Here is a 288,358-nt window from a genome sequence, read left to right as displayed (position 1 = left end):
AAAAGGCAGTGTCCTTTTGCCCTTAAAAAGTCATAACCTCAAGAATGCCATTTGGTTAAAACATTTGAGGTCAACAATAGTTGCATGCTTGAATTTTTCCTTGGTCTCCATATTTTGAAAGTTAAACCATAGTGTGTGTTGCATTAAGCTTAATGCTTTATAATATTTCTTAAATATTAGGGGACTACCTCCAACCTATTCTTTCTATTTTTAAGTTTATTTAACAGTTTCCTACCTTTATTACATGCTGATAGAAAAAATGATTTTGAAAATGTCCTATGGGGAAAAAAACAAAATAGGAGTGTTAAATATGAATTGTGGGGGGTTTTATGCGGTGCACTGAAAGGGACTTACAAAGGACTGGGAGTTTCTCTTTCCGACAAGACCTTATTACAGGTTAGTTTTATAAAATCTTTGACAGACTTTGCAAAAAACAGGCCAGCATATTTTATTGAATTAGTTTCCAGTTAAAGGCAACATTTCTGATGTGACATTTAATACAGCTGTTTGCTATTTGTGGCAGGATAATGTTGTCACATATGAATTTTAACTTGAACATTCTGAGCATGCTTGGACAATTTGTAACACAGTCATCATTGATAACTCCAGTTCTGATAATAACAGATGGATGTAATACACTTAGGTTGCTAGTGTATATACATTTGATTGAATTGTCTCCTTTTTTTATAACCATATATGTTTCTGATATAAAAAGGCATGGGCTAAGGAGACAATACTGATTGGTTGCCTTATGTAGAGGAATATAAAAGAAGTAATTTATCTTTTATAACACGCTTAATACCAAAGTGCAGGACCGGGATTAGCAACTGTGTTGCTCTGCGCTGTCTTGCTACTGAAAGTGAGCGTCCCCCAAAAGGCATTTAAAACTCCCCAATAAGAGTCAATGATGGACACACCCCAGATGGGACTGAGACCAAGACCAAGTGCGGGTGAAGTAAAAAAAGTAAAAGTTTATCCAAACCAATATAGGGAAAGCAGAGAACTCTGCAAATTCTGAGAGCACTCTGCCAAACATCAGTAAACATTCACATTTTGTTACAAAACCACGTCACCTATGACGTGGGAGCTAAGGGATACATGAATCGAGGAGATTGGGCAGTGAGGATGGGAACATACAGGTCCTTAGGGGCGAAGCTCCAGGATTGGTGAGACTCCTTGAGGGGTCATGGTGATGCGTGTAGGTCAGTTGGACTCAACAGGGTGGAGCTCCGGCCAGATGATGGTTGCTTGATACCTCTTGACTATTCCAACATTTGCCCTTGTGGCCATACATACTCACTCAGTGTTAATTGTAATTCATGATGCTCTGTAAATTTTACAAATCATTATTCTAACATCACAAGGAAAATAACACATAACTCTTAGGTGTGAGTATTTCATTGTCACGTCAGGGGAGATACTATACACTAGGTGGGCTGCCGCATGGGTTCAGGTGGCTTACCAGGGGGCACATTCCAGGGATACATCTATCACCTTCTCTTCGTTTGATCTAGCAGAGGGACATCTTTACAGTATGTTAGTATAAGAGTAAATATATGACCAGTATGGTCAGTCAGGGTTGGGGTGAACTGGACTGCTTTCCAGTCAGAGGCCACATGATAAACATCGGAGAGGCGGTGGGATGAGAGGGGCCTGAGGGCCCATGAGGGTGAATGCCTAATGCTGACTCCAGAGGGAGGTAAGGGGTTACAATCATAGCATTGCATCACCGGTAGACCCAAGGCTTTACATCTAAGCCTGGCTCGAGGGGGGAGAAGGGTGGGGGCTGGTATGCGGTGCTGTTGGAGAGGGGAGAAGAGGCCCTGTATCTTGCTGGTCGTATTGTGTTTAGCTGTGCAGGAGGCACACACACGGAGCATACAAAAGAGGTAGAGATAGGTTAGTGTGTGCATTGGTACATTAAAAAAAGTGTGTAAAGTTTTGCTTACAATGTGGGGTGCATGAATCAATGCTCAGGATTTATACAAACACTACAGAGGACATTCTATATACTGTGGCCACATCTTCATAATGAACCATACATTTTGGCAAAATTAATTGGGTTTCATACATATTTAAAAAGTCATTACTTATACTGTTGTCATACATTGCATCGTATAGTCTGTACCAACCAATACTACTAGTTCAGTGGTAGGAGGCTTAAACATACAGCTCATGGCTCTGTGTGCAATCTGGGATGGGTGAGGGTCACATTATTTCAATATATACAATCAATCTCATGGACTAGAAGCAAATTTATCCTCCCTTTAGAAGGATTAGCTGCATGAATGAAACAGGGTGGCATACGGGCTTGGCATACGTGTCTGGCACTTCAAATGGGGAACAGGGTTGGGGGTTATCCACATCATGTGTAATAAATGTGGGGTCTGCGAGGGGACAGGACAAGTTTTATTTAGATAGCTTGCTTTTCTCAAACCCCAGCTTCGGCCCGGTCTTCTGCAGGTCAATGATGAACTGTGGAAGGTGAAAGATACATTGTTTGTCATGTAACTTGTTCGCGCCTAGTCTCCCGTGAGAACAGGCCTGCAGCAGGGCTGTTGAGGGGAGGAGGGCGAGGAAAGTGACTTGCTTGCTGTGTGCGATCAGGAGGGGAGAGCGGCAGCCCTGCAGACTGCTTGTGTTAGTGAGGCCTAAGTTGTTATGTTCAAAATGGAGTCTGAGTGTGTCACAAAAATGGAGTCTGGTACCATACTACTGGATGAGCATTGCAGCCACATGTGTCAACTCGCAGCCATCCCACATCCCTGGCCACAGGTGCATGGATGGTTGCTGGATGAGTCATAGGCTGCATGCAGGTGAGAATGGAGGGGAGGAGGACCTTTGAAGACCTTCCCTTCCATACAGTCCCCCCTTTCGTTACTTAAAAAACCCAGCTGACACACACAAAAAATCAGGAGCAAAAAGACGATGATGGTTACCAATAGTTTGACGGTCATCCCGAGCCAGGAAGGTACCCATGAGAGAATGTCATTCAACTACGAGCTTGGCCGCACCCCTCCTTCTTCCTTCATCCGTTCGCCAAGGTTATGCATGGTTGCAATAACGTGAGATAGAGTTCCATTGTCTGCGTCTGCAGAAGGTAGAAAGTGCAACAGGTGCTGCCGATTTTTTGGCAAGCACCTCCTTCCATGGCCATCTACAGGTCTGGTTGCACCTGTTCTGCATTGTCATTAGCCTTTGGGCCCTTAGCTCCACCTTTATTATGTTGAATTCTTCTTCTGTGTCGTTTGCCAGTTGGATCAGCTCTCAGTACGTAATTTGGTGCCATTTCGCGTTGGCTCGCGCTTGGATACTTGGGACGAGGAAGGCGAAAAATGTGTCAGCGGAATTGAACAACCAGAATCTGTCTGGAATTTGCGCTAAAAGTTCTGTGGATGCCTTGGATATGTAATTGGACAACCTTTTTTTCTGGATACTGAGCTTTGCATGTTCTCAGCGGATAGGGCATAAACTGGGGCCTCATCAGTTGGTTGTGGTGCCATTGGTTCTTGGACGGCTGACAGCCCCTTCACCTCTTGCATATGACTTTCCGGGACCACCATCAGGGTGGAATGCAGCGTTGCCAGGGAGCACGTGCCCCTCCATGACTGTAGGAGGTGCAAGTATGCCTGTTTACCGCAAACCCAGTATGTTTTCATTAATGCAGCTGTACCCTTCTTCATGTCTGGGATGATGAGCATTTTGTTACAGTTCTCATTTGTGCCCATGTTTATTTTTCCTCCCCAGAAAGCACAGTTCCTATGTAATCTCTTTTTGCAGTTTGAATGGCTTTTCCAAGGCTGTGACCCAAGTGAGATTTGTGATGTGTTGAGCCCATATTGGAGTGCATGTTTTCTGGATCCACCATAGCTTTTCGACTGCCAACCCTCCTAGTGCCTCAGCTTTGCATGTGATTTGCTCGTCTTGTCATTTAATGTCTGAATACAATGTTCCTTTAATCACTAAAAATGGCTACTTTAGGCACACCACTCCTTTGGGTCTCGAGTGGCATGATTTTTCGTTCTGTAGCATTTCAAAAGAGACAGTGTGTGCCTGAAAGGTGTTCTTTATTCTGCATAATGCGAGATGAAGGAGACACTGGGCATCTGCAATAGGTGACTCTTGCAGCAGGAGTACCTTGGGGGTGCCTGAGGCATGGGGGATTAGAGAGCACACGTAACAGCTCTCGTTAGTTGTTTGCGTTGGAGTCGAACTCATGTCTGCATTCCATTTGTTGGACTGGTGTGGGTGTCGTGGATCTTCTACTATGTTTAATCCTAATTCAGAATATTCATCATGCTTCCTCCTCCCCGCCTTCCTTCTTCGTCTTTTATTACCTTTAGGATGTACTCTTACTTTCTCTACATCATGCTGCGTTAAAGGTGTTCCCCCGCTTCCCCCTTTTCGCATTCATTGTATAAGGCAATATACCTCTAGGCTGTCTCCACATTGTATTACTCTATACTTATGGGGGATTGATTACCTATAGTAGTTTCAGATAGTGGTGTCACAGTTGCGCTGGTGTCAGCATATAACCAGGGTAATTCAGAAGAACTCGGGTCATTCAATTCGTAAATACTATATTCAGAGGCATTGTATGGGGCAGTGGGGGGTGCTGATACCTGTGCATCACTTGTACTATTCGTATGCCGTGTGCCACCGTGGTATGTCCCGTGTCCCCATATTAGTTTGAACCCATCCCATATGAGGTGGGTCCCCTGTGTTATCATGCTTGTCCCATTCCCTCCCCCCTCGTTTATATCAATTGATATAAATGCTTCTGCCCAATATATTACTAGTCCAAACATCATTGAAAGGAATATCAAGGCACACATAAACAGACCACATTCATAACTGTATCTACACAGGTCAAAGTTACTATTTCCATTTCTATCTATTCTAATGATGTTTACATCGGGGGCCCCCCTCCGTTGCCATGGTTTCTCCTACATAATGAGACATAAAAGTGTATTAAGCAACTCATATACATAACAGTTTTTCTTATTTACATTTTTGTTCATTTCATTTACTAATCATTACCATTTGTTTATTCAATTATTGTTAGCATTTTATTACTTAGAACTGTGAGGGGAGAGAGATAGAAAGAGAGAGAGAGAGAGAAAGAGAGAGAGAGAGAGACAGAGAGCAATTTTTCTTTAACGTTGTTATATACCACATTCTACTTTTTCATTTAGTGCTTCTTTTTTCTGTCACGTTTGTACCTCTTAATCTACACCTTTTTCCTTTTAAGTTTGTGTTTCCTCTTCTGCCATTCCTGTTTCTGTTTCCTGTGTTACACTATCATAAGCTTTTCGTACGTCTGTCAAATGTATCCAGTATCTCAGCCCCTTCACCTTTACAGCAGTGGGTGTGCAATACACCACTTCATATGGGCCATGAAATCTTTGAGTGTTCCACTGACATATGAAACTTCTCACATACACCATCTCCCCTGGCATTAGCTGACCTGTCCGACTGCTGGTGTTATTGTGTCACTTGTTGCTTCTTGTGCGATCATACGGGCCGCTTTGGTGATCTTAGTTAAGTATTCACTGAATTCTTCCCCTAGAACTATCACACTTCTGTGAGCATCCGAGTGTCTGCAGAGTGGAGAGTGTGCTGTATGCAAGCGTCATCCTGTCACAATCTCATGGGGGGACAAAAAGTGGTCCTTGCTGGGTTGATTTCTCAGGTCAAACAAGGCCATGGGTAAGCAGTACACTCAATTTTTCTTTAGCGAGAAACACAATTTCAACAATCTCCCCTTCAGGAGGCCATTTATTTTCTCAACCACGCCGTTCAATTCAATTGCAGATGATAAATTTATGTGTTATTCCCAACATTGCTGTTACTTCTTTGAACAGGTCATTTACAAAATGTGTCCCTGAGTGTATTATGTCGCATATTCCCCAGCGGGGAAACACTTCCCACACTAGGAACTTTGCAGCGCACTTTGCATCTGGGTGTGCACAGGGGCCTGCTTCTACCCACCTCGAGAACAGGCAAACCACCACTATCATGTAGCGGGATCCGTTGCACCTCTCGTCCATGTCGGCATAATCTATGTGCAACTCTCTTAATGGGCCAGTTGGTTTTGGCAGTGTTCCTCGCAGTGTTCTAAGTGTCGTTCCTGAATTATATATCTGACATGTTGTACATTCCATGGCCATTTTTGATATTTGCTCCTGCAGCCCTGGTGCAAACCAATTTTCCTGTATCTCTGCTGCAATGTGTTGTTTGGCATTATGTGCTGGGAAGTGAAGCTGTTGGAACGCTATTTCTAGTAGCTTATGGGGCATTACCACTTTACCTGTATTGTTTTGATGCCAAAGGAGGTCAGTGGATGACTGGCTACACCCTCTTTTCTCCCACAACTCCTTCTCCTCAACAGTCGCCCCTTGCTGCAATTCTAATATCTGGGAAATGGGCATGGAATTATACCCATCAGGGTGATCCTCTTCCACATGTTTCTGTAATATGTACTCACCTGCTTTTCGCTTGGCTAAATATGATGCTTCTTTCGCAGCAGCATCTGCTCCTGCGTTTCCTAAAGAGATGACGTCATTGTTGTTTGTATGGGCCTGGCATTTCAGTATGGCCACAACTGTGGGTTCCTTTAGCACCTCTATCAACTTGTTAGTAGCTCAGCGTGCTGGACTGGGGATCTGTCTGCTCTGTGAAATCCTCTCCTCCCCTTCTAGCCAATCCCTCATGTACTGTTGTGGTCATGTATGCAGAGTCTGTATATATTGTTACCACGCATCCCTTTGCTGCATGCAGTGCTTCGATGAGTGCTACTAACTCTGCTGCTTGCGCTGAGTAACGGGCAGGTACCCTTTGTTGGATAAGTACTTCATATTCACCTTCCTCTAGTAGCAGGACAGCCACCCCCACATGTTTCTCTCTTGTCTCCGAATTGTTTGATGCTGACCCATCTATAAAGCACATCTGTCCTTCAGATAATGCATTTCCACTTGCTGTGGGTGTGTCTCCATCCTCTGTATGTAAGACAATCGTGTGTTTGCATGTCTTAAACTGTGCATGCTTCTGTGACAAATGTTCCAGGGTTAACTGTTCAACATCTCACTATGTGTATGTTAGCGTTGGATAGGATAATCTCGTAAGCTGTTGCTCTTTGTGTTGTCAATGTGCTCTTTGATCTTTCTAATATTGCGAATAGTGAATGTTCCACAAACGGTGTCACAGAACATCCCATCACAATCATTGCACTTTTCTCTATTGCGAACGCTGCGGCTGTGAGAGACTGCTCGCAAGCTAAGTGTTCTTGCATGACTGCATCTAGTGTACCATTGTAGTACGCCAGAGGCTTATGATCCAAGCATGTTTTTTGTGTTAGCACTGCTGTCATGAGTGTGCCATTACAATGTGAAAATAAGTAGTTCATAGTCTGGGTTCGCGAGTACTGATGCTGTTGAGATCAGTTCTTTTAGTGTGCTGAAGGCCCTGTGCATTTCTGCTGTCCATTGTATTTCTGTGTTTTCTCTTTGTGCTTCTTGGAGTCCCTGCAGTAATGGTTTTGTGTATCCTGCATATACTGATATCCAGGCGGGGCAGTAGTTGCACATGCCGAGAAGGTTCTGCATTTCTTTCACTGTCTTTGGCTCACTCACTGCGTGTACTGCAGCTGCCCTGTCTGGTATGATTCATTTACCATCTTTTGATATCAACTTGTAACCCTTGTGGACCAATAATGTCAAAAGTGTAACAGAATCTGTCCTGCACTCCCTTCAGTTTTCCCACAAATCAGAAGATCATCTACATATTGAATGATTGTACTCTTGGTGTTAATGTTTCCTATATCTTCATGTAAAATCCTGTTGATTATGCTTGGACTCTCACAGTATCCCTGAGGTAATCTGCAATGTTCATATCTTTTCCCTCCCATGGTGAATGCTGTCAAATATTGTGACTCAGGGTCCAGTGGGACTGAGAAGAATGCATTCTTCAAGTCCACCACTGTGAAATATGATGCATTTTTTGGTATACTACACAAAATTGATGCGTGATTTGGGACCAAAGGAAATTCTTTTTGTATGACGTCATTAAGGGGGTGTATGTCCTGGATCATCCTCCACGCCCTGCCCTTTGCTTTTTTGATAGGGTAGATGCAAGTATTACATGGTGAATTTGAGGGTACAATTATTCACCTTGCTAACAAGGCATGTATTGTCTCTTTTATCCCTTCTTCTGCTTCTCAGGGCAGGGGGTATTGCTTTACCCTGGCAGCAATGCCCCATGTTTGAGCTTTATTTTTACTGGTGTCGCCTTGCGCAACAATCCTACATCAAGTAGGCCTGTGGTCCACAATTCCTATGGCACCAGTTGCATGTCATCATTGAAAAAGGAAGATGGCGCCCCTACCACTGCCATTAGCTGTACTGGCACCTGTCTTGTTTGTATCATAATATCGCAGGGGATCTCAATCTCCATCACTATCTCCCCATCGCTGTCTGAATCAGTAAAAAGGTCTTCGTCGGACAAGTCTCGCAGTGCAATGTTAGCATTAATGCACAATACTGTTCGCCACTGACACCCATGTATGTCCATTCCTATAACCGCTATTCTTTGCGCGGGCACCTGTACTGCATGCAAATCGAAGGACATCACTGCCCCTGGCATTATTTGTGGGAGTGCTATAGGGCGGAAAACAAACTCTGCGGGCACTCTCCACTCTTGGCGCTTTAACTCAGGGACCACTCGTGCTAGTGTTCTTAGCCCTTGGATGAACATGTCTGGATCAACTGGTATGCCGCGTACCTCCTGTGCTGTGGCTCGTGTGTGTACTACCAACATCACTCACAATGGGCAGATCCCCGGGGTTGAACATACTATCCCTCTTTCAGTGAATGATATGGTCATATTGAGCTTGCTGAGGAGGTCTCTCCCCAGAAAGTTAATCAGTGATTCTTCGTAGTACAGTTAAGGTGTTCATACTGTCTTCCCACCCACTGTTACATCCAAAAACTTGTGTAAGGAACTTCGACCACCGCTCCAGAGAACCCTTGCATTTCCATTTTACGATTATATAACGGAAACATGCTTTGACGTAGGCATGACTTTTCGGCTCCCGAGTCTCCCATAAAAATGAATTGTTTATTTCCTATCTCCGCCCCCACCAATGGTTCCTCAGCTGCATCAAGGCTCGTCGATAGTACTGGACACGCAAGTGCTCTCTGTGGGCTGCCCTATGCTGGGTGCTTTGTCATTCCCCATTGTCAAAAACATTCCCTGACACCACTGCCACTCCACCAAAGGGTGTAGGTGCACCATTTGCCGTTGTGGCAAAAGTGTTACCTTGTACATGTGACATGTGTTCGCAGTATTGTGGGTGCTGTTGAACATTACGCGGCGGCGCCCTGCGCTCATCTTTATATCTCTGATCCTGCTGTTCTTCTCTCCCTCCGCCGCCCATTGGCAGCCCATGTGGGCTTCCTGGGTGGGGGTGGCCGTACTGTTGTTTATTTTGGTAATTATTCATGGGTCTGCTTCTACACTCCCTTGAAAAATGCCCCCACCTTCCGGAATTCCAACAATTCCCTTGTCCTCCCCATAGACCTGGACCTCTGTACCCTCCATACCCTTCATACCCTGGACCACCCCCCATTGCCCTCTCTACCCACCTCATCCTCCGCGGGCACTCCTTGCTTGCCACTGTGGCCCTCCATATTGTTCCTCACCATTCCACTGCTCCTGTCCGTTTCCTGCCCAATCAGCTGAAATTCTAACTTGTATTACTGTTGACCCTTCTTCCTCCTCTCGTTCCCTTTCTGTGGGGAGTGTGGCTACAGCTGCTGTGACCTTCACTAGCTTCATCTGAATTAATTTTGCCTCGTCTGCCAGTCTTCTCTGTGCTATCTCCTTCTCCCTTTCTTTGATCCTTTTGCAAAGGTGTACTATGATGCTTTGTATCTCGGGCCAGCCTCTGGCTTCAATCCCAGCTATTTTATTGAGCGCTTTCTGAACTTCCTTCGGGAGCCCTCTCTTTATTATAAAGTAGAACAGGGAGCTTGACTGATCCTAGGCCATGCCCGTCTCTGCTCTCCACATCTCCTGCACCCGTAAAATGAAGGTCATTGCATCTTCCTCATCACCCATTGTGCATTGCATTACTGACTGTAAATCAGGCGTGTCTGGGAATGTGTCTCGTAATGCATCCCATTTTCTTGCTCTTACTGTGTTAAAGGAAACACCGTCATGGCGGTCACAATCCAATGTTATCCCCGGGAAGCCTGCTTTCGCCCAAACCCGGTCAGCTTGATCATCTAGCGTAGACACCAGCAAGCTTTTAACATCACCTACTTCCAATGGGCCCCTGCAGTGTTCTTTTTGAATGCTTATATCCATTTACTTGCACCTCCTGACAGTGGGGGTAATAACTTTAATACATTTGCTTTAACCATCTGTGCCCAAGGTATGTAATTTGGCCTCCCTCCTCCCCTGTGTATCAGGGGCAGCTGCAATTTGCCTTTGGTCCCTTTCCCCGTACTCACCTTTATCCCTCTTTTTCCCAGTACAGCCATTCTCCCCATTCTGTTCCTTAACCTTCCATTCCATTCTTCTTCCATTGCCCGCCCCAGAGGTGTTTTGTCTATTCTCACTGATGCCCCTCCTGCTGCACTCCCTATTCTCCTCCCTTCAAACTCCTGTTCCTCTATGTCGCACCACAGCTCTTCCTCTCCTGCCGATGCCAAGCCCTCTCCCATCTCTTCCCCCTCAAGCGTGTGTTGCTCTAGCTCAATTATCCTTGTCGCCTCATCGTTTATTCAAAATAGTATTTTCTCTTTCTTCCACCCTTCTTCTATGGACCTGTCGGGTGTCTGTGGCCTCTGTGTCTGATCGATCCTCGAAGTACCTGATCCACTTTGTTCACACATATCTCTTAGTCTGGACAGTTCACTCTGGGCCATTGATAACCTGGAGTCTAAATCCTCTGTGAATTTTTAAATATGTATTGCCGGGGTACTCACCTGTCCACTCGCTCTTGGGCACTCATTTGGCGGGGCTGCTGTGGGTTGTGGTGTGGTTGGGGAGGTGGGTTTTGACACATACCCTGGGTCACTGTATCCCTCAGCTGGTACTGGTTTGTGTAGGAGTGGGTATATTCGTACAGCCTCTATTGGCCCTTCCCTTTCTTATCTCTCCTTCCCATTACTCTCTATTGCCAGGGGAGATCGAACCTTTTGCTTTATTTGCTCTTTTCTTTTTATTGGAGGCACCTCTTCAAATAACCTCCATAGGTCTAATATCTCCCTTCTATTCTCCAATTGTTTGCCTTTATATTTTACAAATAGGCATGTGGCCACCATATACAGTACGTTTTTATCAAATGATCCTCCCTGGGGCCAAACCTGCAGTAGCCCTTCTCCTTCTAATTCCGTGATCCACTTATCATGGTATTTGGTTATTCTCTCCACTTAAACTGGTAAACTCTGACAAAAATGGGCCAGTGGTGTTTCCACACCCATGTTAATTTCTCGTCCCCCCTTGTACCTCTTGCTGGTGTGTGTTATATAGTCACAATACTAACTATACCAGTATTTTGCCGTTGATATACCACTTTTATACACCTTATACACCGCAGCTTTAAAGTGTCATACTTACAATGACCACTTATTCATAAAACAACAATACAGTCATTTTAGCCATTACTAAAACGCAGTGATCACAAAAGACATAACAGATTCAGAATATAACATTGACCAATAGACAGTTCACATACAACACATAACATATACCCTCCCTGCCTCCTTTCAATGCTCTTATTACTAAGGATCTCCCTTATCCTAGCACCTTACACCCCTTCCCCTTGGGTTGTCAGAATATTTTCCCATATATCAGGAAAAGGAAAATAATAAAGTGTTTCTAGGTTGTACTCCGAGTCTTCCCCTTATGTGAGACTCCCACTGGTTTCTTCTATTTGCCACTTATTACCAGTACTAGTCAAGATAGTACTATGCAGCACCGCCTTCTACCCCCTTGTAGAGCTAGGTTCCCGTACTCCCTTTTCACCTCGTAATCTCCATAACTCATCCTAATGGCCATATGCAGAGAAAGAAAAAATAATAAGATAGTATCTATTGTTCCCCCAAGAGCCCACTTAAAACAGTCTGACCTTGTATACTATGTTCTATATCCAACTCCTTTTAATGCCGCTCGCGCTTGATACTCACGTGTCTGTCTTGATCCGAGACCCTCCAGACCCGGTCCATCCAGGCCCTGTCCCACACTCAATGGCCGCCCCCCGGCTCCGGCGAGCGGTACTGTGGGTCTTGCAAAGTGGGACCCGTACCCTCTCGCCCTACTGCGTGCGCACGTCTAAGTGTACCAGTTGCTGTAGGTGGGCAGCTCTCTTGAGAGGGCGCTGTGGGTCTCCGCTGTGGCTGGGGACATCTCATGCCAAAAGGAACGAAAGGACAAATCATGTCCTAGGGGTCACCACTTGAAAGTGAACGTCCCCCAAAAGACATTTCAAACTGCCCAATAAGAGCAAATGATGGACACACCCCAAATGGGAATGAGACAAAGACCAAGTGCGGGTGAAGAAAAAAAGTAAACGTTTATCCAAACCAATATAGGGCAAGCAGAGAACTCTGCAAACTCCGAGAGCGCTCTGCCAAACATCAGCAAACATTCACATTCACAGTTTGTTACAAAACCACGTCACCTATGATGTGGGAGCTAAGGGATACATGAAGTGAGGAGATTGGGCAGCGAGGATAGGAACATATAGATCCTTAGGGGCAAAGCTTCAGGATTGGTGAGACTCCTTGAGGGTCATGGTAATGCGTGTAGGTCAGCTGGACTCACCGGGGGACAGCTACAGTCAGATGATGGTTGCTTGATACCTCTTGACTATTCTAACATTTGCCCTTACGGCCATGCATACTCACTCAGCGTTAATTGTAATTCATGATGCTCTGTAAATTTTACAAATCGTTATTCTAACATCACAAGGAAAATAACACATAACTCTTAGGTGTGAGTATTTCATTGTCACGTCACGGGAGATACTATACACTAGGTAGGCTGCCACATGGGTTCAGGTGGCTTACCAGGGGGCACATTCCAGGGATACATCTATCAACTTCTCTTCGTTTGATCTAGCAGAGGGACATCTTTATAGTATGTTAGTATAAGAGAAAATATATGACCACTATGGTCAGTCAGGGTTGGGGTGAACTGGACTGCTTTCCAGTCAGAGGCCACATGATATACATCGGAGAGGCGGTGGGATGAGAGGGACCTGAGGGCCCACGAGGGTGAATACCTAATGCTGACTCCAGGGGGAGGTAAGGGGTTACAATCATAGCATTGCATCACCGGTAGACCCAAGGCTTTACATCTAAGCCTGGCTCGAGGGGGGAGAAGGGTGGGGGCAGGTATGCAGCGCTGCTGGAGAGGGGAGAAGAGGCCCTGTATCTTGCTGGTCGTATCGTGTTTAGCTGTGCAGGCGGCACACACATGGAGCATACACACGAGGTAGAGATAGGTTAGTGTGTGCATTGGTACATAAAATAAAGGTGCACAAAGTTTTGCTTACAACATGGGGTGCATGAATCAATGCTCAGGGGTTATACAAACACTACAGAGGACATTCTATATACAGTGGCCACATCTTCATAATGAAACATACATTTTGGCAAAATTAATTGGGTATCATACATATTTAAAAAGTCATTACTTATACTGTTGTCATACATTGCATCGTATAGTCTGTACCAGCCAATAATACTATTTCAGTGGTAGGAGGCTTAAACATACAGCTCATGGCTCTGTGTGCAATCTGGGATGGGTGAGGGTCACATTATTTCAATATGTACAATCAATCTCATGGACTAGAAGCAAATTTATCGTCCCTTCAGAAGGATTAACTTCATGGGTGAAACAGGGTGGCACACAGGCTTGGCAAAACTGTCTGGCACTTCAAACGGGGAACAGGGTTGGGGGTTATCCACAGCATGTGTAATAAATGTGGGGTATGCGAGGGGACAGGACAAGTTTTATGGAGATAGCTTGCTTTTCTCAAACCCCAACTTCAGCCTGGTCATCTGCAGGTCAATGATGAACTGCGGAAGGTGAAAGATACAGTGTTTGTCATGTAACTTGTTCGCGCCTATTCTCCCGTGAGAACAGGCCTGCAGCAGGGCCACCGAGGAGAGGAGGGTGAAGGAAGTGACTTGCTCGTTGTGCGCGATCAGGAGGGGAGAGCTGCAGCCCTGCAGACTGCTTGTGTTAGTGAGGCCTAAGTTGTTATGTTCAAAATGGAGTCTGAGTGTGTCACGAAAATGGAGTCTTGTACCATACTACTGGATGAGCATTGCAGCCACATGTGTCAACCCGCAGCCATCCTGCATCCCTGGCCAGAGGCGCATGGATGGCTGCTGGACGAGTCATAGGCTGCATGCAGGTGAGAATGGAGGGGAGGCGGGCCTTTGAAGACCTTTCCTTCCATACACTACCAAGGTAAATGCCCTGCCCCATAGCTTAATCGAGTGTTCTACACTCCAAATGAAAAAATAAGGTAAGAAACGGCCAGCCTATATAATTACAGTACACAATATTTAATATGGAGGATTTATGAATTGCAGAACTAATGAATGTGCAAACAAGTAATTTTTTGAAGCACGCCAGAATCTGGGGACCATTAGTGAATGGATCTAATATTTACAATCACCTAAAATCATTATGGAAAGTACAACAGTCATAACAGGCCAAATACCACACACAATTATGAAGGGACAACAGCAACTAACAGGGCCATAAATAGAACGCAAACACCAGTACAACATGCCATGTTGAGAGATGCATCTACAGTGATGCCGACGAGCACCGAACAATTGTCTTTCCAGTCCAGTGCAAACTTGCTTCGATCATAACTAAAACAGTGACACGTGGGCAGTGAGCTCACACACACGGTAACATTCAGGCAACAACACAACGCATGTTAGATCACAGAATGTATGTGGTAACTGATTATCTGATAGTTGCAAGCACATCAGCATACCTCAGAAATAGCTGAAATGGAAATTGGGTTTGTGGGTAACATATTTTTAGGACTATTTTATTATGTTTAATACCAGAAGGAGGGTTAGGTTGGCAATAGCAGAATATAGACTGTGCAAATCCAGTGACCTGAATTTAAAGTCAATCCCATTATATTTGATCAAAGACATTTTGTGATTTGATGCAGCTAAAATGCTTGAAGGTGTGATTTCAAGGTAATGATAATGCAAGGTAGTATGCAAATGGCGACAAAAACGTCCCCTTTACAGTTGCATTATGGTCATGCCCAAATAAACTTGGAATGATGGACAGCAAATGAGAAGCTAACATCTTCGGGGCAGACTGTTAACGATGCGTTGGACCTGATTCACAGATCGTTTTTCTGCGGGATGACACCATTATAAAAGGCTTCTGTGAATCAGGTCCTGTCCACTTGTGAAAATACGCCTGCATTCCACATGTGGCTTGGTGGCTTTTGCGAATCAGCCCACATTCTGCATGCAGGGGGGAAGGTTCTGTTAGAGAGTAGAGTAATTCCTTATTCACAATGAGGTGTGCTTTGACCTGTGGCAGCTTTGCTGCTCTTAACCCTGTGCATGTCCTGTAACATCACATGCCAGTTGCAGGGAAAAGGACAGTGCTGTCAGTGGTCCCTTGGCATCATCAATGTGCTAAGAAAATGGATACCTTTCATTAGCATTTCCGTATAATTTTTTATATTAACACTTTCAGAATCGCGTTGAAAATGAAAATGCACTTTCAATGTCGGGCATGCCATTCCTGTCTGTCACTGCAAATGTACTAATTGCTCATGTCTGATAGGGAAAGCACCCCAGCCTCACACCCACACAGAGTCACTGAGCCAAAACTTATTCAAATGTTGGGAACACCCCGGACACTTAAAGGGTTCGTTGAGCTGAGAGCAAAACCATAATTCATCTTGGAAGTCCCCTACATGAATCAAGGACTTGCAGGGTGACATCTGCAGGAACACATGTGTGCAGACAAAGTGCTCTTGTGCCTCTAACCCCATAGATCTCTGAGAATCTACTCCTGGTTGTATATCTTATATTCAACTTAATTACTAATTTAGGCTAAACAGATTGGAGCGATTTCTTGATTAAAGACAATATTCTGAAACAACATCACGTTATTGTTTTAATGAAGACACATTTTGAACATATAAAGAATATTAAAATGTAATATTTCTGTTGCTATTTTATGTAGTGCAATACATAAATCTATTAATGTTCATGATAAAATAACATGGATCGATACGGATGTGTAATAGATTTATTAACATTGCATATAATGATAATAACAATTGTCATTATTATACGCCTTGAAACACCATTTGCTGTGTATGCACTTTATAAACATACAATAAATTCAAAAATAAATACATTATTATGATTATAATCATTATTATTAGTATTATTATTATTAGTAGTATTATTTGTTATGTTAGCAACATTTTAGGAGTGGATCTGAACCGTTCCCTAGAGTGCAGAGTTACAATCTTTTTAAATGAATGCTGATAAAATTGTTTAAACTTTTAATGGGTCTCATTATGGGTTTGTCAGTTATTTAGTTGTAAGTGTTGTGTGTAATTACTGTTGCACAGCTTGGCAGACTAACCACTGAATTATAGCTGGTGCCAGAGCAGCGCAAATCCCCATCTTTTGAGTCATTAGGAATCATTGGAATTTTGGAGGATTTTTCATGAACGGTAGGTAATTCTGCGTCAGTAAATCTGCCAATTCTTGGCAATGTAGTAGAAGACTTACCTCAAGCATTTTGCTGGAGGTAACTCCTTCACTTCAAGGTCAAAACTGAAATTGGCAGTGTGGTAAAAGCGGCAGTAAATCTGTTTTTTGTCCAGAAAATTGACAGTAATGGAATGAAGCCCAATGCATTCGAACAATAACATGAAGAGGTATGAAGTTAAGGCAGCACCCCAGTGAAACAGTGTGTCATTCCGCCCCGTAACTCAAGGCAGACATCCCAGCCAAACTGCGATCTGTCCCCCCTCAACTCAAGGCAGACACCCTGGCAAAACTGCGGACCATCAACCTGTAACTCAAGTCATCACCGTGGCGAAACTGCAGACAATTAACCAGTAACTCAAGGCAGCAACCAGATGAAACTGTGTGCTGTCCCCCTGAAGCTAAAGGCAGCACCCCAGTGAAAATGCTTGCTATCCCCTGCAACCCAAGGCAGACACCCTGGTGAAACTGCAGACCGTCACTCCTAGTTTCAAGGCACCTAAACTGCTGGGCCACACCCTTAAGTCATAGCAGCCCTCAAGTCCTGACACCACCTCCACCCCCCGGACCTCTGCATAAGCCCCAGGCAGCCCCCTGAAAGTACAGCCTCCTTACTCCCTGACTTTTGCCACAACCCCCAGGCAGCCCCCGGAAAGTACATCCCCCTCTCGTCACCCCCCTGACCTCCGCCAAAACCACCAGGCAGCTCTCTGCTAGTACACCCCCATCCCCTCACCCCTGACCTCCGCCACAACCCCCAGGCAGGCCCCTGCAAGTACATCCCCCTTTCCTCACCCCGTGACCTCTGCCACATCCTCCCGGCATCCCCCTGCTAGTAGACTCCATCCCCTCACCCCCTGACCTCTGCCACAACCCCAAGGCAACCCCCTGCTAATACACCCCTCCTCTCACCCCCCTGACCTCCGCCACAACCCCCAGGCAGCCACCTGCTAGTACATCCACTCCCCTGACCTCTGTCACCACCCACAGGCAGCCCCCTGCAAGTACACTCCGCACCCCCTGACCTCTGCCATAACCCCAGGCAGCCCCCTGCTAGTACACCCCCACCTTCTGACCCCCTGACCTCCACCACACCCTCCAGGCAGGCCCCTGCTAGTACACCCCCTCCCCTCAGCCACCTGACCTCTGCCACAACCCCCAGGAAGCCCCTTGCTAGTTCACCCCAATCCTCTCACCCACCAGACCTCTGCCACAACCCCTAGGCAAACCCCTGCTAGTACACCCCCCTCCGTTCACCCCCATGACCTCTGCCACAACCCCCAAGCAGCCCCCAGCCCATACACCCCTATCACCTCAACCCAGTGACCTCTGTCACAACCCCAGGCAGCCCCCTGCTTGTCCACCCCTCTCCTCTCACCCCCCTTACTGCTGCCACAAACCCCAGGCAGCCCCCTGCTAGTACATCTCCCTCCCGTCACCCCGCTGACCTCTGCCTAAACCCCCAGGCAGCCCCCAGCCCATACACCCCATCCCCTCAACCCACTGACCTCTGCCACAACCCCAGGTAGCCCCCCGCTAGTACACCCCCTCCCCTGACCTCAGACACAACACCAGGCACCGTGCTGCTTGTCCACCCCTCTCCCCTCATCCCCCTTATGGATGCCAACAACCACAGGCAGCCCCCTGCTAGTACATCTCCCTACCGTCACCCCCCTGACATCTGCCTAATCCCAGGCAGCCCCTTGCTTGGATGGCCACCAACAGTTTGTGCTTTAATGATGAAAAGATCGAGCTATTGATTGTCGGCACTCAGGCACGCCTTAATAAACTTCACCAAAGGTACAAATCCTTCAATATTGACAGAAAGTGGATCAAATTCGCCAAGGATATAAAAACCTTGGGAGACTCTTTGGACTCGACTCTGTCCTAAAGAAACAAGTCATGCAGTGGCATCCTCTACAGCCTACACAAAAAAGTTAATTAACAGCTGCAAATCTAATCTGTCCACTAGCATCTGCATAGCGCTTGCCAGAGCCCTAGCGTTGTCAAAGTTGATTATTGTAATACACTCTTCCTAGAATCCTCCAAACCGAATCTAAATATGCTCCATGTCTTACAAAAGAATTCATTGAGAGCAGCACTTAATCTTCCCAGATCCAACCCCACATCTCAACTATCAGACGAGAAGCCAACTGGCTTGCTGTTCACGATAGAATCACGCTCCGCACTCTGGCTATCACACACACATGTCTTGCAAACTCAGCTCCTAAATATCTGTCAGATAAATTCAGCAAGTACCAACCATCCCAGACTACCAGATCTGCCCAATCCTATCGCCTCGCTGTTCCAAGGTTCAACCTAAAAACTGCAGGTGCTGTTAGCTTCCCTGTCCAAGCAGCCAAATGCTGGAACTCTCTTCCTCCTTCTCACAGACTAGAACCATCCTTCTTGACCTTCAAAACCGGAGTGAAAAGCTGGCTTAGCAACAGGTCCATCTGATGAAGCCTCCCCTGTCCACATTGTGCTCTTGCTTGTAAATTATTGTTGTCAGACCGAACTGTAACCACTGGTCTTCCCACCCTTGTCATCGCTTTATTTATGACTGAAACATTTACTTGTAACTCCCTATCCTCAGACCCACTGTAACTACTGGTCTTCTTACCTGTTGTCAACATTTTTCTATGCCTGTAAAACTATAGTTTTCCAGTGTCCAGTTACCTCAGGGTGCGGTGCGCGATACAAATAACAAATACAAAAATTAAAACTCCTCTGGCGTGCCTCCAACATGAAGTACACCTGCCACATATCCTCCTCCAAAATGAACAACTGGGAGCACTGCTGCTGAATCCATATCTGTAGCTCCTTACAGGACTCCCTGGTACATTACACACAGTTGGACATCAACAGGACAGCATAATGTGGCACCAGCAACACTTTGACCACTCCATGTATTTGTGACATAGTAATGTAATTGAATGCAATGTAACGTATTATTGTGCCCATGTGCCATTCCAATAGCGTCAAAGTGCTGTAGGCAAATACCCTTGGAGAACCCAAGTCAGAGATATCAGAGATTGTTCAGAGTAATTTTGAATGCGTGTGTGCATTGTAGCCTGTAGAAAGGAAGGACAGAAGGTGGGCAGGTAGGTAGGCAGGGTTGGCAAAGTTCCTGCAAGTGACACAAGTAGAACAGGCTTGTGGTTGGGTGATGTAAAGGCTGTCGGAGAGTGTGCGAGTCGAGGAGACATTAATGTGTAGAGCCAGACAGATGATTCAATCATTGAGTGGCAAATGTGCAGCATGATATGAGAGCAGGTAGTGGGTGGCTGGAGATGTGTGCTGGTGGGTGGCCATGCTTTGGTAGGGATACAGCTACCGAATATCGAGTGCACAAGTGATGAGTGTAGCCCACACATTCACAGTGAGGGCCCAACCCATGTGACAGTCATAGAAGAAAAACATGTGGACAACAATGAAAAAGTGATTTTGCACATGGTTAAAGAGACTGCAAGAAGTACGGTATCAAGATGTCCAGAGATGAAAATAAAATGAAAGTTCAAAATGAAGCCTAACACTATACAACTATATACAAAGGCAGCAGGCTCAAATGTCTTGCAATGCTTTCACCAGGGCAGATTAACTCTCCTCATCATCTGCCTGGAGGCGGGCCACTGTTGTTGCCTAGAGGGCTTGCAGGCCCTGAATCATCTGCCTCTCCTCCACCAATGCATCCCTGCAAGCATCCTCCAGGATGGCTGCCCACTTCAATGTCCACCTCTATGCTACCTTTTCCCTGGTCCTGGCAATGTTTGCCTCCCTAGCCTGCTGACTCTGCCTCTAATAATGTGCTCGGATGCACACCATCTCCCTCAGCCACCTCCTTTCTTCCTGGAGATGTTCGCCATTTGTCGCCTAATTTCCCTCCTCGAGGTGTAATGGCCAAGCATTAACTGCTTCCTCACACTCCTCATCTGCTGCTACCTGGCAGAGTTTAAGCTGTGTAGGTACCCCCTCAGACTGGATGACACTTGTCGGGGGCACAGCAACTGCTCTGCCCTGAAGTGCCAGCTGTCCCTCCACTGCCTGTTCCTGTGTCGGTGCCTGGGCAGACACAGTGACCTCCTCATGTGGTGTTCCTGGAACTTCCACCTCAGGCAGGGACCTAGGCACAACCAGACTGGGCAGTGTTGGTAAGACTGGTGCATAGGGGGCTGGTGTGTTATATGGCATGGAAGGCTCCCTGAAGGACGACTGGGGTACAGAGGAAGAAGTGGAGAACGGGGCAATTGCATGAACTAGCGCACACAGACCCCTCGAGAGCAGTGCAATTACCAGCTGACTCAGGAAACGGCTCATCTGCTTGTGATGCTGAACCAGCACATCACGAGAAGCCTTAACAGCATCAGAAATAGACGCAGTCCTCCTCATGAGACCAACCAGCAGAGGCTAACGAAATCTCTGGGGACCAGTACAGTCTCAAAGAGGGCCTCAATCTCGGTGGAAGCATCCACAAAGGTGGACACTGCCCCAACAGATGGCCCAAGGGACAGGAGCTTGTGCAGATCCCTCCACGGTGGACTGCACATCCTCATGCCCCTGGGCCAGGGTTGCAGCCTGAACAACCTCCTCGATGCCCCCACCTCACCTCATGGCCTAGGCTAACAATGGCCTCCCCCTCCACCACCACCTCCATCAACCCAGATGACTCAAGGGGTTATGCTGACGTTGTTGGCCCCTATTTCACAGCACCCTTCTCAACAGCTGCTGAGATGTTCCCCTCCACAATCACCCCCTGGGACTTACAGTCAGAAGCCTCGCCCAATGGTACTGTCGCTCCCCCAGCCAATTTACTCTTAGTAGAGGTGGTGTCAATGGGGACTGGCTGGGATGTGCGCCTGGGTCTGTTGGGCCGGTCCCTGCTCCTCCACTCCACAGTAACATTTCAGCCCCCTTCATGAGCTTCAGCAACTGTGTAAAATGGGACAAAGAACATTGACATCAGTCATCAGTGTCAATACATACTGTAACTTTAACTTTAATTAATTTGTATCGCGCAGCTATGGACCGTAAGGCGTAAGGGCACAGACAGGACAAACAGTACAGGAAACAGGACGGACAAAGTCCCAGCGGATTAGAAATAGCCCAAAGGTGGTGAAGAAGTGAACAGTCAGTAGAATAGCCAAGTCTTGAGAGCCTTCTTAAAAACCGTCAGAGAGGAATGTTATTTGAGTGTCTGCAGAAGTGAATTCCACAGCTTGGGTGTGACAACGAAGAAGGCAGCATTCTCCACCTTCTTCAGTTTACATCGCAGGAGCACCAGGAAGTTCTGGTTGCTCGATCTTAAGGACCTGCTACTGACCTTCTCAGTGATGAGGTCTTGTAGATAAGTAGGCATGGTACCAAGTCTACATTTGAAGACAATCGTTCATAGTCTAAATTTGGCTCGGGCCTCTACTGGGAACCAATGTAAAGCGTGCATCGCGACAGAGACATGGTTGCAGCGAGCTAGACCAGCGGCCACTCTTACTGCTCCGTTCTGGACCACTTGAAGTCTATTAGAGTCGACTTTGCAGAGACCGACCAGAAGACTACTGCAATAATCGATCTATGACCCGATAATGGCTCTGGCTATAGATTCCGCATTGGCTTGCGAGATAAAAGGTCTCAGATGGGTAAGCAATTTCACATAATAGATAGCTGTTGATATGGTATTGTTCACATGAGCCCTCATGTTAAGTTCTGGTCTAAAACCACACCAAGGATTTTAAGTTTTGTTTGGGGAAGAATTTAAACTTGCCCTAACGTAAATGATTTATAGGCAGAGTCAAATTTGGCTAGATACCTAGGATAGCAACTATCATCAGTTTTGTTTTGCTTTTATTTAAAACCAGATTGTTGTGGATCATCCAGTTTTCGATCAGCACAAAGATTCTATTAAGCACCTGTTCATCCTAGAAGTGCTTACCGGATAATGGTATGACACATATGCGGCATCAACAACCTTAACAGTACCTTTCAGTCAGCACTAGTCAACCAGCAACTGACACACACACACACAAGTGCACGCCCATCCAATCAGCATGAATACGACACATGAGTGTAGGGATGGCTCACAGTCATGACACATGCACATGGCAACCCAGCACATTGCTGTGTGGCCACAAACACATTTAAAAAAATGAATGCAATGGCACAATACCAATGCCAAAGTGACACAAGTGTGACATGCAAACAGGGCCATGGGAAGTGCACCTGGGCACCTTCCCACCCAATTACATGTAGCAGCATGCATCCATGACAGCTTAACCTGTAATTATGCAACATGTATAGGCAGACATTCCTGAGGAACAAGCGTTTATGCTGTTGGGCACAGCACAAACATATGGAATGATCACACAGCAACGCTGGCTTCACATGCATTGGGAATGGCACATCACTTCCCTGCCCCTGAGAGTTCAATGCACCAACATGACATTTACAGACATCCATACACATGTGTCACTCTCAGCGGATGTGTGTGGATGGTGTCACTTGTATATGTGCAACACAGAGGTGTGCTGCATGTATGTCCCTCACATGGTCACAACATCGTATGCCGGCATCCATACTGTCTCAGACATTGTTCTCATAAACTCATGTTGCATGTGCACAAGTGCAGCAAGTCACCAAGGACGAACAGTGCACATACCAATGAATGTCCAATCAACATATATCTGCCATCACATACGCCCAGTATTGGCAGGATCCTGCAGGCTGCTGTGGAGCACTGCAACACACAGTTGTATACAGAAGGGGGTATCTGCAATCATACGTGCTCATGCACAACACACATACACTGTAGAGCAGTGCACCACATGGGTACTCACCAGCAGCCTACAGACATCCTCAGCACTCACAGAACTAGGTGTGGAGTGCTGGGTAGAACCTCTCGAGGACCTGCAGCTGGTTAGGTGACATCTGGAATGGCTCCGGGTCTTGAGATCCTCCCAGTGCTTCTTGGCCACCTTAATTGAACAGACTGCCACCTTTTCTGTGTTGATGGCAGCTGTGATCCTCACCCAGATCTCGTGACGTCGGTCGTGTCTCAGCTGGGCTGCTGGGTTGAAGAGATTGTCATAATTATCCAGGACCCCATCCAACAGGATGACAACTTCAGTGTGGCGAAGGTGGTAGCCCTCTTCCTTGCTGACATGGGGGTACCGCTGGATGTAGATTCGGAAGATAGTGCAGATGAGGCAGGTGTGGCTTACCTGGGTTCTGAAAATGTGATGTGAAGCTGTGGTGGAGGTGGTTCCCAAGAAGTAAAAATGACATGGTCACAGGGCTGACACAGGAGAACAGGCAATGAAGAAACAGCTGGCACTCCAAAACAGTGTTGGTGGGCCGCAGGCACTTGCACTCGACCAGGTGGTATTTATAGTCACTACAGGGCTGGAGCATGCAAAATATAAGAGACGGAACAGAAGGAATTGAATCCGTGTCACCCGAATGACAAGGCAGCATGGAGATGAGAGGAAATGGCCTCAGTGCGTTTTTGTTTTTGGGGTGCCTCTGAGTACCATTTAATGCATTTGTACATTTTCTGAAGCTTTCTTAGTATTGTATTTGCACTTTTTGCCTTTTGGGGTGCCACTGCATATTGTGCACCACTTTTTTTCTTTTTCTGAAGTATCTGAGTATTGCGTACTGCATTTTTCATTTTTTGGAAGCTTTCCGAGTATCGCATATGCATTTTCTTGGCTTTTTGGGGTGCCACTACTTATTGCATACCGCTATTTTTTTCATTTTGGAAGCTTTCTGAGTATCGCATATGCATTTCTTTGGTTTTGAGGAGCCGCTGCGTATCACATAATGCTTTATTTGGTTTTGGGCTGTCTTGGAGCCTTGCAGTACCACTTATCTACATAGTCCATCACGTAGACTGTTTCATTTCTTTGTTTTTAGATAATTTTGTGGGTGCTTTTCATTTTGTCTGTACCATGAGTGGGAAGGCCCCTAAAGGGAAATGGAGAAGACAGGGATGTGGTGAGAACACATGTACCCGAGCCCCAGGAGGACGTGGTGAGCCTCAGCCCACAGGTGATCCGGCAACTGGAAGTGAAGATGGTGGGAAGTCTACAGGTGGTCCAGCACCACCAATGGCCCTGCAGAGCCGGAAGAGGGTCCACCCCAAGGTCATGCACTGGGGAAGGATAATAGTCTGCCGAGGAAGAAGCGCTTCTCTGATGAGGAGCTTGACATCCTCATAACATATGTGATGGAACACTGTGTTGAGCTATACCCCTCGGCGGGCAGCACCCGTATTCGCACCCAGCGAATGGCGAAGTGGCAGGAGGTCATGGACCAAATAAATGCCTGTGGTGTGGAGAGGAGCACTGCTAAAGAGGTCCACAAGAGGATAGACTACCTTTTTCGAATGACCAAGCAGAAGCTGAGGGACAGCCCTGCCTCTGCCCAGGCCACTGGAGAGGGGCCAACAGAGGAGGTGGAGCTGACTCCATTCGAAGAGGCCGCAAGTGAACTCATCAGCAGTGTGCAAAGTGTAAAAACAAGTGCAAGGCATGGGAGGCATGGACGCCTATGTGGACTGTTAGGAAGAATTCTCCAGAATGGCTAATTTCCCTTACCTACTGAGTCCCTCAGCAGCTTTGCTGGATTTCTAGGATTTCGTTTTTCACCTGGTGTGAGCCTTTTTTTCCAACTCTTACATGTGTTTTGCTGTGTGTTGTACATTTTTGTGTTCATGGATATGGAGTCTCCCCAACTCCATAGGCATCATCGTTTTACTGTGTCACACAGCACCTTTAGTGCAGTGACACAGGGTTGTCTTTTTCAACTTCCCACTTTAAACTCCATTTTCTGGGACTGACTACTGTCTCCCAGAACATGTAAAGTTGCCATTGACTTTACTAGTCATTTTAAATTTACAGACCCAGTACAAACTATCTTCCATAGAGTACTGGAAGGGCTAATATTTATCCCTTTTTGTCTATTTCTCATGGAACATTATTTCATTCCCCTTTCTCTAGGTTTTGGCTAGTGGCAGTGGTATCTACCATTTTTATTTTACCGTGAGCTATGAAAATAGCCTCAGTACTGTTAGAGGCTATGGTGGTAGCCTCGAACTTGAATCCACTGGACCACTTTTAATTTTATTTTTTTCCAGTCAGGTTTATTCGCCATTTCTTTTTGTAAAGGTCTTTCTCGTGTTTTACTCTGCGAGCCAGACCAGTTTTGGTTCCTTTGTTCATCGTCCTTTGGCGGGCTTCTGCCCAGAAGCCCTCCTTAGGCGCCTAAGTGTCTGAATGTGCGTGAGGGGTTTTAGGCCCCCTGCACAGAGTCTCCTTGGAGACCCAAGTTACAATCTAGTTTGATTGGCCAGGTGACTGTCTGGCCAGGACAGTCACCCTGCTGTGTGATTGACAGCCAGGCTGTGTGAATGTGGCATTTGGTGCCTAAAAAGCCAGTTTCTGGGACTGGAAGGCAGAGTCGCCACTGGATCGAGACAGCTAACGAGAAGCTGAAGGAAGACCACTGCTGCAACTACTGGACATCCCCGTAAAGCCCTGCTGCAGGTCTGAATCGCCTGAACTTCTTCGACAGAGGAGATCCGCAAGGAGTCATCTCCCCTTGAGCCTGGTGGGACCAACCAGCTCACAAAGCCTCTGGGCCTCCCTTTTCCACCTGGTCGAATTTGCTGTGCCACAGGAAACCGGATAGCCAGCTTGACAAGGTCCCTTTGTGCTTTTAAGGAGCGCACCTTTTATTCGTCCCTTTGCTCCACTGCTGGCTTCTTCCCTGGGCAGCGCAGGACCCTCCAGTCTTCCTCCTTCTTGTCAGCCTGACAGGCGCTTCAGGAACCGTGAGCCCGCAGGAACTGCCAGGAACTAGCGCCACAGCTACAGCATTCTTCTTCATCTAAGGTACTGTTCAAATCTGGTTGTTTGTTCCGTCCGACCACGGTGAAAGTGTTTTAAATCTTTCACCTCTCCAAAGGCTTGTCCTTCCCTTCTCTTTTGAAAAACATTTCCTTCGACCAACTTTGTTTTGAACTCTTGGCAAAGACTTAACCGCAAACTACTCTGAACTGTGTGATCCTCTGCAAAGACTCTGAACCATTAACATTGGCCCAGGCCTATTGATTTGAATCCTAGTTGTAGTAAGCCTTTTCTAGATTGCCCTGCCTATCACTTGTTGGTGTTGTTGATTTTGAATAACCTTGCCTTTCCTCCCCTTTAAATTGCTGAAGTGCCATTTTGCTCACACTTCATTTTTTAGCTTAACTTGTCCAGAATTGATTGGGTGTTGCGTGGTGTATTAAGATTGTGCTTTTCTGCTGCTTTATATCAGTGGACTGTTTTATAACTGATGGTGTAAATAAAGGTATATTCTTTTACTCAGAAACCTTGAGTCAGTGTTTGTTTGAACCATAGTAATTACTGTCCTTTGTGTAACTTCTGATACTGCTCTCTTTACTCTTGAGGTAAGTCTGGCTGGTCAGCCATCACTACCACTTTACTGTGTAGTACATGCTTGTACCAAAGGTGAATTTGTACTTACACTTGTAGTCTTAATTGTGTGTGGTGTTCCCAAAGCGTACTGCCTATGATTCTGCCTAACATGGACACATCTGGTGAGGGGCATTTGTGTGTATCATATCTGTCGACAATTATGCATGACATGCTCATATATGTGTTGTAGTACAGTTAGCCAATGCATGTTTACTACTGTGTATACTTCTGTCACTTGACCTGCATTATGGGAGTTGGATGAGTCATTTCCATGCATGGTACATGTTGGTTTCACAGTACACATCTCTGTCTGCTAGCCTTCACAACTGTGCCAGTACTTGTATGAAGGGCGTGCCAAACCCTAGAATGTGCCCCCCGGACTGACACACATCACTCTCAAGCCACACCTCTGTCATGCTGAAAAACATCTTCAATATCAATGCATCATTGTTAAATTAATGGAGCCAGTCTATGTGCATTGTACACCAAGTACCTTTTCAAACGATATCTGGTGTGGAAACACAGCTGCTGCTGCTGAGGTGCCTTTTTATTCTGTCACCTGAACATATTGCCAGAATGCATTTCCAAGCTGCACGTACTGACTCACTGTGGTGTGACCAGCCTGCCAGGGTCTGAGAGTCCACGGGCCACTGCCCTGTGTTGCAGGTGTTCTCTTAAAACAACTTCACTTGAATATCACAAGCAGTGACACTAGACCAACCCTAGGAATCATTTGCTGATAGAGGGTCATCATTCCAAAGTGGACAGACTGGTAAACTCCTAGATTACTATCTGAAGAAAACCCTATGAGAAAAGGTAAGGGAATGAATAGCAGTGATGGGTGTTCGTGTCTGCTTTGCATTAAATCAATGTGCATTTGGGAATCAAACAATGATCAGAGAGCTCTATATTCCAGTCACCAGTATGTGATGAAAAGGTTGTATGTGTGAATCAGTGAATATATGACAAACACATGGCTTGGTGCTCAGATCACTGTTCACAGCACTCACCCTAACATTGAAATGTCTGTAACCATGAAACATACATACTGAGCCAGACATCTAATTTAATTGGATTGTGCAATGAAATGGCAGCAACTTCAGCCGCATAGATGGGGTATGAGGGCTCTGTTACTCCTTGTTTCAGGAAAATTGCAGATGAGGGTGGGCTGGGTCTCAGTCTGAGCATGCCCAGTCACCAATACAGAAACATGGTTTGTGAACAATGTTCATAGACAGGAACAGATGCCCCACAAGAAACACCCAAACAGGAGGTACAAATGTAGCAAAGGATTGTTCAATTTACGAACATTAGCCTGACCATTAATGAGCTGATGAAGCTTTTAGAACAAAACTGGCTTCTGATACATTGTATAGGGTCCATATTTCCCCAGCAGGCCTCAAGTCGAGGGTACACACGAATTGGACAGAGTTCCCGCACTTTTTTCGGGGGTAATTAATATGCTAATTTCTGGTGACACCACATCCAATTGGTATGTTAATGAGTCCCCCCACTTTTTTTTAAGATTTGTCCCTTATTCCCCGTCCATGGCCTACTCACCATTGCACATGGATCAGGGGTTATTCCTGCACAAAAGAACAACACCATGCTTTGTCTGACAGAGCTGGCATTAGCATCTCTTATTAGTGCTGGCATTTAGCCAGTGAATATCCTGGTGTGGTGGTGTAGTAAGGGTGTTTAGCCCAGTGGAGGTTTAATTTAAGGGAACTTCTGTGATTGATTCATGTGTTTAAATGTGGGGACAGTATGGCACACTTGTTCTAGCTGCATATGTCAACATGTCCAGTGCGCTATTGTATGGACAAGTGACACAGAACTGGCTCAAGGGACGATGAAGTGGGGCGGTCACACAGGGCCACTGCAAATATAGGGCGCAGTCATCATGCACAATGTAAAGTGCCATTTTACATTTTGTGAGCCGGCAGCACCTTTTACATGACACTGTCATGTAAAGCATCAGTAAATGACTGTCAGGTACTCACTTATAGTCAGTCATTGACTGACACTTTGCATGACAGTGTCATGTAAAGGGTGCTGCCAGCTCACACAATGTAAAGTGACACTGCCTATTCATGAAATTAGCTGGGCTCATGCCCCCAATAAATCTCACTCAGGGTGCTGGAAGACCTGAGGCTGGCACTGTTGTGACACAGCAGACAGAAACAGTCAGATATACCATTACATATAGGTGCAGCACATGGAGGCATTGACAAACATGGTGGTGACTTGGGCAGCTCACTAATCATTTCTGCATTTATATCATGGCATTGATTGTACACGGATTACATTCTGTGCAGTGACACAACAGACCCTTCTGTCCTAATCAGGGTGTAAAGTCACATCAAGGAGCCATCTGGAAGTGGTGGGCATGTTGAGGGAATGGAGAGTACATTGATGGTGAGGGGATGCATTTACTCCATGTCCCAATTCAGCCACTGGAGCACTTTGGCAAGGATACCACAGTTCACCTTCTGAGGCATGAGCCATATCTAGCTATGAAGTGATATTCATGAACAGTTTTTGTGCGTGAAATGACAAGACATGGAAATTAAGTACATTGTTTAGAGCTTTTTCTGTGTGGCATGTGAATGTGTAAATTTGGTCAGCTAAATGGTGCTTTGTGCTGGCCTTCAAAATGAAAATTCCCATGTTCGGTACTTATCCCTGGGTTTTAAAAGCAAAAGCTTGTTCCATAAGCCATTAGTCATGAATTGTCCTTAATTTAAAGGATGTGTCAATACTAAGAGCATGAGCTCGGCACTGAGGGGGGGTGGCAGGCTACAGGCAGGAGGGGGTATCAGGTCAGAGGGTGTCTCAAGAGCATCTCAATGGCTCCGTTCTCAATATGCACTCCTTGATTGGATACATAGGAATGTATTATTTCTTCCTGGCGGTGTACCCAGAGTCAACTGTCTGGGTCTGAACCTTCCTGTGGGCACACCCCCGTGCACCTTGAGCTCCGCTCCCCGGGAAGTCACCACCTCTGCATGGACCATGAAATTGTGCAGCTTGTACATGTGGAAATGGCATGCAGCACACATGTGACTGTACACATTCACACTGTCTTGCATGTGTATTGTCCATTGGGTGTGACAATCATGACTCATGCAGTATCACAAAATTATGTGCATGTTTTCACAGTTACCCATAACCTGGCCCTGTCGCTGGTGGACAAAAATAACCATAATGTCTGTGCATAGATGCATGTGGGCGTCTTAATGATGGGACAACATGTGGATGGCCAATAGTTGTACCTGTGTAGTACATTCCACATATGGGCCCCCATTACAACTCAGGCGTTAAGGGTTAACGCCACCGTTAACCCTTAACGCCTGATTCTGATTTTAACGCCTGCTTTTAGCAGGCGTTAAAATCCATGGCGCTAACCTGCCATGGTGCTAATTACGCCGCCGTAAATTACGGCGGCGTAATTAGCGCCTTCCCCACTCCCATTATGCCCTATTGGGCAAAAATGGGAATGGGGAAGGGAAAATGGGGATTTACCGCCCCACTCACCTTGGAATGGGGCGGTAAATCCGCCATCCACCATGGTGTAAACAGAGTTTACACCATGGTGGTAAAGTTGGTGCACTTAGCACCAAGATCGTAATGACCTCCATGGAGTGTCAATGAAGCAGTGGCCGTACTGTGGAATATTTTTATCCCTGCCAATGCGCCACACTGCACCCCTTTGACAATGGGGAAAGAAAACTGCCAAAAATGGATGTGATAACCCCTGTGCACACTAAATCTCCAAAATTGCGCATGGTTCACACACCACAAAAGAGCTGCACACCCTGCCACACATCCAGGCAAAGTTGGTGTAAAAACAGGAATCACTGCTGTCACCTGAAACAAGGCCACATAAGGGCAAAATCCAAAAATGCCCATAAAAATTCAGTCATTTTCCCAGAGAATTATGGAAAGGAAAGTATGCTGAAATCATGGATTCTCCAGGCAGTCAGAGGAATCCAGGTATCACCGCCTGACAGCTGCCTAAGGAAACTGGCTGTCAAACCCAGTTTAAACATGTTTTCTTTTTCCTGAGGAAGTGAAAAATCCGCCTGTTTAAAGCATTTCTCTGTGAAGGGCTTAATTCCTTTAAAATGTCAAAATCCATTATAAACTCTGTTCATTTTATATCTTTTAAATAAAAGATTGTAGGTTCATTCTACAGGAACCCAGTCTGGAGTTAATCAACTATTTAATTCTGATCCGACAGTGCCTGGCCTGGGAAAGTTGACATCTCAGCTTGACATTCCATTGCTACAGGAAGGCTTAAGTGATGCTAAAGGTTCCCGCATAATGACAACAAGCAGTACAATGGGAACTCAGTAGACTTTTGTCTGGGGCTGAGCCAAAGAACAAAGGACAGGCTGAGCATTGACCTCTGCTGAGAGGGGCAGGAACTTCCCCCTCCATGAAGGGAATACACTCTCCCTAATCAAAAGACTGGACAGCTGCTACTTGAAAAGGGGAGGTTACAAAGGAGAACTTTGATGTTAAATCCTTATGATGTTTGATTAAAGTTTAGAACTCTTTAACCGAGCAACCTAATTGGAACAAATCTGAAAATTGGTAGACATTACATTAATTTCAGCCTTGTGATTGGAAGACATTGATGCAACTTATACCATTTATGGAACTAAAGTTATGAAAAATGTCTTATTGTAGCATAACGATCAATGTTACAAACCTAAAATTGTATGTACATGATCCACTGATCAGCGCCCAGAGATGTTCCGAATTAGAAATGATGAATCCAAACCGTTATAGTTGAAATTGATAAAAATCCATAGAATGACCAAGACAGCTCGCACAAGGATGGGGAGTGAATGTGAATGTAGACAATCGAATATAAAATATATGTGTCCAATGTTATTAGGGTACATAATGTTAGAAATGTACATTTGTGCAAAAGGTATGTTTTGGTCAAAATCAAGGTGGGAGTTCCGAAATCCTGTCATAAAAGATGACAGCTCTGTTCAGAGCGTCAACTAGGACAAAGCACATGCCTGTAGCCACTTACAGACATGGGGGTGTGTTGTGAAGTTCTGCCCATGCCATAAACTTTGTAATGTATAAATATAGGAGTTTCGCTACACATAGCACACTGCTTCCAGAACCCATCCAGATTTACGAGCAGCACCTTGATCCAGAACTCTTCATCTTGTAGCTGACTCCAGAACTCTTTGAAGATCCAGATTTCTTTGCAGAATCCAGACTTTAGCATTGCAGAACTCTTGCTAGCTTGACCCAATTGCAAACCTCCAGAACTTAAAATAATAATTCTGATTCAGCGTGGCTTGCGACCATTAAGGCTTGCCCGCTGAAACTTGCATCCTGTCATCTACCGTAACCAGAAGGGTCCATCCAAATCCAGTCTGAGGTGCAGTCCAAAATTTGACCAGAACCGCGCTGCTGATCCGATCCCTTCAGAGGTGCCCTGCAGCCGGTAGACCTAATCTACCTCCGGTCTACTGCAAGAGCAGTGGCCTACATCCGCCATACAAGTGCAGAACAGCACTAAGGTATGGCTTCAGAGTTAAGAAGCTAACTCGAAATGCTTTTTTAAATGGTTATTCTGAGCGCGGTAGGCGCGGTAACAAGGAGCAGCATTTCTACTTAGATAATGCTGCAAATAGAACCGCGCACATTTCATTTGATGTGCATTGCAGCCCAAGCAGCATCTACCCTTCAAGCTGCGTCTCCGCCATTACAGCACACGAGTTTAAGCAACTCCAAGATGGCCGCACGGGCCATTTGATTCCTTCCCTGCACCTACTGCCTTAGCAGACGGGAGGCACCTGATGATTGGTCCAGAGACTGTCCTGAGCTTGCCAGAGCCCAGGGCCATACCCCCTGCTTGTTTTGAGGCTGTGAGTAACTTATACTTGCCTTAAGTTATACTACCTGCTCCTTTGCACCCTATCCTCCCAAACGGCTCTCCTCATTGCCTTTCTAGCACCTGTCATGTGCTGCAGTCACTGCACGGGACGTTAAGTTTGCTTTAACCGCCAGAACAGTGCGCCACCATAGTCTGCCTTATGTTCACCACACCCTGATGGGCATCACTACTATGCTTACTATGCCCTCTCATCCTCTGGCAATTCACATTGTTGTGTTTTTTGCTCATACACTTTGATCTTGTGTCCCACTGCATTTTAAGTTCATCCTGCTAAATTCGAATCCAGGTACCCCTGATTCATGCATTTAAATGTGTGTCCCATTGCATCTTAAGCCAGTGCCTTTTTGGCTCCTCCTGCTAAACTCGAATTTAGGTACCCCTGATTCATGCATTTAATTTGTGTCCCATTGCATTTTTAGCCAGTGCCTTTTTGGCTCCTCCTGTCAAATTTGAATCTAGGTACCCCTGATTCATGCATTTAATTTGTGTCCCATTGCATTTTTAGCCAGTGCCTTTTTGGCTCCTCCTGCTAAATTCGAATCTAGGTTCCCCTGATTCATGCATTTAATTTGTGTACCACTGCATTGTTAATGCATCGATTCATGTTTGCATGATTTGATCTAGACTCGCACCCCTGATAAGTGCCATAGCTGTGTCCACATATTTAGGCCCTAGTTTTCTCGGTGCTACTTACACCCAGGTGTTCATGGTTCACCTTATTGTGTTGTGCTTTATGGTCGCTAACGGACCACTTTAACTGTGTTGTGCCTTATGGTCGCTAATGGACCACTTTGCCCGTGTTGTGCCTTATGGTTGCTAACGGACCACTTTGACTGTGTTGTGCCTTATGGTCGCTAACGGACCACCTTGCCTGTGTTGTGCCTTATGGTCGCTAACGGACCACTTTGCCTGTGTTGTGCCTTATGGTCGCTAATGGACCACTTTGCTTGTGTGGTGCCTTATGGTCGATAACGGACCACTTTGCCTGTGTTGTGCCTTATGGTCGCTAACGGACCACTTTGATTGTGTTGTGCCCTAGTATCATTAACAGACCATGCACTCTAGCTCATACTGTGTTTCGTGAATATCATGCCCTCTACCACTAGGCGCAGCTCTGGCTTCAACTAGCCACCTGCACTCTACATTGCGTCACCCTAGCCAGACATCTTAGCGAAGTAAGGGAAGTAAATTGCATTACTTAACCACACCAACTACCATGTGCAGAAACTTGACCTCCCTGACCCTCCTAGTTACAATCATGACCTTTGCTACCTTTAGCACTCATCCCCCCACAGACAGAAACCTGAGACTCAGGGCAAGACTACCTTGCATATACGAACCCAAAAGAAACAGTACTAACAATACTGCTAGATTCCCATCTATACAGACACACATGGATAAGCAAACTCAAGCTACGACACCTTTAACTCCAACACCAACTCCTACTCACCTCCACAAAAAGAAACGCCGGAGTCAAAATAAGCATACAGATACACTTGCAAGTCATCCTATTCCCAAGAACACCCTATCACTTACTGGATCCCTTATCAATGCCAGATCCATGGTAGCCCATGCAATTGAAATTGCTGACATACTAAACAACAGTAGCATTGACTTCCTTGCCGTAACAGAAACCTGGTTTCACGAGGCAGCAGGACCTTCACTGATGTTAGCCGTACCTGACAACTACCAGATCCATATAGTAGACAGACCCAATGCTAAAGGCGGTGGCCTAGCAATCATTGCGAAAACCACTTTGCCTATCAGACTCACCACCTCATCCCCCTGTGCTTCCTGCGAAGTACTCTCAGCAAAAATGCAACTCTCCAATAACCGCACGCTAACCATTCACTTGATCTACAGGCCCCCAGGTCCCCTGGGAAACTTTGAAGATGACCTTACCACTCTCATAGCGAACAATATCCAAAATAATTTGCAAACGCTGCTGCTGGGCGACTTTAACATCAGCTTTAATGAGCCAGACAATAAAAATGCCCTCTCTATAACAGCTATCCTAAATGACCAAGGCCTTACCCAAAAAGTCCTCTCCCCCGCACATGCTAAAGGCAGATCCCTTGACTGGGTATCAGAACTCAACTGCAACATAGTCATGACTGCAATCACCCCTCAACTATGGACTGACCACTTTCTAATAAATTTCACTGCCACACTTGACCTCCCCAGCCCTAAAACTATCAAAATGATACCACCACTCCCTACCAGGAGTAAAAAAGACATTACTACAGAACAACTCAACCCCCTCCTCCTGCCTCCTATTAACGGTCTGAAGGACAACACTGACCCAGACATACTAGTAGACACCTTTAATAAAGCTATGTCTCACGCACTAGATACAATTGTACCTGCAAAACTATGCAAAGCTAAGCAAGAAGCCCACCTCAATGCCTGGTTCACCCCCCAGTTTAAGGACCTTAGAAAGCAGAAACGAAAACTCCAAACTATCTGGTGTAATTCGCCTACCAACGACAACAAAGCTAAGCTAACCCAAGTTACCAAACATTACAAGTCAGAAATTATCATTACTAAAAAAAACGTATTCAATGATGGAATTACCAATGCCAAATCGAATACCAAGGAACTTTTTGCCATCCTCCGGGAAATGGAATCCCCTATCCAACCAACTGACACGGTCCCCAAGGACAAGATATGGTGCACTAATATACAGAATGCCCTATCGAACAAAATCTCCACCCTCCAACTTAAAATAATGAATAAAAAAGACACCCTCTCTCCTACTGATCAACAAGTGCCTCTAGTAACTGAACCTAATACTATCCCCCCTTTTAGCTTTAAACACATCTCCATCATCAACACTGAAAAGGCTATCCTCTCACTGAAGCCCTCCAACTGTAAGGGTGACAGCTGCCCAGCTCAAATAATAAAAGATGCTGCCAGAGATTTAGCCCCTTTCATCTCGAAGCTTATCAACTCATCCTTCAAATCCAACACAGTGCCAGCCAACTTAAAAGAATCCTGGGTCCTCCCCCTTCTTAAAAAACAAACCCTCGATCCATCTATCCCGACTAATTATAGGCCTATCACCACGGTACCCTTCATACTAAAAATTATCGACAGAGTAGCCTATCTCCAAATTCAAGAGTACCTAGAAGCTAATCATCTACTAGGCTCGCGCCAATCGGGCTTCCGCCCTCCCCATGGCACTGAAACAGCCCTGATAGATCTCAAAACTAAAATGGAGGAATTTAAGGATAATGGGAAAACAGCGCTGCTACTTTTACTGGACTTGTCAGCAACTTTTGATCTGGTGGATCATGCAGTCTTATGCAACCACCTCAAGCTGGCTGCCAATTTCACAGGAGAAGCTATAGCATGGGTGCAATCCTTTCTAGCCAACCGGAATATGAGAGTGTTCTCCTCTTCCACTTGTGCCGATCCCATCCAAATCACATGTGGAGTCCCACAGGGCTCCTGTGTTTCACCCACTATGTACAACATCTTCACCAAGCCATTGTTCGACAAGTTGGACAGACTGGGCGTCACCTACACTAATTACACAGATGAAACCCAGATCCTCATACCCCTTTTGGGCAACTATGGAGTGGACTTGGCTCTGGTGAATAAAATCTACATCCTCATTCAGGCATGGATGGCCACTCATGGCCTCTGACTGAACGACGATAAAACTGAAATCCCGCTCCTCGGTTCAGACCACAAACTATCCAAACTCACCCCGGACTATGCCTCATTTAACATCGATAACAATACTATTAAGGTTATGCGCGAGGTCAAAACTTTAGGTTTTTACCTCGACTCAGCTCTCACCCTTAAAAAGCAAGCGAACTCCCTCGCCTCCTCAACCACTTACACGTGTAAACTCATCCATGCCGCCAGACCCTTCCTGTCCAGTGCCAGCTGCCTCACCCCGGCCAAAGCCCTTGTCATGTCCAGACTGGACTATTGTAACTCCTTATACTCAGGTGCAAATAAGTCGGTCACTGACAAACTCCAGAGATTACAAAATAGAGCAGCTCTGAACATCCCACGCAGAGAGCATATCTCCAAACACCGGACAGAAGCCCACTGGCTAAAGATAAAGGACAGAATCCTCCTCAAAACTATTTCCCTCACTTCTAAATGCCTCAACAATCAAGCACCCCCCTACCTAGCGGAAAGAATCAATTGGAGACCCTCTAACCGACTGACGAGATCTGCCAACACCTTCCTACTTGAAGTCCCTAGATTCAAACTTACCACGGCGGGCGGAGCGAGCTTCCCAGTTAGAGCTGCACAATCATGGAACACACTCCGATCTGACCTTAGACGCCCTTTACCTTACACTAGATTCAGATCCTACGCTCTCAAATGGCTGCACAACAACGACATGCAACGATCCTCATCCTAGCGGAAACGTTATAACCTGTTAAGATGTTATTCTTATGCGCTTAACCCTTGTTATCCTATATGTATTGTATCATCTTGTACCACCTGTTGTAAGTGACCACTGTTTTTCTGTAATAGCCTGTGTCAGGCATTGTAACTAAGTTTCGAGTCTTCTTGTATTTTTGCGCCCAGATGCCCACGGGCTTGGAGCGCAATACCAAATAAACAAACAAACAAACAAACCCTATGACCAAAGCTGACTGTCCAATTTAATTATAAAGGACTGTAAGTATTAACAGGAAGAACAGTGACCCATAGTATATCTGCATTGTATTGTTCCAATCTCAACCCATCCCATCTTTAAATTCAGAACCCTAGTATTGTTAGAATCCTTCTTGCGCTGATTGTCTCACCTGTGTTACAAAACCATAACTCCTTAGTGATTTTGAATAACTAAGTAAATCCCAGAAATCGAGTATCCACCACTGACTGGTTGCGCTGGCCTCGTAGCTGTGAAGTTTCATGTGTGGCATCCTCTTTATCATAGTCCTTAATATAGTATAACAAAACCCATCTGTCATTTTTAAAACCAAATGTCTGTTTTCATTTTCGCACCTATTTTTCAAAAACGCTGCTTATTAAAACCTCTATAACATCTTCAATTTTAAAGATAGAAATGAAATTTCAACTCTCACTATTACCGAAGACCCTTAGCTACACCCCCAACTAACAGAACAGTGTATTTGACCAGTTTTTCTACAATATCACATATTAAAATTACATGTGTGTTTTGCCCATTTCAAAGTGCTTCTTCCATCCCATCCTGATCTCAAGTGTGTATTGTTTATATTTTCACTCATGTGTGTTAGGACTTGTTCATTGTTGCTTTCCTTAGAACTTTTCTCCATTTAAACATTTTTGCACCCTTTTGCATTATTTTACAAAGCCATTCTCAAAGTGTAATATGCCAAAACGGTTTTCCTCTCTGGTTTGGGGAGGGAAGATTGCCTATAAACTCTAGAACTTGTCTTTCATTCCTGAATACCTGCTGATTACTCACATTGGTGTAGGATTACTCATTTGTATTTAAACAAAACTTTACAGGGGGAACTATTAACCTAAACGCTATCTGTGCACAAAACAAAACTGTTCTTTTTCCTGTGTTTTCTATGCTGCATCATTATAAGTGAATTCAATTGCTTTGCTTATTTTTGAATTGTATTGTCACCCTTTGGGTGATTGCTGCCCCATATATATATATATATATATATATATATATATATATATATATATATATATATATATATTTTTAACATGACATTAGTGCATGTGCCTGCGGCAGTGCGGTTTGCCTTTTCCTCCTTTTTTTGAATATATATATATATTAAACTTATGTGTGATTTGAATATTAACTAAATAAATAAATACATCTTTACCTTTACAAACTAGCCTGATTCCTGGTTCAGTGTGACCTGGGGGGAGGGGATTTTGAGATGGGTGTGATATGAGTGGTATATCATTCATAATATTGAATTTATAGACAAAAATAAATAAGGGTTTCATCGCGCACTACATGCTAGGGGAGACATGGGTGAGTGCCTGATTGAAATCCCTTACAGTACAAGCATGCCTTTGTCAGTTCAATGTCGCAGGCTCCTCACACATGTTTGCAAGGCATGTGACTTTGACCAGCCACATAGCTTGCGTGGGGCAATTTTGCAATGGTGGTTGGATATATCATGGCAACACGGGTCATCAGATATGCAGGTCACACTTCCACATCTTGCAACAAGCAAATGTCTAAGTTGGTTATGGGATCACTGATGATGCACAGACCTCCATCCATCCACTGATGTCTATCACTGCCACTCATGTCCGGCTGTATGTATGTACCCTCGCAACCGCAGACCATGCCATGTTGCCCAGCCTGATATGCCCAGCCATGGCTGTGCATGTCAGCGATTGCCATTCATCTGTGATGTGCATCCCCCAGTGTGCCCAGTCAGAATGTGTGACATATGGGTGTCTGGACATTTTGTGTCTGTATGCATTGTAATGCACATATGCATGTTTGGCAAGGTACTCATGCCTCTGAATGTTTTCTGTCTATGTGCAGGTGATGATGCAGCAGATGCAGAGGTGGAGGAGGAAGAGGAGGTTGGGGTGTCATATGCCAAAGCAAATACACATCTGCTTCAGACAATCCTCAGTTGGGTTTTCGAGTCTTCTGAATCTTTGTTCTCTGCAAGTGAGTATGCCTAGCTGGATGTGGAGGACACAGTGAGGGACAAGGAGGGTGCCCCAATGGTTTGTCTGGATGGGGCAATTGAGTCTGAGGAGGTGAGCCAGGAATCACAGATCCATTCAGTGGAATGCCCCACGTCCACAGTGGTTACGGCTGCAAGATCGCCTTCACCTGCATTAGGATAAGGTTCAGGGACTGATGTCCAACAGAGGGTTGCAGACCTACAGCCAAGGACAGGCGTCCCTCTGCGATGGGCCTGGACCCCAGCATCCCAAAACCATCAGCCCTGCACATGTGGTGGACCTGTGTATACTGGAGAGTCAGAGTGGGAGCAGCAGATGCTGAATTCAACCATCCGACATGGCAACATATTGCATGAGATAGCTGGGGACATCCATCACCGGGCTGAGAAAATCCCTTATCAGCTACTCGGGATGCACAGCTTCTGGACTCTCAGGAACATCAGCATCGACTGCTGGCGAGCCTGCTGAAGACACTGCATACTGAGATGCAGTCCTCAAGGCTCTCCCACAAACTGGGTATGGAGGACAAACTCAAGGGCCGATTGACTGATCTGAAGTAACTGCCGAACTCCCTGCATGAAGATGCAGTGGCACACAAAGAACCCCTGAAAGAGGAGATGTTGGCATCCAGAGACTCCTATTGCTGTGAGATAGAGAGATTAAGGACTTCCCTGCATGAGGAACTTTCAGCTACACGGTCCCAGCTCCACGAGGAGATAGATGCTTTTAGGCAGACACTATCCCAGCAAATTGATTTGTCATGAATGAGCTCAAATGCAGACTCTGTGACCACTTGGGAGGAAGTTCATTGTGACCTCAGCCAATGGGATGCTGTATCACGGGTGACCTTAGCCAATGAAGACCAGGCGTTGTCACTGTGCGGACAGGATGCAATGCCATCCCTGCCACCACCTGAGAATACACCACAGGATGGCAGTCCCAGTTCACCCATGCAAACTATACCACCTGTGCCCTGCTGTCCACAAGCCCAAGCAGCGGTTATATTTGTGTGTAATTTGTTACTGACTTTTTTTCTCTCTCTACACACTCAAGTGGACATAGACACACAATTACCTACCCACCCCCCATAGGGTGGACATCCCCCCTCCTAACCAAGGTGGACATTTGTTTTTTATTAAGACTGGCAGGGACGGACACATTTTAATTTTTGTTCACCCCTGTTTGGGATGGGCACATTGTGATTTTTTTCCCCTGTACAGATTCAGCTTTTTTTCATTTGAACCTTTAGAGATGTGTTGTTGCCCTCTCGAGGGCTTGTGTTTAAACACGTTATAAATGCCATATCATATCATATGATATCATAGCATATCATATTATATCATATCATATCATTTATGAGTGAAGGGCATGCAGTCGTGCATGTGTTGTGTCAACTGCCATGATTCACTTGACTGCAACAGGATCACACATACAGGTGCAGATCACAGTAAACATTGTTGTACATATGTGCAGTCTGCATGATTTACTCCTATAGCTGGCGAAATGCAATGTCCCATGTTGTTGCAGAGATCCTGACTCATCCAGTGACTGCACTCCATGAGAGGTCTACCATTTTACTTGCCTAGTCCCCATGCACTCTGCTGGACACTTTCCCACCATTCACAAATGCAGAGGAACAGTGTTTGGTGGAGGTGATGGGGGAATCACATCAGGACACCTCTACCGGCAGGTAAGGTTGTGCACTGTCAATCATGTCAATGTCTGGTGGCATGCAGTGGCAAATGTAGGGTTTTCATGGGTCATGTGATTTTGGGACAGTGACTGTCAGTGCATATGTGAGTTTGTCCACATGTCTGTATGTGTATGTCTCCTTGATCATCCATGACTGTGCGGCACTCATCTCCCTTGTGCCACTGGCAGTCAATGCATCCTCATCCTCAGACTCCAATCTCTGGGCATCATGGACATTGCATTCTGAGTGTTCACCACTTGCCTCACTGACCGTTATTAAGTCTTCTCCCTACTTCCCTTCTCCTCTCCCCCATATCTCCTAAGCGGTCTTGCAGATGTACTCCCTGTCCACCCTACTCTTCAACCTATGCCTGAGCCCTCTCCGCTCACATGACCGATCCTTCTACAACTACACGTCTTACACACACATCCATTCATAGATCACCAAGACCTCGGCTGCTCCCCATCGCGACCTTGCCTTGGGAAACACAGATTTAAAAAACACTGCCTGGCAAGGTCTTGCCTGTTCCCTGCTCCCTTTTGTCTGCCAGTCTTCTTGACCTCTGTTTCTTATCCCTTTCTCTTGTCTGCTTGCCTCTTTTCTGCCTGTTGCCTCTGTGTCCTGCCTTGCCCTTTGACTGCTGCCTGTTTTCCCAGCTGCCTTCTACCAGATCCGGTCTTCACAGCAATTGCTAAGAGGTTTGCCTTCCTTCATCTTGGACATTCCATCATCGGCTCCCCTGCCAGTGTTTTCCACACTGTCCTGATGCCACGTTAATTAGCGGAAGACAAATTGTGGCATTGGGAGGGCTTCCAAGGGGATCCTGGGATGCCAACCTCTCAGTGATCTCTATTTGTGAGTTCTCTCAGTGTCATTCTGACAACAGCCGGATCTGTAGGATCACGAAGACACCTCCGCGGAATAGGGGGTATAGGGGGAATAGGGGGAATAGGGGGTAAAAGGGGAAAGCAAGGCCTGGTGCTTCACAGCCTGGCACAAATGCTGGCACAAATGCTGTGGTGTCATTGGTGGTAGGCATCATATGATATATGATATGATATGATGTGGCATTTGTAACACGCCTGTACACAAGTGTTTCTAGGCGTGACAAAACAAGGAGGGGGAAACAAAGGGAGGACAAAATAACGATCTTACTAGGCCTTGTGTCAACCAGATCATGCAAGTGCGGGGACGAGGGAAGGGGAGAAGTGCCAGGGGGGAGGGGAAGGAGGAAGTGCAGTTAACTAACAAGTGCAGCCAGTGGGTGGCTCATAAGTGCAGAGAGAAGGTACTGTAGGGCTTGCAGATACAAACCCTTAAGTGCTTGGGAGCCAGGAGGCAGTGCAAGGCCAACTGGACATGCAGGAGCCTGGGCCCGAGTTCTGAGCGTGACCAGGTGACCAGTGCGCAGAGCAGTCATGCGCATCAGCAGGGGAGAGGAAGAGAGAACGCAGAAGCGAAAAGGAAAGTCTTGAGTTGCTTCCAGAACCAGAGGTGGTTCTGCTCAAGTTTGAGAGAGGCAGGGAGGCTCTTCGAGAGGGAGGCCCCAGCTTAGGAGATAGATCTGCCCCCACTTCTCTGCTTGGAGAAGCATCTGACCCTCAGAGAGTTGGAGGTGGATGAGCAGAGAGCACAAGAAGGAAGATGCAGCGGGTCTTGAAGTTGATTCTTGCAGCCACGGGGAGCCAGTGAAGAGATTTTAGAGCTGGAGAGATACAATCCCTGTTCTTGAGGCTAAGGACAAGTCTTGCAGTCCTGTACTGGATAAGTTGCAACGGTCGAAGAGTAGAGGCAGAAGGATTTAGAAAGAGGCTGTTGCAATAGTCCAGCCTAGAGAGGACCAGAGCTCTGGAGACAGTGAGCTTCTGGGGGAAAGTGAGAAAAGGAAGAATACGTCAGAGGAGGTGTAGCTGATAGTTGGACTTCTTAGAGATGTTGAGATGTGGGGAGAGAAGGAGAGGGTGGAGTCAAAGATGACAAGGAGAAGGAAGAGGGCCCAAAGTGGGTGGCCAGAGAGAGAGAGAGAGAGAAGAAAGTAGGGAGCGGGTGTCCCAATGAGGAGGATCTCAGTCTTACTGGCATTAAGGCAGAGATCATTGGTGGCAAACCATTCCTGAATTGCAGCCAGGCAGTCTGGTATGAGAGAAGAAGCAGAGGTTGCTGAGGGGAGCCAGAAAGAGAGCTGAGTGTCATCTACATAACATTGAAAATTGGAGCAGGAAATACCGATGCAGTGGGCAAGAGGTCCCAGGTAGTGGTTTAGAAGCCAGGGAGAGAGGTTAGGCCCCTGGGGAACACCACAAGTAAAGCGAGGGATAGAAGAGAGGAAAGACCCCAGTTGGAGCTGAGAGGGTCAGTCAGTGAGAAAGGAGGTCAACCAGGCCAGGGCATGATCAGTAATACCAAGGTTGTCGTGGAGACTATTGAGCAGGATGGCATGGTTGACCATGTCAAAAGCAGAGGATAGATCAAGGAGAATGAGGACAGAAGGCAGATTAGAGTCAAGATTGGAGAGCAAGTCTTCAAGGGTGTTCGGGAGAGCAGTTCCCGTGCTTCTGGTAGCTCTGAAGCCATACTGGTGATCATGGAGGCAACCAACAGATTCAGTATGTAGATTAAGCTGGAAGATGGGCAGCTTTTCCCTGAATTTTCCCACGAAAGGAGTGATGGAGATCGGGCGATAGTTAGTCAGAGGCGAAGGCTCAGACAGGTTTTTTTTAGAAGGGGGTGCACAAGGGAGTGCTTAAGGGAGAGGGGAAAGTTCCAGTGGCAAAGGAGTGATTGCAGAAATTGGCCAAGGCTGGAGCAAGGGTGTCGATGTGGTCCTTGATTGTTCTGGATGAGCAGGGGAGAACCTGCTTTGACAGGACTTTCATAGATTGGACTTGTCTAGAAACATCATATGGGGTGTACAGGGGAAAGGAGGAGGAGAGACGGCCACACACGGGCCAGGAGTGGTAGAGACTGCAGCAGGATTGACAAGCTCCTTGTAGATTTTGAAAAGTTTGGCTGAGTTGTTAGATGCCACAGAGATGCAGGCTTGGTTGTAGGCCCACTTCTTACAGAGAACAGAGAGTCTGTACTTCCTTTAGAGCAGGCGGCATGCCAGTTTGCCAAGGGCTGCACCAGATTCCCTCCACTTCCTCTCTGCCACCTACACTTGCATTTAAGGGTAGCAAGGTCAGAATTGTACCACGTGTTGCACTTGGATTTGGGCTTCAAGCCGATCCTCTTGACAGGGGCAAGGACATCCAGAGTGTTAGAGATAGAGAGATGAAGTTTACTTATAAGCATCACAGTTATGCATTGCGTGACATACTTTGCAGTTGGTTCTCTTGGTAGTACTAAGCGTGCAGCAGAATGCCATCAAAGACACATAATAAATCTGGCAGGGATGCCATTTGCCTGCTTAGCACTGAGCAGCTTCTGTAAAGATGGCTGAATGCATATCTTTACGGGACACCTTTACAGTTGTGAAACAGGGTGTACCTTTGACACACAGGTTATTTCTCAACCTGTTATGCCTTTGAGTATCCTTTCACAGGTTTCTTGATGAACTTGTGCATTCAGATTTACTCTTCACCATGCTAACTTCTCTATGATCTTGGCCATCAAAGATTTTAGTTGTCAGAGTGAATCACTGCTAACATCTCAATATTACTCACAGCGTTGGGGGTCAGCCAGACTCTAAGAAACAACATTGGCTTTGTATTAAAAAGAATTACAACCAGTAAAATGAAAATAAACTGCAATAAAATGCTGCTCCTCTGGCAATCTGCCTCCATAGGCGTGGGCCTAGTCGGCCTTGTGGTAAATACGTCTATGGTGTGCATGAGCTACATGTATACTGTTGTTTACACTTACTATGACTGTGTCAGTGGTTCCTTCAGTCTATTTTATGGCTATGGACACACACAGTTTGCCTCTCGCAGACACACATTCTCAGGGTGTTCTTATGGGCAATTTGGATTGGGCCCGATTTATCATTGAAGGGCAGCAGGGATGTGGCTTCAATTTGTGTGTTCCACAGGGGCTGGTATTCATGTGAAGTAGGTTTGCAAAAGCTGATTGCATGCATCCGGTCCTGTGCCCTTTGGCTGGCCAAAGGCATGGGTGGTGCCTGTGTCTGAGGGTGGTGTCCCTCCTGCATTTCTATTGGTATTCCATGCCATGTGGCAACATTATGCAAGACAGAAGCTGCCACAATGCTATTGCATACTGCTGGTGGGGCATAGAGCAATAAACTGCCAGACTGATCAAGGGAGCAGAAACGTGACTTGAGCACCCCGAATGTGAGCTCCAGTGTGCCCCTAGTGGCTACGTGTGCTGCGGTGTACCTTACCTCAGCGGGTGTGGCAGGGTTCCAGAATGGTGTGAGCAGGCATGGTGAGAGGGGGTAGGCACTGCCCCCTGCAAATGTGTAAATGGTTGTTGTTAGCATTGATTGTCATGGTCTGTTTTTTAGTGTGTCATGTGACTGCATGCATGTGCCTGACAGTTGATACTCCACAATGAGCCAGGTTTTGCCAAAGGTTCCCAATGTCAGGTCCTGGTATAATGAATGTCAACTTGTGATAAAAGTAGCTGTCATATGTGCTTCCAGGGAAATTTTCATTGACATGCATGATGAATCAGTTTGCGTTGTAGATGACCTGCACTTTGATTGAATGCTTCCAGTTGCAGTTAATGTGCTGGGGGAGGGGGTGTGCTGTAGCATTCCATCAATGGCTCAGAGTACCCGTGGGAAGTGTGCTAGGGCATGGCATGTATATGTGGCTACCCAGAAGTGATATGATGCAGCGCAATACCTGGTGTAGACACCAGGATTTTGTGGACTGTGATATGCCCCAAACAATGGCAGTGGTGTGCTGGAAAGAGCCCGTGGCTAGGAAAGGTAGGACTGTCAGCACCAACTCCAGGGGTGTGAGGGCATGGGAGCAGATGTTGGGTGATGCAAGGTCTTCTTCCCACTCCCTTACCATGTCTAGGATGACAAGGGGAGGGAATCTGCACCTTGCATACACCTCGTCATCTGTCATCCCAAAGTGATTTGTACATTAGTGAAAAATCCTGTCCCTCACCATCCTCGTCCTCCTTCTTTTTTAGACATGTACGATTGCTGCCACTATAGCTGGATTGACCATGGTATAGTGATGTTTGAATGGTGTGCATTTGTGCTTTGTATATGTTTCCTTTGAACATTGGTTCCTTTGCGCGTTGTATATTGCATCTCCTATCATGTGGCGGTAAAATGAGAAGGTTTGCATGTGCCTTTTCCTAACCTGAAGTTGTACTTGTAATCCATGAATTTGGTTAGGTTTGCGCTTGAGTGTGTGATTTATTTGCATGGCGCATCCCTTAACATGTCCATGTTATTCCTCGTTCTTCCTCATTTTGCAGAGGAAATGGGGAATATGCAAATCTGCCCCCTATTTGTTCTTTGCGCAGGCCCGTTCCACACTTTGCACAGTATTTCGCGCAAAGCGCTTGACACCACGCAAAGTCATGACGGACCTGCAAAAGTCATGCAAAGTCCGATCCATGAATCGGGAAAAGGAGTTTTGGGTCCTGAAAAGTGTGCCAAGTCAGTTTTCCGATGCGCAAAACATTCTATGAATCGATCCCTAAGTAGTAGATACAAATACCTGCTCAATCAGTTTGCCCACTTTTAATATGTTCATATACGAAGGCAAATGCATGCACATTAATTTGAGAAAATTCACTTTGGTGAATTTAAAATCTGCTGCCTCTTACCTATATAGCAATTTAAATAATTGTGCACAGTTCTCAATAATAGCCAAACCTTTTGTATTCCTTTTTAACTAAATTTGAATCATACAAACTTTGTGTGTTCTTTGATATTTTTAAAATGGGAGGCAAGAACATTTCCAGTCTTATTTCATGCTTTGTAAAATGTCACTTTGGCTAAGGCTGAAATGGTCTAAATTCACAAAGACCTAGGAGCAAATTTGCAAAGGGCCCCTCACATTATGCTCCCTTAACCCTCTGTATGCAAGTCCCCTGGTTCATGAAGAAGACCTGTGCCCAATACTTAACTATGCGTTGGACACCATACTCCTTGTGAGTGGAAGGTTAGAAACAGCTCCCTCTCACATGGGGGCTTGATTTGTATTGGCAGTGATAGTGGTTAAAGGATCTGTCAATGCCACTTTTACATTTACAACCCTGTTTAGAGGGTGGCAATGTAAACATATTGACAATTTCTATTTGGGGCACACACATGCAGTCATGAGTCTGAAAGGACTCCTTCCTGCAGTGCACACCCACCTAACGTGTGCCAGTGAATGGTGCCCTTGAGGGAGCACAGAGCGAGCATCTAGGATGGACAAGTGTTTATAGCTAGAGCCAGTTTGCCTTTTAGGCATCCTAAGTATATACAATAGCTGTGCCGCAAGAGAAGGAATTGATGAGTTCAATTATCTTGGTGTCTGATTAACGTTTTGCTATTTACCGGTCACATCTGCAGCCACTGGAAGGATTCTCAGTCACCATGGCCTCCAGTGTTACTGCAATGACTGTGAGATTGCATGGAGCAATTGAAGGAAGACATAATCTCCAAACGTCTTGCAGCCCAAGAGATGTTATTCTGTATCTTGAATGCGTAGTGCACCTTTCTTTTTGCATGCCAAAGTGCCAACGTTATACACTGGAAAGCGCGGAGTGTCACAGCCCTATCCAGAGCCAGACAACTCCCTCCATCCTAAAAAGAGAGCTATTGATTAGGTGATTCGGTTTAAATGGGGGTTTGTGGTGATCTATGTAAAAGCCAATGAGAAACAGGCACGTGTTGCTACTGTTTGCAATACACTCAAATTAATATGACTGCAAATGAAAATAAACAAAAAAGGGATCTGGGCAGTGGTGATGGAACTAAGGTAATGGAGAGGGTCTCTGTCGTCCCCATACCTTCCGGAGGAGTTGACGGGTCAAATCATCGGCTACAAGAGATCCTTAGCTTTTACTTTATAAACACGGCAGACCGAAACTTGGTTCCTTGACTGGAGGAGCTGGCAAATGGCAGGTGCCTGTGCTCTGTGTGGTCCCCTCCACGGTGCACTCGATAATCCCGGAGCTCCTTTGACGCGGGTAGTGATGGCTACTGAAGTATTAGCACATGTAGGGCAGGGTGTCAGGTTCATTTAGCAGGCATGTTGGGCGACTTATTGCAGGCCTTGGAAGTGAGTGTTGCATTCTATTCAACGCCCTGCTTTTTCCTGTTATTCGCTGGAGTTTAAAGTATTGACAGCATAGCTGTCTAGTGAAAAGATTGCTTTTACACTGCTTAATTACACGTTAGTTATATTAAGTGTTATTATAGGGCTGACTTTTAATTTTTTTCCCGACTGTTCACGTTATATGTAATGGAGGAATCGCAGCAACAGCAACATGTTCTTATTCCTTTGCTTGTTTTAATGTTGTGGAACCGCTGTAGTTACTGGGTTTTGCAATGAGATTGCAGGGGCATTTAGTACCAGGTGGTATCCTTGTTTCTGAAGTGAAGCAACATCATTCACTGGATTGAGTGTTGAGTTTTTGGATGTGTTGATGTTGTGCGCAGTCCTCGCAGTTATCGGTTGGCTGGGGTAGGCAATTTTAGATGCCACCAATACCGGTGAGGTCTGTTACACTTTTAATAGTTCAGAAAGAGTATTATTCAAGAATTATGACTGCAATACCTTTTGATATGTCAGTACCAACACTTCCCTTCAGGTCTACATTTTATTGGCACTGAACCAACATTTCCTAGAAGAGCAGCAGTATAGTTCAGCGGACAGTTCTCGCCAGGGCTAGTGTTTTTTTACAAGCATTCTTTATTTCGTTTTGAAGGCGTGCACAGTTATAAATCCACATAAGTATTACCCAAAAAAAAGAACACAGGATATCAATAAAAAAACGATTACTCAGATCTTGACATTGTGCAGAAGTAGTGCATAGCGCCGCTAAATATGTTAAGCACTCTCAACCTCAATATATCACCGTGCCTCCATCTCTGCCCCTTTGCCCAGTTGATTGGCTGAGCATCCAACTCTTTCCACCCCTCTTTACAGAATGGCGAATGTTCTCAGAAAGGGAGAGTTGCGATATTGGTGTCCCCTCTCGTCAACGAATGAGTAAAACGGATGCCAAGTTTGCACATATTTTTGGTATCCACCCGTAGCCGGCGCCGTAACCTTTTCCATTACAAGTATCCCGCAGACTTTCACCCACCAGTGCCCTACGATTGGTCTGCCGTCCAATTTCCAAAATGGAAACAGAAGTAGCCTATCTCAGAAGGGCAACTGTAATTTTTAACGCAAGGTATAATCACTTGTACTTTTTTACTGACAGTATGGACACTCCATAATAACGTTTAAGGCACAGTAATGGGACTTGTTGGAAGTCTCAATAGAGAAAACTAAGAATGGCCTAGGGGCCCAACTCCCTCTTACTTTCCTGTGCATGTTTAATGCACATTGACAGCTAGCTTAAAAAGCATTGTGTAAGGATGTTCAGGTTATAGTGCTATCAATTCGCCACGTTTCATGACCTCTGCCAATTCTGATAATGAACTGTCACTAGCCAGAGTCACCAGCCTGTCTTGAAATATTTCGGTTGCTCTACGTGACAGCCCTTTAGGAAGCCTGTAGTGCTGAGGCAAATCTTGTCACAAATGAAGTTTCTATATGACTGACACCGTCCGCATTTTATGGTACTTCCAGAGGCACTGTTGTGGTGGGAAATATAGCGCAGTAAGTTAATGCACCTGTATGAAAGATCTGTACTTAATCTACTATACAGGTCTCAGTTTCCAATCTTAGCGAGCTAGACTCCTGAGTTAGCAGAGATGTGATTAACATGCAGGTCAGTGGTTCAAATTCCAGCTTTCCTAAATTTACATGCTTGGGACATTTTCAATGGGATAGTACTGACCCTTTGCATGCAGGGTTGTTTTGCTTTTAATGTGGCGGAACCATACACCTTTACAGGTCTGATATACCTTAATTGGAAAGGTAGTTACGTTTTGGATAGAGGTCACGACAGCCCGACACATGCTTCAGTGTTCGGTGTGTTGTACAGGCACTTTACTGAAGAAACTGAAATACATGCAATTGGGCTGTATTAGCATTTTTCATCATGACGCGAGGAGACAGAGCCATCACTTTTGAGAAGTGATTGAACCCACAAACCTTTTGAACAAGACCGTGAAGAAAAGCTAACCATTATCCCGATTCAATTCTAACTTGCCCCGATTTGAAAAAGGCACGTCTTAGTGCTGAAACACGTGCAATCCAAAGGGCATTATCGTTTGTGACTAAACTTTTCTGTGTTAGGATTAAAAATCAACACTAAGGCTTTTGAAACAAAATCAAGTGTGTGGCGCATTTTCCTGTGGTGAGGAAACTTTTCATCTCTTCAATAGAATAGTACATCACTTCTAAGCAGGACTGTGAAGCTTTCCAAGTGAGTGCACAGTAGCAGGGGTAGAAGGTGGCTTACATTTGATAAAGCAAAAACAAAGAGGTGATGGCTGGAAGGTTTAGACTGAATCTTAACCACTGGCATTTCTCGGGGCAACCCTCCGGACCATCGTTCTTCGCCTGCCAAGCCATTACAGAAGGGGAAAGACCATATGCAAATCAGGCTTGGCCCCACCCCAAAAGGGGCAGTCCAGCCCGAACTGCTAGGTCACATCCCTTCTGCACGAGACCACAAGCATCCCCAAACATGTTTCGCCCTTGTTGGGGCTCATCAGTGAGGAGTAGCTTGGGTCTCTAGGCCCAGCAGGCACGGCACCCACGTCTGGACATACCCGTCCCACTCGGGGTGACAAAGCAAAAACAAAGAGGTGATGGCTGGAAGGTTTAGACTGAATCTTAACCACTGGCATTGCTCGGGGCAACCCTCCAGTCCATCATTCTTCACCTGCCAAGCCATTACAGAAGGGGAAAGACCATATGCAAATCAGGCTTGGCCCCACCCCAAAAGGGGCAGTCCAGCCCGAACTGCTAGGTCACATCCCTTCTGCACGAGACCACAAGCATCCCCAAACATGTTTCGCCCTTGTTGGGGCTCATCAGTGAGGAGTAGCTTGGGTCTCTAGGCCCAGCAGGCACGGGACCCGCGTCTGGGCATACCCGTCCCACTCGGGGTGACAAAGCAAAAACAAAGAGGTGATGGCTGGAAGGTTTAGACTGAATCTTAACCACTGGCATTGCTCGGGGCAACCCTCCAGACCATCGTTCTTCGCCTGCCAAGCCATTACAGAAGGGGAAAGACCATATGCAAATCAGGCTTGGCCCCACCCCAAAAGGGGCAGTCCAGCCCAAACTGCTAGGTCACATCCCTTCTGCACGAGACCACAAGATTCCAGTTGCTGAAACGTTTCCTTCTAGTGCAACATGCATCACATTCTGCTTCCTTTGGCTTTTGAGATGTTGTGGGTGTTTTACACAATCAGATTGCCCAAAATGTCTGCCTGAAACCGCATCTATGGGTTATTTCATGCAATCAGATTTGCTGAAACTCTATGATCTTGTAAAAACTCTGCAGGCGTTCTTGTGAGTTTCAAGTGTGTCGACCGTGGCGTCATCAACACTGAAAACAGACTCTTGGAACCAAGGCGCGGCATCGGGTCACGCAGAAAAAGGACGTTTATTTGTTTTACTTTTTATTTTTTTAAACACACTCTTGGCATCCACGTAAGTAACTGCAGGGTGCTAAGAGGTGATGGGGAGGGTGGGGAAAGGAAGGAGGAGGGGGAAGGAAATGGGGCACTGGCCAGCAGCACCCATGCTGCTCGTAACGCGGGCTTGTACCATACAATACAGCCCATGTTCCAAGCATCCTAATTTGCCAGCACAAGGGCACTAATGTAATAGAGTGTATAGATAAGGCTAGGCATGAAACATGACTATCTTCCTTTAATTACCAAGAGTAGAGGCATGAGTGTCATTGTGTTGAAGCAGCAGTACAGACCTCCAACGAGGTCTGTATTATGAAGAAGAACACACAGTCATTGAGTTATTACTACAGGTAGATGTCCTAGTGAGAGGATCTGGGTTTTAAATTAATCAGAGGCCTGTGTGATATTGGGGTGTATGTGTGGCGAGAGGGAGTAATAGGAACTAATTAGGAATGACCCAGGTAATATAAAGTGTGTAGATCTGACTGAGCTTGCTTATTTTCAGGAGATGAGACTGAGCGTGTCTGCGGTTAATAGTGGCATAGTTCTGCTCGAGCCTGTATAGAGCAGAGCTTTAGATCAGCCTGTGTATTCTAAACAGCATACCATTGAGTATGCCTGGGTATTATAAAGATCAAAGTTCTTAATGAAATTACTATTGTCAAGAGCACAGTTTTGGGCGATACCAGAGCTCTGAGTAAGTATTGGGCTCACGAATAAACATCTGAGTGAGAATTGATATTACAAAGAGCACAGCTCTGAGGGACATTGGGCCTATCAAGATTTATTCAGTGTTCTACAGCTTAGAGTTTGTGAAAGTCACTACATTTCTGTCATTTTAGATGCTTTGAAGCTGAGTTTGAACTTTGGAGGCCCGCACAAAGAGACCATTTCTGATCATGTTAGCGCAAGGAATGCAAACCGTTTAGGAGTCCAATGTAGCATGTGCACAGTGAAAAAGCAACATTATACTAGACAACTGAACAGAGAAACAATGTAAAAGTCTTTCGGGATAAAAGTTGACAAACTATTCACAGAACATAGAAGTTGAAGGCAAAAATGAGAGTCTTGGACTTCTCACAAGATAGTGGGTATGGTCTGTGCCCAACATTTCGGTAAGCACGGTTTCATGGCACATGTTATGCACTACTAAAGTCTTACTGAAGAGTGACATTTATATTGCATGTAGAGCGTTACAGGTATCAGTATTTCTCCCAGGACATTATTTCCCATGGCACAGTGCTTCTGGGGGAAGATTACAGAAACGTTGCACCGGTGCAAGTATAAAGTTTGCACGGTGTTATCACTAATGTGTTTGTAATATGACAAACTGCACTTGTCAAGGTGCAATGGTGTTTTAATGTGTCCCAGTGTTTTTAAAAATAGGGCAAACTTTGCCCTAGTGCTACTACCATGCAAACTTTGCACTTGCACTGGTGCAAAGTTTCTGTAATCTGGCCCCTGACGGGCATTAGCTGGCTTCTGTGTTTCTAATATAAAAAATTCGGCTATTAGACAGATAGTTTTCTTCCTTTTAGTCAGCCTACCATCAACTAATCAATGAAACGAAAATACTTCTACTCGACTGCAGGTTCCTTATTTTATGAGCGGTGTGTCAAAGGAGCTCCAATCTGATGTTATGGGTATGCATGAGAGCCAAGTGGCTCTATGTAACATGTGAAACCATGAGCCACTTCTGGCTCAGGATGGGACTTGCCATGCCATGCAAGCATGGAGTCCCCTTTGCAACCATGTTTCTGATGGCCATAAACAGGGGATTTGGGTCTATAAAAGACTAACCAAGGATTCCTTGAGAGATTGTGAAGAATTAAAGGAATTAATTAGGCCAATATCAGGGCTTACTTTGAAGAGATAATGTATAAGTTGCAAAAAATGATTATAACCTGCTACCTGCCCTCACTTAGACTCCATGTCGCCTGGCCAGTGTTTGCCTTTGACGATTTCCGAGTTCTAAGGGGCCAGCTCAATTGAGAACCTTCTCTATATACAATCACACCCTATCATGTGCAATGCTCTGTGTTTTAGTAGTAGCTGCATCATATCCCCCCCCTCCCACCCGCCCACACACACACACACTTAGAGATGTGCTTTGCGGGTGGAGGAGAGGTAGGAGGCAGAATGGACTTTACACTCCATCCCCCATCTCCATGCATCATATGACATTACAAGCGCAGAACATAACTTACAGGCAGAATTCATGTCTCCACAGGTAAATTACATTTCGCTCATTTTATCCCGGAAATCAAAATGAGCATGTCAGCTTTTTCTGCATTTTCTGTACCTGACGAGTGAAAGGGTGGAGATTATTTTATTAATTATCTCCAAAGACTGCAAGGTGAAGTGCTGTGAGTGTGAGTGTGTGTGGGGGTCTGTGTGTATGTCTCGAGTAGGTGTGGCACCTTAGGGGCTGTGAGAGAAGAACCACAGATACTCTGCTTTAAGTGCTTGCGTGCAAACTGCTGATAGCATAGCACTTTCAGTATGGTTTATGAAGAGGAAACGGTCCAGTCATGTCCTGTTCGTGTAATAAATAAAAGGTGCAGGACTGATAAGACAATGGGCCTCATTACGACCCTGGCGGTGACGGTATGAACGGTGTCGGTAAGGCACCGGCACCGTCATACCATCCTGCCACATTACCAGTTCTGCTTAGGGTTCCTGACAGCATAACTCGTAATTGCGCCGGCACCGTTATCAACGGTGCCGGCGCATCCATGCTCCCCACCGCCATTCTGCCCTATGGGGCAGAATGGGTATCGGGAGCCCGGCAATACCGCCACCCGCGAATGGGAAAATTACCGGCCCATTCATCTCATAATGGGCATTATTGCCCAATCGCTGGAGGCGGTGCCGGTAGCGTGCATGACGGTAGCCGTGCCTGCCATACAGACACAGCTACCGCCATGCTCGTAATGAGGCTCAATGACATGTGTGTCGATCGAAAGTGGGATCGATTTAAGTGATAAATATATTAATAATGAAAGGGGCAGAATTGTATGAGCCTTTTTAGCTGGGCTGGACTGGGTACCAAAAGTGGCCCCCCTGGAAACGTTTTTCAAAGTAGTCCCATATTAACATATACTGTAAGCTTTGTGACAAATTCTTTACTTCATCCCACTCAAAAGAGGCCCAGGGTGCAGAGGCCCGATGGGAAATCGCCAGAGTTCCGTGTAGGCCAGTCCACCACTGATTTTTAGTATTGAATGAAAGGCATACTGCTTTCAGTAATATGCCCCTGTGGGGTAGGGGGATTCTAGGCAGTGCTCAAGAGAATATCAGTTTGTTTTATATTTTTGCAAACATCATTTAAAAGAAATCTATATTTCACAGAAAGGCAGGAGAGCTTTTGGAGATTTTGTAAAAAAACTTCACTTCCTCTGTCAGGCGTCACAACAACTGGCTTTGCATATGTGCACCGGGGCAGCTTGACTGGACACATGCTCACACTCAACAGTTGAATTACATTTATGTGCCACAACTTTGGGGGAACAGAGAACAATGCGAGCGTGCTGGAAACATCATTGGAGGCGTGATTACTGGAAGTGATCGTTAGTGGGAGATTGATTGGCTGTGTGACACAACACAGCACCTGCTTAAGTAGGAAGCCAGAGGAGGAGTGGTTGCTGGGAAAGCTTGACTGAACATGCACACTCACACACAGAAAAAGCAGTTTAATGGCTTTAGGGGAACATAAAACGTTTGTGGGTGCTAGAATTTCTTTTTGAGGTTGTAATCACAGGCAGTGGGCATTGATGGTAGGATGATTGGCTATGTGGCTCTGCACACCTTGTGCTTGAGAGCAGTACGTTTTAAGAGGAACTTAATTTAACACTTGTGAACATTTCAGGTACTTTGAGCAGTTGAGTTGAGGTCAGGTGCAAAAGCACACAGCACTTTGTCCTTTTAAAAAGACATTAAAAGGGCTCCCACTGTCTGTGGCATTTGAGGCAAACATCAACACCAATGAATATGTCCTCATTGGCAGCAGAGAAGCATGGGAAGGGAGAGGATGGCACTGTGGCAATGTGCATGGTCTGGTGCAGACAGAGTGGCTTCTACAATTTATGTGATGCAGAAAGCTTGGGAAGTAGAATAGTACAGTGTCCGTCAGTAACAACAAGTTGCACATCAACCACTGCTAAAATAAGTACTGCATTCAAACTCTGTTGGTGGTGGTAGTTACTAGTGCTTTTAATGTTCTCTCTAGCTTAGTTGTTTCTGCCACTTCACTGCAGACAGCCCAAACCCCAACTTCCCTAAAATCAGAGAATGACACAAGTGGGGGTTTATCACATGCTCCCTTGTTGCAGCAGACCAGCGCACATATCCAAGTTCTTCAGGGGTCTGCTGAGGTGCCAGCCAATGAGCCTGCCACTGAATCGGTTGCAGCTCACAGCCATAGGCCCAGTGAGGCAGATCCATGCCCAGTCAGTTGCCCATGTTAGAATTCCATGTTGGAACGTTTCCCAACTTAGTCCACCCATTGCATATTCCACCCTTCCAATCCTTTGGCTTCTCAATTCGTTAATGGCAAGGGTGGAGGTGGTGGCGATGATGATGAATGTTACAATGGTGACCGGGACATTGAATAGACCCCACTTCTCGAATGAGAACCCGGGGAGAGGTTTTTACAGCTCCGAGCTCTGATACAAGTCCAGCCCCAGCAGTAGCAAATATGGATAGTTGGCAGAACAAAGACAGCCTGAAAGTGTACCTCCTACCACCACAACCCCCACACGGATGCAGAATGTAACTACATCACCACAGATCACTCATTTTGTGTACATTCTCTTTACGACACCTCTGAGATTTCAAGGCGGCAGTGAGAACATCAATCAGTGACAGCACCTATCAGACCAGCAAAACAACCAGTACCACCTCTTGCACATATGTGCCTCATGCCTCTTTTTCCACCTCTGCCCGGCAGCCATTGACACCTCATGCAACCCCATACCACATATCTATGGTGTGTTTTTTTGTACAGGGCCAAGAGCACTATCTTGCCACCTGTGCTCTGTGCAGTAAAGTTGTGTCCCGTGGTAAGACTGGTACCATTCTGGGTACATCATCAGTGTTGTTCATATGAAGTGAGGTCATGCACAAGAGAAGGACCAGTATATTTCACGGCATACCTCCAGGATCTAGCAAACACTGAACTGCATGTTTACAATGCCCGGTGTAGAGAACCCAGAACTGGGAAGTGTGTCAGTCCTCTATCAAAGTAATGTGTGCTACAGTGTCATTAGTAGAATCCAAAAGCAAAGTAGTGGCAGGGGAACAATGTCTATTTACCATCCAAGCCTCAGAAAGTCATTTGAGCAGAGTCAGAAATATCATCATAACTAGTCACAACCACACTTGCGAAAATGTTTAATTTATTTTATTGTGGTACGGTTCTACACAAGAAAACCTTTCACAAATCCAATATGGATAGAAACAGAGAGAAACATACAATTTAGATGAATTAATAAGCAAAGAAGGAATTGCTGATAATGTTGGTAGTAGAGCTTCTGTCATATTCCTTTGTTAAAAATAAAAGTTTATAGAGTGTTCATGGCAAGTGCTGATGCCCATGGGAAGTTAGATACTTTACCACCAGCTTCTCAACTGTATTCCATATGGTTACTCTAGTGTGGCTCCGACCATCAAAGCCATTAAAGCCTAGCATATATAAAGTGACTTGCTGGTGGACAGCATACTGCTGCTATGATGGCTTCTCTTGCACGCCAATAGAGGGGAAGGTGGCCCAATGTGCTGTTACAACCATGTAATTAGTGCATTGCCTGCTTGCTTATCAACATATTCATAGTGAAGCAGACTTTCCCACTCTCTGACCAAGGACTTCTCACTGCAAGAACTGCTGCATCATACAATGCATTGCCAATGCTTGTTTTCAATACTACTTCTTGCTTGTGGTTAATATGCCTCTGCAGGCATGTTGTCACTGCCATAACAGGGACTCCCGCAGCCCCTGCGGTGCGGGGGGCCCGCAAGCACATGTCCTGGGAGGAGGCCCCACTTGAAGTAAAAAAGAAAATGGAAAAAAATGTGTTTTCAATTTATTTTTTAAATATTTCTTTTTGAACTCACTCTGCATTTATAAAGAAATTATTTCTGTCACAGAAATAATTTCTTTATGAAGGTAGAGTGAATGCATAAATATACTTTCTTTTTGAAGTCCGGGGGCTACCCCCACCCCATGACATGAAGGCCCTAGACTGGAGGCCTCCATGTCATGGGTTGGGTGGAGCCCTATAACTTCAAAAATAAATTGTTTATTTTTGAAGTCACTTTGCCTTCATAAAGAAATTATTTCCGCTATGGTTCCGTCCTTAACCGAAATAATGTCTTTATGAAGTCAAAGTGACTTCAAAAAGAAACACTTTATTTTTGAAGTATTATGGCTCCCCTCAACCCCATGACGTGTGCGTGTGTGAGTGTATGGTGAACGAGTGCACACAAATGTATGGGTGGCCGGGTATACGTGTGCATGTACGGTGAAAGGATGCACACTTATATGTATGTGCGGCTGCCTGGGTGTGTCTGTATGGTGAAAGAGTGCACACTTAAATGTATGGATGACTGGGTGTGCGTGTGTATATATGGTGAATGGTATGTGTGCTTGTGTTCATGGGCGCAACAAAACATACATTTCAGGGGGGCTAACCATTCAAATTTTGGGAGAGGTGCTAACTTCATGTGTGGTGGGAGAGGAACAAACTTATTTGTGTGGGGGCATCAAACTTCTTTACGCATTTTTACAAGACTATTCCAGTTCAGCTTCAATGTTACAAGCAGTTAACTCTCTCCTTTACGTCTGAAAGCACCCACTTATGGACTGCTGTGAGAATGACTGGTCTCCTGTTCCCTCTCAACCCTTCCAATCACTACCCTGGCATACAAGTACTAAACCCTCATCACAATTTCAATTGCCTAAAAAAAAATGGCATTTGAATGCAGATACTAACAGTGAAATGCTGTACATTAGTAATTGCTGGGTGGGAACCCTGTTAACAGTGAAACCCAGGTGCCGTTTAACACCTGTGTCCTTTTCTGTCCGGCAATTGCTCTGTAGGTCAGCCAGGTCAAGTTAACATAGCCCACAATTTCAGGTGGGGGAGTGCTGAAGCACAGTCAGCTCAATGGTGTTGCACCACTACTTGTGTTTAATGCCTTGATTACATATTGGTAATCTTAATTACGCCTAGCCCTATTCTTCCTCATCCCAGTACTTCTGTATGAGGCAGTACTTGTATATGAGGCACTAGGCCGCATACACAAGTACTGGGATGAGGTAGAGCTATATGAAGGTAATGTCTGACTTAGCTACCTGAAATCTTCTTTGCTCCTAGTCCCACTCTTGTTCATCCCAGTACTTACCTATGAGGCGTGGAGCCTCATAGGTAAGCACTGGGACAAGGAAGAGGGACGTGGGGGTAATCCTGGGCCAATAAGCTGATTTTGGAGGTTGGGTAAGGGATGGGAGGGAGAGGGGATGTGTGGGGGGCGGGATTGTGCAATAAATCACAATGGCTGTCCATGTCCATGCTAAACAGGAATGATATGTGGTATTAGTGGCTAGAGAGGCATTTTGGTGCAGCCAATCTAGTAATTCCTCAGTTTGGTATGACTTTTTTTAACTGGGCATTTCTGATAAAGCAGTCCTGCTAACTGTAATTACCTGGCTAGACTGGCATTTGGGTTCTGCCCTGGCATTTGGGTTCTGCCAGTCTAGCTGTTTCTTACTGTGGCATTGTATATTTTTCTGGGCATCTGTGATAAAATGATATGATATAATAAGTCATATATAACGCACCTGTACACAAGTGTTTTTAGGCATGACAAGACAAGGGAAGGAAAACAAAGGGAGGACAAGACAAATGATCTTACTAGGCCTTGTGTCATTCAGATCGTGCAAGTGCGAGAAAGAGAAGTGTAAGGGGAAAGGGAGTGGGGAAGCGCAAGGGAGAGGGGAGGGGAAAACAGGGCAGCAATACTCTGAGTAAGTGCAGCCAGTGCAGCTCGGCTCTCCGTAGTGCAAGGATAACAAGGGGCTGTAGGGTTACAGTTACAGCCCTTAACTACGTGGTAGGCCCGGATGCAGTGCAAGGGTGTCTGATCAAGAAAGAGCCTGGACTCAGTGAGACTGAGGGTAGCCAAGCAACCAGTTGGTACAGCAGACAGGTAGGTCAGGTAGGCCAGCAGGGGAGGCAGAGAGAGAAAGCAGAGGATAAGAGGAATGTTTTGAGCTGCTTCCGGAACTTCAGGTGGTCCGGCTCAAGTATGGGAGGGTCAGGGAGGCATTCTGTAGAGGAGAGAGATCTACTCCCCACACTCTGCCTGGAGAAGCATCTAACTCTTAGGAATCGAGAAGGAAGGTATTTTGGAAGAGAGTGTTGGATATGGTGCGCATCCCAATCCCAGAAAACCTTGTGGACAATGCAAAAGGTCATGAACTTGATCTTTGAGGGCACCGGGAGCCAGTGGAGAGATTTCATGGCTGGAGAGAAATGGTCCCTGGGCTTGAGGCCAAGGATAAGTCTTGCAATCCTGTTCTGGATTAGTTGCAAAGGGTGGGGAGTAGAGGAAAGCAGATTGAGAAAGACGGCTCTTGCAGTAGTCCAGTTTAGAGAGAACCAGGGCTCTAGAGACAGTGAGCTTCTGGGGGAAAGTGAGAAAGGGAAGAGTCCCTTTGAGGAGGTGCAGCTGGTAGTGGGACTTCTTGGCGATGTCTGAGATGTGAGGAGAGAAAGAAAGAGTGGAGTTGGAGATGACACCAGGAATGAGCGAGAGAGGAGAGGAGGCTGAGGGGAGCCTGAAGGAAAGCTGAGTTTCATCTGCATAACACTGAAAGTTAGAGGAGAAAGAGAGATCAGGTGGGCCAAAGGGCCAAGTAGAGGTTGAAAAACCATGGTGAGAGGATAGAGCCCTGGGGAACGCCACAGGTAGAGAGAGGTGTCGGAAAGAAAGGGACCAAGTTGGACCTGGGAGAGGCGGCCCAAGAGGAAGGAGGTCAGCCACTCCAGAGCCTGATCCATGATGCCCAGGTTCTCATGGAGTCGATTGATCAGGATGGCGTGGTTGACCGTGTCGAAACCAGTTCAAGGAGAATGAGGACAGGAGGAAAGCTGGAATCAAGGTTAGCGATCACGTCTTTACAGGTGTTCAGGAGAGCAGTTTCCATGCCTCTGGCAGCTCTTAAACCAGACTGATGGTCATGGAGACAACCAACAGATTCAGTGTGTAGAGTAAGCTGGGAGATGTCCAGTTTTTCCAAGAGTTTGGGAGAGGGGAAAGTTCCAGTGGCAAAATAATGATTACAGAAATCGGCCAAGGCTGGAGCAAGAGTGTCAATGTGGTCCTTGATGATTCTGGAGGAGCAGGGGAGCACCTGTTTCGATGACATTTCCACAGATGTGACTTGTCTAAAAACCTTGTCAGGTGTTAGAGAGAAAGAGGAGAAGGGAGGAGGAGAGGGGGAGATGGCCAAAGGGGGGGCCAAGAGAGGAAGAGGGAGAGGAAGAGGAGATAGTGGACAGGATGTCCTGAGTTTTAGCGGCGAAGTGAGAGGCCAAAGCCGTACAGAGGGCCTGTTGAGGCAACAGGAAAGGTAGAGACCGCAACAGGATTGGCCAGTTCCTTTCAGATTTTAAAAAGTTTGGCTGTGTTGTTAGAGGCCGCAGAGATGCAGGAGTGAATGAGTGCTCTCTTCTTAATGAGTCTTATTGCTTCGACTGGCATTTTGGTGCAATCAGTCTAGGTATGTCTAAATGTGGCTGGCATGCTTTACTGTAATGTTATTACGTGTTACACTGGTGTACATTGTGCAGTCTGTGGGACATGTTTTCATTGTGGCATGGCATTTTTAATAGCAAAGCATTAATGTTCCTGTGCCCTGTTGGTGACTTGCATGTATTGGATTGGTGTTACCCTACAAAACAATAGCAAACACTGGCTTTTTATCACATTTTTCCCAGAAAGTGTGCTATTTATTGCAATAAAAAAAATATTGATATCTTTCTCCTAATGCAGTGTGCGGCATACCCCTTCAACAGCACGTTTGTGCGCATTGCGCTAGAGTGGTAATCTAAGCCGGCCCAGAGTGTGGCGCGACCCATGATTTGTTGCCGATTTGGGGGGGGCCCACAGCATGGCTTGCAGGGGGGCCCCCAAATCTTGTGTTATGCCACTGCATGTTGTGTATTAAATTAAGGCATCAGTGTATGTACTCTTGTGCTTGTTGTGGTTGCTCATTTTTGTCCTCTGTCTTCATAGCATCTTTTGGGTTGTTGTTAAACCATTGATATTTTTTATTACAGTTATATTCTTAATCACCCATTGTTTGCAATGGTGTACCCAAGTCAAAAACAACTACACGACAACACAGCTACATGTCTCAAATTTTACAGTTGTAGTATTTTGGTCCCACCACAAGGTGCTTGAAATCCGAGCACATATCCTTATATTTTGGAAAACCAATTAGCAAATTTATGTTGCCACTTTTTAGATGTATTGTGCATGCATTATTCTTTGCTTTTGCAGTCAAAACCGCTTCTCTGAGTTGCTTATCTCAGAGTTGCAACCAATAGGCAAACATGAGGATGACATAAGGCGCTTTCTATCAGCTTCATCCCGCTGCATCATTCTGCAAATGCGATTATTTTGTATAGTTGGATAAGGCAGACCAATTCCATCGTACTAAGCACCCGAGTCATTACGGCGACTACTTATAATAGAAAATATAGCAGACATGGCATCTGGGGGGGCAGGCAACTATAGTTGTACACAAGCGGGGACTCAGCAGCAATATTATGACTCGGGGGGTTGGGGGGAGTCAGCATAAAAGGTTTGCACTGTATTATTCCAAGTTAATTCTGCCAATCTACAGCTTATTTGTTATTCTATTTATACCATTGTCTTACAGTCTTATTTACACAGATAATCCATACACTGTAACCCCAGAGTAGCTGAAGTCAGGATGGAAAGTTTGGAAGACCTGTGTGCTTGGGTGTCACTCTTGCAATAGCAAGGGAGCTACACGTGATTACTGCAAAGCTTGTGGATTGAGTTACATTTGTGGAATCTGTATTGGATATGGTCACAGAGGTAAGCAGTGTCCTGGTAGGTGGAGATCCTTTAAAGACAAGAGGTCCAAGAATTGTTTGATAGTGAGGACGGGGCGATACAGGGCCTCATTACAACTTGTGCGGAATGGGTTTAACGGTGCTGGTAATGGTGCTGGCGCCGTTAAACCCACTCTGCACTATTACGAGGTCCCCTCGCGGGACCCGCTCTGGACGTCTGGTTTTTCCAGACGTCCATAGCGGGTCCCACGAGGGGACCAGGGAGCTAACAATGGGCCCGTTCGTAATGGGCCCGTTGTTAGCTCCCTCCACATTGAGCCCTATGAGTGCTCGAATGGGAATGGGGAAGGAGCGGGCCCGGGTTCCGTGAAGGAGGAAATACCGGGCCCTCCATACTCGGAATGGCCCGGTATTTCTCCATTCAGGGGACCCGGACACGATTTTGGAGGCAGCCATGCCCTTATTAAGGGCATGGCTACCTCCAAAGTCGTTATGATTCCCACAGTGTGTTAATTAGGATTACTGAGCTCAGCCAGCAGTTCCTTTGGTATTGGTAAGACAGTGGCCTCTTTAAAACAGGCAGGAAACATCCTACATGACAGAAAGAAAAATACTGAGATCGACCTTAAATGGATATGGGGGTACAATTAGCTGGAATGCTTTGGTAAGCTTTCAGGAAACGGATACTTCAGCTTGCCCGAATGCCCTAGAGTAGCAAACATTTTGAGTAGTAAAATGTGAAGAGGTGGCACTTGCTCAACTATGATCAATAGTTAATTGATAGTTGAAAAGACAAAGCATTAACCATTGATGGTGCCGTTGTCACATTGTTACCCTATTGTTAACTGTACACATGTGGGCCATGCAGTAATGGTGGTAAGTGAAGTAAAAACGTTGGTAGTAATGGTTGAGGGTCAAGAGTGAGCCCTTCTACAAGTAAAATCAATATGCAAAGTATGTGATAACACCATAGCAATAGTTAAATCCCTTGTTAAGGTCCACAACTCTTCCAGCAAATGACACATAGCCACGTAATGTTGGGACAGGTTCCCTGAAGAGTAGGCACCATGTATATGAATAGGGGCAGGTGAAGAGAGGTACGTTGTGTCAGATAATGGTGATAGTGAAAGATGGTTGGGTGTAAAGGGTTTGCACCTCCCTAACTCTTGTAAGTATTATTTGCTAATGGTTAAGCCAATCTGATGACCAGTGTATGGTTTAAAGCGCTGAGGGTTCTTTGTTGTGGCAATATCACTTACCGACTGGTTGATAAATAGGTAGCGGCCCCACAATGGAAAGTGAAATTGAGTGGAGTGTTGCGCGACAAGCAACACCACTTCACTTAAAAAAGGTGACATGACATTGCCTTCACAATGCGTTCATCACAACATAGTTCAAAGTCCATAAATATTGACAAATTATAGATGGCATGTTGTACTGGGAGTCTTGATGGAAGGGTAGGTGTGTTTGGAGTAGATACATGCCAAATGTGCCACTTCTACAACTACAACAACAATTCAAAGTCATTGAGCAAGCATTAGTTTTAGGATGATTTAAATGCCAGAAAACTGACCATTTTCACTGAATAATATCAGCCTCAAAAAGATTGGCAATGACGTGGGCCTCATTACGAGGCTTGCGGAAGCCCCCACCGGTATTCATGTTTTTCCGGCGCCCAGAAAAGGGCAATAACCAGGTCATTACGACCTCGCCGGACCCGGTAATTGCCCTTCTATGAGTGCAGGAAAAAATTCTTCCCCATTCCCATTTGAGCCCCATAGGGCTCAATGGGAATGGGGAAGGTGGTAGCACTGGTACCGTTAATAACGGTACTGGTGCTACCGTCATGTTCTGCTCCCAGGTGCCAGTATGGCCAACAGGTCAGTCCTGGTGGCTGCAAAGGCACCCACGAGCAGAACTCGTGGTTTGCCGGTACAGTAACTAGGGGAACCGGCAAGCTTACCGGTACCATTGTTACTGTACCGGCAAACTCGTTGTAAGGCAGTCTCATTAATATTGGCATATTCTCTCAATAGGTAGTTGCTCCCCCTGTGCAATAGCGGGCGGGGAATTGCTGGTAACATGGGCTGTGGGACGGAAGTGACAATGGGCCTCATTACGAGGAATGCGGTAGAGGGATAACGGCACCGGTAGAGCAGCCGGTCCCGTTATCCCTCTACTGCCCCATTACGAGGTCCGCTGGCGGATGCTGCTAAGGGCGTCTGGTAAAACCAGGCGTCCTTAGTGGGGCCGGCTAGCAGACCAGGATGCTAACAACGGGCCACGCATTAACGTGCTTGTTGTTAGCATCCTCCCCATTCCCATTGAGCCCTATGGTGGCTTAAATGGGAATGGCGATGTACCTGGTCCAGATTCCTGGAATGGGGAAATACCGGGCCCTCCAAGGTCGGAATGGCCCGGTATTTCCCCATTCCAGGAACCCGGACCTGGTACTACCTCCATACTCGTAATGAGGCCCAATGAGACTGAGACTGGAAGACATTTATAGGAATGGTTGGTTGTCAAGAAGTGCAATTTATCCAAATGAGAGAAATATTTGAAGCACGTACCAAGTTTCATACTCAATGTGAACCTGTGGAAAGAGACCTATTTCTGGGAGTGTCACCCACACCATGCCAGTGTGGAATAATTTAGGGGCCATTTGGGTAGCCCAGTTCAGTAGCAAACACAAGTTGTTGTAAAAATAAAAATGGGTAAACGATGAGCAGATTAGACACGCTGACTGATATTCAGTGATGAAGGAAGCAAATGTAGTGCCGTGGCCAGCATTTAGCATATTGATCTTTGCAAATGATCTGGAATCAGGGCTTCTTGAAAGATCCCACATTGTGAAATTCAGCAACTACATAACCCAATGGAGGGGCAATCTGTCATCAGCAGAGACATTAATATCATCATTGTAAAGACAATTCGGCAGCAGTGGATTATGGCTACTTTACAATGATATTGACACAATTACATCAAAAAGAACCCATAAACGAAGAAGGAAATACTAGCAGAGAAACCATTATATCTCCCTGCTGTGACATGATATGATATGATATGATATGATAGTGGATAGTGTATTTATATAGCACCTATACACAATGGGCCAAATTACAAATCTGGTGGTAGCCGTGCCGGTAAAACCGGCGTGCTGCCGGTGCATCCAACGTGCTGTGCTCGCAGGTGCCGGTCAGCCCGCCAGGAAAAACCTGGCGGGCTGACAGGCACCCACGAGCACGGCTCGTAGTATGGCGGTCCGGGAACTACGGTACCAGCATGCTTACCGGTACCATAGTTCTTGGACTGCCATGCTTGTAATGAGGCCCATAGAAAAGGAAGGTAGTGGGGCGAGAGGGAAGAAAATGGAAGCAGACAGGCAAGTACCGTAGACGTGGGAACAACGGCACATCAAGGGGGATAAGAGGGGGGTGGGGGGCACAACGGCACATCACAGAGGATAAGAGGGGGTGGGGGGCACAACGATACATCACGGGGGACAAGAGGTGGGAGAGGGGCACATTGGCACACCACGGGGGACAAGAGGGGGGAGGGGCACAATGGCGCATCACAGGGGAAAAGAGGGGAGAGGAGGCACAATGGCACATCACGGGGGACAAAAGGGGGGAGGGGGCACAAAGACACATCATGGAGGAAAAGAGGGGGTGTGGGCACAACGGCACATCATGGGGGAAAAGAGGGGGGCAGGGGCACAACAGCACATCACTGGGGAAAATGAGGGGGGCACAGCAGCACATCACGGGGCACAAGAGGGACGTGGGGGGCACAACATCATATCACAGGGACAAGAGGGGTGTTGGGGGCACAACGGCACATAACGGGGACAAGGGGAGTGTGGGGGGCACAACGGCACATCACGGGGCCCAAGATGGAAGCGGGCAGCATTATGGTAGTGGGCAGGGAGCAGACAAGGGCCTTTGTTGTGGGCCTTGGATGTTAGGACCGGCTCCCTCCTCCTGGTCACTGCAATTGGCATTTACAGGACCAATGCAGCCAAAGGGAGAAGGGAGGGAGAGCTGGCCAAGGCAGACACCTCGGTGCAAGGTGGAGCGGCCATCTTGCAGGGGCCGACACAAAGAGGAACAGCATATTAGAGAGTCAATGAAAAACGAAATCCAGAGATTGGGAGAGGAACAGAGAAGTGGGATACTGTTCAAGCAATCCTCGGGCTACAGGCATCCTTTAAACACATTTTTGTTTGTAAGTCAGTGCACCGACCGCATTAAGCATCAAGTTCCTTTGGGCTTACCCAAACGCGACGCTGCATCCAGGTGAATAGGTGCTGGCAGGAGGAGGGCAGCAAGAGCAAGGGCAGCAGGCTCCGACCAGGGCAAGAGTAGAAGTGATCATAGCAGTTTATAATGATTTCAACAATCTTCTGCCATGATGTCACAGCAGAAGATTACATCATTAGCACCGGGGTGGGGGGGCACATCCAATCAGGTTCCGCGGATCGCGGGCTGAAACCTACAATCTCAGCCCACGTTCCACGGAACCTGCAGATTTCTTCCCCCGCCGCGGGCCGCCATATTCCTTCCCTTGTATCTTATTTTTTTTTATTTTAAAGCTCCAACCCCCCTCCCCAACCCTACTTACCTGATTTCACCAGCGGCCATCCTGGGGGTTAATGGCCTTAACCCCCATTACAAGGGCTGGAACGGTGGGGTAACGACACAGAGCCCTTGTTAGCCGCCAAACTGGGCTGCTGGACTGTTACCCCCCATTTCAGCCCTCGGAATGGGGGTTAACACCACATTCAGAATGAGAAATATTTTCTAATGGCTTCCTGCAGCTTTCTATTGAAGCTATGCACAACAAAGACACAGGGCCTGATTTACAACAATGTTTTCAGTGGGACTTTTTTGTAAATCAGGCCATATTCTTTGATAGCAGTGCCGGAGATGCCCTTTCGTCTGTAAATTAATAACTGTCGCCACTGTTTATATTTACTATATTTTGTCACCACTGAACTAATTCCCCCCCACTGCTTTGAATATGGTTCTAGTTTCACAGTTGTGCAATTAAAGCTGGTGCTGCATTTCAGCCCTTGTGCCAGAGTCTAAATAAAGGACAACAAGTAGGACAACAAGTAAAGAATGCAAAAGAATGTTTGCTTGTATGGAAGTTGCAAGGCTTTTAACATGTACCGTGCCTAGATATCATAATAATTATAATTGTTCTTTAATTAACACGTATGGGCGTCATATCGGGATCTATAGGCACATGCACTGAGGCAACACTTTTCAATCTCATCTTCAGCAAGTGTTCAGAAGTGCAAGGGCAGGTTCCAAGCAAGACACAAAGACGTGGTACACTAGTCTTTATTAAACTAATTTACATTTAGGAAAATGTAAGCCAAATAGTATTACCACACGCATCGCTCGGTCCGGTGAGTGCTTGAACAAACATTCAAAAGAGGCCAAAACAAATTGGGCGTTAAGGAAAGCGGACAGAAAAGCATTAGGAGTGTATGGAATGCTAATCAATCCTGCTTCATAGCTTTCTGTTGCCAATAATTCCCAGCGTGCAGTCAGTACCTTTAGCAGGAGAGATTGATGTGAGTGAAAGTATTGCCAGGCAGCGTTATATCCATATCAGGCCATCCCCAGTCATCGTTCATCCTTCTTTAGTTGTCCTCCCTCCTCTTACCAACTCTCATTCCTCTCCCTGCCAATGGAGTAACTCCCCATCTCATTCATCTTGCACTGTGCAGTCAATGCTGTCATCCACACTAACAGATGACATCCAGGTGTATTCAGGAATATGGGCAGATTAAAGGGTGAGGGAATCATGATGTGTAATGGTCAAATCAGACACTGCGAAGTAACATGTGATAGCTACGAAATCCGAATGTGAAAGGCATCTCTTTGTTTACTATTAGTAAGGTTAAAAGATGCATCCTGAGATAGTGTCATCTTTTGGGACTTTAAATAAACGAGTAGCCAATATGGGCCTGTAACAATAGAGGAATGCAATACACGATTAGAGCCGTAAAGCCAACATACATTGTCATGGTGTGCTCGTATCTGGAGAGAAGCGATTACTTGCAGCCGCGCAGAAGCTACCATGTTTCGCTGGTCTCCTTTCAATTCTGATTTATGTTGCTGGGTAGGCCCTCCAGAATGCAAGTAACCTCACCACAGCGGAGGCTTCCTCATATTTGCTGAAGAATCTTCTTCCCCCTGCCCTGTTTTTGACACTTCCATCAGTCACTGCCCATCATCTGGGAGTTTGTTCTGTTACTGCCTGCTCACCATCAGGGAGGCGGCTGGCTTCCCACTGTGTGCCACTAATGCGCTCGGAGCTGGCTCTCACAGATGGCGCATCTCTGGGGGGGCATCCCATGGTTCCTTCGGCTGATGGCACGAAAGGGGTGTCCAGTCTGGGCTTGTCATTTTCAACAGGGAGACTCATGTCTTAGCACAGGCCTCTACCTCAGAGTAGGAACGGCCCCTCCATGACCTGATGTTGCTGCCACCTGCCATTAGGGAACACTGCTCTCTAGAAAGAGGACTGATGATTTAGCCGGCCCTCGCAGAGAGGTTGCTGTGTCCCTTCATATATTGAAGGAGGACTAGATAAATGTCTCTTTTCATTAACAGCCACGATTACTTGTATTTTACACAATTAAACTCCATTGTTTTCTACTATGTCTTCCAGCGACTCTGACTAACCAGATAAACACTGCACTACACAGCTGAGACCTATTCTGCCTGACCAGCTGCCCATGCTCAACACAGATGATCTGTATGTAATCAGCAGCTCTGCTTTGCCCAACAAAGCTGACCCCTACCAATGTCTGCTTTGCCTGCTCTATTTTCCTCCCGTAGAGGGCATTGCAATAAGCATTCAGTGACAATCACAGTGAGCATTTAGTGAGCTTCGTTGATGAACTTTACTACATTAGCTCTGTTCCAATATGGGTTTGTCTTTTCTGTACAGTGGGCAATGCAACCTATCTCTACCATGGTTGCTCTGCTTCCTTGGGCCATGCCTAGAGCGTTGCGCAGTTAGGAAACGCTGTGGCCACCTATTTCAACCCCAGTTCATTATCTCCAACCATTCCCCACACGTTCCACTCTGAAACATTCCTCTGCCCATCCTCTATTTCTGTGAATCATTGAAACTTAACAAACTCAATCCACTGCTGGACAATTCAACTATCAACTCTCTACATCAATACAACCCTCAAATCATCCTTAAAGGTGCATTAATGTCAGATTAGCCACCTGTCACGCTTGAAAAACAAGTTCAATTAATTATCCAAAGCAACTATTTATCTTCAAGCTCTCATTCTAGTCTGTCTTCTTAGGTAATCATGCCAAAAACATGGATGGAGGTGTAGCTGCCATACTCAATTCGTCCCTTAAAATCTCACAGGATCTTTCATAGATCAGTTCACTTCATAACACCGACACATCCAACTCATTACTTAAGTAATATTGACGTTACTGGCCTAACTTCAATGCCAACTTGGTCTATTGCCAACCTGTTGATGCAGAAGCCTTCATTGACACTTTCTCTTCTCTAACTTCCTCTCCATTCCTCTCAGCAGACTCAATCCTTATTGTCAATGATTTCAAACTTTCGATTAATGAGCCTTCCAAATCCAGCTTCAAAGAATTCACAGACCCCCAGGCTCCCTTGATTTCAAAGTCCTCAACAAAACTCCACTGACACTAAGAGTTGTGCCTTTACTTAATCCTTAGCCATGTCACCCACCCTAACAACTGGACCAACCACTTTCTCCAGTCATGCCATATCACCCTTCACAAACCCCACAACTCTGATGACCAGCAAAGGATGATTCAGCACCATACACCCTAAATTGTCATGATATGCCGTTTAAGCCCCTTTTGGACTACGTGGTCCATAAGACACTGCCACATCCCTTCCAAAGTGAATCCTACATGGCTGACACTAGTGCACCGCTACCACTCTAGTGTTTCCAGGAGTTCGCCAGTTCCTTGAAAAGAGACATGCCCCCGTGGCGCTGCTCGTCCCAAAGCTAACTTTCCGAACTTCGGCAAGTGTGGTCGTACCTTTTTCCCTTCGTGCTTAATAGCACCTTCTTCCTTCCTGGTTGGGTCCTAGCCCCCCTTCTCTCCCTTCGCTTAATTATTAGCGCTCCTCCTTCCCGGGGCCTTGCTAGCCATAGCGCTTACTTCCTTACCGCCTTTAATACGTTCCTGGTTCCTTCCTGGCTTCACTCCTCCTGAGACTCAGCAAATTCCTCTTCATCCTTCCTGGAGCTGAACCATACTCCATACGGTCTGAATTCACCTGCACACTGGCGTTGGAGGACACTCGATCGTGTCTCTACAAAACCCGAGCCGTCCGGAAGAAAGAGAGACCCCAGACCAAGATTTCGAAAGATAAACAGGTGAAATTCCAGGCTAAGTGTAACAGTTTGAGATGCCAAGGACTGAATGTTGATATAAAATGGAAGCCGCAGTTCAGGACCTCATGAGAAGCATGCAAGAACTGACAACTGAAGTACAGAATTTAAAAGCAGAAAATGCAGCATTGAAACAACTTGTGCTCGCCAGGAATTCGGCGTTCCAGGAAAGTGCCATGGTAGCGGGGTATTGTGGACAAATATGATGGAACCACCAAGGCACTTCACTCCTTCCTTGATTCATGCTTAGTCCACTTTCCCTTCAAACCATACTATTTCTCAACACCCAGGGCCAAGGTGGGTTTCATAATCCCTCACCTTTCGGGGAAGGTATTGGCCTGGGCAATGCAATGCCCTTAGTAAATTCAGGGGATCCACTCCTGGACAACTATGAAGGATTTGTGGATGCCTTTAAAACTATGTTTGACCGACCGGAACAGGTATACAGTGCCCAAGAGAAATTATTGGAATTCCAACAAGGCACTCAAGATATGCTGTCATACGTCACCAATTTCAAACAATTGGCCAATGAGGCTGATTGGGCTCCAGAAGCCTGCTTCACTCTGTTTCGTTGTGGATTGAATGAAGGGATCAAGGATGAACTCGCCGGTGGCCCGTCCAAGTTCCTTCCAAGTCTTACTGGATTTGTCTTTGCAAATTGATTTCTGCATCCAGGAAGGAAAGGCTGAAAAGAAAAAGACACGTTCCTTGCCAGCAAGAGCCCCCTTGGATCATCCCAGTCCTAAAGAGACAGCTTCTAATCCTCCGCCGGAACCTGAGCCAATGCAACTTGGTTCCATACGGGGACCCATTTCTTTACAAGAAAGGACTTGTAGAATCAATACTGGACTCTGCATGTATTGTGCATCTGATAAATGCCTTGTAAGAAACTGCCCGATAGCTTTACCTCCACGTTCAGGAAACGCCAGTTCCCGATCTTGAATGGAGCCCAGCTTCGGGAGAAGGATACGTGCTCCAAGTTTTCTCCAAGCAAAATCGGTCAACCCACTAATAGCCTGGTGATTCTTTAGGTGTACCTGTCCATTATTAATAAGGAACGGTACCCTGTCATGGCCCTGGTAGACAGCGGAGCAATGGGCATATTCCGTGACCACGATTGGGCGCTGAAACACCATATTTCTCGAAAAGCCAAGGACCTCATACACGCAGTCGAAGGAATTGATGGGAAACCATTATCTTCATGGCCCATAACTCAACAAACCATGGACTTGCTACTAACTATAAACAATCATCAGGAGATTTTGCACTTCGACATTATTAAAGCTGCTCATTACCCGATGGTGCTAGGCATGCCTTGGCTTCAAAGACACAACCCATATATCAACTGGGCAGCAGGTTCCTTGTTCCTAGGATCAGAATATTGTCTTTCACAGTGCCTGTCCCAGGGGACGCAACCCCCTTCCTTGGAAGATCTGGATTTTAAGAAACCATCCATCAGTGTGTCTAATGTTATCCAGGTACCTGAATCTTATAAAAAATTCTTGGATGTGTTCTCATCAGATATTGTTCAAGCATTACCGCCCCACCGACCCGAAGACTGTGCCATTGAAACCGAGGACTCTGTCATCATACCATTTGGAAGGATGTTCATACTTTCGGAACCAGAGAAATACATTTTTCATGTTCCTACAGTTCGATATCTGGGATTCGTCCTAGGTCCTCAAGGAATTGCAATGGATCCTGCCAAAGTCGACTCAATCCTCTCGTGGCCTACTCCCACATCAGTGAAACAAATACAACCCTTCTTGGGACTTGCAAACTTTTATCAGAAATTCATTCTTACCTTTTCTGCTATAGTACAGCCCATAGTTGCATTACTGAAAAAAGGCATTCCTTTCAACTGGACAAAAGACCAAGAATCCGCCTTTCAAGAGTTAAAACAAAGGTTTACTCAAGGACCCATCCTGGCTCAACATGACATCGACAGGCCCTTCCTGGTAAAAACCGATGCCTCAGATTACGTCATAGGGGCTGTATTAAAACAGGAATCAGAAGATAAAAAGAACATCCCATAGCTTATCTGTCTCGTACTCTAAATCCCAGTGAAACACATTACTCTGTGTTGGAGAAGGAATTGCTTGCCATCCGTCAGGCTTTTACCAGAGGGTGTCATTTGCTCTTGGGTGCCAAATATTCAATTCAAGTCTGGACTGACCATCGGAATTTACAGGACCTTCAGTCGTTAGAGTGTAGAACCAGTCGTCAGGCTCTCTGGGCCTTCTTATTTGCTCAATACCAGTTTCAGATACACCATGTTCCAGGAGTAACCAACATTATTGCTGACGCTCTGTCCAGACGGCCTGACTATGAACCTGAAGAAACCTGTGCCCTTCCAAAGATGTTTCCAGATTCTGTCTTTATTGCCCATGCCAATTCCTTAATGGATAACATCCGCACAGAAACTCCACTTTCGGATCTATGGAAGGAATACCTGAAGATGAACAGATGGGTACTCTCGGCTAAAGATAGCTACCATTTTAAGGACAAGCTTCTAGTGGTGCCTACACAAGAACTGAGATCGAAGATAATGGGCCTCATTACACGGTAGGTGGTAAGGGTTTACCGGTACTGGTATTTTACTGGTACCGGTAAATCCTTACTACGCCTTACTACGAGGTCCCTTTGCGGGTTGGGGTATTTAACGCCTACTTTTTGCAGGTGTTAAAAACCAACCCGCAAAGGGACCCAGGGAGCTAATTACTGTACCGCAATTTGCGGTGTCATAATTAGCGCCTTCCCCATTCCCATTATTCCCTATGGGGCAAACATGGGAAAGGGGAAGGGCAATGGTGGAAGGGGGAATTACCGCCCCGCCAACCTTGGAATGGGGCGGTAATTCCCCTTTCCACCAAGGTGGTGCCGGTATTTTACCGGCATGAACCATGGCGCTAATAGTCGTGTAATGAGGCCCAATAACCCTCTGTCACGATACGTTCCATTCAGCACATCGGGGCATTTATTTCAGCAACTCTTGGACTCATTCAGAGGAACTTTTGGTGGCCCAGAATGGCCAAAGATATAAAAGCATACATCCAAGCCTGTGCTGTTTGTAGCCAGAATAAGTGTGACAATAAGAAACCAGCAGGCCTTCTGTATCAACCTGCCGTACCGGAACGACCTTGGGAGACTATTGCCACCAACTTTATCGTAGAGCTACCTCCATCCAAGGGCTTCACAACTATAATGGTTACCATCAACCTGTTCTCCCATATAGCCCATTTCACTTCCTTGGAAAGGCAACCATCAGCTTAAGAAATGGCTGGAATTTTCGTAAGCCATATCTTCAGACTTCACAGCCTCCCTTCTAAAATCATTTCTGACCGGGGCCCTCGGTACATCTCACAATTCTGGAGGTACGTATGCAAAATGTTGGGCATTCAACGTACCTTGTCTTTGGGGTATCATCCTCAAAACAATGGCATTACAGAAGGAGTCAACCAAACACTTGAACAATATCTACAATGTTTCGCCTCCAAGGTACAGGATGGTTGGTCTGTCTTTATCCCAGTGGCCGAATTTGCCTATTCCCAAGGATTTCATCCATCTGTCTTACCTACAGTTCTGCCTGACTCCACCCTGGTTCCATCAGTCGATTCCTGGATAGAGCATTTGGTCACAGTACACAAGGATGTGAAAGAGCATTTGGAAAAGGCCAGGAAGGATGTCAAACGATAGGCTGACACCAGGAGAAGACCCGGTCCAAAATATAACATAGGTGATAAGGTCTGGCTTTCCTCCATCCTGTTTTCCATACATCCTTACTGAAACCCTATTCACAAACCAATAGGACTATTCCTCGAGCTACCCCTGTGCTCAACAATGAACAAGTTGAATTTGAAGTTTCCAGGATTTGTGACTCCAGATATAGACGGGGTTGTCTACAATATTTGGTGGAGTGGAAGGGATATCCACCCAGCAAACGTACTTGGGAGCCAATGTACAATATGAAAGTCCCTCGCTTGCTACGAAGATTCCACTTAACCCATCCGGGCAAACCAGGTCGATCGCAGTTTAAGAGGGGGCATGCTGTCATGATACGCCGTTTCAGCCCCTTTTGGACTACGTGGTCCTAAAACACTGCCACATCCCTTCCAAAGCGAATCCAACATGGCTGACACTAGTGCACCACTACCGCTCTAGTGTTTCCAGAAGTTCGCCAGTTTCTTGAAAAGAGACACGCCCCTGCGGCACTGCGCATCTCAATGCTAACTTTCCGAAACTAAGGCAAGTGTGGTCGTACCTTTTTCCCTTCATGCTTAATAGCGCCTTCTTCCTTCCTGGTTGTGTCCTAGCCCCCCTTCTCTCCCTTCGCTTAGTTATTAGTGCTCCTCCTTCCCGGGGCCTTGCCAGCCATAGCGCTTACTTCCTTAACACCTTTAGTACGTTTCTGGTTCCTTCCTGGCTTCCCTCCTCCCGAGACTCTGCGAGTTCCTCTTCATCCTTCCTGGAGCTGAACGCATACTCACCACAGTCTGAATTCACCTGCATACTGTCGATGGAGTATACGCGATCGTGTCTCTACAAAACCCGAGCCGTCCGGAAGAAAGAGAGACCCCAGACCAAGATTTCAAAGGATAAACAGGTGATATTCCAGGCTAAGTGTGACATAAGTAAATTCAAATATCAGTCCAATGCACCCCTTAAAACGTGCCAAGTACATCCCAGTCCATCTGGTCCATCCCATGTGAACCCATGTGAGAAAACAAAAACTTAAATGGCATAGAAACGCCTTCTTGCGAAACATTCTCAAATACAAAGGGGCCAGAAAACCACACCTTAAAACCATTTTTCAATTAAAATAAAACATTATTTCCACTTGATATACCCACCCCCAGCAATACACCCAGAGAAAGGTGGTTTCAAATTACAATTGCACTGCAGGGCTTCCATGAATTGCTAAAATCCTTTAAAAAGTCATTATAAAAAAGTGACAATCTCAGGTCGGAAGCAACAATCTATAAGATACCTGCTAGTTGGGTTTCAGGACCCAACAGAGCACTGCATATGTTCTGGAGACACTATGGCATGATATCCTATCATCAGCAGATGAGAGTGCCATCTCAATGTTAGCTGCCTTCAACAGCTTCAGCTACTCATGCTTCTAGCAAGGTGTGTGCATATTTCTGGCATATTTGGACCCAGCCTTAGCTGGTTCCAAGACTGTCTGACAAATCATTAGCAACGAGTCAGACTTGACCAGTTCATTCCTACTTCTGCCCTGTCCCTAACGGAGTTCCATAGAGCTCACCACTCTCGTCACTTTATACAACATCTATATGGAACCATTTAATGTCCTACACTTCAAAAACCCCATTAAATCCCACTCCTACAAGGATGACTCGAAAATCTACACTTCCTCCTTGTGTCCAACATGCACCGCAATCTCAGGACCAGTTAAAGGGACAGGCGGTCCTTTACAGGAAAACCTCTAAAACTGCCCTGCACTTAGTAGAGCACTTCATTCACATCATTTCAAACATAAGTGCACAGTGTAGTAGCACTTCATTCACATCATTCAAACATAAGTGCACAGTGTAGTTCTGGAGTCAAGTTTCAAACATACGAAAGGCTGCAATTGCCAAAAATGATATGCAGGCTTTGTTAGTAGACACACCATGCCCAGTAATGAAGCTTGTCTCTGTACATGCACCCATGCACGCAGCAAAATACACATTACTAAAGAATCCACAATCATGCCTCCCACCACCATTAAAGCCAAGGATGAGTGCCCTTCCTCACCAGCACATTTATAAAGCACTGCTGCGAGAAGAGGGACTGCTCAGTGTCCTCTTCAATAGGTAGGAAAAACATAACCCTTCAGTAGAAATGTAGTGGGAAGGAAGAAAAAATGTGCCTCCAGAAATGCAATTTAAAATGTGAATGAGGGATTGGTTAGATGCCATCTTCATACATTTCACAAAGTCATCTCACAGTTTTCCAAAGTCATAGGGCCTCATTACGAGGATGGTGATAAGCCACCAGTGCGACTGGTGGATTGACGCCAACCGCGTTTCTCTGAATCTGGCACCTGACTTCCCAGTGCCACTGGGACATTGCAAGTCCCGGCAGCACGGAAAGTCAGGCACCGGATTTTGTAACTCCCCATACCCATAGAGTCCCACATGACTCTATAGGAGTGGGGAGACAGAAGCACCAGCACTGTTGTTAATTGTGCCAGTGCTTCTGTGAAAATCTGCCTACTGTGGCGGTCTGGAAACAAGGGTGGGGGAACTTTGTGCATTGAAAACAAGTCGAAAAGGGAGGCCTTCAAGAAATGTATTGCGGAGTGCAATCTTTCAGACTTGTAAAGACTGCAGAAACCATTGCTCAGACAATATACTTTTTTCTCCACCAGACATAAAGTGTATTCGCGGATTGACCTACTCTTGACCTCAGGATTGTGCATGCAGAGCTTCAATTGAGGTGATATTAAAGGTATCATAATCTCAGATCATGCTACTGTCACCCCGGAAATGAAATTGACCTTCCCATTACCTAAAACAAATACATGGAGAATGAATGTAACACTGCTTGATGACATTGAAATCTTGGACAAAATAGTAAAAGAAGCAAGGTTCCTAGTAGAAGTGAATTGGACTGGAGAAGTGAGAGTGGAATGTGTGTGCGAGGCTTTCAAGTCCTACATAAAAGGAATGCTGATAGGTCTCTCAAGCAAAAAGAAAAGACAGAAAGAACATGAGATTAGGAGCCTAAATTATGAAATTGTGGAGCTTGAAAAACAAAATATGCAAACATACACTGTGAGTTCTTTCCACTTAATACAAAAGAAAAAAGAAAAACTGGAAGATTTACTTACAACGAGGGCAGAAAGGCTCCTTTTCAGAACGAGATGCAAGTATTATGAAAAAGGAGAAAAGTGTGATTGGCTACTGGCTCATCGTCTATGAGTGATGGATAGTGAAAGGACGATCAGTGCAACTGAAAACAGAGATGGGATTATAATTTATGAACCTACTGAAATTAACGAAACATTCAAAGGATATTATTCCAACCTATACTCATCTGAGGTGCATGTGAGTCATGAGGAAGTGAAGCACTTTGTAAATGGTTGTAATTTGAAAAATCTAGAGTCAAACTACAGAGATTTCCTTGAGAAGGACTTGAGTGTGGAGAAGCTGAAAAGAGCAGCAAGTGTTCTGAACTCAGGCAAATGTCCGGGGCCGGATGCTCTGCCAGCTGAACTGTATACAATCTTAACAGATGAGGATTTCAATCTTATGCTTGCCATGCTGCACTCATCATCGAAAGATGGTCGGATTCCAGAGACAACTAGATATGCCTCTATATCCCTTTTCCTAATGGAGGGAAAACCTTCAGTAAAAACCAGCAGTTATAGACCCATAAGCATGATAAACACAGACAATAAAATCTTTGCGAAAGCCTTAGCTCTGAGGATGGAACATTTGTTGCCTGATATTATAGATCAGAGTCAAACTGGCTTTGTAAAAGGGAGGCATGCCTCAGAGAATATGCAGAGATTATTGCTGACTTTGTACAAAAGCAGGGAACATCTGAAGGAGGTGGTGGTGTGATCGGTGGATGCAGAGAAGGCTTTCGACCAGATAGAGTGGGAGTACAGTTTGGCAGCTATAGAAGGTTTTGGATTATGGAAAAATGTGGTGGAATGGATTAGGCTCTTGTACTCGTGTACAACTGCTAGTGTCGACACAAATAGCCTTCTATGTGAGGTATTTGAATTTAAGAGGGGAACAAGGCAAGGCTGCCCCCTCTCGCCCATATTATTTTTCATCGCACTGGTGCTCCGAGCTGTGAAGATCATAGAAAACAGGGTAATTGAAGGAATACATTATGGTAAAGTTTTGCTTTACGCCGATGATATGCTGTTGGTTCTTCAAAACATCAATTCTTCTATTCCGGCGCTGATTGACCAAATTGACATATTTGATAGGATCTGCGGGTAGAATATCAATTGGACAAAATCCAAAGCGTTACCAGCATCAAATTCCTGTTTGAACTGGAAACTGAATGCCTATGCTGTCAATTGGTGTGCAAACAGGTTGAGCTACCTTGGGGTCTGGCTGACTAAAGATGTGACTAAAATGATGCAGGTCAACCTAACATACATTACACAAAACCTAGAGTCAGATTTAAAAAGATGGAATGAGCTGAGAATAAGCCTCTAGGGGAGAGTACATGCTATTAAAATGACGTCACCACCTCAAATAAACTATGTACTAAGCATGATCCCCTTGCAGATCAAAAAGAGCTTCATAAAGAACATTGAAAGTCTGATCTTCCTGTGGGATGGTAAGCAGCAACGTTTAAAACTAGGGAAACTACAACTGTCCCAGGAAAGTGGTGGTCTGGGTGTTCCGGATTTTGAAAACTATCATCTGGCATTTGTTGCTCGACATTTAGTTCCATTCACAGAGAACTCTACAAATGTCTGGACACTAGCTGAGGCAAGTAGATCTTTTCCGTTATTTCCTAGAGCAATACTAACGTCGGTGGATGGGGCGAGCTGCAAATCTTTCCCACCAACTACATATATAAGGGCTTGCTGGAAGGATCTTCTGAGGAAAAGCAAAAAGGATGTGGTTGGCAACAGTATTACTTCAATCTGTTTGAATCCAGACATAAAACTGGAAGGGAAATGTCTACTATGGCTTAACTGGCTGCTGGGTGGTATACACTGGCTGGAAAATCTTGTTGAGGGCCAAATATAGATCAGCTTTAAGCAATTAACTTTGGAAAAAGGTTTCAAAGATTGCACCCTGGGGGAATATAAAAAGTTGAAGAAGGCACTAGTGAACAAAGTTCCAGAGGTTGGCAAAAGGTGGCATGTTTGGTTAACAGAATATATATCAGAAGGTCACATGGCCGCTGAGGTGTACAAGAATTTGGAGCAGTATAGGGATCCAAATAAAGATCTATTGGATAAATGGTCAGAAGCAATAGGATCGGAGATGACGTTGAACAGGTGGAGGAACGTGTGCAAGACTGTGGCTCTTACCTCCTTGAATGTGGGTGATAGGAGTCGCCAAATAAAAATATTAAACAGAGTTTTTTGGACGCTGCAAAAATTATTTGCAAGAGGTTTACTTGATTCAGATACTTGTTGTAGGTGTAAGCATGTCAGGGGAACCTTTGAACACATGATTTGGGATTGCTACGAATTTAGAAGCTTCTGGAGGGAGGTCACAGTAAGAATAAATAAGGTTCTTATACTGAACAAAGACTTTGACTATGAGAGTATAATTCTGGGTGAAGAAGGCTTAGTGGAAGATCTCTCCTTCCCACCACGATGCTGATTTTTGAGGGTGGCGAACACTGGAAAAAAAATTATTGTGAGGAAGTGGAAAAGTGAGTAAACGCTGGATGTGACAGAATGGTTGTCTGATCTAAAACAAGTATCGACAATGGAGAAAATGATTCTTCACAAAGACAAGAAAATGAACTTATTTGAACAGATCTGGGGAAGGTTTTTGGAACTGTAAGATTTTTTTTTTCTTTATTCATGCCTCCATGGGAATCTGTTTATAATACTTTATGGTTTCCTGAAAAGATGTAAATAACTTCTCATATTGAAATCTGTTGGATACTCTATGATGAACTTAGTTTTAGGGTTGTTTCCTTCATTACGATGGTTAATGTATGTCTTATTTGAATTTGTTATGTATATACATTTAATAAACATGTAAATACATTTTTTTTAAATAAACAAGGGTGCCAGTAAGCTTACCACCTTTGTTTCTGGACCGTCACACTTATAGTTTCAGAACACTTAAACGTTTTCAATGTCAATATCAGCTTTTAGAAGTCCAATAATATAGGGGCAGGATTGATAGATTAATAAATAAATGTACTTTCAGGACACCCTTGATTTCTGTTGGCATTCATCCTGGTATGTCTGCAAAAATACACTCACATAATTTCAAACATAATTGCACCATGCATTGTTGGACTCAAGTTTACAAAATATAGAATTGAAACAATTTGCACAAAGTGTATGCACAGTTTGTTGGCAGACAGACACACCCTGCTCAGGAGGGCAGCTTGCAGCTCCACAGTCACACATGTTCTCATGAAAATATACATCGTGAAAGAGCAGTACAAGCATGCCTCTCACCTCCAGTAGAGCGACAGATAAGTGCATCAGCATCACAGACATAAAACACTGCTGACAATACAAGGACTGCTCAGCGCCCTTGTTTCAAAAGCTGGTGATAGGTAACCCTTCAGAAGGAATATAGTGGGAAGTGAAAAATGCACTTTCTTGTCTGAATAGGGAACATTTGGATGGCATCTTCATAAATCTCACATAAGCCATCCCTGTGTTCCATTGCATAGTCTCAGAATATACACAAAAGTGTCAATTCCAACATGGGCTTTTAGAACTCTAAAAAAACAGGGACAGAGTCCAGTACACCACTGTGCACTATGTGTTACTAAAATGTACATGATAATTTATGGCCGATTCTGAAAACACTTTTGGGAATAAGTGATGGGATGCACTTGCTCACCCCTTTCACATGGACCAACAAATGTCGTGCAGGCTTCACAAAATAGATATGAATGTGTGCATCATAGATGCATATGTTCAGATGGCCTTTTCCTCATAGTGTGCAATTGCACAAATCAGAAGACATTTCTGTGCATTGCAAACTGCATTCCAATTTCACAAGCTGGATGTGTTTTACGATGCAGAGAAAACAAACACATTCCCTTGTACCTGTTTGAAACAGATGGAGGGCAATGTGCAGTATAATAAAAAGTAAATACTGACTCTTATATTTTTCTTAGTAAGCACATCAGCTATTTGAAAGTGTGCTGTCTCATTTCCATTTGGATTCCTCAAACAGGGAAACAAATGTTTTATTTTTTATTTTTACATTTTTAGAAAAGGGGCCCTTTCATGGCCCATCACTGTGAAATGTGTTCCCAGCACCTACGTGGCTGGTAGGGGCCTTTTGTACAAAAGAATTGGAAGTCTGCAACGAACACTAAGGTATCATTCGCCCCGTTGCACAACCCTCGAGAAACATATAGTGCACCTTTGAGAGTTAGCAGATGTGCAGGCCGATCAGCATCATTAGCCAGCCCAAAGGCTCCAACACAACTAACAACACACCACACATCCCATTGCTCAAATCCAGCACTACTTGGAAAGCTTCAAGATACTCTCCATGGAAGACCTGGCTGGCACTCAAGCATCCCCCAAGGCCACATTGTACGTGATGAAATCCTCCTTGACTTCGTAATCACGATTCTTCCGACTGATGCACTTCTCTCGTATCTTGCTATCATCAATAGCTCCCTTACTCAAGTCACCTTTCCCTCAACCCTCAAGACGAGACAAATCCTCCTGCTTCTCAAGAACCCAACAATGAACCCCAAGAACTTCAGCAACTACCAACCCATCACCCATCTTCCCTTCATAGGTAAGATCCTTGAGAAAGAAAAAGCCAGCATGAATAAACACCTTCCATTAAGGTGATCAACAATGCCCTTAACGACACTCACTGATATTCTACAACATTTCTGCATGCAAATCAGTGAGATTTCCCTCAGCTGGTTAAAACCTTTTCTAACTGCCAAAAATTCATTCAAATGGTTTCAACGAGAACACTGGCTCTACCCATTTCCTGTGGAGTCCCACAATGATCCATCCTCCCCCCTTCATCTACAGCCTTTACATGGATCTGCTGAGTGCACTCCTGGCGACACACAATATGCACATCCACCAATATGCAGATGGCATACAACTCTAATTCAAGATTTCCTCCATTGAAGATATTCACAGACTTAAAACCAGCCTCACCTTAATGCATTATGTATGTATGTATGTATGTATTTTATTTTGTATAGCACCGGTAGCCCGAGGGCATCAGGGCGCTTGAACTTACAACACAGCAGTAACATGACAGACATTAAGTAACGAACACTGCGGCCTAATAGGGACCCCGAAACATTGCTTTCCCCAGCCTCTTCATCTGAAAAGGTGTGTCTTCAAGTGCTTCCTGAAGGTAAGGTGGTTTACTTCTGACCTCAGCGCTTCAGGCATGCTGTTCCATAATTTGGGAGCCATCACCAAGAATGATCTACCCAAACCAGATTTCAGCTTGAAGTTGGGGACAGACAGCAGACATTTTCCCTCCGAGCGTAGACTTCTCCTCGGTATATAGGGCACTAGGCTCTTTTTCAAATAAACCGGCGCAGAGCCGTAGTGGCACTTGTGCACCAAGCAGAGGGCCTTGAACTTGATACGTTCCTCTACCCTGAGCCAGTGCAGTGATAGTCTATCTGCCGTAGTATGATCTTTCTTCTTTAGGTTCTTGACAAGCCTGACCGCATTATTCTGGATCACTTGGCAGCTAGATAAGTCCTTGGAAGAGGCCCCCAACAACAGAGCGTTCCCATAGTCAAGCCGTGATAGAATAATGGCTCTGGCTATCGTGGCCATATTACCTTTGTTAAGGAACGGCTTGAAAGCTTTCATTAATCTCAAGTAATACGCCGTGTTTTTTTGCAGGTAGCTGGTCTGGGCATGGGAGTTGACCGCAGAGTTGACCATCATACCCAGTGTTTTCACTTTAAGGGCCACCAGGATGGTGGCATTTTTAATTTGAAAAGAATTGTACTCAGGCCCCAAATGTGCCAGCTGGCGGCTGGAACCAAACAGCATCAGTTCGGTTTTTGAGTCATTCAGGCACATCCAATTTGCCTGCATCCAGTCGTCTATTGTCTTGTAAATCCTGGCGATCTGTTTGCTATCCATGGCGTGATATCTGCCCCCCAGTTCCAATATGAGTTGAGTATCGTCCGCGTAATTCGTGAACGACACTCCTGCTTCCACCAATAAGCTGCACCAGTACTGGATGTCCAGTGCTTAACTTAAGCTCAACCACTCAAGATCAAATTCCTACTACTGAGCACAAATCTGAACACCCTTCTATCTAGACCTGGGTCTCTGCTATAAATCCTGAGGGATAAACAACCCTTCTGACCACCTGTTCCAAATCCCTTGGGTTCTGCACTGAAAGACATGTTTCGTTCAAGGACTAAATAGCATTGAAGACACAAAGGGCTTAGTACCAACTTTCCCTCTGGTGGAAAATCAAGCACTGCAAACCAACAAATATCCTCAATCTGCTGTTGTAAGCCTTGGTTCTTTCCAACCTAGATTGCTGCAATGCCTTTCTAGAAGGCCATCCGGTGACCACCCCATAACCTCTGAGATGTGACATACATGCTGCAGCAAGTCATATCAAAGGCTCATTATATTTGACCACATAGCCCAACCCCCTTCAAATCCTGCTCCGTAAGCTACAAGGCTGTCACCCTCAAGTTCCCAAACTACCTTCCTGAGAAGCTCTGCATCTGTGGAAGCCTCCAATCTACTAAAAGCAAGGACATGGGCACACTTGAACTTTGCTAGTGCAGGATGGAAATAACCAGAAGGCAGGCCTTCTCTGTTTATGCCCCCAGCCTCTGGATCCTCCTCCCAGTCAACACCAGACGCTACCGTTGATTCTACATTTCATGAAGGAGCTCAAGATCCTCCTCTTCAAGGAATAGCTCCTCCTTAGCACCTAGGTCAACACACACTCCAATCCCCACCTTACCTGAGATTGGGCGATCTGTTTCCCCTGTTCTCTTCCCTCGTGGCTTGTAGATACTTTGCTAACAAATTGCTTGCCCTCTCCCTTCCCTATTTTTAGCTCCTCACTCATTTGTATTTCTGCTTCTCTCACTGTGTACTTCTCTCTATAACCTGAAAAGTGCTCTGCTTATTTCCAGAGCTGGATCCATACTGAAAGCATACCATAATAATGATGATGATAATAATAATAATAATAATGATAATAATAATATTTTGAAGGAGAAGAAGAAGAAGAAGAAGAAGAAGAAGAAGAAGAAGAAGAAGAAGAAGAAGAAGAAGAAGAAGAAGAAGAAGAAGAAGAAGAATTATTATTTCCTAAATTCGTCCATCTAAATTCCCTGTGCTATTGCAAGATGCATTGTTTGAGTATATTATATGGTCTAGCAAGCCCCAAATCGGTGCCCTTTCACTGATCATCTTGTGTGATCACCTGGGGATGTAGAAGTATAGTACCACCTTGAAACTGGACCTGTACTGGTAATAGGTTTGCACGCAATAATTATTTTTACTAATACTACTAAACCTTGTTAGCTCGGTTTGCATTGAATTTAACTCAAAGACAGCTTTAGAGATGAAGGGCAACATTGTCTGGATGGATATGTATCAATTCTTCAAGGACAACCTCCTCTCTTGCCAAGTGAGGGTTGAGGTTATCATTGCTGGTGAAATATAGGCAGATTTTCTAGCCATCCTTGTAGGAGTGAAATTTAATGGGGTTGTTAAGCTTAATGGGCACAATCAAGATGATCTATAGTCCTGAGACAGGTGTGATATCACTGCATCAAGCACTATGTGCCACTTTGCGATACTGCCAAATCTCACCACACTGCTGCTGAGTCTAAAAGTGCCTATTGAAACTCATGCTGGACCTGACTACCCCAGATGCCATCATCAAACCCCAGTGATCATGAAGCTAATAGGCAAAGGAGAAGAAAAAACCTGAAACTGACCCACAAACTGGAGCAAAGGGCCCTGCTGTGAGTGGGAGCCAGTATTGAGACATCATACCATGGATATCAATTAGGGATTTCTAGGGTTATCGTCTGTAACCCCAGGCAATATCATTGGTACCTCGGGCATAGCCTTTGGAGCCCTGGCATACTGGCCCTCACATGTAGATATCAAACAGTGATGTACTGCTCGTGAATTACTGCTTTTGGCCGATATAAATCACTTTGGTTCTGACACTCTTAGTGTGTTTGATCTCATTCACATTTTCAAAATGATGACTGCTTGTACAGTGGAGACACCACAACCACAAGTAAATCCTGAAAAGTCGTATGCTTTGTCCTTTGCCTTAAACAAACTAAACCTTACCTAAAATATCAACATCAATTGCCAAAATTAGTATTGTGGCGTGAGGTGCATTTCTTTCTGTACATTGAGTGTACATTGTATAGGTTTTCTAAGCGCTTCGCTTGGCGCGAGCAAATGCATATTGATAATTGCATCAGTTAACTTCATACAGAGGACCATCTCCTTTACCATCCCCGATCCACCATGCTATTTAGATCAAGGTACTAGATGAAGATAGCCTTGATAACGACGATGAAGTCGAAAACATGTGTCGGCTGATTTTGTGCTGAAATAAAAGACTAGTGCTGATATATATGGACTACATTCCTATATGAACCCTTGTGCTTTAGTTATATATCTAATGTTTTAAAGTTAGATATTAAAAACTAACGGACAAGCGCAGTGAAAATCCCATATCATAATTAATGATTGATCTATGGGTGAATATTGAAATAACCTTTTGCTCTGTATTACTTTTTATTATTTTACTGTTGGAAACATCGTTTTTTTATTATTATTATTTTTGCAACGTTACTGCCTGGGATGTAATCAGGGTCATGCGCTGTAAAATCCTAGGATGCCGTCAGATATGCAATGTAACGTCTGCTACCTCTGGCATTTTGGTAAATTAACTTATCTGATGGAACAGGTAAATCTGATACCACATTAAACAGCAACAGACTGACAGTAAACCACCTCAAAGGAATAATTATCATGGCAAAAAGAGCTAACCACACCATCACGTGACATCCCTCTTACTTCAAGAAGTCTGGAATGAGTCCATGAATTGAAAAGATTAGGCTGTGAGATTGTGTGAGTGCCAAACAATCAGCAAGTCAAATGTTGGATGTAGGAAGGTCAGTGCATAGCGTGACCCATCAAAGACCAGCTCAACACATTCAAAACTAAGCATGGTCCCTTTTTATGAGTTGAAGAGGATAAACAGACCAGTATCTCTCCCTGTCTCTCTGTCTCTCTGTCTGTCTGTCTGTCTCTCTCTCTCTCCCTCCCACCCACTCTCCCTCTCCCCCTCTCCCTATTGCTCTCTCTCTCTCTCTCTCTCTCTCTCTCTCATTCAGGCGAGACACCTGTCATTAACATCACTTTACACTTCCAGTGGACACGGACCTAGACAGGAATTGTCTTTGATCATTGGCCATTTATTGAAACAGGCAAGGGGTAGGACGTCGTGTGTGAGGGGTCACTCACAAGCTGTTCTCTAACATTGTTTAGCAAGGATAACGAAAGCAATCCTAATTGACTGTTTAAGTCACTACTGTGATGTCTATTTAGGTAAGGTAGTCATGGACCCAGAACAGTACACAGATACCTTTAGAAGTACATTCAGACGTCCGGTGGTATTCAGAAAAGTGAAGATAGTGAGACATACATAGAGGAGCAGCCCCAGGCATACTTTGTTTGAGTTTTGGAACATTGCTGAAGCATATTGGAGATAAACATGGCAAGGACGAGACCCAAAGTTCTCGTTTTCTTTCACCTCTCAGTATGGCTGAAGACAGGTCTGCAGCCAAGGTATGGCAAGAAATACCGTTGTTCATATCTTGAATGCATGTACAGGCCACCCAAAGGTCAACATGCTCCCTTTGTGTTAAGTGCTACACTAAATAAGCACAAACACTGACTGCTTCACAAATTTCACTAAAGCGTTTTCCCCCGGGATCCTTTGCATGTACTTACCCAGACCAGACAGTTGATTCCAGAGGATTTCATTAACATCAAAGGAGGGTCGTTAAAAATAAAACACGTAGCAGAGACAGTCACCAAAGAAGAAGTTGAAACCCATTGGTTGAACTAGCCCATGGCAACCCAGAAATAAAGACCCAACTAACAGAATTCGACTCCTTTGTTTGGGCTGGTGACTAGCTCTCTTAATTCATCATTCATTGCAAACAGTGGCTGCACACGTGTTTAGTTGCCATTTTAACTAAAGAATTTCATGAAGTTAAAAAGTGATTTTTAAGTCATATTTTTCAATAGTAATTTGTAGTATAAACTGTACGTTTTTCAGTTTGTTATTGCTAAATGCCTAGACAGGGGCTGTAATTGATTTCTCCTTCTGCATTTCGCTTGAGGGAGCGGCAAGTGAAGTTCTAGGAAAACTTAATTTCCCATAGTATCTAGTGTTCGCACACTGCTAGTGACATGCACCTCGACGCGACACAGGACATAACTGGCCCGCGCCAGAGCAAAGTGCTGATGCAAACCCTGTTTAGGCCTGTTTGCGGCCTGCTTTCGGCAGTCAGCATTGGCATGTTGCCCATTTTTGATAAAGTAATCGTTTTTCTCCCTCCTCAGATGATGTTGGGCGGTAATGTGCCCCTGATTTATTAAGGGGGGAACCATCTGCATAGCCTGACGAATCATATGGGGAAACTCCTTCTATGTGTTAGACAGAATTTGCAGATTGGGGATTGAACGAAAAGGAAAAAAGAACACACGTTGACAGAGGAAGACCTTCTTCTAGGCGTTACCCTTAATGCTGCACTATTGAACACCAAGGGCCAGATTACAGAAACTTTGCACCGGTGCAAGTGCAAAGTTTGCACGGTATTAGCACTAGGGCAAACTTTGCCTGATTTTTTAAAGCACTGGGACATGATAGAAAACTATTGCACCATAACAAGTGCAGTTTGGCATGGTATAAACACCAGGGCAAAAAGTGCCTCAATGCAAAAAAGATACATTTTCAATGCGTTTTTTATCAGGGCAAAGTTAGCCCTAGTGCTAATACCATTCCGTATTAGCACTAGGGCAAACTTTGCCCTGGTGCAAAAATGTAGTGAAAATGCATCTTTTTTGCACTAAGGCAATTTTTGCCCTGGTGATTTTAATATGCCAAACTGCACTTGTCGCGGTGCAATGGTTTTTTAATGTGTCCCACTGTTTTTAAAAATAGGGCAAACTTTGCACAAGTGCTAATACCGTGCACACTTTGAACTTGCACAGGTGCAAAGTTTCTGTAATCTGGCCCCAGGTCAGCTGTAGCCCATGCAACAGAATTAAACATTCTTATTGAAGTATATAATATGGACATTCTCTTTCTAACAGAAACATGGTTCAGGGACACTTCACATGCTATGTTACATAACTAACTGCCAGAGGGCTACTCAGTTCCGAATATCAACCGCCACATAAAGACAGGAGAAGTTGCAGTCATTTACAGATCGCATTTGAAAATTTCACATTTTAGACCTATTCAGTTGAATGATGCTGCTAAAAGCGGTCATATGACCCTCTCTATGTCACCAAACGGTTCTCTGAACATACCGCTTGCATATAGGCCCCCAGATCCAGATGCTGCCTTTTTAGAGGAACTGGATATATATCTGGCAAATGCAGGAAACAAATATCAGGGGTTATTATGCCTCGGAGATCTAAATATTTGGCTGGAGGACCAAACAAAGTCTGATTCTAAACAGCTTTGGGAAATAATGAATCATCATGACTTGACATCTTTGAAACGTCAGCCTCACAGGCATTTGGCCACTGTCTAGATGTTGTTTTAGCCTGAGGTAAAGGAACGTCAATGATAGATACAGTACCAATTTCTTGGACAGACCATTACCTTAGGCCCTTCTCATTTAATCTAACTTAACACAAAATTCAGTCATCTATGATCAACTGCATGGATTTAACAGGCAAAAGGAAAAACTTAGAGAACATTCCTAGCAATGACTTAAGAGATGAGCTGGCCTCTCATGATCTACCTTTCGAATGTGATGCTTTTTTTTGTAATGCTTGTTTTAGGTATGGGGCTTCAATAATTAATAATTTATGTATAACGTATGCCCCATTAAAAAGAAGAGCTCCTAAGAAAGTCTCTAAAGCTTGGTACACCGGTCAGCTGTTAGATTTAAAGAAAATATATAAAGGACTTGAGAGAAGATGGCATTCCTCAAGATTGCCTGAACATGCTGACATGGCAAAGGCAGCCTTACCAAGGCATAAAATCAAAGTTTGACTTCTTAGCAGAAATTATTGCAGCAGCTGCTAATCATAATCGAGAACTTTTCAGAATGATAGCTAATTTTGTATGCCCAAACAAAACACTCCCTGCGAAGCAACCGTTGGTTGATCAGGCTAATGCTTTTAATATTTTATTCATGGATAAGATCAAAATGATCCAGGAAAGCATTAAACTTCGAAGAGAATCAGAGCGAATGGCTTCCCCCAATTTTCCGGAGCCAAGGACTTTGCAAAAGGGAGGAGGTAACTCTTATATTCCACTGTTCCTTTTTTAAGCCAGTGTTAGAAGATAATATTCTTATTCTATTAACAGCTCTCAAACCTACAAACGGCACATACTTTCCTCTCCCTGCATGTGCAGCAAATAATCTGGCTTCAGACCTAATCATTTTTGTGTCTAATTTTATAAATGCGTCATTTAATCAGGGGACAGTTCCATCAGAACTGAAACTATCAGTAATCTCCCCTTTGTTGAAAAATCCAAACCTGAAACCAAATAACTGTCAGAACTACTGCCCTATTGCAGGTCTTCCTTGGCCTGGAAACATTTTAGAAAAAGTGATCACTATGCAGTTTCAAGAACATATCGAAAGAGAGGGCCTTTTAGATCCCCTTCAATCCTGGTTTTGGACTAAATTTGGTACCGAAACGTTGCTGATTGCGGTTTGGGGTGAGTTAGTTGTTGTGAGCGGGAGATGATGGTAAACCATCCCTTCTTGTAATACTCGACCTATCCGTGGCTTTCGATACTGTGGATCATAATGTCCTATTGGAATGCCTACAAATCGCAGGAAATGTTTCAGGGGGTGCTCTCAAATGGTTTACCTCCTTTTTGAATGGGCATAGACAACGGGTGCAGCTGGGGGGGCTTCTTGTCAGAAACTCTCCCACAAACTTGTGGGGTCCCACAGGAGCCTGCACTTTCATCACTCCTGTTCAACCTGTATCTCTGCCCACTGATGGAAATTCTGAGAAGACACAACATCAGTTTTCAATCTTATGCTGATGATACTCAGCTGTATATGACACTCAACGATGTAGAAGACTCCCTGAACAGAGTGGGTAGGTGTTTGGAAGAAAGTGCGGCTTTGATGGTGCGTAATTGGCTTCAACTCAACCCAAGCAAGGCCGAGGTCATCCTTTTCGGACTGAAAGAGCTGTTGGAGGCGCACAGCACCCCCCCTCCTCCTTCATTTCTGGGTTAAGAATTGAAGTATGTATCCAAAGTGAAAAACTTGGGGTGCATTTGGCAAAGCGATATGGGCTGCGACAGGCAGTTTTCAGCTAAAGTCCAAGCAGGATTTTTTAAGCTACAGCTGGTGTGACATGCTCTTCCTTACGTGCCTGACAAAGAACGTGCCATAGTGGTAGGAGCCCTAGTGAAGTCCAAGGGGGACTATTGTAATGGCTTACTCGCTGGGGCTCCTGCCAGACATATCCATCGGCTACAAAAGGCACAGAATGCAGCAGTTACACTAATCTTTGGGGTATTAAAATGTACCCCAATTTCTGGCCTTCATCGTTCCCTTCATTGGTTAGCAGTGGAGGATCGCATTAAGTTTCAAATTGGCTGTCTAATATTTAAGTGTTTGACCGGCTTGGCACCGGGATATCTGAGGGACAACCTAATACAATATTTGCCAACCCAGTCTTTAAGATCAAAGGACAAGCACCTGCTCACTATCCCCATGACAAGATGTGTTTTTAGGGGAGATTGTAGATTTTCAGTCTTTGTGCTCAGACTGTGGAACAGCCTCCTACTGGAACTAAAGAAAGTGGAATCTCTGTCAATATTCCAAAAAAAGTTAAAAAACTCATCTTTTTAAATAGACCCCTTAACAACTGTAGGCTACTATCAATAAATGATTGGTGATGGTATTATCATATAATGATGTTATTTAATCTGTGCTTGGATACAATTTGGTTCCTTGCGTGCGCCATATAAATTCCTCAATCAATCAATCAATCAATCAATCAATTCTAATATTGCAGAATAGTGCATGCAACTTTTATCAAGGAAGGAAGTTCCAAATTCAGAAAATGCACGTTAGAACCCTTTATTTGCCCTGGGTCTGCGAATCTACACTTGCCTACAATACTGGTGTTGGGCAATTGAGTCCTTAGTAATGTGCGGCACTGACCGTTTGCATCATGGCTCGATCGTGTGAAATTACACAAGTGGCAGGGCTGCACTGCAGCTGCTTCTAACGCATCATCATACTTGATATTATTTAGCTAATACATATCATTACTTACTTTACAGCTTAGCTGTCTTCTGTACCAAGCCATCAAGGGGGCATGAGTGAGGGCCTGGCACCACAATGCTGCAATGAAGGATAGGAGGATCCCAACTTCCCAATGAAGTAGCCTGACCTGGAAGTTGCCACACCACCGCCACCTTTCCTACAACGGCTTGATGAGCAGTCAGTACTGCGAACCAATGGTTGCCACTCTTCATAGCTTTAGTGAACACTATAGAAGGGACTGCACTCGCACCCCATAGAAAGAAAGCCATGCTACTTAATGTGCTGGGTTAAGAAGGCCAGGGGAAATTTGCAGGCCTAAAGGAAGTACCCTCACCTCAAGCTTTTGAAGAAGACACAGTATATGCTGAAGTCATGAGAAGGATGGCCCATAAGTGTGTGAAGAAAGAAAATGTGGTGCTTCATAAGAACAGATTCTACTAAAGTGCCCAGCCGCCAAATGAGTCTGTAGATGACTAATTAATCAAACTTGGAGAGATGTCATTGTATTGCAAATTTGGTGACAGGACTGAGAAGGTGGCGATGAACATTCTCCAGTGTATGTACCTAAGAGGAAGACTCAGGAGAAGTTCATTCATGAGAATGCTGGTTCGCTTGATAAGGCAGTGCAGATAGCCAGGGCATGTGAGGAAACAGCTCTAAGGAGGAGCGATCATCCACCTCCCTGACAGTTGCCAGAATTACAAGCCATATTCACGCCACCGCTCCAGAGCATGTGCCGAAAGGGGCGATGTGTGCAACAAGGTCACGAAATCTGAGAAGCCAGAGAGACTCTGTGCAAAGAGACTGCTGAGCGCCACAGGTGTGGCAGTGACAAACACTTCACCAAGGGCTACATCTGCCCTGCCAGGAACAAAGCATGTGTAGCATGCAGGTGCATTGGATATTTCACCAAAATCTGTAGACAAAGAGCCACGCGAATGGTGGCCATTATGGACAGACAACAATGGGACACTTCGAATGAACAGCAGAACACCATGCAGGCCCTAGATATAGGAACCAGGAGGAGAAGCAAGGCACATTGCACAGTGAGTGTCAACAACAATCAAGTAGAGATAATGGCACAATCAGGTTCTGACTTGACAGTCACCCCAATTTGCACCTACAAAAAAACAGTGCACCAAAATCAAATGTGGAGGGAATTCCCACAGCTACAGAGGACACACGGGTAGTCTGCTGGGGTACAGGAAATGTGTGTTGCACTTCAAAGGGTGCCACACCTATAATCAAGTGTATTTTGTAGGACATGGCACTGTGGTCCTGTGGTGTCATTATCATGCGTAGTTGGACACACTGATGTACCTCAACTGTGAGCCTGAACCTGGAGGAGGGTGAATGGAAAGAAAATAACTGACATGCACAATTACCTTTTTATTAAGAAACTGGCCTGTGTGGAGAACTACATCCACAAAATAAGACTGCGCCCAGGAGTGATCCCAACGAAGCATAAACATAGATTGCTGCATGTCATAGAGGGATAGGCCCTGCAAGAACTTCAACAAAGACTGCAAGCAGGCAACACAATCAAGCCAATAGGGGCAATCGAGGGGTCAAATTGAGTGGTTTGCATTATACAAACAGGCACAGACAAGACCCATTTGCAGGTGGACCTCTCGAGTCTCAATCAAGAGATTGTAACAGAACACTACACCCTTCTGAGCACATTGGAATTGCTCATGATGCTGAAGTATGCAAGCATCTTCTTCACATTCGACATAAAAAATATCTATCACCAGATCACATTACACAACATTTCCAAATCGCTAACCTGCTTTATCAATCCCTTCGGCATCTTCAGGTGTACAAGAATGCTGTTTGGTCTGTCTTCAGTGGCCTCTATATTTCAGAGACTGACGGATTCACTGTTTAAAGGGGGTGCCAATGTAGCATGTTTCCAGAATTACATTCTCACTTACAGAAAGTCCTCACAGTCACATGACAAAATTATGCAAACAATGCTACAAAAATTCCAAACTGCCAAACTATGCAGTGTGTTAAGCTGCATAAAGTGCGAATCACACGTAAGCACAGTCGTATAATTGGGATATACCCCCTCAGCGCAACTTGGGCAAGCCAAGAAACATCCGGTGAAAGCCATAGTAGAAACTCCCTCTGCCACCGTGAAAGAAAAGTTTGGGTCATAGTGTTGTGCTCCGTTCATTCATGCATACCCAAGCCTCAAGAATGACACGGAGCCAATGCTGCAGTGAACCATCTTTATTCACTCCCTGACACCAACTGCCGTTTCCTTCCCCGGCCCCCTCCTTTTCCCTTTCTCTCCCGCTCCTTCTCTGTTGCCGCTCTTAAAGGGGTAGTGTCCCTTTATTCATGTACAACACCTCCCCCGTACTTAACATGAGAGTCCAGTTACATCTGTTCGATGAGCCTCACTGGCTTCTTTATTGTCCTAGGGGTCTCCCTGGTGATTCTCGGCTTTCGCCGGTCAATTCCACTGGGGGTTCTGTTTCTTCTTCCTCGCTGGTGTTCTCGTCGGGTGTTTCTTGTGTTTCATGTTCCTCCAGATATAACTCCCTGAGGAATGAGGAGTTGTGGGTAATGTCTCCTAGTTCTCCGGTTTCTGTGATCATGGGCCTCTTGATGGCTGTGATTGTTCGTGGCTCTGGGCTGTATCGAGTGTCCGTTTTCTTGCGTTGTGTTTGTCGCACCAGGACTGTTTGCTCGATCTCTAGTCGTTGTTCTTTCGCTCTCCTTTTTGTGTCAGCCCATTGCTTGGCCTTCCTCTTCCTCTCGGTGTCTCGTTCTCTGACGGTTAGGTCTTCTTCAGGTGTGTGGTCCTTCCATCTGGGAATGCGTGTTCTGGGTTGATCTCTCACCATGAGTTCAGCTGGTGGCCTGTCATTTGACGACAGGTGCAAGATTTTTTTAGTGACCTCATGTGCCCGGGTGTCAACTTTGTCCAGTAGGGGGTGTCTGGATGGATAGTCCGCTGGGTCTGCATCTCCTCCTGGTTTGTGGACAATAGTATAATCGTCCTCTTGCAGTCTTATTCCCCCTCGTTCTATGCGGGGTGGCATTTTCATTTTGGTGTTCCCACAGGTTGGTGTTAGGGCTTTGTCATGTTGCTCTTGATCCCTTCCAGGTATTGAGATGTCGTTGAGAAGAAGAAGTTGGATTTCTTTTGATACCTGTTCTTGGAGGTGGAAACCCACTTTCCGTGGGTGTTGTGGAACTGGCCTGACGTTTTTGTCTATATGTAGATTGATGCATGGCCCTTTTAGCATCCCTACCCCTTCGAACAGTTTGGGGAAAGTGTTCTTGAGTTCTCTTTTTGCCAGTAGTCTGTCTATGATTGCCCTGACGGGTTCGCATGGTAGTGGTAGTCCTTCAATGACCTCCGACTGGTCATAGTGTAGGTCAATCAGGGCAAGTGCGTTAGCTGTCCTGTAACTGAGAAGGCAGCGGCCAATAGCTGGGCTTCTTATCACATGTATCGTGGCGGTTACTGTGATGCCTCTGTGTCGTAGGTCGCATTGAAATTTCCCTTTTGATGTCATGGGTTGGGTTGCTCCCCATTGGAAGATGTGTGTCCTAGACTCTTGGATGGGGTATGTTGAAGCTATTTCACGATAGATGTCTTCATTCATGACGTTGACCGTCGCTCCTGTATCAACAATAAATCTGTTTTGGGTTCTTCCCATCTGAATTGTTACTCTGGGAGCCGCGGTGTCCTCCTCCTCTACGCTGAGAAGGCATACATACTCTCGGTCGTAGCCGTCCTGTAGGTATGGAGGCTGTTCGTTTCCACTTGGTGGATAGTGTGGTGGGGGGTAAGGGTATGGCTCCCCGTCACGTTCCCGGTTGTCTGGTGCTTCCACTCTGCGGGTGTCTTCGCGTTCCAGTTCCCGCATGAAGTCATCCTGATAGGCATCGTATAATTCGTGGTCTTTCCTGTCTGGTTTGATCTGAAGTCCTTCCAAGGCTCTCACTGTGTTTGGGCGTTGATATGATGGCGCGAGAGGTGCATTCCTGTCCACATGGTGATGCTGTTCTTTATGTGCGTCCATCGTGCGAGGGGCAGATTGTGGGCGTGCTGATCCTCCTTCCGGTAGTAGTTCTTTGCACATCACTTGGAAGTGGTTCTCCATTCCGCATCTCATGCATCGTTGCCCAATGGCGGGGCACGGTCCTCTGTGTGGATATTCGAATCCGCAGCGATAGCATTGGCGGTCACCCTGTGCTCGTTGTGTCGGGTACCTCTGGTTGGTCCTTGGTTGGGTGTTTGGCTGGCGGGCGTAGGGATGTATTGCGGCTATGGTTTCTCCCTTTTTTTGGGTTCTCAATGGCTGCTGCTTGAATGTCCACTCTTTCGTATACCCTGGCTAGGTCTAGCACCTCTTTTAGGGATAGGGGTTTCTTGAGGAGGTGCTTCCGGAACATCGAGGATGCACACCCTTCTATGATGCGTAATCTAATGGCTTCTTCGTCATTAAAGTTAGCAAAGTCACATTTGGATATTTTCCTCTGAAGACGTATTACGAACTCCCCTATTGATTCGTGAGGTAGCTGGCCACATTGGTTGAAAGTGTACCTTTCATAGTCCCGGTTGGGTGAGATGACCAGTTTTTCGTGAATGGCTTGCAGGAGTCTTGCATATGTGGTGCGATCTTGTGGAGGGATCGTGCGTATAATATTTTTGATTTCTCTCCCTGCGACATTTGCAAATATGCTCAGTATGTTGGGAGGTTCTTGTGTGCCGATGGCACCCACGAAGTCGTCAAATTCCTCCATCCATTCTTCCCATCTCTGCCCCTGGTCATGGTGTGGGTTTAGCGTGAACGGGGCAGGTCTCCTCATTAGGCTTGCGTGAGAGGAGGGAGCTCCTGGTGGTGGTGGTGGTGCATTAGGGTCTGCCGCGTCTGCAGATGACATGGCGGTATCCTGGTGTGTAGCGTGGAGTGCTGCGTCGCGGATGCTCGGGGTGCTCTGGTAGGCTTTTGCACCGTGGTTCTCTTGAACTGCTGCGGTGTATGTTCGTCCACTGGGGCACGTTGTTCACCCTCTGCTTTTTGTGTGACAATGTCACCTTCGGGTTCTTGCCAAATTTTGTTTTCCAGGTGTTTCCACCGATGTCACGTAGGTGGGAGACTCGGGGTTCCCCTTTGCAAATGTTACCTTTGGGTGTGTCTGCTGGTGTGTCACGTGGGTGGGAGATTCGGGGTTCCCTTTTGCAGGTGTCACCTTCGGGTGATTTCACTGGTTCCCTGATGTGTCACGTGGGTGGGAGACTCGGGGTTCCCTTTGCAGGTGTCACCTTCGGGTGATTTTGCAAAATTTTGTTTTCCAGGTGTTTCCACCGATGTCACGTAGGTGGGAGACTCGGGGTTCCCCTTTGCAAATGTTACCTTTGGGTGTGTCTGCTGGTGTGTCACGTGGGTGGGAGACTCGGGGTTCCCTTTTGCAGGTGTCACCTTCGGGTGATTTCACTGGTTCCCTGATGTGTCACGTGGGTGGGAGACTCGGGGTTCCCTTTGCAGGTGTCACCTTCGGGTGATTTCACTGGTTCCCTGATGTGTCACGTGGGTGGGAGACTCGGGGTTCCCTTTTCGCTACCCCTTTCCGACTCCTTACTTGAGGGTGGATGCCGCGAGCCTGCGGGTCTCCTCTTCCGTGACGTGTGGGCCTGCTGAGTTCCCTCGTGGTCTCCTTCCTCTTGTGGGCCTCTTCTGGTCCGCGGGCTCCGCTCGTTGTTGGCGTCCGCGGTCCTCTTCTTGTCGAGGTGCGCGGGACCTCCTCTGCTGGGCGCTGCGGTCCTGGTCGGCTGGGCTGTTGTCGGCGGGCTTCCGTCGCCGGGCACTTCGGTCTCGGGCGCACGGGCCCCTCGATCACCTGGTCGGCTGGGCCAGCTGCCGGTGGGCCTCCTCTGCTGGGCTCTTCGCTGCTGGGCTCTGCAGTTGGGGCGCACGGGCCTCTCGATCTTCCGGTCGGCTGGTTAGCTGGCAGTCCTCCGCTGTCGGGTTCCTCGCCACCGGGCTCTCCAGTCTTGGGCGCACGGTCCTCCCCGATCTTCTGGTCGGCTGGTCTGCTGCTGGCAGGCCACCGCTGCTGGGCTCCACTCTGCTGGGCTCTCCGGTCCTGATACGCTGTAGGGCACACGGGCCTACCTGGTCTGCTGGGCTCACGAGCCCTCCCTGAACGCTGCTGGGCTCGCAGGCCCTCCTCACACTGCTGGGCTCACGGGCCCTTCAAGCTGCTGGGCACACGGGCCCTCCCTGGACGCTGCTGGGCACACGGGCCCTCCAATCACTGCTGGGCTCACGGGCCCTTCAAGCTGCTGGGCACACGGGCCCTCCACTCACTGCTGGGCTCACAGGCCCTCCTCACACTGCTGGGCTCACGGGCCCTTCAAGCTGCTGGGCACACGGGCCCTCCCCGGACGCTGCTGGGCACACGGGCCCTCCAATCACTGCTGGGCTCACGGGCCCTTCAAGCTGCTGGGCATACGGGCCCTCCACTCACTGCTGCCGGCACCCACGGGTTCGCATCGGCTTCGTCGCCAGTGTTGTGCTCCGTTCATTCATGCATACCCAAGCCTCAAGAATGACACGGAGCCAATGCTGCAGTGAACCATCTTTATTCACTCCCTGACACCAACTGCCGTTTCCTTCCCCGGCCCCCTCCTTTTCCCTTTCTCTCCCGCTCCTTCTCTGTTGCCGCTCTTAAAGGGGTAGTGTCCCTTTATTCATGTACAACACATAGATACCTTTCCTCGAGTACTGTGCCAATTTTATCCGTGATTTTTTAACTCCCTTAAGTGCCAGGCTATTATGTAAGTCTATGCAAAAAGGACGAGTATACTCGTCTGATATCGCTGATAATGAAAGGTACAGACTCCAGGTAGTCAGCATTGCAACAGAGAGCCTGCATCGAAACCAAAACATGCCATCTAAGAGCCCCGTTCCTCAAACCGTTTGATCCGACCATGGGAACTTGCATGTCAGTGGATACAACTACGAAAGGTTTAGGAGCCACCCTGTCCCAGAAAGGTTGAAAGGAAGAAAAAATGACGGCATTCACCTCCAAAGCACTTTTCAATGAAAAAAAGCATTTACTACTATATGAATATGGAAAGGCAAGTCTTGACCTGTGCGTGGGATGTGAAACATTTTAGGATGCATTTGTGGGGCAGCAAGTTCAACCTGTACACAGCTCGCAAGCTCTTAGTACACATGCTCAGACTAGAAGGAAGAAGGTCATCCACTCCCAAAAATAATGAGACTTGCAATGAAAGTCCAAGAGTACACATTCTCCTTGCCACACATGCTGGTGTGGAGATACACTCAGAAGGGCGGTATGTCCTGACTGTCAATCATAAACGAATGGAGGTGACCCAGTTACAAGACAAGTGGGGAGTGCTTAGTCTCACAGGTGTGTTGGTGATCAACCTGCAGGCCATGAATGCAGAGGATTGAAGACAGCCATGAGAGGGGCTATGTAGAGAAGCCCCTTGATACTCACACTGGAAAAAATACATACAACCCACTTGGGAAAAGGGGCAAAACACCTATTGCAAGGAGAACAAGGTTTATTCTCATAAAAATAAGTACACGTTAGCAAAGAACTCTGCTGCCACGGAGCGCTGTGACAAAATTAGCACAAGCTTTCGTTTTTAAAGGTAAAAAGCGTCACAGCTGACGTACATCATACATACGTACATACACCCTTTACATAGTTGGCCTGCTCCATTATGGGAATTCCAGGCGATTGGTCCCAGCACCATCTGCTCTTCTTCTTCCACGTGGGGTTCTTCTTCGTACGTCATAAAGCACAGAGCTCATAAATGGCAATTACAACATCAATTTAACACATCTCCTATCTCCTTTCCTCACTCTCCTCCTATTCCCTCCCTCCCCCTACTCCCTGCTCTACCTCTGGCCTGTCTGCAGCCACCTCCCCTCCCTCCTTCTCTGCCTTTCCCCTTTTCTCTGCAGACAAGGTTTCTGGACAAGTCCGATCTATGAAAGTATTTATTTGTATTTGTATTTATTAATTTATATAGCGCTTTAAAGTCTCATTGAAACAGGTTCACCCCGTTCCTCCAGAACTATCAAGGACCACATCGACTCCCTGGCTCCTGTCCTGGCTGATTTCTGCAATCACTCCTTCTCTACTGGAGTCTTCCCATCCCCCCTGAAGCACTCCCTTGTGCACTCTTTTCTTAAGAAACCCTCTGCCGACCCCTCCTGCCCGGCTAACTATCGCCCAATCTCCATCACTCCCTTCCTGGGCAAGCTCCTGGAGAAACTGGCCATCTCCTAGCTAAAACTCCACACTGAATCTGTTGGTTGCCTTCATGACCATCAGTCTGACTTCAGAGCTGCCAGAAGCACGGAAACGGCCCTCCTGAACATCTGTGAAGACCTGCTCTCCAACCTTGACTCTAACACCCCCTGTGTCCTCACCTTGCTTCATCTCTCTTCTGCCTTTGACACTGTCAACCATGACATCCTGCTCAACCATCTCTGTGATAACCTGGGTATCACTGGTCAGGATCTGGCTTGGCTGACTTCTTTCCTCTCTGACCGACCCTTCCAAGTCCAACTTGAGTTCTTCCTCTCTGCTATCTTTTTCTCCACCTGTGGTGTCCCCCAGGGGTCTAACTTCTCTCTGCCCCTTAATGCCAGTAAGACTGAGATTCTCCTCATCGGCACACCTGCTCCCTCCTTCCCTGCAGCTCTATGGCCGGCCTCTTTTGGCCCTCTTCCTGCTCCCACCTGCAAGGCTAAAAACCTCAGGGTCATCTTCGACTCCACACTCTCCTTCTCTCCTTACATCTCCGACGTCTCAAAGAAGTCACACTACCAGCTGCACCTCCTCAGAGGTTTTCTTCCTTTCCTCTCCTTCCCCCAGAAGCTCACTATCTCCAGAGCTCTGGTTCTCTCTAGGCTGGATTATTGCAACAGCCTCTTTCTAAATCTTCCTGCCTCTACTCTCCGCCCTTTACAACTCAGCCCGAACAGGACTGCAAGACTTTTCCTTGGCCTCAAGCCCAGGGATCATATCTCTCCAGGACTGAAATCTCTGCACTGGCTCCCAGTGTCTGCGAGGATTAAGTTAAAAACCCTCTGCATCATCCATAAGGCCTTCTGGGGCCTCAATACCTTCAACTCTCTCGTCCTAAATATCTTCCTTCTCAAACTCCTCACTCATCCGCCTCCAACTTCCTCAGGCTCAGTTGCTTCTCCAAGCAACGAGTTGGTGGTAGATCTCTTTCCTTGGCTGGTGCCTCCCTCTGGAACAGCCTCCCTGCCTTCCTTAAACTTGAGGAGAACCAGCTCTGGTTCCGGAAGCTCCTCAAAACCTTTCTCTTTGCTTCTGATTTTTCTCCTCCCCTTCTCTGCCGACCTCCTAGTTGTAACTGGAACTGCACTGGCTACCTGGACACCCTCTGATCTCGGGACCAGGTCTTCCCACGCCAGCGTTCACATCTGCACTGCCCACCTGGCAACCCCCGCACTTATGGACTGTCTCTGTATCCCTACTTTCCCGCTCGCAGCCCTTGACACCTGATGTCTACACTTACCCATGCACTTGCCACATGCTGGCCGCTACTTATTGTTATCATCTTTGCCATGTACTGCACTGTCCCTGCCCCCTTCCTACACACTTGTGCAATCTGAATGACACCTTGCCTCTTAGGATCGCTGTCCGTCCTTCCGTTGTTCCCCTCCTTTGCCTCGTTGCCCCTTGAAACACATGCTAAACACATGCTAAACACATGCTAAACACATGCTAACAGTATGAGACAATGAAAGGTTTATGAATTCCAGCACGTTTGGTCTTTCTCACAGCTGCCTACATTACACCCTGACCCTGCATGATTTCCCTGTTCTGGGCTCAGGCCTGCTGCCCTAGCTGGAGTGCGACACTAGGCCTTGATTTCAAAATGGCTACTTGTTTTCTGAGATGGCGCTTCACTCTTAGCACAATATACATAATAAACTGGCTCATCGACCCCCAACAACGAACTCTTACGCCACTGCTTAATCCTAAACCCTGTGGAGTCCTGGGACAACTGTTCCCATTTTCCAACAGTTATCACTCTACTCAAAGTGAGTTAATACATATTCCAGGTGTTGCTGGACAAGAGAAAGCTTATTAATAAGTAAAGGAAATCCCACCAAGTGTCAAGTGAACTTTAGTTCACACAAGATGTTGTTTTCAATGCGATAAATCTGTCCCGCCATCGAGACTTAAGGTGACAATGAAGAATTTCCGAAAGGCCACCTTGGTGAAACCCTCACCAAGAAGAGCGAATCAGAGGTCTACTGGTGGCCACAGATTGATAGTGAGGTAGAGTGGATAGTGGGCCAATGACCCAAAATTCCTGGACAGAGAAAAAAGCTAAAAATGAGACAAGGGATTGATTTCATTGGTCTGTTAACTACCACAGATTCAGAGCACCAGTACAGCATCATGCAGGTAGAAATGGATCGAGGCACACTTTATATTGGACATCACCAGAAGCACTTTGAGATGTGTGCTCAGTGAGATATTCAGCCAAGAAGCGTTGTCCACGTATGTTGTAACAGACAATCGTGTTCAATTTGTTAGTAATATTCATTACTTCTTTGGCAGGAAAAACATCACTAAAAGCAAAACGGTCCCTGGCCAATGGGCAAGTGGGCAAGTGGCAAAGACAAACAGATTTATAAAGTGCAGTGCAGCATGCAAATAGCCTTTGATGGATGCTCAGATCCACATGACAGTAAATGGAGCCAATCAAAGCACACACACCTAATCAACATCATCACGTAGGTGTCACCATGTGGCCAGTGTTAGGGAGAGTTCTCAAAATGTGCTAATTTCCCTTACCTTTTGAGACCCCCAGCAACTTTGCTGGATTTCGGATTTTATGTTTTACCTGGGAAGAGTGTGAGCCTTTTTTTTCCACTCTTCCATGTATTTTGTGTGTGTTTTACTTTTGTGTTCTTTGGTTATGGAGTTTTAAAACAACTCCATAGGCATCATCTTTCTATGTGTGTCACACAGCACCTTCAGTGCATTGGCACAGGGATGTCTTTCAGACTTCCCAAGGTTTAAATACCTTCTCAGGGACTGACTACTGTCTCCCAGAGCATGTAAAGTTAAATTGGCTTTGCTAGTATTTTTAAATGTACTGACTCGGCACACACTATCTTCCTATAGAGTGCTGGAGGGGTTGCCTACCTTCCCCTGAGCCAAAACACTCATGCAACAGTTAAATGTTACCTTTTCCTATTCTAAATGGCTGGTGGCAGTGGTTTAGATCAACTACCGTGATTTTTCCCGACCGCTAACAATGGTAGCTAAAAATCGGGTCAGCCATGTTTTTCAATATGGCGTCCAAGACCTATCTGTAAAAACAGACTCTGGTCATCTTTTGTCGCCATTTCTTTTAGGGAAAGTCCTTCTTGTGTTTGTCTCTGCGCGCCAAACCAGGTTTGATCCCTTTGTTCGTTGGCCTTTCGTGGGCTTCAGTGCTGAAACCCTCCTCTGGTGCCTGAGTGTCTGCGGTGGACAGGATATGAGGGAGGTGCCCGAAACTCCCTGTGCTTAGTCTCCTAGGAGACCTGAATGCACTCTGGTGTGATTGGCTGGCTGACTGTCCAGCAAGGACAGGCACCCTGCTGTATGAGTGACAGCCAGACTGGAATGAATGTGGGAAAACTGTTTAAAAGCAGGTCTCTTGGACTTGGAAAGCAGAGTCGACCACTGGAATGAAAGAACCGAAGATGAGCTGAATGAAGAGGACTGCTGCTACTCCTGGATGACCAGTGAAGCCCTGCTGCAGGTCCGAATTGCCTGAAACTCCAATCGACAGGGAAGCCATTCAAGGTTAACTTCTTCCCTTGAGTTTGGTGGGAACAACCAACTCGTAAGCCACCTGGACACCGCCCCAAGAGTGCTGTTGAAAACCAGATAGCCAAAGAGAAAGATACCAGTTTGTGGTCTTTAAGATACTCACAACTTAAAGCAATGTCTTGCTAAGCTTTTGGCCTCATCCCTGGGCAGTGCAGGAACCTCCTGACGTCCTCCTTCTTGTCCCCACGACTGAAGCCCAGGAACAGTGAGGTCTGCTCGAACTGCCAGTAACAACTGCCTCAGCTACAGCTCTTCTTCACTAACAAGGTACTGTTCAAACTCGGTCTGGAAATCATTTCGGCCATCGCTATAGTTCGTGGAACTTTGCTCAACTTCGAAGGCTCGTCCTTCCCTAAACATTCATCAAACTTTTCGCCTAGCCAAATTCTTCTAAACTCCTTGGCAAAGACTTAACCGTTACTACCAGAACTGTGCTATCCAATACAAAGACTCTGAACCATTGACTTTGGCCCAGGCCTATGAGATAAATTGCTGGTTGTAGTATACTGAAACCCTTTGCCCTGCCTATGAATGCATTTGTGCTGTTGATTCTTATAACCTTGTCTTTTTACTTTTTTATTAAGTATCTAAAGTGCCATTTTGCTCCCACTTCAGTGGAGCTAAACGTGTTCATTTACTTATCAGTTGTGTATTTGTGGTTTATTAGTGTGTGATATTGAGCTGCTCTCGCTAGTGTAATGTTTTCAAATGAACTGTGTAAAGAAATGTATATTCTTTTACCAAGAAACCTCGAGTAAGTGTTTTTTTGAATCACTGTATTGGTTGGTCCTTTGTGTAACTTGTTCTACTGCTCACTTAAACTCTTGAGATAAGGCTGGCTGCTCAGCCATTGCTACCACTTTACTGTGTAGTACAGGCTTGTACCAAAGGTGAAATTGTGCTTACACTTGTAGTGCTAATTGCATGTAGTGTTCCCAAAGGGTACTGCATGTGATTCTGCCCAACAACCATGTCAGCTGATATGGGGCCAGCATACTGAATACTCATTCCTCTGTGGCTTCCGTATATATCAGGGATGATCTATCAGTATCTGTTGAGTACATAATGTGGAGGATAAAGGGAAAGTAGCAAACCAGGAAGCCACTATATGATAAGCTGAAAGCGTGCCAAAATTCTGACTTCAGAGATGGACACTGGATCAAGATTTGACAGAAATACAGAAACAATGATAACTTTTCCAAATTCTACTCATCTAGGCATGTGGTGAAACGAGGAAACAACCTGCCATTGTACAGGAGAGGAAGCATTGTTCACGAGAGACAGGCCTGCCAGGAACCAAGAAAAAGGTCCAAGGTCAAAGCCCCAGCATGAGAGGAGATTGGAAGATACGTACCATGACTTTGTACGGAACCTTTTGTCAACATAAAATAACATTTGTTTAGAGGAGGAGATGTGTAGTACCAACAGCTTGCATCATGGCACAAAATCGTGTGACATGTCAGAAGTGGATGGAGCTGTGCACGAGGAAGTAGAGAGCATGCACATGGTTTAAGGCACACATTGTGTAGGGAGATGCCGACAGAGGTGAGATTGTGAAGCCTCGGATCTCCGCCTGTTATGCATCTACTTGTAATGCATCAGTATAGTTGAAATGTGTACTTACCTTTACTTACCTTTCGGCTCAGTGATCCTCTGTGCTAAGCAATCCAGGGTGCATGAGTGAGGGCCTGCCACCACAGCATGCCTCCTTTATTTAAATATACTGCAAAACATGCATACATATTATATTGAATATCAATAACCATAGTGTGGTGTGAGAATGATAAGGCACATTGCAATGACTAACATAGTTGTGACAAACATCTAGGAAAAATAAGAAGCTAATAACACCTAGAGGATTAGTATTTTAGATCAAAAGGTTAAACATGACAATTTCACCAATACAGCAAATATCCGCCACCCAGTTATATTAATAAAACAACCTACAACTCCTATAAGAAAGTAACCTATGTTAAGAGTGAGTTCTTCTGCATGTCTGCCTCATACTGGACCATGCACCACGAGATACAGAAAGGGAAGACAGGAGTAGAAGCAGGGGAGATGGATGAAGAGAAAGGAATAGTGTATGCACTTATCCTGGTTGGATGTGCTAGCTAACATTCAACTTGTAGAACTCTGGTCATATTTTTTCATATGTCTCCAGTTGACTCTATCTTAAGGCTATCCTCTGTTGCAAGGTCTGCTCCCTTAGTAAATGCCCACACTGGCACCTCGCCTCTGTTCTGCCATAATGTTACACTGTTGGTGCATTTGGCTTCTGTAAGGATCCATATCATTAATTCTTTACCCAATTCTCTCAAGGAGTATATCAAACCAAACGAGGCCAACCTGACAATAATCTAAAAGTCAGTGCCAACCACCAGACCAATGCTCATTGACACCTCCCTCCAGAACCCCGAAATATTTCTGTAATTCTGAAACGTATGCTGCTGATTTGGGTCTAGTGCACCACATACTAACATGCACTCGAATCCTTTATACCATCTTTCATCACTCTGCCGGGTGCCCAACACACTCTAAATAATGCCCTCTGTTACATCAGTCTATTTTTCTTTGCATCTCTTGACCTCCTCCTAATGCTTTTCGAAATCAATATCCACTCTTTCTTATATCCCTTAGATCTATTTCACATTTTGTTTTTAATGGGAACATATTTCTTTTCTAATTGGCATGAGCATAGTTTATTTTATGTATTTTATTTAATATATGGTATTTAATAAAGAATGAACCTTGACTCAGAAGACTCAGGAACGTTGCACAAAAACAACAGACAAAAATACAAAATAGGATTCCCAAACGGTCTTGCTTAAAAAAAAAAGTATATCTCTTTGCTGAAGTTCCTGTAACTGAGAAAGGCACAATGAATTAAAAATGGATCAAAAATACAAATGTATCATTTTTTCCTGAAAGTAGTACCAAACGACTAGGAAAGTGAACAATTTTCATGAAAAAACATGAACAAAGCACAACTTACTTCAACAACTTTTAGATGCTCCTAATTTGAGTGGTGCAAGATGGGGACTGCGTAGTCTTGCTACTGGAGCAAGTTACTTGTTTGTGTGAGTAAAGATGCACCATTCCTACACTTACAGAAACACCAACTTTGGACTGGGAATGAGGATGTGCCTTTGGGTACTACTCACTCCACCATTTTCTAACTTGTGTTTTTAGCCTTGCTTCTGGCCTCAAATGCCTTGATTACTTACAGCTAATCTTCATTACTTTGAGTCCATGGCTTCCCGTGAAGAGTCCCTAGACTGGAGACAGGCCACCCAATTTCCCCATTGAAAACATTTCCAAGGCATCCTATAATACATATCCTTTTTTAACTCTTTCTCCTCTGTGACTGTAAAGTAGTCAACAGCCACAGCAAATCAGTTAGGTAACAAGCTACAATCTAGTAATGGAAAACAAACATTTCAGGGAGCAGTGAAACGAACCCGTGATTAGGAAGCCCTGGACTCAGAGCAATGAGGATTACTAGTAACTAATTGAGGCATTAGCACCTCATCGTTCTTCCTAGTCACAATCCTTCCCATATGCCAAGCAGCACCCACACAAACAGCCAATTAATACAATTCACATGTACACGACAATGAGTATAACAGACAACTCATCAACATGTGGCAATGTTAAACACATGTGCATGTTGATCCACACATATGTGCACTGCAGGTAAAAGACAGATGACCCCTGGAGGTTCATCCTAAAATACGAACCGACCCTGGGTAAACCAGCCTTGTTCCAGACCTCGGGATCTATACCAGTACATTGACTGGCTTTAGTGATAGCAAGGTCAACCCACCTACTCAATATACTCACCCAAGATTTCTTCTACCTTTTAATATCCAACATTTGCAACAATAGCCCCTCAGCAGAGGGTGGAACAAGTAAGAATACTGTAAGGATATTGGGTCAGGGAAGCCAATGGTAAAAGTAAAGATTCACCAACTCCCACACATGTGTGTGCCTTATACAAGATGTTATGGGCACCAAAAAAACATTTTGGCTGACTGTATTATCCCAGTCAGTCTTCAAAGGATCGGATTGTAGTTTGGAAGTATAGGGGGTAATTCTCAAGCAGGAATAGGACAATAAAAACTAGGTCACTGATTCCTAAATTCATGTAACAGATGACAAGCAAAAGCAGCAATCTGAACAACAGCACTCATGTTCTCTCTAAATTCTTGAATTGATGCCCACTGGTTCCTGCAACAAACTCACACACTGAAGACTAGTAGATGGGTATGGGAGGACCACCACTCGCTCAATGATGCAGACCCAGGTGGTGGTATAAATGTCCATGATGCCGGCCCTGCAGTTTGTATACAGCAGAGCACCAAGGTCCACCCTTTCATAAACTGAAAATATAATCCTCTATAGCAATGAAAGGGACAGAGAATATAGAGTAAGCGGGCGATGCTTGTTACAGAGGCCACATCTCTCTAAATAATTGTCTGGAACATGAGCCATGGGGCAAATCATTCCAATATAGTGAACACAAAGTTGCACCCTCAGCTAGGGCAGTCAGTAGATGGACCATGACTGACATGAATAAGCTGAAGAATATGTATTCTGCGCAGACCATGCACAATCACAGAACATGCTCACATCCCTTACACCACTGACTGCAATCAGACATTACATGGATTGGCACCAATGCCACAATCCTCTCGAACTGGAATAAAGCAAAGAGGAAGAATTGAAGTTAGGTGTTGGAGTGTAGAGGAGTAGGTGAGCTTTCAAGCACTTAGATGCAGGTAGGAGATGAAAAAGAATGAAAGCAGGGAGGAGTTAGAAGAGAAGAGAAAGAATGGAGAGGAGGTGAAGTAGAGGAGAGAGGCCAGGAAGAAGTTGGAGGAATGGCGGAGGTGGAGGAGAGGCGGAGGAGAAGGGCGTGTGAGCAGAGAGATGGTGGCAGTGAAGATATAATGGAGAGGAGAAAGAAAGAAAGAACATCTGAAAGGGCATGAAGAGGAGATAGGAGATGAATGGAGATGGAGAAGTGAAAGGAAAGTGTTACAGAGGTGGAAAGGATAAATGGAGAAGCTGGGAGGTGAATAAGAGAGAGAAGACCAGAGGAGAGAGGAAAAATGTGATGGGTGACATGATAGGGACAAACTGTTATGAATGTAGGCGAGAGAATAGAAAACAAGGGTAGCAAGAGGGATGGAGAGGAGGAGGACGAGAATTGTTGTGGATCGATGAGGTGGCAGAGGGAAGGAAGGAAGATTATAAAGTGAGAAGAATGAGGGAAAAAGGGGAAGAAATAGAGAAGAGGATGAAAGAAAGAGAAAGGAGTAAAAGAAAAACCCCCTGTAAACTCTTCTTCAGCTTGATTGTGCAGTAGTCGAGAGGACTAAGGTTGCCAGGGAAGTCCTTGAAGGCCCAATAGGGGAACCTACTCATCACCAGTAGAGCAAGGAGGCAAAGCTTTTCTCGTCTTATCAGGTGCATCTCTTCCCAGCCCACCTCAACTGTAAGATCCAGCGTATCAGGTTGGGGGTACCGGGTAGGAGAGGCCAGGTGTTCCAAAGCCACATTCGGACATCTTCAACCTACAATTCTGAAGCTGCAACTTGAGCAAAAATGCCAGTTAATGAAGGCTGAGTTTACTTGTGAAGATTACAGGAAAAATCTTACCTTTGTTTGACTTTAGCAAATAAGGATATTTCATACAGCAAAAAACCCAATTAATGGGATTAACATTTGGAAATAATTAGTAAGATCTCTCCTGATGAGTCATTTTGGATTTATGAATGGTGAAACACGTGTTGAGAGTTTGTAAACTGAGAGTTTGAAAATAAATATCTCTCTAATTTAAGAACAACCTATTTTTGGAACGGTATTTCAAAATCAACAACTGCCACAAACTATTTAAAGACAAAAAATTGGTGCAGGCTGTCGGAATTACTGGCACATTACTGATCCCCAGGTGCGCACACACACCCCTGCCAGAAACAGTAATACCAGCACGCTGGAATTACCAGCGTCGACAGAAATGCACCGGTATTTCCAGCAGAAATGTGCTGGAAATAGCGATACCAACACCCAAACTGCCGGAATCACTGGCATCGGTATTTCAACCGCTGGAATTACCAGTGCCGAAAATAGCATCACCACATGAACAGGAAGCTTGCCGACATCTATTTTGAAAACTGAATCCACTTTAAATCCCTCACTTCTAACTGCCATCCCCCAGAACTGCAAGTGCAAACATGTATGGGAGTAGGAAATCCAGAGTCCCTGAGGTTTGCTAAGGAATGCCAAGGTAAGCGGAGCGAGAGATGGCTGCACTTGCAGACACAGTGGTGCTGCATGCAGAGGCCCTCCTTGTGGCTGGCAACAGGAGGACCAGCCAGAGGAGGAAGACAGGCATCTGGCAGGAAGTGGCAGACAGGGTCACGGCTGTGAGGACTGTACTCTGCATGCCAAGGGACACCCACAAGCAGTGGGATGACTTCTGGCTCAGGGTCCACAACCTCCTAGCCACTCACAGGAGGGAATCTGCTGCCACAGGAGGAGGGACAGGCACACCCCTGAGCCTCATGACTTGGGAGGATATGTGCAGGGACATCATGCAGATAGAGGGCATAGAGGAAGTCTAGACAGTAGAGGCTGGAGCTGGGACCCAAGGTGATGTGGTAAGTACAACAAACCCCATGTAAATGCAAAATACATGCATCCCCAGGCAGAGAAACACCAAATGGGCAAGGAAACAGGTCAAACACATTTCAGTCACAGCAAATGGTCTTATCACACACACATGCCAGGAGATGCAGGCAGATGTAGCCATGCACAAGTATGATTGCCTATATGTACAGCCCCACACATGGACACATGACAAGCACCCCTGTGTAACAAGAGAGAAAAGGACAGGAATCATAGACCCACAACACACATAAAAACAAGCCACAGTGGCAGGCCTAGAGTCAATGTGCACTCCCACCACCCACATGTAAAAGCACACATCGGAGCAAACAGACCAAATAAGCTGCATGACAAGGGGCCTCATTACAACCCAGGCGGTAAGGGGTTAAAGGCGCCGTAAAAGGTGTCGGCGCCATTAAACCCTTACTACCTAATTACGAGGTCCCTTTGCGGGTCCCGACCTTAACGGCTGGTTTTAACAGCCGTTAAGGAAGGAACCCGCAAAGGGACTTTCGAGGTAATTACGGCACCGTAATTTGCGGTACCGTAATTACCGCCTTCCCATTCCCATTGAGCCCTATGGGGGCAAAAATGGGAATGGGGAAGGGCCAATGGTGAATGGGGAATTACCGCCCCGCCAACCTTGGAATGGGGCGGTAATTCCGCCATTCACCATGGCGGAGTTGGTAAAATACTGGCGTCAACCATGGCGCTAATAGCACCATGGTTAACGCCAGGGTCGTAATGAGGCCCAAGAGCAGGACACACAATGTAGCATGAGAGTAATGCAAGCCCAAAGATATGACTCCCAGAAGACTAACAGCATGCTTGTCTCTCGCCAGCAGGCACATCCTCTGACAGCTGCATGCCAGGGCCATTAACATGGGGCTCAGCAGGAGAAGGCAGGCCTGCGAAGGCCCACCACCACCTGCTATAGCAGCAGCACCACCAGCTGTGAAGGCCCCACGACCTCTGGCTGCAGCAACTCCACCACCAACTGAGAAGGCCCCCTCACCTCCAGCTTCAGCAGCACCACTACCAGCTGTGAAGGTCCCACGACGTCCAGATGCAGCCCTACCACTGCAGCAGTGCCAGCAGTGCCAGCACCACCAGCTGTACCATCACCACTACCACCAGCACCACAACAGCCAGCTGCACCAACACCACCACCACCACCACCAGCTGTGCCAGCACAACTGTAGAGGAGCAGTCAACTGCCCCTGCAGGAAGTCCCACCCCCCCACTACCTGTATGCTGGCAGCCTGAAATTGTGCCATACTTGACACTAGCAGTTGTTACTATTCTGCGTTGAATCTTGAGAAAAGGTATCTATTAAGAAAACCCTATCAGATGTATTCCTGAAGAGATGACAATCTCTTGGAGGAGATCCCCAAAGGACTATGAAAAAGAGAGAAAAAGAAGTTGGTGACATCACAAGAAACAAGTGTGACACACTGAGAAGACTGGCTGAAGAAGAGACTGTATGGACCTTATAGACACTAATGACGAAGTGAAGAATAGAGTAAACCTTCATGTTTGAAACAAAGATTGCATGTATGAAAAGCACTGTAGAAAAAGCAAATCATTCAATAACTGTACAGATGCAGCAACGCAAGTAGATCAAGTAATCTTAGAAGCTGGCTACAAGTAGTGAATAGACTGCAGGATGTCCCATTATATAGAAGTTGGACATCGGTGTCACAATTTTTGTAAATTCAAACCATGAAGAGAAGGGCTGAAAGCTGTGTTGCAGCAGATAATTAGCTGGGAGCATGGAAAAAGCGAGAAGGGCTGACTGGCCTGATGTCAAAACTGAAGGCAGCCAAGACGGGTTATCAATTCTTGAAGGCAGAGAACATGAGAAGCTGAAACATCCCTTGTTAAGGTGCAAAGAAAGAACACCATGAGTGTCAAGTTTTAATAATACAAGACAATTAAATGCTGCAAAAAGGGCTGAATTGCAGTCTCCTGTCATGTGAGCCCAGGATGAAAATAGAGTTGGAGTCATGGCCACTGGACAAGGGCCCATATTCTTGCCAACTACAGGGTCCAAATGGACCCAGTGTTGGGGCCTCTGGCACCAGGTCCATGCAAGTGTGCTTTGCACACTTTGTGCCTAAGGCACTTGCATCCAGGCCAGGCGTGGCCATAGGAGAACATTGGGGAGCACGTGCAAGAACCTCTGGGAGTGGCAAGGTGGAACCACAAGGCGGGGCCAAAGGAAGGGGCCAGGGCCAGCCTATTTAAGGCCAACCTGCCCGACTTACTGGCGCTTCGCATTAGTCTGCTTTCTGCAGCGTAATGCTTACCGCCGCCTGCAGAGTTCTTACCTGTTTTCCGACTCATCACCTTAACGCTCATCCTCTGGGTTCCAGTCTATCACGGAGAGCGCATCTTACCCGGCTCAGCTACACCATCGAAGAGAGCGCATCTTACCTGGCTCCAGCTACACCATCGCGGAGAGTGCATCTTACCCGGCTCAAGCTACACCATTGCAGAGAGCGCATTTTACCTGGCTCCAGCTACACCATTGCGGAGAGCTCATCTTAACTGCCTCCAGCTACACCATCGCTGTAAGCACACCTTACCTGTCTCCTGCACTCCATCACCTGCAGCGCATTGCATCTTACCTGATCTCCATGGTCATCAGAGTTGGATCGCATCCTCACCTGTTCCGGACATCCAGCTACGTGGGAGCTTATCTTCCATCCATTATCTTCACAAAGTCATCCATCCTGCAACCGCGGACAGGCCTTCGAACAGCCACTTCTCGCTTGATGCCGCCAGGCCTTCCCTGCAAGAGAAAAGAACACACAAGGTTAGAAACTGCACAAATAACTTAAGTTTGGCCGTGCAACACCTAAGCCTTGTGTTCTACCCTTAAAGCAAACTTACCATCTATTTGAAAGCTTCACAATCTTCTGGGGCATCTTTGGGGCTCGCTCAAAACACTGCGACTCCGAGCAGCCATCTTCACACCTATAGGGGAGAGAAAATACATTGCATGTATCACGAACTATAATCACGGCAAAAAGACGTTGCAAGAATTACAAACTATAATCACAGCAAAAAGACATTGCATAAGAATACAGACAATAATCATTGTTAAGAACACTTACCTTCAAAGTAGTTGATCGCAGCCAGCCTGGGCCGCATCAACGGACCAGCGGAGCATCTAGGTCCATCCAATGCGCCCCTGCTAATGAGAAGCAGGATGGAGAGCTCATCAATACGAGAAATCAGGTGAGCTTACATGGGCAAACGCTTGCTCATCTCATTCTGGAACGAAGGGTTCGGGGGAAATCACGATACCACCACACCATTCTCATTGCCTCACGTATTCCCTCAGAGGCAGTACCAGCAACCAGAGCAGTTGACATTGCAGCAGCTGGGGGAGAAAACCGATCCAGGGGAGCCAAGTCCAGGGAGGGTTCCAACCATGCCCCAGCAGTCCCGCAGAGACCAGGTGAGCATAACAGAACGCAAAGCCTCTCCGAATCTTTGCCTGGGCGTCATGGGGACCTCGGAAACTGACCAGTTGGACCAATTACTGTGGGAGCTTCGGGCTGAAGTGCATTACTCTAGACAAGAGACCAATGCCTTGAGAAGAGACCTTGTTGTAGCCCATTAACGGATGGATGATTTGGCAAGAAAAATGCTTCAGACACACGCAGGGCAGGTTCCGTTACCCGGAATTGCACTAACTCCTTTGCCGCAGCCATCCCTGGCCGCGCCAGAGCGTTTCACCGGCGACCCCAATAAATATGCCATATTCATGAACCAGTGCCGCCTACACTTTTTGTGTCGCCTTGGGGCCTTCCCTAATGATAGTGCCAGAGTTGCCTTTGTACTTTCATATTTGAGAGGCAGCACAGCTGACTGGTCCATACCATTAGTAAATCAGGATGATACAATACTTCGAGATTTTGGGGAATTCCAACGGGAATTGGAAAAATTGTTTGCCAGACAGACCCAAGGACAAGCCTTAGATAACGAACTGTTGTCTCTCAGACAAGGAAGCCACGATTTGTTGATTTATATTGCCATCTTCAATCATCTCGTAGCACAGACTAATTGGTCAGAGGAGAAAAGGTCCACACTGTCTTACCGGGGGCTATGTGGCGAGCTAAAAGATGTGCTAGCTCAAGTGTCAACCCTCCCGAGTGTTGCGCGGAGTGTATCAATCTGACGGTGCAATTGGGCCGTACGTTACAGGACCGAAAAATGGACCGCACAAGAACTGAAGGGAGGTCAGTTTACATGCGATCTCGAGACAACCAAACCAAGGCTCATGAACCCACCGAGCCCAGCAGATTGGGGGATTATGAGCCCCTATTTCCAAGGCTGAAAGGGAAAAAAGGAGGCAACAAAACTCTGTTTATATTGCAGAAAAGCTGGACATTTTCTCCGAGATTGCCTCATAAAACCCCCTAAGAAAACTGTAGGTGCCAAAGACAACGGCAACGAAGAGAAGGAACCGATTCCAAAAAACTCTGATGCGCGGGTAGTGTAGGGGTCCACTTGTCGAGCAGAATATAGAAAGTTGTACAGACCTCACACCTGATTATCCCGGTACTTCTGATCCACCACCAACAACCATCAAAGGTACATGCTCTAGAAGCCTACAATGATAGTCGAGCAGTGGGAAACTACATCGATCAGAATCTGGCCGCACGTATAGGCCTTCCTCTCCAGCAAAAACTACAATCAGAAAACGTCACTGCAGTGGATGGCTCTCAGTTGTCTTCCAGCCCAGTAATGCAACATACCGACAAGGTGATGCTAACATGTCAGGATGGTCATCGGGAAGACATTTCTTTCGATCTTATTGCGTCCCCCCAGTTCCAAATGATCCTAGGAATGCCGTGGCTAGAAACCCATAACCCTAGGATTAACTGGCACACAAGGGAGCTGACCTTACCTCACGAATGTGCAAAGAGGTGCTACCACAGAGAAGTGAGGAATCTACAACTCAAGGTGAAACCAATCCTAGGAATCTCTGGTTCATTACCCCCATATATCTGGACTATTTGGATGTGTTCCAAAAGGAACAAGCAAACACCCTGCCTCCACACAGACCTTACGACTGCCAAATCGACCTGGTTCCTGGAGCACAAATCCATTGCAGTCAAATTTACGCTCTGACTGAGCAAGAAAATCAGCATCTGAGGACGTACCTAGATCAGGACCTAACCAACGGATTCATCCATCCATTCAAGTCTCCTGCCTCCTCAGCTCTCTTCTTTGTACCAAAGAAGGAAGGGGACCTAGGAACTTGTATAGATTATAGGGCATTGAACCAGATCACTGTTAAGAATAGATACCCTCTGCCGCTCATCCCCGAGTTACTTGACCAGGTAAAAAATGCTCAAATCTATACAAAATTGGACCTACGAGGAGCTTACCATTTGGTAAGAGAGAAAAAGGGCGACGAATGGAAGACAGCATTACAAACCAAATACGGGCTCTTCGAGTATCAGGTTATGACCTTTGGGTTATGCAATGCACCAGCGGCATTCCAATTCTTCATGAACGATGTACTTCACAAATTGTTGGACGTCTGCATTCTTGTTTACATCAAAGACATTCTTATTTACTCAGCTTCCAAGGAAGATCATGTTGGCCATGTAAGAGAAGTTCTGGAAAAGCTTTGTAAGCATCGGCTGTTTGCCAAATTGGAAAAATGCTTTTTTCATGTCACGGAAGTTGAATTTTTGGGCTTCATGCTTACCCCACGAGGGGTGCACATGGACACTCGCAAAGTGGATGCTATTCTTCAGTGGCCATCCCCAACATCAACCAAGGGAGTGCAGAGCGTGCTCGGATTTGCCAATTTTTACACGCGATTTATCCCAGGGTTTGCCCAAGTCGTTCATCCAATCACTTCTCTACTGAGAAAGAATAAAACTGGTCCCTCGAAGCTGAAAAAGCCTTCCAGGAGTTAAAACTGGCCTTCACCTCAGCACCAGTTCTCCGGCATCTCCGACCTGACCTGCCCTACGTAGTTGAAAAAGACACCTCCAGCATGACCATGGGGGTGGTATTATCACAAAAGGACCCGGACACGGGACAATTACATCCTACAGCCTTTTGGTCCCGTAAGTTTACTGCACCAGAAATTAACAATGCCATTGCTGACAGGGAGTTACTGGCAATTAAAGGAGCTCTTAAAACCTGGAGACACTACCTTCTAGGAGCAAGACATACAGTCACAGTTATCACAGACCATCGTAATCTGCAATATTTGAAAACTGCTAAGGCCCAATCTTCGCGCAAGCTTCGCTGGGTTCTTTTTTTTGCAGAGTACGATTTTGTTATCACTTACAGACCAGGAGTGCATAACAGAAGAGCCGATGCTCTGTCACGCATGGGAGAGGACAAAGATGCGTTTATTACATCTGAACCAGTACCCATCATTCCCGAGGAACGGATTCAAAACCAGATTGCAGTGACCGCCTGCTGGGAAGACCTGAAGGTCGATCTCCAATCTCAAATGGACCAAAAAGCCCAACAAGAGTAGTTGGCTGAAGGGGACCAGTACTCCATCAAGGATAACTTACCTTATTTTCAGGGAAGACTGTATATTCAAAACAAGGAAATACAAAACAAAATTATAGCAAATTACCACAAGTCATTAGTAGAGGGACATCCTGGAATTACTAAGACTCGGCCAAAATTTGGAAGAACTACTGGTGGCCAACCTGTTTGCGTGAAACAAAAATCTCAAAAGTTAATTCCCGCAGGGTTAATGTGTCTGTTAGCTGTACCGCCAGCACCATGCCATACGCTGTCCATGGACTTCATTACTGATATGCCACCATGCAACAGCTTCAACACAATTCTGGTCGTAGTAGACTTATTCCACAAAATGGCACATTTTATACCACTAAAGGGTCTTCCCACTGCTGCAACCCTGGCCACTGTATTTTTGGACCAAATAATCAAGCTACATGGTTTTCCCTCGGTACTGGTTTCAGATTGTGGAACTCAATTTGTTTCAGCCTTCTGGAGGAGATGTTGTAAAGTAGCGCAAATCGATCTTAGCCTATCGACAAGTCACCATCCCCAAACTGATGGTCAAACTGAAAGGACCAATCAGACACTAGAGCAATACCTGAGATGTATGTTGCAGCAGTTGGAAGGGGCTTGGAAAAGCATTCTCTGGTTAACTGAATTTGCCTACAATAACTCCATTCACACTAGTACTGGACAAACCCCATTCTATACCATGAATGGTTGGCACCCTAGGACATCCTCCTTTGATCCACTTGATGAACTAGAGATGCCAGTGATCACCTCCTTACATAAGACCATTACTCAAACTCTTAAGGAAGCAACCAAGAACCTAATCAAGGCCAAGGAACAACAAAAAAGGTTTGCAGATAGGCATAGAAGGGAAGCCAACATTACCAAGTCAGTAATAAAGTATGGTTGGCATCCAATAATACTCCATTGAAGAGACCGCGGGTCTTCCGTCCAAGATGCGTAGGACCTTACCCCATCAAAGCCATCATTAATCCTACGGCCATAAAATTAGATCTACCAGCCAATATGGGGATCCATCCAGTATTTCACATTTCCCTCCTAAAACCTGTGAAACCAGAGACTAGGATAAAAAAAACACCTGAGCCTGAGATCATAGAGGGAGAACCTGAGTACGAGGTTAAAGACATTCAGGACTCTAAGTTAGTACGATCAAAACTGTACTACTTGATTGACTGGGAGGGTTACGGACCTCAAGATCGCACATGGGAACCTGTTGAATTTGTCCATGCGCCTTGACTAATCAGACGGTTCCATCGTGATAACCCCACCAAACAGGACCAGGGAGAAGAACGCCCATCAGAGGGGCCTTGAGAGGGAGTGCTGTCATGGCCACTGGACAAGGGCCCATGTTTTTTCCACCGACAGGGTCCACAAGGACCCAGTCCTGGCGCCTCTGGCACCAGGCTCATGGAAAAGTGTGCTTTGCACACTTTGTGCCTAAGGCACGTGCATCCAGGCCGGGCGTGGCCTTAGAAGAACATTGGGGAGCATGTGCAAGAACCGTGGAGCCACAAGGTGGGGCCAAAGGGAGGGGCCAGGGCCAGCATTTTAAGGCCAACCCGCCTGACTATTGGCTATTTGCATTAGTCTGCTTTCTGCAGCGTAACGCTTACCACTGCCTGCAGCGTTCTTACCTGTTTTCCAGCTCATCACCTCGACGCTCATGCTCTGGGTTCCAGTCCATCGCGCAGAGCGCATCTTACCCAACTCCAGCTACACCATCACGGAGAGCGCATCTTACCTGGCTCCAGCTACACCATTGTGGAGAGCGCATCTTACCCGGGTCAAGCTACACCATCGCGGAGAGCGCATCTTACCTGGCTCCAGCTACACCATCGCGGAGAGCTCATCTTACCTCGCTCCAGCTACACCATCGCTGTAAGCACAATTTACCTGTCTCCTGCACTCCATCGCCTGCAGCGCATTGCATCTTACCTGATCTCCAAGGTCATCGGAGTTGGAGCGCATCCTCACCTGTTCCGGTCATCCAGCTACGCAGGAGCTTATCTTCCATCCATCATCTTCACGGAGTCATCCATCCTGCAACCGCGGACAGGCCTTCGAACAGCCGCTTCTCGCTTGACGCCGCCAGTCCTTCCCTGCAAGGGAAAAGAACACACAAGGTTAAAAACTACACAAATAACTTACGCTTGGCCGAACAACACCTAATCCTTCCATTCTACCCTTAAAGCCAATTTACCATCTATTTGAAAGCTTCGCTATCCTCTGGGGCATCTTTGGGGCTCACTCAAAACACTGTGACTCCGAGCAGCAATCTTCACACCTATAGGGGAGAAAAAAGACATTGCAAGAATTATGAACTATAATCACGGCAAAAAGACATTGCATGTGAATATGGACAATAATCATTGTTAAGAACACTTACCTTCCAAGTGGTTGGTTGCAGCCGGCCTGGGCCGCCACATCCACCAGTGGAGCAACTAGGTCCCTCCAAGGTGACCCTGCTAATGAGAAGCAGGACGGAGAGCTCATCCTTAGGAGAAATCAGGTGAACTTACATGGGCAAACGCTTGCTCATCTCATTTCTGGAACGAAGGGTTTGGGGGAAATCACGATACCACCACACCATTTTCCTTGCCTCTCCTATTCCCTCAGAGGCAGTACCAGCAACCAGAGCAGTCGACATTGCAGCAGCTGGGTGAGAAAACCAATCCAGGGGAGCCAAGTCCAGGGAGGGTTCCAACCATCCCCCATCATCCCCGCAGAGACCAGGTGAACGTAACAGTTGGGTACGCAGTTCTAGAACCATGAAAAGTGTGCTCACACTCGCGGCGAGTGGCGAGAATATTTTGCAAGGCCAAGTTCAAAGACAATCTGCATGGCAGAAGGCTTGGGTGATGAGAGATTCTGGGCTGATTGGGTGGGGAGGTGAAGTCCAGTCCACCCCCTGACACCTGGGTTATGAGCTTACATGCTGCTAAGTGAACTGAATGTTCCAGAAGGGCACAAGTGTGCCAACCAATTGTAGATGGCCATATAATAAAGGGCCTTATAGTTTGAGAGTCAATGAAGTACTGTGTTTCTTATAACTGTTGAAGATCACTTGCACTAAGAGTGGGCATGAGTTGTCAACCTGACTCTAGAGACCCAATCACAGCCCGACTCCTTATAGAAAGTATACTAAGATGTTCCCCTTGAGCCAAGCACAATTCCCAGTAGTTTTTCCTAGTTGCCATGTAGTATGACGTCACGTATGACGAGTTTTTATCATTAAAGTGTTGTTTTTTATTAAATGCTTTGAAAGATAATGTGCAACGTCCGTTGATGTCCGTGGTAACTCCCTGTTTTAGACAATTGATAATAAAACAGTAAAAGGACTTTGCCATCTTCCTGAGTTGGTTTTATTATTTGGAGTAAAGAGTTATTCTGCTTCCCATCCACCTGCATGACACGCTACCCGACAAGGGCCGTAAATTCACGAGGCAGCAGTGGTCGGATGGTTCAGACTCATCGATCAGTTAGCTTGAGTTTCGTACAATCAGACATCCCCTGCCATCTAGCCGAAAGATTGCAGAGATTCATGTGGAGAGCGGCCGAATAGAAATCTTGCAAGACAAAACGAGACAGTGTGCAGGGTCCCTCTTTAATGAAATCCCAACCTCGTTTCCACGGGTGCTCTGTGGATGGAAGGCGAAAGTAGTTGGTAGGAGGAGGAGACGAGCTCAAACAGTATAGTGCGGAATTGGTAAAAAGCATGGCAGATAAGATGTTTATGCTGTGGTCACAAGGGGGATCACTGTCAAAAGCCGTATTGCAACACGTGACCACATACTTGCATGCTGCATACATGGGGAAGAACTTTGAGGAAAGATTAGCGGTTCTAGAGCTCTGGAAAATGTACCAGGAAGAAAGGGAAAATCCGCCACCCGAGGAGTGGATGCTTAATCAGTGTAAGGAGCAAGGTGTTGAGCCCTCAGCTCCCCTTACCTCCCCTGAAGTAAAAGGTGCTAGTGCGGAAGAAGTGGGGTTGTACCCTCTAAAGGAACTGAACGCGGCGAGGGGGTATAGTAATCGAATATATGAACCACCCACTTGTAGCAGTGACGAGAGTCCAGTGGAGAGTAAGAGAAAAGAGGAGATCTTTAAGAGCATACAAGATAAAGAAGAGAAGAGTGAGCGATCAAACACATTGACAGAATTAGAAAGAGAGATTAAGAGATGCAAAGGGGAAAAGGACAAAGCTGACGAGGTAACGCTTGTGCAGAACAAATGGATGGGAGGGCAGATATTACTCAAGCTAGTTTGGAAAACTATTGAGGAAGTAAGACAAAGCGAAGATAAGGACGAACAGGCTATATAATACAGAGAGCGAGAAAAGAGGTTGAAGGAAGATGAGCATAAAAGAAAGAGCAAGGAGGAATGAGAACAGATACAAGAGAAAAAACAGGAGCGGGTACAGGAGCAAAGAAAGTACAGCAATAGGCAGAGAGTAATAGAAGATAGGGATAGAAAAGAAAGGAAGAGAGAGGAGGAGGAAGCGCAGAAATTAATTTAAAAAAGTGTTGTTGATTTCAAAACTAATACAGCATGGCAAAGTAAAAAAGAAACCTTTAACAATAATACAATAGAAGAATACATTTCCTACTAATCCAAATAAAAGAAATGTTACCATTCCAAATCATTACACAAAACACACAAGGACAGAGAATCACAGATTCAATCCTCAGTTCACCCCCCAGGTTGGAAAATAGGACAGTAATGACCGTGTGTTTTAGCCAGAAATCGCCCCAGAATCAGATACCAACTAGTCCCAAGCTTTTACTCCTTTATTGTCTTCAACTCATGACTAGGCCTTACAGAGGTCTTGGCATTCTATCCGATTGTTAGGTCCACCAGTTTAAGCATTCCCAAAGTGGGGCTGATCTTTTGCCCCATTAATAGCCAGTCCCAACACTCTTGCATAGATAGCGTTTCAAGCTTTTTCAGGTATGCTCCTATATGGTTGGAACTCAACTTAGCCAGGTCCGGACATTCCATTACAATGTGGAACAATGATTCAGCCTGATTTCTATTTTCACAGAATCTACAAAACCCTTCCTCCATCTCAATTTGATAGCATTTCAACAAGACCTCTGGCCTGGGCATAACATTCAAACGACATTATGTCAAGAGATCTCTGTATAGGCGGAGGAGAATTTTCGAAGGTAAGAAGGCAGATATTTTCACCCCTCCATTTCAACCCATCATCTAAAAGTCAAGGGATCGATAGTTCTTGCTTCACTTTTTTGAATCCAGTCTACTCTCTCGAGTGACTCCTTTATCTTGAGGGGGTTTACCTTCAGCAAGTTAATGTCCACCTCACAATTGTACAGAATCCTCCTCACTGTCTCAAGTTACAAATAAACAGACCTCTCAATTGGTCTATTTGTTGATCTTAAGACAGTAAAGGGCACAGGACCCTCAGTTATGGTGCATTCCCGATATAAGTAGATCACCATCCACCGGACTATAGCAGCCATTGATGTTAAACTTAGTCCATGCCGGATAGAGGCATTTGGGAGGGATTTAGGGAGTCTTAATAGACTGCGCCAGATACATCCCTCCATCAATGGCCACACTTTCCCTCTAATTAAGCAGCGTTTTGGCTCCATATGTGATTATCTGTATAAAGTTTTGTCTGTAAAAAGACAGGATTGGTGTCATGGAGAAAACTCTGTAGCACCAATGGATAGCCGATCCCTGATTATTAAGGTTTCTTAACTTATTTCACAGCCATTCCAGGTGGGCATTTTCATTAATATTTTTGTTTATTTTTACTCCTGGATATATGATTGTTTATAATACCTCTAACCGGCATTCCTCAACCTTCCATGTGAAAGGAGCCCTTTTTTTTCTTCTAGCCGATGTCATGATCAGAACTTGAGATTTGTTTACGTTCATTTTCATGCCAATAGCAATTAGGTATTCATTGAATACTGAGATTCTACGCTGTAGACCTATAGCCGCCTGATAAAGAAAGACTATATAGTCTGCATAGAGCAGCCATGGGAGCTTGCAGCCATTCAGCTTATGTGGAAATGCTTGAATATCTCTGTGCGAGCTCCCATGGTCTGACAGGTAGAGGATAAATAACAAGGGTGCTAGGGCACAACCCTGTTTAAGCCCACAGAATGTTTTAATCTGTCTAGACAGCAGCACCCCCGCTCCCAGTCTGATATTATAGATGTTCCAGTATACAAAGCCCGAATGGCTTCCAGGATGTCAGCCGAACAGTTCCAGTTTTTCAACTTGGTCCACAGTCAATTACGATCAAATGCTTGATGTAAATCTAAAAAGGCCATATAGAAAAATGTATTGCTCTCCCAGAGTGCACGGAAAATCATAAATCACCAATGCAATTAAGGAGCCAATACTTTGAACGCAGAAAGACGCAATAACTTGCAATCACACACTCTTAGAGAATAATGAGCACTTATACGGCTATTTATTCAAAGCTTAGAAGCAACCAGTGATAACATAGAAATAACTCACTGAAGAAACATAGACATAAATCACAGAAGAAGCAAAGAATTCAAAAGGAAATGCATCACCGTGAGCGTAACTGGATTCCTCATCTCACCAGAAGCGGCTGGAAGACCCCGCTAACAGCCAGGCCGAGAGCACAACAGCTCACAGGAATGCCGGACGAAAGCGTCCTTCTCCGGCTGAAGTCTCACCTGACCACCCCCGGGGTTCCGCATATATGCACACTCCGAAAAGGGGTGGCGATTTCTCGAACCTTCTGGCAACGCACTTGCGCATTGATGAGCAGCCGTTGGTTGCCAGCTGGGTCAACCGACAGTACCCTCAAGGAGCAGAGTGCCTCCCTCCTCTAAAAACAAGCACCACGAAAAAAACAGTCCCATAGCTCATAACAAGACATAACAAGAAATAACAAAGTTAGCTTTCCCAGCAGAAATGTCCTTGACTGCATACCAGGTTTGGAAAGCATGTTTTCTTCAGCACCGTGAATCTAACACTAAAATGCGTGCAGCTTTTCACTACGGCATTAAGTAAATATCCATCATGGCTCCGAGCGCTTCCAGAATGCACTGCACACCAGCGCCATTTTAGTTCAAGCATAACAATAACAGATTTATTCTTAATAGCCCTCTGCTTCAGTAAATTGAGGACAAATAGATTTAGAGATGTTCCCACCCCTTTAATGAAGTCTCTCTGCCTGGGGTCAAGTATAGCCGACCTAGTCGCCCAGGCATTCAAGTCTCTAAGAACCACTGAGGCAAAGAGCTTGCCAAGTGAGTCAAGCAGGGCGATAGGGCGATAGTTCTTTGGATCAGCCCTATCGACCTGCTTGAAAACCGGGACCGTCAAAGCCTCATACCATGAATCTGGGACCTGCCTATTTGACATCACCTGAGTGCACAGGGACACCGTAAACACCACCCAGGCCTCAGGTATCATTTTCAGGATACTATTAGAGACACCATCTGGCACAGACACACGGGAGGAGCTCAGCTTCATGATCATAGATCTAGCCTCGATGCCATCAAATTCAAAGCTCCATCCCTTTAGTTTCGGTGGCATATCGCACAAGGTGTGTGTATCCATTCCTGCAAATTACTCAGTATAATGACTAATCCATCCCTCCTCCGTGACGCTACCCATCAAATGATCTTTCCTGAAGTTTCCTTCATTATTGATGAGCTACCACATATTTTGGGAATGCTTTCCACTAACTGCCCTTAGCATTGTCTCAGCATCATTCTGTGCAAGTGCAGATCTATGTGCTTTGCTCCGTTTTTATGAGCCTGCCTGCGTTTGTTAACAAGTATTTCTGAATCAATTGGATTCAATCACCTGATCTTTCTCACCTCCGTTCGGCACGCCCTATGGGCTTTTCTAAATCCTAGTTATAGGCATGCTTAGGGGTGATAGATTCTCCCCCCTTTGTCCACCCTTTGTTTTAAGAGACGCAGGATCCACTCATACGCAACCAGCTTTTTATTACACATAATGCCATGTTCAAGCAAAGATGTTAAGAGGGGAACTTTAACTGCTGGAATTCTCACTCTGGTCATACCCTCATTAAGCTTGACCATCGCCATAGCTTTATGGGTATATTATCTCCCGGGAACTGTATAGTGATGGATAACAGGTTATGGTCGCTCTGTGGCAGAGAGATTATTTCAAATTTAGACACACACCCTTCCTCCCAAATTAGGTGAAACAAAGCGATAGTCCAGCCATACTGCATGGGCTCCATTCTTCCAGGTGGGAGCAACAGGGCAGTCAACATTGGTTTGCCCATTTAGCATCCATATTTCACTCGATTCCACTTCTTCAGCCCATCTGCGAGTTATCCCCTCCAAACACTCCAGACGTAAAGGCTGTCCATCTTTTGATAGTAACCGGATGTTAAAGTCACCATAAATCAGGATTTCCGGATTTTCCAGCTGTGTTAAAGCTTCATCAACCTTCTCCTTTATAAAGTCCACAAACCTTCGCGATTGCAAGTCTTTAATTCCCCGATAGACACTTATCAGTAGGAGATTGGTCTTTACATTTGAATGAAATCTCTCTGCTGATAGAATTTGGATGTACGGGTTGGGAATAAGATCTTGACCAATTCTAAAGTCCAGATCTTCTCTAATTAGGGTGAGGAGACTAGAGAAAGGGTGACCCAGGGTCCCTTAAGAGTGGGATTTAAAAAGACCTTGTAGCCATCACAAGCCGGCTTTTCCCTGAGTCAAGTCTCCTGGAGACATATTATATCAAACTCCTCAAGAACATTTCCTTCTTTTGTGAACGGATACTCAAAGACTCTGGTGTTCCATGAACCCACCCTCAAAAGGTCAGTCAGATTTTTCTTGCCAGTCTATTCTCTCCTGGGGTTGGCCAATGCTCCCGCTAGCCAGCTCCAATCATGTTGATTTACTCCTGTATTTTTGAGGGATGCATTATCAGGCTTTTGTGGCACTCCGCTATCCTTATTCCAGATTGTACATTTCTTTGGTCAGGACACTTTTTAGTCGTGGTAGCATCTCCCCCTTTTCTTTAGATTACACGATTTTCGTACATACAAAGGTGTTTAAATAGGACGCTGGTTTCTTATATTGAATGTTCTGGAGCTTTGCCTTAATATGGCTTTGCTTCCTTAATATGGTGGGATTCCAGGTGTAGAATAACATAGTCCTCTCTGTCTTCCAATTGAAATTCGACCACTCTTATGTCGTTCGTTGGATTGAATCTAAGTGCTGGGATGCATTGAAGGAGCTTCATGACATTTCCCCTATTCAGGAGTAAAGCTTTCTGGTAAGTAATAATTCGCTCCAGAATAATTTTTGGAGAGTCCTCTATTGTTTAGAGGAGTCTGGATGTTCATCATACTTTGAGGTTTTCTGGGATCTATTGGCATTAGCTGTTCTCCTTCCTTAATATTTTGGCCATTTAATGACAGACAGTACTTTGATTCAATCGCAACTCTTCTTTCTTCCGAAGTGGGGAGAGAAGGAATCACTAGGGGCTGCTTAGGTTTCGCCAGACTATTACCACGATCCTTCAGAGCTCCGACCTTGTCATTTTGACCATTTGATGTTAATTGGCTTTTTAATATAGCCGCCTTTCTTTTTCCTTCCAGGGTGAAGTCATTTTTGGCCAATTTAGGCTGTATAGGGTTGGCCGCCAGGTTTCTGGATCGAGATTTATGCGATAGCAGGGCTTCCTGCTTCTCAATTGCTCTGACTGGACAGAGATGTCACAGTCGTAGACCGCAGGCTTTGACCTAGTCTGTTCTCAACAATATCCTCTTTCGGGCGGATGTCTTTTGGCATTACGAACTCAATATGTGCTCTCTTCGTAGGTCATAATGAGTCTCTTTGTGGTAAGGCCTTTATATTCTGAAGAAAAGCTCTCGACCCGTTCATCTTTCATTTAGGGGCCTGTTTCGGATTCTTTGTTTTTTTTCTTGCAAAGCATTATTTTTTCTTTTGCTACCCGGGCCAGACCCCTCTGCAACTGTCAAGGACTTAAATATCAAAAATGTATTTTCCTTACTTGGATATGAACAAGATGGTACCGTCAGATCAACATAGCGATCTTACCCTCCATGTTATCATTTGAGGTGGGCTTGACCTCGAACAACTTGGGCACCCTAGGTGTAGCTTCTGGTTCCAGGGAGGAATATTGGGATGGTTTCCAATGAACCCTCATCCATTTCCCATCCCATAGAGCCTCTACTGCCATTGGTAAGACATTTCAGCCTCTTTATCCAGCCTCTGTTCAAGCTTATTCATAAATGCCTCTAGGGTAACTAGATTGTTCTGTAAGGTGTATGTAATACCAACTTGTTCTTGAAGCGTGGAATTCATTGATTCATACAGATTACAAAACGGGGATAGGGAAACAGTCAACAAGGCCATCACCATATTTTGAATGTTGGCTAGTTCATCGTAAAGCATTGGTCCCCCTTGTCAGGAATCCCTTCCCACCTCACTATAGGTGTTGTTTGTCATGTTGGAGTGCAAAGATGCTGAGCTGCGCCTTCTGGCTTTATAGGCTTGAGAGAAGTCTACCTCCTCAGAGCTTTCACCCTCCAGTGGGGCTTTAGCCGAGGCATAGACTCTGGGCCATGGGTATTTGCCAATATCCAAAGCAGACCCGTTCAATTTCTGTGATTGCTTCCACATTTATTTGCCCCCACGCTGATAGTCCTTTATATCAATGTTCTGGGGGGGTTCTGTTGAAGGAGCTACTCGAGTAGAGCATGGCTCATCGTCCAGAGCATTTAAGAGTTCTTTTATCATTGATATACTCATATGTCTTTGTGAGTACATTTTTTCTGTTAAAAGTTAGTGATCAACCACCAGTTTTGCAGCCAATTCTGAGATAGACGGATGATTCTGTGTCTCAATAATGAGGCTGACCATATCATAAATTTGATTGTTTCCTTGCTGGGGGACTGACCATGGCAGTTCTTGCTCTATTCTCCCGTCCTCTCTGACCAGCCTATCCACATTATCACTAATGGCCCACGCAACCTCCTTTCACTATTAGCGGCTGAAATCACTCCGTTCCTCTGCTTTGAATGGATGTCCCCCCTGCCATCGCCCCAGACAAATATGTCAAGCTTTCACTCACTACCAACAAATCCTCACTTTGATCTTCCCCGAGGACTGTACCTAGCTGAGTCCCCTCCTTTTCCAGGGTCCTTAAGGGGATCTTCTCCCCCAAGCTTGGGGTAGAAGTCTGCAAGGTTACAGAATTGGTCTCCGGTCCCCGTCCTCCGCCTACAGCACTAATGAAGGGAAAGCCACCCAGCGGTAGCCTTTGTTTACTACAGCTGGCTGGCTTTTCCTTCATTAGTGCCGCAAAAGCAAGAGCCAGCACAGGAGGGCCTCCATTTCACAAAATGGATGCGCCCATGTGCTTGCCTTTGTGAATTTTGAGCTGAATAGCTCAAAATTTTACATAGGAAGTTTTAAAACGGAGAATGCTAGTATTTTTTTTTTATGTTGCCTATCTATTTTTTTAATAAAATTTTTTACTAGACCATCCCTTTAAGCAGACTGAACTTAGATAAGGTTGAAGGGGATGAGAGTCGCACTAGTTGGGGACTAGACATGTCAGATAATGAATGAGAATCCTTCCTTGGGGAAGAGGAAGGGAGCGTGTGTGTCCCTGAGGGAACCAGGCAGACGTACAAAGAAGTAAGATGGTCCGATCTAGAGCAATTTAAGGAGAGGATTCTATCTCCCATAGCATATCCAGAGCGTCCCAGAGTACGATCATGTAGCTAAAAAAGAGAATTACCGCCATATGTGAGCAAGTTAAGATCATTACCAGTAAGGAGACGGACAGGGACGATTGTCTGTGCCATGGATAGACAGACGATGGGAGCTAACAGCGGGTTAGGGTTTATGCAGTTTCCCTTATTGGAAAAAGGAGGAATGAGACCACAGTGTATTCCGTGGCTGCAGATAGATAAGGATGATTTAAGGTGTAAGCTCCCGAGTTTGACTTCGGCTGCTGGAAAATGGATATATGAGTAAGAAAAAAAGACAGGAAGAAACACACTGGCCATAGGGGACATTAAGGGTCACCTGTCAGCTATTCTTGGGGAGCGAGCTGACGACATATGGAGGAGAGCAGGTTATTCAAGATACCGAAGTCCTTGAGTCAAATGACCGAATGGTGAGTAGACTGGGGGGGAATGGCAAATTAAGGGGACGGGAATGTGGTAATTTAAAAAGTAACATGAAATATTGTGTGGAGATAGAGATAGAAGTGCCCAGAAGTCCGACCCAAGAAGAAGTCATCTCATACTCTAGCCTGAGTCACTAGGCTAGTTGTGAACAGGTTCACATAAGGAAACAACTTAAATCCTGTCACAGGATATTTTGATTAGGGGCAAGGAGAAAAAAGCTGATCATGGAGTATTTTTAGTAAATGTGTAAAGTCGACTAGTCTGTCTGTGGCCACACCATCCCTCCTGTGCCTTCCACACCACTACGGGCACTGCAGTCAGTAGGCCATCATGGCAGGTACAGCACAGGGGAGGAGGAGGCGGACACCCCCTACCCAACCCCATGTTTCAGCCTTCTGACACCGCACAGCCCCCCTCCACTGCCACAGCACAGCATCCGGTCACTTAATGCATACCTGCGTGCTATTGAGGAGTGACACGCCGATCTGACTGGACAGCAGCAGCTGGAGGAAATGTGCCTCATGTGCGAATGCCTGCTGGCCTCCAAATGCAGGAATGCCCATTCCAGATGCCTCCTCAATCTTGCCCAAAGAGTGCATGAGGGCAATGAGACTGCCTCTGCCACAGCCGAGGCCATGATGCATGCCTGCAGCTAACCCTGGAGCATATGCTGGGCCACGGCTCTGACCCACCGTCATCTGTTGGGAAGAATGAGAGCTCCCTGCATGGCATTCCAAGGCGCTGCTCACAGAGACTCCGGGCACCAATGGAGCCTGCAAAGGGCAACATGTGAAAGTGCTTCCCTGGGTGTGTTTTGTGGGGGTTTGGAGTGGGGGAGAGTGCAAAGAAGGGGAGAGTGGTTGTGTGGGCAGGGGGGCATGTGGGGAGGGTGTGTGTTTTCAGGTGGTCCTGAAGGGGGCAACGGAGGTGTTGGGACTGTGTGCATTTACGTTGTTTGTTAGTTAACACATAGTTGAGACCTCCATCAATGACCGGACATTCCTTTTTTCCAAACAAGTGTTTACTGTGATGGTGCATGGTGACTAGCAAGGTGCAAGGGATGTACGAAGGGGAGGGGAAACTCAAAAATAATTCTCTATCAGTTCTTGGCAGGCCATGCAACCAACCCTGGCCTCTATGCACATGTGCATGGATCTGGCTGGCACTGCATCATCATCATCATCCTCTGGTAGAGGAATGTCCAGTTCCGGGGGCAGGAATAAGCCACGCCTGATGCAGAGGTTTTGCAACATTGCACAGGCCAGGACTATCTGCCCACCTTCTCTGGCCTGTACATGAGCGCACCCCTAGGCCAGTGTAGGCATCTGAAACATGCCTTCAAGAGCCAGAAGGCCCACTCGATGGCCACCCTGGTCCTAACATGGGCCCTGTTGTATGCAAATTTGTGCAGCATCAGGGGATTCCTCAGAGGGGTCATCAGCCCTGGAAACAGCAGGTATCCAGAGTGACCCACAAGGGGTAAGGACACAGGTGTCAGTAATGATGCTCAGCAGTGGTGTTGCCTGTGATGGCAGAATCTCAATGCTCAGTCTGTGCATTGATGTCCCATGTCTCATTGTGCCACACTGTTTCACGTTAGAGTCCTTGAATGCCTATTGCATTGCTCAGGTGATGCTGCATTCTGGTACCTGTAGTGCATTGCGTGTGGATGTCCTGTTGGGTTTGAAAGGGCCTTGACAGTGACTGCTACATCTCCAGTCATGTGAAACTCCTGTGTGCTGTGGCCTGTGAATTGAAGGGTGTGCTGGTGGGTCCTGCATGTGCAGAAGGATCTCCCGACATGCATTTGTGACATTGCACCCCCCTCCCCCCTTTGTCTGCATCTCATCTGCTAGGTAGATGGTATTGTACATGTACTCACCAAACACCCGGGTCATTTGTCCTCTGTGATGCTCCATGTAGGCCAGTAGCATGTTGTTCCGAAGGACCATTGCATCATGGATTGATCCTGTGAATCAGGCACATCTGTGCATTATGGTAAGGCCGAAGTACAGGTGAGCTGGACATTCAGGGAATGGAACTGCTTCTGGCTCTTGTAGCCCTCCTCTGATGCATGGTGGGCCACCAGCTCAAAATGTGTGGGGTCCAATGCTGCCCCCACATTGGACATACCCGCAATTTCATAGAAGCAGGCCTTGGTGGCATTGAACTGTGCATGGGAGGTGGGGAGGGTAATGCGCTGGTTCACATGTGGCTGGAGGGCCTCCAGCACCTGCATCAGCACTCTGGAGAAAGCAGGTAGCGAAATGCAATGCAGATGGCTCACAGAGTGCTGGAATGTGCCACTGGCCAGAGAAGTGTAGGACCGACACCAGATTTAGCAGCGGTGGTATGCTGATCTGATGACAATCCTGCTCTCAATGTACTCCTTGATGTGGGTCAGGAGGTCAAGTATGGCCTCCTTGTTTAGGGGTTAGGATCTGCCTGTCAATGAGGTTCCAGGGTGTGGCCCTTGTGCGAGGGATCACTGCACGCCTCTGCTTCTCCACCTGTATCCCGAACATCCTCCTTCTTCCTCTCTCCCAGGCCTCCTGTTGCCTCTACTGGTCCTCCAGCCCCTGCAGCTGTAGATTGGCATGCATCACCTCCAACCCCATGTTTGCAGCAATGAGCGGAAGCATGTTTGTGTTGGGAAGTGTTTTTGGGGCAGGTGTGGTCCTTTTGTACTCTTCCTGTGTACACAGGGGGCACCTGGGTGGATTGGGTGCACCTCTGAACTTCTTTTCTTCACCTGTGTCCATTTACCGGCTGCTCTGAGGTTATGTTATCCCTGCCATGCTATTACCGGCAAAAGTCTTCCGATTACGGGCAAATCCAATCTCATGATATGCAGGTGATACCATTGTGCCAGTATTGTTTCCGGCATTGCTGGTATTTCCATTGCCGGTATTACCGGCATCAGTAATTCTGGATGAGGTGATATCAGCGCTGGTAATTCCAGCAGCTGTGTTACAGGAAATGTATACTTTGCAGGTCCATTAAATGGTATTACCGGCACTTTTACCATGTACCGGAAAGGTTATGATGAGGGTTATGACTGTTAAGAAAGTTAATACGAGCGGGATAGTCAGTGGTAGAGATTCATTATTGCAGTGAGAGGTCACTATCAAAGAGGACTCCAAGGTTTCAAGCCTTGTGAACAAGAAGGTCAAGCAGGAAGGAGATGGGAGAGGGTAAGGTAGGGATGGCATTGGAAGCTGGGAGAAAGATGACTTTAATTTTTGAAGAGCATGAGGCAACAGAACACCGTCCAGTGGTGTAGTGCAGTGAGACAGTTGGAGTGACATACACACAGATACCAAATAAAGATACTACTAGTGTTTGATGGATGCTGCAAATAAATAGTAACATAAGCTCTATTAAGCTCATTTCAAACTTTCTCTCTCTTTTCTCTCTGCCAGAGAAGAGCTTGTGGGACTTTTAATGATCTGCTGGATGTGTCATATGTGGCAGTCTAATTAAGTTGTTTTTGGACCCTCGGAACACAGAGAACATTTAAAGGTTTTCCAGTCCTTTGTACAAAACAAGCACAGTAAAGTGCCACTCTCCCTTGCTCAATGATCTAATTCCTCCGGAATTCTTATCTAGTCCCCTACTTGCCTGCTTATTCTGCTACTCTGCTGTGCCTTGGTGATAGCTCCACTCTCCTATTGCCTCCTCAATACCTCACCATGAGTGTTTACCTCCTACTGTCCACCACTCTCGCTCACCACGCATCTAAAGGACATGGGATACCTTCCCCTACCGCCCCACCTTTGCCAAGCTGTTCTTCCTCTTCTCAGTTTTCTCTAGTATTCAACCACCTAGTCCTTTCTGGGCTAGTTCTACCTCCTCCTTTCGATATCTTTCCATTTTCCCTTCTTCCTCTTTGCTTATTACTTCCCCTGTTTGTCTCAGAATACCCCCTGATATCTCATTGAAGATTTCTGGTCTCTTACTACTTCCTCATCATGTCTTATTACCATCACCTGTGTTTTTGCCACCTCTTCCTTCTGTTGTCTCCCACCTCTTCATTCTGAGGTTTCACAACCTCTTCTTCCTGAAAGCTTACCAACTCCTCCTTGTGCCTTACTACCTCTAATCCCTGGTATGTCACCACCTCCTCCTGATGTCTCATTATCCCTTCTCCTGCGATCTTGCCATCTTCTTCTGATGTCTCACTGCCTACTCTTACTGATAGATTACTGCCTCCTGATAAACCTAGCATCTTTTTATCAATTTCATTTTCCGTCTTCTGCCTGATATATCCATATTCCTTCCCACTCCTCTGTCTCTGATTCCTCCTATTTCAACTTCCATTCTTCTCTTCTCTTCTCTTCCCTTCCCTTCCCTTCCCTTCTCTTCTCTTCTCTTCCCTTCCCTTCTCTTCTCTTCTCTTCTCTCCTCTTCTCTCCTGTTCTCCTCTCCTCCATGCTCCTCTACTCCACGCTCCTCCTCTCTGCATCTATTGCCTTAAAATGCTCCTTATCTGCACCTGTGACTATTCTGGGCTGCCACACACATCTTCCAATTCCCATCCCTTTTATAAGGGCTTGTCCCTGTCTATCCAGACCGCCCCTCACTAACCATTCTTAGGTGTGTATGGCTTTATTAGAGAATGCAATTGGTTAGCTGGACTGAGAAAGGGATACATGAGTATGCGCGGTTTGGGGTAAACTATGAGGGTATGGTCAATACCTTGACATGAGGAGGGAATGAAGAGGAGTAGACCAAAGGCAACTACCCCTGCCCCTCAGGTGATGGACCGGTGAACAGGTCATTCAGGGCCCATGCACTGCCCTCCTGTCCACCATTGAAAAAGGGAGAAGCATTATTCTTCAAGCAGCCATGCCACTCATATTCCAGGCAGGTGCATTAGGGAATGGATACAATGTAAATTGAAAGTGGCAAAAATAGGTGAAAGGGGTATATGTACACATTCAAGAGATAAGAAAAATATTACACTGTACACATTCATTTAGGAAACACATATATAAAGAAATGCATACATTTGCAACATAAATAACATATGGATATATTTCATTAAAATAGAAATGCTACAGCAAAACATATCCATCTTATTTAAAATGGATGCCACAGCATGCATTAAAAATGAATCACGTATGGTTGAGAAAGTAGAAAATAGGAAGGGTCTGCTCAAGCAGAATCAGGCATACGAATGTGGCAGCATTAATTAGTAGAATAGACAGCAGTGTTGCTCAAGAGCGTTTTTTTATAAATGTAATTTACAGGTAGTGAGACATAGGTAAACTAGACAAATAAACCAATGCAAATGCAACAGCAAGCCTTCTGTACTTGGCAGAATCGGCTAATGCCCATGTCATCTCAAAACCACTTTCATCCAGTCTCTAAGTTGCAAAACATGTCCTGTGTTCATCAAAGTAAAAATAACAAGTTTTATGCTGGTCAGCAGAGTATGAGGTAGAATAGGAAATGATGATGTATTTCAGGAAGTATTTTTACCCAATTAGAAACGGCAGTGTATTTTATTCACAGAAACCTGACTAATGATATTGTAAGATTCATGTTAGAACAGAACTGGTTTGTCACATATTTTTGGTTATAAATATATGTTAGAGATAGAAGAACTTTGAGACTTTCTGACATTTACATTTTTATTATCACAACAACAAGTAAAGGAGCGGAAACAAGGCTAATGGTGAACAATTAATCATATAAAAAGTCAATTAAAGGCAAAACATATTAAACAGTTCATCAGTAACTAGCCGGATACATCATACAGAAAAGAGAAAGCAAAGGAAAAAGAAAAAAGAGGAAAATAAGAAATACCAAAAGCCAGTACTGAAATCAACATTCACAACAAACCATACAGCAGACATTGGAACTCATCAAGTCCATGGCAGAAAGATACAGGCGAGTAAACATAACATCAAGTATCCTTATTAGGGATGCACAGTTCTTGAGGCAAAGTTCAAAGTTAACCATACCCATCAGGAAAATAGCTCCAAATGTCCCAAAATGTGTCTAGTTCATTTTTTTGTTTGTAAATGGCTTTTTCATACGTCGAAACTGTAAGAATTTCTTCCACCCAATCATCAATATTAAAGGAAAAATTCGATTTCCAGGACCTCAGTACAAACTTCTTAGCAACCATGCACGCACGCAGCAGCCAAACTTTCTTACCAAAGTCAATGTCCTCCAGCTGAGAAACATCACCCAGAATGAGCAGAGAGGCATTCATCGGAATGGCAATTTACAAAACTAAGCTCAATCTTTCATAGACCTTTTCCCAGAACTGCTTTGTCTTGAGACAAGACCATAGCAGGTGACCAAGAGAGCCTCTCAAACATTTACAGAGATCGTCATCCAGAAGTCCCCTCCTAAACAATTTCACTGGCGTCCAGAATGCCCTAAACAGTAGCTTTGTTTGTGATGCACGGAGGCCCCAGTCCAAGCTTACTAGACGAGTGTTCCCACAGCATCTCCGCCAACAGTTCATGTCGACCTCCTCTCCCAGGTCCCCTGCCCAAACTGCTGGTAATCCTGCATCCCCTTCCGAGTAGCCTTTATGATTCCATACATGATGGCAGCAGGATGGGGTGCACCAGAGCATACAACTAAAGCTGTCCACTTTGAGACTTTCTTCTTTTCAGCTTGTACCATGGTAGACTGAACGAATGCTCCCAGCTGGCCGTGTGGAAAATAAATGTCTTTGTTTCTTGCACTTTGTGTGTTTTTATCCAATGATGGCTGCATTGGGTATGTCTGAGAAATGACCTTATCCCTACAGATGTCGACCGTGATCAAGGACGTTTTCATCTTTTGCAGATTACAACAACAAGAGCCCTGAATCTTCTCTGATGTGCTGCACTGAAGGACATGAAGATTTCATTGAGCCGGATGGGAGGTGAAAGAAAAGGCATGCAGTCTGACCCCATTTATCAAAGCAGCCATCTGGTGATGCGCCCTTTCCATGCCCTGCAGTGCGACGCAGGCCGCAGACTTGAAGGAATAGCCGGACCCCCATATATTATGGTAAAGTATGCATTGTGCAAGAAACGGAACTGGGGACGGTGTTGCATTACATGTGTAAATATGTATAGTAGGGAAATGGTAACAGTATTTTTTTGTTTAAGAGAGAAAGAGTGCCTCGATACCTATTCTCAAGGACATAGAAGGGAAAGCATCAGACTCCAAAATGGGCTATTGTTAGAGGGTATTCCTTAGGCAAGGCCAACATGAAGGATGCATTACACACTACAATATAGGGTAAAATGGAGAGTATATACTCTTACTAGAGGAAGTAAGACAGACGATTATAGAAATTGTTGTGCATTTTTGTTTTGGGGTGTATTTGTGACATATAGATATGTTGTATTAGCGCCAGATCTATAAAGTGATGTAGTTTTGCCACATAGTGTGGAGAAAGGGGAACTATAGTTGGAATCAAAGAGGTGTTGCTCAAGTTGTTTCTAACATGGAAAGTGAAAAGCATTGTGGAGTTTTGGAAGGGTGGTACATAGAAATGAACAGGGGATGAGATAATTTTGAAGTATGTAAATATTCTTTAAGTGTTTGTCATGTCATATATGTAGTTTCTTATATTGTGTCAGTGACGGCTGACTTATTGTGTGCATTAATGTGTCTTGGGTGATGCATCAATATTTGTTGAGCGCAAAGGAAATTATTTTTATGTGCCATGGATTTTTTTTTAAAGAAATGCAATTTGTTTGTGGCTGGCCTGGAATGTGGGCTGCGTCTTTGCAGAACTAACAGAGTCACATTTTTGAATCGGGGAGAAAAGCCTGTGAAGGCAGCTTCAAACAAACAGCCCAGGGTTAGCTTGGCTTACTTGCAAAAATGGAAAAATGAAGCAGGACAGTTTCTGATGACTCTGAGTTAAAGAAGCTAATCTTCATAATTGTATTTGACTTATGCCTAGCATGTCCATATTCTAAGCCAAAAATGAAAAGGTTTGGAAGAGATACAGTGTTTTTTCCATGCAGAGTACCTCACAAAAAAAAGCAGAGATGGCATTCCTCTGTTCTGTTCACAGACTTCAAGTAGGAAGGGTGTGGGCTTTATTTGTGATGTGGACAGATAACAGGTTGCCCTCTTCAAGACAAGGAGGGGGCAAACTGGGGCTGAGCTGGATAGCTCAATTAGTACAAGCAGCGGGTGTTCGGCTTCACACATTGATGGAGTAACATGCATTTATGAAGTTTAACAAAATTCAAATAAGAGACAGGGTGCATGGATTTGTCGATCTTATTGTGTTAAAGAGCTTCCAGGAAGGAGTAGGAGGTATTTATTGCATGTATAGTTTAGGTTAAGTTTAGTATTTGAGTTTAACTTGAGGCCAGTCCCTTTAGGAGCCATTATGCTCGAGATGCCTGTGGGGACTGGGAAAGGGACAGTTGAAGGTTTATAGAGGAGTTTGGGAAAACAATGGGAAATGTTTGTATTTTAAGGAAAGCTGGATTGGGATTCAGTAATGTTGAAATGTAATGTGAAGAAAATCCATTTTTGTTTTAGCTAGCAGTAAATGGGTTGTTATATAAGATGTGAAAGTAAGATGACAAGTTTGAAAATGTGGTTTTAGAAAAAATATTTATAATCACTGTGACACAGAGGGTGTGTGGAAAAGACAGTATTATTGCACCTTTAATGCGTTTGGGAGTAGTTGGTGTAGATGTATCTGTGTATAGAATGTATGATTTGAATATAAGATGAAAAGAGGGTTATGAAATAGGTTAATTAAAGAGGGTGGATCCCTTTCAGTGGTGTGATCTGAGGCATTTAAAAGAGTGGATGCGAACAATAGATTGGGAAATCATACGATTTGGAGTAGAATATATAAGAATGAGTAGGGCTAGAGATAATATATATGTGTGCATATATATAATTAGTGTAGATTGTTGAACAAGAATTGGTTTTAAAGGTTTGTATTTTTTTTATTTATATAAGGATGAAGCAAATTGTTGTATATAAGAGCAAAGTGGTTTTGGGCTGACATTGTCAGTAGAGAGAGTATTAGAGTGGTTGTGATGACATATTTTGAAAAGAAATGTATTAACACAGGGCTTTAAGTGGGCAGGGGCTCAGTGCCACTAGCATCTAAATAGTGACCCAGAGCCAGAACTCATTAAACTGACTTTCCTTATTAAGGTTGTTATGAGATATTTGAGTAATAATGGTGTTTTTGTCAGGGGATGCCACCTCTAAGTTGGGGTAACAAAACCAATTGAGGGTTTTTGAGACTGGATGGTTTCTAAATGAGAAAGGATTTGATTTTTGATACATTTTGTGTTGAAGTGATGACCTTGGGGCGTCTTTGATTGATATGTATGGAATTGGGGCAGTGTATGGCATCTGTATTTTGATTTAGTGGGCAGGGGTCTATATTTTTGAAATAGTTTCTTTTGGTTTAAATGTATATATGATTAACCATATTTTGAGCAAATGTTTAAATGTTTTCCCTTTGATTGCACATATATGGATCAGATTGCCCCCATTAGATAATCGTTTTTAAATTGCACAGGCAACTTCCCTTTTTAAGGTTTTATTAGCTATTTTGGATTTTAGGGCTATGTCAGACACTTTTCAGGCCCTGATCACAGACATTTTATCAGAAGCCATTAGAAACCCCCCCCCCCCGCTGATTTTGTTTATCCCATTTAAACATTGCAGTCACCTTTATTATCAATGTATGGGGCATTTTTAAAGGCAAACTAGAAGTATGCACAGGACAGTCACACAGATAAGGGAGAAAGGCACATTGATCAAGAGAAGGAAACCATTTTCTTTAAAGTGTACGTATATTGTTGGACAGCAATTTGAAACAGGGAAGTCACCATTCCCAATGGTTTTCCAACACACACAATGAATGAGCACATGGAGGTGCATCATACCTTTGTGTTAAATAGCACAGAAATGACCACATCAACTGGGAGAGCTCTTGCATGTGCCAGTACATTATCAAAAAAGAGAGCAGATGCATAAAGCTTATTTTTATAGAATTGTAACAATAGAAGGCAAGGAAGGAAGAAGAAGAGGGAAATGACGAAGAAACTAAGGATGGAAAGGGAGAGAGACAGTGGTGAGAAAGAAACAGGCATGGAAGACAAGGAGAAAGAAATGGAGGAAGAGAGCAAGGGTGAGACAGTGACTCTAGTAAAGGGACATGGGAGTGCTGCAGGTAGACAGACAGTGGGGACATTGGTCAGAGAGGTAACTGAGGACAGAAAAGGGGGGCCAGCATATCCCCCAATGTATAGTGCAGACCTATTGGAATATTATGCCCAAGAACACACATAGTGTCAGACATATGCTGTGAATACAAGTAAAACTATGAATGTAACCTACACAACAAGGAAGGCTAATGCAACAGCAAGTGGCACCAGTCCAAGTACAACAAGCCCCTACAGAAGCACATCAGGTACAAGCACAATCATAAGCACCTTTGTAGCAAAACACAGTGGCGTCATGGAATGCATTTGCACTGACACAAGCACCTATACCGAGAATAGGGGGAGCAATAGTAGTGGGAGGGAACACTTTTACCAGTACAGGACTGAACTAACACAAACCACAGGATAGAGGAGCATGACCTTTTTATACCATTATTGTATTTTTTTTAAAGATCTCAGCAGACATATTGGGGAGAGATTTGAATAACTGGCCAGGGGATAATGTACACTACTCCAGGGATTAAATATATAAATACACAATCATTTATATTAGCTTTTTAAGGCCAGAAAACATAAAGGGGTGTGGAATTAGATTACAAAGTATTACTTATGGAGTACATACACAGACTAGCATAGTTTAAAAGAATAAAGGGCAGATTGTTAAGGTTGGAACAAGAGTTTGTATTCAGATAAGAAGTACCCATGGATGAGAAAGAAGGCCCAATGTGAAAAAAAGCAAGCTGGTAGCTGTAAATGTGAAGGAAAAACCTGAAGGCAGTGATTGCTCTCGGTGAGGAATGCAGATGGATTAATTTGACAAAGGCTTTTTCAATGTATGTTTATTTAGCAGTTACAGATTGCAAAGAGAAACAAAGATGATTTGGCACAAGTACTGAGCATGTTGTGGATCAGTAGTACCTATGATGATTGGTTTATTAGGAGTGAAGAAAAGGGAACCTGTACATGTGGAAAGAGAAGGCATCATGCACAAGATATGGAAAAACATAGGGATATCATGTTATGGTTTTGTCACGTTATGGCCACAAAGAGGGGGGAGCAACATTCACACTGAACATATATATACCCCCACAATAGTAGAAAATATTCCTGCAATGTAAGCATAGCACCAATTTAAGCAACAGTAACCCAATGTCCTGCTAGCACAACATAAGATAACATTGAGTGCATGTCATGTATGTAGTATATTTAGAGCATTTTGAAAATTATAGGGGAGGCACTACAAGAAATAAAATGACACACAGTAACATGCAACTGTCAGGCCAGGAATGAGGAGTTGTGAGGCAAAACACTAGGAGAGAACTCCTGCCAGTATAGAGAACAACATATGACAGTAGGTAACAAGACAATTATTTTATATATGTACAGGCTGAACTACTCGGCTTCGCCTGGGATTTCAATTCTTTGATTTTTAAATCTCTGATCGGTAAGTCTCACTTCAGTTTCTTCAGCAATTTCATTGCTTCATTTTTTAGCAGCATGAATTCTCAGATCAGTAAGTGTCGCTTCAGTTTCTTCAGCAGTTTCATTCCTTTGTTGTTCAGCAGCACTAATTCTCTTCACAGCAAGTTGTGTTTCCGTTTCTTCAGCAGTTCCATAGCTTTGTTTTCTAGCAGCACAAATTCTCTTATTAGTAAGTCCTGCTTCAGGTTCTTCAGCACTTTCATTGTTCTGTCTCAAAGCATGTGGAATTCTAGCAACTTCATTGTCTTGATATCTTCCTGCTTCAGAATGTTAATCATGTTCCAGCTTCGATGTGCAATGATGCACACTTTCTACAAATTACCTGTAGATGGCGGTGTGACACCACAAAACCTAATGCCCAAAAACAAAACTGAAAAACCAAAAAGATTAATTATCTTTTGAACCGGATGACCTATCGTGTCAGAAATAGTTGTATTAATTCAGCAATGAAATAAAGAATATGCCATGCAAAATTCATGACAGCAAACCTCACTGTTCATGAGGAGTTACGTCCCCAAGAACGTCACATACAAGCCCACAAACCCACAAACAAACATGACTTTGTTTTATATATATATATATATATAGATAGATAAGTACAAATATTGATTTATGTTATAGATGAAAACATTGTCATTTTTTGGAGTGCAATAGGATTTTTTTATATGATGATGTTTCCTTTACAGCCTGCGATTCATCGAGCTACACGTTGCATTCATCACATTGTCCTATTGCCAGATTGTGATTCTACTGTGCATTTATTATCTGAACCGGAGGTTTTGGCACTTGTATTTTACTTGGTAGGTGTGTGGGGTTTGGCTGCTGGTGGTTATACATCTTTGATTAGATTGGCTTGTGTAGTGGTTAAGGGGTTTAATCAAACCTATCAAGCTTTGACAGAGCTGCTTTTGGACAGCAGATATTTTTGAAAAGGCTATTATGCAAAACAGGGCTGCTGTGGATTATTTGTTTTTGAAGCATTTAGGTTGCTATGCTGTTGAGGGGAAGTGCTGTTTTAATTTAAAGGACCATTCCTGTTCTATTGAAAAGCATATTAGTAATTTGAATGAACTGATTTCCTGGGTAACGCAAGATCAGAGCGGGAGCAGGTGGGATCAATTATTTTCATGGATTCCTGAAGCATTGCGTTATGTTTTTGTATGTATTTTTGTTGTTGTATTGTTCTTTTATGATTTGTTGTTGTGTTTCATGTATTCCCAGTTTTGTAGGGATGTTTTGTCAGTTTCTGAAACTGTCCTTTGTTTCAGTGGGATATAGCAGTTGTTTTTCCAAAGGGTGGATAGTAATGCGTGTGCGAAAATTAGCTAAACAACATGGCGTCGATAGGCAGCCATGTTGGACATTCACTTCCCAATTTCAATGAAAGTCTGCATTGCTGCAAGCTCAGTTAGGAGGCAGACATGATTTCTGCAGTGGGTGCAATATTTTAGAATGAATGAGATGAGTTCACTGTGTAGGATAGTTTTGGCATTGTTTGCTCAAGGACGAGCCGAGAGGGGAGTCAGAGGTGTGCAGGTACATTATAAAGGGGTGCTGGGAACGAAAGCGCAAGAGACAAGCTAGGTTTTTCCACTGTCTGGATTTTTCCACTCTTGCCTCCAATACTTGCTGTCTGTCCTTCAGCTGGGGGTAGTTGATAACCTATGAGGGGCGGGGATTTGTCCATTTTAAGAAGAGAGGTATCCCAATGAGGTGACAGAGAATTGGGGCCCCGGGTGATGAGGTCTCGCTGAGAGGGAGGACGCTCTGCTCCAGACCGTGTTAGTTAACAAACTATCTCTCTGAATACTTGCATTCGGACTGGGTGGTGTTGCTGTGGCTGAGATGAAGCTTTGTCCTACGACTGCCCTAACAGTGATGTATACTTGTTGTGTTTGTCATTGTCCATGTGTTTATGTATAACTAGATGCATTTATTTCATCGTTTTATGCATGTTTATGGAATATGAATAGAGGGCCTGTATAAAGACAATTATTTCCTAATTACTGGCGTAAGTGCATGTTATTGCCTTCCTCAGTCTAAGAACCTTTAGTCTGTGTAATAGGGTGAGTAATTCTGAGGTCTTTACACATGTCAGAAAAGCAAAACATAGTGGCAGGGTATTTGTGATGAAATTGATGCAGAACATGAAACAAATTTGAAGCTTTGACTCAATTGTGGGATTGTGTTTGAGTTTTGATAAGGAGATCAAATATCCATCGAAAAAATTAGTTCCTTATTTAGGAAAAAGGGAAGTTCTGCGGAGAGTCCATATGGCAAACTTGCATATACTTGGGCTTGTGGCACAGGTTTTAGTGAGACCTGACATACGAGTATACGAGAGGCAAGTCCGGCCGAGGTGGCAGTTTTCTTGCAACATGTGCTCATAGAGAAGGCAAAGGAGTGCTCAGCTTTGGGCAGAAGAGGTTGGATTTTGTTGCATGCATTCAGAAAGATACATCAGCAGAATGTAGAATTGCAGGCAAATGTCTTGAGGTTGGAAAAAGAGCTTGCAGCTGAGAAACAGATAGCGCTAATGCAGCAACTTCAGATGAAATTGAATCATGATGAGGCAGATAAATATCGACAAAGCTGCTGCAAGAGAAGAGAAGAGGGATAGTGAAAACCCGCAAGGTGGCAAGGGGTTAATTGGGATCCTGAACAATTGTACAGGGATGTATTTGACAGCACTGGTTCTAACAGAGAAACCTTGTCTAAACCAGAGCCTGACAGGAAAGAGGTGACTGTTAAACCGGTTACACGTAGTTGAGCTGGGCCGCATCCGCAAAGTGCTGGCGGTGGTCTAGTAGATTTAACAACATTGGAGGATTATTCCAAACAAGTGGTTGGGGAAATCATTAATCGATTGAAACAGAGGGCTTGTGAATCTCTGTTATCATGGATGGTTAGGTTATTTTATAGAGATGCGGAAGGTCTCCTGGTGGATTCAATGGATTCTCCACGATTTCTGCCATTGTCCCATGAGACTAATATTCAGGAGGTATTGCGTGCAGGGCCACCTCCTGATGCCCAAGGGAGAGATTCAACACTGTCTTTGTTACAGTTAGTGGCTCAAGGGTGTAATCGCATGTATCTAATTACGTCAGACTGGCTTAGCGAGGAGAAGAGGCGGTACACCCTGAGAGAGGCAATGCAAAGACTTAGGGAGCATGCTATGAAATAAGCCATCCAAATTGATGATCCAGAACATATAGGGGTGGTGGCATTATCGGTTTCAGACAGAAATACAATTATTCAAACTGCTCCACCAGTTTATAAAAATGTAATCATGACTTTGCTGGTGGGGATGACAGGTAAATTAATGGATGAGATGGTTGATGCTATTAGACAGTTAGCAGACCTGGGGGAATGGGACAAAGTTGAAGGAAGACCCTGTGTGAGAGGTTCTATGTGATTTCATCGACAGACTTTTCATCGCTGGGTTTTTTGCCGCAGATTTTTTTGCGGAAACAAAACATCGATTTTCTTTTTTTTTGGGGGGTTACCCCCCAAACCACCCATTCGTTTTCTTATTTTAATATTCCCCTAGACACTCACCAAATTTATTTAATTTTTAACCTAAAAAAAATCAATGATTTTTTTCGAAAAACAAATCGCGGCAAAAAACCCAGCGATGAAAAGCCCGTTGATGAAATGACGGTATACCATGTGAAAGAGGGGGGGGCGTAGTGACAAACAGACTCCTGGAAAGAGATTCGACAGCAGGGATTCTCTTGTATTGAGAAAATACATGTTCTTGGTGCTACTAAAAGATGGAGTGCTACGAGAAGACGTTGACAGGATTGAAACCCGGGAAATGTACCATCTATATAAAAAGAGAGGGCTTGAAGAGAAAGAGCGGTACAAACAGGTAAAAAGACAAGATTTGAACAAGGCTGAGGGGGACAAGTCCCTTTCTGTGCTGCCTGAAGAGGAGATTGATGAGGGGTCCACAGGGACAGCTTCACCATATCAGCTGACTCATGCTGACCTGCGAAAAGTGGTGAGTGCGATTTTGCAGACAGAGTCCAAATACACACATTCAAAATACGAATACGATTGTGGTCAAACTCCGGTAGTATCTGCCCCGATTAAGGTAGACAGATGGCCTCATGTGAATGTGAAACTATTCTGGCAATCAGGGAATACGCAAGAGGTTCGAGCATTGATTGATACTGGAGCAGAGGCCTCATTGATCGATGATAATCCTTCGAGATTTAATGGTAGATATTTTACCATAACTCGACTGGGAGGGAAAGTTGATATGAAAATTGGTAATTTGAAAAGGAATAAATATCAAGTGTTTATTGTTCCCATTCCTGAATATATTATTGGCTTTGATATTCTGGAGGGATTCACTTTAGGATTAGGAGGCAAGATTTATCAGTTTGGGGTGAGTGCATTGACGTTTACCCCCGTCCTTGTGGGAAAATTGAAGATTCCCCAGTTGAGGTTCCTTTGGCTACGAAATATGTGTTGATGAAACAATATTGTATTCCTGGGGGGCATAAGGATATCTTAGACACAATCAAGGGATATGTTGAAACAGGCGTGTTACATCCTGTGACTACAGCTTGGAACAATCTGCTCTGGCTGCTTAGGAAACCAGATGGAAGTTACAGAATGACTGTGGATTATCGAAAGTTGAATAAGTAAACTCCTCCATTAATACATGCAGTCCTGGATTCTGTTACGCTAATTGAGAATGTGCAGAAGTTTGAGGAAACTTGGTATGCAGTGATAGATTTGGCAAATTCAATTTTACTGTGCCGTTTGCAGAAGAGTGTCAAGAGCAGTTTGCATTTTCTTGGAATGGGAGGCAGTATACATTTCAACATTTGCCTATGGGATACGTGCACAGTCCATGTATTTGTCACCGGCTGGTGGCAAAGCATTTTGATAGGAGACTGTGCAATCTTAATCTACAGATTTTGTTCTGTATTGATGACATATTGATACAGGGCAAGGATGAGCAGAGCATGTGTATGCACCTTGAATAATGATTGAAGGACTGAGAAAAGAAGGTTGGGAAATTAATGAAACTAAAATTCAGGGTCCAGCAGAGACCGTGATTTTTCTGGGAATTCAGTGGCATAATGGGCATCGTGAAATGGTGCCAAAGCTCAAAAAAAAATTCTTGAGTTCACTACATCTGTGAATAAGAAACAAGCTCAACAATTCATAGGGTTGTTTGGATTTTGGAGACAGATTCTCGCTGCTCTTTAGAAAGTGACACGAAAGAAATATGACTTTGAATGGGGTGATGAGCGGGAGAAAGCATTTCAGCTACCGAAAGATACGATCCAAAGAGTGCTTGACTTATGGCAGTTGAGAATATGAGATGTTGAATTAAATGTATCTGTACATGACAATTACTCCAATTGGAGTTTATGGCAAAAACAGGACAGCAAGTGTGTTCCTTTGGGGTTTTGGAGTCATAAGTCACCCGAAGCTGGTGACAGATACACTCCCTTTGAAAAACAGTGGTTTCATGCTAATGGGCTCTTGTAGACACAGAGCAAATGACAGTGGGTCATGATGCATTGATCCAACCAGAAATACTAATCATGCAATGGGTACTGAGCTCTCTTAAAACACAGTGGGCCTCATCACAAGGTTGGCGGTCCGCTAATAACAATACCGGTAAGGCATTACCGGCTTCATTTATGGGACTGGCCCATCACAACCTGCAATGCCGGCCCTACCGGCATCGACAGGGACCCGCTGTGGCCGTGCACCACCATACCGGCATGCACGCATGCTCCGTGCCCGTAATACCGGCTGCTGCAAGGAAGAGGACGTTACGAGTCGCACGGACATGCACATACAGGCATCCAGATGCCGGTAAGAAGGGCCACCACGATGCCATCATCGCGGATCACCCGTTAATAGAAAACTGTTGTGTTCGCAACTGCCACAGGTGCACACAATAAGCACAGGTGGAGGCAATGGAGCCTGGCCCTGCACAAAAGGAGCACACGCACACACCACACCCCTTCCAAGACCAAAATGATACCACTTGCAGTCGCCATACTGGAGCTGGAGGACCTGCATGCACTGCTACTCCTCGAGCAGGCAGTACAACAGGCAACACAGAGGAGATGCAGAAGGAGAAGAAGGACGAGACTGGCCAGTAAATCCCACCAGTGCAGGCAGTGGTTCCCTGCAGGCAGACATCAATCCCTTGTATAATGGCCAATCCATACAACTTAACCCCAGCACAGATCCACACCCTGTACCGCCTGGACAGGGACATCATCACCACCATAGTGGAACTAATACATGAAGACTTGGTCAGCCTGATCAACATCTGCACTGCCATCCCCCCTCTGCTGAAGGTGGCATCTGTGCTTCACTTCCTGGCCACAGGCACCTACCAGCGCACAGTGGGCCAGCTGCATGGCATCTTGAATCCATGTTTCTCCGGTGTGCTAAACCAAGTGCTGGATGCACTCCTAAAGCACGCAAGGGACTACATATCCCTACCATGGACAGTACAGGAGGCGAATGACACCAAAATAGCATTTCATGCAGCGGCAGGCATGCCCAATGTCATTGGTGCCCTCGACTGCACCCACGTGGAGTTGGTAGTCCCACATGCCGTAGAGGTGGCGTACCACAATCGGAAGCTATACCACTCCATCAATGTGCAGATGGTGTGTGAAGCCAGCAAGATCATAACACACTGCTGTGCCAGATACCCAGGATCCATGCATGATGCAATGGTGCTGTGGAACTCTTCGCTACCCCACTATATGGATGGAGATGCCGTACGACGTGGCTGGCTGCTGGATGAGTCTGCACTCTGGGCCATGGGAGAGTGTATTGGGGGGGTGTACATGCATACGCAAGCAGTCTGCTCTCTGTGCCATTGAGAGTGTATTGGGGTTGTACATGCATACGCAAGCAGTCTGCTCCAGGGGCCATGGAAAAGTGTATTGGGGGATGTACATGCATACGCAAGCAGACTGCTCTCTGGGACATGGGAGTGTCCTCAATGGGGTGTCTGGACACTGTCCATGCTGCCAAGCACTGTGCCCATAATCAACCAAATAAGATGCATGACACAGACAATGGAGGCCGACTCACACTGGCCGGCCGCACACCAATGTGAAAATGTCAGACTCACAATCAGCGCACACCCTTGAACATGCCCACTGGACATCACCTGACCATACACTCAGCACCACAATGAACCATCATATGGTCACAAAGCGGAATACACATGACCTCATCGAAGCACTTTGCAGGTCAAGCATCCATGAGTGTGCAGTATGAATTCCATCGCAGGCAATTCTGTTGTCACTGCCCTTCCCCAACAGCAACACTGCATAACAACATGGCAACATGTGCAGATGAACACACATGGGAGAACACATGTGACAAGGATGCATCAAATTGAATCCATTAAGTAGTGAGCAACACCTGCATGGGTGCGATTGGTGGGGGAATCACCCACAGCACATGAGTACCAGCATGCAAGTCGACACCCTGCATCATCTAAGGTACTGTTCCCTACACTGGCGGACACTACCAACATTCACATTGTGCCATTGTGACTAGTGTGAAGACGTCGAGGGACACGTGCATGGCGTCAACAATAATCCATATGCATGATTGTCTAAACACGCAGAATCATGTAGTCCATCAGCCTAATGCATCAAACAATGAACAACATTCATTTGGTCACATCCCCTGCCACATAACCCTCACATATGTGTACATCATGGACCTTGTCACTCCATCTGGGTGACTGGTGATTCCAATGTCAACGCCCCTAAGTCGTGTACGTCACCCAAGACCAGCACCATGGATTGCCAAGTTGTGTACAGGGCAGATAGTTGTGCAGATGTGAAGTCAATAGCTGCCATTGAGGAAATACTGCATTTGAGCATCAACGATGTACAGGCCGAGCACAAATGGAAATTGAGAAATACCCTTACACATACCTTATTGTGCTCCCATGCATGTGATGCTGGCTATCCCCTGAAGATGTGGCTCCTCGCCCCTGTCAGGAATCCGCAGAACAGACACGAAGAGGACTTCAATCGTGCCGATACACGCAATCGTGTGGTCATAGAGCAGACCTTTGGCAGACATGTGCATCCAGCGGAACGTACCTCTGCCACCTGAGATGGACCAGCCACCACCAGGTGAAGTTGAAGAGGAGGAAGGAGTAGATGTTGCACATCGGCCAGGGCGCGATACACACGAGGGACGTGCTGTGCACCAATCAGTCATAGACCATACTTTCTGATGCACTGGGATGCAGATGGTGCTATGAATGTGGGACTCTGGGCACTGGTTGTGGGGGCATATGGACACTGTGAACTGTCATGCAATAAATTGACACACATGGAAGAAGCAATGTCCAGTCATGTGTTGTTGTTTTTTTACACAATGGGTGTATTGTACAGATGGTATTTACAACGTGAATGAACCCTCCACCCCCCTCCCCCCAACAGACCCACACACCCCCTCCCCCCAACACCACACACACACCTTCCCCCTCCCCTCCCCCAACACTCACACACCCCCCACCCCCATTCCTCCTCCCACCCAACGCCCCCACACACCCCCCTCTCCCCTCCCTCCAACACCCCCACACACCCCTCCCCCTCCGGCTCCCCCACTCCCCCTCCCTTCCAACACCCCAGAATATCAATGGCACAACAGGTATCCGGATACACAGCCCCTGCTACTGCGCACCCCCCCTTCGGAGGAGGGAGTTGCATCTCAGAGTGCCACGTGCTGCGCAGGGGCCTGCACACAGGGCTGGTCTGAGTAGAACTGGCAGGCGTGGTAGATGATGATGATGTTGATGGACCCACTTAGAATTCCTGTTGATGGCCTTGATGATGGCCGTAGTGTTATTACGCATTGCACAGTGTGTTGCCTCACCATCTGCAAAATATTGTTTGACTAATCCGTGCATCTCCTCTTTTTGGCCCTCCAGCCTTGACAGATGTCCCTCGCCATCTCGTATTGCTGTGGTGGAGGTGGAAGGTTGGTTTGCTGGTGTGGAAGTGGCCAATACGGGGCTGTCCTCTAATGGAGACCACTCTCCATGTCTGCCCTGTCTTTCAGAATCTTGATGAGGGGTGCCCTGTGGGGTGACCTGTGGGGTGTCCTGGGGGCTTGGGGTTTGTCCAACATCCTCAGACAAGATGCTTCCTACATGGCTGTAGTCATCATGGCCCTCTTCCTCATTGCCACTATGAGGTGCAGATGCAGCTGCCTCCCCAACCAAGCTTGTGGGGGCGGACTGCGAGCCGTCATGCTCAGTTTCCACAGATGTGGCCACACCCTGTGTGGATTGTGTCTTCAGCGGTGCAGGGGCAGGTGTCTGCTGCTCCTGTGTTGGTGGCTGCTGAGCTGATTGGGCACTGGTGGTAGGCTTGTGTGGCACTTGGACCATCCTTGTTGCTCTTGACGTGGATGGCCTGGTGCCATCATCCCGGCCCCTGGGCCTTTTGGCAGGTGTCTTGGCCTGTGCACTTGCATCATGCTCATCGCTCACTGCACCCGTGCCTGTGGGGGACAGAAAGAGACAGGGCATCAGTGATGATAGTACTTGCATCAGCATGCATTGGTCTTTGTGCAGTTAGTGCCATGTGGAGCGTTGCATGCTTGTAGTTGCGGCGGACAGGGTGGGTGCAAGTATTGGGGGGGAGTTTTGGGATCCCTTAGGTGTTGACATGTTCACCATGGTGTCTTCTGTGGGGTGTAGGGTGTGTTGTGTCCTGCGTGCTGTGTGGCACATGCAGTTCATCTGTGTATCTGGTGTGTATTTGGGTATGGGAGCGGCATGCAGTATGCATTTTGATGTGACAGCGGTGGGGCCAGCATTTAGACAGGGATATGTGAATGTGTGTATGATGAGCCATGTATTTGCACACATCACATTCACATTTGTTGGACAACTATGTTCATTGGATGTCAGATGTTTGTGGGGACACTCACCTTCATCTGCCGATGTTGGGACTCCGACCTCTGCTCCACCAACTCCTTCGATGGACTCCACACAATTATTGTGCTGCAGTTCTCTTCCCACCGTGCCAATTTTATGGGTGAGTGGGCACTGCTGCCTGTTACCAGCCCCTCGCTGCGATTGGCGGACAGGATATTGCGCACTTGCAGGCACAAGTCGTCCCATTGCTTTTTATAGTCCTTCACGATGCGTGCGGTGATGCCAACCGCACTCACCTTCTGTGTCGCATCCTCCCAAATTTCCTTCTTCCTCAGCTGTGCTGGATGCCTCAGGTCAGCACAGAATACCATGTCGCATGCCCCACTAGTGTGTAAGCTAACATGTTGAGCTCCTCATCCTTGAATCTCGGTTTGGGCAAGCGGGCAGTGCTTTTCTTAGTTGCATTCGACATGTTCTCCAAGGTGTGTTAGGGTTTTTGCCTGCACAGGTCCAGTCTGTTGTGGATGGCAATGGATTGTCTTTTTGAAGATGGCCGCCGGAGCATTTCCCGTTCCAGCGCTATGACGTTGCTTCTGGTGCCGGTCATAACGGACCCGTTCATACCACTGTGTTAATACCAGTGCCGCTATTTGGGGGATGCCGATGGCGGAGGCGGTATCTGCGCTTTTTATGATGCCGCTATCTGGGGGTTTGAGGGTGTAAAGACTGGTAGGGGTTGTCTGTACTTCCGCTCTCTATATGGTAGAGGAGAGGCACAGAAGACCCCAGCCAAGATTCTCTATTACGGTAGCAATGGACGAGCAATCAAGGCCTAGCTTCTCAGGAGGTGATGCAGGCTGGTTCTTAAGTACAGTGTAGTCCCTGAACCCCCACAAAGGAATGTCCACACACTGTATTACTGAAAACACAGTCTTTATATAATTAATATTCAAAGGTATGTACACGATCACAATAACGCACTTTGTAATTGGAAGTCAATAATGATAAATATATACAATTCTAAAGTGGTACCACCAATGTTATCAAATCTCATTAAAGTGCATCAACTGTACTGTTAAAATGTCACACAGATTAATAACGAGGAAACCAGCAATAGAGATAGGAAGGAACGCAAGATGGTTGAAACAGTAGGCAGAATACTGGCCCCCTACCCTAGACACAATTCTGTGTGGAGATCCCCTCAAGTGGGCAACCTGTAAAATAAGATATATCGCACAAGCCCAGTCCATATGTTCAATAGTCTCACTTCTTCCTATTAAGGTTTTACCCCCCCCAATGTACCTGGTGGAGTAGAGTTCTCTGACGATGCGTCGACCGATCCTTCTTGAGTGCCTCGCTTTCAGGCAAGAGCTACGGATCGAGAGGTGTCGGGGAACTTGGCTTCGGTGTCGGGTAATCAACGGCCCTTCTTGAGTGCCCTCCCTTTAAGGCAGGAGTCACGGGTCGTCGAACATCCGCCGGTGAACAGGGTGAACTACGGCAGGGAAGTGGCAACTTCGTTCCTAGCGGTGCTCGTCGACGACAGAGCGTTGGCGTCCTGCAAGGAAGAGGCATGCGGGGCACCTCGGTGACAATAGTTCTGGACCGCAAAGAGATGATGAAGAACTGTGGCCCAGCAAGTGCGTTGAGTTGTCGGCATCTCTCTGATCTTTAGGTGGCGGGAAACCCACCGGTGGATGCTCCTCGGCGCGTCGACGGTCGGGCCTTCTCCAGCGGGAGACAAGCGGGTGAAGATGCAGACGAGAGCGTCCGATGATCAATGGAAGTTGTTAGGCAAACGGGAGCACGGCGGCTCCGGTCGGCGACGGCGGTTGTCGACAGTGGCGGACAACAGTCTGAGTGCTTTTCCTTGGAGTTCCGCAGCAGTCCCCGTATCGGGTCGGCAGCCTGTCGAAGGTCTGTCTACCAGGGAGCGTTGGCAAAGATCAGCTGTGCACGATGGTCCCTCGTAGCTCGGGAAGAGGGCACCTTACCAGGTCCTCTCTGGGTCAGTCCTTGGAAGCACAGCAGCTTTCAGATTGGGAAGGAGAGCAACAGCAATTCTTCCCGTCCAGCAGGGCTTTAAGGTCAAGGGTCAGTTACTCCAGTTACTCGTCGTAGTGGACTTCAGCTTCTGAACACGATTCCTAGCAGTGAGAGGTCCCCAGATATACTGTTGATCTCCCATTCATTCCGCTGCGTCACACTCAAGCATCCAATCACGACTACGGGCATTCATGCAGGCAGGCAGCCAATCAGGCACATGAGGTATTCAGGCCATTCACTTCTCTCCAGACACTCACAACAAGTTATGTGTATTGGTACAAGTACCGAGCCATTCAACACTCCAAGCTGCATTCATACCGGTTTCGGGCAGGGTTGTCTCAGTCATTGTGCAAACCACCAGATACTAGACACCCACAACATAGAATGCATATTCGTCACACACTCTATTCACCCGGTTCCCACCCACAGGAGGTACCCACAACAAACATCACCGGGAAGGCTCCAGCTAGTCTGGCCGGGCCTTCACAACAACACCATATATGGCATTTCCACCCAACAGCCAGTCAGGGGGAAGGGACAGAGTCAGGGCTTCCCAGGACTTTGGGAAACAAGGTAATGGGTAATAGAAAGCAAGAGGCCACAGGGGCCATCTTGTTTTCCATCAGGAATCAACTGATCCCAATTATCCCAAAATGGAGGATACTCCACGCACCTGTCAAATTCAGCATGGAGCTGCTACCAGCCCATACCCTGCTCTGTGGGCCACAGGTCAGTTCACCAAACCAAAAGAAAGAGAGCTGTACTGCCAGGAGTCCCACATGAACTCCTGCGCGGAAAACATGACAGAACACACGATAAAAATCTGTAAATGACAAGGATACGGAGGCCCTGTCCCTCTGATGCATTTCCAGCATCACAGTCGTCGTCCCCAGACTGAGGTGGAGGGTGCCTAATCTCACACAGGATAGACACCCTCATCCAGACGGTCAACATACCTTCTGGAAAGGCCATCTGCATTATCGTGACTCTTCCCTGGTCTGTGCTCTATGGTGAAGTCTAGCCCTTACAAGCTAATGGACCACCTAAGCAGTTGTCATGATCCCTGCTTCCAAGGGGTCAGGACTTGCCCCACGACCTTGGAAGCAGGCCCATGACTCTGATCCCAGGAACCAGCCAGTCCCTATAGGGACCCTCTGGACCTTGTCCTGGCGCCAGTGGCGCCAGGCTCATGATGGTGACTGGTCCCGGCACAGGAAGCGCCGGGCTCATATTAGATAAGAGTGCTTGGTGGACCTACCTGTAGCAGACCATGCTGCTTACTTACCAGCTAACTGGTCTCCTGATCCTTCTCTGCCTGGAACTACTTTTTCTGTCTGGGTGGAGCAGGAGCCACGCCCTGGAAGCAGAACACAGGAACTCTTCTAGAAATCTGGAACTCTTTTCTTACCTGGGTGGGGCCGTGGAAGGAGATGCCTAAGCACTACAGAAGGCTATTTAAACCACACCCGATTGGTTTCACGTGCTTCGCGTTATTCTGCATCTGCAGCAGGACGCTCACCGTGTCAGCTCCAGGAAACCTCCAGCTCCAGATCCTGTGAACACGAAATAACCTGCTGGAATCCAATCTTCCTTCTTCCTCAGTTTTCTGCAGCTCCTGCAAAACAAAGGCACAGGATAGGCTAAAGTAAAGGCAGTGAATCTACTTACCTAATCCAACAGCAGCATCCAAGGCGCCTTTCTCTGCCTTTCTCTTCCGGCATCCGACATCTGCAAAGAGAGAGAACATCGGTCAGCAATATTCAACTACAAGTTCTGCTTACCTGTGTTACGCCCGTTCCAACTCAGCTCGCGCTGCATTCCGGCACCTGCAAGGCAAGATACATTGGTTAGTAACGCTTAGTTACAAGACTGCTTACCTGTGTTATGTTCGCTTTCAATCTGTTCGCGCTGCACCTCAGCACCTGCAAAGACAAAAGAGACATTACGGAGCATTCTCCAGCGCTAGTGCAGTCTTTCTACTTACGTGCCATTAGAAGGATAATCTTCATCGTCACAGCATCTGAAAAGGGAAAGACATAGACTTTACAGACTTAAGACTTTTGAAAGAGAAGAGAACAATGCAAAAGGAACTTTAATACTTACAAGGCACGCTTGTGCAGTAACGGCGTCTTCGCTCTCAGCAAATCCTCTGCTATCAAGAGGCAGAGCTCGCATCCAGTGAAGCAACTGGATCCAGCGCCCCTGCACAAGACGCAGGATGGAGTGCCCGGCATTTATCTATATAAGGTAAGCGCAATATCAACCCAGTTCCACGGGGAAAGAAAGGGCGAGAGGGGCTAGGAACTTTCCGAACCTTCCAAACACTAATACCTTGGTTTACCCTTGCAGACATCTCACTCTTCAGCTTAAACTGTCAGTGGGAAGGGGGCCCAGTCCGGGAGCAAAACGAACCCTGCGCCTAACACTGAAGACAGTATCCTCGCCAGATCAAGACCTGCGCCTCCGGGGGAACCAGGTGAGCGTTACAGCAGTTTCGGGTTCTCACCCTTCATCTGCATAAGCCACTTTAGGGGCTTATGATCTGTTTGGATCTTGAAGGTAGACCCCGTAAGGTAGGGCCTAAAACGCCTAAGGCTCCAAACTATACTAAAACATTCCTTTTCAACAGAAGCCCACCTAAATTCTCTACCCTTGAGTTGTCTACTGATGAATATGATAGGATGCTCTCTCCCTTTGTCATCTAACTGGGACAAGACAGCTCCAATTCCGGTGTCACAGGCATCCGTCTGGACGATAAAGGGTCGGCTGTAGTCAGGCGCACACAACACGGGTGCCCGACACAGACTTTCTTTGAAGCCATCAAAGGCCCTCTGACAGTCTTCTGTCCAATTGACCTTCCTAGGCTGCTTGGGTGAAGTCAGAGCTGTCAGTGTTGCAGCTATGGTTCCATAGTCCGCCATGAAATTGCGATAATACCTGGTGCGGCCCAAAAAGGCTCTCACCTGGGTTTGAGTAGTGGGAGTCTCCCAGTCCTGTACATCCTGTACCTTACTGGGGAGAGGTTGGATTTGACCCCCTCCTACCTCATGACCAAGATACGTGACTTTCCCCTGAGCTATCTGGCACTTGGTGGCCTTGATAGTGAGGTTAGCCCTCTTTAAGGCCTGCAACACTCTACCCAGATGGGTCAAGTGCTCTTCCCAAGTGGAACTGTAGATGGCAATGTCATCTAAATAAGCCACACAAAAGGCTTCCAGCCCACTGAGAGCATGATTGTCCAATCTCTGGAAGGTGGCAGGGGCATTTTTTAACCCAAAAGGCATGACCCTAAAATGGTAGAGTCCCTCTGGTGTTGAGAACGCCGTCTTTTCCTTGGCATGGTCCATCAGAGCTATTTGCCAATAGCCTGAGGTGAGGTCAAAGGTGCTCACAAATTTGGCAGCACCTATGGTGTCCACGAGCTCATCAGCCCTGGGCAATGGGTGCGCGTCAGTTTTGGTGACGGCATTGACTCCTCGGTAGTCCACACAGAACCTCCAATCCTTGTTACCTGCCTGGGAACTTGCCTTGGGGACAAGGACCACGGGACTGGACCAGGGACTGGTTGAGGGTTCAATAACACCCAGATCCAACATCTTGGCGACCTCAGCCTGGATGTGGTTCTTAACCGTATCTGACATTCGGTAGCTCCTGATCTTGACAGGCACGCTGTCACCAGTGTCAATCTCCTGCTTACACCACGGTGTAAGGCCTGGCGTCAGCGAAAACAGAGAGGCATACTGCTGGAGCAAAGTCCTGCAGGCCCTCTGCTGCTCGGTTGTCAAATCTGGAGAGAGCTGCACTCCCTCCACTGAGCCATCCTGAGGGTTGCTATGCAGCAAATCAGGAAGGGGCTCACTCTCATCCTCTTCTTGCTCTGAAGCAGCAAGAGACATGAGACTTCTACTTGCCTGTGGAAAGGCTTGAGCCTATTGACATGGAATACCTGAGGGGCTACCCTTGGGACACCCATGTCAACCAGATAATTGACCTTGCCCATCTTGGAGACTATCCGGAAGGGTCCAGTCCATTTGTCTGCCAATGCCCGTGGCTTGGAAGGCTCCATCACGAGGACCTCCTGTCCCGGAGTCCAATCCACTTGCGATGCTTTAAGATCATGCCAGTATTTGTTCAATTTCTGGCTGGCCTTGAGATTCGCCGTTACTTGACCCATCATCTGTGTCATCCTCCGTCTGAGGCCTAACACATAATCCCCCACTTGCTTGGCGGGACCGGGAGGGGTGGCTTCCAAACCTTCTCTGATCAATGCGAGGGGCCCCCTCACGGGATGTCCAAAGAGTAACTCAAAGGGGCTGAAACCAACGCCTTCTTGAGATACCTCTCTGTAAGCAAACAGCAGGCATGGCAGGAGGAGATCCCATTTCCTCCTTAGGGGCTCTCCAAAGCACCTAGCATGCCCTTGAGAGTTTTATTAAATCTCTCAACCAGACCATTGGTCTGGAGGTGATAAGAAGTGGAGAACTTGTAGGTTACCCCGCACTCTTTCCATATGGTTTTCATATAACTAGACATGAAGTTGGATCCTCAGTCAGAGACAACCTCCTTGGGGAATCCAACATGGGTGAAAATGCCCAGGAGGGCCCGGGCAACCACCTTGGCAGTAACAGTCCGAAGGGGTATAGCCTCAGGGTACTTGGTTGCATGATCTACCAAAACCAGGATGAACCGATATCCACCTGACGTGGGAGGGTCAAGGGGACAGACGATGTCGATGCCCACCCTTTCAAACGGTGTGCCAACCACTGGCAATGGCTGCAGTGGGGCGATGACACTGCCTCCAGTTTTGCCAGACAACTGACAAGTTGGGCAGGTCCTGCAGTGGGACTGCACTTCTACTCCCATCCAAGGCCAGTAGAAATGGGCAGAGAGCCTCTGCTTAGTCTTCTTGGTACCAAGATGACCAGCCAAGGGCACCTAATGCGCCAACTGCAGTAGGAAGGGCCTGTAAACCTGGGGTACCACCAACCTCTTGAGGGCACCAGGTTCAGGCTTAGTGGGCTCACTAACAAGGAGCTCACCCTCCCAAAAAATCTGGAATGTCCTAGGCGCTTCTCCTCGTGCCTGGGACAGGGCCTGTTTCTTCAGACCCTCGAGAGAGGGACACTCTCTCTGTCCTTTACAGAAGTCTGCCCGGGAGGGTCCCCCTTCAGCTAACAAGCATTGAAGATCGGGATGATCCTCCGGGTTGAGAACCTCTCCCACAGGAGAGTCTTCTGGCTCTTCCCCCACAGGAGTTGAGACGGGGTTTACCACTGGACCCAGCCCGTCCGGAGCATGGATCGCAATGGGTGCTGTAGGAACAGCAGGAAGAGAAGGAGCTCCCTCCACAGAGGTGGCCTTCTTGCTCTTCCTTCGTCTTGCCTTGGGCCGCACCTTCGGCTCGGGTACCTGACTCACAGCCAGACCCGATGTCACCTGTGACCTAGTGACCGCAGCAGCAGTCATGGGAAGACCATCCGCGATCAATCCCATCTCTACTAGATTGTTACCTAACAGAATGTTAGCAGGGACATTGTCCTGCACCAGGACAGGAAGCTTTGCTGTCTTGTCTCCAATTACGAGTGTGACTTGGGCTACAGGTGATAGTTTGGGAGGCCCACCAGCTAAGCTGGTGGTTCTCAGACGAGCATCTACATAGTCCTCTGGCTTGAGCAGGGTCCTGTCCACCACTGTCATGCTTGCCCCAGTGTCTCTCAAGCCAGTAGAAGGTTGGCCATTCAGGAGGACACTTCTCAAAAATCTACGGGTGTTCTGTGGGATAGGCTCCAGTACTTCCGCGTACTGGTCCAAGGCCCCAAGGGACACTAAGGAAATCTCTACGGGAGCACCAAAAGTGATCCCTGTAGAGGAGGGGAGGACAGTGGCCTCCACCTCAGACATGGGGTAAGGGTAGGTCAGGCTGACAGCCTGTACTCCGAGAGCCTTACCTTTACACTTGGAGTCACCCCTTTTGTGATCCAGAGCCCCACAGTCCCAACAAATGCTGGGAGTGCGGGGTACGGTACTGGAACCACCGGGAGCCTGCTTTGCAGCAGGTGGACCACTACTCTTATTCCCACCCACAGATGACTTATCCCCACTAGATTTTTGGGTCTTACGAGAGGAGGGTTTAGGTTTATTCGACTGTGACTGCTTTTGGGACTCCTCAGCTTTCTGAGAGGCCCCCTTTTCTTTGTCCTTGTCCTTCCCACTGGAGTCCTTAGGGGACACCCGGTGGGAGACCCACTTGTCAGCCAACCTAGCCAGTTTAAAGGGATCCAAAATGTTCTGGTCAGCAACATATTGACGCAGCTCTGGTGAACAGGCTTCCAAAAAATGCTCAAAAAACAACAGGTGGGACAATTCAACAAAAGTGTTCACCTTGTAACCATCAATCCACCCCATCATATTCATGTGTGCAGCACTCACCCAGTCAACCCACTTCACATTCTCTCTTTTCTTAAAATCTCTGAACCTTTTAAGGTATTGGGTAGGAGTCTTGACAAACTTGGCAATCAAAGCAGATTTCATACACTCATACTGAGCCCTTTATTCCACACTCAGCGTCAGAATAGTCATATCCAGTTTGAGGGACTCTGCTTAGCAAACACTTAGCCCAATCTCTTTTGTCAACATCATGAATTGCACAAGCCATTTCAAACACTTCAAACCATTGGAGGATATCAGAACGCTCAAGAGGCTAGCATCATTAAATGGAAATGGTACATTCAAATTATGCCAAAACAGGGAATGGTGGAATTGCGAAGTTACACAAGCAAGTGTCTGGGGTTCTGCTAGTTGATTTGGGACCACCAAACGTGACAGAAATCTTTGTGTCTTCTGTAAAATCAGCAATCCCTTTTGGGGATTTGATGAGTGAACAAATTGATCATGCTTGGCTCACTGATGGTTCAGCTAAGTATGTGGGTTAACCCCTTCATTACAGACCCTTCAATAGGCCTGAGAGCCTACTGGAGATGTCTACCTCCAACTATCTGGAGCCATTGCCCTAGACTCAAATCCCGAATCGTAGTAGCACTTATGTACCTACGCCATGAAAAAATTGAACAATTGCGTTCCCCCACCAGGTATCCACCACGTTCTGATTATCTCCAATTATCTGGATCGTTTGTGCTACACTCGTAACCCATGCACTAATAGCATTCATGTACCAACGCCATGACTAAGCTTGATCATTGCCCTCCAAATATGAACTACGCTATCAGTCCAGGAGATGACTATCCTGCGTTCTTACTCATCTGGAAAGATTTGAACAGAAGTACATGCTGAGGTCCTATTATCACTTATACCTTTTGTAATCCTACCTATCTGGAATGGATTTAGAACTACCAACCGAGGGCCTATCCAGAACCTATATTGATGCAATATGATTTAGGCCTTATCTGGTTGTCATCATCCAACTGTCATGGGGCAGGGTGTAAACACTTCTATTATGGACCCACGTGGAGGAGCTGCGTCGAACAGTGTGGATATATCGCCACACGCCACGTGCGGCAGACCGCACACCCTAGAGCTCATAAACAGCAGGATCATTCAAGGGTCAGCGACCCAGTGAATCTAACAGTACAGTGCGGAGCCACATGCAGCTTAATTCTGCATGTGCTGATTCGTTATAGGCATAAACCTGCGCACTATCTCATAGTGCTCCGCACTGCTTAGCGCACGCATCGGGGTGCAATTAACCAATTGCATGCTGACAAATTGTTGATCAGAGTGCGTGAAGTAACACACAACATAGTAATTCATTGCTCTCTTGCAGCGGTAACACGCTCCTGACAGATACCGGACCTGGGAGTACGCAGGCAGGAGGCCAGTGCACACCCCAGAGATAAGTCTCGTTCTAACTCTCTGATGTGTGTTATGTTATGTGAAATGTATGATTATCATGTTATCCATTGTCCCCTTCCCTATCCACCTCCCCTCTCCTAACCCTCTTACCAGTTACCCTACTGCTGAACCCATCCAACCATTGTGTTTCTAACCCTCTTTCCCAGCTGGAGTCCCGGTGCCTTGTGTAAAATCATCCTTGCAAGCGCCCAGACTGTGGATGGGATGGTTGGTTTGTGCCACTCCTGAGCCTGAAGACTGAAGCCGTGACAGAAGCACCAGCCCACATGTACCAGGCTCCTGGGTGGTACGGGCCAACCAGGTCATGGAGGAACTTACAAAAGTCCTGCAAGATTTGCAGGCCGAGCTCGCTGCCACTAGGCAGGATTATGCGGTGTTGGCCAATCAGGTGCACAGATTAACAGCGCAGGCCTCTACTCTTCTCGGTGGTATAGCCGCCCCCACCCCAGTTCATGTCCATGTTTCCCCAGAACCAGCAGTGCTCCTAGCCCCGCCTGAAAGATATTCTGGGGACCCACAAAAGTACCAAACTTTCCTTACCCAATGCAAACTCCATTTCTTAACAAAGCCAAAAGTGTTTAGGACCATCCAGGCTAGAACGGCCTTTGTTGTTTCTTATCTAACTGGTGATGCAGCAGCCTGGGCAAACGCTTTGGTGCAAAGGGACAATGGGGTTCTGTATGATTGGGAGGAATTCCAGGCTGAGTTTGGCAAAATCTTTAACCGCAAGGCGGTGACCATGTGCAAAGATTGTGAACTGTTAAGTTTGCATCAAGGGAGTAAAGAACTGATCACGTAGGTCACCCGAATTTAATCATTTAGAGGCGGAAGCAGAATGGCCCCGCGAGAAGCAGATGTCTCTGTTCTATCAGGGTTTGAGGGATGAGCTTAAAGATCTCATTGCCCAAGTGGATCCTCAACCGCAGGACTGCGTGGCAATGATGGACTTGGCCTTGTGTTTAGATCATCGCCAGGCTGAGCGTCGAGGGGCCAAAAGACGTGGGGAAGCACGACCTATCGCCAGATTAGATCAGTCTCGAGCTCCACGCCCCACCGGCTCGTTTGAAAGGGCAGCAAGGGACGAGCCAATGCAAATCAGCTCGGCTAAAGGCCCTCTTACCAAAGAGGAGAAAGAGCATCGACGGAAAGAGGGGCTCTGCCTGTATTGTGGCACCACAGGACACTTTGTTAAAGAATGTCCTACAAAGCCTAAGTCTCAGGGAAATGTCTCGGCTCGGCGGTTGTAGGGGTAGAACAGTCGAGCCAGGTAGTGGAAGTTACCCCCGTGGTTGGGTTTGTTAACTTTGCCCCGCATGTCACTTTGTCAGGAGTCTTGGGGTTTCTTTGTCAGGAGGTCCCTGTCACTCTCCTTTTGGACACTGGAGCCACGGGTAACTTCATCGATATTACCTACGGTCGTAAAATGGGTGTACCGTTGTGTCCTAAAGATACCCCGGAGGTGGTGAAGGCAGTCGATGGAACTGCTTTGTGTTCCGGTCCAGTAACTAGTAGTACACAGGTACTGACATTGTGTTGTCAACAAAATCTGAAAAAATTCAGTTCAATCTGATAGCAGCACCACAATTGGGCATTATTCTGGGTCTCCCCTGGTTTTGTAGTCATAACCCTCAAGTAGTTTGGTCTACTGGGCAGGTGTCTTTCACGTCTCAAGACTGTGTCATGCGTTGCATCACTTCAGTTCACAATGAACAGTCTGAATGTGATCCCGGTTTTAGTGTATGTGTGAGGGCTACAGAGGGTGTTGATTTAAGCAGCCTACCCCATGTGTATCATGAGTATGCTGACGTGTTCAGTACACAGGCAGCTGAAATCCTACCACCTCACAGGTCATTCGATTGTCGAATCGATCTTGAACCCGGGGCAGTGCTGCCATGTAGTCGTGTTTATGCACTCACAGAAGCCGAAACAATTCATTTAAAGAACTACATAGACACCAACTTACAAAACGGTTTTATTAGACCTTCTAATTCCCCAGTTTCGTCTCCTCTCTTTTTTATACCAAAAAGGACCGGAGACTTGAGAACGTGCATAGATTATCACGGGGTTGATCGTATTACAATCAAGAACAGGTATCCATTACCCTTATTCCCAGTACTGTTGGATCAAGTACGTAAGGCAAACATCTATAGAAAATGAGACTTACGCGGAGCTTATCACCTGGTACGAGTATTGGCTGGAGATGAATGGAAAACAGCTTTTAGAACCAAATTCGGCCTGTATGAGTATCAGGTGATGCCCTTTGGTCTATGTAATGCTCCCGCGGCCTTCCAGCACTTCCTCGATGAGGTACTGCGTGGCTATCTAGATGTGTTTACCATAGTGTACATAGATGACATTTTGATCTATTCTCAGAATCTGCACGATCATGTGGGACATGTCAAGGCGGTTCTTCATCGGTTAAGGGAACATCGCCTATTTGCCAGAAATGTGAATTTCACCGTTCCACGGTGGAATCTTTGGGGTACTTTTTGACACCCTCAGGTGTGCAAATGGACCGGCGTAAGGTACAGGCTGTGTTAGATTGCCCTGCCCCTACCTCTGTCAAGGAGGTGCAAGCCTTTTTGGGATTAGCCAATTTTTAAAGGTGCCCCATCAAAAACTTTTCTGAGTTAGTGGCGCCCATCATCAAACGACTCCAGAAAGGGAAAACCTATCAATGGGACATGGCAGTGGAGCAGGGTTTCCAACGATTAAAACAGGCTTTCACCACAGCACCTGTTTTACGACATCCAGACTATGCACAGCCTTCCTTTTATCATAGAAACAGATGCCTCTAGCTATGCTCTTGGAGCAGTGCTTTTACAACAAGATCCGCAGACTGGATTGTTGTATCCGGTGGCTTACTATTCTAGAAAATTACTGCCGGCTGAAACCCATTATACAATAGCTGATCGGGAATTGTTGGCAGTAAAAGCTGCATTTGAAGAATGGTGGCATTATCTTTTTTGGGGCGCATCACACCATAATGGTGATTACCGCCCATCGAAATCTGCAGTTCATTAAAACTGCTAAGACTCTCAGTCCCCGACAATTACGTTGGGCATTGTTTTTTGCGGATTTCGACTTCCTCATCACCTATCACCCAAGAACAGATAATAGAAAAGCGGATATATTGTCTCGTTACCCTGATACTGACGTCAAGGTAACAGCCGAACCGCTTCCAATTGTGCCGGTCACAGGTATAGTTGGTCTGGTAGGAAGACCGAATATCTTTGAGGATGTCTTAAAGGCTATGACAACTCAAGAGTTACAAGAATGGAGCACTAGAGGTTCAAAACATTTGCTCGTTGATGGCCTTCCATATTATAGTAAGGCTTTATACCTACCCACGATAGCACTCAGAAAAGAGGTATTGCAGTGGTGTCACAATGCTGTAACCGCAGGCCACCCGGGTGTTGCCAAGACCCAACAAAATGTAGCACGCCACTATTGGTGGCCCATGCTCCATCGTGATGTGCAGATTTACGTATCGGAATGTGATGCGTGTGGGAGACCGAAGGCTAGTCATCAGAGGCCGGCAGGCTTACTGCGCCCTTTACCTACTCCTCCTACTCCGTGGCACACAGTCACCATGGATTTAATTGTGGATCTGCCACCCATCTGGGGCTATACGTCCATTACAGTGGTGGTTGATTCACTAAGTAAAATGGACCACTTTATCCCTTGTAAGGGGGTTCCCACAGCTGGGGAACTAGCAGAGTTGTTTCTGCAAAACATTACACGACTGCATGGATTACCCACACGGGTCATTACAGATCGTGGTGCACAGGTTACCTATCGGTTCTGGCAGGCTTTTTGCCAGTTAATTGGTATGGATGTATGTCTATCCTCGGGTTATCATGCAGAAACTGATGGACAGACAGAAAAAGTAAACCAAGGATTGGAACAATATCTGCGTTGTTACACTACCAGTGCAGAGGCTTCTTGGGTCCAATATGTGTGGTTGGCAGAGGTTGCCTATAACAACACTGTGCACACGTCAACTAAGTATTCACCAATTTTTAGGGTATACGGCTACCATCCAAGGGTTTTGCCCACAGCATTAGCTCACCACAGGACAATCTGCACACCTTGATCGGGAGACATGCTCATGCACAACAAATCTGGTCCAAAATACAACAGAATCTGGAAATACCTAAGAGCACCTACAAAAAATACACTGATAAAAAGCATAGAGAGGGTCCCCAGTACAAACAAGGTGATTGAGTTTGGCTCTCCACACGAAATGTTAAGTTAATGGGTCCTCGTAAACTTCAACCCCGGTACTAAGGACCATTCAGCATATCCGCAGTATTCAATCCAGTGGCAGTGAAGCTGAACCTACCCAGCCAAATGAAAATTCACCCCACCTTTCATGTTTCCTTATTAAACCCAGCTAAATCTTCCATCCATACAAAGAGGCCACCCCGTATCCTAGTCAAAGGACATCCTGAATATGGGGTAAAAGCTATCTTGAATTCACAGCAGCGAAAGGATGGACTTTACTACCTGGTAGACTGGGTGAGGTATGGTCCAGAGGATCGATCCTGGGTACCAGTGCGTAATGTTCATGCCGCAAGGTTGATTAAGGCGTTCCATCGAAATTACCCAAATAAACTCAAACCCAGATCCTTCTGTGTGGGGGGGAGTACTGTCATGGGGCGGGGCGTAAACACTTCGATTATGGACCCAGTAAAGGGCCAAAACCTGAAGAAAGTGAAGGACATATGGGCAATAAACACAAGAAACAGAATCCACCCTTATAGGAGACTCTTGTGCCCTATTTGCAGGAGAAAGGCCATAGAAACTACATTACCCAGACTTCCCTGGGCCAAGAACTACTGGGACAAGCCCAAAAAAGGGGCGGGACTCAGGCGCACGTGCGCGCAAGAACAACCAAAGCACGGGGCTGGTGCTTGAGCTCTCGACGGGAGAGGACGTGTCCTGAAGAGTTCCGTGTAGAGGGATCAGCAGGAGGGGCCACGCCCCAATGATCTTCTACCCAGGCCACTCGCCAGAGAAAGCTAAGTAGCGCTCGCACTAGGGAGATTCCAGCTGCATGGGGGAGAATGCGCAAAGTGGCAATGCCACACCGCGGGGCTAGCACGACCTGTGAAGGATGCCTGGGGCACGTGCAGGGAGGCTCCGCCCACGGTCCACTGTCCCCCCTGCTTCAAGACAGCTAAGTCTCCAATCCTGGCACCTGAGCACGACCCTGGCAATTCGCACACATAATCGCTTGGCACGCCGATGAGCGTAGAGCAGTGCATGTGTTTTGTATGACAATTAGCCATGTGGAGGAGCCGCGTAGAACATTGTGGTTATACCGCCACACGCCACGAGCAGCAGACCGCACACCCTTGAACTCATAAACAGCAGGAATGCTCAAGGGTCAGCGACCCAGTGAATCTAACAGTACAGTGCGGAGCCACATGCAGCTTAATTCTGCATGTGGTGGTTCGTTATAGGCATAAACCTGCACACTAACTCATAGTGCTCCGCACTGCTTAGCGCACGCATCGGGTTGGAATGAACCAATTGCATGCTGACAAATTGTTGATCGGAGTGTGTGAAGTAACACACAACATAGTAATTCATTGCTCTCTTGCAGCGGCAACACGCTCCTGACAGATACCGGACCTGAGAGTACGCAGGCAGGAGGCAAGTGCTTACCCCAGAGATAAGTTTCTTTCTAACTGTGTTTTGTGTTATGTGAAATAAATGATTATCGTGTTATCCATTGTCCCCTTCCCTATTCACCTCCCCTTTCCTAACCCTCTTACCGGTTACCCTACTGCTGAACCCATCCAACCATCGTGTTCCTAACCCTCTTTCCCCGCTGGAGTCTCGGTGCCTTGTGTAAGACCATCCTTGCAAGTGCCCAGTCTGTGAAAGGGATGGTTGATTCGTGCCACTCCTGAGCCTGAAGACTGAAGCTGTGACACCAACAGACAATGCCAAGAAACAATTAAAGACCCAATAAGAAACATGGGGAGGACCTGAGCCCAAAAGCCCCAAACCCAAAGGGAGATACCATCCTCTGACAGGCACTGGAAGCACATCACGAACTGGGTCCCCCTCGAATCCACAGACACTCAAACACACTGATATGCTAACTCTCTCCTCTCCACCAACAGACAGAATGCAGCTATACCCCTCGATTAATTCGGCCTAGCTGCACACATACTTATACACCTCCATGATCCCCCTAACAGCCTTTAGAACGCATCTGCACCCCACGAAAATTGGCCTAGCTGCACATATAATCCCAATCACAAACTCCAAAACTGCCAGAATGCAGCTACCCAAGTACAATTGGCTCGGATGCACACATTCCACTGATCTCACACAACTACTGCTCCACACCTAGCACTAGAATGCAGCCCCACACCACTTAATCCACCCTGGCTGCACACATACTGAGTGCACCCAGGCACTATTTACTACACTACTCTCTCCACTGTCCTGGACTACAGTCCGTCTCCACTGGCCTGGACTACGGTCCATGAGGGCATTCAACTCACAGAGCTTTGAAATCATACCAATAGTAAAAGGCGCTATACGAATGCCCAATAACATAACATAACAGTATTTTCCTGTCCCTTTCAGACCCACCGAGTTCGAAGCAGACAAGAGGCTAAAATGAGTTTCGAAATGTAAGTGAACGAGGGACTAAAGAGTGAACAGACATCCCAGCAGAGCTGCATGGTTTGGTATGGGATGGTAATGTTTATTTGTAAAGCGCCTATTCACAAGGCAAGTGTTTCAAAGTGCTCAAGGAGGGAGAGAACAAGGGGAAAAAAACAACAGTCATACAGGGCTCTTGAATTTCTGAATGATACAAGTCTGCACAGGCAGAGTAAGGGCAAATAATATGATTAACAGTGTAGATAACAGCATATAAGTCTGACAACGATTCCACAGTTTTTCCAAGTGCATTGAGGCACCCCCATGCAAGGAGGGAAGACAGGGAAGATAGATAGGCGATCTTCAAGGCATGGTACGTTCAGATCTTGCAAGTGTGCAGACAGTAAAACAGAGGGGAGGGGGAGGTGAGGTGCAGGGGGGTCCAAGTGCACCCAGTCAGTCAGAAAACTGGTGAAAGTGCTGAGAGATGGCACTCTCATGGGTCATTGACCAAGTGCAGTAGCGATGAAGCAAGTGCAGGCCCGGAGGCATTGAGAGAGGACTGGCGGGGTCCCAGGGACCTGTGAGACCCTACACCCGGCGGCCAGTCTGCAAGCTGTGTAGAAAAGGAGGGAGAGAGGGATAGAGCGGAGAGAGAGGTAGCAGGGTCGAGGGAGAGAGAAAGAGGAAGAGAAGAGGAATGTTTTAAGGAGTTTCCAGATCAGACTCAAGATGGAGGGTGGCAGGGAGGCTATTCCAGAGGGAGGCCCCTAGCAACCGCATTGCAGATGAGATGTGGTGTGCATTACCGAATTTGACAAACTGGCTGTGTGGAAGAAAGGCCACTTCTCTGAGAGGAGACACAACAAACTTCATAAAGCAACCGTACTGAACTGACTCATACAATGTCACTGCGGTCCCTCTGGTCGTTGGGCCTGAGAGTGAAGAGCAACCCGCCAGCCACAATTAGACTTACAATTAGGCCCAAAGTATTGTCCTCCTGCATTAGTAAAATGTAGAGTGCCTGCACTGAGAAAATGGGTGGGGCTTTGCCTCAATCTTATAGATTCACACTGCATACACCCTGAGGGGAGAAGTTAAGATTGGATGGGATAGAGAGAGGCAGCCTATAACAAGAAGAGGAGACAGAGTTAAGGGGAGACAGTAAGCAGGGAATGGTACTAGGTAAGGTCTGCAGTGGAGGAGGTGGAGGATCAAGAGACCAGCAGAAAGAAGAAGGGAGGGACCAACAGGCTGTTGAAAAGATTGCTAGAGAAGGTGAAGTATTGGTTGAGAAGTGAAAGTTGTTCTGCAGTGTGAGTGTGTGTGTTTGTGTTGCAATTGAATAGAGTAAGTTAGTGTAAGGAGTGAATGCGAAGTACATGTGAAGTGGCTCAAAGAATTATGTTTCAATAGTGTTAGGAGGAGACGAGAAGTGGTAGAAGGAGAGTAGCAGTAGTAGGAGGAGGATCATAGTGATAGGAGAGAGAAGTGGTAAGAGGAGATTAGTAATATTAGGAGGGGAGTGAAAGTAGTAGGTGGAGACTATTAGAGGTATGAAGGAGGGGTAGATCAGTAGTGTAGGTGGAGACATGAGCTCAAAGTTAGAGGCAAGTCCTAGGAGGAGTGAAATCTCAGTGGGAGAGATGATTTGGGGGAGCAGTAAGAGGAGAGTTGAGTATAAAGAAGGAAAGATATGCGTGAGCGTGAGTGAACTAGCTTAAGTGCCAAAGTGCAAGTGCAAGGCACAATACTGAACCCTGTTAGAACACTAACCTATGGATAGGGTAGGGAAAGATAAGAAGTCCTGGAGCCAGTTTGGACTGCTGACACCTGGGGAGTCACCATTATCAAAAGCCATTTAAAAGACATTAGGGGTTACCAATAAATATCACTAACCTATGAGTTACCAATGCCTGGGTAATGGAGCACATCACATCCCATCACAGACGAGAGAAAGGGGGAAGGCCCTAGGACCCACACAAACATAATAAAAACTCGTGGACTCTGCTTGATTGGTTAGTTGGTCATTTGTGACATGTGGTGTCAGAAGTAAGATCAGAGAGACCCCAATACAGAGGTCAAACTAAACCAAGAAATGGACAAGATTGGCAAACTCGCTTTCCGAATCGATGCAGTCCCCCACCTCCTCACCTGAGTTACTGGACTGAAGTGGTGCAGTCTTCTTCTTTCTCGGGTTTCAGTTGTCCTTTTTTTGTGGAGGTATGGACTACCTCGAAAAGATGCCACAATGGTTGCTTGAAAGGCAAGCAGGACAGTGACCCCGCTCCTGAGGTAGCCAAGTAGGGGAAAAACTGGAATCGGCAAAAAATCTCCTGGTAGTGCAGCCTTGGTGTAGTGATGCTGTATCCTTCCCAGAACTTGAAGGCTGGTGTCCAGAGGAGAATCCATAGGAAACAGCAGGCAGTCTTCACAACGTTTGCCCCGATGGAGGATTAGGGTTCCAGGTCTGATTGGACTGAGACCAAGAGTCAGGAAGGCAGAGGGAATCCAGGGGGTAACAAATACCCAAACATGAGCGGGAGAAGACGCTTTGGGAGAAACAACAAGCGCAGGGGTCTGAGAACTCAGAGAAGAATGCTAGGGGAATGAGAGCCTGAGAGGGGATGCCGAGTGGGACAATAACAAGCAAAGGAGCTGCTGGGGGAAAACGGCAGGGAACTCCAGGACCCGTGAGAGCCGAGAGAAAGAGAGAGAGTGCTGCACCATGGGCACGTGAGGAAAGCGGGACCCATGTAGCGCGAAAGGGGGATAGCACGAAAGAGGTACAGCTGGGAGGACAGAGGTATTAGAGCTCAGCAGAGCTATGACAGGAGACAACAGCGTGTAACCCCAAAAATGCGAGGAGACGCAGGGTTGCAACACACCGGCCATCGGGACGGTTGTGAATAAAAACATCCCGGCTGCGGCCATGTTGGAAAAGACTAGATCGGGCACAGCGGTACTAGCAAAGGAACGTGAACAGGAAATCAATGGCAGTGAGCATGCCAGAGAACCCGACGGGAGTGTTACGCTCACCTGGTATCCACAGGGACGTCACCCAGCCGGGTTACTCGCTGGTATGCTTCTCAGCTTAGCCCTGATGTGGTCTGCGGGGAAGGTTCTGCCTGAAAATATTGCTGTTCTTTAGTTGGAAAAGACTAGATCGGGCACAGGGGTACTAGCAAAGGAATGTGAAGAGGAAATCAATGGCAGTGAGCATGCTAGAGAACCCAGATGCGCCAGCTAGAATAGCGCATGACATTACTCCCTATTCTACCCCAGGATTTCCTGGTTTACCTGGATGGGCCCTAAGGAACCTACGGATCAAATCAGGTGCATACACAAATGATCTGGGTTCCCAAGAATCTTCTGTGTCAGTGTAACTTCCAATTCATCAAGTATTCCAAAACGTCCCTTTCTGTATCGCGAATCGCAGATCTGTGAGACTTCATATTCCTCGGGTATCGAGGCTGACCTGGATGAGGGTCGCAAAATAGGAATAGTGGCCACCCTGGCCTCTGCTGGTCATAGGAGGGATGAATGGAAGACTGGAGGAATGCGGTCCAGACTGTTCGGAAGCCTGAGACTATATGCCATGGGGTTAATCTTTGCAATGATCTCGTTAGGTCCCAAGTAGCAGGGAGATAACTTGGAGGGGCGTACCCAACGTGGGAGGTATTTGGTGGACAACCAGACCTTAGAACCCACATCCCAAGCGGGGAAGTTAGAATGCTGACGGTCAGCTTGGGTCTTGTAGGTCCGTTGGGAGTCCAATTGACTGTCCTTAGCTGTGTTGTGAGCTTCTGAGATGGCTGCCAAAGTGGATTTGATAGATGGTATATTGGTGGGTGTGGAGAATACCAGAAACAGACTGCAGGGATGGACCCCGTAAGTACAGTAAAAAGGGCTGATCCCCAGGGCTGAATGAACAGTGTTATTATAGGCGAATTCCACGGTGGGAAACAGGGAAAACCCATTTGTATTGTTGTTTATTTATGTAGCATTGAAGATATTGCTCCAGGGTACCATTGAGACGCTCGGTCTGGCCATTGGTTTGAGGATGAAATCCAGATGATAAAGCCCTCTCATTGCCAAGTCTTCAACAAAACACCTTCCAAAACCTGGATGTGTATTGGCTTCCCCTGTTAGACACAATCTTCTCTGGTAGATCGTGTAAGCAATAGATGTCTCTGATGAATACCTCTGCCATGACCGAGGCAGATTGGACACCTATTAAAGGAGAGAAATGAGCCAACTTAGAAAATGAGTCCACAGTGACCATTATACATGTACAGCCTTGTGAGCTGGGGAGATCCATGATAAAGTTGGTGTATAAATGACTCCAGGGTTTAATGGGCAGCAGAGCTTGTTCCAGCAGGCCGATGGGTCTTTGGGTGCAGTGTTTTCTTCTGGCGCACCCAGGGTAAGCCTTGGTGTATCTTACAACATCCGAAGCCAGACCAGGCCTGTAAAAGGTTTGTGAAACTAACTATAAAGTACTCTTCTTTCCACGATGCCCTGCCATGCTGTGGTCGTGGCACCAGGACAATACCTTGAGCCGAAGGTCCTTACTTGGCACGTACCGTCTGTGGTCGATGAATAGAAGACCGTCCTTGTTTTCTATGAGACGGGTGGACTTCATTGGCAACGTAGGCTCTCTTATATAGTACCGATATATAAGAAGGGGGACCGTGAAAACCCCAGAAACTACAGGCCTATAGCTCTCTTAGATTCAATTGGCAAGCTATTTGCATCATTACTACTGAGAGACCTAAAAAAATGGGCCTCGGAGGCGAAAATCCTAGACGAAAGACAGACAGCTTTTGTAAGTGGAGTTGGCACCGCTTTGAACCTATTCTTGATCAACTTGCTGAAGGCAAATACACTAGCTGGGAAAAAAAAACGTTACCTAGCCTTCATTAACCTCGAACAAGCTTTCGATGGCATCAATAGAGAGCGCTTGTGGTCGAAGATGAGAAACTGGGGGTGCCCAAAGGACCTACTTGAAGCTATAAAAGCATTATATACTGATACCTCCGTCAAGATTCAAATAACAAGTAATGGGGGACTTTCTAGGAGGATTAGAACCTCAAGAGGAATCAAACAGGGTTGTGCAGTAGTGCCATTCCTCTTTGTCCTATATATGGCCGACATGAAAACCGCTCAGGAGAAGATCCGGGCATTCCCGCCAAAGATAAACGCAAAGAGATACCTTGGATGCTATACGCGGATGATGCGGTATTCATAGATCAAATACCAATAGGCCTACAAAGACGGATTGAGACCTTTAATAACTATCTAAAGGAAAATAGCATGAAGATGAATGTCAAAAAATCTATGATCTTAACTATGAAATCTACCTGGGGAAGGAAGCAGGCCGGAAAAACTGCGATATGGTCACTAGAACAGCAAAAACTGAAGGAAGTGGAAACAACACTTTACCTGGGGATATTGATCAACAAAAACTGCAATGAACAAGTGCACTATTCTCTGATCCGGGAAAAACTAGTGGCTCTGACAAATCAAGGAGTCTGCCTACATCGCAGATATGGGAAGTTTTCGCTAACCCCAATTGTCACCTTTTTCAAGCAGAAAGTGGTGGCGGTCATCACTTATGGTACTGAAGCACTCTTAGCCCTAAGATGGGAGGTTTGGAATCTTTGTGAGGCGTATTTTTGGCATAAAATCCTACGCCTACCAAATTCACTACCAGTTGAACTCATAAGAACTGAGCTCAGGCTGCAATCAGTGACCTCTATCGCTCTTTGGAAATCCCTATCATTGTATAGGAAGTACATTCTGGATGATCCACCTAAACTATTTGAAATTCTAGCTCAGACGAACGCCTTGAATGAAGACAAAATGCTTATGGATTGGAAAAGTGGATGTAAGGCTCACTTGCTGAAATTAAATCTCTTGGAAGACACCTTAAAGAACAACCCGGATAAAGTAAAAAGAGTAATTCGGGAAAAAGACTGGGAGAAAACCCAGGATCAAAGATTGAAAAGAAACATATGCCATAACATCATTTGGGAAAAAAAAAGCCTTGAACAGCTTACCGCCTTATCTGCTGAAATTCCCGACTGAGCATTATCGGGATCTGTTGTTGCTCTGCAGACTTAATATCTGGAACTGCAGAGAAGTGAAATGGAAAAGAAAGCAAATCGAAGAAACAGCAGCATATTGCCGATTCTGTAAACGGAAGGACCAACTGGAAACAATAAGACATGTTATGTTAACTTGCCAATCTCTAAAAAGGAAAAGAGAGATCCTCATGGGAAGTTACGTAATGAATATCACTGAAGAGACGGAAGAAAATTATTGGGAACGACTCTTTACTGTTGGAAAAATTGGCAAAACGCTTGATGCATTAAAATTTGTCGAAATGTTGAAATTGAACCAGGAGGAGAAGGGGCTTGAACAGTAAGAAAAATACAAGAGTAGCCTTATGTAACGAATGCTCTAGTTACCTTGACTAACTAAAAAACCTGGAAATAACGGAACAGTGGACTATAAGGTAACTGAGGAAAAACGACAGAGATTTTGTAACTACTGTCTGAAGAAAATTGAAATTGGAATTGGAACAAAGACATTTTAACAAAGGAATATGTAATGTTTAAGGTTGAACTATGCTTAACCAATAAAACATTAAAAAAAAATAAAAAAAATATTGTTGATGATGGCCTCCTTGATTTCCTGGAGGAAGGTGGATAAATGTAGGATTATTTTGTTTCTGGGAATAAGCTTGTCTGGCTTAATCTCAGATGAACGATCCATAGAACCACGGCGGGAAAGAGCATCAGCTAGTATGTTCTGGCTACCAGGTCGATACGTGATTGTGAAATCCTACTGGGCAAAAAAGTGAGCCCATCTTGCCTGGTGGTATTTGACACACTCCATGCGCTGTAGTACATAGTACATTGAGGTTCTTGTGATCTGTGCTCATGATGAAAGGCTGCCTTGAAGAAGGTGCCTCCATTCTTCGCAGGCTGTCTTCAGCGGCAGTAGCTCCTTTTCTAGGACGGAGTAATTACCTTGGCTGGAAGTCAGGGTTTTTGACAGATACGCCCAGGGTGTTCCACTCCTTTGTCTTCCTGAAGTAAGACAGCTCCTAGGGCACTGGCCGAGGCATCGGTTTCTACAATGAAGATCTTGTACTGGTCGGGTTGGCGTAGTATGGGAGCGGAACAAAACAGATCTTTTAGGTGTAGAAGTGTGATATCAGCTTCATGAGATCAACCAGAATGGTCTTGCTGCTTTCTTTAGGGGACCTGTAATGGGTAGGACCGCAGTCGAGAATTTTGAGATGAAAATGCGATAAAATTTTGCTGGTCCTAGGAACTTCTGGACTTCTTTAACGGAGGATGGTGCAGGCCAACTGAGAATAGCCGAGACTTTCTTAGGATCCATCATGATCCCCTGGCTGGAGAGGATGAAACCCAGATAGGGCTCCGTAAGAACCTCGAATAAGCACTTCTCAGGCTTGACAAGTAGATGGTGTGCTTGACGACGTCGGAGTACAGCCTGTAGATGTTCTGAGTGTACCTGGGGTGTGTGGGAGAAGACCTGGATATCATCCAGGTAAATGATGACTGAATGGAATGAGAGGTTGGAAAATATCCTGTCCATAAAGCGTTGAAATATAGCTGGACCATTGACCAAACCGAGCAGCATGAACTTGTATTCGTAATGGCTGTAGGGTGTCTGAAAGGCCGTCTTCCATTCATCACCTTCCCGGGCTCTGAGCAGGTGGTAGGCAATTCTAAGATCCAACTTGGCAAATGTGGTGGCTCCTTGGACAGCTTCCAGAATGTCGGATATCAGTGGCATGGGATAACGGTCTGTGATGGTGACCTTGTTGAGTCCCCTGAAGTGTATACACAGCCTTAGTTCTGATGACTCCCTTTTGGGAATGAAGAATAATGATGCTCCCGCAGGTGATCGGGAAGGCTGGATGAGGCCATTCTCGAGGTTTGCCACCAGCTATTCTCGCGGAGCCTTCTTTTCAGTTAATGACAGGGAGAACATGCAATGGAATGGTATCAAGGCTCCGGGCACTAGGTCAATTGCGCAGTCTTTCTGTCAGTGAGGAGGGAGGTCTTGTGTAGCCTTGTCGATGAACATCTCTTCATATTCCTTGAGTTCGGCTGGTATGCAGTGTAAGGCCCAGGTTTCCATGGGATAAACAGACACGGCAGTTATCACTTCATACTGTGTGCCAGTCAGACAATGTTGCCTGCAAAAGGACAAGTGGAACCCTAGAACGTTATTGGTCCAATTTATTGACGGATTGTGCTTGCAGAGTCATGAGATGCCCAGAATCACTGGAAAATGGGCTGCACGGATTATGTCAAAGGTCATCTTTTCAGTGTGTTGTAGGACTGTGACCTGGAGAGACTCTGTGGTGTGGGTGATGGGTCCAGAGCTGAGAGATTTGCCAGCAACCCCTTCTACCTTCTGATCTTCCTCTTTCTCAATGCGAAGAATGACGATCTTGTCGGCCCACAGGGTGTCTATAAAATTACCTGCAGCCCCACAGTCTATGAGGGCGAGGGTATCAATCTTCTGTTTCTTCACCAGTATCTGAAGGGCTACCACAATGAGACGTGAATCTTCTGTGGTATCAGATGGGATTACTGCCAAGGGTACAATAGGGACTTCTGAGAAACCTTGGTAACCTGTCCCTCCTAAGACCGAGGTTGCCCGTTACCCGAGCGCAGTGGTGGAACCTTGGGGCAGTTCCAGAACAGATGTTCACTGGATCCGCAATACATGCAAAGCCCGGAGTCTCTCTTGTGTTTCCGCTCTTCCGGTGTTTAGGGGGCTTGGGCTGAGGTGATCTGCATCAGTTCCTAGCTTGTTGGGTGTGGTGTAGGGTGTGTTGCTGTCGTCGATGGAGTCTGGGGTTTGAATAATGCTCAGGCCTTCGTCTTCTCTATCTTCCGTTCCCCCAGACAGAACTCAATCTGGAGAACAGTGGACAACAAGTCGGAAAATGTGGAAGGACGTGGGATCCTGGCAAGCTCATCCTTCAGCTCTTCTTTGAGACCTCGACGGAAGATAGCGAACTGAGCCGGCTCCAGCCATCCGGCTTCCGAGGCAAGTCTATTGAAGTGAGATATGTAGGTAAGTAGATCCGCCGATCCCTGATGAACATCCAAAAGTTCCTTGCAAGCCCCAAATGTGATCTCTGGACTTTCAAATGTTTGCTTGAGTAAGGCGAGGAAGCCTCGTATGGGATTGCTATTGGTAACCAGTGGTGTAGCCCAGGCTAAGGCATTGCTGGACATGTTGGAGATCATAAAACCTACTTGAGCATGTAGAGAGGCGTAGGTACTGGCCCAGAAGGCAAAATGTACCATGCAGGCTTCTACAAACTCCTTAAGTCTTTTGGGGGATCCTTCATACTTGCCAGAAGATAGAGCCATGGGTGGTAGATCCGCTGGGTGGTGGTCACGGGCAGAGACTTGTTGTCGTAGAACAGTGTTTTCAGTCTTGAGGTTCTATACCTCTAAGGTGAGGCCTTGCACTGCAGCCAATAGTTCCTGTACTTGTTCTGTGGTGGCCATTCCGGACTTCTGGCGTGTCCAAATCGGTGCACTCCCCCGCCTCCTCACCTGAGCTACTGGACTGAAGTGGTGCAGTCTTCTTCTTTCCCCGGTTTCGGTAGTCCTTTTTTTTGGTGGGTATGGTCTACCTCGAGAAGACACCACAATGGTTGTTTGAAAGGCAAGCAGGCCAGTGACCCTGCTTCTGAGGTAGTCAAGTAGTGGAAAAAGCCGGAATCGGCACAAAAAACCCTGGTAGTGCAGCCTTGGAGTAGTGATGCTGTATCCTTCCCAGAACTTGAAGGGTTGAGTCCAGAGTAGAATCCAGAGTAGAATCCAGAGGAAAAAGCAGGCAGTCTTCACAATGTTTGCCCTGCTGGAGGATTAGGGTTCCAGGCCTGATTGGACTGAGACCAAGAGCCAGCAAGGCAGAGAGAATCCGAGGGGAACAAATGCCCAAAGATTAGCGGGAGAAGGCGCTTAGGGAGAATCAACAAATGCGGGAGTCCGAGAACTCAGAGAAGAATGCTAGGGGAATGAGAGCCTGAAAGGGAACGCCGAATGGGAGGATAACGAGCAAAGGCAGCAGAGTTCAGCAGAGCTATAACAGGAGACAACAGCGTGTAACCCCAAAAATGCGAGGAGATGCAGGGTTGCAACACACCGGCCATCGGGACGGTTGTGAATAAAAACATCCCGGCTGCGGCCATGTTGGAAAAGACTAGATCGGGCACAGCGGTACTAGCAAAGGAACGTGAACAGGAAATCAATGGCAGTGAGCATGCCAGAGAACCCGACGGGAGTGTTACGCTCACCTGGTATCCACAGGGACGTCACCCAGCCGGGTTACTCGCTGGTATGCTTCTCAGCTTAGCCCTGATGTGGTCTGCGGGGAAGGTTCTGCCTGAAAATATTGCTGTTCTTTAGTTTTGTTGCTATCCTGCATGCCTTTCTTTGTTTAAAATGTCTCTTTTTTCTCCCATAGGTATGCAGAGCTTCAGCGTGGCAAACTGGCTTGGTTGAGCCCCGCTGGTAAATGATGGCGCATTAAGAGCACTATGATGCGGTAAGTAAGTGCTATGTACAGTGCTGCAAAGTCTTGCCTTTGCCAACCTGTGTTTTCCTTCCTTGAAGGTTGCAGTGTTCTTCAGCGCGAGTGGAATGTCCGGAGTGGTGCCAGCCGAGAGGCGATCAGCCAGGTAAGCCTTTTGAGCAGTTCGTAATTTGTAAATGTCTCTACTGCTTTCTTTAATGTTGCCTCTATCTTCCTCTTTCAGGTCGTTCTGTCTGGGAGGCATGCAGATTCGAGGAAGCAGTTCTCAGTAGCTGCGAGTGTTTAAAGATGAAGACTGCAGGTAAGATGCTGCTGCTAATGATGTTCCTTTTGTCTCCTTGCAGGTTCTGCTTCACCGAGGTTCGAGAGAATAGCTGGACACAGTGAGCGTCACTTTGCAAGCTGCAAAGTAACGCGAAGCGTGTTGTCTTGCTCGGGTGTGGTTTAAATAGCCCCAACAAAATAGTCCAGGTAAAGTAGTCCCTAGGCTACCACACCCAAAACACTAGACCGCATAGCTTGGTTCTTAGGAAACAAGCTAAGTGGATGCCTCCATGTTGGCTGACAATACAATAAAGTAGTTCCCAAGCACATTGTTTTTCATGGTGTATGAGCCTGGCACCATAGGCGCCAGGACTGGCCCCATGAGGGCTTTTGAAGAGGATGCTAGGCTCTAGAGGCCCGAGTCCTGACTCCACCTGGCCAATAGGTTTGCCAGAGGGGGTTTCTGGCGAGGGTCGTGACAGGGAGACAACAGTGTGTAAACCCAAAGACGTGGGGAGACGCAGGGTTGCAATGTGCCGGCTGTCTGGAGGGTTGAGAATAAAAACCTCCCTCCGGTGGCCATGTTGGAAAAGACTAGACCTCGTGCAACGGTACTAGCAGAGGAACGTGAAGGGGAAATCAATAGCGGTGAGCACGCCAGCAATCCCAGATGTGCCAGCTAGAATAGCGCATGACAGAGATCCCAGAAGACAATTAAATATTGGAGTTCAGAATAGGATTGGAAGTCTTCAGCCTCAAGCCTTTATCAGAAGGTTTTGAGGATACCTCTGGGTTGGGAGGTCCAGAAATACCCCACTCTGCCAATCATTGGCCCAAAGGAAGTGACACCCAGGACACATATTAGAGGCCAGTGGGAAGACTTGTTATAAAATACCAATTAAAGCCTGTGGAAGAAGGCTGAGAGGCCATGCAGAGTGAGTGGCTTTTCAACAGCGGTGGAAAACCTCAGAGGAGGAGGAAAATGAAGACATGAAGAATCCAGTAGTTGACACTTGGAGAACTGGTCTCCTCAATCTCGTATCCCACTCTCTCAGGATGGAGGATCTGCAAAGAGCCCCTGTAGCAGGAAAAATGGCTAACAGACATCAGCACCATGAGTCTCTAGCCACCATGCAAGTCATAATAACAGAAAGACAAGAACAGTGAGCGCCACCCCGATGCTCCTACACAAGATCAGTATCGGGGAAGACCCATCCACCATTTTTTTTATAAACTTTGAGTGGGTAGCAGAAAGGACAGGATGGCACGGTGACCAATATATGAGATATAACATGGCATTGCTGATGGAGGAAGGACAACAAGACTTCTTATCCTAAACCTGGATGGGAGGACCGGCTATGAAGAGCTGAAGAGGGGTATATTGGAATAGTTCTCCTCTCTGAAGGGTACAGTGAGCTAAAACATGGTTGTAAACCCTCCTGAGTGTAAGAAATTCCATAGGACAGGGTATTTAACCTATGTCCGTTCTCACTAGAGAGGATCCCACGATCTGGCATAATTTGTAAATCTTGGGCTTTCACCCTAATTAACACAGGGTAATCCAGACATGGACCCCTTGCTCACTGTGCCTTAGAGAGGCTCAGCTTCACTTCACCGGCAAGGCACAACAAGGCTGAAAAACGTGTCTGGGGTTGCTGTTGGTACTCCTGTTCAGAGGAGAATTGCCTAGAATTTCGGTGCTGGGCTGCCCTTGTGGGTGGGACAAAGACTGAAATCCAAACAGATATTTCTGCGTTGTGAAGGGTGCAGTGAGATAAAGCATGGTTGTAGACCCTCCTTAGTAGAAGAAATTCCATAGTATTTTACCCATGTCCGTTCTCAGTAGAGGGAGTCCCACACCCTTACATAATTTGTACATCTTAGGGTTTGACCCTAAATAACCCAGTGTAATCCAGATGTGGACCTCTTGCTCACTGTGCCTTAGATAGGCTTAGCTTCACTTCACTGAGGAGGCCCAACAAGGCCGACACATGTGTCTGGGGTTGCTGATGGTACTATTGTTCGGAGGAGAATTGCCTAGCATTTCGGTGCTGGGCTGCCCTTGTGGGTGGGACAAAGACTGATATGCAAATGGCTATTTCTCCACTGTGAAGGGTGTAGTGAAATAGAATGTGGTTGTAGACCCTCCTGGGTGGAAGAAATGACCTAGGACAGGGTATTTGACCCATGCCCCTTCTCAGTAGAGAGGTTGCCACACCCTTGCATAATAACTGCAATAACAGCACTCAGGTGGCATTTTCTTTTCTGGAGAGACGCTGCCTGTTTTCAATTTGGTTCATTATTATTTTGAATGAAACAGAATGTTCAGATTAAAAACTGCTTGTTTCTTGTCCTAGATTGTGAGGTGGAATTGCTGTGGTGGGGTGTACTCGATCGGTACAATGTCAGTTTAGTATACAAATCAATTAGTCAATATACATCCCATATAATAGATAGATATCTTTACAGTAGGCTCCAGCAACTTACCCTCCCCCAACTGTCTGTGGTCAACAAGGCTTACATTACTCATAAAATACACATGGTCTACAAACTCCTTATACTAGAACAAAGAGCATGGGGGCACTGCTACATTTGTATGTAACATTACACTAGTTCCTATGAAAGGTTAGGCTGTATTCACGTGTATGTAGCTGCTGGCTGTAGCATTAACATACAAAAGGTAAAACCTGGAACCTAGCCTCTAGCTTACATGTTGAAGTTTGGATCTTAAATTAAAAATGTGTAGCTGGCCGCTTTAACGGTCCAAAATAGACATGGATGTACAGGGTTAACAATGGAACACCTACTTGGGTCACGCAGGAATAACAGGTCGCTTGCTACATCCCACAATAGAGCTGTGCCCATACATACACAGTGCACACGATATGAAATGATAGTGTGATCACAAAGATCATTAACAGGTTGGAGAAAGATTATCTCCATAGACAACTTGCTAACTCCAACAAGAACAGACAATTTCATTAGATGGAAAATGTTATTTGACTATGGCCGCACACAGCACTCAGAGCGCTTGGCAGATTGCGACCAGCCGACATATACTGCTTAATTTGTGGCAGTGTTTGATAGGGATCAGCCCAGGCACTTATTTCTGAGCCCCTGCACTTACTATCTGAGGCTCATATGTATTATCAGGTGATGATAGACAGAGCCTCCATCAACCCCAATGAGAAGGTGCGGCTGTAGTTTAACCACACATGTGTGGACACTGTGGGTGAACAGCTGCGGGTGGTGGCAGCAATGGTGCCCGCCCCTGGCACTTATTTTCTTACAAATTGAGCACTGCCAACATACAGGAATATGGCACCCCGGAGGAGAGCTTGAAATTATTTAAAAACCCATCACCCTTACCCTCATTGCAAAGCTTGCCTCAGCAGTCGGCTATATAGAAGTGTGAATGGGTCGGAATACAATAGATGCTGTTCACTTTTCCCTTTCATATCCCACAGCACAGAACAATAAAGTACAGCCCTGGGAGTCTGTGTGATGGAAAAGACCCTCTTACATGTAGGGCTAGCTGTGCTCTCTTTATAAGCGTGCCTCGCAGCCAGGATTTGATTCTGAAAGATTTACAATCAACCGTCATTTTAGCAGATTCACAAAGATGAATTGTTGCAGTGACCTTGCAGGTGTCATGCTTGAGCAGCGTGGGTTACACCTACTTCGCCATTTTACATGCGGTGCAGCTGCATCAGTGATGCATTAGTGATGCAGTCGAAAGGTCTCGACAGCCTTGAAAATACGTTCGCACGCGGCAGTGAAAGGATTGCTTTTCATTAACTGAAGGAGAACAGTAATGGGATATTCCTTTCCCTCGTCACAATCAGACAGTACATCATATTTGCCATGGTTCTCTGGGAAACAAAGTCATAGGTTACGTACACTTTAAACACATGGATGCATTATGTTATTGCAAGAAAAGATGTATGCGCTATGTGTAAGTGAAAATGGAAAACAATTTTACAGTGTCCATTGGAGACCACTTCTATGCCAACACATGTAATAAAATAAGTCTTCATAATTGCAGTTGACCAAAACCATAGATATAATTGCTGTAAGCTGTACGGTACAAATAAATAATAGCTATATAATTAATGTGGCGTCATAAAGTATGTTTGGCCGTGTACAAGGGCCGTACTGGGCTTTATGAGCGTTGACGACCAATTAAGAGGTTTTTTTTTTATTTTTATTTTTTTATTGATTTAGCTGAAATACATCAACCCATCAATATTTTTTTTAAACTTTTTTCAATTCTTAGTTGTTTAAATAAAAATGGTTACAAATTCTTACACATTAATTCAGTAACATTTCATTCTACATTTCGTTTAAGACCTTAATGTGAGATCCCATCAACAAAGCCCTACAAACCATTAATGCTCATATACTGTGACAATGTACAGTTTACAGTTTAAAGTTGTTTGATAACTGCAATTTACTCGTCAACAATACAGACATCCATCAGATGGTATAGCGATTACAATAATAAGTTCTCTTTTTGTCTCCCCTTTAGCTAGATGGTGGCATATCACATGAATACTCAAGGGCTTCTAGGGTTCTCATGAACAGTCAATGTAGTTAGATTTTTGACTTTTTCACATCACTGACTTGGCTAATATTTAAAGATTTGATAGAATGGTGATTGGCTATACGGATACTCATTAATGGAGTAGACAAAGAATAGGCCATCTACATTCTGGCTACATATTGCTGAAGTACGCCAGATGCTTATGAAAATGGGCACCTCTTAATTGAGTTAATGCCGTACGTTTTACTATTAGATGTTCCATTGTTTCTTTTTCTGATCGAATCCTACAAAAGCGACAGAAATTTTGAGACATGCTAATCATTTTACGTTCGTCCAGTAAATCACCTGTTGGCCAAAGATTAAGACGCGTTCTCAATATAGACTGCCTTAGTACTGGTGAAGGTGCCCTGCTCAGATAGGTTTCCATGGACCTGTATTTTTTTTCTCCATAGCAGTCAGAGTTAAAGTGTTTATACATTAAACATATAATTTCTAGTTTCAATCCACTCGAGTTGATAAATCTTGCGTTTTGCTCTGTATTGGTAAGAAGAACTTCAATGGAGACTTCTGCATTCGCCAAGATTTTCATTATCTGGGTCGTCCATTCATGAGCAAAGATATGTTCAGATGATAACATATACATTGATATCTTTCTTAAGACATTGGGCCTCATTCCGAGTTTGGCGCAAAGGGATACTGGGCACCGATAAGGACACTGGTGCCGGTAATCCCTTTGCGCCCTATTCCGAGTTCCCTTAGCGGGTCCCTTCCTTAACGCCTGGTTTTATCAGGGGTTAAGGACGGTACCCATTAAGGGACTTTAGAGCTAATAACGGTACTGCAATTTGCGGTACCGTTATTAGAGCCTTCCCCCTTCCCATTGAGCCCTATGGGGGCTCAAATGGGAATGGGGAATGGCTTTTTCAATCGGGACTTACCGGTCCCGCAAAGTTCGGAATAGACCGATAAGTCCCCATTGAACGAGGGCGGACTCTGTACCGGTATTGGAGGCAGTCATGGCATTAATAGTGCCATGATTACCTCCAAACTCAGAATGAGGCCCATTGTCTAAAGTTGTTGATATTAAACATTTTCGAAATAGGGCACATTGACACCAATTATACAAGGCTATTACAGATACTAAGCAAAGCTCATTTCGCAGCCAGGGACCCGGCACAGACTGTGGTAAATTAAGGACTTTTCGGTAATATTTGGCCTCCAGTTTATTTAGGGTTACATTTGGAATAGTAGCTCTAGTTTCTAGCCCATATATGAGCATTGGTATAACTTTTTGGTTCAAAAGATTACGGCCGCATTGATGGAAAATTTCCCATATCTGTGTAGGATCAATCTACTCTGCGAGATGGCATTGTTCAATTTATGTTGGATTGCTTCCCAATTAAAAGGTTATTTTTGAACTCAATCCTTTAACTTGGATTTCATGAGGAATGCGTCCTGGTATAGCCATCGGACAGAGTCTATAAGGCTATTTTATTACGAATTCGGAATTCGAATGAACACGTGAATGGACCAGGCGGTAGAAAGTGTAGTTTGCCTGGGTGGTTGAAAGAAATCGGCTGTAGAAAGCGAGAACTGATGTTTCCATGTAAAGATGAGGCAGGGATGTGAGAGCATCATCAGCCCGGCCACTGCAGTTGGTTAAGAGAGAGAAGTGGGGGCTGTTAGAGATGTGTAATTGCAGCTTGTGACCGGGTCGGACTGGGTCATTAAATTGTCTCGGGCACCAATGAAAAAGTAGCCCACAGTTGCAAATGGCTATTCATTCTTTTTGTGACATTGTTTGAATAATACCCAAGGTGAAGTTTTTAAAATAACATTTATGCAAATTGTGCATTTTAAAGAATATTTATTCAGCAACACTGGTCAGAACAATTAGCCGCATAGTGAAGTAACTCATCAGACTGGCCCACACTGGCCAAAAAAGTGGCCCACTTTGACAAAAGTATCTGGCCCACATCAGCATTTTGTGTTTTTGGTTCAGCCATGTGCCTATTGCATATAGGCCAGTCCGAGTCCGGCTTGTGATGTCAGAGGCTCTGAGGAGCCAATGATGTCAGGAACTCATCAGGGACTGAAGCGAGTAAACTTTATCCTTGGTGTGAAAAGGGCCATAAGTGGCTGCTCTTGCATCTAAGCTTTATAGACCTAGCCCGAGGGCTGCACAAGGAGTCCTGACAACCGATTCAGAGGCTTGAGCTCAGCGAGGGCATTTAACAAGCTCTTCAGTGGCATTAACTCCCTGTATGGCCTGCAGGCATGGTCTATAAATATATTGTTTCCAGGGTTATAATGGGGGGTAAAAAAGAGAGAAAAAAGCAATCTACCTAGAGTGGTTTCTGGGCACTGGTGGTTCCCACCAACCACGTACAATGCAATGAGCAAGTACAAGGAGAGGCTTAAATGCAAGCCGGGATGGCACGGACCAGCAAGGATAATGAGTGCCAGTGAAGTGAGAAGCTGGGCTACGTCTGCCAGATGTGGCCCGGCGAAGCTTAACTCAAATTAAGGTAGGTAGTGAGGTGGGGTTGGGGCAAGGATTCAGAGTGCCTGGGCCACGTTGGCCAGGTCCAGCCCAGGCAATGTGAGGAGCAGCACTGGCACCAGGGCACTCAGCGTGGTTCACCCGTAATAAGAGGGAGTGCTGCGCTGACAGCCGCGTTGCTGCTCTGGCTACAGAGCTCTGCACGCCACTCCCTCTAATCACAGGAGAACCACGCCAAGAGCCCACGCCATACAGAATTTACAAGCCATACCAGCTCATATTATCCAGAAATTGGCCCATCAGGGATTGTCACGTCACTCTCCCAGGAGATGATTGATGTTGTAGGATAAAGGGCTCCAGGAAATATTTGCTGTTGAAATATCAGTGGCATGTTCAGCCAATGTCAATGTAGCATTTATACAGGAATTTGGAATAACTATAAGATCACTCTTGGAACGCCACTTCATGTAAATGTTCCCTTTGCTTGTCGTGTTTCAAACTTTCTCTAGTTTGATAGCATCGGCCAGGGATTCATTGAAAACAAAATAAGAATATTTTATCAAAGCATAATGTTCAGGGGAGTTGCTAGGTCTGGAAAAGACCCGGGGCTAAGCTGATGTCAGAACTGTTGGGACTGGGGGCTAACTAGTCTTTTGGCTGTAGCTCCTGAGATTCTATCCCGGGCTACAACCAAAAGATCAGGGGCTATAGCCTCCTTAGCCCCCCCCTAGCAACGCCCCTGATAATGTTCATTCCTATTGTGGAGCTGGGATATTGTTCATGATATGTGGGTGATTGAAATAACACAACATTTTTCATTTGGATTTCCGATAATAAAATGTTGGCAAGGTTTGTGGAACAATAGCACATTTCTCATTGTAAGTGACACCAGTACCCATTCTTTGTTGTTAGTAGTGTTACTAAAACCTGTATAAACATCAATTGTAAGAATTTGGAATATCAGCATACCTGTACCCCTGAGAGGTATTGGAATGCATTAATGGTTTCAGAAATGGTGTGTCAATTTACTCAATTCCATACACATAAAGAACATATTTTGACGACCCAAGACTAAGGAGAGTAGTTTGAGACTTCATTCTTTTATTGATCAACAGCAACTATTTGATTTCAACAAAATGGAGACAACGGAATGCTCAAGTATCACTTCACAAAACACGAGAATAATGATGAATCCATGAATATCTAGTGGCCAGCTTGCTAAAACGAGTGCCTTTACCACGGTACTAGTGGATTTACTTGTGCAATTTCTAGTGTGATTGTTCTAACGGGAGTTGGCCATATTAAGAAGCAACTAGTTCTACATATTACATGGTTATACGAATGAATCATTCTTGTTACATGTGACCTTTCTACACAAGTAGATTAATAATGTTGCTCTTAGATGATAGCATATGCAAAGTATAAAACGTGGTCAATCTAAGTGGGTACTTTAACACTATAAAGAATTAGCTATACAATCGTATCTTGCAAATTTTTTATCTGCTTAGTAAACATACTGACCTATCACTTACATTTTATCTTTTTTCTTCTTTTTATGTTCCTTTTTTCTCTTCCATTTTAATTGAATTAATGTTCACAATGTAAACTTTTTTGTACATCTTCTTATGTACGTTTTGCAACTGTCTTGATATTTGTGTTCACACATATGGCAGAATATTTCAATTTTGAATACATGCAGGGTATTTGGAATAATTGTTATGTGAAGACTTTTTCACTTATGCACACTTATTTTTGAATTTCAATGAATGTGATAGCATTAAAAGCCCACAGAAGCGAAACACATGTAGCCGTTTTTTTGTATTCCGACAATTAAACAAATACTATGTGTAAATGATGTCTGTTTTTTTAATAGTGCTTTCAGTCACATGTTAACAATTGGTTCATGTCAGGCAGAGAGTTAGATGCCCTAATCTGATTGGCAGGCATATATTTATAATACAATATTTAGTGAAGTAACAGGCGCAAGGGCTAAACAATTCTCACCCTCCATGTACCAATGTTCAAGATTGCCCGCATTGTTAAGGATTTCAATCAAACTACGCACACCTTAGTCTCGGCCTAGTATGCAGCGCACAATTGAAATGCTTATGTTTTTATGTTAGATTCAATATTGAGATGGTACACCACTCATACCACACCCCCTTTTCAAATACCCCGGGTCACAATGGACCATGAACCGTGGTAAAATATATTTATTTATTTATTCGAAAATTAAAAGAAATCATACAATTTTTTATATGGGGCAGCAATCACCAATGGAGGGATAATAACAATAGGAATGTAAGCAATGCACTTAGTTTAACCTTCTATTGACACATCTACAAAACACCAGGGAATAGGAGCACTTTTTGATTTTAGGTAAGATAGCACTTTAGTTAGAATTTCCCCCGGCAATGTTCCCTCAACCCACAACTAATCAATTCTAAATGGATAAACAGAAGCAGCAGTTAATCAGGAATGACAAATGGAAAACAGAATTGAAATCTGTCCTTCCCTCCCCAAACAAGAGAGACAAACGGATTTTAAACCCCTGGCAATGTCATAAAATGACACTCGGAAATGGATGAATAAATGAATGAATGTGTGTAAAAACCTTGAAACAAATATTTTTCCTCACTACAGCAACCATGTAGAAGTACAAACAATCACAAGCAATGTATAACCAAGAGCATACAGTTTGAAAATGAGTGGCAGGTTTTTAAAACATGTTGCAGCAAATGACACGTTGGAAATTTTGCAAACTTTGCAATTCCCACCTGAAATTACCAAAACGGTTTTTAATAAATATAAATATTGTAAATCGCAATGTGGCTTTTATGTTCTGGTGTAGCTATAGATTATAGGTACTATATGGAAGTTAAATTAGGTCTCTAGCTGGTAAATTGAGTGAGCTATGCAAGATCTAGAAAGGTGCGTTTTGAGTAAAATGGAGTGGTGAAAAAGGAAAGGAAATCAGTATTGACAAGAACAGTTTTACTCTACACTAGAGCATTCAGGCTAGACCACCAAAGAGGGACACAGTAAGCTCCAGGGTTGATTCGCAAATTCAACCTAGCTCCCCAGCGCCCACCATGGCGGAACCAGACCGATCACTCGAAATAGGTTTAAATAGTTTAGGATTTCACAAGAGAAAATTACAAAAAAAAACTGGCGCTAGTACTAGAAATCAATGGCAGGGAGGCAAGAATGATTGTGACAGTTTGAAAAAGGTATCAGGATAAGGATAAGGTGACTTAGAGAGTTGGATGAGGACAATGACAAGATAGGCTATGGGTTTAGGTGGGGTGGCAATTGATACTCACAGCCCACTTTTTAGTTTTTGGATTCTGGACAGTCAGTGTTCTGGTCACCACACGGATCTGGTCTAACCAAGGACAGCCTGACAAAATCAGCAGGACAGGAGCAGCTGGGCAGGGACTGGCTACCATGTAGCACTTCTGGACTGGCAATTCGGGTCACTGGATAATATAGGTATTCAAGGTAGCAGGATGGCAGCAGCATTCAGTGAGTGGCAGCAAGCCAATCTGGATCAGGATGCCAAAAGTACCAAAGTTTCCCCTTGTTAATGAGAAATTTAGTGGTTTTCAGAATTTGAGGACTTGCTGAAGCAGGATCAGCAATGCTTGGGTTTTGCAGTGGACCCTGGAGTAGGATTAGCAATGCTTGGCCTTGTCATTCTTTACTTTTCTTTTTATTTTCATTTAGCTGAATTTAATCAACTTTTAAAAACAACATGTTATGTAAAAAAACAAAAAAAAAAAAAAAAACAAAACAAAAAAAAAGACAACAAGAAAGAACAACAAAGAAACACATTCAGATACATAAAATAACAAACATAATAGAAGCGTTTCTATACATAAATTAATACTGATTTAAACTGGACTCATCTGATCATGTCCATTTACTGAGTTAAGAAATATAAAGAAAATAAAAAAAATTAAATAAAAAATGCATTTTTAATTAACTGGGATCTGTCACTTTAAAATGTTCTAAAAGGTTCACATCATGTAAAAAACGAATAACATTAATTCTGAGTGATATGTTTTTACCTTCGAGTATCATTTGCCATAATAAATCTGAAGATAAATTAACATATTCTTTAAGAGTAGATTTGAAAAATTGAGTTCGTTTCATATACAAGGAGGCGCATTCAGTGAGCAGATGTTTAAGTGTTTCCTTTTGACCAAGATCTTCACAATGTCTACAGCTATTATCAGCCAACAATCTTCGTCTCTCTAATATTTCGCGTGTTGGACAAAGATTGAATCTCAACCTAGAAAATTCAATTCGGTGTATGACTGATGGGGACTTAAGTAAATATGGTTCTACTGAACCATGTTTTTTATGAAACAAAAAGTAATTTTTAAAGTCACACAAGTTTGCACAATGCTCTCGAGTTCTAATCCAATCAGCATCAAACATCATGGTTTTTGCCTTGTTGGGATTTTCAATTAATGTTTTCAACGACACATCTGCTTCTGCTAGTGCATTGATTGCAATTTGGCGCCATTTTGACATATGTAATTCTTTGCTAGTAAACATATGAGTGGACAGGGTGCCTATTAGCATCAAGGTATTCGTGGTCATTATACATTTGCGAAACAAGCTAACAATGGACCAGAGGTGACGAGTGTATAAAGAAATCAAACCCAGTTCATGTCTGATCCAACAAATAGAGATACAATTTGGAAGTCCTAGGCATCGTCTCCAATACAAACTCTCCAGTCTGCTCCAGAATGATTCAGGCATTAATTCTCGTGTTTCCGAACCATAAAGGAGTATCGGAGTGACTTTTTGACAATAAAAAATTACTGCTGGGATGATTGAAAACTTCCCCAGCTTTGCCTGGATGATCTTTATTTGTGCAAGCATCTGGGTCAATTTCCCAGTGATGGTATGCCAATGTGATTGACTTCCAACATTAGAAATGGTGACACCTAAATAGGTGTATTGATTAACCACTTCAATTTCAGACTTATTTAGATACCAATGAAAAGATTTACTCTGCTTCTGCTGTTTAGCAGAGAAAATTATGATTTTAGTTTTAGACAAATTAACGGATAGCAAATTTTTTTGAGTGTAGAGAGCTAATTCATCGAGTAAGTGTTGAAGGCCCGAAGGAGTTTTAGAGAGAAGGACAAGATCATCCGCATAAAGCAAGGCTGGAGTTGGTTTCAGTGCTAATTTTGGGGGATCTCCCACTGTGTATGCAAAACTTGAACCAATGTCTGAAATGAAAAAATTAAATATTGACGAGGCTAGCACACATCCCTGTTTCAGGCCCCTATACGTTTCTTGTTACATGTGACCTTTCTACACAAGTAGATTAATAATGTTGCTCTTAGATGATAGCATATGCAAAGTATAAAACGTGGTCAATCTAAGTGGGTACTTTAACACTATAAAGAATTCGCTATACAATCTTATCTTGCAAATTTTTTATCTGCTTAGTAAACATACTGACCTATCACTTACATTTTATCTTTTTTCTTCTTTTTATGTTCCTTTTTTCTCTTCCATTTTAATTGAATTAATGTTCACAATGTAAACTTTTTTGTACATCTTCTTATGTACGTTTTGCAACTGTCTTGATATTTGTGTTCACACATATGGCAGAATATTTCAATTTTGAATACATGCAGGGTATTTGGAATAATTGTTATGTGAAGACTTTTTCACTTATGCACACTTATTTTTGAATTTCAATGAATGTGATAGCATTAAAAGCCCACAGAAGCGAAACACATGTAGCCGTTTTTTTGTATTCCGACAATTAAACAAATACTATGTGTAAATGATGTCTGTTTTTTTAATAGTGCTTTCAGTCACATGTTAACAATTGGTTCATGTCAGGCAGAGAGTTAGATGCCCTAATCTGATTGGCAGGCATATATTTATAATACAATATTTAGTGAAGTAACAGGCGCAAGGGCTAAACAATTCTCACCCTCCATGTACCAATGTTCAAGATTGCCCGCATTGTTAAGGATTTCAATCAAACTACGCACACCTTAGTCTCGGCCTAGTATGCAGCGCACAATTGAAATGCTTATGTTTTTATGTTAGATTCAATATTGAGATGGTACACCACTCATACCACACCCCCTTTTCAAATACCCCGGGTCACAATGGACCATGAACCGTGGTAAAATATATTTATTTATTTATTCGAAAATTAAAAGAAATCATACAATTTTTTATATGGGGCAGCAATCACCAATGGAGGGATAATAACAATAGGAATGTAAGCAATGCACTTAGTTTAACCTTCTATTGACACATCTACAAAACACCAGGGAATAGGAGCACTTTTTGATTTTAGGTAAGATAGCACTTTAGTTAGAATTTCCCCCGGCAATGTTCCCTCAACCCACAACTAATCAATTCTAAATGGATAAACAGAAGCAGCAGTTAATCAGGAATGACAAATGGAAAACAGAATTGAAATCTGTCCTTCCCTCCCCAAACAAGAGAGACAAACGGATTTTAAACCCCTGGCAATGTCATAAAATGACACTCGGAAATGGATGAATAAATGAATGAATGTGTGTAAAAACCTTGAAACAAATATTTTTCCTCACTACAGCAACCATGTAGAAGTACAAACAATCACAAGCAATGTATAACCAAGAGCATACAGTTTGAAAATGAGTGGCAGGTTTTTAAAACATGTTGCAGCAAATGACACGTTGGAAATTTTGCAAACTTTGCAATTCCCACCTGAAATTACCAAAACGGTTTTTAATAAATATAAATATTGTAAATCGCAATGTGGCTTTTATGTTCTGGTGTAGCTATAGATTATAGGTACTATATGGAAGTTAAATTAGGTCTCTAGCTGGTAAATTGAGTGAGCTATGCAAGATCTAGAAAGGTGCGTTTTGAGTAAAATGGAGTGGTGAAAAAGGAAAGGAAATCAGTATTGACAAGAACAGTTTTACTCTACACTAGAGCATTCAGGCTAGACCACCAAAGAGGGACACAGTAAGCTCCAGGGTTGATTCGCAAATTCAACCTAGCTCCCCAGCGCCCACCATGGCGGAACCAGACCGATCACTCGAAATAGGTTTAAATAGTTTAGGATTTCACAAGAGAAAATTACAAAAAAAAAACTGGCGCTAGTACTAGAAATCAATGGCAGGGAGGCAAGAATGATTGTGACAGTTTGAAAAAGGTATCAGGATAAGGATAAGGTGACTTAGAGAGTTGGATGAGGACAATGACAAGATAGGCTATGGGTTTAGGTGGGGTGGCAATTGATACTCACAGCCCACTTTTTAGTTTTTGGATTCTGGACAGTCAGTGTTCTGGTCACCACACGGATCTGGTCTAACCAAGGACAGCCTGACAAAATCAGCAGGACAGGAGCAGCTGGGCAGGGACTGGCTACCATGTAGCACTTCTGGACTGGCAATTCGGGTCACTGGATAATATAGGTATTCAAGGTAGCAGGATGGCAGCAGCATTCAGTGAGTGGCAGCAAGCCAATCTGGATCAGGATGCCAAAAGTACCAAAGTTTCCCCTTGTTAATGAGAAATTTAGTGGTTTTCAGAATTTGAGGACTTGCTGAAGCAGGATCAGCAATGCTTGGGTTTTGCAGTGGACCCTGGAGTAGGATTAGCAATGCTTGGCCTTGTCATTCTTTACTTTTCTTTTTATTTTCATTTAGCTGAATTTAATCAACTTTTAAAAACAACATGTTATGTAAAAAAAAAAAAAAAAAAAAAAAAACAAAACAAAAAAAAAGACAACAAGAAAGAACAACAAAGAAACACATTCAGATACATAAAATAACAAACATAATAGAAGCGTTTCTATACATAAATTAATACTGATTTAAACTGGACTCATCTGATCATGTCCATTTACTGAGTTAAGAAATATAAAGAAAATAAAAAAAATTAAATAAAAAATGCATTTTTAATTAACTGGGATCTCTCACTTTAAAATGTTCTAAAAGGTTCACATCATGTAAAAAACGAATAACATTAATTCTGAGTGATATGTTTTTACCTTCGAGTATCATTTGCCATAATAAATCTGAAGATAAATTAACATATTCTTTAAGAGTAGATTTGAAAAATTGAGTTCGTTTCATATACAAGGAGGCGCATTCAGTGAGCAGATGTTTAAGTGTTTCCTTTTGACCAAGATCTTCACAATGTCTACAGCTATTATCAGCCAACAATCTTCGTCTCTCTAATATTTCGCGTGTTGGACAAAGATTGAATCTCAACCTAGAAAATTCAATTCGGTGTATGACTGATGGGGACTTAAGTAAATATGGTTCTACTGAACCATGTTTTTTATGAAACAAAAAGTAATTTTTAAAGTCACACAAGTTTGCACAATGCTCTCGAGTTCTAATCCAATCAGCATCAAACATCATGGTTTTTGCCTTGTTGGGATTTTCAATTAATGTTTTCAACGACACATCTGCTTCTGCTAGTGCATTGATTGCAATTTGGCGCCATTTTGACATATGTAATTCTTTGCTAGTAAACATATGAGTGGACAGGGTGCCTATTAGCATCAAGGTATTCGTGGTCATTATACATTTGCGAAACAAGCTAACAATGGACCAGAGGTGACGAGTGTATAAAGAAATCAAACCCAGTTCATGTCTGATCCAACAAATAGAGATACAATTTGGAAGTCCTAGGCATCGTCTCCAATACAAACTCTCCAGTCTGCTCCAGAATGATTCAGGCATTAATTCTCGTGTTTCCGAACCATAAAGGAGTATCGGAGTGACTTTTTGACAATAAAAAATTACTGCTGGGATGATTGAAAACTTCCCCAGCTTTGCCTGGATGATCTTTATTTGTGCAAGCATCTGGGTCAATTTCCCAGTGATGGTATGCCAATGTGATTGACTTCCAACATTAGAAATGGTGACACCTAAATAGGTGTATTGATTAACCACTTCAATTTCAGACTTATTTAGATACCAATGAAAAGATTTACTCTGCTTCTGCTGTTTAGCAGAGAAAATTATGATTTTAGTTTTAGACAAATTAACGGATAGCAAATTTTTTTGAGTGTAGAGAGCTAATTCATCGAGTAAGTGTTGAAGGCCCGAAGGAGTTTTAGAGAGAAGGACAAGATCATCCGCATAAAGCAAGGCTGGAGTTGGTTTCAGTGCTAATTTTGGGGGATCTCCCACTGTGTATGCAAAACTTGAACCAATGTCTGAAATTAAAAAATTAAATATTGACGAGGCTAGCACACATCCCTGTTTCAGGCCCCTATACGTTTTAATTGGAGGAGTTAAGGTACCTTCGCAAGTCAGTCTGATCTGAATAGTTGTCCCTGTGTGTAAAGCATGAATTAAGGAGATTAAGTACGCAGGACAGCCAGCGAGGCTCAACTTCTGTAAAAGAATTTCACGCGACACCGAGTCAAAGGCAGCTCTTAGATCAACAAAGGCCAAGTAGAGCGCCTGTTGCTTCGAGGAGTGATCATTTAAAATAGATGTTAGGGAGAAGAGATTAATAGAAGTTCCCAAGCCCTGTATAAATCCAGTTTGACAAGGATCACGCCTGGAACTCTGGTGCGTCCATAAATTGAAATCTCGCAGAACAAATCGTGCGAACAACTTCCCAGGAGCATCAAGAAGTGCAATCGGCCTATAGTTCGAGGGATTAGACCGATCACCCTTCTTGAAGATTGGGACAATAATTGACTGACACCAAGAGTCAGGAATGACACCGGTTTTGAGTATTTGGTGAAATATACGATGTAATATGGTAGTCCATTCAAGGGGATGCTGCTTAAAAGTATAATTGGATAGGCCATCCGGGCCGGGAGCTCTAGAGGAACTAGACTTCTGGATGTAAAATAGAATATCCTCCTCCAGGATTTCCATTTGTTCATAAGTTATTGGAGGTGGAGTGGTGGAAGCTTGGAATACTTCCGGCAGGGCGTACAAATTCTTAAAGTGTTCAATCCAAACGCATTCCAAAACGCCATTTATCTGTACAGGGGCCTGTGACTCATGATTTGCCAAATTTAGTAAAGACCATATAGCAGAAAGATTTTTGGCAGTAATGGCAGATAGCATTGCCTCACCATCATGTTGCAATTGAGTGAATCTATAACACCTCAACCAATTTTTATATTTGCATTTAATAGTTTTTATGGTAGCAAGTCTAATAGCAGTTGGTAAGTGCACAGCACGACGCTTTTGGAGATTCACCCAATTCTTTTGATTTTGTATCTCATGATCAAAAGTATGTTTGTGAGTATGGTGAAAATGGGAATTGAGGCCAATTTTAGAGCGAAACAGTGCCAGATGAGTGGTGTACGAGTCTTGAGGCTTATTTATGGTTCGTTCAGCAGTAATAAGCTGTTTAAATTTGTCCAATTTTTTCGGCGTCCAGCGCAACCTTGTGCGAGCATTATTAACCACAACAGAAGGAGTGTAAATGAATTCTCTGTGAATGGGAGCGGCGGAAAGAAAATTCCATCTAACAGATAGAAGATCATGGTCACTAGTATCACGTTTAATTATTTCAAAATTAGAGATTTCCGAGAGAGTGAGCTTGTTGACTAATACAAAATCTATAGTTGAAGTTGAAGCACCTCTATGCCACGTGGGGTGAGATGGAATGTCACCCTCACAAGCGCCATTTAACATGATAAGGCCACGGTATTTTATTAGCTGGTTCCATTTCAAATAGGCTTGTGAGGATTTGCTTTTTGAATTTGGTAGACAATTTATGTTGAAATCACCAAGTACAAACAAATGGCTAATTTGTCTGTCCTGTGTGATGATATCAAGTAGGTTCTCTAATTCAGAAAAAAAAATGGAATCTGGTATTGCAACCGGATTTCGATAGAGATTTATCAGAGCAACAGCACCCCCTTGAAAGGTAATTCTTACCAGTTGTAAAAAGTGATTTGGAGCAAGCCAAGGACTAATTTGGAAGCCCAAACCACATTTCAAGGCAACCATTAGACCTGAGGACGGGCGACCCGTAATTCCTGCTTTAGCTGGATTCAAAATTACATCATAACCACTCCATACAGGTCTTTCCAAGAGCCATGTTTCTTGAAAAGCAATTATCGTGTGACTCAATAAGGTAGCATCCATGGTGGACATCAGATGGGAATAACCACGGGTGTTCCAGCTGCAAATTTGATGTTCAATGTTAAACATTTGCAGTGGTGGTTATTTTCGCTGATGCCAAACTTGGGGAATGGATTCGTGTCTTAAATTAGAGTTAGAGTGATCCTGTGAGTACACAAAAGGTTTAGAGGAAGAGTACAACCTTAATTTTTGTGTCGTCGGAGTATTAAAAGACGGGGCTGTGTTAGACGAATTCTCGAGATCATTAGGATCAAGAGCTAATAAGAAGCCCATTGCAAAGAGTTTCATCTTGGCTTGCCATAGAGAGGTACCAATAAGTGCAGATGATACCCAGATGCGAACCACTGACCAATCTTGATCATTCAGGAATTCAATCTGTGAGATGTCCTGTGAGGAGATGCCACTTAATGAGTCTATATCATTCAATATTGCAAGTACACTGGATCTTGAAAGATCATAAGAAGGAAATGGAGCTTCTCGACATTTAAGAATAAAGCGATGATGTTTATTGATCGATAGAGCATGTCTAGATTTAGATAAAGGGCATGCATCATTTATACATTTATTCTTACGATTTTTTTCCGTGGTGTCAAGTAGGTGACAGTTATTCTGATCCCTATGTGTTGGGAACGATTGTGGGTAAGGGGCTGGAGGTCTTAAACTAGAGAATTGAGTGTGTTGGTTTGTTGAGGATTTGTAGCTTAGAAACTCTTCCATTGAGTGTCTAATTTCAGCTCGTACATCCGCCAGTAAAATGTCAGTCTGTGACATGGAAGATGAGGGAGTTCGTTTAGAATCTAATAGTTGCACAGTGGAAGGTTCAAAACATGTAGTTAGTTGTGTAAGAGAAGAGTTAATTGCCGGTAAAATCATCGGTTGACTTGATGAAGATTTAAGTTTCAGGTATTCTTCCATGGATTTCTTAATCTCCGCCCGTACATCTGCTAATATAGTATCAGTTTGGGACTTGTTATCTACAGAAGCTATTTTCGAAGTTATTGCTACAGATTTATTTTGTAAAATAGGTTTAGAAATAGATGATATATTCAATGCTGTCGGAGAATTAGAAATCAAGTCATCAGCAGGAGCAGTTTCAATTAAAGGAGGACGTAAAGCCAGAGGATCACAAGGTTGAGTAACAATGGCTTGAAGTAATTGGTCTAAAGGTTCATGATCATCATTACGAGGATCAAATTTTACAGTTTTACTTCTTAGAGACTTTCGGAAATTTTGTCGCTTTGTTTTAATTACTTTGCTTCTGTTGTTATGGACCATTTGAATACGCTGTAACCGTTTGATGCATTGCTTGGTGTTTGCACCTAAATTAGATCGACTCTTAGTAATTGGAAGTTGAGGAGTGGCATCGACATGTGAATGAGCTTTAAATATATTAAACAAAACCGGGGCAACGTCAGGGGTTGTAGACTTATCTACAGAATTAGAGGAAATCTGAACAGACACCGGAGGGGGAGTCTCAGTTGTAAGAAGGTCTAAAGTTTCCACTGGGCGAATAATTTCTGGAAAAGACGGTAGAGCAGGAATAATAGCTTCTAATCGTCGAATTCTCACTGGTGTATGGTCTGGGTCTATAAGAAGACAACTAGAATCTACTGCAAAGGGAGAAAGAGAATATTCATCAGTTTGAGTACTTCTTGATGCAGTTTTTGTATTGAGAGCAGTGACAAGAGTGTGAATCTGAAGTGATTGTTGTCGTATTCTATTGTCCAAAGTTTCATATAATTTAAGCATACAGTTAACTGAAGAATTGATGGCCACAAGAGCAACTTCAGTTAATGCATTAGAAGGCGGCAAGGCAGATACTTCCGGGCTAATCAGAACTGGAGGCTGAGCCGGTCTCCTCGGAGTAGGATGTAAAAAAGAAGCTGACAAAGCGCTAGAGTTATCATTTTTCTGATCAAATAAACTGGGGGAAGAATATAGGCTCCCATTGTGGGTTTTTGAAGCTTCAAGGTTTACAGGGGACATACACTCTAATTCAACATGTTGTGTAGTATTTATTGTTGCGTCCAGTAAAGGCAATACAATTTGAGCAGCAGTGTCATTAAGAAATAGTTCTTGCGTAGAGGTGGGTGTATGGGTCCTAGGTTCATAGATTAAACTATGAGAGACCTCATGAGATGGGACTAAAGATAAAATATCATGAACAACATGGTCTACGTCATTTGGCTCTGCTGATGCTTCAGGCACAAGTAAAACGGAATTTTTAATGATCTGAGAATCTGTAATTGAAGCATTCAATGCCTTCAACGGAGTACAGGTTATATCTGTACTTGAATTACATGGGGGCGCACTGGCTACAAGTGCGTTAGGTGTGTAAGCTCACCTTCAATATCGTGATTAGAATCGTGCGAAGTGGTACAAAAGTCACGGATATCAGCAGACGCCATTTTCTTGCCATGAGTAAGCGTGAAATGACCGCTTAATTTACGCTTAAGCGCTATCATGGGCGAGGCTTTAGGCGTTAATGGCTTTAGTTGAAGTGTTGCGCTTGATACAGCCAAAATGGCCGGCATCCCTGATTTAAGTGTGTACATTCAAAACAAAAACAAACGCTAAAACCAAAAATGACAACAAGAGTCAAATATAGTATGGCGACACCGCCACACGTTAACACGCTTAACAGCGTAACAGCACCTTTCTGAAGCACCTTCGTAAAGCGCGTCGTGCTGATGTTGTTTCTCGATTTTGGAGACTTTCTCCTCCTTTCCTCCCGCTCCGGACGGGTGAGTTTGTAGCAGTAGAGGGTGGTCGTTCAATCTCCAGGTTTAGAGCCCCCTACAGCCCCCTCCACGCGCCAAAGCCGCCAAACAGCTTAACAGCTCCACAACAGCCCTTCTACCACAGGGCTTACGCCACAAGGGCACTCCGGTTGTGCTAATAAGCCTTGTAGTTGGGATCTGGAGTCCAGATAGATGGAACAGGAACGCAGCACAGGAAATCAGGAAGAGTCTGTCTGTCTAGAGTCTTGTCAGGGACCCTTATTTATAGTGCAAAATTACATCGTCAAAGTATAGGCTGGGCAGGGTTAACAGCGCACACCCTAAACTACTTGGATTGGGCAGGGGTGCTAATCTCCGCTTTGCTCTCAACTGTTTGGATTTCCAAGGGAATGATGTCAGGTTTAAGAGGTGAGTTTTACAATGTCCAAAAACTCCCACATTTACTTTACTGAAAATCTGATTTTGCCAAAAACATACATTTGTATACTTGCAATCTCTTGGCAAATTACACATACAGGTTACATATTATGTGCAGCACATACCAGTCCAATCCTCAGGTCTGCGGGACCTTGTTTCGGCCTTCTAATACATTGTGGTAATTTTAAACATTAAATATCTGGCCTAAAATTCCATAACTTTGTACACAGATGCGAATTATCCCCAGGGATGTATGTATAAAATGTTTGCAACATTAATACTTTCTTTGGAATCTGTCATATTTTGCAACTTCTGTTCCCCATGCAGTAATATGTTCTACCAAGTTTTAAAAGAAAGCCCATGAAATTATATTTGAAACTGCAAACTTTTTACATGTTTACTAATTCTTGCTGCAGAGATAAAAAGTCTTTAAAGTTTATTTAGAAAACCATCTTTGGAACCAAAAGGCAGTACATTGTCACTAGATCATTCCTTTTTCCTTCCTCCCACTGCAACCAACTGTCATTTCCTTAAAGGCAAAGTGGGGTTTCCAGTTTAATTGAAGATTTTATTGCCCTTTCACCCTTCACAGGTTAGTATCCCAGGACTTCTATTGTCCCAGCCTGGAGAACAGACAAATGTCTGACGAGCATGTGAACTCTCTTTGTCCTGGCCCATTCAAAGTGCTGGCAATTATCAATTATGTGTCCTGGATTTATGGTGTATCTCCCTTCCTTGGGGAAGTGTCATGGCTGGCAACTGGAATGAATGGTTTTTCTCAGAGCTTGCAAATCCAGCCCATGTGTTTTAAACTCTTTAATTTCTTATTTTGGGTCCTGATTTAAAACAAACCTGTGAAGGAAGATAGCCTATGTATGTATTATCACCATTAACATAATCCCTTTACATTGCTAAGTAAGCAGGCTTTCATCAACAATTTATTTTTCAACAGGCCATTTTTATTTCTTCAGTCTGCAAAGCCCATTTTTCCACATGTGTTAAAAATCTGCTAGCATTTCTTTCTTTAAATTTGGTTTGGCAGCTCCCTCAGATGTCCACACTGTCTTTGCAGCTGTAGTCATTTTCTTGAATGCAGGAGTTTTGTTTTATCTAAAACATAGATACATTGACACTAACCTGGCTCAGAGAGTTAAAGCCTCTTTGAACTGCTGAGCCTGGATACTTTTTGGAAAGAAAAAAAACTTGTGTTCCCGTGCGAGTGAAAGTGAAGTTGCTTATTGATTTCTCTCAGAGTTGGTTTGACTGGGCCTGCCACTCAGGAATTATGCCTGGTTTTGGTGAAGCACAGTGAAATATCCTGGGCATGGCGGGCCTTTTTAATCACAGTGGTTTCAGAATGAACAGATGGAATTTAGCATCACTGCAGCATTTTTTTAAAGGTGAAAAAGGGTTTCTTTTCAAGGGGATTTTGGCTTTTGCAGCAAAGCAACGCTGCTTTTTCTCTTGATTCCATTTACATGTTTCAGAACACACTGGCATACTTTTTCAATGTGTCCCCATGTTCCATCTTACCTGAAGTGTGCTAGGCAGGATGGTGCAGCCATCTTTTTGTTGCTGCCAAAACGCAGTTTTGAGGTCCTTGTGCGCACAGGAGCCAGTGCAGCCAGGTTGCTGTTTCTTTTGCAAATGCAGCTTGATGATGGGGTGAATGCAGTTGAGTGGGTCAATATATCCCACAGCACCACCTACAAAGCACTCACAACCAAAACACCACACTATTTGGCACAGAGACCTATCATCTCTAGAGGCAAGGACACCACCAGAAGCCACAACATCGCCTAGCTGGAAACAAATAACTATAAGAAGGAAGACACTGGCAACAGGCCTTTTCCGGTTAGGAACCTTGTCTCTGGAACAAGTTTATCAATGGAGATAAGACTGGCAGCCTCCATCCTACCGTTCAGGAAGGGCCGGAATACTCCACTCTATAAAGAACATCTTCACAATCACTGATTGTTTCCCTCAACCCGATTACCCCCTTGTGGAGTTCTCCCCTTCTGTGATCCCCCTAGACATCTCAGATCTTCTGCTGCCCCTGCACACTACTTGTATCCCCTAGGTACATCTCCTTTTACAGTGCTCCATTTCATCCCAGCGAGGTGTCTGCTTTATACATCACATGCATACATTCAATACAGTGCTCATTGATCATACTATACTAGGAAGGAGAGTCAGGATTTTGGATACATTCTTAGAGTTACCCTATTCACTCTAAAATGCCCTCCTAAAATCTGTCCAACAGGCCAGATTCTAGAAATCCATCTTAACAATTTGTTGCTCAGCAGTGAGTGTTGTTCACTGGTGTAGTATCATAATTCTATTTACATAGAACACTGTGATTTGAAGCTAGTAGGTGGTATAAAAGTTTCCTACTCTTTTTTAAATATGGAAACATTCACTCTATCTACTCTTGCTGCACTTAAAGTAGTACAATTTTTTAAAATATTGTGTAGACAGAGGGTTGCCATCTTTTGATATCAAGGCTAATTTGATACAGAAATTGCTAGATCACCAGTAGACAAGAATTGCTCCTTTGCCTATGAATAGTGATGCAGTGAATGCTCGGACAGGCCCTAGCAGTAGCAATGGGCTTGTGGTTACTACCAGTATTGAGAATGCAGAAGAAGAGGGAAAGCGCACTCTCAGGTTTCACTGTCAACTTCAGAAGCTGAGTCCTTGTGGGACCTTAAAAGAGAAAAACCTAGGCTCTTACAGAAAGAGTTGGATTTAAACATGGCTAGAGTCTGGCAGAATTGAGAAACAGAAAGTCAGGTATCACCAGTTGGAGTTGGCCATACTACAAGGGTTTCAAGGATCTACCAGAGGTTCGAAAAATGGTTCAGTATCCTATTCTCATACTAGATTTCCAAGCACCTGCTCAGTATGTATGATGAAATAAATGATATTATTGATTAGCTTACAACTTTTAAGTATACTTGTGAGGTGCAAGTGGTAGGTGAGCCTGACAACATTGCTTGGTTGCTCAGCAGACTACCCCATTCTGGCTGCAGTACCATTATGGCTATGTCTAAGGCTGACAGAAAGGACTTTGATGACTTGAAACATGCTCTCCTATTATGGTTTGGGAAGACTTCTGCCCAATACTTAAAGAGGTTCATAGAGTATAAGAAAAAAGATAATATTACTTGGGTGTGTTACAGAGTCCTTGAAAAACTTGAGTGGCTGTGTTGAAGGCCATAAAGTAATCACTTTTTAAGGCATGCTCCACTTGGTAATACTGGAAAATATGTGTGCCTCTTCTTTCCCTGAGCTTAAACAGCATTTGGCAGATTGTAAGGAATTAGATCCTAAGTAGCTGGTCATTGCTGCTGATCTTTGGGTTTCCTATAGAGTGTCCCATAAGAATAAACATGATTCTTGGAAGAAATCATTTATTTATTTATTTATTTCTATAGCGCTGGGACAGAGCCCGTAGGCATAGAAGCGCTAAACAAAAGACAAACTACAAATAGCATAAAACAAAATTGGTCAATCTAGGAAAATCAGTTTCTCAAAGAACATCCATGAATAAATTAACAAAGAGATAAACTGGCAAACGTCATAAAGCAAAAGGCAAAAACTAAGCAGCCTTATTAAAAAAACAAGAAGCAAGAACAATCTCTAAATAAGGAGATAAACAAAGAAAAACAAGATTAGGCTAGGACATTTCTCAAAGCTGAGTCCAATGTTATGTTGTCCTGCCTCTTATACCGATTAAAAAAGCAAGCAGGTTGCTCTTACCACAACCAATAATGGTACAGTTTGTGTTACTTTCAGACCAACATTCCGGAAGCTGGATAAGGTCAGAGATAATGTTTTCCTTAATGAACAACCAGTTTACATCATGAATGTGGCCATCCTCTGCACCCTTGTGGTCTAACTGAACCTGACCAAAGGCCTCCAGAGATGACATCATCCATGGATTACAGCAGAGACTGCCACCCCATGTTCATAGCAAAAGAGATTATGGAAATCTCCTGCTTCATTTCCAAGAGATATACCTTCAGGTGAGCATAGGGCATCATCACTACTGACTTTGACTTCCCTATCCACTTGTACACTGCCCAGGGGGGAGGCACGGGTATAACCAAGGTCATATTCCAATAACTCACCCCTCCCCTCAAGGAGCCGGTTTATTCTAGAGATACTCCTTGTCATAACCTCATCCACCCATTTATTATCAGCTCCTACAGGCACAAGTGGAGAACCAAGTTGCAGAGGAACCTCCTCAGAATGTATGGCTTTTGATCTTTTCTGAGATTTATTAATACACCACATGTAGGCCATGTTAGGTAAAGGTAGTGTCTTAATTATTTGAGTAGGCTTACCACCAACTATATTGGCCTTAATGTATGGCATGGCAGCGGACACAGTGATAATGAGTAGGAGAGTCTGCAATAAGCAAAGCTGCCTAGATACCTCCCTCCAATGAAAATCACCCAGGTTAACCTCTGCTGTGGGGAGCTGCACACCAGGTACTAATGGGGCCAGTGCTGAAGGATAAAGAAGCAAACTTCGCCTACACCAATTTATTTATTTATTTTTACATTTGTATAGTGCGCTAAACCCTGAGGCATCAAGGCGCTGTTTACATAACCAGTTACTCAGAAGACAGTGCAGGCATAATTGACAGAGGGTTACTCTGGCAAAAACTATACAAGATGGGTATGCCACAACATCTATTGTACTCCTGTATGCTGCTGTATAAAAACAATTATGCCAGAGTAAGGTTGAATAATCAGGGACATCTTTCCAAACAAATCCCAATATACAAAGGAGTTAGGCAGGGTTGTGCTGATTTTCAGGATGCCCTTCGGGAGAAACAAAATGCTTTCCCAAGAATTGGGAAAAGAAAATTGGGTGGCTGGGATATGCCGAAGATATGGTGATTTTTGACAACACCTTCGTTGGCATCTCCAATAGTGCTCTGGCCCTGTGCAAATACGCAAAGAGTAATGGGTTACAAATAAATATGCTGAAAACCCAATACACCCCACTAGGTACTATCGGTAGAACAAAGCATTATAAGTACCTGGGTCAGGATTTATCTTCAGAAAAAAGAATAAATGTCTGCCTGCAAGAAAATAAGAAAGTAAAAAAATTTCCCACAATGATGGCGATAACTGATTTTGCAAAGAAAACTGTGGGGTATTCTTTGACGGTATTGTTAAACATAAATGGACAGAAACTTGTGGCATCATTTCTGTATGGCTTGGAAGCCTGTTATGTTGATTGGGAAGACTGGGCCAATAAATTAGAGGGGGTGGTCTGTCGGAGAATCTTGAGCCTCACTAATTACACTCCGATAGAGGCAATAAGGTTGGAGCTTGGTCTTACCTCCTTGGCTACCCACATCAACATTAATAGAGGGCTTCTGTATATAAAGATTATGTATGCGAAAGATCACTCCCTGCTGTCAATAATGAAAAATGTACTCCAGGAGGGTAATTATGGCAGCATGCAAAAATGTAAGAAAATGAACGAAAACAACTTTGATAAGATATGCTGGTCTCCACATTGGGAAGAGAGTGAAGGCAGTGTCTGATTCTCACTAAAGAAACATGCAACATTGTGGGATTGGGGGGCCAATTACGACTATGTGGCCACTAAGAAATCTTTGTTGACCTTCTCTAAGCTATACTTTACAATCAAAAAACTACAACTTTACTTTAGACTAATTCCATCTTCAATTACAAGGAAAATATTCCAGGTCTTTCGGCTTAATCGTTTGAAGTTCTTTGAAATCACAGGAGCCTGGCAAAATATACCTGCGGAAAAAAGAACATGCAGGATCTGCATGGATAATAACTGCATTGAAACCGCAGACATGTTCTTACTTCCTGTGTAAATTTAAAATCTACATATGAATGCTAACTATCAAAATATGTGAGTAATCTGGAAGACTTAAATAAGGAAAGCTTTTGGCTGAGAAGCCTCTCTGGTTCAAATCTGGCCTTATAATTGCAGTTACACAAGTTTGGAAAGTTGTAGAGAAATTGCTACACAAATTTGAAACGGAAGTGAGATTACTGGAAAACCTCTAAACTGTATAGGAGGAATGTGTAGCGATATGATAATGTCAAAAATGCCAAGTTGATCAGCACTTCTTCCCTATCCTTTACCCATCATATTTCCCTTATTTCTCGCTCATCTCGCTACCACCTCTTCAATATCCATAAAGTCTGCTCTTCTCTCACCTTCCATGCTACCAAACTTCTATCTCCTCCCTCATCTTTTCTCGCCTTTTCTATTGTTCTTCGGTATTCTTCAGTCTCCCCGCTTCCCATCTAGCCACCCTAAAATCCCTCTACCACACTGCCATCCATGCCCTCTGTCTTCTCTCTCCTCATGACTTCATCTCCAACTCTCTTAAGTAGGCTGGCTTCCCTTCCACACTCAACTTAAATTTCACTTCATTTGTCTTGTCTTTAAATCTCTTCATGACCTTGCCCCCCTCCTAGCTCTCCTCTCTTCTCTCATTCTACACCCCCTCTCGCTCCCTTCGTTCTGCCGATCTCTTCTTACTTTCTGTTCCCCCATCCCCTTGTGCCTCTTCTCGTTTCTGCTCCTTTCAGCTTCTTGCCCCCCTACACTGGAACTCCCTACCTTTTTCTATCCGCTCCATCCCCACCTATTCCACCTTCCGCGCCTCCTTGAAATCACTCCTTCTTCATTCCCCACCCTGACACCTTTTCCCCCTTTCCCCTTTCTCTCTCTCCCTCTAGAACCCCGTCATAGCTTTCTTTACCATCCCCCTTCTCTCCTAAATCCTCCTCTCTTCCTACTGACTCACTATACTCCTTACTCTCTCCCCCTCTTCCTTTCCTTCCCCACCCCCTCCTCTCGTCTTCATCCTCATATGCAAATTGTTCTACATACTGTTTAATTGGTCTGATTCATATATATTGTTATTTGCTTCTACTGTTTCATGTTTGATGTATTCCTGTTGTTAAACTGTAAAGCGCTTTGGATTAAAGCGCTATATAAAAACAATAAATACAAATATTTCAGTTTCACTACACCCCATGTATGCTTTAATGGGAGTAAGAATAATTCAGTCTGAACTCACAGTATTGGTGTTAAGGTCTTGCTAAGTTTAATGATACGCTTAGTTTGCCTTAATGTTTTGATAATTATTCATTTGTTCCCTTTGTTTTTCTTTAAAAATCTTAATTTCATTGTATGAGTGATTGAACTATATGTATGATTCAATCTATGTTTTTATCGTTTTCCTGTTTTGTATAGTGTGATTGGTATATCTGATGTATATTTTAACTATCTTGTGATCTTATGTAATGTGTTAAAAGGTTTTTCTTTATGAAATAAAAGAGACAATAAAAAAAGATTATAATACATACACGACAGGGAGGATAGCTTAGGGACAGGTGCTCGCCTTGGAAGCAAGACGACACGGAGCACCACAGGTTCGATCCCCGGGTCTGAGCTTTGAAACCTCTGGTATTAAGCATGTTATAAATAACCTATCATATCATACAGATTAATAGTTCAAGCGTAGCTTTCCGGTAAATGAAACCTCTGGCTATTAAGTGCGTTATAAAACACCTATCATATGATATCATACAGTTTAATAGTTCAAGCGTAGCTTTACGGTAAATAAGAATGTTTTTAGGGCTCTAGGAATATCCAGTATGTGTGTTCAGCATGTAGAGTGGGCAGGAGAAGGTGCCAGTGTTTGGCTGCAATGGCTGGGAAGCTGGACCCTCCAGCTTTAGCACATTTAAATTTAGGCTGGGTGATGTGGTGAACATAGTCTCTTCTGGTGGGTCTGGTGGATGATGCCATATACATGTTTTGGGATAGGTAGGGTGGGGCATCTTTAGACAGTAATCAGTGCCTCATGGAGAGGGTTTTGAATAGAATTCGTTTGTGGATGGGGAGCCAATGGACTTTTTCCGTGCTGCTGTGATATGTTCGGATTTGGGGATATTCAATGCTGCTCTGAGTGCGTTATTCTGAATAACTTGCATTTTCTTCCAGATATTGGTGTTGGTGATGCCTGCAAAGAGGACATTGCAGTAGTCGGGCCTTGATCCTACAGTGGCTCGGGCAACAGTAGCAACAGTAAGGCAGCTGTCTGGTGAGAGGATGGGCCTGGAGGCATTTATTAGTTTGGTTGTATATGCGGTAGAAGAGGCGATGGCGTTAACATGCCGTGAGAGCGATATGTGGAGTCGAGGTAGACACTGAGTGATTTTACAATGGGTGACACTGGGTTTGTGAGGCCGTCAATGCTGAAGAAGGAGTATAAGGGGTCAAGCTTCCTGATCATTGAGGGCGGCCGATGAGAAGAATTTCTGTATTTTCGCCATTCAGACATAAGCGGTGGGTGGCCATCCAGGACTGGATGGTCATGTAGACAGTGTTTAAGGTGTTGGAGTCATCAAGGTGGTTGCCAGTGAGGGGCAGTTAGATTTGCGTGTCATCCACATAGTTTGTATATGATATGCCGATGGAGTCAAGGATGGCAAATACTGGCATGGTGAATATGTTGTATAGGGTTGGAGAGACGGAAGAACCTTGGAGCACACCGCAGGTGATAGGTGCTGGTGGGGTGCTGGTGTTCTCTGCAAATACTCTGAGGGATCTCTCCCTTAGGAAGGAGGTGATCCAGGATATGGCTACCGGTCAGATGTTGGCTGAAGAGGATAATTGTTGGCTAAGGATATGCTGGTCCACAAGGTCAAACGCTTCTGATAGATCGAGGAGAAGCAGCAGGGCAGGCTTGCCTCCGTCCCTGATTTCGTTAATTTGATTCTTTAGGTCGAGTAGTGCTGACTCTGTCCCATGGCCTGGGCGGAACCCAGACTGATGGATGCCAAGAATATGGTTGGCTTCCAGGAATAGCTGGATTTGCAAGTATGCTCCCCTGTCAAGGATTTTGAACAGGAAGGGGACCGATGTGATGGGACGGTAATTGGTTGGGATGGAGGAGTTTAGTGAGGATTTTTTGATGAGAGTGAGTACCCAGGCTTCCTTGAGGCAAGTGGGGACTGTGTTCATGGAGAAGGAGGCACTGATGAACGATGCAATGAGGGGAGCAAGAATGTCGGCACAGTCTTTAATGAGAATCGGCAGACAGGTATCTCCTTTGAAACAAGATGGTTTAAAACCTTTTAGAGTGGGCATGACTTCTTCTTCGGAGACATTTGTGAAGTAGAATAAGGGGAGATTTTGCATACTGATAGTGGGGGGGGCTCTCGTCTGAGAAGCTCATAAGGGGTCAATTATCAAATGTTTGCTGTCAATTTTATGTTGTAGAGTGTCTATTTTGCCAAGCGTGGCATTTTGGATGCTTGTGCACCAGAGGTCATCTTTGACAATGGTGACTGGGGTGGCTTGCGGGAGTATGGAGAGTATCTTGTGGTTGTTGGACTTGGTATCAGCAACACGGGTATTGTATGTGGAGGATTTGGCAGTCAGAATGGCTTTTTTGTAGAGTTTGGAGGCTGCCGTAAACTGCATCTTAGAGGCTTCAGGCAGAGGTTTTTTCCAGTTGGTTTCTGTAAGCCATTTGTGGGATCAGAGTATTTGAAGGTCTGTGATGAACCAGGAGTTTCTATGGGCCAATGGTTTGGACTTGTGAGGCTTGAGAGGGGCAATGGTGTCTACAGCGCAGGTTAAGTTTTTGGTGTATAGGTCTGCAAGTAAGTTAGGGTCATTGTCGAAGGGGGTTCAGATATGAGTGAGTTGAGCACGGGTGCAAGGCATTCCTTGGTGAGATTTTTGGAGCTACGGGCAAGTGTTGGTGGCAGCATGATAGCAGTGTTAGGTGCGTGTCTGGGTGGTGATATGGAGAAATGCACCATGTTATGGTCAGACCATGGGCAAGGGTTGTTGGAGAGGTTGACCACCTGACAATTGTGGTCTGCAATCCAGTCTCGGTGTGTCCTTTGTTCTGTGTGGGAGAGTTGATGCATTGTTGGAAGCAAAGGGTGCATAATGAGTTTGCGACTGATGTGACTTCTGGGTCACCAGGGTCATTGTCCCGTAGGTTGAGGTCTCCCAGAAGGATTGATTTTAAAGTGTGTTTGATGTTAGCACTCAGTGTGCGCAGTAGGTTTTCTTCAAAGACATAATTGGACCAGCCAGGTGTTAGATGGTGTGCAGTGAGATGGAGTCAGAGTCAGAAAGGGATAGTTTTGCTGATAGGATATCACAGTTGCAGGGCGGGCTGGAGTTGAGTTCTCTAATGGCGATGGTGTCTTTGGCAATGAGTGCTACTGCTCGTCCTCTGGCATTAGTTCTGTCAGAGCGGTAGATGGTATATCCGAGGGGGGGGGCAGTAGAGTGTGCAGGGCCGTATGCAGCATACACACATGTTTCAGTGGTTGCTAGGATGGCGAGGTTATGGATAGCCGTAAGGTAATTGATATCAAGTGTGTTAGTGGGGATGTGCGTTGATTCTGTAGGCCAGGGGGCAGTGGGTCTTGGTGGTAGTATTATGCTGGCTGCAAGGTTTGGCGGGCTTGTGGGTGCAGTTGGTTGCTGTGGACATGCATTTAGGTATAGTGGGGCCCACTATCCGGTCCTCTAGGTGAGTGTTTCCTTTGGTGGCAGTTTGCGGGAGTGAGGTCTGCTGTATGGTGGCTTGAATAAGCACACGTGTGCGGTATGGGGCTGCTGGGCCAGGAGCTGCATGTAGCTGGGTGCAGGGCAGGGTGTCCTGTTGAGTTATTCCGCTGTTAGGATTGGCGGTGGTGGATTTGCCCGAGGGTGTATGGATGTGTACTGTGCTAGGGTAGCGGTGTTGATTGGGCTCCTCAACTGTGGTAGAGGTGGTGGGGGGTTTAGGAGGTATGAGAGGGGAGGCGGTGGAGACTGGGGTGCTAAGTGCTAGAGGCTGTTTGCTGTGTTTGTTGTGGGTGGCATGAGGCGGAGGTTTGGGGTGCTGAGGGCTCAGCGCATTGTTGCAGATGGATGTTAAGTCTATAATGCGCCTATCCTGTTCAATAGGTGATAACATTGTGGTAGGGGCATTGCTGGGGTCGGAGTAGGACAAGGGGCTGGAAGCTTCATGGAGGGGGTGTGTGACAGTGAGGGCTTGAAGGTGTTTGTGTCTAAGTGGGCCAGTGCAAGGGGCGGTTAGCTGTGGTTTATATCTACAGTGTTTTGGTAGGCATCTAGTAAGCCTAGTAGTGGCATCAGTGTATGAGTGCAGGTTGGAGCGTGTGATGGAGGGTGCTGACTGCTGTGGTGGGTATGTGGGGAGATTATTCAGGCAGGTTGGTGCTTATACAAGGGTAGGTGGATTGTGTTGGCAGCACTGATAAACTTACCCAAAAGAATTCATTTTGGGACACATATTTGTATACTGTTTTATGTACGTTGTATGTATTTTATTGAGTATCCTATGTTTTTTCCTATGTATACGCAAAAATGCTCTGATGTATTAAATTAGAACCACATGTCTAATTGTCACCATTTGTTTGTTTATTGACTGTCAGTATTTAGTGTTCTCCCCTATGTGGGTTCCTATGACCTTGCTCAATTGTGTTATATAAATGTTCACTCAACTGGGTAGAGCAGGGACGTAACAATAAAATTACTCCTTAGAGAGCCTTGAAAAGTTATATTTTTTCAGTCTAACAGCAAATCTTCACAGTATATACAACAGGGATATGTAGACATGAAAGCTTCTGAGCAGGTCAAACCCTGTCCCGCCAAAACTTTCAAAGAGTGTTCTAGCCCTCACACTCAGTCCTTCGACTCTGGTGAGCAACCCCTTGGAATCTGGTATCTTCTCTCATGCTATAAAGAAAACCTGTATCTCGCCTCTCCTCAAGAAAGCCACTGCGGACCCCAATTTTCCAGCAAATTAATGTGTTATCATTAACACTCCTTTTATCAGAAAAATCCTAGAAATGGTAACTACTTGTCAATGGTTGGTTTCTCTGAGACTCATGGCCTATTGCACGATCACCAATCTGGCTTTAGACCTGTCAGAAGCACATAACTGTCTCTGATTTTCATGTGAGGTGAGATTCTGATGTCACTTTAAGTCAACACCCACTCTATTCTCACTCTTCTCAACCTCTTGGTGGCATTCAGCAGGTTAATCACACGAAATTCCTTCACCACCTGGAGACATTTGGCATGTCTTGTTCTCTTTGTCTGATCTCATTGTTCCTGATTGGCAGAAAGATTCAGGCCAGACCTTACCTCTAAAAGTCTAACATTCAACAATGTGGTGTTCCTTCCTCTGGGCTTCATCTTGCCCCTCTAACTTCTCAATGCCTACCTGAAACCTCTCACTGACCTCCTCTCCCTCTATACCACCATTTATCAAATCTACAAAGAGAATGCACAGATTGTCTTCTGCCTTCATGGATCTACATTGGCTCACCATCATATCTCAGAAAAGACTGGATGATAAACAAAAACCTCTGCCTAAACTTTCTGAAGATGGTGACCATCCACCTTGACAACTTCATTCAATCGCTATTCCCCTTTACCTGGTCTCCCTCCCTTTGATCTCTTGCCACTCCTGTCACCTCGGCCAAGAATCTCAATGTCATCTTTGGCACCTTCATGTCCTTAGACAATAGATTCATGAACTCTCTAAGAAGTCTCCTTTCAAGCTGCATGTCCTAAGGCTCATCCTCCCTCTCCTAAACATGCCCCAAAGACTGCCAGTCACTTCTGCCGTTAAACACTTACACCTTGATTACTTTAAAAGCCTCCTCTGTGGGCTCACTCATTGCCTCATACAGCAACTACAAGTGATTCAGAATAAAGCAGCCAGCCTCATAATGGGCTTTACACCCTAGGACTCTATCACACCTGCTTTTCTATCCCTGCATCGGCGGCCTGCCAGAGTGTTCATTGACTTCAACATTCTTAGCCTTACCAAAAGTGCTTACCAGAACAAAAGACTGCTTCATCTGAGTCAGACAGTAAAGAAAATATTCATCCCTTTTAGGCCCTTGAGATCTTCAGGTTTCAAACATTTGTTGTGGCAGCCTTTGGAAAAACGAAGCTGGAAGGTAGCTTCTGTGTGTTGCACAAACTTGCCTCTGGAATAATTTGCCAATTACCATCATAGTCTTTGAGATTCACCTCCACTCTTGCGAAAGACTGAAGACAGACATCTTCAGGAAATCCTTTGGTCTATGCTCATGAACATCAGAGGCTATGTGGACCTCTTAGCCTACTTTCTGAACTAGACTTGTCTGTCCGCATTGGATTTTTCATTTGTTCTATCTACGATGTACGTCTCAGCACTCTATCGTTTATGGACTTGTGCATATTTAGAATCTCTGTTCCCTCCTCCCTGATGTATTTAACCAATCTGAATGTTCCCAAAGACTGTGAAAGATTGCATTCCCCCTTTGCCTTTGTCCTGATTGAGCAATGATCATGGATAGCGCTGTACAAAACCCCAATAAAATAAACAAATCTCTATTATAAAAACAATTTAATCATCTCTTCCAGGCAATACAGATATATATTAATTTTGCTCTCTCCAGAATATTCAAGTTTTAGATCATGTGCACCTGTACAGCGTCCTCCTGACTATTTGTAATATATTCCTATCCTTTGGGAGATAGTGTTTTCAAGAATTGAACACAGACCTCTAGATTGAGGTCACTATGTATGCATAACATGGTCCAATAGCATGCTTTTTTCATCTGTTGTTTATAACTCTCACTAAATACCCCAACATACAGTGGCCATTAAACTTACCTTGAAAACCCTCTTATGAAATGTTGAAATCATTGAATGGGCTTTGTGCCGAATGTCAGGATGTCATCCCATCTCCCATAGAGGAGACCTTTCCCATGGGGTCTGGGAGGTGCGTCTACAGTACAATAGTTCCCCTGGGGGTGGTGCACTGAGGAAGGATCACATGGGGAAGGAAGCTCCTTTTGGGATTGGGAGGACCATTCTCAGAGAGCACGGTATCCCTGCCAATCATGTGACCCTAGACCCCGTTCCTATAACCTTAACAACAACCCCTTCCCTAAGAGGGTCATGAGCAATAGTTACCCTGCTATTTCCCTGGAAAGTACTTGGACAATGAAGAGCACAACGGACCCAACGGAGATCAAGGGTAGAAATACTGAGATGAGAAAGAATAGGGAGGAGTTGAAAGATATACTATTGACAACCACTGAGACGAAGAAGATGCAGAGAGCATTGCAGACTGCCGGCAGAACCAAAAAGAGCAGTCTAGACAACTTGCAATAAGTGCTGGTATGAAGAGGAGGCGTGGATGCATGAAGAGTACTCCTGAGAATCACAATGAGCTGTCTAGTTGTTGCTGGTTGCTCATTGGTCAATGTAGAGTAGAAAAGGAGGAAAGACTCAGGAAGCAGTTGTCCAGTCCTCCCTGGAGGAGGTTCAGGAGCCAGAACGGGGCAGGGATGTGGAAAGAAGCAGACCAGGATGCCAAGAAGGGAGGTGGAAGGACCAAAAGGCAAGCTGGCAGAGAGAAGCTCTGGGTGTTCTTGAAGCCTGGGAAGAGTGTGAAGGGAAGACTGTGCTGCTCAGAGTAAGATTAAGACTGCAGCATTCCCAGATGGACCAGAGCACACTGCAAGGCTCCCTCGAGGTAGGAGGAGGCACTCAGGCTGGATGTTGGGAAACTAAGAAGGTGCAGTCAGCCTCTTCATAGTCACAGTACGTGGCAGGCAAGTGAACCGGGTCTGTCCCCGAACAAGATATGCTGAAGGGTCTGGGACACACCAAATGAATACAACCTGAGTCAACTTCCTTGTGACAGTACTTGGGAGGACAGGGCCCAAAGTATCCGAAGGGAAAGAAGAGGAGTCTGGGACCCACCACTATGTGAGAATAACAGAAGTAATCTTGCTTGTGGCGGTACTTGGGAGGAGAGGGCCCCAGGTATCCAAAGGCAATGAAGAGGGTTCTAGGACCCACCACACAAGAGTAACACAAGTCATCTTTCAGGGTGCAGTACTTGGGAGGAAAGCGTCCCAATTATCCAAACACAAAGAAGAGGGGTCTGTGATCTACCACACAAGAGTAACACAAGCCATCTTCCTTGTGGCGGTACTTGGGAGGAAAGGGCCCCAAGTACCTGCACGTAAAGAAGAGGGGTCTGGGACCCACTCCCATGAGAAGAAGAGAACCCACAGAGCAATTTACTAAGGACCATACTTGGCAGGGAAGTAAACCAAGTTGGCTCAAACAGAAAGAGAGAGAAGCAGACGTCTAGGGCCTACAAGAGAAGGAACCAGGGGACGGGATTCATTGCCCCTGGTTGTTGTGTTACAAGAAACAGAGAATTGCCCAGAGAAGGAACCAGGGCAAGGAAGTTGTTGCCCCTGGTTGTTGTGTTGCAATAAAAAGAGAATTGCCAAAAGAAGGAACCAGGGCTAGGGAGTCGTTGGCCCTGGTTGATGTGTTACAAGAAACAGAGGATTGTCAAGAGAAGGAACCAGGGAAAGGGAATCATTGTCCCTGGTTGTTGCAAAGCTTGTTTTACAGAGAAATATCAACACATTTTATGGAACTTTGTTTTACATTTAAGAACTTTGGATTTTGAACTTTTGTTATTTGGAACTCTTTGATTGGATCCACAACCTATTCTTCTGAGTTAAGAAGACCTTTGTTCTTTATAGTTTAGCCAAACATGTGAGGGATGGAAATAAGCTTTCACTTGTGACAGTGGACTATTTACTTTAGACAAAGAAATCCTGACAGTTTCTTTAGTTTTGTTTGAGGTAGGGAAACCCCTCTTACGTTTAGGGAAAGGCCTGCATTTACCCAAACCTCACTCTTTTACTTTCAATACATGTTTATGCCAATCAACATGAACCCACTGTGTCCGAGTCCTACTTCTACACCCTTGCAGCTTTGACTACTCTTGTGTTATGTCCCCACTCAGACAGTTTCGCAGCTCCAAATGCATCACATGATACCACATGACAGCTGGACAGCTTAGTGTCATCATGCAATGTGGTTAATAAAGGCATTCCAAAGGATGAAATGAAGTATTGATCCTTTTTACTTTCCATTGATCACATCCCTGCCCTATACAGGGCTTAATGAATTAGCATAGTTCTAATCCAGTTTGTGTATTTTTCGTAACCTACCAATTGACTATTTCCTGTTCATATAATCACCCAGATACTAATGGACCCCTGTACTCCAGTACATTAAGGTAATCATTATTTAAGAAATACCGACATAATTGAGTTTTTAATGCAGCTAAAATCTTTAAATTTCGTGTTAAAAGCAAAAACAAATGTCACGTAGATCGTTTAAATTCCACTTAGCCATACTGGAAGTTTCTATATCCTTTTAAATACTTTAAATCAAACACTTGATAAGACAACGCCAAATTCGTGGATTTGGGTGTTCCTATAGTCGTTTTATTTCAATTTTGATTAAGTATGCATGTCTTTGGTTCCCTACCGCAAGTGAAGAAAACAGTTCTTAACGTAAATTGCCTTGATTTGGCATTGGGAGTCTTCCTTGAACACAGTGGAAAGATACTCAAACACATTCTAGCCATGCTAGACTATGATCATTCTATTAGCTTTTTTAATTACTTCAGCACAAGAGATATTCCTAACTGTTAATGTATTTAAGATGTAAAAACATATACACATGCTTAAATAAATCATTGTAAACATGCTACCTTATGATGAGAATTCATTCTCATTTGCTCAACCCAACTATCTAAACCATGCCAGATATAATTGCAACCTCAGTATAGAGGTAGAAACTTCACACTTTGCAATGTCCCATTCGGGCCTTTGCAGAATTGGATATACCACATACTGTCATACTGGACAAAAGAGTTCACAAGAACAAGTTGCTTTCCTCACCTAAGTCACCAGAGACATTGTTTCCAAACACGGCAAGTGAAACTTGATATTTTGTTCTGCTCCGTGCAAGCTTCACAATAAATCTAAAGTATATCCATATTGGTATATATGACACATATTTTGCAGAGATTTTACTGTTAAGATGTGCATTGTTACAACTGAAAACCAAGTCCACTGAGCGTTGTGTGCTCAAAGTAGTTACATGCCAATATCTTCATCACCACAGTCATATGTGTTAAATGTAAAAATCGATGTCAATGTTTCTGTTCCCAAAATACTCTTTAGTTTTATGCAAAGCAAGCAATTAGTGTGTCGTTTATCCACATACCCCTTCCCTCAGGAGATTTATTTACAGAAAGAGGGAGAGTTAATCACTTATTGAATCGTTTATATACTGAGTGAGAGAATATGTTATTTATTTTACAATTTGAGACTGGATGAAAACAAGACAACCCACGATCATGCTGGGTGACAGAAAATATATGTTTGCAGTGTATCCTGATGAGTATTATTACTATTATTATTATTATTATTATTATTATTATTATTATTATTATTATTATTATTATGGACCTAACTTTAGGAAGCAACATAGCACTTTACAAGTTGTACAGGATAGTACACAGTGAGAGAAGCAGAACATACGGGATCAATGCAAGGGAGCAGGAAGCTAAGAATGGGCGAGGGTGAGGGTGGACAGTGTGGCACCAAACGGTATACAGGTAACCAGGGGAGGAAACATGGGGAGAAAATCATCCAGTCTTGGGTTAGGTGGAGAGTGGATGGTGTGTGGATCAAGGGGTTAGGTAGAAGCCATTCCTAAAAGAGGAGGGTCTTGAACTCCATTCTGAAATGTAACAGCAAGGGGTCTGAGTCTGGTGTTGATGGGCTGACGGTTTCAGAGTCTAAGAGCATAGGGAGTGAAAATCTGTCTTCTGGATCTTTCCTTCCTGCCCATGTAGAGTTCACGTCTGCACATGTCCTTGCTTCTGATTTCATTTAATATGAGTCATGTTTGTGTGTGCAGGGTGTCTTTGTGGGTTATACATGGATGTATGAATCCGTCCATGTATTTGGCATTGTGGGGCCGCATCATGGAAGTTATTGATCGTGGCAATGCTGTTTGACACTTTGTGCAACATCATTCAATTTGCTAATTTGAGAATTTTTAAATAGATTGTAGTTGTGGCTTCCTCATCGTAATTTACAGAAACCACATAAGCGTAGATTGTGTTTGTAACTTCATATAACTTATTTCCAGTGACCATGATGACAGAGATTGTGGCCAAAAAGTAAATCAAAGTGTTTTACACTAGAAATGCTGGAATGTATTATGGACTCATCTTCATGAAATGATGTACACAGGCAATGTTGGGTTGCATCATGGGCGGAGCTGCATACAAATGCATTACAATGGCTGTGCTGGCATATGTTGCGAACTCACGCATCATGAAAATGTTTTGAAATGCTTCTGTGTACTGTTGGTGACTTGGCATCTCCTAGAATGTTTTGTGCATTACCCTATAGAACTTATTGTAACTTGTATGACTTTTTCACCAATTTTTCTCAAGGATATGATGTAAAATGCAGCATTTTGCCAGATTATTTAAAAATGTTCTTTGGAGGAACACACGATTTTCCTCACATTGCTTATGGCTCTCTTACTATGCCTGCTCACATGTGCTAATTTGTGGAAGTTGTTAGTGCCTCTGTCATAAATATATTCACTTGCTTCTGTAGGATGATTTAATTTGTCAACATCCAGTTCAGGGACATTTTCCACCCACCCCAAATTAGCCACGCACTCGTTTTTTTATATAACAACGTTCTTTTATTATTATAATTTTTGTGTTATTTATTGAGTGCAGACCTAGCTTCGAGAAGCAACAGAGCGCTTTAAAGAGGTATACAACAATCCAGATACAAAACTGAGCACTTAACAGAGGTATACAACAGTACAGATGCATAACAAAGTGCTTTTCAGAGGAAAAAACAGACAGATATACAGCAAGGTGTAGGATACGAAGGGGCACAGAGGAGGGGTACAGCTGTACAGGGTGGCAGGGAGGAGAGAGGCAGATGGCGTCTAGTGTCAGGTGGTGCAGGGGCAAACTAATGTCCTAGGTGTTGAGGAGGAGAGACTAGTTGAAGAAGTGCGTCTTGAGTTATTTTCTGAATTGTATGCGTGTTGGGACAAGTCTGATGCTGACGGGGAGAAGGTTCCACAGTCTTGGGGCATAGGCGGAGAAGGCATATTTTCTGGCCCTTTCCTTTTTGCAGCAGAAGATTTCAAGTCTGCATATGTCCTGGCTTCTGGTGGTGCACTGTCTGCCAGAGAGGCAGAGTTTCTCCGCAAGGTAGCTGGGTGACGTGATGGCAACTACCTTATAGATGATGCAGCAAGATTTGAAGGTGATTTGTGCATGCAGTGGGAGCCACTAAAGGTCGATGAGGGCTGGGGTACTGTGGTCGTATATGCATAGACCCTTGATGAGGCAGGTGGCCGCGTGTAGGATACTTCTCAGGTGCACAAGGGACAACAACAGGATGCCTTTCGAGGAGGACATTGCACCTGTCCAGGTGGGATAAGACCAGTGCTTGAATGATGGATCTAACGCTGTCTGGAGGGAGGGCCATTGTTGGCATGTACGACATATTGATTTCCTGCAGCCTCCCTCCCCTTTCAGTACATGAAACATACAGGGTTGTACTCAGAAGGTCTATTTATTAAAGAAATAGAAATAATCAACCTATTTAAAAAAAATAAACCAACTAGCTGTTCCTGGCATAACATACGCAGTTCTAGCATATCTTAAAGGTCAATAGCAGTCGGTAATTCATAGGGTAATTTCTGTCCCCCTTCTTAAATATCACAATTACCACTGATCGCTTCCATTAATAAGTTCCAGGGACCTACAACCCGTCCCTGGGACTTATTAATGGTAATTGAAAAGAATGAATGTATCATATGGAATGAGGGGAATGGGTGGTATAGGAACAGTCTCTATGTTCCAACGATTACACCTGCCTCTATGATGTGCTTTTGTAGACGCGTAGTTGTCAATTACAAATGATCCCCACTGTATTTAATTATTCATAATTGATGAAAGAAAGCATATTATTTTAATAGTCACATGTATCTATGAGGATATCACGCTGGGTAGCACCAAGATAGGAAGACGCTGAACATTGAGTTACAAAAAAAAAAACACTATGGGGTCATTACGACCTGGGCGGTAAGGGATACCGGGCACCGGTAAGGAGACCGGTGCCGGTAATCCCTTACTGCTATTCCAAGGTCCCTTGGCAGGGATTGTAAGGAACGTATGATCTGACCACACATGTCTTACGGGTCCCGCTAAGGGACCAGGGCGCTAATAACGGGCTTGCAAGTCGTGAGCCCGTTATTAGCACCCTCCCCATTCCCATTGAGCCCTATGTGGGCTCAATGGGAATGGGGAATGGTTTGTTCAATGGGGACTTACCGGTCACGCCAGGGTCGGACTACACCGGTAAGTCCCCGTTGAACAACACCGGTGCCAGAACCGGTATTGGAGGCAGCCATGGCGCAGATAGCGCCATGGCTACCTCCAATCTCGGAATGAGGCCCTATCTGATTAAAGGCAATGGATATAGAAAATTGTAGCATAATGCTCAAATTTTAGTATAAACAGTATAACCAGTGGTTATTCACTCACTGCTATAAAGTTGAGAACAAATACAATGTTTGGATAAGAAGGTTAGTTTATACAATTTATGAAAACAAATTAAGAAGTGCATAACAGAAGTATAGGTGGTATTTTGAAACAACCTGATTAGAGGACCTCAATGGTGTTTGTGGGATCCTACCTCATGTTTTGGCGGGTGACAATGAATTGTCAGTGAAACACCTTCATCAGAGCAGATGTGGGTGACTTCCTGGGCGGTGCACCCTATTGAGTTTCTACTGCCTATTCTTAAAAAATTCCTGGGGCATACATACCCTAAACTGGGCATAGGGGAAAATATATAAAACACAGCTCCAATTAGTGTGGGTGGCACGCTTAATTGTCAACCTTGTTCCATTGCAGAGTCCCCGTGATCGCCTAAGATTGCGAAGTAGTATAATTACAGCACCTACTTTCAGTTTTAGCTCATGAGGAGGCATTAATCCTACAGTGTTTCGCTCTTTACAGACTGAAAAATTGAGCCTGTTCATTGACACTGGAAATGCCGTGCTCTGTGTGAAGAGAGGTGGGGTCGAAAGAAGTAACTTGAAATTATTCTGAATGTTTGCGATATTGGAAGGTGAAGGTGACTGCATAGAACATTGCTCATTCTGTTTGTTGAAATCATAGATGTTGTTGAAGTGGGTGCACTTTGCCATTTGGACAGCAGAGGGCAACCTAACACTGAAACATTGCATAAACTGAGTACGAAAACATACCTAAGCATTTTATATATATAGATTATACATCCTCACCATTCTCTATCAAATCCCAATGCTTACTAAAATGATGACTGATCAATACACTGGTCAATTCAATTGTCAAAGGTGCACTTAAATTGTGTATAGGCTTTTTTCTTAAACAATGTGGTTACCATATGTTTATTTGGTGTACCCTGAGCGCATATTCATTATGTGTGGACAATTTAATAAAATCAGGACATCCCTGCCTATCTAAGTCTCTATACTTTTCATTTATTAAAATAAATGCCTCTTGTTTCAATGGATATATCCATGTTTCAAATAGCACCTTAGAAAACTCAATTTAAAGACAGGCTAGTTTGCATCATGGGTGCACATCACTTGCAGAAAGAAAAATGTCTATTTAACTGCATGTTTGCTAAATTCCCATGAATGCTGTTTCTATTGCAGGAATGTGTAGGAATTGCATATTTGTTATTTTTCAATGAGCAATTTAAAGTGGGAAATTGGGTGGCAATTAGGAACCCTTTCCCTTTTCCTTTGAGTGGTCCACAGCAAATGGCAGGACTATGCTCTATGATATAACCAGGCAGTGTGCAAAGTGAGCTATTATCTGGCTCCCAGACTGTTTTTGACCATTGCACAGACAGGAAGTCAGAGAATTCCCAATATGCACACCATTTTGGTATATTTGTCAAATCCAATGTTTCCAGAAGCCCTTACACTTCTGAAATATTGACTAATTTCCCAGGATGTACAGTCAATTGAACTACACCCCCTCAGTAATTTTACTAATAGAAAAGGCTGGGATTTAATCCATTCACCTTTAGAGTATACCTTATGTGATGAATGTACTCTTGCTGTGTAGGAGTACAGGATGAGTATAGGCTAAAGTGCTTACTCAGTCCTCATACTTCTACAAACCAAGAGCCAACACAATCATAAAGGTAAAACAGGCATAGTTAAGACGTACAACCCGTTCAGTTTTTGTGGTCACGTGAGCTGAGGAAAGGCCACACTCTCAAGAGGGGTGTAAATGTGAAACAGTAGTAACCCAAACAATAAAGTATAAGCATACAAAATAAAGGAATGTCTAATCAAGGCTTTATAAAATATATATACTTTAATTAAACTCACCATATGCAATAATAACTAAATAAAAGACACTACTAAAACATACCCTGTAGAACAGACACAGAAGCAAGATGCAGCACTCCCCTGCACTTACGCGATCCCAATGTCACCTGGCCTAGTAGGATCGCTGTCTGTCTTCACTCTGTTCCCCCCAATTGCCTCGTCGCGCCTTGAAACAATCATGTATAGGCGCATTATAAATGCCATATCATATCACTATGGATAATGAATCAGTGGGGGAGAGGCAATAAAAACCACAAAGATCAAAATTATATATTCTTGAGTTGCAAAGGAGATTAATGTGACCTAGCAAGTCTCTAGGGCCTAAACATTGACCAAGGGGGCAGTTTGCAGCCAATAAAAGCTTTTGTTAGCTCTTGGCAGTTTGACAGCATCAAACCAGGCTACAAACTGTTGTATGAGATGTTCAAGCCAAGTTCGAGTGCAGCGAGTTGTGTTGATCCAAGCAGCGAGCTGCTGTCTAGTTGGGTCAAATGCAGTGGCTCAGATTGGATTGAAGACGTCATTCGAGTGATGCAGGTTGGAGACCTCACCAGGATTGGTTTGTGGTGGAGCCGGTTAATAAACACAGGCTAGGGTCATCGAGTGAAGTACCTGTGGTTTGGGTCCAGGTCGTAGATAGTTTGATGTGGTGATCCTGATGCTTTGCTGTGCAGTTTGAGTTTGTACCGGATTGAGTTGTTGAGAAACTGCTGGTTTGAGTAGGCGAGTGACAATCCTGCAATTTGGGACAGGGTCATGTAATGAGCCGTTGAGTCGAGCTGAGCTGGTGATGGGCTCTGCAAGTTATGATGTAGCATCGAGCTGGTTTGAAAGGCAAACACACTGGTGCATTAAATGCCAAAGGCAGCACTAGTGGTCTTTTGGTTTGAAAGCAGTTTGACTGGTTCAAAGCAACAAAAACAGAGTTCTTGGCTGTCTTGGCACTGAGGATGCTGTGAATCCCAATCCATGGATTGAAGGAGTATATTACTCCTTCTTCTCAGCCTCCCAGACATGGTGGAGGCTTACATACAACTGCAGGGGCCCTTCTGCACAGTGACATGACAGATACTGTTGTGGCTGGCAATGAGGTAGGTCTTGTCCCAGCAGCAGTTCACCCCAATGACACATGGGTATGTTTAGAGGACAGAGACTGCCTCTCCCTTGGACACTCATTCTTTGCCTCACTGATGGGGGACTTTGGAAAGATCATCTCTCCCAACAGCAGTCCAATGAATACTTCCTTAAGTGGTTGTCCAAAAGTGAATCAAAGAAGAAGTGAGAGACCCCTTACTTTAAAGGCAAATGTCTACAGGTGATTGACTACAGCGAGCCAGCTTCTGGGGTCCAATTGATGTCCTTGATTTCATTGGTCTTTGCCTTCTGACATCACACAGAAAGTGGTTTGTGCTACAGGAAGGATAAGGGAAGTGAATCCTTCCTTCAGTTGTAAGGAGTTCCATCTGTCCACACTAACCCCACCCGCTTCCATTTTCAATAGAGTCAAAGGCCCCTTTGGTATGCAGTACCTTGGTGTGAGTCGACTCCTTTCTCCTTTTGTGAATTTGTGTGCCCTTTCATTTCTGTTCCTAGGAAAGCTTCCAGTACAGTTGCTATCTCTCTGCAGAGGGTGTTACCTTCCCTCACAAATTAATAAAGCGAAGCAACCCCCAAGGCAACAGTCTTCCTGGCATCAGCAAGGATAGCCTGGCTGGGGGGAATACACATTTTAGCACATTTTCGGAGCCCCCGTAATTTGATGCCAGAGACCTGTCACATGTGCACTTTAAAGAACATGGGTCTTCGCCACCAAATTTGCATCATTTGTACAGCGGAGCGAAAAAGGGGAGGGAAAAGGGCAGCGTACAAGTATGTACCTGCACTTTACTGTGAAAACTGAGTAAACGCTTCCTGCCATGTATGCAAAGAAGGCAGTGTTTAAAATTAAGTTCTATGGAGTCTGCTGGTGCAAAAGGCCGGCAGATGACATAGGAATCCCCAGCATTTGCACCAGCATGAAAATCCATGCTTGCACAAATGCTGGAGTATTTGTATGGAGGAGAGGAACGGAGTGACAGAAACGTATGCTACGTTCCACCCCTTCTCTCAATCATACAAATCAAGGAAAATGAGCCATAACAGGAATGATATGCATAAAAGCCTTACTCAAGGCATGTGCGCATATAATTTCCGGTACATTGAGCTCAAAATGAGCTCCATGATTCTTTCATAGCTGAGCTGTGATCACAGGGCTAACACATGTGTGATATTAAATTATTGTGGCTTGAATAATTATGAGTGATTCTAGCCACCAGACATCAAACTCAGGTATGGTTATATTTAAAGTTTAATGTGGAACCAGGGGTGCATATCTAACTTTATTGATCCACAGGACTACCGGCTATCAGCTGGAAGCACTGGCAAACATTTTTGCTAGGGTGCTCTCTGAGGAACTGAACAGCTGGATTGAGAGATTTAACATCATCCCCTTCCACCAAACGGGATTCAGGAAAGGCTACGTTACCAGCACTTAATTGCCTTGCTCTTGTTACCACTGTCCAGTAAGCTTGGATGGTCCGCAAATGAATGGTATATGCTGCCTATAGTGACTTCAGCACAGTGTTGGTCACGGTCGACAGCCATTGACTGTGGCTGAAGTTGAGTAGCTGGCCTATACTGACAGGACTCCTGAAGATGGTCATTCAGCATCATGATTGCACAAGAGTTCAAGCATGGTTGGACAATCTGGGATCCATATCGGCATGGGTTGTCATGCGTAAGGTTCTCAAGCAGGGGTGCATTCTTGCACCCATGCTGTTTAATTTATATCTAGCAGACCTTGGACGGGCATTGAAAACTCAAACTCTCTCCCGTCCAAGTTAGGTGAAACCCCCTGCATTGGTTAGCCTATGCAGATGACCTGGCCCTGTTAGACCTCACCACACAAGGCTTGCAAGAAACTCTGAATATGCTTAACACTTACACTACCCTGAATACATTAGTGATTAACACCCCCAAGATGAAAATTATGGTCTTCATACCAAGATACAAGAACATGGAACATTCTGTATGGTTCCTCAATGGAGAGGTGATCGAAATTCTCCACACTTACAAATATTTGAGGATATGGCTCGATGACAAACTTAGTGGCACTCACCATGTAGATCAGCTTCAGGTGAAGATCACCCAGATAGCAGGTGGAATTTGTTCACTCCCACTCAGGGGAGGTGGCTACTCTTTGGAGATCTCGATAAGGCTGTATGTGGCTAAGATGCTTTCAGTATTACTCTATGGGGCGGAGACACGGGCTATGGGGATGCTTTCCATCTTGTCCAAAATGGAACACTTAACATTACAAAGACTACTTAGATTGCCAACGTACACCGTAACTGAGGCCATCTACCTGGAGTTTGGCATGTATACCATGAAGTCCAAAGTGAACTTGAGTTGTCTTTTGAGACTGGTCAATGCACCGCCTTGCCCACCGAAAACTGTCTACATAGCTCATACGAAATGGACCTCAGATTATTGGCAGACTCAGTCTGGTGTTGATCCTTTGTCTCTGACTCGCCAATTTCTAGAAAAGTTATGATGGATATAATGTTCACTGTGGAAGGGAGCAAAAGGAGGTGGATCTGGCATCTAAATTCTCTGATGTTTTTTTTACACTTATATTAGCACATGTTCCAGATTCCCCAGATACATAACTCAATGTTTGGGAAATTATTGTGTATGGGAGTAGGTCAAGATCACATTTAATGCAGTGAAGATTCAAGAAGTTGTGGGGGCTTGGCATAAAATCCCTAGAATAGAGAGAGTATGCCACCTATCTGGTGGTCCTAGCATTGGGACAGCAAAACATCTCCTGAAGGAGTGTGCACATCTTGAGAGGCCCAGATATCAAGCACTTAGATCTGCTGTCATAGATGGGAATTCCACTGCAGACGAATTGTGATCCATATTCATGAGTAGTAATCCTTATGCTTGTATCTTGTATATTGGGGAGGAAGGATAGCTAAGGGGCAACAAAAACAACGCAGCACAATACAGGTCTGAATCCCGATCCTGTGCTCAGAAACCACTCGCTGCTATTAAGCTCGTTATAAAAGAACAATTATAATGATCTCATATAAGATTGTCTTCTAAAAACAAATTCTACCAATGTTACGGAATCCAGGGCCTTGAGTCTTTACATGTCTCTTACGGTTGGGGGATTGTGCGATGAATTCGCAGATATTGTACGTTGCTTAGGGATTTTTGAATGCATGTGCTGTTCTTTTCTCTTTTTTATTGGACATAGCATGCATTCAAAGTTGTACGTCAACTGTTCAATCCTAAGATAATAATACTACTACTACTAATAATAATAATAATAATAATAATAATAATAATAATAATAATACTAAGTTGTAGAGTCAACTGTTCAATACTAAAATAATAATAATAATAGTAATAATAATAATAATAATAATAATAATAATAATAATAATAATAATAGTATAATGAAACAAGATGGTGAAGCCTTCCTTTAGTTTTAAGGAGCTCCATCTGTCTATACTTACCCCAACTGCTTCCCTTCTCAATAGAGCCAAAGGCCCAGAGCTACAGTCTTCCTGGGAGCAGCAAGGATAGCCTAGCTGGGGGCGGAATACACATTTGGGCTCATTTTGGAGTCCCTATAATTTGCCGGCAGGGACCCGTTACATGTGCATTTTCATGTACACAGGCCCCTGCCACCATCATCATTTGCACAGCAGAGTGCAAAAGGGGTGCAAAAGGGGAGGGAAAAGGGCAATGTACATGCATGTATGGCTCCTTTTACTGTCCCCTTTAGCACTCTACTGTGCAAATTGAGTAAACGCTGCCTGCAATGTATGCAAAGCAGGCAGTGATTATAATGGATTCATACATGGGAATCCCAAACATTTGCACTGACATGAAAATCAATGCTGGCACAAATGCTGGAGTATTTCTATGGTGAAGAGGGATGGAGTGACAGAAATGTATACTATGTTCCACCCCTTCTATCCATTATACAAATCAAGGCAAATTAGCCATACCAGAAATGATATGCCTAAAAGCCCTACTCAAGGCTTTTATCCATCTCAGTTCCAGTACAACAAGCTCAAAATTAGCTCCATAACTCTTTGTCAGCTGAGCTGCAGTCACATGTCTGACACTTGTGTGATATCAAGTTATTTTGGCTTGAATAATAAATATAAGTAATTCTAGCCACCAGTCATTTAACTCAGGCATGGCTTATATTTAAAGTTTAACATGCCACCAGGATAGCATGCCTATAGTTAGGTCATTTTTTGAATAGCAGTACATATCTTAAATGCAGCTCTTGTGTTGGAGAGACTTGCTGTCACTGCAGTTGTCAGATGAGCACCTGTGACATCAGACCCTTCTCTGTGCCAATGGAGAGCAGGCACTTCAGGTCAGGCTGCTGATGCAGCAGGGCACAGATGTACATTATGCTTTTGGCATTGAGCTTACGAAAGGGGAATCTGGTTACCATATGGCCCTTTCAGAGATGGCATTACCCACATAATTCTATCTATTAATACAAAATTAAAAAACAGGGCTTCAACGCCCTTGCCAGATTGCATTTCCGCACACCTCACCTCAGAATTATATTTCATATTAGCAATATACTTACATGTACATTTAATTTATTTGGCTGTCTCACAAAAATATGGGGACCCTCTCAAGGACTGGTTCAATTCTCCCTCTCCCATAACAGGTGGGCATCAGCAGTCAGCAAGGTGAGTCAGCTTCTATCCACAGCCTTGTTTCTCTGCTTCTGTATTCGGCCTATCTGCTTCCTTTTCCACTGAGGAAGGCCTCGGGTTGAACTCCATATTAGCCTCTCTCATACTGGTCTTCCAGCCACCCAAACTGAGTCAAAGATAATCAAGCTATTATGTTCTCCTTGTTGTCAATCCTTCTTTGTCTCCCCTTCTTCCAGTCATTCTGTCAGTCTCTTCCCTGAAATCTGGTGTTTGGAACTTTACAGATTGGAAACTACTTCCTTGATAGCTGTGTATAATTTTTCTATTTGAATTGTCAGTCTATGTGAGTGGACAGTGATCCATAACTCTACTAAACCATCCCCTCTGTACTTATTGGGCATATAAATAAATAGTGCAGTCCAATGGGAAAACTATTGTAAAGCCAGTTTCCCTCCCATTTGATGTGATGTCATCTGGGATTTTCTACATTAAGCAATTGTGGTTTTCTAAAACATTATGTTCTACACATGTGATTATGTTACTAATTACTTTGCCAGATTGCTCTGATTCAGTTGAATCAAATGATGCCAGTCTCATTTTGGCACGACATGTGATATGCACGTGACAGATTTGTGTTTATTTTTTCTCTGATACTTTGAATCAAAGATTCTATTCCTATCTCAGAATATTGGCCTAGCCATCAAGGACACTAGGATATATGAACCACTGACATGCAACCTTTCTGTGCAGAAATACATACATTCCCGTAATTTGCATAATTCAACAAATGCCATAAAAATATAACTTTACATTCACTTGACAGAGTGTTTCACTCAAACAATATTTTTTTAAATGTCCACGACACTCCTATCAAAAGAAATTGAGGAAAATTTAATCCCAAATGTAATCCTTAAAGATGCATTTATTTTCCTTATTTAACAAAATATATAGTTTCATTCCATGCCCTGGCAACAGCGGTATGGTGTCAGTCCTTTGAGGCTTCAGAGCTGGGCCATTTATGACCTCTGATAAGCATAGTTGTCATGCCACTATTAACAGAACGTTCTTTGAAATTAGGCAGCTCAGAGCCAAATTTTTACACAGTTTTCGGCCTCTTAAGTGATTAAACAAGCTGGCTGTCACAGATGCCAGACTCCATATCTCTGCAAGAATGAATGGCATGCTTAGTGGATGTAACGCTCACCTGGTATCCACAGGGACACCACCCAGCCGGGTTACTCACTGGTATGCTTCTCAGCTTTGCCCTGATGTGGTCTGCGGGGAAGGTTCTGCCTTGTGGTAGAATTAGGCGTGCTCTCCATCCTGCCTTCTTTGCAGGGGTGCGTTGTCTTTCATGGGTGAGTGCGGTCCAGTTACTTCACTGACGCCGGCCCGTTTGATATTGTTCAGGTAGGTCTTATTGCTGTTCTTTAGTTTTGTTGCTATCCTGCATGCCTTTCTTTGTTTAAAATGTCTCTTTTTTCTCCCTTAGGTATGCAGAGCTTCAGCGTGGCAAACTGGCTTGGTTGAGCCCCACTGGTAAATGTTGGCGCATTAAGAGTGCTATGATGCGGTAAGTAAGCGCTATGCGCAGCGCTGCGAAGTCTTGCCTTTGCTAACCTGTGTTTTCCTTCCTTGTAGGTTGCGGTGTTCTTCAGCGTGAGTGGAATGTCCGGAGTGGTGCCAGCCGAGAAGCGACCAGCCAGGTAAGCCTTTTGAGCAGTTCGTAATTTGTAAATGTCTCTACTGCTTTCTTTAATGTTGCCTCTATCTTTCTCCTTCAGGTCGTTTAGTCCGGGAGGCGTGCAGATTCGAGGAAGCTGTTCTCATTAGCTGAGAGTGTTTAAAGATGAAGAGTGCAGGTGATATGCTGCTGCTAATGATGTTCCTTTTGTCTCCTTGCAGGTTCTGCTTCTCCGAGGTTCGAGGGAATAGCTGGACACGGTGAGCGTCACGTTGCAAGCTGGAAAGTAACACAAAGCGTGTTGTCTTGCTCGGGTGTGGTTTAAATAGCCCCAATAAAATAGTCCACAAAAAGTAGTCCCTAGGCTACCACACCCAAAACACTAGACCGCATAGCTTGGTTCTTAGGAACCAAGCTATGTGGATGCCTCCATGTTGGCTGACAATAAAAAAGTAGTTCCCAAGCACATTGTTTATTCATGGTGTATGAGCCTGGCACCATAGGCACCAGGACTGGCCCCATGAGGGCTTTTGAAGAGGATGCCAGGCTCTAGAGGCCTGAGTCCTGACTCCACCTGGCCAATGGGTTTGCCAGAGGGGGTTTTGGGCGAGGGTCGTGACAGTGGCAGACCTGTTTGATGAATATTGCTGGTAATTTGGGAAGTCCACTGTGACCTGTGTTTCAGAATATATTTCTGTATTTGTTGGGAATACTTGGATAGGCTCAGTGGATAACAGAATCTATTAATTGGCATCATCTGATTTATGACCAAGGACTACTTTTCAGAACAAAGAGAGCATTTGATAATTTGGTGCAAGGACTCTGTCATAAAGTTTATAGCCCAGCCCACAGGCCTTGGTTTCACTTATTTTGGGAAAACCTATCCTCAGCAGTGTTGTTGGGTCAGAGAAAATGTAATTTTGCTTTTTAGCCAATGTTGCTGGTTTCATGTTCAAATATAACATATGAAGTTACTTTCTTTTCCACATTATATTTTGTTCTTTAAATAGTGGTATTATGTTTTTTTTTCTTTTTTTCATTAATGCTTATGGCTAATTCAAGCCTCTTGCATATCAAAGATACAAAACATAATTACACAATAAAAACAATACACATGAGAAGGTACAGTGCTTCAATTAGATGAAACAAAAAATACAATATCCTTCATGGCTTCATCCACAACAATTCCTACCAATAAAATAATAAAAGGTTACATTACCATTACAATACAATCATGTGCTCAGTGATGCATATCTTTCCCCTCATCCTAAATGAAGTAAGTAACAGTTACTGACTATTGCCATTAAGGGGTAATAAGTAAAAGAAGGGCTAAGAGAGTCAGTATGTATATCAAATGATTGACAGATTGTGTCACATCTAAAGTCAATCTAGTTTTAACAATTTCCCAGACATGAAAATCTGCAGCAAAAATAATATAAGGTTCAGGAGAAAATATCATAGCCCAAAATTGATCCAATTCATAACTCCCATGGACTGCACAAAATGTACCATAGACCTTAGCATAATGGGCTAGTAATCCTGATAGAATATGCCTACAGGACTCCACCTTGGCCTCACAAATACTACAGAGTCACAGTTCGCATGGCTCCTAAACCCAAGTCCCAGTAATCTCCCTAACAGGCAGGATATTCAATCGTAGATATAAATAAAACATCATAATGGTAAACTGCAATATTTCGTGAGATAACTATGAGGTTCATACCAGGAAAATCCCTGTTTAACATGCTCAGCATAATGCTTACGGTGAGAGAGAACATTAAGGGGCCGATTCATGGAACAAATGTGCGCCGAAAATCCATGCGCAAGCAGGCGCAAGGGAGCGCAAGCGTGAGAAACGCAGCGCACGCGCACGCGTGCTATTCAAGGAAGACGCTGCGCGTGTTTCCCACTGTCCGTGCGCCCAATCCAGCCATGGCGCACGCAGGCATACACGGCGTGCGCTACGCACACAGCAAAAGCGCACATAGCGCGGCGCACACAACCCCAAAGTGGGCGGAACAGTGGGCGTAACACGCGGAATGGGGAACAACGCGTGAAAAAGAAGGCGTAACTGGGGAAGTACTGCAGGGAACTACACGGAACGCCCACACGCACATGAACAACCCGTATTCATGGATCCGAATATGGGAAACCCGCGCACGGCAAAAGACGCGCACAGGCGTCAACGCGTCCGCCACACGAAGACAGGCGGAAGCGTCCCCGCGCACAGCATAAAAGTGCGCGCAAACAACAAACGCGTATATACAGCTATGATGAATGCCCCATTTGTCGCAGCACTGATCGTGGGACACCGCAGGAGGAGGAGAATAGCCAGGACACGCATTTTCGCACCACGGACAAGACTTTTTGGGATGCCTGACGACCAGGTCTATGGCAGGTATAGGTTTCCACCCCATATCATCCTAGACCTGGTCAGGGAGTGGGAAGATGACCTTACATCCCCCACCCTTTGCTCCCAAGCATTGAGCCCCTTGGAGAAGCTGCTCAATGTCCTGCATTTTTTGGCCACTGGGTCATTTCAGCGGACCACTGCCATAGTGAGGGGGTCTCACAGGCCACGCAGTCACGCTGCCTACACCAGGTACTGGCAATCATGACAGCGCGCCCCTCAGTCCGCAGGCACATATACATGCCCAGAACACCCGCAGAAAGGCAGGCCGTTGTCCTGGATTTTTTCAGGGTGGCACACTTCCCCAAAGTGCTCGGTGCCATAGATTGCACCCATGTGGCCCTACGTCCACCTAGGGCCACTGAGCACATCTACCGAAACCGCAAGCACTGGCATTCCATCAATGTACAGGTGGTATGCGATGCAAAGGGAATCATCACCTCTGTCTATGCAAACTACCCTGGCTCCACCCATGACCGTTTCATATACAGAATGTCCGCCCTGAGCCGGGCCCTGGAAGCTGGGCAGCATGGCGACACATGGATCCTAGGTCAGTACAAATGCCCGTGCACATGCATGCAAGTCACACACAGACAAATATCCAAACCCTAATAATCTCAACTATTATCACCTCCTCAGGGGACAGTGCCTACCCTCTGAGCAACCACATGATGACGCCAATCCGGAACCCCACCACACCACCCCAGGTAAGATACAACGCCGCCCATATTGCAACCAGGGCCATAGTGGAGCGCACATTCGGAGTGCTCAAGTCACGTTTCCGCTCCCTTGACCGCTCTGGTGGGCAACTACTCTATGCACCACCAGTAGTGTGCAGGATCATTGTGGCAGCATGTGTCCAGCACAATGTTGCAACACGGCAGGGCGTCCAGGTGAACATGGTGGTGCCCCCACATCCCCAACCACAGGCACAGGTGCTGCCCATGGGAGGGGACAGGACACGTGGCGAGGAAGCCCGGACCCAGCTTGTGGCCACATTTTTCACCTAAACTCCCATCCCTGCGGAGTGCACACAGGCCTGGCACATACCAGGTGACAATCGATGATGACAAAGAGACAGTCAACTGTCACAACCCTACCACCCTGAGATAGTTGCCATGGAAGTGCCACATCATCTGCATCCCTAGCTACTTAAACACAAGCTATCCCGTGTGACCAAAAGGCACACATATGACATGTGACATGATATGGCCTATATTTCAAGGTGTGATGAGGCAGGGAGGAGGGAACAAGGCAAGACAGACAACGGTACTACTAGGCCAGGTGTCATTGAGATTGTGCAAGTGCAGGGGTAGGGGGAAGGGAAAAGTGCAAGGGGGGGGAGTGCAGTACAGGGGAAGTAGCCCAAAAAAAAAATACATAGGTCGGCTGGTGGCAACTGCAAAGGTAAGTGCAGACAAGTGCTGGGAAGGGTGGGCTGTAGGGATAGAGAGACAGCACTGCAGTGTAGGGGTTGTCAGGGAGGCAGTGCAAGTGGAGAGTGGCTAGGCCAGGGACCGAGGTCGGTGAGAGTGGCCCAGTTGCAGCTCCAGTGCAGTTCCAGTGAAGAATTCTGCAAGGGAGAGGCAGAGAGAAAGCAGAAGCAAAGAGGAAGGTCTTGAGGTGCTTCCAGAACTGGGGATGGTTCCCCTCAAGTTCAAGTGAGGCAGGAAGACTGTTCCAGAGGGAGGGCCCTGCTGTGGAGAGAGATCTACCCCCAGCTAGTTGCTCTGAGAAGCGGATGACCCTGACATGCAAAATGTGCATCACCTACACCTGCAAAACAGGCCATGGCCATCACTGTCATGTCACTCAAACCCTCCCAAATCACAACATGACATGGCAAGCAATACCCATACACCAACACAGTAACGATAAGGTACATATTGCCATGTCGAAATGTACAGTGGCATCAGACAATGATGCCTGACCCGGAATCAGATGAAATGACAGACCAACAAAATCTCCCACCCAAGATAAGTCATTTTCAAATGCATTACAAGAGTTGTAGACATAACATAACAATGAATGCTTGTCTACATGCACATTGTGCATTGCAAAATCAACACTGCAGCTCAGGTGTGCAGTGTCCTACTCCTGCAACACACTGCTCAGCGCACAGCACAGTGAACAGCCATTGTGTGTGATGCACACCCTGAGCATCACATCTAAGTGACAGACCACATCAAACAGCAAATTAGGCATGTACAGGATCCATAATCGGTCACAGAACATGTGCTGCAGGGACACAGTGGGCACCAGAAGGCAAACAGTGTACACGTGGATATGCAAGGGTGGGAGTACATGTAGTGCATCAGAGTGCAAGTGTGTGGTTCTGCAAGGACATGCACTCCACATATGCATGTGCACTCAAGTGACCATTAGTGTTCTCTACACATCACATGTGAACATTCACCATGTGTACACCCCAGCATGTCAAACCACAACTATCCCCTCGCGCCTGAAAGGTAAACACAACACATGAACAGGCATTGATCAGCAGAACACAACATGTACATAGGATACCACCATTACAATGTCAGAGTTCCCATCACACTGCAGGGCAAGGCAACTATCAACAACAAACCCCCCACCTCCCTCACAAATGACCATGACCCACTGAACAACTGCACCCGGGTCATGGAGCCTTCAAACCTCAATTCCACCTGGCCACAGGATCACCTTTACCCTTCGTCACCATCTCCCACCTTGTCTGTAAAAAGGTGCCTGCACCCTCATAATCAATGTCCAAAATCACAAAATCCAAGCCAGAAAAACGAACCAGAACACCCTCCAGTATATGACTTGACATAGCAGTACCTCACAAAGGCCATTGTACTACCACAATGATGCAACAACCAAGGTAGCACAGTAAAACAATGTCACGACAGGATGTGAAACATGTGTGGTACATGACATAGGATGATGCACCATGAACGGATGTGTACTGTCACAGGTCCCCTGTACAGGTGCGGGAGTGTCACGAAACAACCACCCCCACCATGTCCTGGGTGCCTGCAAGGTCAAACTCACACAGGCCCCTGAGACCCTGGTGGGGAAGGAGGTTCAGGGATATGCAGTTGGGACAGGTGTTGACACACTGGATGACTGGAATGAGTGGCAGGAGAGGGGAGGAGGAATGCCACATGAAACTAGGGAATGCACGAAAATGTACTACCTGCATGAACACATACACAATCCAAACAAACTTGGACATCATTGTCATGGCCTTCTGTAGTCCAGGCTCAGGAGTGGTACGAACCAACCACCCCCTCTAGGGTTTTGGCGCCTGCAAGTTCGGGGCTTACACAGGCATTCGCAACCTCAGCGGGGAAAGAAGGTCAGGGAACGTTGCTTGGATAGGTACGGGAGGCAGGAACACCGGGTAGAGGGTACAGGGTTCAAAATTGCATAGGATCACAGGTGATTAGGGAGAAAAAACATACCAAATTGAACCACACATACATCCATGCATTAGTACACTCCCCAGCAAGCCTATGCAGAGCAGTTAGAAAGAAAAACAACAAGACACTTAGCTCTGGTTTTGAGTGCTGGCCTCCTGCCTGCGCACTCTCAGGTCTGGTTACAGGAGCACTGCAATGCTGCAAAGAGAGCCACAGTCAACAACCTGTACGTGCCAATTACACAAAAACACAACACCAAACATGCCCCATAGCAACAAACTACTCTACAAACAGACAATCTGGTGTAGATGCTTTGTACCCATATATAACATCACCCCTGTGACGGGTCATACACAGTCAATGCAGTAAGTCAGCCGCTGGTGGGTGCGTGGCAAATGGAACACCAATGTGCCACAATTCACACAACATGCAATGTTCCCTGAGTAAGCAGACAGACCCATATAGCAAGCCATGACTTCAGAGCAAGTTGCGTACCACCATGACCGAAACAAAGTTGGCAGTGCATTTATCATAAAATACATGGAAAAGACATGCACTGCACCCGAGTATGTCCCTTGCTGTATGTCCCTGTGAGCTGCCCCTTTCCATGTCTCGGAAGGCTACATGGTTGATACAAGTGCCTCAATGGACCTTGGTGTACCGGAGGGTATGTGCCACTGCCCCTGCATGTGTCCCAGACAACCCTACTATCAACAGCCATCAGTCCACCAACACATCTGAGCTGCATTGTGTGCTTCAACACCAATATTCGTCTAAGCTCACCCTCAGTGCTGTGACTAAGCCTGCATGTGCAACTCGCCTGGTGCAAGCTTTGCTGTGTCGTGGCCCCCCTGTGCTGCTCACCTTGCCTGGAGTTCCTTGGAACATGTCAGCAGTTCTAGGATGTGGGTCTGCAATCCCTGTGCCTCTGCTTGTGCACACATGTGCATGTGGGCACCAACAAACGGGTCCAGAATTCCGTCATCCAATGGGCGATGTCTGCTGGCAAAGGTGCTCTGGAGGCTCATCCCCCTGCAGAAAGGGCATGAAACACATGATTAATGCTTCAAAGTCATCTGTGTGTGTCTCATCAGGCATCTCATTACTTGACCATGTCAGAGAGTCACATCACAAATCACACCATCAGTCCGTCTTTCACATCCAAAGTGTGGAACACTATCTACAGCATGAATTGCAACAAGCACGTGTACAGGAAAGATATGAAACATACTACACAATGCATAGCAATCAATGTACACATTAATCATGACACACCCCATCTAGCAAAAGCTGAACAGTGGACAATAACACCAAAATCATCCCCACTAGGGGTGTCAACACAAGTCACACAGCACCAGACATGCCACAGATATGACAGTCCAAAGCCCTTGTGTAATATTCTGTAACACTGAACCATCCTTGCGAGCCCATGGATAAGGGAGGCAGGAGTGGCATATGTGAGTCAAGGACCCCAAGCAGCAAACACATACACAAGACAAGCCTGAAGGGCCCAGCTGGAACAGACAGTGGATGCCTTCAAAAGCCACAAAGCACTGCACCGTCACATGAAAGCACAATAGACTAGCAATTTTAAACTAAATCAACTATTAACTAATTACACTAACAATGGAAAACCTACATTACCTAATTAAACTAACTATCAAACAGAAACTTAACTAACTAAACTAAAAGAAAAATCAAAACTGGCCACATACGACCCAGGGGGGAGGGGAGGCACCCAGGAGGGGGGAGGTACAGGGTGCTGCTCAACATCCACATGTGATGATGCCGAGCCCAAAAAAAAACCCTCCATGGGCTCAACGCCTGCACAGTCCGACCTATGTGGGAGATAAATGATCGTCCGAGTCTGGCTCATCCTGTAAAGGAGGACGTGGCACAGTAGCCTGGCTACGCCTAGCCGCAGCTTGCCCCTCGTCGGCAGCAAGTCTGCCGGATGGGTGAGCCTGGTTCTGTGTGGCGATGTGACGTAGGTCTGCATGCAGAACCTCACGTGATACACGTGCTTCCTCTTGCAAGGTAGCACGTGTAACACGGAGTTCCTTCTGCAAGGCCTGGCTGGACAACCGCTGCACCTCCCGGCAAGCCTGTGGCTCAGCCGAGATGGTACGCTCAAGCTGTGCAAACCTCTCCTCTGCCTGCTGCCTCTGGGACATCATAAGGACACCCAGAGTGGATCTGAGGGAAGCATACTCCTCCCTCAGGGCATCCATGTGCACCTCTGCGTGAGCAGCAATTGCTTGATGCAGAGACGACATTTCAGCCTGGCGTGCCCTGTCTGAGGCCGCCATGCCCAGCCTGAGCAAGCGGGCCGTGGACCGTGCCGCCTGCTGCTGGAGAAGCACCTGCCTAGAAGGGGGGAGCACAGATCGGGCCACACGCTCCATGCTCTCAGCGATGTTCTCCATTGCTGCCCCCTGCCGTTCGGAATTGGCAGTCATGTCTTGCTCCCACTCAGTATACAACGGTTGCGCGCGGCGACCGCGTTGCCGGGCTTGACCCCTGCGGGACCCAAGGACCGGGGGTCCTCGCTGTGTTGGCACCGCCCGTGGCTGCACGACTACATGCCCCCGTCGACGTAATGTCCCAGGCACATCAGTGACTGGTGTGGAGGGTGACCCTGCGTCCCGATCCACCACGGGCGGAGGAACCAAGACTGTCTCATCCCTCAGTGCAGGGGTCGCAGACAGAGAAGTGTCCACATCAGAATCACTCACCCCTGACACATGGACTTGATGCTCATCCAACTCAACATGGACTTCAGAGTCGTCATCAAGGCTGGACTCATAGGCAGCCAGAGACAAGATGGACTGCAGCACTTGGGGGTTTTCGTGGCCTACCACCCCACGACCCCCACTAGTGCCGGGTTGATGTGGTGTTACCAACCCTGTGTCTGGCATGACAACACCATCCTCCGCCTCCATTACGTCATCACCTGAAAAATAGAGAGAAAAAAGGTCACTACACATGTCAGAAGCACACGACACACACACACACCGAGAGCAAACGCATCCGGCAGACATGTGACACACAACATATAACCTGGCATGCATGCTGGGTCAACTTTGAATAGCTTCTGTGATCAGACCTGTTGAAAGGTGGCAGTTTCCATGGAAGTGGGTCTATGCAGTGCAGAAAATGTGTACGCCACTCACTACCTACATGTACAAGCACTCCATGGTGTGTGCCAGGAAATGTGAAGGCAGTGCAATGTCAAATTCAGACATCACGTGCATTGTGCATTCAATGTGTCCCATTTCTAGAAGCCAAGCACCCCTCCACCCCAGTACCAAAGCAGGGATGCCTAGCATGGTATCAAAAGGCTGACCATACACCTGTGTATTGACAGGCAGTGTTGACTGGCATCAACAGCTTAATGTGATTCAAATGACAACACTGCAAATGATGCTGGGACAGTAGGCAGGACACATGATGAAAACTCCGGAGGCCGCCCACGTGTGAAGAAGACACAACAAGAGTCATTGGCCATTGAACAGGCTGAGGCCTGTGAGCCACACAGATTGTCAGAGCCTAAACATGTGTGCAACGCAGGACTGAGCCACAGTTTACATGGGAAGGCTGATGAGATGGCAGGCAATGTATGTAACCAAGGACTTATATTACAGTGATCATCCAGTCAAGGACACATAGGGGCATGCGTGCAATGCACATGGAGCATGAATGGGCACTCATGTCCCTGCGGGACATCTGACCCATGCACAGTACAAGTGAGATACCCTGCATCGAGTACTAAGGCTGTACCACACGGCATATGTCTAGCAGATTCTACGCTGGAAGTTAGCATCTACACAGGACACATGAACAAGAAACTACACATTGGCAAGATTGAAGCAGACCAGTGCAAAGGTGGAACTGGGGTGCAGAGTGGCGGAGGAGGGGCAAGGGAGCATGCCTACATGGAGTCCCGCATGCAGGCAGAGGAGACATGCATGACGAAAGCATTGCATTACTTACACATCAGAACCATGTACACGTCACATGTAGCAGCAATCATGCACAACACATCCCACAAGTGAAACACACACGTCCTCAACAAACACGCATCAACACTCACTGGACTGCGCATCAAAGTCCAGCATCTCTCCCACTCCTTCGACCAATTCAGGTGGTATGAACTCCGCAACGAGAGCCTCATGCGGAGTGAGCTCTTCCTCCTCTGGTGCAGGCCCACCGCCAGTCACCAGAGTCAAGTTGTAATTAGAGGCACGCTTAGCCTCAGTGCTGCGCTTGATGTCATTCCAACGCTTTTTGCACTCTTGCGCCATAGGCACCTCATGGCCGAATGAACTGACATGTTCCGCAACATGCTTTCAGTGGGTGTCACGTTGGGCAGCCGTAGTCTGACTATTGGCACCCACTAGCATGTCACGGCTGTGGCCCCGCACGTAGTCCATGAGGAAGTCCAGTTCCTGCTTACGGAAAGGCTTCTTCCTCGACATGCAGGAGGTCGTGGCTGTGTGTGGGGTCCCAGCCTGTGCTGCAGGTGCAACCTTCCTCCTCTTGGCGCAGACCCTGGCTGGCTAATGCCGCCCTGACCAGTATGGCCAGTGGGTTCGGTGGATTGAGCCAAGGGAGTGGCAGGTGGAGGGATGACCAAAGGCCTGACTCGTGTCAGTGGCAGCTGGGTGCCCACTAATGGACCCTGCGCAGCAACATCAGCTGTGGCAGGGTCATTGACCGCAACGGTCCTGGTTGGCAGACTCACAACCGGGGTGCTGTTGGGTGCATCTGCCCCTGCACTTGCCAACACCCGGCTGTTCGGAGCAGCAGATGACATGACTGCCCCAGGGACACGTGTCTTGGTCTGAGCAGCCCGGCCTGCCCCCATGGTTTCCCCCCTGGCCTGTTGGAGATCTACCAAGGGCTCTTCAAGTGCCAACGCAGCCTGCTCTGGCAGACCCTGAGCCTGGGTGGCGGTGTCCACAGCTGCACCTGCAGCTACCACTACCCTTGGGGCCCATGGCAGTCGATGGAACGGACTGCCGGGTCGAACGGGTGCCAGTGCCAGATGCAGGAGCTGCATCCCCCGGAACCACAGGGGGTGGTGGCATGACTGCACCGACATGTTGGCACAACATTGTGCTCAAGTGGCGCACCCCTGCCTCTTCCCCCTCTGTGGCCGCCCTGGACACCCTGGAGTCCCCCTACTCTCTGGTCACCACGACCACGTCCCCGACCACGCCCGCCACGAGGAGGACGCCCAGCTGAGGCGCCCCTCACCTTTGGTGGCCTCCCAACCATGGCACTGATTTAGTAGTGCTGGCACAGATGGAGTGGTGCCAATGGGAGGTGTACACACAATTGACCTGGGCAATTGGGGTGAAGGAGGTGGGAAGCAAGATGTTAACAGCCCCCCTGCACCTGCAAGGCTGTATGTGACCCCGGTGATGTGGTGAGGGGTCACGCAATGCTCAGGCACCCCAAAACTGCAGTAAAACCGTGCACGCAACCCTGAAGCCTACGTGCGTGGATTCAACCACCCGCAGTACGCGGTGGCACCCAGTAATACAAATAACGCGTACGCGTGGGACACGCAGGCTACTATGACATCGAAAATGGGTGCAATACACAGGGGCACCTGCAGTGGGGAAAAGAGCGTGTGCGACTCACCGTCTGACTAGCGTGATGCAGAAAAACACGCGTAGCCAATACCCCCGCCAAAAGAAGAGATACGTCCTTGATAGCTGTGAAGTTGTGATGGCGCGCAAAACAACAGGAAGCAGCAACACACGTCGGTCTCCACGAAAGGCACGTACAGCAAACTGCTGGGCCCGCTCACCTTTAACCCGTGCTGAGGGAAACGCACGCGCGCGCCATATCCCTTACGCGCATGGGCCCTTTCCTCGTATTACACGCGGACGTGCAGTTTTTCACGCGCGCTGAAATGCCCATGCACGCCTGTACGCGTCACGTCACAGGGGCGCTTGCGCTTGAGGGGCCTTCTGTCCAATGAAAATGCGTATGCGTGCAGACGCGCTTACGCGCTAAGGGCCTTTCCTCGAATTACACGCTGACGTGCCGAATTTTCACGTGCCAAATCACTCCGTATCAAGCTGGCCACGCATAAGCACACGGAAGACCACGCTCCTGCCCAGAAGGCCGAACTACTGCCCACCAGAGCCCCGAGCACGCTCCCACCTGCCATCTGCTGCTGCCTGACTGCCTGCTGCCCACGTGCCCTGCCATTTGCTGCCTGCACATCAGCCAGGGGTACTGTTGCTGTGACCACCCCTGCTGGAACCGAAGACTCCCGACTGGGATTCCATCGCTCCACAGCCCAGCCCCAGGACCCAGTTGCCCACCCACTCCTGCCTCTGGGGTTGTCATGTCGGGGCAAACACCATCTGAGACCACTGACAACCCCCGGCCAGAGAGGCAGAGGGGCACCAGCTTCAGTGCCACCGAAGTTGGTGTCCTGGTGGAGCAAGTCCTGGGGCAGTATGATGCCCTCTTCGGAAGTTCCCGCGCCGACAAGGAAGGACGGACTCGGATCTGGACTGACATCGTGACTGCCATCAACGCGGAGGGGGTGGCAGTCCGCGACTTACAACATGTCAAGAAGCGCTGAGAGGACTTCAGGTCCAGGACCCTGAACAAGGCACGGCGCCTCTTGAAGGCAGCGGATGCCAAGGGGCGCCGGGGCCACTTGTCGGAAGAACAGATTAGGGTCCTGGAACGCATATCCCCAGTGCTCCACGTCCAGGTCCTTGAGAGGCAGACCCGTCTGGAGTCGAGCGGTAAGTGTACATGCATCCTGATTGTGAGATGTGCGTGTGGTGATTTTTCAGTAGTGTGCAGGTTGCACATCTGTTTGTATGGGGTCGAGTATGGGTGGGGGTGTACAGGGATCGTGGGGCTAACACATGCGAGGGCTGGAATGTGTGAGACATGGATGGTGCTTGTGTGTGTAGGCTTGCATGCCAAATGCAGTTGTGTGGGCACACATGTTTGGATGAATGTGTATGTAAGTAGACATGTCCGTGATGTCACGCATGTATGTTGTTTTCAGCTGCATGTATCAGGACTGTGTACATGTGCATCTGTGTGTATTTGACAAGGGTGCAACAGTGATGCAACATGGATGCATGTGACAGCGGTATGTGGAAGCCTTATCAGCAGATGTGACATGAATGCCCATCTGAACACTGCGACACTTGGCAGAGGTGTACACATGCATGCAAGTGTGGTGGTGTGTGTACATGTGTGGTGCACTTCCTGTGTTGTATGTGATGTCTGGCTCACCTTTGCCTGCTCATGCTGTTGTATGTGTATGGATGGTGCTGGCAGTTGCGATATAGCTGTGGTATGGCTCATGTGTGCGAGTTGAAATGATATGTGTGTTGGGGATTGTGATGACATGTCTGAGGTTTGCCAATGCCACTCATGTACAACTGTCATGTGTGCATGTGTCCATTGTACAGTGCCCTGATGCCTGTGTTTTATTTCTCCCTGTCTGCAGTGTCAACTGATGAAGAGGGTGGAGAAGGAGCTGTGGAGCACAGCGGCGGGGATCCCACCGCCAGCCGGAGATGCAAGGCCCGGCTCCCCTCCCATATTGTCATCTCGTCGGGGAGTGAGGAGTCCGCTGCCGCATCCCAGGCTGCAGCTGCCGGGGGAGGTCCAAGAGGCGGAGGTTGGAGTTGGACTCCTCGGCAGCAGAAGGGGCAGCTGGGACCCCACAGGGCCCAACAGGGGAAGATGGCACGGAGTCATCCAGGTTGGTGGGGGGTTTGGTGGAGGAGGAGGCCGTGCAAGCAACAGAGACGGGGTCTGGAGGTGGGGATCCCACTGGTGCTAGTGGTGCAGTGCAGGACCAGGGACAGGAGGCAGCACAGGCCGCCGCGGAGGTGCCTGTGTGCAATCCTGTCCCTGATCCTGTCCCTACATCATCTTGCACCAGCAGGGATGCCTACGTCCAGACCTGTTTTCAGGCAGGGGATGAGCTCATGACAACTGGCCTTCCTCTGCCTGTGGAAGTGGCTATCCGGCTCCGGGTTGAGCCTGTTCTGACTGGTGTGGCGTTGCGTCAACGGGCCATGCAAGGTGACCTGCAGTGTTTTCATGAGGAGACTGCACGTCATCTCGAATGGCTCGTTGACCTCGTCAGCCTGCTGGGACAGGTCACCCAGGCCGGATTCCTCCGTATGATGGGGCTTGCTATGACCCCCTCCCCAACTGAACCCCCGACGTGCCAGTCGTCCTCCGTGCCATCTTCCCACCCATCAGTCACCTGGGTGCCCTGTGGAGCTGCCTCTGACGGTGCGGCCAGGCTGGTGGAGGAGGCATCCCTGCCACAGTCGGGAGTCGGACGTCCAGCAGGGGTGGCCACATCAATGACTGCACCCCAGCCGGCGGAGGATGTGCAGGCAGCAGGAGGCAGTGCACGGGCAGAGGCACAGCAGCAGCAGCAACGTGGTGGGAGCCATGAAGGCTCGGGGCCTTTAACATCGGAGGGGATGGCATCGGCCGGAGGGCAGGAGGACCCAGGACAGAGAGTGTCTTCCGTGTGGCAGTGGTTGGGCCATGCCATAGATGCGGAGCGGCAGCGGGCGGAAGAGGCACGGCTCACAATGGTCAGGGCGGAGAACTCCATGCGGAGGGCCCTGAGGCGGGCCGAGTGCCTCGAGGCAATCCGCAGGGGTTTGGAGGTGGACATGTCGACGGCCCTGCGGACCCTCTGGGCCATGGAGGAGGACCGCCTCCGGGACATTGAGCAGGATTTCGATAATGCCCTGGCCCGGGACATCCAAAAGTGAGCCGTCAAACTAGCCCGCTGCCCTTGTACATAGTTATGTAGGTAGTGTTAGGTTTCATTTTTTTTTTGGATTTATTTTGGACCTTTTGGACATTGGCCACATTTTTGTATATAGTTTATTTTATTAGTTAGTGTAGTTAGATAGGTTTCCTTTCTTTTGTTGGGATAATGGACCCTGGCTTGTTCGTATGTACATAGTTCACTGTTGGATTGTATTTTTCTTTCACATTTTAACCATGGAGCAATGGCTTTCAATTTTATTTCCCATTGGATTTTGTTTTGTGGACAGTGACTTTGGACACCATTACTTTGGATTTTGGTTTTGCTTTTTTTCACGGACATGCTTCTTTTCATTTTTGTACATTCCCATTTATGTTTCTTTATTTTTGATTCTATTTATGTTTCCTTTAATACATATTTTTTTATCAAACTTCAATGTGTAGTATCATCTCATTGGTTTCATGCATATCATGATATGGGTCTTGAGATTCACTGACACCCATTGGGTGTATGTGAGGGAAATGTGTTTGTTTCGGAACTTGCAATTGGTGTTCTGTCATGTAATTGCCAATTATGAGTGGGTGGATGCAATACTCGGGTGGGTGTTTTGCATTTGGAGGCTGACCATAGGGACCAGGGATCTAGATTGTGATGACATGTTGGCTGGGGAACATGAGTTGGACATGGGTGGGGGCCTGGTGGTGGGTGCCCCTGCACTGCTGGGGGGTGGGGGTGCTGGGGAACATGAGTTGGACATGGGTGGGGGCCTGGTGGCAGGTGCCCCACAGTGCTGGGGGGTGGGGGGGTGGGGAACATGAGTTGGACATGGGTGGGGGCCTGGTGGAGGGTGCCCCTTCACTGCTGGGGGGGTGGGGGGTGGGAGACAAGGGTGGGGGCTAGTGGAGGGTGCCCCTGCACTGCTAGGGGTTGGGGGTGGTGGAAGACATGGGTGGGGGCCTGGTGGAGGGTGCCCCTGCACTGCTGGGGGGTGGGGGTGGTGGGGAACATGAGTTGGACATGGGTGGGGGCCTGGTGGCTGGTGCCCCACAGTGCTGGGGGGTGGGGGGGTGGGGAACATGAGTTGGACATGGGTGGGGGCCTGCTGGCAGGTGCCCCACAGTGCTGGGGGGTGGGGGGGTGGGGAACATGAGTTGGACATGGGTGGGGGCCTGGTGGAGGGTGCCCCTGCACTGCTGGGGGGTGGGGGGGTGGGAGACAAGGGTGGGGGCTGGTGGAGGGTGCCCCTGCACTGCTGGGGGGTGGGGGTGGTGGGAGACATGGGTGGGGGCCTGGTGGAGGGTGCCCCTGCACTGCTGGGTGGTGGGGGTGGTGGGGAACATGAGTTGGACATGGGTGGGGGCCTGGTGGCAGGTGCCCCACAGTGCTGGGGGTGGGGGGGGGAACATGAGTTGGACATGGGTGGGGGCCTGGTGGTGGGTGCCCCTGCACTGCTGGGGGGTGGGGGGTGGGAGACATGGGTGGGGGCCTGGTGGAGGGTGCCCCTGCACTGCTGGGGGGTGGGGGTGGTGGGGAACATGAGTTGGACATGGGTGGGGTCCTGCTGGCAGGTGCCCCACAGTGCTGGGGGGTGGGGGTGTGGGAGACATGGGTAGGGGCCTGCTGGCAGGTGCCCCACAGTGCTGGGGGGTGGGAGGGTGGGGAATATGAGTTGGACATGGGTGGGGGCCTGGTGGAGGGTGCCCCTGCACTGCTGGGTGGTGGGGGTGGTGGGAGACATGGGTGGGGGCCTGGTGGAGGGTGCCCCTGCACTGCTGGGGGGTGGGGGCGGTAGGAGACATGGGTGGGGGCCTGGTGGAGGGTGCCCCTCCACTGCTGGGGGGTGGGGGTGGAGGGGAACATGAGTTGGACATGGGTGGGGGCCTGGTGGCAGGTGCCCCACAGTGCTGGGGGGTGGGAGGGGGGTGGGCAACATGAGTTGGACATGGGTGGGGGCCTGGTGGTGGGTGCCCCTGCACTGCTGGGGGGTGGGGGTGGTGGGATACATGGGTGGGGGCCTGGTGGAGGGTGCCCCTGCACTGCTGGGGGGTGGGGGTGGTGGGGAACATGAGTTGGACATGGGTGGGGGCCTGCTGGCAGGTGCCCCACAGTGCTGGGGGGTGGGGGGGTGGGAGACATGGGTGGGGGCCTGCTGGCAGGTGCCCCACAGTGCTGGGGGGTGGGGGGCGTGGGGAACATGAGTTGGACATGGGTGGGGGCCTGCTGGTAGGTGCCCCTGCACTGCTGGGGGCTGGGGGTGGTGGGAGACATGGGTGGGGGCCTGGTGGAGGGTGCCCCTGCACTGCTGGGGGGTGGGGGTGGTGGGGAACATGAGTTTGACATGGGCGGGGGCCTGCTGGCAGGTGCCCCACAGTGCTGGGGGGTGGGAGTTGGGGAACATGAGTTGGACATGGGTGGGGGCCTGGTGGAGGGTGCCCCTGCACTGCTGGGGGGTGGGGGTGGTGGGTGACATGGGTGGGGGCCTGGTGGAGGGTGCCCCACAGTGCTGGGGGGTGGGGGGGTGGGGAACATGGGTGGGGGCCTGCTGGCAGGTGCCCCTGCACTGCTGGGGGGTGGGGGTGGTGGGAGACATGGGTGGGGGCCTGGTGGAGAGTGCCCCTGGTGGCTGGGGGTGCAGGGGGACATGCGTTGGTGGGCAGTAGTGCAAGTTGACATATGGGTTGGCTGGGGGGCATGGCCATGGTGGATGGGGTGCCTGCAGGACATGTGCAGGGTTGGCCCCTGTGGTGTGAGCCACCTGCAGGGGCCGTGAAGGGTGTAGAGGGAACACCTGGGAGGACCCACACGTGCAATTCACGTGTGGTGCTCCCCGCAAACCCCTGTAATACACGTATCCTGCTGAAATCGCATGTGGAACTTCCCGCGCACCCCTGAAATACACGTACCCTGCTGAAATCGCGTGTGGAACTTACCGCACCCCTGAAATACACGTACCCTGCTGGAATCGCGTGTGGAACTTCCCGCGCACCCCTGAAATATGCGTACCCTGCTCGCACGGGGCCAATCGCGTGTGGAACTTCCTGCGCACCCCTGAAATACACGTACCCTGCTGGAATCGCGTGTGGAACTTCCCGCGCACCCCTGAAATACACGTACCCTGCTGGAATCGCGTGTGGAACTTCCTGCGCACCCCTGAAATACGCGTACCCTGCTCGCATGGGGCCAATCGCGTGTGGAACTTCCTGCGCACCCCTGAAATACACGTACCTGGCGGGAATCGCGTGTGGAACTTCCCACGCACCCCTGAAATACGCGTACCCTGCTCGCACGGGGCCAATCGCGTGAGGTACTTCCCGCGCACCCCAGTGATACACGTAGCCCGCTTGCCGTGCTGGTACAGGGTTAGCGCAGCCCTTTGCGCTGGATTGGGGATTTTGATGGCTTTTCCCTGCGCGAGAGGCGTTCTTGGGGGCGTAACTGGCGCTGCTGCAGGGTCGCTGCGCCACTGTGCGCCACGCTGGTTTTGGTGGCTGGAATCCATGAATACGCTGTGTGCGGAAATGGATTTTAGCGCACGCGGCTGGCGCAGGGATTCGCACGCGCACACTGTGCGCCAGCCGCGTGCGCCACTTGTGCGCTGAATTCTATGAATTTCCCCCTAGGAGTAGTCACCCAATCCCATAGTACAAAAAATGTCCTTAACTCAACCAGGAATGGCCCTTACTAGAATGGTAGACCGATGTCCTCTAAATGCTTAGTAGCGATATTTGTCAGGTGCAAATTGGCCAAATTGCCTTGTTTAGAAGACCTGTGTGCTTCCAGTAATGCCAGTAGAGTGTTTGGAGTTGTACTGGTCTTTGCTGCAAGGATCTTAATCAGAAGCTTGGTACATCTCAGCTTCCATAGCGTAGAGAGCGAAACCACCCCCAGCTCCATTCTCGGGTCTCCATGTGACAGTTTTGGGTAGTCCTAGCATTGATTTCAATAGTTTACCCTCAATCCTGTTTAACCAGCTGGTAGTCAAAACCCCGACAGTTTCTAATCCGTACATTAGACTTGTAATAGCCGACATGGAGTAGACTTCCATGTAGCCGTCCACAGATTTTGCCCCAGCCCTGCAGATAAAGTTTTAGGGGCATTATAATATTTTTGTAACCAGGCTTCTGTCAATAAACATTTTGACTTCAGGTCTCTGTAGGTTTCATTATGTAAGGCTAATTCTCAGTTCTGTAAAGAAGAAAGCAGAAATAATGTTGGCCTCAATTCGATGTTCCCTTTTCTGTAAAATATTAATTTTGGGCCGTGTCATTTACTGTGGATCAATACACTTTTATTGTAGCTGGTCTGCCGACATCACATTTCTTTGCATGTGTTTCTTTCAAATGCTATGCGCAGAATGCAGTTCACATATTTATTCTTAAATGTGAAATTTTCATTTGCACCCTTTCCTTTTCTATAGATTTCCCTATACCTCTGTGGACCTTCAAACATTTACAATTCCAATGCTTCCACAGGAATTGTCTGACCAACTGGCACCAAAAGCTGCCTCTGCTACTGCCATCTTCACAATAATGTTACTGGACACACAGAAAGGGGGCTGGAACCTTTACAGTGCCTGGGGTCAGGTGTGAACCCCCTTGTTTATATGTAAGGTGTAAGATGTAAGATATGATTAAAAACCTTACATCTTTCACTTAGTGCAGTCCTCATCATGCCACTGTGGCAGCAGGATCCCCATAATCATTAGGCATGAGAGGTGGTCCAGGCTGGTCTGAGAGTCTGTGGCATAGAGTACAGTTCCTGAAGGACCCTAAGGGACCAACCTCAGCAGGGCTTGCAGGAGTGGAGGGGGGGGGGCAGTTTGTGTTACACCATGGAAAACACAATGCGTTTCACATTAATGTGACATAGATGGAGCGAAGATCTTAATAATTGGAAATCGACCATGAAAGGTTGATATTGTGCAAAATGTTGTATTATGCTGCAATGTCAGTACAAACCAACTATATAAATACATTTCACGATTCACAAGGCTTCTTCAAGCTTTGTGAAGATGTATTATACACCTGAAAAAGAAATGACTTACAGTAGCATACCTAAGACCTGTTCACAAAATTACTTAATTGCTATTCACAATAACGAATGGCTAAGAAGATAGGACATATTCGCCATTACGTGATGCAATATTCCTAACAGTACTGATAGGAAAAGAGGTACAATGACACTAAACCTGTGTGCGCCAAAAGGCATGTCAGGAAGTTGATGTGTAAAGGGGATTTGTGAATGGACACTAAATACATGCCAACAATGTTTAACTTTAAGGCATGTAAACACAAGTTCAAATTTGTCTTAGATTCTCTTGTAAACACATTTAAGTTACACCTATAGTCTAGGTGTAGCGTTGTATAAAAGATGTGAAAATAAAAGAAATGATTATCAATTGGTGTCACTTATAATTAATGAAGAGATATGTTGTGTACACATGCATCGTAGTGGAGGAAAACATGTGTGAGCGATTTGATTTTTTGTGATGTTGTAACTGCAAAATAGATTTGAAGCTGTTTTGCAACCCGTTGGCAGCCAGTGCTTCTCTTTCATTAAAGCTGCGCAGCCAGTGACAAATTACAGACTGATTGGTTTACTTTCTCGTAGTTGTCCCTGCGAAGGATGAAACCTCTGTAATTGGAAAAGCTCCCTCTTTCTTTCAGCAGCTAATTCCCGCCTAAGCACACCTAAGCTAGCACATGCCCGTTAAAGGTGATAGTGGGAAGAGATACCAGAAACGTTTTCTTCCGATAGCAAATACTCTTGTTTGGAACACCACGATACATCAAAGGTTTTAGCAATCTAGGAAACTGCAGGGAGACGCCAAGAGGTTTTTGGGTCCTCTGCCCACTTGCTTATTTTCCAGAAGTTCGTTTTGTCTTTAATTGTCACAGAATAGAACGATATCTTTGATGTCACACAAGGAATACTTTAATTTATCAATGCAGAACAATTGGCAACGAATGTCCACTATATTCAAAGTTAGTAAACTGTTTTAGTGCAAAAACATATTCTTTCAATTTTGCCTCGGAGATGCTGTGCTCCACTGCAGACACATTTTTTCAAAAGCATACATTATTTAAAAAGTATAAATGCTTGAACTGAAACTTCCGAAATAATGTATGACCCAAATACCTTCCAAGCATCTCACTTATTTATAGGTTTTTAGGCTTGTGCTGTTCTAAGCATGGAATTCTCGCATTTTATCAATAGGTGCTTGAGGCGGTTTAGACGAGTTTGAATCATACCAGTGAGCTCCCAAGTGCCAGACTTTCATGAAAGCACATAGTGCTGCAATACTGAGAAATCCATCTTCCTGAACTTGCACATTCATTTCAATGTAATGATATAATACCATTAGCATTCAGGTGTATAGTCCACATTTTTCAGCATTTGCCTGTTCATTTGTTTCATGCATGGCTTATTTAAGTGTCATTTTCTATCATATTGCAGAATTAATCCCAATTGTCTAGAAATTGTAGGCCCATATGCTTTCAATGCATTTCAGGTGGAAAACAAATGAATCATTTATGGTCTAACATCACTGGACGCCAACTCAGGTTTGAATTTCTCTTTCGCAATGTGTTTTTCAATACTTCTGATCTTCAGTGGGGTAAATCATTGTAGGAAAGTAATGGACTCATTTAAAATACTGGTATGCTACTGTTAGACATTTTTCATTTTCTTAAATTCAAAATGGAGCAGGATTTCAAAAGCCTTTAGAAGAATTTGTAAAACATATTCTGCAAAAAAAGTGTAAAATAAGGTTTGTTTTACATAACATATTACCAACATTAAAACAGGCCTGGGTTCCCCATGCAGATCTTGGGGTTGCGACACAAACACAATGCTGATTACTGTGGGCCTAATTATAATTGATGGGGTAATGGTTTAATCATGTGGTAGTGCCTTGGTGTAAAGGCGCTCTATAAATAAACAAATCAATCAATCAATCAATCAATCAAATACCACTTTTCTAACGAAAAGACCATCATTATCAATTGGGATCACAGTATTTACAGCATATGGTACACAGGAAGTTATTCATGAGGTAAATATTATTTATCCACTCCATGCAATGATTTATATGTACCACATATCATAAATATTCGAGGCAATCCCATCTCATAATTAGGTCGAATTTTCAAAATAGTATGTATCTAATATATCACAAGGCTGATACTCAAAACGTTTGTGCTATGCACAGGGACTTAGCACTGAAATTGTGTACTTTGCCCGTGGTGCAAATGCCCAGTGTGATTCACAAAAGACACTTGGCGTTAACACAGTCCCCCTTTCACTGCACCCTATGACATTAGAGCCACATTCGCACCAAGGAAGGGCCAACGCAAGGGTGGGGAATGGCGAGGAATATGCATGAAGCCTCACTGTATCGTGATAAAGGGGAGTGTCATAGGCGTGGGTAGGGAGTCACCAAGCAATCTTTCAAACACACCCATCAAAGTACAAAACCAACCTAATTCACAAAAAATATAGCCCTGTTGCTTAAACCTCAAATGTCCTAAAACCTACATCCTATCAGGAGCAGGGGCAAGGAAAAATGCGCCTTTCAAGGATATGCAAACCTCCTGACAATGGTGCACTATGCATTGGTTGTACTTGTGCTTGCACACAATACCAGAAGGAGGAGGAGTAGGAGGCAGAGTGTGACCACAACCAGGCCAAAATGTTCAGAGTCACAGATGAGAAGGTGTATGCCATGCAGAGATTTTCCCCTCATGTAATCCTGGACATTTTGAGGGAGTGGGAGGCTGATTTAACAGCACACACCATGCTCTCAGATGCACCATGCTTCACATTTGCCACCGGGTCATTCCGGAGCACCACAATCATAGGGGGCATATGACAACATACACAATCCCGGTGCCTGCATCTGGTGTTGCAGTGCATCATCACATGCCTTCACAGCCACATCAACATGCTCTGCAATGTGCAGGCAAAGCAAGCAGTTGCCCAAGATGTCTGTGCCACTGCACATTTACCCTGGGTCCTTGCAGCCATTGACTGCAGACATTTGGCACTGCAACATCCCCAACACACTGGGCACATCTACAGAAGCCAGACATATTGGTATTCCATCAATGTACAAGTCATCTGCAATACAAATGGCCACATGATGCATGTGAATACCAATTACCCAGGATGCATTCTGACAGCTACATCCTCCGCCATTCACGTCTATATCAGGCCCTGTCATTTGGAACCGTTGTCAAAACCTGGGTGCTTTATGAGCATGATTGGTCACGCATATCTTCCCACACACAAATAAGCATATTCATAGCATGCACTTACCACAGGAAGGAAGTTAACCAATTTTGTCCATGAATTAATCTGTAAAAACAGGACAACTCCCACCATTCCTGCTGACATTCCTGAGGCTTCCATCAATCCCTGGTGAGAATAGGTACACTGCCGCACACACTGCCACAAGAGCCCTAGTTGAGTGGACCCTTGGTGTGCTGAAATCACGGTTCAGCTGAATGGATCACTTGGAAGCTGTCTTGCTCTACCATTGGTATTTAAGATCGAAGAGAATCAACCCATTTGGAGAAGCAGGACGATTTGTGGCCAAATCTATGTGCTACACCCATACTCCCAGCAGGGCAAAAGCTGCAGGGAGAGGCCAATGCAACCATGTGGTCCATAGGTTCTTTGCATGAACCACACCCTGTGTTGTGAACACAATGATGAGAATGGGAAACGCCTGTCTGCCTACATAACAACCTGAAAAAGAATGCCCAGGAAGGAGAGTGAGTGTTTGCACAGAGACTGAACGAACACCCTGCACTTTCATCTACCTCTGTATGTCACAAACATGCTCCAAAAAAACAGAGACCTGCACCACATGACAAGGTCCATCACTACCCATTCACAACATTGAGACCACTTATAGTGCTATCATCACTTCATTCAACTTGGCAGCAAAAACAAGAACAACCTGCATGCATACACCCCAGAAACACACATCTACCAAGTGACTGCAACCAACACTTGAAAGACTCTGCCACAAATTCCCCATGCCACACCAGCAATGTAATAGGAAAATATTTCACATAACCACATATACCACACATTACACTGAAATAACAGTTTATTCTTGAATGTGATGAGCCTGTAACTAAGACAAACTTTACAAAGGGACATCATCTAAACCCTATGTGTGGCCTTGCAGTACACTCTCTGTGACAGCCATGAACACCTAGGACTGCAGTTGACTGATCAAAGTCAAGCCAGAGGCATGGAATGTAGAACTTCCAAGGAACTTCATAAGTGTATGACCAATATTTTTACAAGGAACCAATGCAGACCAGATTCCGTAAACACCTCCAAAAGTAATATAATAGTGCTAAAATAACACAGAGAGACATGACACCCCAAAGAAATTATCACACCAGCAGACATCCCAAACCCCGCCATCAAAGTTAACACAACAGGGCAGCACCCAACTAACTGCATACATTTCACATGGAAGGGATTCCCGCAGTTGCATGAAGTCTCCAGTCATTGACCCTCTTCCTCCTGCACAGCTTGCTGGCCTGGGAGTCCACTCAAACCATGCAGTGCCACAGCCTGAACCTTCTTTTGCCAGAATAATGTATGAGAGAGTGATATGCAAAATCCTGCTAAAGGAAGCCAGGTCCTGGTGCATGTTCCCCCTTATTGCTGCAACGTCCCAATACAGTGACCTGTGATGTTGTAATGCGCCAACAGTCTGTGGCTGATGCCCTGTACTGGATCTAGTGGGACTTCCCAACACTGAGGATGCCAGTGATGCTGGTGCCAATGGTCCTGATCCAGCCCCTGCAGCTGGAGACACACCAGAGCAAGGCAAATTGTGTCTTGCCTCACATGTTCCCCAGTGTTCCAGGTACCCACAACAGATGTATCCTGTTGTGGCACAGTACCATCAAATGAGGGCAAGCTGGTTTGCTTCTGTCACTTTGGCCCCGCCTAAAACACGAAATTGAGGATTTCTTCCTCCTCCTGAGAGGTGAGCTCAGGCCCATGCAGGAGTTCCCCAAATATTTCATCCACATCAGTAGTGACCTCGACGGAGGAAGAGTCATCAGGCCTCCACACAATTCCCTGCAAGCACTGGGAATGTTCACTGGACACTGCTCATCGGCCTGTGCCAGTAGATGGTACAGTCTGGTCCACCTTTGGGGAATCCACACCTGCAAAAGATCACAAAACACATATCATAAAACTCTCAATGTAGGCATAAAGGGTACAATGCATCTTGAATGTGCCTCAAGAACCAAGCACTACATGCATACACACAGGCTAGTGGATCCCTATGCTCATCCCATGCGACCCCCATACAGAGCACATCACATGGCAGAATACCAGACATAAAAGCTACATGCCATGCATCCTCCATGCACAATTCATTCACACAATCACATATGGCTGTCGAGTTGGAAATGGCTGCTATGAACACAGCACAATCAGAACATAAAAATGCATGCAATCACTGCACATCCACTAACCAGTCTTCTACTTATAATAACATGCAAGCCCAACAACATGGAGCCATACATGTTACATCGAGTGGGCATGTGGTGGGTGGCCCAAGATCCTGCTAAGTCAAATCTAAATCACATATGACAAGGACACTGCCAATAGCACCAACAGCACCGTGGAATTGTGTCGGGTACGGGGACGTGTGCATCGCGACGGTCGCCGTAGCAGATGCTGAAGCCCCTGGCCAGCGGTCGGTGAGTGTGGGAGGGGCGCGCAGGGCACGGTGCTTTAGCCGTGTTCTGCTCTTGCCTGCCCTTGCCTTTCTCTATTTCTGCTGCTTAGCGGGAGCAGTACGGGCAGTACGGGCCAGATTGAGAGGAGGTGGGCGGTCCTCATATGGGCCCATTTCGCCCAGTTCTCCTTGGTGAGAGAGGCCGAACACACGCTGAGCTGGTCCCTACCCTGTTGGCGCATTAATTATAACCTGGGAGTAATTTTTTCTCATGGCCACCAATAAAAAAGGGGTTGCCCAAAATCTACGCTCAAGGACTCAGGTGCAGTCCAGCCATCTCCCTGGATTGAGTGATAAAGTCATCACAAGTCAGACTGAAATTGTACCAGGGAATGTCCTAAATACAGAACATAGTACCAGCATGAAACTTGTTAATAATCCCGTTGTCTCCCCCGCCCATGAGGGGTATGACAATTCTTTAGGAAACAACTTGAAGCACCCTAAGCCTTCTACATGTGTCCTGCATGGGGAGACTGTTTTTTCTCCGTCCCCCCTAGATCAATCTATACTTGATCACGGCCGGAATTCATGGCCAGTATTGCTAAGGAGTTGCTGCTATGTACAAGCCCTTTCGATCTGGGTCTCCTAGTGGAATCACTAAGTAAACTGGTTTCGGACCCTAGATCTCAGAGCAAGAATATGGCCTCACAAACAAATGATTCCTTCGGTCCTAGTGTTGGGATTTGGACAGGTAACCTGGATAAGGCCTGCAAAATTAATGTTCAAAAAGAGCTAATAGACAAGGCCTCACAATCGGACCTTAGTAGTAAGGAAATTCTGGCACCGTACAGTCTCCATATTAATAAAAGTACTATAACTACAAAGCACAATTATATTTTAGACCCTTCGGTTGCCATTATAGTAGCCACGCAGAAACCAGATGTAGAGGCCCATAAACCTTCTCTACAGACTGAGGCCCCTTCCAAGCTTGGATCCTCCCAGAACTTGTGTGTGAGAAAACAACAGATGCCTAAAATAGAAGACACAAGCATTCAGAACTTTGTTTCAGACCAAAGAAACTTTATCATTACCAACATCAGCAAAGCTAATAGTCACGAACCCACAGAAGCCCTGCGGTTTAAAGTCCTAGCCTGGTTTAGACAGAGGACCGGCCCCGGTGTGCTCAGATTATCGGATCTCAAAATCCTCCGTAGGATGGACTTGAAAGATTGGAGCATGCATGACAATAAGGATTGTGTCTTAGTGGGGTGTGGGACCAGCTCCCTTCCCGCTTTGCTAAGACTGTGTAGTTACATTCCGAAGGGATCCTCAAATTGCAATATAATCATTTGATTATTCTGTCGGCTTAAAGAGATTTCCCTGTTTTCTGCAGTTGCATGTTTTGCACATTGTTGTTGATACAAAATTTGCCTGCTTTTTGTTCACGTAAGATTAGTTTGTATTTGTTGGTTCTTTGTTGTCTGCGCCCTTAAGCCTTTGGGTACCTAGAGCGCAATATAAATATTAAACATAAACATAAATAATCCATCAGCCACAGAACGCATGACCCCTCATTTCCACATTATCACTCTATGCTGTCCCAGTCTGAAACCCATTACCCGCTCATGCCCCACAAGACATGCGGTGGCCCATTTCACTGCCCTATATGACACCCCCCTTACAAATTCCCAACCATGCTGATCACCCATATGCAGAGGGTATAAAGGTCACTATACACAATCTATGGCCTCTTATTGAACATCCCCCTATGCCCCATTTGAGGAATCTCATTCGAAATGCAGTGTTTTTTGATTTGTCTGTAAGGCCCTTTTCCTCGAATCAGTCTGGGCTTGACCAGTTCACATGGCACACGATCTCAGCACGAGAATGTCAGATGCCCTGTTTCTTAGGACCCATGTTGTCACAGTCTGCCCAATGCATGAGGAATGACATTCCATGACTACAACCTCTGCCTGCTGGTTGAATACAGAACTTAGATTGCATTTGAAACTTCATTTGGACACCCACCTCGGTCAGTGGCTGGCATAGGTACTGAATACATGGTTCCTTCATGGGCAGTTATAAAATGTATCCCATACCAAGAGATTTGTAGTGCCGGCACATTGCCTTCCCCTGAACCTTGTATTGGCTGCTGTAACCTGTGTGTTTCTTCCCAAGGGCAGTTTTGTAGAATGTTATATTCTGTTGTTTTATACTGGGGGAGTAGCTTTCCTGTTAAAGCAGCACAACATTGGAACTCCTTACCGCCCTCCCTAAGGGAAGACCTTCCTTACTTACAATTTAGATCTAATTTTATCTTCTGGATTAAGGAACATGAGAATTAATGTATTTATCACTGATCCTCTTTGTCAGCTATAATATAAAACTTGTAAATCGTGTATATTTTATGTAAATATGACTTACTGTATTCTGTTTTAATGTTGTGATGTGTCCAGTACTGTAACCTTAGTTGGATTCCATCCACAGTACCTAATGTAACCTAAGCTATACAATCCTCTTGTTGCTCTTGCGCCCTGCTACCTCTGGGTTAGGTGCGCATTACAAATAATAAAACAAACAACCAAACAAACAAACAAACAAACTGTACACCACTACCACCCAAGGGCAGTCTCCAGGCGCTCCTATTTCTTTTTTGCCAGGTAACACTGTCCCTGGGATGATGCTTTGTAGTGTGTTTCAGACCCCATTAGATAGGGCAGTGCATGTTCCCATGACATGAGGAATGTGGAGAGGAAATGAAGGACTCCGAAAAATTGCCTAACCATCTAGAATCAGTACCATTAGAAGTGAAAGACCTCATGTAATCATACATGGCCCAGAACCACATATCCAGGAATGTAAACTCTCAAGAGGCTCCCTCAATAGGTGACACAGCACAAACAATGTTTGTCTGGAACAATTAAACATTCCACACTTCACCCTTCCACACCAGAAGGGAGTGCCTATCACCTGACATACATACATTAAACAGACAATGATGTCCATCTGCCAGTTATACAGCAGGTTACTACTGAATTACTGAAATAGGATACATGGTCATAAACAAAGCTGACATGTCACTCACCAGATTTGGCCACATATTTGTCCATGCATCCCACTTCGAGGACCTACTCACTCGAAATTAGGCCATAATCTTGAAACCAGCTGACAAAGGTGGTGCATTGGTAATTATGAATAGAGATTACTATTCAAGTGAAGTTGAGAGACAATTGGCCGATCAAGACACTTATATGGAAATCTTTACTGATCTAACAGAACGTGTTAGACCACTATTTAATGATGTTCTCAGTGAAGCAGAAAGAGTACATTGCCCATAATACAAGGTTATTTTTAACCAAATTGTATCCAACGATGCCACTGTTGTACATGCTACCTAAAGAACACAAGGACTTAATACAACCACCAGGGAGACCAATTCTCAGCATCAAAATCCATCCTTGGTCAATAATTGACAGGTGGTGTGCATTTCGCCAACCACAACACAGCGCATCCCATCGATTGCCATCCAAGAGCCAAGCGGGAACGCCAATTACAAGATGGTGCTGCCCACCAACTGCCAACCAGGACTCCAGCCCAACGCTTCCAATCCCAACATGGCGCTGCGATGGACGTGCAGACCCACTTCCCTGCCCGCTTGCGTTCAAGAATGCCGGCTGACAATGCTATGCATTGCAACTCTTTCTGCCAGTAATGCTTCTATCTACTTCCCTGCTCATTGGCTCTTGCTTGCCTTACCAGCTCTATCTTCTGCCTGTGCTTGTCATTCACTCTGCTTGTGTGTTTAAGTAGCAGCGTCCATACTTGCCTATAATCTTTGAGTACCTCGGCTTGCTCACATTTGGTGTTCTTTATCTGCTCATCCATCCAGCTTCTTCTGCACACGAAGCACGAACCACCACCAAGGTTATTTTACTCTTACAGGAGTTTTTGCTTGGGCCTTTCCTTCCCTTTGCCAGCTCGGTCTGTGTCCTTCCGGACAACCCTGGCATCGGGAGAGGAGAGACCTTATTTACATCACAGAAGAACTCCAGGCAAAAACCTGAGTAAGCAAAAGCCTAAAAGCAATAATAGCTGCGACAAGCAGCTTATTAGTACATTTGGCCCAATATGTAGATCGGATTGGATCTGTAAAATGGCTGCTGTTGAATGCTGAGCATTGCCCATCAGATAAGGTGTTTGTGTTGTTACTACTAAAAATGTTCTTTCAAAATAATTTCTTTACATTTGAAGACAGATACTTTGTTCAGATCCTGGGGACATCAATAGGAGCCGTGATGGCCCCTTGTTATGTGAATACCTTTATGCAACAACTGGAATTTTATATGGTTCTGAACTGGTTGTGGGAAATGGAGTCAGCATTTAAAGTGTTTTTTCCGATACAACACTGAGGATGCCAGTGATGCTGGTGCCAATGGTCCTGATCCAGCCCCTGCAGCTGGAGACACACCAGAGCAAGGCAAATTGTGTCTTGACTCACATGTTCCCCAGTGTTCCAGGTACCCACAACAGATGTATCCTGTTGTGGCACAGTACCATCAAATGAGGGCAAGCTGGTTTGCTTCTGTCACTTTGGCCCCGCCTAAAACACGAAATTGAGGATTTCTTCCTCCTCCTGAGAGGTGAGCTCAGGCCCATGCAGGAGTTCCCCAAATATTTCATCCACATCAGTAGTGACCTCGACGGAGGAAGAGTCATCAGGCCTCCACACAATTCCCTGCAAGCACTGGGAATGTTCACTGGACACTGCTCATCGGCCTGTGCCAGTAGATGGTACAGTCTGGTCCACCTTTGGGGAATCCACACCTGCAAAAGATCACAAAACACATATCATAAAACTCTCAATGTAGGCATAAAGGGTACAATGCATCTTGAATGTGCCTCAAGAACCAAGCACTACATGCATACACACAGGCTAGTGGATCCCTATGCTCATCCCATGCGACCCCCATACAGAGCACATCACATGGCAGAATACCAGACATAAAAGCTACATGCCATGCATCCTCCATGCACAATTCATTCACACAATCACATATGGCTGTCGAGTTGGAAATGGCTGCTATGAACACAGCACAATCAGAACATAAAAATGCATGCAATCACTGCACATCCACTAACCAGTCTTCTACTTATAATAACATGCAAGCCCAACAACATGGAGCCATACATGTTACATCGAGTGGGCATGTGGTGGGTGGCCCAAGATCCTGCTAAGTCAAATCTAAATCACATATGACAAGGACACTGCCAATAGCACCAACAGCACCGTGGAATTGTGTCGGGTACGGGGACGTGTGCATCGCGACGGTCGCCGTAGCAGATGCTGAAGCCCCTGGCCAGCGGTCGGTGAGTGTGGGAGGGGCGCGCAGGGCACGGTGCTTTAGCCGTGTTCTGCTCTTGCCTGCCCTTGCCTTTCTCTATTTCTGCTGCTTAGCGGGAGCAGTACGGGCAGTACGGGCCAGATTGAGAGGAGGTGGGCGGTCCTCATATGGGCCCATTTCGCCCAGTTCTCCTTGGTGAGAGAGGCCGAACACACGCTGAGCTGGTCCCTACCCTGTTGGCGCATTAATTATAACCTGGGAGTAATTTTTTCTCATGGCCACCAATAAAAAAGGGGTTGCCCAAAATCTACGCTCAAGGACTCAGGTGCAGTCCAGCCATCTCCCTGGATTGAGTGATAAAGTCATCACAAGTCAGACTGAAATTGTACCAGGGAATGTCCTAAATACAGAACATAGTACCAGCATGAAACTTGTTAATAATCCCGTTGTCTCCCCCGCCCATGAGGGGTATGACAATTCTTTAGGAAACAACTTGAAGCACCCTAAGCCTTCTACATGTGTCCTGCATGGGGAGACTGTTTTTTCTCCGTCCCCCCTAGATCAATCTATACTTGATCACGGCCGGAATTCATGGCCAGTATTGCTAAGGAGTTGCTGCTATGTACAAGCCCTTTCGATCTGGGTCTCCTAGTGGAATCACTAAGTAAACTGGTTTCGGACCCTAGATCTCAGAGCAAGAATATGGCCTCACAAACAAATGATTCCTTCGGTCCTAGTGTTGGGATTTGGACAGGTAACCTGGATAAGGCCTGCAAAATTAATGTTCAAAAAGAGCTAATAGACAAGGCCTCACAATCGGACCTTAGTAGTAAGGAAATTCTGGCACCGTACAGTCTCCATATTAATAAAAGTACTATAACTACAAAGCACAATTATATTTTAGACCCTTCGGTTGCCATTATAGTAGCCAAGCAGAAACCAGATGTAGAGGCCCATAAACCTTCTCTACAGACTGAGGCCCCTTCCAAGCTTGGATCCTCCCAGAACTTGTGTGTGAGAAAACAACAGATGCCTAAAATAGAAGACACAAGCATTCAGAACTTTGTTTCAGACCAAAGAAACTTTATCATTACCAACATCAGCAAAGCTAATAGTCACGAACCCACAGAAGCCCTGCGGTTTAAAGTCCTAGCCTGGTTTAGACAGAGGACCGGCCCCGGTGTGCTCAGATTATCGGATCTCAAAATCCTCCGTAGGATGGACTTGAAAGATTGGAGCATGCATGACAATAAGGATTGTGTCTTAGTGGGGTGTGGGACCAGCTCCCTTCCCGCTTTGCTAAGACTGTGTAGTTACATTCCGAAGGGATCCTCAAATTGCAATATAATCATTTGATTATTCTGTCGGCTTAAAGAGATTTCCCTGTTTTCTGCAGTTGCATGTTTTGCACATTGTTGTTGATACAAAATTTGCCTGCTTTTTGTTCACGTAAGATTAGTTTGTATTTGTTGGTTCTTTGTTGTCTGCGCCCTTAAGCCTTTGGGTACCTAGAGCGCAATATAAATATTAAACATAAACATAAATAATCCATCAGCCACAGAACGCATGACCCCTCATTTCCACACTATCACTCTATGCTGTCCCAGTCTGAAACCCATTACCTGCTCATGCCCCACAAGACATGCGGTGGCCCATTTCACTGCCCTATATGACACCCCCCTTACAAATTCCCAACCATGCTGATCACCCATATGCAGAGGGTATAAAGGTCACTATACACAATCTATGGCCTCTTATTGAACATCCCCCTATGCCCCATTTGAGGAATCTCATTCGAAATGCAGTGTTTTTTGATTTGTCTGTAAGGCCCTTTTCCTCGAATCAGTCTGGGCTTGACCAGTTCACATGGCACACGATCTCAGCACGAGAATGTCAGATGCCCTGTTTCTTAGGACCCATGTTGTCACAGTCTGCCCAATGCATGAGGAATGACATTCCATGACTACAACCTCTGCCTGCTGGTTGAATACAGAACTTAGATTGCATTTGAAACTTCATTTGGACACCCACCTCGGTCAGTGGCTGGCATAGGTACTGAATACATGGTTCCTTCATGGGCAGTTATAAAATGTATCCCATACCAAGAGATTTGTAGTGCCGGCACATTGCCTTCCCCTGAACCTTGTATTGGCTGCTGTAACCTGTGTGTTTCTTCCCAAGGGCAGTTTTGTAGAATGTTATATTCTGTTGTTTTATACTGGGGGAGTAGCTTTCCTGTTAAAGCAGCACAACATTGGAACTCCTTACCGCCCTCCCTAAGGGAAGACCTTCCTTACTTACAATTTAGATCTAATTTTATCTTCTGGATTAAGGAACATGAGAATTAATGTATTTATCACTGATCCTCTTTGTCAGCTATAATATAAAACTTGTAAATCGTGTATATTTTATGTAAATATGACTTACTGTATTCTGTTTTAATGTTGTGATGTGTCCAGTACTGTAACCTTAGTTGGATTCCATCCACAGTACCTAATGTAACCTAAGCTATACAATCCTCTTGTTGCTCTTGCGCCCTGCTACCTCTGGGTTAGGTGCGCATTACAAATAATAAAACAAACAACCAAACAAACAAACAAACAAACTGTACACCACTACCACCCAAGGGCAGTCTCCAGGCGCTCCTATTTCTTTTTTGCCAGGTAACACTGTCCCTGGGATGATGCTTTGTAGTGTGTTTCAGACCCCATTAGATAGGGCAGTGCATGTTCCCATGACATGAGGAATGTGGAGAGGAAATGAAGGACTCCGAAAAATTGCCTAACCATCTAGAATCAGTACCATTAGAAGTGAAAGACCTCATGTAATCATACATGGCCCAGAACCACATATCAAGGAATGTAAACTCTCAAGAGGCTCCCTCAATAGGTGACACAGCACAAACAATGTTTGTCTGGAACAATTAAACATTCCACACTTCACCCTTCCACACCAGAAGGGAGTGCCTATCACCTGACATACATACATTAAACAGACAATGATGTCCATCTGCCAGTTATACAGCAGGTTACTACTGAATTACTGAAATAGGATACATGGTCATAAACAAAGCTGACATGTCACTCACCAGATTTGGCCACATATTTGTCCATGCATCCCACTTCGAGGACCTACTCACTCGAAATTAGGCCATAATCTTGAAACCAGCTGACAAAGGTGGTGCATTGGTAATTATGAATAGAGATTACTATTCAAGTGAAGTTGAGAGACAATTGGCCGATCAAGACACTTATATGGAAATCTTTACTGATCTAACAGAACGTGTTAGACCACTATTTAATGATGTTCTCAGTGAAGCAGAAAGAGTATATTGCCCATAATACAAGGTTATTTTTAACCAAATTGTATCCAACGATGCCACTGTTGTACATGCTACCTAAAGAACACAAGGACTTAATACAACCACCAGGGAGACCAATTCTCAGCATCAAAATCCATCCTTGGTCAATAATTGACAGGTGGTGTGCATTTCGCCAACCACAACACAGCGCATCCCATCGATTGCCATCCAAGAGCCAAGCGGGAACGCCAATTACAAGATGGTGCTGCCCACCAACTGCCAACCAGGACTCCAGCCCAACGCTTCCAATCCCAACATGGCGCTGCGATGGACGTGCAGACCCACTTCCCTGCCCGCTTGCGTTCAAGAATGCCGGCTGACAATGCTATGCATTGCAACTCTTTCTGCCAGTAATGCTTCTATCTACTTCCCTGCTCATTGGCTCTTGCTTGCCTTACCAGCTCTATCTTCTGCCTGTGCTTGTCATTCACTCTGCTTGTGTGTTTAAGTAGCAGCGTCCATACTTGCCTATAATCTTTGAGTACCTCGGCTTGCTCACATTTGGTGTTCTTTATCTGCTCATCCATCCAGCTTCTTCTGCACACGAAGCACGAACCACCACCAAGGTTATTTTACTCTTACAGGAGTTTTTGCTTGGGCCTTTCCTTCCCTTTGCCAGCTCGGTCTGTGTCCTTCCGGACAACCCTGGCATCGGGAGAGGAGAGACCTTATTTACATCACAGAAGAACTCCAGGCAAAAACCTGAGTAAGCAAAAGCCTAAAAGCAATAATAGCTGCGACAAGCAGCTTATTAGTACATTTGGCCCAATATGTAGATCGGATTGGATCTGTAAAATGGCTGCTGTTGAATGCTGAGCATTGCCCATCAGATAAGGTGTTTGTGTTGTTACTACTAAAAATGTTCTTTCAAAATAATTTCTTTACATTTGAAGACAGATACTTTGTTCAGATCCTGGGGACATCAATAGGAGCCGTGATGGCCCCTTGTTATGTGAATACCTTTATGCAACAACTGGAATTTTATATGGTTCTGAACTGGTTGTGGGAAATGGAGTCAGCATTTAAAGTGTTTTTTCCGATACATTTATGACATCTTTGGAAGCATTCCTGTGAGTCAATTCCTCAGATTCATAAGAATCATCTCGAATGACAGAAAATATAAGGACAAATCTGGGGAATTGAAACCGAGGTTCCTTGAGAGAAATTATGATTTATAGGCTATTAATGCAGTTGCATGAGAAGTTGATCAAATTCCTCGCAAGTCCTTGATAGTAACCAAACATACCAGAACTGCACCTGAATTGGTGTATGTTACGACTAACTCTTCTATGAAAATTAGATCCTACTTTGGCACAATTTTTTCCTGTCTTTCCAACTTTTGCATATCGTAAAAGCTACTCTTTAAAGAATTATCTCTTTAGAGCTGACTATGTAACCCAAAGATCCAAACAAGTTGTGTATACAAGGAGGACACTGTGTAGAAATTGTCAACATTGGGGAAATATAATCAAGGGTACTTTTGTTAACCACCCATATAGTGGGAAAGAAATCCTCTACATCACTCAGCAACATGTGATAGTTAACATTGCACATGGATTGAAGTGTCCATGTGGAATTTATTTTGTAGGGATGATCATGAGAAAGGTGAAAATATTATCGACAGAACACAAGTCTAACTTGCCTACTCAGAACAAAAAATCGGCAGTAGGTATGCATTTTGTTAAACATTGATATTCTATTGCACAGATGCAGGTTGTGTTTCTGGAAGTAATGACATTACAAAGGAAAGGAGGTAATATTCATAAATTATGGTTGCAGATGGACATTTATTGGATTTACCAACTTGATGCCATGTCGCCTAAGGATATGAACACAGAATGGGATATTTCTTGTTTTTTTTAAATTGCATGAGTTACTGATTAATTCTTATTAATCTTCTGAAAAGAGGGTTGAACAATGTAATGCCATGTTAACACTTTGAGACATAAACAAGAACATTCAAGTGATTGGGTAATGATTCTGTATGACTATGTAATATCTGACATGTGTCAATACTGTAGATTCGTCATTACGGTCTATGTAGCATCTTTTGGCTTCTTAAAACTACAGTTCATTTGTAATACTGTTTTACATATCACTATGTGGCCTTTAAGAATGATGTGAACATCCTGTTTACACAATTAATGTAAAAGAAGATGTCATCTGTTTGCAGTAACAAGTTAACGATCATGATGTTATGTACATGGTTCAAGATGACAGCCGTGATGTTTATTATGATGTTATCTAGATGCATTTGAACAAGAAAGTACCAATGTTTTACACACGTGACGTGTCTATGGCCTTTAATGAATGAACAAGGAGCAGGTAGAGGGTGTTTTGCTCTCTCTGCTCCTCGGATCGTTATCTCCAACAACTGAGGTAAAGGTTTTTAAAGTATAGAATAGATTAAGAGAGAACTGTAGGTTGGGAAATGTGGTTGAAGATTTGTATTATTGAGTGGTTTTGTGTGATCTATTAGCGACTTGGCTATTTATCTTGGCAAACTGCAATATGACACGATATGGATTTAGCACAAGCTTTTTTTACATGAAGTTTAGTAAGGCCCCTTGCTCGTGGGTTGATTTCAGCATGGTGGCATTCATCTTTTTAGAGTGTAATAACACATCGCTGACTTTTTTGGTTAAAGAGCTTGATGTTTACTGCTCCTTGTGAGCACATAACGCGACAGGTTAGAGCAACTACCTATTTAATGGATGTATTTAGTAGGTACATCTGGATTAAGGCTTATTTTGTTTTTGTTTGTGACTTTAGGAAAGAAGATTCTGGTTCCCCGAAGAAGCATTAGTGATCCGGAAAGCCTAGGGCAAAAATAGGACTGATTATGTGTCACCTATTGCAATTTATGCTGTTACTTGTGAAGAACCTTTTGATACCATTGTATCTTTAACAATGAAATAATTGTTTTATGAACCTGTACTAGGGTTTCGAAATGTCTGTCTAAAAAGATTGTCAATGTATTTGAGTATAGTTTAATGACTGATTAAATAAAAGCTTTATTTTTGTGACTATTGTTTGAACATATATTTTTAAAACATTTAAATGTTTCCGAAGTATATGGCAATTGCTGCATTTAGTGCTTATGGGTTGCTCACTAGGTTTTAGTGTTTTTTTTAATTTTTCCACAGGCCATTTTAGGTTAGGTTCAGCACCTCTATATGCGGGAGGAATGTCCTCCACCAGTTGCCTTTGCGAACACCAATTCCTGCCACACCTGTCTGTTGTTCTTCTGCTAAGTTCTCTCCTTGGCTTATGCAATTCCCAGGAAATACGATGTTCCACGCCACAGACATTTATTTTATCAGGCACCTGAAGCAATTGATGGTCATGCTCTGTAGCTGAGCGGGTACTACCAGCCAAAGTTTACATGTCTACTTAATGCTCCTCAACAAAGTCTGTGAAGATGACCTGCTCATCCGTGAACCTTTATTTCCTTTGGTGGTGTTTTCTCTTTCCTTGGCTGTCCGCCCTCACTCATGGCCAAATGTATTGCAAACGTCCGCTGTGATTGAACCATGCAAGTGCAATCCATGTATTTGCCTTCTTTTCATATCTGAACAATGCCTGAATGCTACGCATGCATAGCATGTAAAAGGTTCCTTGCCAAACGTATGCATTGAATACCTTTGCCCTGTCTGTTGACTTGTAGAGTGCGCCGTCTTGAAAACGGTGTCTGCCTAGTCCTCGTGCCTTACCTCATCCATTGCCTCTGCCTGCCTTATCTGCAAAACCACTCCTGCTGCTTGGTTGTTTGTCATTGGTTGCTCCTACTAACCTCACTTCTCCAATTGCTGCAAAATCATCTGTCCCCACTGGGGTGGTGAGGCTGAAGGCTGTCAACTTCTCTGACAATGAAGTTGGCATCCTGGGTGACCTGGTCCTGAGGAATCATGAGTTTTTCTTCAGTGCCAAGAAGTAGCCAAGGGCCAAATCCCATAAAAAGATCTTTGAGAGCATTATAGCTGCCACCAACATGTGTGGCAGTCCGTACCACGGACAATGTGAAGAAGTTCTGTGATGACATGGGGATCCGAGCCAGAAGAAGAAGAAGAAGAAGAAGAAGAAGAAGGAGAAGAAGAAGAAGAAGAAGGAGAAGGAGAAGAAGAAGGAGAAGGAGAAGAAGAAGAAGAAGAAGAAGAAGAAGAAGAAGAAGAAGAAGAAGAAGAAGAAGAAGAAGAAGAAGAAGAAGAAGAAGAAGAAGAAGAAGGCGGCAGACATTGTGTCAGGACATTCGTGAGGTCCATTCTCGTGGCCACCATCAGGCAATACCACTAAAGGCCTGGATCCTGGAGAAGGTCAGCCCAGTGCATCCTCTGCAAGTCCTTCAGCTGCATTCCTCGATCCACGCTGCTGGTAACTACACAAAGGTCATACAATGCTACTATGGCATGGACGAGATTGTGTGAATGGGAAATGGTAGAGAGTATGTCTACCACTAACAAGAATGTATCAAACAAGTGTGTTGTGTTGTGCCTTATTGGCACTCTACAACAGGAGTAAGGTGCACATAGATCTACGGGGGCCCACACAGCGCTAAAATACATCTGGCCAAGTGTTGGATGCAACCTCTGTCATCTGTTAAAGGGGTGTGCACATGCCATTCCTATCTTCTGTGTGCATGTCTTGTTCGTCAGAGTAGGATAATGCTTTCACAAGTGAAGGGTGGAAAGATATGTCATCTCATCTACACAGACAATATCCCTCTTGTGCTGCATTATGCCTACATGGGAGGGATGCAGGATATGGAGCTGCGGGAGGGGAATGTGACTGGAATATTGATTGACCTACAAGTAAATACAATACAAAGCTGGCCAGCTGTTGTTTGAGGTGCGCATGACAGCAATACATGTTTTTCTTCTTTTTTAATTGTGTTTTTAGTATACAGAATACTTTACACAAAATAGAAAAAAATACAGTATCTACATTACAAAAAATATAAAATAACACCATTGAAACAGCCACAACTCACGGATCCAATCATCTTAATATCGATAAAATCATAAGCTGTTCAATGATTACTAAAAAATAAACACCTCATATACATTTATAAAATTCATGTCTTATATCTGATGAATTAGAAAAGATAGTGTTACGAATCTGAATTCAGGGACTCTAAAAGTATTTTACCTAGATCTACTACTACCTGAAGTTCCTCAAATATTTTCTAAAGAGATTTCCCTAAGGCCAATGTTAGCGATGTTTGAGAACCCTTTCATTAGCCGATTCCAAAGGTTTGTTTGTAGCACTTCTGCAGTGGAGTGCACGTGATGTCCCAAAAATTCAAGCCTCGGTTTGCATAGAGTATCACATTCAATTACCACATGGCAGACGGATTCCAAACTTTCAGTCTTGCACAATCTGCATTTTCTGAGATCAGTCGGGATCCCTAATTTAGGTCCAATCACCTCCATCTTGAAAGGCAATTGAGTCTAAATTTTAAAAACCAACAACACAGCAAACTAGAGGGAATCTACACAGATCGAGTCTGGTACCATTGGTGGAAGTATAATAAATATCTGCTATACTGTTCCACCTTAAAATCTTTGTTTTTATCACCATTTGAGAGTCAGTACAGGTTATGTCAGCTCACCCCATACATCTCAACCATTCCTTTTGAAATTTCAGGAGAAAGCTATTAAAGCCCCACTCAAACATCTCACTCAGATGTAAAAAGTAAGAAGTTATTTGTTAATTACAATACGTGTTTTCATGTATTGAGCCCACCATGATAGTAGACCCATCTGTAGGCGAATTACAATGATGGGTACCGATCGCGGCACTCCTAACACCTCTTTAAGAATACAGCCCTCAAGGCCATCCGAATACTTTCTGTTAGAAATAATTATTAGTTCTTAGCCATACAGACACATAGGAGTGACATTCAAATGATACATAAGGGGTACAAGGGAAAAGGCACAAAGCTTGTTCTTGATGACTTTCATCAGAGAAATACAAGACCTGGTTTTCTCTTCTAATTTGCCTTGAATTTAAGCAAGGCGTTTCTAACTGAGAAAGTGAAGCCAAGTATTAGAAGGATTCAACCTCAGACACCTTTGCATCATTTATAGATCATTTATGTTTTTTCAGGTTTTTCAGCTTTCTGTATTGGAAAGAGTGTGACCCCATACAAGGCGTGTTGCAACCCTACTGGATATTAGATTGTCTGCATAACCAATACAAGGCATATGCAGATTACCACATTTGGGTGGATAACCTGCCCACAGACTGGACTCACTCCATGGTCCGCCATGTACAGATTAAATAGAGCGATCACATAACCTTGACAGACTCCTCAACATAGAGGCAATGATCTAGATAATGCCACCAGAGTGTTTAATCTGACCCTGACCATGTTATTCTAAAAGAGTAGTCCTGGATCTATCCCCCACTCTGCAAGTTTATGCCTCAAACAAGATAAATTAGACAGAGAGCAGGCCCAGGATGGCCACTTAAAGTACTTTACCTGTGCAGCCACTTGCTAGTGACAGCACAAGGCCAGGGTCATACCACTCTCTGTGGTTCTCACACCCCTTCTATAACTGGTCTGAAAAGGATTGAGCCGGATTATAAACCATTTATGCTTTTTCAGCTTGTGCTTAGCAATGATCTTCATCACACAAGATTTGACAGGATTTATCACCAATTGGTTCTGTATTAGAAAGAGTGTGACACCATTCAAGGCATGGTGCAACCCCACTGGAGTGAAGGACTGAGCCGGTTGGTGCTCTCTTCCCAAATTATTTGATCTTTTAACAAAATGGTTGCCAACATTTTCGAGGATGTATCTATCAAACAAATTGGGCGATAGCTGCTTGGATTGGATCTTGTACCTTTTTTCAAGATGGGACATTTATTGGCTGTTTCCAAGAAGAAGGGATTACCGACAACTTGAGTGAACAATCTAAGGAAGATCTCTGCCCAAAACCCACTGTTATTTTCAGTTTGTTATGCCATACGAACCACAGGAGCGGTATGTCTTTAACTTTACTATTAGATCCTCGATCTCAGACTTGTGTGACATTGGAAACCATCTGCTTGTCAAGGGGAGTTTGATATGTGCTTTGTAGGTTATATCGTCGTGGTTTCCCGCGTTTTCTCTCTGGACACTACTCGCCATTTTTAACTCTAAGGATATATAAGCATTGTCAAGCTGTTATGATCGTATAAAAGTGCCCCCTTCTGTATACTTGCAGCGTGCGTTACAGAATGTGGCCACTGTTCTTGCTGCAGATGTCTGGAAGACTCAGCACAGCAAACCGCAAACTGCACACTGGTATACATGTTTATTTATTTATTTGATATTTATACGGCACTTATACAACAAGAAAGTGTTTAACAGCACCACAAGGCACCGGGCAAGGGAACAAGGGAGCAAATAAACAATGAAAGTGATAATGAATAAATAGGAATAAACAGCAGTCCTACTAGGCCTTGTGACATTCGGAACCTGCAAGTGTAGTGAAAAGAAAAAAGAAAAAGAAAGTGGGTGAGGTGGGGGTAAGTGCTATTAGGGTCCCCCGGGGGAGGAAGTGCCAGAGGTGCCCGTTTGGGAGGCAACAGGTAAGTGCATGGGTGGAGACGTCCCAGGCAAAGAGGGAGGTCCACTGCACAACAGGTAAGTGCAGGGCGGAGGCAAACCACCTGACAGGCAGGTGTGGGCCTAGAGGGCAGCACAGGGGAATGCTGGTGGCGATTGTGCAGAAGACCAGGACCCTATTAGAATCTTGAGGGACCAGGATGCCAATCTCAGCAACAGAGGGAAAGGTTAGCATGAGAGGGGAAGAGGGAAGGAGGAGGGGAAGAGAATGGTCTTGAGTTGTTTGCGGAACTTGAGGTTGTCCGGTTCAACACATAGAGGGAGACTGTTCCATAGGAGGAAACCTGCTGATGAGAGGGATCTGCCCCCGAGCTCTCTGCTTGGGAAAACGTTTGATCAGCAGAGAGGTGGAGCAAGAAGATCGCGGGGATCTGGATGGATTGTATTTAGTAATATTGAGCTGCAGGTAGCATGGTCCCAGGCCCCAGGCAGCCATGTGAATGATGCAAAGGGTCTTTCAACAACCAGGAGCCAGTGGAGAGATTTTAGAGATGGAGAGATACCATCCCTAGGCTTTGAGGCCAAGGATAAGTCTTGCAACACTATTCTGTATTAGTTGAAGAGGACGGAGTGAAGAAAGAGGCAAGCTGAGGAAGAGGCTGTTACAGTAATCCATCATGGAGAGGACCAGAGCTCTAGATACATTGAGCTTCTGGGGTAAGGTGAGGAAAGGGAGAATGCCTCTAAGGAGGTGAAGTTGAAAGTGGGCCTTCTTGGCAAGCTCCCAGATGTGAGGAGTAAAGGAGAGAGAGGAGTCAACGATGACCACAAGGTTTCTGGCTTCAGTGGAAGGAGAGGGAGGTGAGCCTATAGAGGAAGGCCAACGTGTGCAGGTGGGAAACGGGAAGCAGGTGTCCCGATAGGAAGAATCTCGGCCTTACTGCCATTCAGACCAAGATCATTGGAGGTGCACTGAGACTGAATAGCAGACAGACAGTCAGGGATGATAGAGGAAGAAGAGGACGAAGAGGGGAGCTTGAAGAAGAGTTGTGTGTCATCTGCATAACACATGGGAATGAGGAGAGTGGTTAGAGATCAGGTGATCAAGAGGTGAAAGTTAAATGTTCCATTGCTGTACAAAGTGACGCATCGACACTAAACCACACCGCCTCCTTATCTGGTCGAGGCAGTGCTAGTAATTCAGTCTCAAGAAGTAACATGTGCTCAAGGGCTGTGTGTGAAGATGACACAGCATGTCACAGTAACCGTATTAAGTTGATTACAGCAGCCGAGGAACACATGATATATTGGCCAAGGTAGAAACAACGTTGGAAAACTTACTGTGAGGCCCCATGCTGCCAAGCATTGCTCTCTGTGCGAGGAGTGGAGGCGGAGCTCTGTGTTGCCTCAGATTACTGTCCTCTGATTGTAATATGGAGAACAACAGGGCAAAGAGCATGTAGGTTACCTGTCCCCAACCGTCGCTCCGCGCTGACAAGCAGTCTTTATAGTCTTATCACAGCATGTGAAACACCTCCTCTTGTAATGTGCACTGGAAACAGACTGCTCCAATTTGAAAACCTCAACAGAAGACCATACCACTTGTCCTCCACTTTTCCTCTGCAAGGCATTTAATTCTTCCTTAGTGTGGCAATGCATTTGCCTAACAGTTGTGGAAGCATGGCAAATTTTCATGGTATCAGGGAACATGGTGACATGTATTGGATGTGTGATGGAAGAGCCACAAGTTTTGGCAAATGCAAATGTATTGTATTCTCCCACACTGTCCAGGATGCTCATAGGAGGATGGACAGATATGAGTCTGTGATTTGGAGGTCAAGTGGCCATGTACACTTCACATTATAATCTCTCTGCGGACATGCATTTGAGTAATGCATCTGTGTGCACAACATGTGCACGTGTCGTTTGCACTGATGTCTGCACGGCCACATGTCACAGTTTTCTATAGAGTTGTGTATACACATTCTTGGGTTGTGACATCCTCCAATGGTACAGCTGCTGAGGGTGAGGATATTGGGGACATCATACCTTTGGATACCTTAGCAGCAAAGGGGAAGGGAATGGTTCCCAGGATACAGAGGAGCCACACAACTCAAATGTGGCATCACAACTGGGTGTGAAAGGTGAGGAAGAGGATGTTGAGGGCCTCCCCTGTGTACCTAGAGGTGGATACAAGTGGGATTCACATGATGGAGACAAGGGTGTAAGGCAGGGCAGTGTGCAGGAAACATTGATGGCGTCAGCACAGCCTCCTGTCCCATGATCATCATCTGCAATGCTACATACCTTATCTGATGTCTCGGCCGAGACAAAGCCCAGTTCATTGGCAGAAGAGACCAGCCAAGCCACAGTCTTGCCACTGCTGTGGGTGGATTGTATAGGACCAATGCTCTCTGTGATGCTGTGCTTGCCAGTGAACAGCATTCTACACAGCATCATAGAGAGGTGGCTATGCTCTTCACCTACCTGGTGGCAGCACTGACCAGGGGTGGTTTCTTCAGACAGGGCACATCAATGGCCCCCTCCTCTACCTCTACATCATTGTCCCAAACTATCTCAATATGGGCCTCCAGGTCTGACATCATCGGTGGCTCCTGTAGTACTGTCCTGCCATCTGCCACTTTGGGATGCCTTTGTCCCTGGTGGAGGTCTGTACAGAGGCGGGCAAGGTGGCATCCTACAATAAAACAGGGCTCTCTCTGTGCAACGCTCCAAGTTATCCTCTTTAGATACTTCTCATCTGCTTTTGCGCTAACATTTTCTATTGCCACTAACCTGCCTCTGTCTCTCACTTTCTCTGGATCCACTCTAACACGTCTTCCACCATGGTCACATCCCTAAAATATATTCCCCCTTCATAGGCTCCATGCCAAAAGCATATTGTGTACTTGTGCCGTGCTCCATCAGTATCCTGATTCGCACCTGTTCTACCAGTGGCACAGATCAGGTTCAGAAGCGAGAAGTTCCCCCTTGACAGCTGCAGTAACAGCCCAATCTGTGCCGCACAGAGGTCGCATTTAAGGTATGCACCAATGTTCCATAAACTACAGAACGCTAAGGATTCTATCCATGTTAAGCTGTAAATGTAAGCCATACCTGAGTTAGGGTATGGTGGCCAGCATCTCTCATAGTTATTCCAGCCACATTAAATTAATATCACATGTGTGTCATCCCTGTGGGCCCAGTTCAGCTGTGGAAAGGTTACGCGTATGTGTTCCACACAAGGCTGCCTGTGCCCACCGTTAGGACTGTAACCTTGGGGGATTGCTTCTCTTTGTTCCTTTTTTAAGGTAGGTAACACCATTTCCCCAGGTAAACCCCCTCCACTGGGAACAGGAATCAATGGGCACACCCATTCACAAAGGGATAGGCCTTACACCAGGAAGCTGCATTTCTAAAGGCCTTTTATTTTATTGAAAAGGGAAGGGGTGGAGTTAGTTTAGCCAGGGAGATATCTGCACAGTTTGGGGAAGATTCTGCCATCTTGTTTATCTCTGCCGCACTCTCTCTTTCCTGTCCCCTCCACTTCCTGTAGCACAAAGCAGTTTGGGTGTGATGTCAGAACGGCAAAGTAAACTAATTTCAAAAGCAGGGAGTGGACCGCTAAAGCAAGGTAGCATTAGTCCAATCACCTGTGGATGTTTACCTTTAAATGAATTGGTCTTCCACTATTCTTTGAAAAATGTCTGCCATGGAACCCTGGGAGAAGGTTTCGCTGGACCCAGCTGGGAGAGTGTAGAGGAGCAGTTACATGCTTCTGCTGGAAATCCCACCCCCTACCTCCTATATGTTGGAAGCCTGAGATTGTGCCATGCTTAACACCAGCAGTTGTGACCATACCAACGCGAGTATTTGAAAGAAGGTATCCTCTGAGAAAACACTATCAAATATATTCCTGAAAATACGATAATCCGAAGGAGGAACTCCCTGAAGGAATATGAAAAGGAGCAAAAAGAGGAGCTGGTGACGTCATGAAAGATGAGCATGATGCCCTAAGGATACTAGCTGAAGACAATGCATGGATCCTACAGAACCTGATGACGAAGTTAAGAATCGAGTAAACTTTCACATGCAAAAAGAAGATTGCACGTGTGCGAAGCATTACAGATAATGGAAGATGTTCAACAACTGTACAGATGCTGTAACACAAGTAGACAAGCGTGTCAAGTTTTATTCATTTATGATATTTAAATGCTGCAAAATGGACCAAACTGTGGACTCCTGTCACGTGAGCCAATGATGGAAATGGAGTTGAGAGTGGAGTCCTAAAACAGCGATAGTGAAAGCCTGTACTCCCTTATATTCCCATAGACAAGAATACTTTGCAAGGCCAAGTTCAAAGACAATCTTTATGGGTGATGAGATATAATGGGCTAATTGGGTGGTGTTACGCTCACCTGGTCTCTGCGGAGGCATTGGGGCATGGTTGCAGCCCTCCCGGGGGTGAGGTCGCTCGGGTTCGACTTCGTCCTCTGAGCTTATGTGGTGACTGGTTGTAATAGGTGATGCTGCTCGGGACTGCTCCTCTGTGGAGAATAGGGGGCGTGAGTATGCCAGCCTGTGCACCTGATCCCTGTCCAGACCCCTTCTCGCAAACCGTGATACCCGTGGGATGCGCTGTCCCTGAAAAGCTCAACTGTTGATTAGTTTTGGCGAGCACTCTGTCCTGCTGCTTTTGGCAGGGGCGCTTGTATGATCTGGACTGAGCTCCTTCACTGGTCCCTTGCTTTCTTCCCTTGCAGGTGATGTTGGCAGCCCGGCAAAAGCTGCTGAGATCAAGGCGGCAGCCAGAGGGAATGGGGAACGAAGCTGCAGGGGTACAGTAGCTGGTAAGTTGTTAACTAGGGGGCACGCGGGGTTCAAATTCCGGCGCTGCCCAAGGATGGATTTTCTAACCTTGTCTTTCTTCTTCTTCACAGGGTCTGAGTTCCTGGATGCGGAGTGCGGTACTGCGGCGTCAGGATCAAGATCACTGGATGTCAGGAGATGAGTCTGCATATGAAGCGATGAAGCACCGGTTTCCTGGAGGTGAGCATGCAGGAGAACACCTGGTTTCAAAGGTAAGTAAACTTGTCCAAGCGGCGGTCAGCGTCAAGTTGCACGCAAGTGCACAGTAATGCGAAGCGCCGGCCTTAAGGATGGAGCAGCTTATATAGCTGAGCTTCTGAAGCCACGCCCAGCAGGTTCAGCCTGCCTGCCACACCCTGCCACACCCTGCAACACCCGATGAGTCAGCACATGAGGATGCTCTCTGGAATAAAGGCTTTCAGCTCCTGGGAAGTTCTTGTAAAATAAAAGCACGCCTGCACTGAAATAAAGTAAAAGCACTCCTGCACTGAAATAAAGTGTTCCTGCTCACATCTCTATTTGAGCCTGGTGCCAGCCCCAGGACTGAGTCCAGCCAGAGCCCCTGTGTTTATGGGTCCCAAAGGGAAATAAGTGAGTCAAGTGACCCATTGTCCCCATCACTAGATGGTAAGGTTTTTGTGTTATGCGGCCTGTGGCCATGACAGGTGGGGAGGTAAAGTCAAGTCCACCTCCTGGCACCTGGGTCTGAGCTTACGTGCTTCTAAGTGAACCAAATGTTCCAGACATGGCGTGAGCATGCCAACCAGAGGGCTGTTTAATGGAGGGGCTTATAGTTTGAGAGCCAATTATATACCAAATGCATAATAGTGTTCAAGATGACATGTTTTAGAGTTAGGCATAAATTGTCCACCTGACAGTAGATAGCTAATCACAATCCCAGCCCTTATAGAAAGTATACATAGATGTTCCTCTTGAACGTATCACAATCCCACGTAGGTTTTTCTTATTTGCCACATAGTATGATGTCACGTCTGATGTATTTTTTGCATATAAGGATGTTTTTATGAGAAATTAACTAAGAGCTTGAGCGAACATCTGTTGATATCCGTTGTAACTTCCTGTTTTAGATAATTGTTAATAAAACAGCACCTTTGCCATTTTCCTGAGTTGGTTGATTATTTGGTGTCAGAGTTATTCTGCACGATACACAAAGGGCCATATGCTCACATGGTAGCAGTGCGGATGGTTGGAAAAGATCCAAACTAGTTTGTCTTCAGATTTTCGGATGATCGGGCATCCTCCGTCATTAGCCGGAAGATTACAGAGTTTCCTGTGTAGAGCGATGTATAGATATAAAGTTGCAAGAAGAACCAAGACAGTGGGCAGGTCCCGCTTTGAAGAAATCCCTGCCCGGGTTTCACAGGCACTCTGCGGGCAAAATGCAAAGTGATCAGATTGGAGAAAGAGTCGTAACCAAAGGCCTCGAGTCGATTAACAAACAAATGGTGAGTAGACTAAGGGGAATGGCAAATTAAGGGGATGGGATTGTGATCATTTTTTAAGTAACAAGAAATATTGTGTCAAGGAACGGTAGCGCCTAGGGTCCTGGCTCAAGGGAGTTTCAGAAGGAGATGTTTCAAATCCCAACAGGGATAAAACAGATACATATAACGTGTAAACAGTTTTATGTAAGGTGACTTCTCAAACCCTGTAGAGTGTACGAAGTAAAGGCGAGAGAGAAAAAGGTAATCATAGTGTTTATTAATCTGTAAATGGCGACTAGTCTGTATGGTGTTTGTTGAGTGAAAATATGAAAGAGCGATAGAAGTTGTGAAGTAATTGAAAAAGGTGAGGAGCAACAGTGATTAAGCATAGCAAAGTGATTGGTAGCAATCAAAAGGTAGAGATAGCTAATTAAGAAATGCGAGGTTTGGGCAGCGATTGATGGTGCATGCTCATATTTCTTGTATGAAAGGCATTCAAAACGTGGTGATTTAAGCAAAAGTATAAAGGTAATTTAAAAAGTCTGGTGAATATTGACAGTTAATTTAGACTTGTCATTATGGAAGATACTCCTCGGATGCACTTCTGTAAAACGTTACTAAAGCATAGGCCCAAGCTCAAACAGTATAGTGCAGAGTGGGTGAAAGGCACAGCAGATAAAATGTTCAGAAGAGATCTATAAGATCATACAAGACAAAGAAGAAAGGAGTGAGCAGTCAAATTTGTCGACAGAAATAGACAGGGAGGTTTAGAGATGGAAAGGAGAGAAGGATAAAGCTGACGAGATAGCACTCGTGCAGAATGAATGGGTGGGAGGACAAATATTACTTAAAATAGATGGTTAAAACATTGAGGAATTTAGGCAAAGAGAAAATAAGGACGAACAAGAAAGAAAAGACAAAGAATGAGAGAAGAGATTGAAAGAAGATGAGCAGAAAAGGAAGAGCAGGGAGCGACGAGAACAGATATATCAGGAGGAGCAAGAGAAGAAAGATGAACAGGAAGAAGAACAAAGAACATATGATAATAGACAGAGAGTGATAGAAGATAGGGATGGAAGAGAAAGGAAGAGAGAAGAGGAGAAAGGGCAAAGACTAAGGTCAAAAGATTCCAGAGACAAAGGTAAGAAGAGGAAAGAAGGGAAGGAGTAAGGGGAGAAGAATGAAGGCAAGAGTAAGAAAGAATTAGAAGGGATGCCAGAAAGGAAAGAGAACTAGATGAAGAAATAGAATGATGAGGAAGACAGCGGGGTCTTGATACCAGTCTCATTCGTAAGGAAACAGTAGGACCAAGCCCAGAAATACAATGGGACTGAATAGAAGAGATTCCTTCGATGAAGGAAACAATGCCAATGTCATATAGAGTAGTATTGGAAGAAGAAAGCTTTGATGCGGTGAACATCAGAGTTAAGAGTGATAAGGCTTATCAGGAATTAAAGGAAGGTAGCAAGTATGGAATTCCAGGAAAGAGGGAGCAATCCCTAGTATTTCAATCATGAAGCGAAGAAGAAATTCTGTTCAGTCACAGACGCAGAGCATTGTCCTTAAAAAGACTGAACTTGGACAAAGGTGAGGAAGATAATAGTCACACTAGTTGGGGACAAGACATGTCAAACGAGGAAAGAGAATCCAGTCTTGGGGTAGAAGGAGAGAGCTCATGCGCCCCTGAAGGAAGCCTACAAATGGATAAAGAAGTAAAATGGTCGGATCTGGAACAACCTAAGGATAGGACGCCAGATCCCACAGCATATCCCGAGCGTCCCCAAGGACGACCGTATAGTGAGAAGGGAAAATTGACGCCATGTGTGAGCAGGTTAAGGTCGTTACTGACAAGGAGACAGACAGGGACAATTGTCGCTGCCATGGATAGACTAATGATGAGAGCCGACTCTGGGTTGAGGTCCACACAGTTTCCCTTATTGGAAGAAGGGGGAGCAAGACCACAGTATATTGCATGGCCGCAAATGGACAAGTATAATTTAAGGTGTAAGTGGAAAACTTTAGGTGATGAATTGCACGACTATTTGACATGTATGACCTCTAGCATCTCTTTCATTTCAGATCAAGTCATGCGCAAGGGGGGTTGGTCTCAGAACACAGAAGAAGACAATTCAACAACCACCCCAAGTCAACTACTATTGGCACCTAAGTGTTATGTTAGAGACGTAGTTCTCATTAAAAACTTTACTATAAAGTGGCATGAGCCACGACTTAATGGTCCCTTTTGCTTTGAGAATATAACCCAATTCAGCTGTAATGGTCCAAGGAAGAGGAGATTGGCTTCACCTGGATGTCGTAAAAGCCTATAAAGGTGAGTTGCTGAAGCAAGGCAAGAAGAAGAATTTCAGCGTGTGCAGACCCGATCGATGACAAAGAAGAAGAATGATAATGCAACTACCAGTGGATATATCTAGGACACTCCTTATAGATGTTTTAGCAGGAGTGCTAAGACTTGCAGAGAATTTCAGAAATTTTGGAAAACAAACTTTTAGAAACACAGTGAAGCATCCAAAAGTTATGCCAAAATGTCAGTTCTTGATGAGAAATTGGAAACGAGATCAGTATCCGGATTCATTTCATGGTGAATACCTGTTCTAAGCAGTTAAACATATGGTACTTACTGACAGTGATGTTCATTGGCTTGTGCTTGCTGTTTTGTGTTTATACTTCAAGTTTATCCTGTTCTTGTTAGAAGAGATGTTGATATTCACACTTTTTTGCAGGATCCTAAAAATGGCCCAGTGATAAGAAGGCTTCTCATCGCAATAATTGAGCAGATTTTGCAGTTGCAAGTGTAAAGAAATGTGATGATTGTATTAAAGATGAGTAATCTAGAAGCCAGCATGGTTCTAGAGAATGAACAAGTACAAAATGTACCAGGATGGTGCAAAAGATGAATGCCCATGTTTTTCTTGCATACTATATGCCTATACGATTACTTGCTTTGTATTTCTGTTCCTCATTTTTCACAGTCTCTATCATGTTATTACTTCCACTGAGTTATAGGTCCCTATGGTTCTTCCTACTATGGGAACTTCCTTTGAAATACTTCACAAATTGTACAAGGCTTCTAAAAGACACAGGAGAGATGCAGAGGAAGACAATGAGGGGATACATCCCCATCTAGATAATGAAGCACACTTGGGTAATAACATGTGATACCAGCACATGAGGGAAGTAGGGGGAAAACATCTAAGGGGAGTTGCTATGTCTGCGCTCTCATCCCCCATGCCATGAATACAGTGCAAACCTTAATCTCAAGAGAAGACCCAGAACACAACACCAGGTGCTTCATTCTTCTTGCAGCATGTATGACCAGAGGACAATTTCAGGGAAGTTGGCCACTTTACGATGGTGATCCAAATGGTAATTTCCATTCCAGGATGATTATATCAAGACTACACAGATGGTAAAGGAACGTGGATTGGAGAGCAAGATGCTTGTGTATCCTGCAGCAGGACAGGAAGAGGTAGTCATTGAAGACATGAAGAGAATGGATTGCCCTGATATAACAGAAATAGCTGGATTAACTGGAAGTTGGGAACAAACTCAAGTCTTAGTCTATGGACTGAAGCCTACCGAAACCTGAATATGTGCAAGAGGTGCAAAGAGTGAAGAATGGATGTTTGAAGCCATGGGCTAAACATGCCAAATTACTGACATGGTTAGAAGATGTGTCAGGTCCAATGGTTGTGATCCCATTGGGGAATGCAACATTGTGCTTCCGAAGAGATGGAACAAAGCATGTGGGAGATAGATAACAAAGGCTGCAAAACTACAGTTGACGTTTCTAGGATGGGAGCTGGGACAGCTGTTCTCAATGATCGATATTGGGCTTGTGGACCTACGGCTTACATGAAGCTGCTCAACGATTGGGGAGGATCGGGCTCCTTGGTGCTTATTCATGTTCCAGCATTAGTGATTCCTCAGAGTGTCCTGAACATTGGAGAATTTCTAAAAGTAGATGCCCATTTGAGAAAAAGAAGATCGCTTGAATTACTTCTCAACCAACTCAATAGAAGCATATGACTCAGTTCCTTATGAACACAGGTTGTTCAGCAAGACTGCGTCAATATTTATGACTATATTGATGCCTGGGATCCAGACAATGGCCAATGCCAAGTGATTGCAGATTACGAGATGGGAGCTTCTGCAGACAATCAACACTGCCATAAAGGGATTAAGTACTATCAAGGAAGCGCTGAGGCCGATACGACTAATGACCCTGTAGAACAGATATGTCCTTGACATGATCACAGCAATGAAAGGTGGAGTTTGCGTCAAAATTGGGCCATCATGTTGCACATTCATACCTTCTCACGATGATGAGAATGGGAACTTGGCAGAGGCCGTAACGTTGCTAACAAATCTGCATAACAAGATGGAAGACGAGACAGAGGGCATTACAGATGACAGTTGGTTTGCTTCCATATTCTCATGGATTCCGCAGTGGATGGCAAACATCTTCAAGTTTCTTGGAGCAATATTGGTGATGGTGATGTTTGGATTATGTGTAATCAGGATAGTGATGGCCCAATGCAAGAAGACAGCTAAAAAAGCAGTAGGAATGAAGGTCATGATCAATGTCGGATATGGGTTAGGACCCAAGGAATTGACTGATGAATATGTCAGAAAATACATAGAGGCCAGCATCATAGCACCTGATAGGACAAAGTTCCTGTATCCAAAGAATCATAATAAGTACGAGGGACGATGGGTATATTGTAATCTGAATCGACAGTGCAACTACATGACCTGGAGTGTAGATGACCATGTTAAATGAGCCGGCACCCTGAGGGGATGATGAAGATCTGGACTCTGAAGAAGAATTTGTTCAAGAGAAAATATCAAGACGTAGAAATATTGAAGAGGTGGTCAATGACTTGACCAGAGGGGGGAATGTAGAGGAGCAGTTACGTACCTCTGCAGTAAATCCCACCCCTTACCTCCCACCCCAACCTCAGGAAGCCTGAGATTGTGCCATGCTTAACACCAGCAGTTGGAACCATACCACGTAGTGAGTAGTCAAAAGAAGGTATAATCTGAGAAAACCCTATCAAATGTATCCCTGAAGAGGTGATAATCTGAGGGAGAAACTCCCTGAAGAAATATGAAACAGGAGCAAAAAGAGCAGCTGGTGATGTCACAAAAGATGGGCATGACACCCTAAGGATACTGTTATGCTCACCTGGTTTCTGTGGGGACATTCGGTCATGGTTGCAGCCCTCCCAGGAAGTAGAACCCCCCGGTCTGCTTTCTCCCACTGCAAATAGGCTGCAGGCTGCTGCAATGAATAGGTACACTGCTCCTGCGTAGATATGAGAGGAGGAAAGTTTGCTGGCCTGTGAGTGAATTCCCTCTCAAACCCTTCCTCCCATAGTGTGGTTTCCGTGAGCATGCATCGACCCATTAAGGCTCACCTGTAGATTATTGATGTTGAGCTCTCCGTCCTGCTACTTCTGGCAGGGGCGCATTTAGGATGAGGACCGAGTTCCTTCACTGGTCCTTCGTACGTGGTGTCCAGTCCAGCTGCGACAATTCCACACCTTTCTGGTAAGTGTCTTTCTGTTTTGTCTTTGTCTTGAAGTATTTGTATTGTCTTTCTCACAGCCTGTTGTCAGCTCTGTAATAATGTATATCTTTCTCCTAAATAGGTGTGATTGCGGCACAGCAGAGCTACAGAGCACAAGGTGGCTCCAGATGAAGAGCAGAGGATCCTGCAGCGTTCTGGCAGCAGGTAAGTGAGCTTTTAAGGCCTAGCACGAAGAATTTTGCAAGCGCAACCTCAAACTGAAAGTTCATAATGTCTAACCTTGCCTTTTGTCCTTTAACAGGGTACGCCTTCATGGATGAAGAAGATGTCGTGCTGCGGCGCCCAGAGCTGAAGTCTTGCATGCCAGAGGATGAAGAAGATGTCGTGCTGCGGTGCCCAGAGCTGAACTCCTGCGTGCCGGAGGATGAAGAAGATGTCTTGCTGCGCTGCCCAGAGCTGAAGTCCTGCATTCTGGAGGATGAAGAATGGACGCCAGGCTCAGCGGTGAAGAATGCAGATGAATGCTGACTCCAGGAGGTTAGTGTATGGGCAGGGGAATGGATTCCCAAAGATAAGTGCCGGTTTATCCCAGTCGGCGTTGAGCGTTATGCTGCATGCGAATGCAGATTAACGCGAAGCATGTGCCTTGGGGTTGGGCTGGTTTTTATAGCTTAGCTTTTAAGTCCACGCCCGCTAGTTCTGTTCTGCTTGCCACACCCTGCCACTCCTTGAAGTTGCACATGTAGCTTATAGATGGAAAGTTGCACGTGCAGCTCAAGATGGAAAGCCACACCTGAACTGACTGCACACATGTGGAAAACTCCCAAAAAGCACTCCTGCCCATAATAAAGAGTCATGCTTATGTTTCTCCATGAGCCTGGTGTCAAAAAGGCGCCAGGACTGAGTCCAACCGGGCCCCCTGTGTATAAACGTCCCAAAGGGATGTGCGTGAACCATGGTGCCCCTTGCTCTCACAACCGGATAGTGCAGCTCCTGTGATCCTGGCCAAGTGGTCATGACAGTACTCCCCCTCAAGGCCCCTCTCAAGGGTCGTCCTCCTCCTGGTCCCGGTTTGGTGGGGTTGTCACGATGGAACTGCCTAACCAATCAGCAAGCATGGACATGTTCGCTGGGTTCCAAGGTTTGGTCTTGAGGTCCATATCCTTTCCAGTGTATGAGGTAGTATCATTTGGATTGGACCAACTTAGAGTCTAGGATAGTTTGACTTTGTACTCCGGCTCCCCCTCAATTATCTCAGGATCTGGTGGAATGCCGACACATGTATCCGGTTTCATTGGTTTTAGAAGTGAAACGTGAAACGCCGGATGAATCTGCATGTTGGATGGCAACTCCAATTTCATGGAGTGATTATGACTTTGATTGTGTAGGGTCCCAAGTATCTGGGGTGGAAAGCTCTTGGTCCTTTCAGAGGGATGTTTTTTGATGCCAAGCAGACCTTGCCTCCGATTTGGTAACTGGGAGCTTCTCTTTGATGTTGATTTGCAAACCTTTTCTGTCTCTCCTTGGCTCTGGCCAGATGCTCAGCTGCTTCTATAAAAACCTGGGTGATGGTTTTGTGTAGGTTTGCTATTGCTGGCATTTCTAATGTGTCAAGTGGATCGAAAACAGATGTTCGTGGATGCTGTCCGTACACTGTATAAAACAGACTTTGCCCTGTACTTGGGTGAATGGAATTGTTATATGCGTACTCTGCCAACCAGAGGATGTGTTTCCAGAAGTCTTCAAATTGTTGTAACATGCATCTTAAATACTGCTCAAGGGTCTGGTTGCTTCGTATGGTCTGGACATCAGTTTGAGGGTGATGACTTGTGGACAGCGGAAGATCGATTTTGGCAATTTTACAACACCTTCTTCAGAATGCTGAAACAAATTGAGTTCCACGATCCGATATTAATACCGATGGGAAGCCATGCAGTCGCACAATCTGTTCCAGAAACACAGTCGCGAGAGCAGAAGTGGTGGGGAGTCCTTTCAAAGGAATGAAGTGGGCCATTTTGGAGAACAAATCCACAATAACCAACATGGTATTGTAACTCTTGCAGGAAGGGAGATCTGTCATAAAATCCATGGATAGAGTATGCCAAGGCACTGGCGGTACCATCAATGGAGGTAGTAAACCAGCAGGATTTTTCTTTTGGGATTTGTGTTGAGCGCAGACACCACAGGTCACATTTAAGTGGGTAATGTCCTTTCTACAAGTGGGCCACCAATAGTGTTTCTTTACTTTAGCCTGAGTTTTTGCTATTCCTGGATGTCCTTCCACCAAGGAATCATGTTAGTTGGTGATGATTTGGTTTTGCAGTTTCTTATCTGGAATGTACAGTCGCCCTTGGAAGTAGGGTAGATCATCTTTAATGGTGTATTCGTCTCCTTTTTGAAGTCATTCCTGTTGTGCAGATTGACTCCTCTGGCATCGCAAGTCAGAATGTAGATCTTCTAGACATGTAACCGCGACAATCATATTTTGGATCCGCTCTGCAGGAATGATAGCCACGGGGTCCAGTCCAGTGAAAGCTTCCTTTTTCTCGCTTATGCAGGAGGGGTCATCCACTTTCCCGTTACAAACTCCTGGTCTATAGGTAATGATAAAGTCATATTTCGCAAAGAAGAGGGCCCAACGAGTTTGGCGCGAAGATTGCACCTTAGCGGACTTTACGTATTGTAGGTTGCGGTGATTCGTGATGACAGTGACTGAATGTCTGGAACCGAGAAGATAATATCGCCATGCTTTAAACGCTGCCTTGATTGCTAGCAATTCTTTGTCAGTGATTGCATAGTTCAATTCGGGAGCAGAAAACGTATTGGACCAGAATGCCATGGGGTGTAACTGTCCGCTTTCAGTGTTCCGTTGTGACAATACAGCCCCCATTGCTATGTTAGAGGCATCAGTTTCAACCACATACGGTAAGTCTGGTTGTGGGTGTCGTAGAACTGGTGCTGTGGTAAACACTCATTTTAGTTTCTGAAAGTCTTCCTCAGCCTCTGGGGACCAGCAGAATTGTTTGTTTTTTCGCAGCAGAGAGGTAATAGGATGAACGATCTGAGAGAAACCGGGTATAAACCGACGATAGAAGTTGGCGAATCTGACCACACTTTGTACTCCTTTTGTAGACGTCGGTGAGGGTCATTGAAGAATAGCGTCTACTTTGTGTGTATCCATGCAAACACCTCGTGGTTTGAGAATAAAGCCAAGAAATTCGACATCTGTTACATGGAAAAGACACTTCTCCAACTTGGCAAACAGTCGATGTTGCCAAAGCTTTTCTAGAACTGCCCGGGTATGACCAATATGCTCTTCTTTGGAAGTTGAATAAATGAGAATGTCATCAATATATACAAGTGTTCAAACGTCCAGTAATTCACGGAGCACGTTGTTCATAAAAAACTGGAACGCTGCGGGGGCATTACATAGCCCAAAGGTCATCAACTGGTATTCATAGAGGCCATATTTAGTACGGAATGCCGTCTTCCACTCGTCTCCTTCTTTGACCCTTACAAGGTGGCAGGCCACTCGTAGGTCCAGTTTGGTGTAAATCTGAGTGTTTTTTACCTGATCCAAGAGTTCTGGGATAAGTGGTAACGGGTATCTATTCTTCACCACGATCTGGTTTAGTGCTTTATAATCAATGCAAGTTCTTAAGTAACCCTCCTTTTTAGGCACAAAAAAAGAGCGCAGAGGAGGCAGGGGATTTGGATGGATGGATGGATGAAGCCATTGGTTAGGTACTGGTCTAGGTAAGATTTTAGGTGTTGGTTTTGCTGCTCAGTTAGAGCATAAATCCGACTACAAGGTATCTGGGCTCTGGGTACGAGATCAATTTGGCAGGCGTAAGACCTGTGCGGAGGAAGGACATTTGCTTGCTCCTTTTGAAGGACATCCTGGTAATCTAGGTAGTCGAGTGGCAAGGAGCCAGTGAGACCCAGTACGATTCCTTTATTAGTCTTCTGGTTTGTGGGCCTTTGAGTGTAACAGGTGTCAAAACAGTCTAGGGGAAAGGTCGGAACTCGTTTCATCGCCAGTTAATCTAAGGGTTGTGGGTCTGCAACCACGGCATTGCTAATATCACCTGGAACTGAGGAGCACCGATGAGATCAAAGGTAATGTCCTCTTGGTGGCCATCCTGACACAACACCCTGACTTTTTTGGTATAATGTGTTACTGGGCCGGATGAAAGTTGAGATCGATCTACCACTGTGACATTTTCCGATTTCTGCTTTTGTCGGAGAAGAAGGCCTATTCAGATAGCTAGATCTTGGTCAATGTAGTTTCCCACAGCTCCGCTGTCAATGTATGCTTCCAAAGCATGTTTTTGTTGACGGTTGTTTGTGGTCTACCAAGAGCACTGGGACAACTAGATCTGAGGTCTGCACAGGTTCCATTTTACCGCTCGACAAATGGACCCCTACGTTTGCTGGGCGTTGGAGTTTTCCGAGTCTTGTTATCCTTCTTTGTCTTTGTCGGTTGCTCCGACTATTTTCCTGGGTGGCTTCACCCGGCAATCCCGAAGAAAGTGACCTACTTTCCACAGTAGAAGCAGAGTTGTTGTTGTCTCCTTTTTTCTCGTTCAGTCTTGGTGAGTGGACTCCGTAGTGTCCCAATTTGCATGGGT

The sequence above is a fragment of the Ambystoma mexicanum genome, chromosome 11 (assembly GCF_040938575.1).
Source record: "Ambystoma mexicanum isolate Mex_15411 chromosome 11, UKY_AmexF1_1, whole genome shotgun sequence".
Lineage (NCBI taxonomy): Eukaryota > Metazoa > Chordata > Amphibia > Caudata > Ambystomatidae > Ambystoma > Ambystoma mexicanum.
The sequence above is the reverse complement of the archived record's forward strand: the minus strand, read 5'-3'. Positions refer to the sequence as shown.